Source organism: Natator depressus, chromosome 3 (genome assembly GCF_965152275.1).
Source record: "Natator depressus isolate rNatDep1 chromosome 3, rNatDep2.hap1, whole genome shotgun sequence".
NCBI classification, from domain to species: domain Eukaryota; kingdom Metazoa; phylum Chordata; order Testudines; family Cheloniidae; genus Natator; species Natator depressus.
Window position 1 is genome coordinate 169,693,612 of NC_134236.1, and position 288,358 is coordinate 169,981,969.

At 42.3% G+C, this 288,358-nt stretch overlaps 3 protein-coding genes and 1 long non-coding RNA gene across 5 annotated transcripts in view; 1 reads left to right on the top strand and 3 right to left on the bottom strand.

Annotated features, from left to right (window-relative positions):
- Positions 1–9,055: 9,055 nt before the first annotated feature.
- On the bottom strand, positions 9,056–21,143 carry MRPS10 (mitochondrial ribosomal protein S10). The gene is made up of 7 exons (XM_074949329.1): positions 21,078–21,143; positions 13,352–13,416; positions 13,192–13,264; positions 12,004–12,143; positions 11,218–11,326; positions 10,293–10,382; positions 9,056–9,894 (listed from the first exon to the last, which is right to left on the bottom strand). Exons 1-7 carry the CDS (start codon positions 21,126–21,128, stop codon positions 9,808–9,810), a joined length of 615 nt encoding a protein of 204 aa, XP_074805430.1. The 5' UTR covers positions 21,129–21,143; the 3' UTR covers positions 9,056–9,807.
- A 4,929-nt stretch (positions 21,144–26,072) lies between these two features.
- Positions 26,073–165,058, bottom strand: TRERF1 (transcriptional regulating factor 1). The gene is made up of 17 exons (XM_074949330.1): positions 164,784–165,058; positions 123,033–123,083; positions 69,285–69,378; positions 62,569–64,217; positions 61,927–61,976; positions 60,033–60,183; positions 58,848–59,096; positions 54,027–54,396; positions 51,930–51,996; positions 49,685–49,824; positions 49,262–49,365; positions 39,209–39,284; positions 33,899–33,987; positions 30,838–30,951; positions 29,849–30,049; positions 29,180–29,388; positions 26,073–27,649 (listed from the first exon to the last, which is right to left on the bottom strand). The coding sequence occupies exons 4-17, from the start codon at positions 63,973–63,975 to the stop codon at positions 27,328–27,330; spliced, it is 3,549 nt and encodes a 1,182-aa protein (XP_074805431.1). The 5' UTR covers positions 63,976–64,217; positions 69,285–69,378; positions 123,033–123,083; positions 164,784–165,058; the 3' UTR covers positions 26,073–27,327.
- A 31,004-nt stretch (positions 165,059–196,062) lies between these two features.
- The window catches only part of UBR2 (ubiquitin protein ligase E3 component n-recognin 2), a 104,379-nt gene continuing 12,083 nt past the window's right edge, over positions 196,063–288,358 (top strand). Inside the window, exons 1-38 of one of the 2 annotated variants that reach the window (XM_074949332.1) lie at positions 196,063–196,188; positions 200,684–200,943; positions 205,573–205,651; positions 209,167–209,280; positions 216,397–216,527; positions 217,891–218,029; positions 219,251–219,313; positions 221,692–221,812; positions 229,263–229,370; positions 231,967–232,055; positions 233,190–233,288; positions 236,214–236,377; positions 236,463–236,562; positions 237,794–237,922; positions 238,765–238,948; positions 240,689–240,750; positions 241,717–241,827; positions 246,633–246,698; positions 251,396–251,518; positions 253,016–253,079; positions 253,533–253,657; positions 255,166–255,218; positions 255,473–255,575; positions 256,313–256,361; positions 256,980–257,134; positions 261,695–261,797; positions 262,585–262,694; positions 262,975–263,055; positions 269,628–269,809; positions 271,472–271,671; positions 274,733–274,826; positions 276,345–276,506; positions 281,830–281,927; positions 282,452–282,527; positions 284,414–284,562; positions 284,666–284,721; positions 285,223–285,319; positions 288,096–288,163. In XM_074949332.1, coding sequence (XP_074805433.1) covers positions 196,111–196,188; positions 200,684–200,943; positions 205,573–205,651; positions 209,167–209,280; positions 216,397–216,527; positions 217,891–218,029; positions 219,251–219,313; positions 221,692–221,812; positions 229,263–229,370; positions 231,967–232,055; positions 233,190–233,288; positions 236,214–236,377; positions 236,463–236,562; positions 237,794–237,922; positions 238,765–238,948; positions 240,689–240,750; positions 241,717–241,827; positions 246,633–246,698; positions 251,396–251,518; positions 253,016–253,079; positions 253,533–253,657; positions 255,166–255,218; positions 255,473–255,575; positions 256,313–256,361; positions 256,980–257,134; positions 261,695–261,797; positions 262,585–262,694; positions 262,975–263,055; positions 269,628–269,809; positions 271,472–271,671; positions 274,733–274,826; positions 276,345–276,506; positions 281,830–281,927; positions 282,452–282,527; positions 284,414–284,562; positions 284,666–284,721; positions 285,223–285,319; positions 288,096–288,163 — 4,245 coding nt within the window. In that variant the 5' untranslated portion in view covers positions 196,063–196,110. Of the gene's footprint in view, positions 196,189–200,683; positions 200,944–205,572; positions 205,652–209,166; positions 209,281–216,396; positions 216,528–217,890; positions 218,030–219,250; positions 219,314–221,691; positions 221,813–229,262; positions 229,371–231,966; positions 232,056–233,189; positions 233,289–233,360; positions 233,460–236,213; positions 236,378–236,462; positions 236,563–237,793; positions 237,923–238,764; positions 238,949–240,688; positions 240,751–241,716; positions 241,828–246,632; positions 246,699–251,395; positions 251,519–253,015; positions 253,080–253,532; positions 253,658–255,165; positions 255,219–255,472; positions 255,576–256,312; positions 256,362–256,979; positions 257,135–261,694; positions 261,798–262,584; positions 262,695–262,974; positions 263,056–269,627; positions 269,810–271,471; positions 271,672–274,732; positions 274,827–276,344; positions 276,507–281,829; positions 281,928–282,451; positions 282,528–284,413; positions 284,563–284,665; positions 284,722–285,222; positions 285,320–288,095; positions 288,164–288,358 lie in introns of both variants that reach the window. The other variant, XM_074949331.1, reaches the window with a different exon arrangement.
- On the bottom strand, positions 234,752–244,216 carry LOC141985321 (uncharacterized). The gene is made up of 3 exons (XR_012638905.1): positions 244,122–244,216; positions 240,229–240,273; positions 234,752–234,873 (listed from the first exon to the last, which is right to left on the bottom strand). It is a non-coding gene; the product is annotated as an uncharacterized LOC141985321 (long non-coding RNA).

Consider the following 288,358-nt stretch of genomic DNA (forward strand, 5'->3'; position numbering starts at 1 on the left):
AAGAAGGGGAAGATTATGGAGGCCTCAGGGAAGGCTCCAAGGAAGAGGAGCTCAGACTCTTATCATAAGGAGCCAGCTCCCAAAAGGCGCTGATCCCTGGCTAAGTCCATGGTGTCAGAAGCCTCAACCTCTCTGCTTGGTACCATCGTGGTGAAAAACTCTGCCTTTGGTACCACTGGAAAGTGCCGGGCCTGTAAGGGAAAACATGGCTCCAAAAGGACCCTGGTATTGTCTACAAGAGAGAAAGAGGGCAAAAATAAACACTTCTCCAGAGCACTACCACTGAGCAGAACTCTGCCTTGAGGACCTCCCCAGTTGAGACCCTCAGTGCCATGCAAACTGAAGTGCTAGACACCTTCAGCACCTACTTTGGTATGCTCCATTTCAATGGTACCATCTGCTTCGACTACCAAGCACCTCTCAGTACTGTGATGATAATCTGAAGATTGGAGTCTTTCTCCAGTACAACAGGATTCTCTTTTTCTGCTGTTGCTTTCCTGTTGGAGGATATTGACCAATATGAAAGAGCCTTCTATATAGGAACTCACTCTCTCTTTTTTTGATGCTTATAGGGAAGATCCCTGTGCACAACAAGGGTGGTGGGACCAATCTTGGATGCCACTGCATCTCCCGTATGGCCCTTCAATGGCCCTACTGGGATCCCTGGGCTGCCTGTTGGCAGCAATTTGCCAGACCACCAGCTCTGTCATATCAAGAGGTGAGAGTTCTACAGTCCTCTCCCCAACCAACCCACCTGAATGATGAGGCATTTGAGGAGCAGGAAGTTAGGGCTGATAATGAGGCCACCCCCAAACCCTTTGTCTCCAGATGAGGTGGTCATGCCTCCACTGCTGTCCACAGTCAACAATTTCCAGCAATTCCAGGACCTTATAAAGAGAGTCACGGACGCTTTCCGAATACCACTCTAAGAGGTCAAAGATTCTCAACACAAACTGCTGGACATTTTGCAATCAGCAACACCCACTGGAGTTGTCTTATCCATTAATGAGGTGCTCCAGGACCCAGCAGACTCTTTAGCAAACACCTGCTACTGTTCCACCAATTTGAAAATGGATAGATAGGAAATATTATCGTTCCATTCTCCTCCCCTCTCACCCCCTCAGGTCTCAGAGTTTTAGTTCTCCCATCCCCCACTTAATTCTGTGGTGGTGGATGTAGTAAATGAGCAGAATAAGCAATACTACTCTAAGTATATCCTCCATAACAAGGTCAAAAAAAGATTAGACTTCTTTGGATGGAAGTCTTATTCATCTGTGACACTGCAGTTTTGGATTGCAAATTGTCAGGTGATCTGCAATTGCAATAAAGAGCTGTGATGACTTACGAAATGGCTTTGTGCGCTCAATGTAGAAGGCTAGGGCACGCTTGACGTCCAGGGAATGGAGCATTTGCTCTCTGTTACTGGCATGTGGCTTAGGGAAGAACACAGGTAAAAATATGTGGTGGTTCACGTGAAACTGGGATACTACCTTTGGTAGAAACGCAGGGTGAGGGCGTAGCTGCACCGTGTCTTTATAAAAGACTGTATGGGGGGGCCCGGAAGTCAGTGCTGTGAGCTTGGATACCCTTCTGGCTGAGGTTATGGCCACCAGAAAAGCCACTTGGCAGGAAAGGTAGGACAGAGGGCAGGTTGCCGTGGGCTCAAAAGGGTGGGGTCTCATGAGCATGGACAGGACCAGGTTGAGGTTCCACTGGGGAGTGGGCTGTCACACCTGGGGATAAAGCCTGTCCAAGCCCTTGAGAAACCAAGCCCACCATGGGATTTCCAAACATTGACCTTCCAGCTGCCCCTGGGTGGAATGCTGAAATAGCAGCCAGGTGTACTTTGATAGATGATATTTCCAACCCCTGCTGCTTTAGGTACAGTAGGTAGTCCAAAACAAGGGGATTTGATGCTTGCTGTGGAGGACTGCCTATCTGCAGAGACCAGATGGAAAACCACTTCCACTTTGTCAGGTATGTGGCACGAGTGGAGGGTTTCCTACTTCCCAGCAGGACATCCTTCACTGGGTCTGAACACTGAAGCTTAAGAGGTTTCAGCCATGCAGTTTCCACGCCGTGAGGTGGAGGGACTCCAGGCTGGGGTGTTATAGACGGCCGTGGTCCTGTGTGATGAGGGCCAGGCACATGGGAAGGGTTACTGCTCTGTCCACTGAGAGGTTCAACAGTGTGATGAACCAGTGTGGCGGGGCCACGCTGGCACTATGAGGATCAAGGAATCCCTGTCCCAGCAAGCCTTGAGGAGGACTTTGTGTATGAGAGGGAAGGATGGGAATGCGTACAGCAGGTGACTCATCCATGAAAGGTGTCGGTGATGGAGCCTGGGCTGTAGTTCAGAAAGAAGAACCGCTGGCACTTCCTGTTGCTCCGTGTCGCAAACACGTCTATGTGGGGAAAGCCCCACCTCTGGAAAGTCGAGAGCGCGATGTCCATCCCGAGGGACCATTCTTGACTGTGAAACAAGCAGCTGAGGCGGTCAGCTAGCTCGTTTTGCACTCCCGAAGTGGGTGATGCAGAAGTCCCACAGCCCAACGGCTTCCTGGCACAGGGGGGAGGAGCAAGCACTACCATGTTTGTTTATATAGAACATTGCTGTGGTGTTGTCCTTCCGCACCGACACACATGCATCCTGAAGGTGAGCCTTGAACTCTTGGCATGCCAGACGAACCACCCTCAGCTCCTTTACATTGATATGCAGTTCTGGGTGGGACCATAGGCCTTGGGTTCTGATACTGTCCAGATGTGCTCCCCAACTGAGCGTTGAGGCGTCCGTGACCAGCGATAGTGTAGGTTGGGGTTTGACTGCAGCCACCAGTGGAGAGACTCGAGAATGCGAGGTTGGAGGGTAACTAAACTGTCCGGTGGGTCCCTGCTGGGCCTGTGCACCTGCGCCAACCACACCTGGAGAGGCCAAAGGCGCAATCTGGCATACTAGACCACATATGTACAAGCCACCGTCTGCCCCAGCAGTTTCATGCAATTTCTGGTAGTGGTCGTGGGTAATCGGTGAAGGTTTTCAATGTCCCTGAGTGCTTGGAAGCACAGCTCAGGCAGGAACGCCCTGGCTTGCATGGAGTCCAAGAGAGCTCCTATGAATTCTGTTCTCTGTGTTGGGGCTAGTGTGGATTTAGGTACTTTCAATATGAGGCCTACCATCCTGAGGAAGGTGGCCTGAGCCAGACACACCTGCTCTGCAGCCTGTGCTTGCAACTTGGCCTTGATGAGCCAGTCATCCAGGTACGGGAAAACTTGTACCTGACGTTTGCGGAGAAAGGCTGCCACGACTGCCATACACTTCGTGAATATGTGGAGAGCCGCCGAGAGCCCAAATGAGAGCACCCTGAACTGGTAGTGCTGGCCGCTGACCACGAAGTGAAGAAACTGTGGGCCAGGGTAATGGAGATATGAAAGTACACATCTTTCAAGTTGAGGGCAGCGTACCAGTCCTCCAGATCCAGGAAAGGAACGATGGAGGCCAGGGAGAGCATGCAAAACTTCACTTTCTTTATGAATGTGTTGCAGTCTCCCAGATCCAGGATAGGCAAGAGCCCACCCTTGGCCTTGGGGATGAGGAAATAGCGGGAGTAGAACCCCTGAACTCCTGAGGAACCTCCTCTGTTGCCCCTAGAGCAAGGAGCGATTGCACCTGCTGCAGAAGTTGTTGTTCGTGAGGAGGGAAGAGGGGTGGGAGGGAACAGAATTGGATAGAATATGCCATGTCCACTGTGCGCAGAACCCAGTGATCTGATGTGATCTGGGACCAAGCACAGTAGAAGTGGGACAGTCGATTCACAAAGAGGGGTAAAGATCTGAGCTCGGTACTGGTGCTCCGTCCTCGGGTGCCTCTTCAAAAGTTTGGCTTCAGGCCAGAGGGCTGTTTCAAAGAACCCTGGCCTTGTCCTGAGGAGGACTGGCGGGCGCCTCCTATTATTCCTGCCCCTCTCCTGGATAAGTCTCATCTTGGGGGCCCAGACTAGAAGTGGGACAGGGGCTGAGGCTTAAATGGCTTTCTTTGGGGTACAGGGGTGTGGATCCCCAAAGACTTTAGCGTCACCCACGCGTCCTTCAGACTGTGCAAGCGAGAATCTGTATTTTGGGCAAACAACCCCTTACGGTCAAAGGGCAGATCCTGAATCGTGTTCTGCACCTCCGGGGGTATACCCAACACCTGCAGCCACGCGCTGCGTCTCATTGTGATGGCGGTGGCCATAGTCTGAGCCACCAAGTCTGCTGCATGTAACACAGCCTGGAGGGAGGTTCTTGAGACCACCCTGCCCTCCTCTAGAAGCTCATTAAACTCCTTGCACAGGTCAGCTGGCAGCAACTCCTGAAACTTTGCTAATGCACTCCAGGAATTGAAAGCATAGCGACTGAGTCCTTCTTGCTAGTTGGCCACTTAAAGCTGGAGTTGGCCGAAAAGTTCCAACTTCTTAGCGTACAGTGACTTTGGAGCGGGACCTGGCTACCCCAGCAGCTCCTTGTGATTTGCCGCATCGACCACTAGAGTCCTCAGTGGGGAGTGGGTGAAAAGGTGTTCATACTCTTTCTGCAGCACAAAATAACATCTCTCTACCCCTTTAGTGGTGGGTGATATAGAGGCCGGGATCTGCCAGAGCACCCTAGTAGTGTTCTGGATCATTTTTATCTGGGGCAAGGCCACCTTAGATGGACCCTCCGGGGCAAGGATGTCCACCATTGGGTCTGACTCCCCTGTGACCACCTCCACCTGGAGGCTTAGGTTTAGGGCCACCCTCCTAAGAAGGTCTTGGTGTCCCTTAGTGGCCACCGCCGGTAGGATGGTAGTGGTGGTGCCTGCCACCGTCTTGTCCAGGGAGGCGGAGGCCCATGGGACCAGGTCTTCCTGACATTCTGGTTCCCTAGAGACTGGGTCGGGTGTGGCGGTCCCAAGTCAGGGAGTCCACTGGCTCGGCAGACCTCTGGTTGGGGCCGGAGTCAACGGTGCTGCGTCTTGAGGCCCTGCGATGGGATGCACCCCGCTGGAATCCCCTCACGGCTTCTTAACGGGGGAACAATCCGTGTCCGCCTTGTTTTTCTTATGTGGCACTAGGTCTGTGAGTGGTGCCGCCAGCTACGGCTGGCCTTATGAGCCGGGGAGTGGTGCTGATGCTCCTTGGAGGAGTCCTTCCTCGGTGCTGGTGCATCCCGTACCGATGATGCCAGTGCTGTTTCCGGTGCTGGCAGAGGGCCGACTCCATGAGGAGGAGCTTTAAATGATAGTCCTGCTCTCTTTTAGTCCTGGGTCTAAAGCTCCTGCAAACTAAGCACTTGTCTGATGACCTTCTCCTAGGCACTTAAGACAAGCAGCATGCGGATTGCCTCTGGGCATAGGTTTCACATACTTTTCACACGCCTGTGACCGAGGCATGCCCTGGTGCCTGGGGAAAACTACGGGGGGAGCCGCCCAAAGTAAGCTTAACTAACTATAAACTACTATACAATTACTGTGACTACAACTCAGCTAAACTATTTACAAGTAAGAAAAGGGAACTACTAGGTAGCCACTTGTGAATGCAACAGACTGAGCTGCTCCATTGACCGTTACTGGCTGTAAGAAGGAACTGAGCAGGCAGCGGGTCAGCTGCAACCTATATACACCGCCATGAAGGTACCATTCCACAGCTGACCCGATGGCCACCACTAGGGGAAAAACCTTCTGAGGATTGTGCATGTGGCATGCGCACACATCTATTGGAATCCACATGAGCAGTCACTCAAAGAACCTCTTCTTTCTGAATCATGAGGAATTTGTCTGTTGATTGAACATTTCTGCCCTACTAAATTGACTTTTGTTTTTTTAGGTTTGATTTCTTGTTTCTTTTTTAGGAGAGTGTTCTTGCCCTTCTCTGCACAAACTTATTTTCCTTAAGTTACAAAACTTGTTTTAAAGGTATAAAAAGGTTCGATATTTAAACGTTAAAAGTGTAGAGGTGGCCAGAAACAGGAATTCCCGTTCTGCAGGATGTTTTTTTTTTTTTTTTAAAGGTCCAAAACGGAACACACAATTGAAATTTCTAAATTTCTGGCAGAATGGGAATTATGAAACTGTTTATAAAAAAAGAAAGTCAAAATAACATTTTGTTTTGACCTTTTCAGGTATAGGAAATGGGTATCTCTGGGCTGCTGAGGACTTCAGGATCCTGGAAGCCCTTGCTCCAAGACAGCTTGCCTGGCAGGCCCAGCTCCATGGCAACTCAACTGATGGGCTGCCTCTAAGCCAGAGAGCCTTGAAGCTCTTGGAGCCCCAGCTTTGGGGGGGATCCACCTTACAGGTTGCAGGGGCGTGGGGGAGCTGTGGAGCTGGGAATGATTTTCCAAAAGAACATTTCAATTCTATGGAATATGAATTTTTCACCAGAAAATTCCTAACTAGCTTTAGTTGAAAGCTATATAAGATTGCTGTCAAATTGTTTGAGAGTCCAATGGTCTACTTCTAGTTCTATACTCCTGCTAGAATGAAATTGCACCCGATCTGTTTAGAAATGGAAATGAAAAGATTTTGCTCGTAAGATTTCCTTTAGTTGCCTCTGATATGGTAGGGGCACTTCTTTTCTCTTAATATATATTACACACACACAAAACATGAAGGGTACAAAATCAAACACTCAAAAGTTAGGAAATGCCAGAATTAAGATAGCCAAATTAAGGTTGCACAAACAATCTTGTGCATATACATTTTGATAGAAGCTGGGGTCAGTCTGTTTCTCCCCAAGCTTGATCCAGTCTGTACCTCCAACCATTCTCCACTCCTCAAGCTTTTAATCTCAGTCTGTCTCCTTACAGTCCAATCTCTCTCTCCTGCTTGCTTCCAGTCCTGGTCCCCCACCCTCCTAAATGGCTTCTCGTCTAATCTAGCTCTCCCTTCTCCAGTTGGAACTGAAAACAGGGTCTTACAATGGAAAGTGGCTGGCTACCTTAACTGTAGGCTACCAGCTTTGCCTCTAGCACATTCATTCACCTTATTAAAAAGACTATATATTCTGTTATACTAATTTCTACATCTGTTTCCATTCAGGTTCCCTTCCCAACAAGAAGGGCTAGAACTATTTTTAAATGAAAGTTTAGATTCTGTAAAACAATTGTATCTCCCCAGAAAAAGTGGGAGGACTGGCCCAAAGTTTGAGAACCACTGCCTAGAGCAGGAATCAGCAACCTTTGGCACGCAGCCCATCAGGGAAATCCACTGGCAGGCTGGGACGGTTTGTTTACCTGCAGCATCCGTAGGTTCAGCCAATCACAGCTCCCACTGGCTGCAGTTTGCTGTTCCAGGCCAATGGGGGCTGTGGGAAGCAGCGTGGGCAGAGGGATGTGCTGGCTGATCCCTGGCCTAGAGAATCTAATTGCAGTAGATTTACTCCACCTCTTCCAAAAGTCCTTTGTCTCTGTACTTATGCGTGTTAGGTAGATAAAATATCAGTAATTTCTTCTTTTTCATGTATTTATTTTTGTGTCCTGAAGACCTAGTGTCTGCTTGGTTTTCGTTAAGAGATTAAAAGATCCCACTTTTATTCTAGATGTATTCCTGACTGCTGAACAGATGACCATATTATTTTTCAAACAGATTTGTTGATAATGAGTTTGATGTGAATATCCTGAGTAGCTAGCAAAATCAGGCCATTCAGTAAATGAAGCTCTGTGGCTGGCACAGTAAGCTTTATTGATACACATTTAAATTTGTTTGATTTCCCTCCAGCTTTGCAACACACCATCTTGGCTCTTTTTATTTTTCTACTAAGAGCTGCTACAGCAGAACTTCCCCCAACTAGAGAGACCTATCTCCCTCCCCTCAGAGCCGGTTGCCTGTATTGAGCAGAGTGGTAGGGGTTGAAATAACTGTGTGCACCTTCAAATTGGAATCCGTGTTTCCCATCAGTCAGCTAGGAATGGAAGGAACATAGAGTGTACTTGAGGGCTAAAGTTATTGGGCTTTTCCTGTCTGACAGCTCTTTTTAAGAGGTCACATATAGAGAAGAAAAAAGACTATGCCCTGAAAGTTACATTACTTTCCTCTCCCACACAATGGCCAATGAGATCAGAGCCCTCCCCACCATACAATTGAGTAAGGTTCTCCTTTTCCCCAGCACACAGTGGGTTGTGACTGAAAGGAGCCCACTCATAAAGGAGTGTGTGTACACTGCACTCTAGTGACTGTAGGGGTCTAAAAGTCATCCTCCCTCCCACTTAAATTATTTTGTTTTTAAAGCACAGCTCTGATGGTAGTCACCCCCGTCCCTTTGCCACCACACACTCCACAGCAGTTCTTGTGGCTCCTTTTGTTGCTGCACCCTAACAATCCAGGTCTCAGCTCCATTCCTGTAGGCCTGCTGAAGTGCAGAGTAAGTTATTTACCAGCTCTCTCTGGCTGTGGAAGAGAAGGGAATTAAACCAAGCCTGCATCGTAGGCTACTGTGCTAATCATTCACCCACTTCTTCAGGAAGCCCTCTCAATCTTCACAGAAGAAAAGGGAGGAAAAGGATAAGCTTCCACTTAGAACTGACTAGGCTGTAGTGTAAGAACCTCATTTTCACAGCCCCCATAGAAAAAAGCCTTTTACACCTGTGATTAATATACTTGTGTTGAGACCAAGTTAATACCATTATAACGTGTGTCATCATTTGACACTGTTAAAGATAATTTTACAAGTCCTTTTTCTTAGGCTTGGTCTACACTACAGACTTATGTCAGTATAATTGTGGTGCGCAGAGGCATGGAAAATCCATGTCCGAGTGATGCAGTTATACCAACCGAACTCCCGCTGTAGACAGCACTATGTTGATGGGAGAGCGTCTCCCGTCAACATAGCTACCACCTCAGACATGGAGTACCTACAGTGTCTGGAGAAGCTCATCACCAGGGGCAATGTCTCTCCTAAGCACTGCTGCAGTGTAGACAAGCCCTTACTGTACAAGCAGTGTAATTCTGGGAGAAATACTGTATTCAGTTTTGTGATACAGGTATTTTGGGGGACCTGGCAAGTAGCTAGAGAGTTTGCTCTTTGCCATAGTCTCTCTAGGGTCCTTTCTTGATGCACAGTTGCTGCTTGATAACAGTGTTGGTGTCTGATCTGAGGTTTCCTGTGTCGTGTTTGACAACACTGTTCAAAGGGTATACAGCATAAAAGTTTCACTAGAAAATATCCAGTCTGTTACTGATTTTGCCTCCCAGCAGAAACTGACCTGGCCTGTAAGTGCCCCAGCTGCTCAGCTGACTGGTGAATACTAAAACAAGTCCTGAAAGTTCTCCTCAATGTGCTTTTACTGTCAAATTGCCAAGTATAACAAGAGAAGATAAATGTAACCTTTTTCAGGAGACTCCCCAGCAAAAAATATTTTAAATAAAATTTAATAGGTCACCTAAGAACTCTGAGATATGTGCTTCAAATAGCAACCTCAGTGACAGTAAATTCACAAGTCCTGGGGTGTTTATGCACAAATAAACCATTACTGTACATCATGATCTGTTCATGTAAATTTATCAAGTTTTGGCCACATAGGACTTTGAAAAAAGAAAAACAGAGACAAAACATTTTCACAGCAGTCCAGTCTTTCTGCTAATTGCCTGGAGCTGGGATCCACACTCACTGATAATTAGCGTAGCAAATGACCTGTCTCATCATAATTTCTAAGTATTGTTTGTAAAATTAAGACAGGGTTTGAGGTTGGATAGAGGGTAACTCCTGTGAGAAGATGCTGTGTTTAAAATGTTAACAGGCACAGGATGAGCTTCCGTTGCTAACAGATGTGGAAGAGCTTTAGCACATGAAGAATTCATGACGTGCTTGCAGTTTCTTCTACTGCAGGTAACTTGTCCCAAACTGGCTTCTGAATATGTTCTGGTAGTTTCTCTAATTTGGTCTAAAAACAAAGCAAACAATTACACCTACCAATCTGCACCTTAGATGTGACAATTCCCTCATTTAGAATACATTATTTTACTGAATACATATTTACCCAAATCAAATTACAAATACCTATTCAGGTACATGAAAGGCCACCAAGTGGCAGAAGCCATTTTAAGAATAGTTCAGCTTCCATCCCTTCTTCATCTTGTGCTTTCCACTGTTTGGATCCCTTGCTCCCTAGAGAACTCCCGTTCTCCCCAGCCCAGAGTCTCTGCACATTCCCCCCCTGCACATTCCAGAAATTACACTTGCTATTAGTTCCAGCAGATATCATTTGTCATCTGATTAATCTTAAAACTAGACTCATCCCACAGCTCCTATTAGAAATTCAAGAAAGCAATTCAATTATACCTTTTTTATTTCCATGGCAACCCCTTCAGGTAAATTTCTTTGGATGTATTCCAAATAGACATCAGCTGTACTGCCAGTTAAATGTTTTAACTAAAACAACACAGAAAGTGTTTTAAAAATAAAAAGTAGCCATATTTTCTGCTAGTAGCATATCACTGTATAATGATATAGGCATACACTGATGGGAAAATTTCCTCAGAGTTAGAGAAGCTAGAGCACAGAGGTTCAACATTCCCTTCATGACAGGCAAAGAATTAGCATCATCTTTGCACTCTCACACTCATGCACAGTTAGCAGAAGGTACTCCCAGACTAGGGGTTTGCCTAATCTGTATTCTGCAACTGTAGAAACACATACACCTTTGTTTACGTAGAGAGCCTCCTGGGATTAACTTGTAGTTTGATTAGTGCAGCCTATATTTAGAAAGGCCGCTCCTGGGTATTATATAACATCCTAGCATCCTAAACTAGGTCAGGGCCCTACTATGCTAGGCACAGTACCAACATTGACAATCTCCTCCCCTCAACAGACACACAACATGGGTGGTGGCCAGTTATTTTTGTTTTTAAGAGGAAGGTAGTTATTTTTAAAGGCAACTGTGAGGTGGTTTATCTGCCATTTTGTTCTAATTTTTTAATTAATATAAAAGATACAATATGGAAAATGGTGCGCTCAGAACCATACTTTTCAGTAGTATTATTTTAGTATAAGGTGCATGAAGTGCATCCAGTATAACAAGTATTCTCTTTAGTATCCACTGAGACAGGATTAGGAAATTCTGCATGCTGGGGTTAAATGTAAAATCAGTACACGCACTTTTCAGGAATTTTAGTGAGTGTCAAACATTAAATGCTTGACAAAACTGCATTTTCTATATGTGAAGTTCTATTTGAGTTCTCTCCTTCCCGCAAATACACTTACTCACCTCCAAGCATCTATAATGTGTCCTCATTTCATACTGAACTCTGTGCTTCTTGAAAATGTGTATTGACTTCAGAAGGGTGAATCGTTCTATCTTCCTGGGAGGTTCATGTCTAACATGCACAATCATTTAAACACATTATTTCATATTTTAAATCACATTCATACCCCTTTTAGATCAGCTAATGTTTTCAGTATCCACATAACAACCCACCAGGACTTAATGCCAGGATCCCTGCTTTAGTTGACATTTGCACAAGTGAATGAGGCAGTGTGAAAAGTACCAGTGTATTTCGGTATTGCAGCCACATTTTGTCTTAATAACTATTAAAAGACCCCGGGGGGGTGGGGGGGGGGGAGGACAGGACCAATAAATTCAGCTAGGTTCTAATGATACCTAGGGGGATGCTTGCACTGTCAATGATGCTGTCCTTACAGGAAGTTTGAAATGGTACTTTAAAAAAATACCCACAACCCTGGGCAAGATTCCCTTTTCTATCAATGTTTTGCTGTTTAACACAGTGCTGAGTGTGTAACAGCTGTTGCTATTGGCTGTATGGTCCTTGAACTATTATTGTATCCTACTGCTGACAAGGAAAATAATTAAAACAGCTTGTCAGGGAAATATCCCAATGGCTTCAAATTAGTTACAAAATGCCATCACTGGACATCTTCCACTTCTGAAACACTTAGAGAAAGTAAATTCCATACCTCAAAAATCTACAACTATGGATGCCATCAGGGGTAGTGTTTTACAAGTAGCAGCTGAGACCAGGTCACCTACACTTACACTTTTTCAATGGAGATGCCAAGTTCTTTAGCAGCAAGCACTGCAAAATATTCGTAACTGTCCAGCACAGTTTTATCATGGCCTTTAACTAAAACCGATAATTTCCTGTATAATGTGTCCGGTTCATCTGAAATGGATACCTACATTTCGTAAGAAAAAGACAAGTTAGGTGATAGCTCTACACTACCCTTAGCTAACTAATACAATACACATTTATCTTGTACACCCTCCTATCCTATATGGGGGAAAATACTGTAGGCAGCTCAACCTAATTGTACTTTATGCATAGTTTTGTCAACCTGCGGCTAATTAGCCACTATTACCAATTCTGAAAAGGACGGCAGAGCTGTGCATGACTTAGGGTATAACTACACTTAAAACACTACAGCAAAGCCCATTGGCCTAGATTCTCCTATAGGTAGAGGTAATCCACCGCCCCAAGAGGCAGTACTTAGGTCTATGGAAGACCAGTGGAAGCTGTCTACACTGGGGGTTAGGTTGACTTAATTATGCTGAGCATACGTAACTACACCCCTGAGTGACACAGTTAAACCAACTTAATTTTCTAGCGTAGACCAGGCCTCTACATTTTGAGCATTCAGAAGCTATTATGGTAAAAGTTCTTGATCAGGAGGGTGAGGGCTCTTAAAGATGACTCGGGGAAAAAAAAGTAGTAAGGCTTGCAATAGTTGAAGTTAAGAGTAGAGCTCAGAAACTTCTGAAGAGTTGCAGATTTTTCCTTAAAACCAATCTAATACTACTTTTTTTTTTGGCACTGGAGAAGAGTTGCCTTCTCAGGCCCTGCACTGTGAGCAATTCTCTCTGTAGCTGATGAGAAATACACGGGACTCCCCCCACCAGGATAAGAAGAAACATAAGAAAATATTAAAGTAAAATGGGAATTAAAATTTCTCCTTTTAAAGTGTGTACCATACGTATTTTAAAATGAAAGGACTTTCCACAAGAATACTACATTTCTATTCTAAATGCAGATTGTAACCCTAGGACGTCATTGAAAAGGAGACCTCAATGAGTAATAATCCAACTCATATTATAAATATTCTTCTCCTAATGGGATTTTGCATAATTAAAAAATACTCACCTATGCTGAAATAAGTCTGAGTTTGTGTATTTGCTTTTGTTACTGAGAATGTATATAATAAGTAGAGGGTCTACTTAGTCACATACCAAAGAATTGTCCTTATGATGGTGTAAATCAGTGTGGAATCCTGAGAACTGAACCCACAACAAGTCCTTGTTTCTAGATGGGAGGAAACACCACATTTAACACGATTACAAATTAAGAGCTCAGGGTTTTTCAGACTTCAGTGTTAAATGTTATACTCACAGAAGAAAACGATATTGCTTTGGCGTATCTCTGCTTGAGTAATTTACAGGAAAAGTCCCTGGTCTCTGTGAAAATAAGTTAAATCATCAGCTGGTGTCTTTCAAATTAAAGGTTATCAGCTTAATGTAGATTTGTTAAAAGCTAGTTATTGTTTTCTAGACTAATAAATATATAAATGTAAGTCTGGAGGTACAATGAAGAACTTAGGGTATGAAGGATTAAATGCATCTTTTTGAAAGAAAGGCTCTATAGTACCTTGAAACCCATGCATAGTGTTGGTGCAGAGCAATGAGACACATACTGGTTAGAGGAGTTTTGTTCTTGCTCCAAAGATGATGGCACAGAAGGGAGAGTAGACCGAGTTGTTTGGAATGGCTGCATTATGGGTATAAAAAGGCAGCAGCTGCTATTCCAGTGCATAGGCCTGAATAAACATCACTTTGATTCCTAAACAAAGTCCATTTACACCTAGGCTTTATAGTGAATGTTGCCCTCGTTGAACACATCAAAAAATGACTAGTTTAATTAATTTGTATGGTATCTTTCTAGAAGGATTCAGAACTAAAGTAATATGGGAATTACCTTTAATCTGTGCAGAAATTCCACATTAAAGTTTGTGTGTTGGAAATGCAAATCTGACTAGCTCATACAGGAAAATTTTTTGGGTGAACAGTTACTTTACTTGTCAATACCTTACCATTACATGAATACAAAAATATAAGAACTCATTACCTACTATATATGCCTATGTACATAATCACCGGCAAATAAGAGGACTGAGGAAGAAACTGATTACCAATGATACAAAATCATAATTATAAGAATACCTGTGAGTTAGAACTCAATACAAAAATTGAAGGTTACTAATTTTATTAGCACAATAACGGACTCCAGCATGTGATGTCATTCCATTTCTGAATGCAGGATATAGCAATACGTACAGTATTTCACAGTACAATTACAGTCTTTATAGTTTTGCTTTCATGTAATCTAGCAGACTTGCTAACTCTGCCCCTAGGACAGTTCACCCAAATTTGGCCACTTCATGTGTCTCTGAAAAATCAGATTTCAGAGTAACAGCCGTGTTAGTCTGTATTCGTAAAAAGAAAAAAGAAAAGGAGTACTTGTGGCACCTTAGAGACTAACCAGTTTATTTGAGCATGAGCTTTCGTGAGCTACAGCTCACTTCATCGGATGCATAGCATATCGTGGAAACTGCAGAAGACATTATATACACACAGAGACCATGAAACAAAACTTCCTCCCACCCCACTGTCCTGCTGCTAACAGCTTATCTAAAGTGATCATCAAGGAGGGCCATTTCCAGCACAAATCCAGGTTCTCTCACCCTCCCCCCCCCCCCCCCCCACAGACACACATACAAACTCACTCTCCTGCTGGTAATAGCCCATCCCTCTTTGAAACCTCTCTTTATAATGCGCATGATAATCAAGGTGGGTCATTTCCAGCACTAATCCAGGTTCTCTCACCCCCCCCCTCCAAAAACCACACACACAAACTCACTCTCCTGCTGGCAATAGCTCATCTTACAATGTACACAGCAATAATCCAAGTTTAATTAATTAATTACCAAGTTTCTGGTTAAACTTGGATTATTGCTGTGCACATTGTAAGATGAGCTATTGCCAGCAGGAGAGTGAGTTTGTGTGTGTGGTTTTTGGAGGGGGTGTGTGTGTGTGTGGGGGGGTGAGAAAACCTGGATTAGTGCTGGAAATGACCCACCTTGATTATCATGCGCATTATAAAGAGAGGTTTCAAAGAGGGATGGGCTATTACCAGCAGGAGAGTGAGTTTGTATGTGTGTCTGTGGGGGGGGGGGGGGGGGGAGGGTGAGAGAACCTGGATTTGTGCTGGAAATGGCCCTCCTTGATGATCACTTTAGATAAGCTGTTAGCAGCAGGACAGTGGGGTGGGAGGAAGTTTTGTTTCATGGTCTCTGTGTGTATATAATGTCTTCTGCAGTTTCCACGATATGCTATGCATCCGATGAAGTGAGCTGTAGCTCACGAAAGCTCATGCTCAAATAAACTGGTTAGTCTCTAAGGTGCCACAAGTACTCCTTTTCTTTTTTCTTTTTATGAAAAATCAGAGTTTGCACATGCTCAGTAGAGATGTATTAGCATTTAGCAGGTAAATTATCAAGTAAGATTCTATCTCTAGTGAGCACTCTCCACCCCCCATAGCTCCTTTGGGGCAACCAGACTGAGCAGGCAACATCCCCAGAGTGACTGAGCCTGTTCCAGTCCAGGGATCCGGGGGCTGAGCAGGACTTGTCCAGCCATTGTTGCTCTCAGCACCCAGATGTTGGACAGTGGAACTCAGAGCAAGGAGACTCTCTCATCTATACTCTCAATGGTCCCCCTGCTAGCACCCAGGAGGAAAAGGATGATGTCTTACTGGAATTCAGGGGGAGAAGGGGAGGCACAGAGACAGGCTTCACAGGGGCAGCATAGGACAGGCAGGGAAAGAAGAGTCTGTAACAGCAAAAGCACACTCACTTCCAGAATCTGGAACAGAATCCAGGATTCCTGAGTCTAAATACTCCACTGCTGCCTAGCAAACAGCTGTGAAACCCACTGGCAAGTGTCATCTCCCTCTAGTGGATGATCCACACAGGAGAAAAGCCTGCTACTGCCACCAGTTACTTCATTAGCTCAAATGGTAGAGACCTGTGCTATGTATCTAAAAGTTCCAACCCTGCTATTGATATAAGCTAGGTCAATATGGTTCTGGTTTTTCTGTTTTGTTTTGAAATAGGAAATAATATGCAAAAATCTATTTTAAAAGAAAGTTAACATTCCAAAGTCAAGCACTCAAAAGGGAGGACATGCTAGAGTTAAGGTTTTCCATGCAACTGTAACGTATCCCCTTGTGCATCTTGTCTGTAATTACATGATCACATACTATTTTTCCCACAAGACCCCTAACTCATTCACCCCACACTAAATTGTGTTCAGGGAATGAATCAGGATTGTGCAGTGAATGAAGCTGTCGTCTGCAGGACCCATCTCATTTGCTGCAGAAGTTAGGAAGTGTGTAGTGAATGAGGAAGGACTGTAAGGAAGAGAAAGGAGGGTTTTGAGGTTTAAGCAGTTGAATATCATCTTGGAGAACTGAATTGTATTTCAGCTTCTGCCATGGAGTTCTTATGTAATGCTGACAAGTCACTTAAACCAACACATTCACAGGTGGCTGCAAATTGTGTCCCTTATTTCAAAGTTCCCAACTTGAGACACATGGAGTCAGATTTGCAGAAGAGCTGAGCACTCACAAAGTCAATTAGAGCTGCAGCTGAATATATGAAATGCTATAAAAATGCTAACTACTCTGAGAAATCAAGTCTCCTGATTTTAGTGAACACCTGACAATTTTGGCTGCAACTTCTCTATGTCTTAGTTCATCACCTGTCCTACAATAGAGATAATGCCACCTCCCTAGCTTACAATATATTACTATATTTATATATTATAATGTTTTCTGGAAATGATGAAAAAATTGAATTTTTAAGAGGGATGTGGTTAAGGAGAATGTAGTAACTTGGCAAAAAATAGGGAGGTCATTCCATGAAGTGGTGGCATGAAAACAGCCCAGAGCAAGGTGCTAAAGTTCAATTGTATTCATGTTTGGCCGAGTACAGAGTTTACTGGGTTGTTTTAAGAAATTTGCACATCCTCTGAGGCTCTATAAAGGGAGAAATAAGTGTGTACACATATATATTTAATCACTATTTGTATAAAGCACTTTGAACAAACAGTGGGGTTTGTCTTATTTCAGTCTAGTGAAGTATAAGTATTCGGTTTTGTGAAGATAAGTTCATTAACGTTTGTGAAGCACTCAGGTACTATTGTGATAAGCACCCCAGAAAAGCGCATGAATGGCATGCAGAAATATTGAATGGGACTGCACACCTGAATGAGTATAAAAGATATATTGAATAGCCTTTAGTTACATCATCACAATTTTTTCTGCAGGACCCCATGGCACTGAATGAGGCAGGGGTCCTGCAGAAAAAATTGTGATAATGTAACTAAAGACTATTATAATGCATATACACAAGAGGGCCAAATTAAGATTGTATGGGCAACCTTAATTCCAACATTTTTTAACTTCTGACTCTGCAATCTTAATATAGGTGTTTGTATGTAAATATATATACATACACACGCTTATAATAGCACATGGTGAATATAACATCACACTAACTTTCATAACTACAGAATATTAGAGTAAGTAGCAGAATATGTTAAAATTAATGAGAAAGTTGATCGTCTATATAAAATGAATGAGAAGAGAAGATGTTTGATAATTAATGTCCTTTCCTCTCCTCCTCAAAATAAGAGTGGGCATCTCAAGTTCACAACAGGTATTAAGTTTATACCTTGCTGCATCATTTATCCCTTTTAATTGACTGAATGGCAGATTTATATTCTTACATTCCATTTTTTGCAATTTATGTTTTTAAAACTTCATTCTGGACACAAACATTTGTAATTGATTCAGTGTTTAAAGTGATCTACTGTTTCATCAAGCTTTGTTTTTAAATCTTCAGTATGAGGAGTTATGCTCCTTTGTGTTACTAAACATTGTAGCCTTTTTAACATTATTTAAATGCGTAAAGCATTGTTCTGGCACACTTTTTCTTTTCTTGCACTGTGCTAATAATATGTACAGGGACAGTACAGAGTCATGTGATTCTGCTCAATAAAATTAACGGTAATCTGAAAATGTGTTAAAAGTTGGACTATAAGGTAAATTGGTGAATATATGTAGTGGGAGGGGCATTCAGCACATATTAAAATATAAGTTTTGTAACAGTTCCATTTATTCTACAATATAAATCAAATATTTTTAATTTCTTTCAAAAGCTGGCCATCCCACAAGGCTACAGACACTCTAACAAACTGCAGCACAATTTAATTCAAATTCCATAGACAGGCTGACCCTCCTGGCTAAAAGAAAACTGGTCCTCTCCTAACAGTCATCCAAAAGAGCCTCAACTTTGTCCTTCCCCAATACGCACTTCAGGAAAAAAGCAAACCTTGGAGCTTGGAATGTTAACAGGTCCAGACTGGGGCAGACTGAGGAAGAAAGCAAATTCCAAAGTAGAGGGACTTAATGGGGAACCCCAACTGGTAATTTACTCTCAAACTTGAGAGAGCTCAAGCACCTCCTCTGACCTCAACTGTAGCAGAAATTACACAGGGAAAACAGCAGTCCCTCAAGTAGCCTAGTCCCAAATCTTTGTCACTTTCACTTCCACATCATAAGATTTCAAAATTCATTTCCTCAGTTAGGATCAGCAAGATACTTCCCACATCTCTTTGCTTCACCTACCAAGTAATCTGTAAGCCACAGTAACCATGCCAGGGCACAACTGGGAGATGGCTTTTGGGGGCCACTGTATCAATGGCCATGAACAATAGATTCATAGATTACAGAATCCAACCAATTCATAGCTAAAGTTGTCTTTTAGAGAGAGTACACTTCCAGAAAGCAATCTGTGATGGACCCTGATAGATACTCTACAAGGCTGGACCACTGAAACAGGTCCTTTGCTCCACTGGGATAGATACAGCCCTAAATCAATAGTCTTGGATAAAGAGTATATCTACCCTACTCCCCACAAAAGTGTATTCTTAACTTGGATTAAAATAGCATAGAAGACACAGCAACGCTAATTTCAACTCCTCTGTAGCTTAGGTTAAAGCCTATAGGAGAGCCTTGGGTTGAACTCAAGCTGCTAACCCAAGTTAAGGACACCTTTTTTATATCCAAAGCTATAACCCTCAACTCCAGCCCAGATGCGGCCAGTGACATGAGTAGATCAGACGTTCCCATGATTGTCATGCTAGCTACAAATTCCTGAGTCAATCCAGAGGAATCATCTGCATGGACATGGAAGTCAAACACAATTAGCCAAAGGGCAGAACCTGAGAAATTCAAGTAGGGCTTCCATAGCACAGCCAGCTACTCAGAAATATTAACTAAGCACAATCAAGGTCTCAGACTTTAACTTAGAATTAAACGTAAAAATAGGGGAAAGTCCCAAGACTGTCAACTCTTGGAGGCAGGGCTGCCTATTTGCTCTGCCTTTGTACAGCCCTGTCAGGCTGGGATCCTGGTCCAAGAACGGGGCTCCCAGGTGCTACCCAACCCCTCTAGGCGATGGGCTACGTGCAGCTCTCTAGGCCTGACACGCTGCAAACCAATGTAGTGTGAAAAACTGCTATCTGATGTAATTTGCTAATAGTAGCAGTTACTGATATTAAACTGCTGCTATCTGACCTAATCTGTTATTGGAACAGGGGTAGCAAATTGTAACTAGTAGCAGTTAGTGATACGTAAAGTTGTTCTTATTTGCTGACTTGTCCTAATTTGCTAAAACTTGACAGTGTTGTTGGATAGAAGCATAAGTCTTCAGCTTTCAAATGACCCTGCCTGGTGTACATAAGTATCAATTACCTCTTAACAGAGTGAGGTCATTTAAACATCATTTATTTTGCAGCTTCATTTACTGTGCTAACAAAACATAGCAAATGCAATACTAGAAACACAGATGTCATTGCTAAAACTACTAGCAACTACTTACTTAAACATATTTTCAATAAGTATTTGTTATTAAAATATAAATTAAATAGCACAACAACAAAGGTAAATGATAAAGCGCTCGGAGTAATTCAGGGAATCCCAGCAGCAAATAAGACAAATTTGTGAACTGCTATGAGACTTTATGCAGTCATATAAACTGATAAGGGATTCTTTGTTTCTGAGGGGGTATATGTAAAATATTTCACCAAATCAAGTCTCCCTCAGCACCTCAGCAGGTTACATCAGACAGAGAGGAGCTGTGGTGACGAGGCCTTGGAATGCCCATGCCATTAAGAAACCAGCCCTGGGAAGCCCATTCTAAGAGGCACTGTCCTGTGGAAGGCAAAATGAAAAAGCCCCTCTGCCCCTCCCATTTTTGCAAACACTGGTGTCTCAGTCCACCGGGGTAACCGTCACTCCCTCTACCCCAGTTTTGCCCTCTGGCAGTGCCTCACCCCTGGGTTTAACCCCAGCTCGTATTCCTGTCCCTGATTTTGCCTTTCAGCCCCTATCCTAAACCTGCCTCCAGCTGCTCGAACCCCCTGACTAGTGAATTTCCACCCCCTGCTCAGACTCAGACCATCCCCCTCTGATCTGCCCCCTTTTAACCCCTATAAAAAGCAGTCCGGGGAATCTGATGCCAAGTCAGGGCAGGGTGAAGGGCAGTGGCTTCAGCAGTGGTTACTGAGCATGCTCCCTACACCCTAAGTCGCAAAGAGGGACCCGGAGCAGTTTTTCACACTACACCGGCTGTGGCCGCTCAGTTCTTGGCCCAGCTACGGCGGCACCCAGGGCGCCAGCCGAGGAGCCCGAGCCCTGCTGCGGGTGCGAGCAGCTGAGCCGGGAGCCAAGCGGGCTCCAGCCCCCAGGACTGTAACCCCGGCACGGGCTGCGGACACCCACGCGCGGGGTAGGGGCAGGGCCCTGGTTCGTGCCCGGCAGCGCGCGAAGGGCGGCGGCTGCTCCAGCCCGGCACCCGGCGAAGGAGCAGCCGAGGGCTCGGGTCAGGGGAGTGCAGGGGCGGCTAGACTCGGAGCAGGGAAGCCCTGGGGGCAGATCGGAGCATCGCTCGGGTGCGCGCGCCCTGTCGCTGCGGCCCGTCCCACGCCCCCGGTACCTGGCAGCAGCACCGCCGCCACAAGCGCCTCACGCCTCCCCACGCCGCCATCTTGCCCACAGCCCCTCCTCCCCCCCGGCAACTTCCGGCAGCCACCGCACCATAGAGCTACCCCGGAAGCATAGAGCGGCCCCACTCGCAACCAGCTACCACAGAGTTCGCCCTCCCGCCTGAAACTCGGCAGCCGCTCGCGTTGGAGCCGTAGCCAGTCGGCGCCAGAGGCAGACCCCACCACGCCGTTACCGTCCCCAAAGCCTGCGGCGGCGCCGACAGCCTCACCTCCGCCTGAGCACAGCGTCAGCTTCAGGCCCCTCCCCGCTGGGCCCTGCAGCCGTCACGGGGGCGGCCCCTCCCCTGGCGGAGCCCGAGCGGGAGGTGCAGCCCCTGCCTTACACCCCATCGTCCCTCGGCCAGCCGCGAGCCAGGGCCTCCCGCTGCCCGGGGGGGGGGGGGGGGGGGAGAATGGGCTTCGGGCGCCATTTTCCAGTTCGCGCCTGCGCACTTCGTCCCGTGCTTGGCCCTTTTGCACCAGAAGAGGCGCCCTTCGAACAGCCGCCAGCCCCTCCCCCACCCACCCCGCCTCCGGCGCGCTCCTGGGCGGCGCTGCCTGGGAGGAACCCAGGGGGGAGCGGGCGGCGGCCGGGGGCTGATCCATACGGGTCCTTGAAATGCTAGTTAACGCTGCTCAACAATCGGTTCTGCCCTGGCTGGAGCCGGGACAGGCTGAGCGCGGCTCGAAGGCGTCTCCCGCCCACCGAGCGCCCATACCCAGACTGCGTCTGTCCAGTGTCACCCCCGGCGTGGTGGGCTGGGCGCGCCCCCCCTGCTCGTTCACAGCTTCGCTTACAATCGCTCTAGGCCGGCGCTGCTCTCAGGGGGTTTAGAGGCGTCCGTAGCCACGACTGCAAAACAAGACAGAGCACGCAGGGACAGTGACAGACTTTGCAACAGCCAGTACCACACCGACCCTCTCGGTGCCCACCCAAGCTCCGGCGTGGGACTGACTACAAACTTAAGAAAATCAAATCAAAAGTAAAACGCAGCTGTAAACCGTTCAGGCAAATGTAGCTGATTAGAACTCTGTGAAAAGCTTTTGAAACTCCACTGTTTGTTCAAAGTGCTTTACACAAATAGTGATTAAATACAGGTTTCAGAGTAACAGCCGTGTTAGTCTGTAGTGGCAAAAAGAAAAGGAGGACTTGTGGCACCTTAGAGACTAACCAATTAATTTGAGCATGAGCTTTTGTGAGCTACAGCTCACTTCATTGGATGCATCCGGTGAAGTGAGCTGTAGCTCACGAAAGCTCATGCTCAAATAAATTGGTTAGTCTCTAAGGTGCCACAAGTCCTCCTTTTCTTTTAGTGATTAAATAGTGTGTACACACTTCTCTGTCCCTTTAGAGAGCCTCTGAGCACGTGCAAATTTCTTAAAGCCACCCCATAAACTCTGTACTCAGCCAAACATGAATACAACTGAACTTTCCCACTGTGCTCTGGGCTGTTTTCATGCCACCACTTCATGGAATGACCTCTCTATTCTTTGCCAAATTGCCACATCCCTCCTAAAAATTCAATTTTTCTATCATTTCCAGAAAAAATAATATATAGTAATATATTAACAAGTACTACCTACCAGTAATATAATACGGCTTCTGTATTTTTTGTACACCCAAAACTTACACCAGAGTCTAGGGGAGTTTCAGACGCACAAGGAATGCAGTTTTAAGACCCTTGATAGGGAATTTTCAAGGGAGTAAGAAAGAAAGAAAGGGAAGCTCTTTCTGGATTTGGATTCTAGTTGTAGAACATTCCAAAATATCCAAGCAAGCATATATCAGCAGCAGAAATGTTGAGACAAGAGTATACCAGATGAAGGAGAGGACAGAGTTCTTCAGCTATTTATTTGACAGATATGTTTCCAAAACAAGATTAAACACACTATTGTTTGTTTTAGGGTTATGGCACCTCAGAAATTTAAAAGATGAAATAATCTTCTCTCTCTTTCTGAACATATGGATGTAATACTTTTTACTGTGACCAACTATGCCAAAAATGTTAACGCTGTGTATGAGAAGGGGCAGGGGGGGAAAACAACACACTTTTTACTGGAATGATTTTGGAATCCTAGTTACCAGATATAGAATCACAGAATCTTAGAAATGTAGGTCTGGAAGGGACCATCAAGTCCAGCCATCGACACTGTGGAAGGACCAAGTAAACCTAGACCATCCCTGACAGGTGCTTACCAATATGTTTTAAAAAAACCTCTGATGGGGATACCCTAGTTCCAGAGCTTAACTACCCTTGTAGTTAGAAAGTTTTTCTTAATATCTAACCTAAATCTCCCCTGCTGCAGATTAAGCCCATTACTTTCTGTCCTACCTTCAGTGGACATGCAGAACAATTGATCACAGTCCTCTTTATAACAGCCCTTAATATTTTTAAAGGTTTATCAGGTCACCCTCCCCCCATAGTCTTCTTTTCTCAAGACTAAACATGTCCAGTTTTTGTAACCTTTCCTCACAGGTCAGGTTTTCTAAATCTTTTATCATTTTTTGTTCCTCTCCTTTGGACTCCCTCCCATTTGTCCACATCTTTCCTAAAGCGTGGGACACAGAAATGGACACAGTACTCCAGCTGAGGCCTCACCAGTGCCATATAGCAGAATTAAGAAATGCTCTTTTAAAAATCATCTATAAAGTAACTATATGTGTATTATTACATATATATAACTTTGTTGTCAACCCCCCAATTTTTAACAGATTAATTTATTTAAAAGAAATTTTCATTACGGTAGCAAAACCCAACAAACTACATTTTATCAAAAGTATAAAATTCACTAGAAAATACTGTCCTCTTTTTGGCAAACTGTTACATAAAACCCTTAGATTTACAAATACAACAATTACTTGTTACAAAAGAAACAGAACTGAATTGTCTATACATAGTGCTTTTTGATATGTACCAAGTATATGGAATCCAAACAAAAAACATCAGAAAAACAAAAACAAATATTAAATTGTGAAATTAAGCCATCCTAGTGCAAATCTGAATAAGTTACATCCTGAAATTAAATTGCATGCAAGTCAGATGCTAATAATATGAAGCTATATCTGGAAGAGATCACAAACTACATTAAATATGTAGTTTTTATTTCCATTGCTTTCCCACCCAAAAGTAAATATATATTTTTACACTGGAGCTCCTAAAATATTTACAAACCTTCTAATAAAATATATCAGTTAAATATATTTGAAAATAAGATGATTTTTTCCATAAAATATATTGATTTTCTTTCTATGTACAGACTTTACCAAAGAACTAAATCCAATAGTGAAACCATCCCATAATACATAGTTTTGCATCAGCAACTATTAGCAAGAAAATAACTTTTCTGAAATAAAACTAAACCACATTTAGACACATGTAGGCAGAACAGCATCTGTATAACATCAGACTGTGCAACATTTTAAGAATATGGAGTCAGTGTTTGAGGCCTAACTTATTTAATACTATTTCAGGAATCTGCCTTCTTTCTTTAAACACAATCTCTTTGGTTATTTTCAACTAATTTTTATCATTTTCATGGGTGTAAAATTAAAAGTATGCCTGTTTCATCTTGAAGATTAGGGAATAGTTATGTGGATTTAACACAGACATCTGGCTAATCTTTAGTTAGAAGGAACACACTTTTTTTTTTTTTTTCCAAATTGCTTCTCTGGGGTCAAATCCAAAAATTTCTACAATATTTTTACTCAAATTCTTCTTCAGGCAAAACTCCCATTGACTGCAATGAAAGTTTTGCCTGAGTTCGGCAGGATTGTCCCTTCAAGACTCTCCATATGCAGACTCCTTCTACCAACATACGAGGAGTGCCACTTCCACAGCATGCTTCCACTTTCTCTCCAGTTCGACTGAAGAAGTCTCTTCACAAAGGAGCCCTTAGGGTTCAAAGCTCCATAGGTTTGGAGGGGAAGAGATGGGATGGGCTCTAGTCAAGTCTTTCCACCTTAAGCCCACAAACTCCAATGCAAGTTACTGCATACAAAGGCCCTGATCCTGCAAATACTTAAATGTCTGTAGACTCCACTCACAAGAGTCTAAACTTCTGTGGACTGCCCAGAGTATAGGAGTCATGCTCCAGGGCGTGGCAGAGAGCCAACTGGAAGTGCAGGCACATAGGCCTTCTGTCAGATCTCCTGAGATTCACAGGCATAGTGGGTGGAACCATCTTTTGTTCCACAGAAAGAGGGGAAAGAAACTCCATCCACCAACAAAAGAATTCACAGGAAGCTTGCAACTTGAAAATGATGAGTGGTTTCAACTTACCTACAAGGGTCATTCTTGATTAGTAGAGCATTTGACTCTAAGTAAGAACTTGAGGATTTTGCCTTGTATGTTTGGCTTTGACACAAAAACGGTCTCTTTACTCAAGTAATAATCCTGTGTAGACATGGGTCCTGATTCTCACTGGCTTTGCACCTTGCGTAGTCATTTACACCTGTCTATGGTGAGTGAAGAAACACTATTTCACAGTATTCTACCCCCATTTTGTATTCATTTTGTACAAGGGGAAGACTGTGGAGAACCAGGCTCAACATCTTGCTTGATCTGGTTAAGACTACATTTTGAGACTCCACAAATTGTCAGATATTGTGGCAAATGAATGAAATATTCTTATTGTAAAAAAAATAGAAGGAATGGGGAAGATCTGAAATGATTTACATACAAATGTGTTATAAAATTTGCAGTATTGTTCTCCTACGCAGGATTCACGAGAGCATCAGTGTTATCAGTGAAGCCTCTAAAACATTTACAGCATTTTATTTCAAGAAGAGCTCACAAACTGCCACTTAGTAATGAAAGGTCATGCACCCAAACACTGTCTAATTCTGCACGTGGTTTAGGTGCAACTCTAGGACTACAGTACTGTGTATCTGTGGAGAATGTACCAAACCAAGGTCAATACAGATTAGGTTAGAGAGATCTTGTGTGCAGATCTTGGCCAAAGGAAAAAAAAAAGGGGGGGGGGCGGCGGGGGGGGAGTTAATGTAAGCATTTTCCCAACTTTGCTGGATAAATGTCACACTGAATACATAAAAATCTGAGTTTGATGTAAAGGCAAGTGAATACTCAAAAACAGCACAAGAATATTTCAGGCCAGGAAGGATTAAAAAAAAGTATCTGTTTAAATTTCCAGAAGTGTTCTTTTGAAAGAGAGTAGATATACCAACAACATCCCTCCCCCAGTTTTGTCTTGGGGGAAAGAATGTCTCTTAGCATTTATTGTCTTCTGGAATATGCTCCTGCACTGCTCAATTGTACAAAATCTCTAAAACCTCTGGGATGGCTACTGAACAGTGTGATTTACTGTCACAATAGAAGGTATCTCCAGTGCTGTCCAATTACAAAGGCACAGCTCCTAATCCAGTGTTCCAGTTAGAGAATGAGTTTTTGCCACACTTTAACTGAAGTGAACCACTATAGAATCATCTTCAATTCTCAGACTGGGTCATTCAGAAACCAGTGGATCTCTCTCTTTTGAATCCTATTAAAATGGAAGCTCTAAAATGTACAGTATAAACAATATCTTTTGTAAGCAGACTAACAGGTACAGGTTGAGCAGCGTTCTGTTGAATGGAGGCTAGTCACTCTTGTAATTATTTCATATTTAGTCAGATTTCTTTTCGTTCCAGATACAACAAGAAGGCAAAACAGAAGAACACATCAAGTCAGCATCTCCAACAAATATGAGGTACTATCATAAAAACACTACAAGGTCCATTGCAGGCAATTAATCCAGTCAGAAGTGCACAACAATAGCTCCTTCCTGGTAAATAGGACCAAAGTGAGATGTGTAAAATGAAACCGTCCAGGTTAGACTGAACTGAGAATAAGAAAATTCTGAAGAGTTAAAGATTAAAGTTCCTCCCATAGAAGGTTTGGAAGGAAATGGAAATAGAAACATGAATTTCTCTGTTGTATTTGTGGTTTTGAATAATCTCAGTGAAGCAGAACCCAGATAAAACACCTTATAAGAATATTTGTGCCAATTATTTATTTTTCCCCAACAAACAAACTGATTAAAAAAATGGGTGGGAAGCATATCTTCTCCCTAGACCTGGATAAACGAATTACCATTTTTAAACAGGTAGTTTAAAATGAATGGGAAATAAACAGGTTGTCCAGGTTTCCTGACGGATACATTCAGGATGTTTTCAGTAGCTGTCTGCATGTGACAACTCTACATTTACAACTCTGCATCATCCTGAAGTAAATCTGCATCTTCTTCATCCAACAAGAGGTCAGCATCCATGACTTCAGTCTCTTCCATGACATCTCCTAACTCCTGAACAACATCATCTTCAAGGTCGTCTACATGCTCAACATGTTTAATCAAACTCAAATGATCCAGAGGGATCACACCATGTCCAACTGGCCCAGTAGTTCTTGCAATAGTGGCTGCCATTTCTGCTGCAACAGCAGCTTTCTGAGCCTTCTGCCTTTGCTGTTCTTCCTGTTGCCTGTGAGTCTTCATATGAGCATTGCGACTTTTGATTTTGAAAAACACCCTAAAATTTCAAGAAAAGAAAGAACATTTCAGATGACATCCTATTGCCTCTATTGAAAAATACAATGATGTGCTTTGCTTTCTTGCCTTGAAAGAGATGATGGTGAAGAGAAATCTATGTACAACTTGGAGGATTTCAGGGAGCGATTATCAGGTTTCTGCAATCTAATAATAATATAGACAATTGTATGCTCTCTTCATTTAAACATTTATATGAACCCAATTGCTGCTGTTACTGAGTGCCTCACAACTGTCAGTGCACTTATCCTCCGAACACCCCTATCAGGTAAGGGAGTGCTAATATCCCCATTTTACAGATGTGAAAACTGAGGCAGAGAGAGACTAAGGTGGGATTCACAAAGTATTTAGGCACGTAAATATCTCTGTAAATCCCACCCTCAGTGATTTGCTCACAGTCACATAGGAAGATGAAGTGAGCTATAGCTCACAAAAGCTTATTCTCAAATAAATTTGTTAGTCTCTAAGGTGCCACAAGTCCTCCTTTTCTTTTTGTGAATACAGACTAACATGGCTGCTACTCTGAAAGTTGTGGAATAGGAAACTGAATCCAAGTTTTCGGAGTCCCCGGCTAGTGCCCTAACCGCTGGAGCCCCCTTCCTCCCTATCTTTTGGAAGGGTTAATTTATGCTTTTTAGCTACCCCTTCCTAGGATATCACATCAATCTACTGCAGCACTGCCAACTCCCAACACATAACAATCATCAGTCAGGTTTCCCAAAATCATGGTTGACTTTTGCTGAAGGGAAGAGTTCTGTGAAGACTGCCACAGAATACAGAATTGAAATCCTAACATTTCAAAACCCAGCTACTTAGAGTAGAGACCTTGACACTATTAAACTGCTCAGCTGGTTTATCCTGGAATAGCATCAGACTTCGCAATTTTGAAAACAGTATCTGCACCCAAAATGTCTGCTTTACGTGACACTTTCATAAAAGTGGCTTTTAAGACTTCAACCCTTGTGGGCAGGAACAGACATAGCCAGGTCACTTGATGTGGCTGTATTGATTTTATGTATTACATTTTCAACACTTCAGATGTCCAGAATACCACATCAGCTGAACAGAAACTAAATCAGTTGAGCCAACTGAGTGTTTTACGCCTCCTGGAAACAAAATCCAAATGAGGAGACTTTGATATCATCAACAAAAATGCTAGGGTTATCTGCCTCCCTCTGCTGGAACTAGGAAGTATAACTCTTGCATAGTGACTACCAAGAAATTGAAAGAGACTGAATGCAGTAGGCAAACTGTCCCAAACTCTCAAATGATATCCAAAGCAGTTTCTCAAAACAGATTAGGGTAGGTGGCTTGTGGGCGCATTCCAATGGTTGTTTTTTTTTGGTGGATGGAGGAAGGAAAATGTCACGACATGTCAAAGGAAACTAAAACTCCTTTGAGGCAACCATGGGAAAATAAATAATTACTAGAAACCTGTTGAAGTTCTATTTCTTTGGAATATGAGCAGATAAACTTTCTGTACTACTACAGACAGACAGACATAGTCCCTTACTTGCCACACTCTTTACAAGGAAAAATTGTCGTTGGGTCCGTCTCGCCACTTGTTGTGCTGTGGGCAGGGGAGCTCTTGACGGAGCAGTATCCACTCTGCGTGCCAGATTTTTGCTTTGTACCTGGAACAGTGCATCGTGGTTTTGTCACCTGGTTTGTACCACCATGAATTCGAGCGTGGCCATTTAGTGCTTGTCTGGAGCTGAACACCTGAGGGGAAAAAAAAATTCCATTAGACCAGCAACTCAGAAAGAGAAATACATTTAATTTACATTATATTGATATATAGACAACTGCACTGGTTAATAATACAAAAAACACATTTAGCCAATTCTGTTCTCAATTATACCTGGTTGAAATTAAAGATTTACTCATTATAGAAACAGAAATGGACCATAATGAGTGGCATTCCCAGTTATTTCATTATATTATCCTTCTAATATACAAAAATACCTAGATCTTATATGGAGCTTTTCAACCATACATCTCACAGTACTTTACAAAGGGGCTAAGTATTTTATCCCTATTTTATAGATGGGAAGTCTAAGAGACAGAGAGGTGAAATGACTTGCCCAGCAAATCAGTGGCAAGGTCAAAAACAGAACCCTAGTCTCTTGAGTCCACCACAATACTGCTCCCCTTATGCTTTAAAGATATCAAATACACCTACAGCACCACAGTTTGGCATTTCACAGATAAAAGAGGCTGCGGAAAACATGAGACTTTGAAGGGGTGGCAGGTCTACGGGTGCACCAAGAGCTATAGGTGGTGGTTCAGGAGATTTCTGCATTTCACTTTCCTCTTCTTTTACATATTTTCTTTCTTCTTCCATCTCCTCCTCATCCTCTAAATCTTCCTCTTCCCCACTTGTCTGAAATTAAAATTAAATTTAAGGAAAACTAAAAATTTGATCCAAGAATAAAAGAAAGGCATAAAACTAGCGACAGTTCTGAAACACAGCATCAGTCTCTTCCTTCAGGGTTCTTGGTTTAACATTTTTATTTGTCCCACAATGGAGGACTTTTCATGTCTTATTCATAACAAAATGATCATCTATCCATAGCTGCACAGAGTTCTGTAATATGACACAAAACTGCCCTCATCTTTATTATAAAGCTGTGGTGTCTACATATCCCAGCATGCAATGCTTCATATTGATCTGGGTGGCAATATATAACATGAACACACACATGCACGCAAGCAAAATTACCTGCTAAAAACAGTGTCTACTTTAAAAATGCTCAAATAACTGTGGCATTGAACTCGCATGCAAACTCAGACTTCTTGCCAGGGTAGGAAAATTACCTTTCCAAAGACATAGGCTAATCATCTATAGGAGTAACTATCCAACTTTTCATATGTATAGAATTGCTACTGTAATTCTCAGTATATATCCACATACACACACGTATGCATCTAGAAAAGCGTGCACATATTTTTCTGTTACAGTACTACCAGCAGCAGAAGCACACACAGGACATACATGTGTCTAGACCAGAATTTGATATACAGTGGTAGAAATGCTTGTACCATGAATACATTTCAGTTTTCACCATTAGAAAGATGAATGAAACTGCACTGCATGCCCCGCCCCCTTCCACACATGCACACACTGAATTTTTGTAGGGGTTAGTTTTATGTTGATTTTTTAAAGCTCACCAGGCAGTCATCTCTTATTTCTGCTAGACGTGTTCTGTGTCTCCGTCCCAGATGCATGATTTTCTTCCAGGTATAGTAGTATTCCACACACTGTGCAACTGTCTTAGACTTAACCTATAGTGTCAAGCGACAGTACAAATATTCCAACAACAAAATGTTAAAAAGGCTGTTTTGTTTTTGTCTGTCTATGAAAAACAATAATAATAAAGATAACAGACTCAATTTCTGACAGCCCCATCTTTTTTCATTTCTGCAGTCCAAGATAAAACTACAAATCTGAGTTTCAATGTAGTTGCTTTGTGAACATTCCTGTAAGATATTCCCAGACAAAAAAAACCCACTATGGTGTTTAGAACCCTGCAAATCTGTGGGTATCCACTTTATATCTGTGGGCCATTTTTGTGGATAGCAGCTCGAATGCGGATACAAATTTTGTATGTGCACAGGGCTATGGAGTGCAGCACAGACTCACCAGAGCAGGTGGAGGGGCCTAGGCTCCCAGCTGCCAGCATGGCTCTCCCCGACTCAGCTCCAGCCAGGGCTCAAAGCCGCATCCCGGCCATAAGAGCGAGGCGGGCTGCTGTGGGGAGCCGCGGTGGACTCTCTACCTGCCCTGGACAGGGAGCCTGAGCAGCCCCTGCAGCCCATGACCCTGCCCCCCAGGCTCCCCACCCAGGGCAGGCAGAGGGTCTGCGCTGTGGCTCCTCACAGCTGCCTGCCCGGCTCTTACGGTGGCTGGGCTGAGGATTTGAGGCACACGCACCCCGCCCCTGCTGGAGCTGAGTTGGGGAGAGCCGCGCTGGTAGCTGTGAGGATCCAGCCCAGAGCCGCAGACCCTCCACCTGCCTTCAGCTGGGTGGGGAGCCTGGGGACAAGACTGGGCGATGCGCTCAGCCCGCCCCCAACTATGGGCAGGTGGAGGGTCTGCTGGGGCTCCCGAGGGCTGCCTGGGCTCCCCGGCTGGGCTCCACGCTGGCCTGGCCGGGGGCGGTGTGAGTGTGGGGGAGGGGCGTGGAAGAAGAGGGGAAAGGGAGAGCGTATGTTATGTTGGATCATATTAAAGAAGTTCTGTATTAAAATCACAAATGAGTTTGATTCCCCATAGTTTAAATTCCAGGGTATTACTAATTAAGAGGTCTCTTGGTTTTTGGTCTCTTGTTTTTACTGTTTCTCTCCCTTTCTGTGTGAAACTTGCAAGCTGCTAATTGTGTTAGTACATTGGAAGACAGAGTCTGTTCTCAAAGCAATACTTTGTAACAACTACTCACACAGAGACTCAAAGCGATACTTTGTAACAACAGAAACAGCACACAGAGACTCCCCGCCCTTTTGTTGTATTTATCTCGCTTTGTTAACAATTGTGATTAAAATAGAGATAAAGGATGTATGTGGATGGATTCTTGGTGTGGATAATAAATGAATGATCAGGGAGGTGCCAGCCTAAGAATCCAGTGTCCAACGGCCGAAGAAGGCGTCAAGTGGAAACAACCAGAGGACCCCTGGAGGGCAGACTGGAATCCACCCAACAGCCTCAAGAACAAGGTAGCATCTGGCAGCACGGAGCCGTCAGGAACGTGCCATCTGCTGATTGATTCAGCAACAGTACAATGAAGCAATTCCCATAGACTGGCATAGGAATAAATTCCTATAAAAAGGACTCTAGAAAGTGAGAACTTTGGGGTCTGATTCTGCAAACCAACTTCCAGGAGCATCAGATGAGCATCTGACAAGGCCCTGCTCCCTCCTCGTGTCCAGGCCACCTGGCCAGCGGCTTGGCACGAGCAACTCTAAGGCTGGTAACTATGGTAACAACCTTGCAGAACCTGTGTGTGTGTGTATGAATGAATGTGTGAATAAATATGAAACTGAATGGAATGTTACAGCTATAACTAACTGCTTACTATGATTCTTTCTGTATTCGCAATAAATGTGGCATTTTGCCTTTTCCCCTTTAACAAGATCCTGCTGGTTTTTATTTTACTGGTATAACAGGTAGACAATTTTTGTATCCACATCTGATCCGCACATTTTTCTATCTGCGCAGGGCTCTAACAGTGTTGACTGATGGTACACAGCAGTAACTGACGGGTAAAAATCCTCAGAAGAATATTGTGGTCGTGTAACCACAATACACAACACTTCCTCTATACAAAACAACCATTAAAAAGCCACAAAACTTGAATTAAAGTTTAACTTACACAAACCCAAACATTTTGAGCATGGAAAATGACAATTGAGATACCTCAGCTCTGCCCCGAGAGAGATGCCAGCTTCCCATCTTTCCTTCTTTGGGGGTGGAATACCAAAAACATGCCCCAGAAAAATACTGCCTTTATTATCTCTCTGATACTAAGTGGGGTGTTTCACGAACACTGTGACCTGGTGCCATATTTTCATGATCTGATCCAAGAAAGCTACTATACCAAGAGACACTACCTCAATGTCACATGAAACTTGTATAATCGTCTGACACAGAATCACAGGTCCAATCTAAGGTGCCAAGAGCTCTCTCCACACCTTGAAGTATCAGCCCCCTCAGACCCAGTCTAGCCCCCAATGGACTAAAATTTGACGAGGCTGGAAAGGTATTTTTTGATGGCCCAATGAAAATCCTTTGAGTTACGCCTGAGTTTTCTTTCTTTCTCCTCCCACACCCTCAGGTGTGTAGGGTGTCAACCAGTTTCCGCCATTTATTTTTGTCTTGTGCTGGTCTGTTCAGGCTTTGGAGAGTCACGTGGACAGATTTGGGTTTTAAAAACACACTTTGAGCATGCACACTAGAGTTTATTGTTACTTTAAAAAGTAACTAAATTTCTAACCTTCTATTGGTGCAGCACATGCATGCATATATAGACATACACCCACACTATATATATACACACACACACACAATATATATATATTTCATTATGCAATCTCTTTAACTTCCATTGGTTCTGTGATTGCAGTAAGTCAGTCTATCACTAAGGGGTGAAGAGCAGGAGGACAGATTCAAACTGAATGTGGCAAATAAAGAACAAAAGATTATAAATGGCAAAGACCAAAACAGAAGCCTCCTTACCATTTTCTGTACAAAAATAAAATCTTTGCTGTAAGTGGATAATGCTTTGTTAAACAGCCTTCTTTCTAGAGGTGTCCACATGTCAGATCCTAAAACAAATGAAATAATTATAAACAACTTGTCCTCCAATTGCCAGCCTCCATCTTTGTTCGTATGATAGTCTGTTAGGGCAGGGGACTGGGAGTCGGGACTGCTTGCTTGTAATCCCTGCTATAAAACAAATTCATTGCGAGACCCTGGACAAGTTGCTTCTCTGTGATTCAGTCCCTTCCATCTCCAAAATGGGGATGGTACTTAACTATTTCATAGGAGTCTGGCAGAGACTGAAAAGTGCTTTGAGATGCTTGGATGGAAGGTGCCAAGTATTATTATTATTTGCCAGATTGACTGCCCAGGAAAAAAAAATTTTCATCTCTCAAAATCAGAATTGAAATCTGGTGTGGACGACTCAAAGCGAGTTGGTGCTCTCACTGAAATCCCTAGTGGGTATTAGTCAAACAGGAGGAACACAGGAGCTGCTCTCCTGGATCAGGCCAATATTCTGTCTGCAAGTAGACAGCACTACATGTTTCAGAGGAAGGAGCAAGAAACCTTTTAGTGGACAGTTGTGGGATAAACTGACCATGTGTCTGACATTGCTTCCCAACTCTGTTAGTGCTTGGTTTATGCTCCAAAACGTCAGGGTTTTTAGCACTTTTAAAAATCCTGTGTAACAGAACTGTGGATCTTCTCATTATCCATATATTATATATATATATATATGCCTCACCCTTTTCTGAGTCCTACTAAGTTCTTTCTGCCGTCCTGTGGCACTGAGCTCCATGGGCTAATTATGCCTTGTGTAAAAATGTATATCCTTTTACCAACTTTCAGTTTTTATTGCTTTTCAATTTCATCCTATACTTATCAATTTGCTCCTGCACCTCCCTTTTGACATTCTTAATCAAAGAAACGGTGCCTCAATTTTATTAACTGAAAAGAGTAGGCCTAGGACACCTATCCCCCCAATATCTTCTGTTGTGAAGACAGAGAGCATTTAGCTTCTCTTCAGTGATATTTATCCTCTTGTTCTCTGAAGGCACTTCTCATATCAGAGAGAAAGCAATATTAGAAATTTCTATCTACCTTTACATGAAATCTTTTTGTATGGCCCTTGTAGAATGGGACTGACCTCACAGGGTGAGTTTCATTCATTGTTCTGTTATCCCCTCAGGGTTGTCTTCTGACTCACTGCTTTGTATGCAGTCGTTTCTCCAATTCTGGATCTCTACTACTTAGTATCTTCCCCTATTTGCATAACCTTCATATACACCTAATTCTCCCCTTGAGCAGCTCATCACTCCAGTCTCTCTAGGTCTCTCTGCTTGTTTACCTGATCTGGTCTTGTGCAAATTTACTGCTCCACCCTTCTGTGCCTCACTTTCTTAATCGGTTAAAATGGGAACAATACTTTTATCTCAGTGGAATGTAGTGAAGTTTAGTTATTTTTTATTGATCTTTTGAGATCTTGGTATGAAAACAGCTGTGTGTTATGACTCAAACTGTAGCTTTTTCTCAAAATTGTACATCTTTAACGCTTTCAAAGAAAGATGCGGAGGCATGAGCTCCAGCAAACAACTTCATTTGTCTCTTCTTTTCTTATGAATTATTACAATGAACCGAGGGTTAATTTACTGTACACCTAAGGGGATTCCAGCTTTGTACGGTTTCCTGGAAGTTGTGGTGTTATCAGCAGGGGCCCTAATATGAATATTAGGATTAATTAAAGCAGCCTAATTAACTAGGATAAAACCTCTGTAGGAAAAGTAACAGGAGAAAAGCTGTTTTTAACTCTGGTTGCTGGGAAACTGACTTTGTACTTGCTGGCCGTGGGAAACACAGAGAGTGTGTATAGGGGGATCTGCAATGCAGTAAGATAGAACTGAGACCTTGGAATACGGAGCAGTTTTTAAAGCAGGTCTTTATATTTCAGCAATTCATCCTATATTCCACTGTATTTGTCATACTGAGACTGTTACTGCACTGATTAACTGACAGTAATCTCTTCTGCAAAATGGGGCGGGAGGAGGGGAGCACTGTGTCTGAGTCAATCATTTCAATGGGCCAGTTCAGGCCCACTATAGGCGTAGGATGAGGAACATGTAACATGGTACACGGCCTACATACAAAAAAGTGCCATATATATTGGATGTTTACAGATTGATAGGAGCACACTGCTGTTTCATGTGGTCTGTCTCTCTTACGTATTCCTAAACTGAGAGCACTGCAGAGCTGAGACGTTCCAAGGCCCAACAAACAAAATCCTAGTACAGCCCAAAGGACTATAACAGAGCTTTTGTTTTGGGTCCAGGTTATTTTAGAGACCACCTCTTTCTGAATGTCACATTCTGACCTCTGTCTCTAAAATAAACAAACTGGAGTGCAATTGCTAATAGTCCTCAGTTTAGAACGTCCACCATTCTTGGTGGATGAGTGAGGAGCCCTAAAATTTCAAATTTCCTTCCCTCATTAGCCTGATGATGTCTGAGTGTGCTGACTTTCAAAGTACAATTCAAAGCCCACTTACCCACTCATTCTTTTGCCTGAAATGTATTTTGAGGGGGGATTAGGACTCTCTCATATTTGGGGAATTGTTTGCATTCTCATGAGTCAGCATTGTGTTCTGTTTTGATCTAGCTCTGCTTTAATGGATACATATGCACCAAGGAGCGGTGATAAATGAAATTTATATTTTTGGGGGGATGGACCAAACCATACAAATTATTAATCCAAATGCCACTAAACATATAAAGTTTGAATTCAACTAATTCTTGCAGTTAGATTATTTTCCTGCAATAACAAATCCCATATGCCTAGAGCAGCTGACTGACCATTATCACCAAATAAATTACCAGGTAAACCCTGTAAATAGCTAGAAAGGGATCGTCAATATGAGATACAACTGTATATTGCATTGAAGAACTTCAGAGAGAAGTTTTGTACTTTGGCTTTTTGTATTTTAATGGGGTTTAAACCTGGATTGGAGAGATTATAATTTATCATGTAGTGTACTGAGTAAGGTTCAGGTTTCTTTGTCTGCTTGAGAAATTCTGGTCTCTTCACCCCACCTGGCAAACAACAGGGTACTCTGATGCCCACAGCTGTAGTGCTAGTTGACAGGTATTAGCATTTAACTGGAATTCTATCTTGTGAGATATGCGAAGAAAGCAAGAGCCTCCTCTTGTGTTGCCTTTGTCATTGTGAACCACTTGCAGAAAATGATGGAAATATGTTTGAATGAAAATGAATTCTTAAAATCTAGCATTTCCCAGCCTTTAACCCCTTGCCAAAATCTCTCCTCTAGGTTCTGATCTTTATTTCACTCTTATTGGCTAAATACAGATCCGAACAACATTAGGTGACCAGAGGCCAGGGCTGCACACATCACTTGCAGTAACCAAGTAACAGAGTAGGGGCTTTTCTTGCAATAGAAGTATCTCTTCTGCAAGAAAAAATCATTGACAATTTTCTCTTCAGTCTTCTGTGGGAAAGACAATTGGTTTTCTCTTGGTGGAAGAGAGAATCTTCCACTTGAAGGAATTGCTCAGGAAAAGCACCTACCACGTGTTTCATCCAAACAGAAGACCCACATGCAGGCACAGTGTCTTTTTAGTACCTAATCTTATTAAGGTTGCACATGTACTTCCATAGTGAATTTCAAGTTGTTAATTTATCCTTAAAAGGAGAGAAACTGTGGACTAGACTTGCCCCTGCATCTAAGCTCCATTTGGCCAAGGGGAGTGGCATGGGAATCATGGAGCTGCCTGATAAATTGCGATGGTATGAGTCTTCCCTGGTGTTTTAGAGCAACCTAGGGATTGCTCCAAGTTACACCAGTGGAGGATCACCATAGTATAGCTTTCAGAGTAGCAGCCGTGTTAGCCTGTATTCGCAAAAAGAAAAGGAGTACTAGTGGCACCTTAGAGACTAACCAATTTATTTGAGCATAAGCTTTCGTGAGCTACAGCTCACTTCATCGGATGCATTCTTCATGCCCCTATTTTGGGATGGCAGCTGGCACATGTGCCAAGCTGCAAACATTAAACCAGCGGAGAACCCCCCCCCCCTCCCCCCCCGCCCGCCATGTGCATTCCCCCCTGGGTCGCCAGACAAAACTGGGCTCATCTGCACTTCCTAGGTAGCACAATGGGCTCTGACTGGAAGCCAGAATTTGGCCTTGTACATTTTGATTATCCAAGCATCAGGAGATTCCTGAATTGTTTCCTTTTGAGTGCAAGCTGGAGACAATGGCTAGGCTTAGACAAGAAATCTTGCTATAGAACCTGGGTTGGTTTTGCAGGGACAGTTGATAGACACAGGATGTGAGGTGGTGGGGTGAGAAGGGACCTACCCTCACCTATCGTCCTTATCCTGTAATCTTTAGTAACAGCACATTCATCTAAATAGCTGGCCAGGGTATATGTTTCACAAAGTATTTTCAAACTATGAACAAGAGGAGACTCCCATTATGTTTGTTAAGTAGAAGAGCTAGATCTGTTTGTTTTAGGCTAGATGCAAACAATGATTTTGCATTCAGTAACTGTGAAAACACTTGCAAGAGTTATACTCTAAGCTGAACTTTGCACTTTTCATGCAATGACCATAAACGTCCAAATATTTAAGCATCACAACATCTATACGAGGAAGGTAAGATTGTACAACGATGACACTTTGGTATAAAGAGGCTAAGGCACCAGCCCCAAGGTACACAGCAAGCTAGATATTTAACACAAATGCCAAGAATTTCGATCAGTTTTGGATCTGAATTAATGGCAGAAATTAGCCTAAATTGTTACAAATATCTATTAAGAATAGTGATGTACCAAAACCCCACAAAAAACAAGGAAGAGTATTCTTACAATCTGAAGATTCATCTCTCCATTATTAAGAATTTTCCCTTTTAGTTACAGGAAATGATAGTTTGAGGTGCTACCAGATGTTTTTTGTAGCATCAACTTTTTATTTAGAAACTTTATTTTACAGACCAGCATAGTTTACAGGTTAATATACCAAATTAATATGGTTTGTTTCGTCTTTTTTTGCATGACATGAAACAAAGCAAAGTAGTATTAATGTAGCCAAGTACTGTTTGGTTACGAAAACCTGACCAGAAATGATGCCAGAGAGGAAAAATCTCTGCTACTCTAAACAAAGGGAAAGAATAAAAGTATCAGGCAGCCTGTAGTTTTAATTTTACGCAAAATTATGTGCGCTTACCCTGTGCTCTTTTATAAATGTAAATTCACACATACAGATTGTTTAGAAACCTACCAGCATAATGGTAATTTGCCAAAGGATGACACTTCAATCTTACTGGCTTCCTCAACAGCAGCATTTCCAGGGCAACCTACAAAACAAACACGGAAGAACAGAATAAAAAAACCCTCAGTTATTTACTGTGTATAAATGTGAACAGAATAAGCTTAACAAGTATTACAGTATGGGACTGGATTCAGTATCAATTGGGTTAATTTTCCACATCCTTATACTAAAAATCATCACCAAATTACTCTCCAAGACCTACTTATGCTTCATCCCCTATAAGAAGTCACCCCCAACTAATCAACTAAAGGTGGCCAGGCTGATGTGCGGCCAGTGTTAGAGGATATTATTTATTTTTAAAAAAACAAAAATAAATATCCTTTACTTGGAACAATGCAGTTGTGCATAAAACTAACCTATGTAACCAAGTGATGTTCTACAGTTCCCCTCACCTTCCCTTCCCCATTTCCTCCTCCTCGTTGTTACCTTCACTGGTTGCATCTTGCCTTAAATTAGATGGTAAGTTCTTTGGAGAGGGACTTTATCTTTCTATTTGTTTGTACAGCCCTTTGGATGCTACTATAACACCACCATCCCCGAAAAGTTCAACTTTTTAAATGAATTATCCACACGAGAACAGCAAGCAACAACACACTACAATTCTGGACAATTAAACACAGATTTGACAAGGTTTCACAGGAGCTGGAAGAAGACTGAGTCCTGTGGGTCTTTCCATTAAAACGAGGAGAAACCTTGGGTAATGTTAGCACAGGAGAATGCCTTGTATGGTATTAAAATACACAAAGCCAAGGACTAAGTGACATTAGTCATCCAAGGAGTATAAGAAACTTCTAGAAAGGCCCTGCCTTGCGATCTAATTTATTAACAATGAAAGGAAGTGGTCAGTCCCCAGCATCATTACAGGGCAGGTTCATGGCATCACTGCCAATCTATCAGGAAAGTTCTTTTGTGTGGCAAAATCTAAAGCCATTTCATTAAAAAAAAAAAAACAAACAAACAAAAAAAACCAGTTACCTACCTTTCGTAACTGTTGTTCTTCGAGATGTGCTGGTCACATCCATTCCATGCTAGGTGCGCGCGCCCACATGTGCGGTTGTTGGAGATTTCTGCCTTAGCGGTACCCATAGGGCCAGCTGTCGTGCCTTCTAGCATGCTGTGCCCATGCGGCAATATATTAGGCACTGCCGGCCCACGCCCTCTCAGTTCCTTCTTGCCAACAACTCCGACAGAGGGGCAGGAGGGCGGGTCATGGAATGGACATGAGCAACACATCTCACAGAACAGTTACGAAAGGCAGGTAACTGTTTTTGTTTCTTCAAGTGCTTGCTCATGTCGATTCCATTCTAGGTGATTCGCAAGCAGTATCAATGGAGGCGGGCTTGGAGTTCACGGTTGTGGAGCCTGCACAACTCTGCGCTGTCTCTCGCCTGCTGGGTCAGCGCATAGTGCGACGCGAACGTACGGACAGATGACCAGGTGGCGGCCCAACAGACCTCTTGATTTGGGACCTGTGCCTCGTAGGCCACCGAAGACGCCTGCACTCTAGTGGAATGAGCCGTCACAATCGCTGGCGAGGCCACTTTCGCCAGCTCATAGCACTGGCGGATACACCCCATGATCCAAGACGAAATTCTCTGGGCTGACACTGGGCAGCCCTTCATCCTGTCTGCAACAGCAATGAACAACTGCGTTGACTTACGGAACGACTGTGTTGTATTGATGTAGAAGGCCAGTGCCCGTCTGATGTCCAGCGTATGCAGCCTGCGCTTATCTGATGCATGAGGCTTCAGACAGGACCGGTAAGTAGATGTCCTGGCCCATGTGGAACTGGGACACAACCTTGGGAAGAAAAGCCGGATGCAGGCGCAGCTGGACCTTGTCCTTGTACAAGACCATAGAGGGTAGCTCCAACATGAGTGCCCTGATCTCGGACACCCGCCAAGCTGATGTTATGGCAACCAGGAAGGACACATTCCAGAAAAGGAGCAGGAGGGAGCAGGAAGCTAGGGGTTCAAAGGGAGGCCCATGAGCTTCGAGAGCACCAGATTCAGATCCCCTGGGGGAACCGGGTCACAAATGTGCAGGTACAGGCCTGCTAGACCTTTCAAGAATCGTGCCGTTATGGGACGGGCAAAGACAGACATGCCCTGAAGCGGAGGGTGGAATGCAGAAATGGCCGCCAGGTGCATCTTGACCGAAGACAGCTTTAAGTGCAGCAAATAGTCCAGGATGACCTGCAACGAGGCCTCCTCAGGACGAATGTGCTTGTCCGAGGTCCAACATGCGAAGCGCTTCCACTTGGCCACAACGGTAGCCCTGGTGGAGGGCTTTCTGCTGCCCAGCAGGACCTCTTGGACTGCGCGGAGCAGTCCCGCTTGTCCATGCTCAGCCATGGAGCAGCCATGCCATCAGGTGCAGGTTCGGGTGCAGCAGATGGCTGCGATTCTGGGACAGCAGATCTGGACGGAGAGGTACCTGCAGCGGGTCGGCCACCGAAAGACTCAGCAGCATGCGAACCAGTGTTGGCGAGGCCACACTGGGGCTATGAGCATGACCCACGCCCTGTCTTGCTTCACCTTTATCAGGACCCTTTGGATAAGGCAGAAAGGCGTACATCAGCACTACCAACCATGGGGTCAGGAAGGCATCCGACAAGGAACCCTTGTCCCTGCCGTATAGAGAGCAGAACACGTGGCACTTCCTGTTCTGCCTGGACGCAAACAGGTCCCTCCACCGTCGGAAGATCAGGTCGACCACCTCCGGATGGAGGAACCACTCGTGCCAAGAGGAGAAGGTCCTGCTGAGGCAATCTGCCAGGATGTTTCTGGTTCCAGGTAAGTGAGCAGCCATCAGGTAAATGGCGTTCTGCACAGAAAGGTCCCAGTGACTGAGTGCCTCTTGACACAGAACAGAGGACTTGACGCTGCCCTACCTGTTGATGTAATACATCGCGGCCGTGTTGTCTGTGAGGACCTGCACCACCTTGCCTTTTAGATGGGGCAAAAATGCCTGACAGGCCAGGTGCACCGCCTTGAGCTCCCTGACGTCGATATGAAGAGCTAAGTCGTGCTACATCCAGCGACCTTGGGTGCCGAGCTCACCCAGGTGGGCTCCCCACCCTAGATCTGGTGCGTCTGAGGACTGTGAGTGCTTGCTCTAGGGGGTGCCTGCTGGGAACATAACCATGGAGAGCCACGTTTGCAGGGGGTCGCAGATGAAGCCGGGCATGCTTGACCACATATGTGCATGCTGCCATATGACCCATCAGCCACAGGCAAGTGTGGGCCGTGGTGATCAGATGTGTCCTCTCGTGGGCAATGAGATGCACCATGGCCTGAAAGAATGCTTCCGGAAGGAAGGCCCTAGCTCGCATGGAATTAAGAACCACTACAATGAACTCTCTGCGCTGGACCGCCGTGAACATGGACTTTTCTGTTTTTATTAACAGGCCAAGGTTGTTGCAAGTGGACCATACCAGATTGAGGCTTCTCCATATCTGTCCCGGTGACCTGCCCTTGATGAGCCAATCATCTAGGTATGGGAAGATCTGGACGCCGCAACATCTGAGATAAACTGCTACTGGCACCAGGCATTTCACGAACACCATGGGGGCCGAGGACAGGCCAAAGTATAGCGCCGTGACCTGGACGTGGCGCCCCACCACTATAAAAAGCAGGAACTGTCTGTGTCCTGGACCTGTGGAGACATGGAAGTAAGTGTCCTTTAAGTTGAGAGTGGCGTACCAGTCCCCCAGATCCAGGGAGGGGACAATGGAGGCTACGGAGACCATGGAGAACTTCAACTTCTTGAGACTTGTTGAGGCCATGCAGATCCAGGATGGGTCTGAGGCCCCCCTGGGCCTTCGGGATTTGAAAGTAACGGGAGTAGAATCCTCTTCCTTCCATGTCCTGAGGAACCGCCTCCACAGCCCCCAACTACAGGAGCTTCTTGATCTCATGAACCAGGGAGTTGCTCGTGAGAGGGGTCCCTGAAGAGGGACAGGGAAGCAGGGGGTTGGGGAAGGAGGTGTATCCAGAAACTGCAGGGTGTAGCCCTGAGCTACTATGTCCAGGACCCGCAGTCTGAGGTAACCCGTGACCAGGCCGAGCGGTAGGGGGAAAGATGGTTGAGGAAAGGATGGGCAGAAATCGACTGGCTGACTGGGCGTCGCTCTTGAGCTCACCCTCAAAATGATTGCTTTTGCCCCTCCAAGTTCTTAGTGGGTCCGAGCTGGACTGGCGAGCGAAAGGAAGAAGGGCGGCAATGGCTAAACCCAGGGTCCCTTCTCCCTGTAGGTCCCTGCCAGGCTTGCTGAGGCCTCGACGGCAGTGGAGGCCAGAATGGCTTTCTGGCTGACTGTGGGATATGTATGCCCAACAAGCGAAGGGTAGCCTTAGTGTTCTTCAGCCCGGGAAGTCTGGCGTCAGTTTGATCAGAGAAGAGCCCAACGCTGTTGAAGGGGAGGTCCTGAACTGAGGCCTGCATCTCCTGGGAGAGGCCCACCACTTGGAGCCAGGAGCTGCGTCGCATGACCACCGCCGATGTGACCACCCGCGCCGCTGAGTCCCATGCCATTTTCAGGGAGCATCTGGCTGCTGCAGAACCTTCCTCTACCAAGGTACCAAACTCCTGAGCCTGAGGAAGGGAGTCCTGGAACTTCTGGAGGCTCTCCCAGAGGTTACAATTGTATCAGCCCAGCAGGGCCTGATGGTTCACCACCTGGAAGCATAGGCTGGCCGTTGAATAAATTTTTCTGCCAAATAAATCAAGTTTTTTGGCTTCTTTATTCTTGGGAGTAGCGGCAGTGGGGACCTGCTTGTCCTTTTCATTGACAGCAGACACAACCAGCGAGCCCGGAGGTGGATGCATATAACAGTACTTGAAACCCTTCGCCGGCACAAAATATTTTTTCTCAGCCCCTTTAGAGGTGGGCAGGATGGAGTCTGCCACAGTGATGTGGCAATCTTGAGGACCCCGTCGTGTGCAGGGTGACCCAAGAGGGCGTGGAGGCCGAGAGGACACTGAACAGGGTGTCCTCCTGCTCAGCCATCTCTTGCACTTCCAGCCCCAAAGTTCTTGGCCACCTGCCTGAGAAGGGCTTGGTGCTCTTTAAAGTCATCTGGGGGGGCTGGCCCTGGAAGGTCCCGCGACCGCCTCATCTGGAGAAGAGGAAGAGGCCCTGGCTGCAGGTGGAGGCGCTGGGGGCTCGGCCGCCGCTGGAGAGGGAGGTTTGGGGGTGGGCACAGAGATGTCCATCCCAACTTCTGAGTGAACTTCCAGTACCGGGCCCGGCGGGGCCCCAGATCCCTGCTCCGATGTGACCACTGATGCACGCTGCGAAGGGGGCATCATCATCACCAGAACGCCCCATGCCTCCCAATATGGCCACTGCGTTGGCCAGTGGCCTTGCAGCCACTGCGGTGCCGTGGATGACAGAACAATTTCCAGTGCCCAATCCTGTTGCGAAGACCGGGGCAATGGGCTGAACTGGACCTCCGCATCAGGGGAACCACTCTCTGGCGACCAGGGAGGAGCCATCAACGCCTGGGTTTGCTTGCTGGTCGTGGCTACAGGTGAATGCTGACCAGGTGTAAGCAAGCGGTGGCTATTCCGGGGGGAGCAGACCCGGTGCCGGGGAGATCAGCACTGGGGAGAACGGTGTTGCGAAGATTGGTAATACAAGGGGGAGTGGTCCCACGGAGCCGGCGACCGGGATCGACTTCTAGTCACAGATGGGCAATAGGGCAAACAGCGTTGGTCATAACATGGAGAACGTCGACCCCATACTGGGGAATAACATCTTGACGTCCGGGGGGAGAGTTTGGGCGCCCAATGGCGTGGTTGCAATCTGCTCAAGGATTACTTATCCGGAGGTCTGTGGTGCTCTCCCGCCCCCAGAGGGGTCTTAATGGCTGGCTTGCCCTCTCAAGGAACCTGAGCCTGGTCCTGCAGCCCTGGAGACGTCACAGGAGCTGGTGGAGACCTGTGCGCTCTCTGTTCCCAGCTCTGGGATGACAACGGTGCAGGCAAGGTGGTGGGCCCCTTCCACTCACGAGTCAACAGACCTTTAAGAAGGCTAGGTGCCCAGCCACGGAGACCCGCTCATGCTGCTCTGGAGAAAGCTGGCGGACAGGCCCGGTCCCTCTACTGGATGATCCTTCGGCCTTCTTGCTCAGCGCCGGCGAGTGCTTCTTCGCCTTCTTCTTCGGCAGTGGTGACGGCAAATGGTGCCAAGAGGAGCCAGATGCCAATGACGCACTGAGCACAGAGGCTGAAGTACTCGGTGCAGCCTGCGCAGAGGGCTTGAAAGCCGGGCAGAGAGCAGACTCCATCAGGAGGCCTCTGAGGCGAATGTCCTTCACAGGACATAGGCCTGCCACTCACAGGCACAGGCCTGCAACAGACAGAGCAGGGCTTAAACCCGGGAGCTCAGGGCATGCCCCGCCTGGGGCAAAGTCTCAGCGGGGACCTTACCTAACAGCTAACTATGCTACTTAACAACTACTTAACACTAACTGCAATTAACAAAAGCCCCAAGTCGATGGAAGAAAACTGCTAGCTCTTCACAAGCAAGAGAGGCACTCCGGAGAAGGAACTGAGACGGTGTGGGCCGGCAGTGCCTAATATTCCGCTGCATGGGTGCAGCAAGCTAGAGGGCGCTACAGCTGGCCCTACAGGTACTGCTAAGGCAAAAATCTCCAACGGCCGCACACACACCTAGAATGGAGTCGACATGAGCAAGCACTCGAAGTACTTGTTATTCTGTTTCGAATGGCTCTGCACATTCCCACTTATGGGTTTTGCACCGCCCAGGGCAGCCTCACCTTCCAAGCACTGGCTGCTATACCTTGTAGCACCCCTTCCTGATGCTTCCCATTGCATCTCCAAACATTCTGAAAGCAAGGTTACACAAGGCGGCACTGCGGCCTCCACTGTCTCAGTACCTTCCAACCACTGCGCCAGACGGAAGTGTCTATCAGATCTGGGGTTCTCTCCTATTCAGGATCTTTGGATTTTTTGCAATAGTTGTTTGTTTTAGCGTTAAGTATAATTTAAGGCAGTTACAGCATAGTTAGCTAGCAGAAACAACGACGAGTTTTCGTGGCACCTTAGAGACTAACACATTTATTTGAGTATAAGCTTTCGTGAGCTAGAACCCACTTCATCAGACGCTGATATAGACTAACACGGCTACCACTCTGAAACCTAGCGAGCAGAGTTTGTAGGTTCGGTTCTTTGTAACAGTGAAACTGAAGAAACAGCAGCAGCCAGATTTTAAGAGTTGTGCTTCATACCCAGTTGTCTCCCCGGTGCCGGACAATCATGTTAGGTGCCTTAAGTGCCTTGGGGAAGGCCCCTGTCCTTCTGACTGTTCTATTTCCCAGACCTTTACACCCAGAGCACGTAAGGAGACACAGAATAGACTGCTAGCGCTCCTGCTTAAAGAAGCTCTTGCTGCTAACTGTTGGGTTCTGGGAGATCACCAGAGCTGAAGACTAAGAGGCCTGTATCAGCTCCAGTTGCTTTGTCTAGCAAGAATAAAATGCCTAAAGGATCCCAAGGATTAGGATTTTTGTTGGTTCCAGCTCCTATTTCTGTTTTGTTGGATCCTCCAGTTAAACTCGGCAAGATGTTGAAGGCATCATCTGTCCAGCTGGCTGCTCTCCAATCCAGACCTAAGGTCTGAGATTTGACCTGAGGATCAAGAGTTGTGGAGCAACTGGCAAGGATGCCTCCCTTCCTTTGTATGGAGACAAGCTAACCCATTTCATTGACATTTGGAGGTTTATTACCTTGGAAAAGAGGGTCCTAGTAATTATAGAAAAGGGCTATACAATACAATTTTAAAAGTTACCTATTCTCCCCTAATCCTTCACTTTTCAGGACACCTTCTCACACGATTATTCTTCTGTTAGAAGTTTAAAAATTGATCCTGACAGGTGTTGTCAAAGAAGTATCCAAATATCTGTAGGTCAAGGGTTTATTCAAAATACTTCTTGGTACAGGAAAAAAAAAAAAAAAAGATGGAGATTTCGATCCAATTTTAGATTTAAGAAAATTGAACAGGTTCACTTGGAAGTTCCAGTTTTGAATGCTAACCCAGGCCTCCATAATTCCCTTGCTTTCGGTTATGGATTGGTTCGCAACTCTTGATTTACAGGATGCATATTTCCGTATTTCTCTCTGGCCTAATCATCCTTTGCTCCTTCATTTTGTAGTGGCACAAAGACATTTTCAGTACAAGTTTCTTCAATTTAGCCTTTTCATAATGCCAGGAGTCTTCAAAGTACCTTTTTGTAGTAAAGATCCATCTCTGAAAACTATGCATCTTTGTTTATCCATATCTGGACAATTGGTTGCTAAAGTGACAGGTTGCTAAAGGACAGGGCAAGGACCATTATTTGTGCATGATACAATTTAAAGGCTTATGAAGGGGTTATCGAATACATTATACCCTTTGAGGGAGCCAGTTCCACCATGGGATTTTAATTTGGTTTTATCTATGCTCATGAAGCTGCCTTTTGAACCTTTGGCAGTGTTCTTTATTTTACTTATTTATTAAAACTGTGTTTATTATTGGTATAGCATCAGCCAGAGGGGTGAGTGAATTGTATCCTTTGATGGCTGATCTGCCATTTACTATTTTTTATAAGAACAAAGTGGTTCTCAGACCTGATCTCAGGTTTCTACTAAAAACTGTATCCGAGTTTCATATCAGTCTATTAATTTACCAGAATTTTTCTCAAAGCCCATGCTAATAAAAGGGAATCTGTGTTACATAGTTTAGATGCTAGAAGGATTTTAGCATATTATTTAAACAGAACTAAGAGTTTTAGGAAGTCATCTAAGTTATTTGTTTCTTATGCTAAAACCCATATGGCTTATAGAGTATCACCTAAAATTATTTCCAGAGAGGGAAAACAATGTATCATTAAATGTTACAAGTTAGCAGCAATCCCTGTGCCTACTGTTGTAAGATCTCATTCTACTAGGGATATGGCAGCATCTTTTGCTTGCCTTAAACATGTTCCTGTTGGAGAAATCTGTATGGCTACTACCTGGAAGCGAGTCCATACCTTCATAGGCGCCGACTCTGTGGGTGCTCCAGGGCTGAAGCACCCACAGGGGAAAAATGGTGGGTGCTGAGCACCCACTGGCAGTCCCTCCCCTCCCCCCCGCATCAGCTCCCCTCCTTCCCCCCAGTGTTTGCCACCCGCCGGCAGGCCCCACTGATCAGCACCTCCTCCGCCCTCCCTGCGCCCCATGTGATCAGCTGTTTTGCAGCGTGCAGGAGGCTTTGGGAGGGAGGAGGAGGAGCGAGGGCGTGCTGCGCTGGGGGAGGAGGTGAAACGGGGGCGGGAAGAGGCGGGGCGGGGACGGAGCCAGGGTGGGGCCTTGGAGGAAGGGGTGGAGTGGGGGCGGGGCCTAGGGCAGAGCTGGGGGTTGAGCACCACCCAGCCACATTAGAAAGTCGAAGCCTGTGCATACTTTTACTAAACATTATGCTTTGGATTTGGCTTCAAGAGTGGATGCTAAATTTGGTACATTAGCATTTCAATCCTTTAAATTAGGACTCTGTTTCACTCCTCTTGAGTTTTCAGCACTGCTCACCGAACTTACCCACAAATGGGGGATATGCAAAGCCACTCGAAGAAGAAATGAAGGTTACTCGTAACCAGAGTTCTTCAATACTATTCTGCATATATTCACACTTCCTCCCCACCTCCCCCTCTTTCTCAAAGTCGTACAGCGGTTTCTCTGGGTTGGCGGTGGCAGGAACTGAGGCAGTAGAGGGTGCAGCACTCCCTTATGTAGCTCAACCGCAATGTTCGGAGACACTGAGGGAAGGGAGGGGTTGGAAGGGGCACACGTGAGCGCTAACAGATACTGCTTGGAGAAGGTTCTACCTTTAAGCTGCACCAGGCAGTGCAAAATCTATAAGTGGCAATATGCAGAGTAAATACAAGTAAATAACCTTCATCTTCCCATGCTGTCAAGGTAAAGGAGACGCGAACCTCTCTCTTCAGCTTCTTGTCTTACCATAATATCCCCTTTGGACTCAAAGAGGGAGTGCAATGCATATTCTGAATTAGTTCCTCCACCAGGTAACACGCTTGAACAGCACATATTTAAGAGGTCTTCCACTGTCAGAAACAAAAGGGATCCTGTTAAATACTGCAACATGTCAGCCAGATACCTCAAACCAAGGATTCTGTAAAGCCAACTGAAACACAATAGAGTGTAAAGTTTTCATTCTGAAATGCGCACACAGTTCGTGATGTTTGCATTGCACTTTTCTCTAACAATTCTCAAATGCATCAAATTAAAACTGATCAGATATTGAAACATCTGTACAACCTTTTCAAAGTAAAAAAAAAATAGTATGAGAGTGAGAAATAAGTGGAGATTTCTATACCGAATATAGTGTTTTCAGTCAACAATTCAAATGGCAAAATACAGTACCTCTTTGTTGGAAGACTTTGTTTTCCAGTTCTGGCCATGGTTTCCAAACCAAAGTTGCCTTGTGCATATCTCTCCCCATTGATGATCGGTCTTGTAGTTCAGGAATATCAGCCTGGAATCTTGATCCAATATTGATCTGTCTGTAAATAAAGAGAGATCTCACTTGTAAGATTTACAGAGAAAAGAATAATATTACCTTTTATTTTATACCAAACAAAAAATAATTACACAATTGAGACACTCCCCAGGAGTACCCAGGGTTGCGAGGCACCATTAGCATGAGTGAGCTTTGTCTGTACCTGCCAGGAGTCAGTTTCCTGACAACCCAAGCCACAAACAGAACAAGTACTCCCGCCATCAGCCCCCATAAGCTACGCTGTCCCTCTGCAGGCAAACAATAGGTATACACCAACTTCCAAGTGTCCCTCTGAGTGTCTAGCCCTTGTTCCACCGAACACTCTCAAAATTCACAGATTACTATTCCTTTGGGAGTAGTGACACACAAATTATTAATTTTAACTCAAGATAGCCATCCAGTTAACACACAGCACTTAAATATATTTATAGTGAAAACAAGAATATGATCATCATCAAAGAACAGAGATTCAGACTTAGAAAGAATATCAGAAACAAATGGTTACATATAAAACAGACTTATAACATGCTTGCTAGAGCCTAAACTTAACTCATAAAATATTCCCCCGTCTCCTGCAGGATAGCTCATCCCAAGTCCTTTTCCCTGGTGTTTTAAACCAGGATGTCTGAAAACGTCCTTTCATTAGATCAAGCCCACTGGCAGCTTGTCTTCACAGCCTGAAGGATCCCAGGCGCACCTCCATACCCCAGTTATACTCCCAAAAATTAATTGTCTTTACTTGTAAAACAGGATAATCCCTGCTGTTTTTGTTTTCTCCTGCAGCACTCAGAATCTACTCATGAGTACTTGATTCAATATGCAAGTAGATTTCCACTGTAAGATATACAATGGTCAGCTAGGGAGATAAGTGTCTCCCACTTGGAGAAGTTTGTCTCAGTGCATGCTACTTCTCAGGCCTGGTCTACACTGGGGGGCGGGAATAGACCTAAGATACGCAACTTCAGCTATGAGAATAGCATAGCTGAAGTCAACGTATCTTAGGTCGACTTACCTCGCGTCCTCATGGCGTGGGATTGACTGCTGCCGCTCCGCCGTCGACTCCACTTCCGCCTCTCGCCACGGTGGAGTACAAGAGTCGATGGCAGAGCGATCGGGGAACGATTTATTGCGTCTACGCTCGACATGATAAATTGATCCCCGATAGATATATCACTACCCGCCGATCCGATGGGTAGTGTAGACATACCCTAAGTGACCAGCCTTTAACTCCAAGGCCTTAAAGACAATTTTCAGTACGCATATATAACTCCTTACACATTATCTGCACATACATTTTGCAATGATTATGACCACCAGCATGACACATGATCCATTTTGGTGAAGCCAGGGGATCTCTGTAAACCTGTGGACCCCTGTGCCCTCTGCCAGTGGGCATCAAGAGATCCTTGTGTCACACGTCACAATGGTCTGACATGAAATTGTGTCAGACTATCTTACAACATAATATTCAGTGAACCCTGCTTTCACTGAGGCAAATAGTGTATTGTAAAGACCTAATTTAGAAAGCTGTGCACAATTCCAACACAGTTTATTTGGACTGGGAAGCAGGTTTTGAGTCCCAGAAGAGAGAGATATAACGAATATCATTAATGTATAGTGAACAGACCAGATGCAGGTCAGTTAGACCTCCCTGCCCCATAGGGGATGACACACCTCAGCAGAGGGCTGGTGGTGATAACACTGTCTCTGTCCCCTCTTGGTATCCCACGAGGGGAAGGGAAGTTTAACACCTCCCAGAACTCCATAGGAGGTCTGCCAGGGCAAGTACTGAATCAACATGCTGCCCCAATACCATGGTCACACACTTTTCCAGCCAGCACCAGCTACGTTTGTGACTTCGCTGGCCCTTTATAGCTCCCCCCTGAAGCCATGGCTGGTTTGCAGTGCCACAATCTCATTTCTGGCAGACTTTCTGCTGTCAGTGACCTCAGCCAATGTTTACACTGGTATAGCCTTGAGTGCCTCCAGCCAAGTAGTACGGTATTACCCGCCTTGTTCAAAATATACAAGACCACATTCTCTAGGTGAGAGAGGGTGAGATGGCTGAAGTAGGCTGTAAAGTGATACATATTGATAAATTTTTCTTACGGTTCTATATCAACAGTCTGTTCTCCAGGTCCTGGAGTCACTGGAATGCTGCTTCCATCAATACTATCTGAAACAGAAACAGGGATTTGATTTTCTGTTTAGAAAGCTATTTTCTTAACTAGCACATTGTGTTTGGTCCTCCACTGCCCCCACTTGTGTAGCTATCCTTCTATTAAATGGTCCACAGAAATCAATGAAACATCAGGTTACAGCTGGTGTAGTGGCCTGAATGTACCAGGGTCCTTAAGAAACCAGGTACAGTGTGTCTGGACATAGCTGCAATTTTCAATAGCACCAATTTCCATACGGAAGACCATTCTGAATGGTTTTACATTTTCCTTTATAATCTACACACTTGGTTGTACATGTTAGCTTTGTACCTCCTACCAGGTTGCCACCCATGCCTCGTATGGTGTCCCGTTATCATATGCTAAGCGCACCTACTCCTCCTCCTCCTCCAAATTCCTCTTTACAATTAATTCTTCCATAAATCTCTCCTACTTCCTTTTCTCATCAATAATCCCCACAGACTCCCTTAACTGATCTATTGTCCTGTGACTTCTTTAAATTGTAAACTATGGGTCAGGAAACATGTACTAACATTCTGTTGGTAAAGCACTGAGAATGTATTTATGGCACTGTAGAAGTGATTTTGCAAATCAGTGAAATACAACACAATTCCAAACAACAGAAAAACAAAAACACCGCAACCAAACCCCCAAAATCCAGGTCAGCTATCACCTTGTTACTGTATCTCTGAAGAAACTAAGGACCACAGTTTAAGGATGATACAATGGTGACAGAAGGTTCAGCTGGCCCTGGACTACTTGCTAGAATTAGTAGAAGGCCAAAACCAAGTTCTGATCATCTTCTAAAAAGAGCAGGAAGGAAGAGGAGAGGTTGCAGGATAGAGGACTAGGACTGCCAACAATACAGTTTTATAAACTGGAATTTCAGTGCCTACTAGAGAACATATCAGAGAGGCAACTTGATTTATCCATTTTGCTAACTTGAAAAAGCTAGCAATCAAATTCTTAAATCTATAAAGGGGACTGATAGCAGAAGATGGGAAGGGGAAACAAGGAGAGGGGATATAACATAACAGCAACATGTCCAGATAACTGAGGACTACTGACGGACTACGAAGGGTGTATCAGTTAGTGTTTTTTGACTAGAAGGCTGGTGGCTGTGAAGAAAATGTGGATGTAAAATTGTAAAACATGGGGGGGATCTTCAAGGATCCAAGACAGAAGATAATTTAAATATACCTACTCTCCTTTTGGGTTACAGGATAAAATGTAAGGGTCCAGTAAGTAAAATCTTAATTCATCACCTGAACCATGCTGCTAAATACCTAGTTTATAGGTTTTGAAAAACTACACAAACAGAAATGTGTCTCCAGCAATTTTGACGAATTGCTTTGCTTGCACAGTTAATTTATAATAAAATGTTAAGTTCTCTAACATACTGGGGACCATTCTAAGTTACTTAAGGTGTGATTAAGATGTTATTTCTACCTTGGACAGACTCTTCCCGTCTAGCTAATATAGATTATCCCCCATACACACCTTAAAGATCTTTTCTATGCATATGCTATATCAAATTTAGATAACTAACAAACAGTGTCTTGATATATGTATGTTGGGATTTAAACAAAATATTTACTACTGCAGTCATGTAGCCTGATATGCTAATCCCAAATTTCTTCTCCTGAACCGAATAAACGCTTAAAACCAAACAACTGCCAAATCCCAAAACAGGTGTGTCCCCCTTGGCCCATTTGAGTAGGCTTCACTTTAGTTACAAACAGTGTCCTTTGAAATAAATACGTTCTGATCTTTCCATTTGAAATTAACCAGTCCATTTCTTGGTTTAAACCCAACCCTACAATATCTAGAAGAGATGTACACATCTGGAAAAAACTGACTTTGTTGAACAGGGAAAGTAACAGTAGTTTGTGTGTATGTCTTGTCCTTCTCCCAAGATGATCATTTCAAAACAGAAAGCACACTGGGAATATAACATAACAGAATAGCGGTTTATGTAAGATGTGGTTTTGGGCTCAGAGAAAGTGCTACAATTAAATAAAATACTTACTAGATCGACATAGGAGCACCCGTGGAGTGGGTGTCAAAGGAGTAAGCGGCAGCTGGGGGTGAGATGCATTATGAGATGATGTGATAACGCTGCTGAAGAGCCCAGATCCTTGGCGTACTGGGCTAAGCATAGGTGGTGGGGTATAGGGAGGAAACTCATGTGTCCTGTCTAGGAGATGGTCTCCTAGGATGCGGGGAGAGCGAAGCTGGCTTTGATACAGCGTAGCTCCTGAGTAGGATGCACTGAAGTTGAAGGAAGGAGGAGGTATGAAGAGTGGTTCCGGTCTATGTCGATATTTTTTCTTGTCCTGCAGGGATTTGAAGTCTTCTTCCAATTTTGCAGCACTTTGATGCTGTTTTCTGCTAAGTTCCTAAATGTAAATTGATAGCATTCAAATATACAGCTATGATTAGTTTGGGTTACATTACCTATGCTTTCCCACAGACAATGGTGACAGGAAAGCGGTTATCAACTGATGACTATTCAGGGCCCTACATGGAATAAGTTTGACAGTTTCAGTCCAGTTTTGGGGGGTTTTTTAAAGCCAACAGGTGCCCATGTGACAAAATACCAACACTACAACTGGTACTGGTTGGCAATCTAAAGACAGAGAGAATTAATTACCTTTCCAGCTTCAGAAATCACCACTTCAGGTCAGAGGAGAATTATTAAAAAGCTGGCTAAGACAGTGGAAGATTGGCATTTGCCCCTGCCAGTGTTTACTGGCTAAAGAGAAGACCTGGCTCCAAGATGTCAATGCAGCATTTTTTTGTTTTAATTTTTTTTTTTTTTTTTTTTTTAAACCAGCACCCCGCACATGCACACTTATCGTTTCCAGCTACAAAAAAATTATATTGGTCATCTGGGAGTTGCTCCATCTACCCCCAAAGTCTGAGTTTATTAGAAAGTTAAATGTTTTCTAATACATCTACTTGGCTTTAGTAGGATGGACACATTTGAGCTCAGTGGAATAACTGCAGCATTGTCACTGGCAGGAGAGGGGGGAAAATGTAATAAATTCAAATTCTTTGTCTCTTATCACTACATTTCCATCTGCTGGGTGGAATCCAGCTGCAAGGAATCTTGTATTAATTTTCTCCTTTCTTGGCAGGGAAAATGGTGGCAGATGAGAACTGGGGACATAACAGCATTATACATTCCAATAATTTGGAGATTAAAGACATTTAACACTGTACCACCCTGGTCTATAAAAAGTGACAGCAATTGGAGTTATGCAAGTCTGAAATCTGATTTTCAGGGCAAATGGTTAGGTAGCTTTTTAAGAATGCACACAATGATGGTACACATTCTTAGTTTTAAATATACCACTTTCAGGTGCTTAGGTTTTAAGATCTCATTTATGATAAACATGCCGGGGGAAGAGGGGGAGTATTTCTTGGCTAGATAAAGATATACCAAAATTTCTATATCATCTGGTTAATATTACTACTATATAAAAATAAATTATTACTGAACATGTTTAGATAATATATCTAAACACCATGGGTGGTTCTTGACAAGCACACCCACCCAATAAAAAGTATGTTAAAAGAACACTAACACAGGCACCTTTTATTCCTGTTGTTAACACATTCCAGCTTGTGGAAATGTTCTCTATTGCAGAGGTCTTGCCCCCTCTGTTAGATCATGGCTATATCCCTTCCAACATCTGGTGATTTTTCCTCCCCAAAAATTTAAAGTTTGAACATATTTTTCTTTTGCAGAAAAATGTATCTTTAAGAAGGATTGTGTAAAAACACTGAAAGCAATGAAAAATCACAGGGGAGTGTGAAACACAGCCATGTACTACAAAGTCAGTCATGACGGTAAACATCCAGTGTTCAAAAAGAACAAAAGAAAAGATGGGGAAAAACAAGAAATATAGCAGAGGTCTGATAAGAGCCCCAAATTAAGTGTTTGCTCCTTCCTTTTTGCAAAGAGGCAGTGTGGTACAATGGCGAGGGTGCTGGCTGGGACTCTGGGAATGTAGGAGCTATCCCCAGCTCAGCCACTGACCTTGAGTGAGACAGTTTACCTCTAGGAGCCTCTGTCCCCACTCCCATCCAGTGTGTGTTTATTCAGACCATAAGCTCTTTGGGGCAGGGATTCGGTCTCACTATGTTTCATACAATGCCACCTCCATTTCCATTGGGGACTTCAGACACTACTGTAATACAAACATTAACTATAGTTTCTTCAACTTTCCATTTTATGCTCTGGGTAATTTTTTTTTTTTTTTTTTTTTTACTGGTTTTAAATTAAAAAACCCCCCGAACATTATGGATGATGGAATTCAGAAATATGGAGGGTACAAATCAGTTGCTATGTTTTATTTGTAACAGCTTTCATGTGAGTAGTCTTGGAACCTGGTCCTGCAAAAAACGTATGCACACGAGTAACTTACTCACATGAATAGTCCCCATGAAGTCAAAGTGGAACTTATTGTTCTCGCTGTTTTTCCCCTTCATCTGACAAATTTTTTATTTTGCTAGTGACTTTCTCTGTGTAGTAACAGTAGAAAAATTTCTGCCTTTTCCATCCTTCAACTACTTTTCTCACACACTAAAGTCATCGGAACTCCTCATGTGAGCAAAAGTTACATGTCCAGCTATGTGCACGATTGTACCCAGAATGAGAACACAGAACTTTTGAGCCTCCTTTGATCACCTCTTCATTATAACAGTCTGTCTTCAATTTGGGGGTGGGAGAAGAACCTGCAGTTTTACTATTTGCTCCTTATCTACCTCTTTGACTCGAAACCCTGGTAAATTAAGCCAAAAAAAAAGTACAGAGTAGATTATTATTTATATCTCTTTTGTTTAAGGGATAGTATTTTATTAATAATAATAATTATTATTATTTTTAATTCAGAATATCTGGTACTCAGCTCCTGTTGAAGTGAAATAAGGCACTGGAACTAAATTCCCATGAGCCATTGCTCTCTATGCCGCTACATCAAATGGTTAAGGGCACTCTCAGTATAGGAAATGCAATATGGCATTTTTGAAAAAATCTTCGCACTGAATATGAAATAAGTCCCCGATGTTCTTGGCCTCACAGCTCAGAATTAGCTCTCTAATTCCCTGACGTTCCAGACACCGTTGCTTAGATTCAGCACTGAATGCATTCTTCAGTACTCTACAAAAACCTAAATGTTTAACACTGGGACACAATGGAATGCCCATTTACTATTTGATTCACTTCACTATGCACTGCTGTTGCAGGTTATTTAGTTTCATTTTGCTTTCCTTAAAAAGGCATTCACTAAAAAAAAATATTGACTTTATCCATCAATCCTTGGGACCCCTTCATTGTAAGGCTTGAGACACAATGATTGAAGCAAAACAGTTACTGTTCCTTAGAACAACAGAAATCTGCTCACCCTATCTCTAAGTGACTGCAACTCCTTCACTACTCTAATACATTTCCACTGCTAGTATTAAAAACCAGGGTCCAGAGTTCAGAACTGGGTGTTCATAATTTTCACATGTAACAAACAGGACAGCATGCATAATCCTGGGTGGCTGAGTGCACAAGTGGCCAATCAGATGTCTAACTGGCCACTGCAGATTCAGTCACTGCAACTGTATACGAAACTGTGGTAAATGTGCATGCACAATCCTAAACATCTCAGCCAGAATCTCCAGAGGAAATCTGCACAGAGCATATAGTGGAGCTCAAGGCCTCAGCCATCCCTCTCAGGAGATTAGAAATAGAAAGGAGAAACTAAACTGCTCAGCTATCAGCAAATGCAGAGATGCTGACTTCAGTGTTACTACAGAGGGTGGAAGTCTGCACTAGCTAAAAGGAGGGAAATTCATTAAAAAAAAATGTGTGTGTGTGTGTGGGGGGGGGGAGATAAATCCACAAATATTGTTCGAGATCACTGATAAGTGTTCATGTTGTCCCCAGAATAGGCCACTCAAATGGGGGGGGGGGGGGGGCGGAAGGGGGGTAAAAGTACTACTTTTCACTGTATGGGCAGTAGTCACACCTCCTAATAGTCATCCCACCTTGTGCCTTTCACAATTACACTGCAGTGGCATATTTCTAATGTTGTTAGACTAGAAAGTGTAGTAAATTAAACTGTTTGCTTAAGCCCTCATTCAGCAAAAAGCTTAAATGCATGCTTCATTGAAGTCCTACACACTCTGTCTTATTCATGTCTAAGGCACTTTTCGCCATAGTGTCTGGTGATATCAGATTTATGAGTTAAATGAAAGCCAGAAAATACTAATCATCATTACTTTTCCTTTTGGGTTTTTGAAGTCACAATGTTTTAACACATCATTAAGATACATGCTGAAGGGGGGAAAAGGGGGAAAAAAAAAAAAAAAAGACGATCCCATTGTATGTGCACAGCTTCTTCTTAGAACTTACTGCTTTAGTAACTACGATACAGGGCTATTTAATCTACCGCAAAAAAATACACAAATATATTTTACTTCAGAACAGAAAGAAAGTAGCTGCTGCATTTAAGCAACAAAACAAACACAAAGAAGCACAAATAGTAAAAAAAATGAAAGGTAATAAATCCCTTTGTTTTAGTGGGATAGAAAATTCCCGCACTATTGTTTCAAAAGGTTTATTTTATTTCTGAGTATTGATCTTCCACGAAGGATGAAATTAATATTCCTGGATGAGAGAAGAGGAATTACTGACAAGATACTACAGGCCTTCACCTTTCGTTGCTAGGTGTGAGCCACGCTGATTTCTTCAAATATCCCAGAGTATATATATATTTAAAAATGCAATTGCACTAAAACCAAAGGGATTTAAAAGCCTCACAGCACAGTTAGTAGCAAGAAGGGCAGCACTCACAGAAGATGAGCAGGGGGCGGCCACTTTTGGACTGCACGGTGGAGAGTAAGTCATCTTCATGAGAACTGGCATCTCGTCATCTGACACAGAATTGGCAGGCTTGTCTTTGACTGTGGTACTGTTGGTAGCAGACTGCGCACTGGGCTCAGGCGACAGAAGCTTTACAGGGACAGAAACGGGCATGACGATAGGTGCGATGCTATCCACCTCTTTAGGCGGCTGCTGTTGTGGCAGTTTCTCTCCTTCATCCTGTACAGACAATTACAGGCTTTCAGCCTCAGTTAGAGGGTTCCTATTGGATTTACAGACTATAAAAATAGAATGAAAACGTATTCATCGTGGTCTGGAAAGAAACGGCTCTGGTGTGAAACAAACAGTAGCACCCCTTCTCAGATTGCATATTGGGCTTGAATAAAATTGGCCAGGTAATTATGACTTATACATAGGATTCAGCCTCAGTGTTAAAGAGCCATAAAACATTTCTTTTAAAGATGACCTGCAAAGAGGAAGAATAGGTTTGTGCTCTTTTTATTGCTTCTTTATGCTGAAAGTAGAAGGTAAAAAGATTTCTTTTCAAAAATATCTGTTTTTTGCATTAGAAATTCAGATCTTGTCTAACACAAGAGACAACAGACAACAGAAGAACTAGTATGATTGTGCCATCAGAGATACCAAGGCAGCAAAACCTGACTTGAAAGGATAAGTTATTTTTATTCAGGCCAATTAAACTCATTTTGTGTTTTTTAGTTAACATCTGTTTAACTCAACACTTGAGAGAAAAGCTCTCTGTTAAAGATTCAACACTCCTGATCCTTCAATTATATCTTGAAAACATTTCTAACGTATGTCAGTCACCCAAGGAGTCCAGCTAAAAATAAGGAAGACAAGACTTGTCATTCCTGAAATTTCTAATGTATTAAACAAACAGAAAAATAAGATTTAGTTTTGCAAGGTTTCTTTATTCATGACAAAAAGAGGCACAAAACATTTTCTCCCCTTTGACGGTCACCTTTAAATAAGGCTCTTGGCCTATGTATAGGCACAACTATACATATTTACGTTAATGTAGGAGGGTAGCATAATTGAAACAAAATAGGAGAAAAAAATGTTGACGGAAAAGCAAAGCAAGCAGCAAACATTAACATGAAAAGAAGAGAGCCAAATAAAGTAAAATGAACGGCCTACCTGTTTAAAATTAGGAGATGCTCTTACTCCTCCATGTGATCTCATGTGACCATTTAGGGCTGGTAAACTCTTAAATTCCTTCAAGCATATTGAACATGTTAGCTTGCTCTTTATATGGGATCTCTCAGGAAATGTTCCTTTGTTTGTGCCACTGTTTTTACAGGGAGATAAAGGAGAAATCAGTTTGCCAGATGTCAGATGTTCCCATTCACTATGAGTCTTTTATCTGAGAATTTCAAAAGCAATTTGTAATTAAATTGTAATTAAGCCATAAAGCACTTCTTTCAGGTAGATAAGCAAAGAAACCAGGATATATACTTAAAGATATATGTGCTATAGCCTAGCTCATTGATTTCCAAACTGAAGGGGAAGGGAAGTGGTAAACAGGTCTCTCTCTCTCTCTCAAGTAGGGTTGCCAACTCTCTAATCGCACAAAACTGAACACTTAGCTCCGCACCATCCCTGAGGCCCCATCCCCTTCCCCGAGACCCTGTCCCCCACTCACTACATTCCCCCTCCCTTGGTGGCTTGCTCTCCCCCCTACCCTCACTCACTTTCACTGGGCTGCAGGGCGGTGAGGGCTCTAACTGGGGGTGTGGGCTCTGGGGTGGGGCCAGAAATAAGGGGCTCAGGATGTGGGAAGGGGCTCAGGGCTGGGGTGTGGGAGGAGATGGGGGCTCCAGCTGGGGGTGCAGGCTCTAGGGTGGGGCCAGGGATGAGGAGTTTGGGATGTGGGAGGAGGCTCCAGGCTGGGGGGTGGGGCAGAGGGGTTCAAGGTGTGGGAGGGGGCTCTGGGCTGGGGCAGGGGGTTGGGGTGCAGGAGTGAGTGAGGGCAGTCTGGGGGATGAGGGCTCTGGGCTGCGTCCGGGAATGAGGGGTTTGGGGTTCAGGAAGGGGGTCCGGGTTGGGGGGGTGCTCAGGGCTGGGGCACAGGCTTACCTCCGGCAGCTCCCAGTCAGCGGCGCAGCAGGGGGCTAAGCCAGGCTCCCTGCCTGTCCTGACTCCGCGCTGTGCCCTGGAAGCGACCAGCAGGTCCAGCTCCTAGACAGATGCTCAGCAGGTGGCTCTGCACACTGCTCTTGCCCGCAGGAATGCCTCCGCAGCTCCCGTTGGCTGTGGTTCCCGGCCAACAGGAGTGCGGAGCCAGTGCTCGGCCAGCACACAGAGCCCTGTGGCCCCCACACCTAGGAGCCGGACCTGCTGGCTGTTTCCAGGGCGCAGCGCAGAGCCAGGACAGGTAGGGACTAGCCTGCCTTAGCTCCGCAATACCATCGACGGGACTTTTAAATGGCCCAGTCGGCAGTGCTGACCGGAGCGGCCAGGGTTGCTTTTCAACCGGGTGTTCCGGTCGAAATCTGAACATCCAGTCACCCTACATCTTAAGAGTCTCAAGATGTGGTCCACAATATGGACCAATATGGCCTAGAACCAGAACTGTATTTTGGCGACTCATGTTTCTCTACCCATCTAGCAACAACAGAAAGAGTGCCAGAACATGAGCGCCACTAACTGTGGCAGGCAACTGTGCTAGCACGTGGTTCTCCTCACAGCATTGATGGACCTTAAGAAAAACTAATGGATTCCTTGCTGACATTTGCTGCCAAAGATGGAAATCTAAACAATACAGCATTGCTACACTGCGTAAATCAGAGCAGCATTAAAAGCACGCTGTCCCACTGCCTTCACGCATTTTAAAGAAACACTCCGAAGTAATTTAAATGTATTGCTGCAGAGACTGCACAATTTTATATCTAGTGTATAAATCCTTAACCATGGCTTCATGTAACAGTTGCCAAAACCAGCTGAGAACACCTCTATTCAGTTGCAGAGCTCACTTATATTTAACCATAAAATAATGTCACCAACGAAGAAATCTATGCCAAACTCATAATACCTTGGCTCAGGGGACAGTTGCTGCAGTCTGCCATCGGACAGTTGAATCTGCTATCGGAGGGGAAGAAAAGAAAAGTATTTTTCAAGCAATAGCAACATTAGGAGTCTTCAGAGCTTTATTCTTATTTTTACTTTTTTTAGGTCAATGCAGTGATGGTAAAAAGCTCTGAGAACGGACAGCCCTGGAGAATGCCATCCTACATTTAGCCACAAAAATGGGTATACCTCTGAGCAATGTCAGTGCAAGTTGCCTTACATTTACCTGAGAACATGCTCCTCAGCCCTGATTATGTGACAGCATAATGGAGGGTCTGTGGTCCTTGGTAATTCTGGGGAGCTGCTAGGAAGGCAGCAAATTGGTGACAAATGTGGTAGCATTTTTTGAGCTGGTGATATCTGTCCATCAGGAACAGGACTGACGCTGCCAAACTCATTTTACAGTGGCCAATGAATAGCCATCTGCTGGTAATAACTCAGCCAAGAGCAAATCAGTGACCTAGAGGTGAAAGACCCATTTCCAGTCCCAGGGCTATGCCCATGCCCTGACCCACTGAATGAATCCCCTGCAGTTATTTCATTTGGGCATAGTATAGTCATTGTTCAAAACAGGCCTGTATGAATGGAAATCTAAATCATTACGTACCTGAGGCCAAACAGCACTAGGAGACTCTTGTTGGGACCCTTTGTTATTTAGATGGATACCTGATGGTGCTAAAAGAGTTCGATGAGGGCCAGCGTTACCTACAGCATTAATTTCCTGCCGTGCAGTATCCTCTATTGCCTCTGCCACACTCAGGCCAACATGGGAGTTCATCAGAGCTTGAGACCTGTTGTCGTTCTGGTATTGCTTTTGCTGATCGGTGTCGTCTTGCTGCTGCTGTTGTTGCAATGCACTTTGTGGATACAAATGCCTATACTGCTGCTGTGGATCCTGATAGAAATACTGAGGCATTGTTCCCAACTGTATAAGCTGTACAGAATGAGCCTGATCCTGGGAGTACTGGTGTGTTTCATGCACCGTTTTGGGGTCGGAATCCCTATGATAGGCAGGAAGATGCAGCTGCATCTGTTGCTGCTGCTGCTGCTGCAACTGTAACTGCTGCATAACTGGTTGTGTTTGATAATACTGAGCTATTTGCATTGGACACTGCCGCTGCTGTTGCTGCCGACTTTGTTGCTGCTGCTGCTGGATCTCTTGGATTGAGAGCCGCGGCTGTCCCTGCTGTGGCTGTTGCGGCATATAATATTGAGTCTGCTGCAACTGTTGTATCTGTTGCGGTAACAGCTGCTGAGACTGCATTTGTTGCACATGTGGTTGTCCTTGTTGCATGGCAGAATGCATCTGTAGCTGAGATAAGTGTTGCTGGTAATCATAATACAATTGTTGTTGGTGCTGCATGACTTGCATTTGCTGCTTTTGTTGAGTGCTTGCAAAATTCTGGTGTACTTGCTGTTGCCCTTGCTGATATCTTTGCACAGTGGAAGTTACAGATTGTTGCTCAACAGCAGGCTTCTGAGACAGCAGCTGTCTAAGTGCACTGTCACTGGCATTATCCATCACTGAAGACGGAGCATGCAAGACCTGAGCCATATTGTTGACTTGAATTCTTAAATTTTGGTTAGCAAATACTTGTGTAAAGGAGTCCAATTTATGTAAAACTCCACTAGTAAGTTTTTGTGACCGAAGTTCATTGCCTTGAGAATAGGAATATTGGTATCCATCAGCAGATTCACTCTGCCCTAACGGGCTCCACATTGCATTCTGATTGTTCCTTACTGGGACGTGGTTTCCTGAGCCAGTATGTGTCCAACTTGTTTGTCTAGAGGAGTCCACTGACCCAATGTTTTTTGAACCTACATTCAAAGCTATACTGTCTCTGGAATCCTGGGGGAATTGGGGAGAGAGGGGAGAAGCCTGAGAAGCGTCCATGCCTGATGTTCCGTAGCTGTGATTTATAGGGGGAAGAGAGTTCATTTGGTGTGGTTGGTAATACAAATTCTCATCGCTGTTGGCAGTGTGGTTAGGTTTGTACAACTGCTGATCCCCCATTTTTGGTCACCTTTATCCTGATCTTACAGGCACAAAAACCATAAACTCGTAGACCCTGAGATATTCCAAGTATGAAAAAAAATTGCTAGAATTTATTATTCAGCTTGTCCATTTACATTACAAGAACTAATTCCCTCTGGTCTGCTTGCAATTCCAATTTCAGATTGATGCTGCTTCACATCTTTGAAAAAGACCAAAACACAAATCTTAACCGAAAACAATAGATTCACTATGCCAGGTACCTGGGAAGTGAAAGAGAAATAGTTTAAGTGCATTCTACTCAACTTTTGCAGTTTCCTTTGATGTAACAATAACTTAATGGGGAAAAGGATATAATCTTATGAACAGTTGTAGCAGTTGGGCTGCTCCATAGCAATTGGATTGCTTCATCTCATCCCACTTTTCCTTCTTTTCATCCCATTATAGTGTTTCTACAGTTCTCTAGTAAAATCACTTCGCTTCACTAATGAAGGTGTGCTTCCAAAACCTCTCCTTTACACCCACCCACACACACACACAAACAGAGCTGGCCACATATAGCACTCAGGTATAGTCTTTAACCAGAGATTAAGCTATGAGGAAGAGACTCATTTCTAGTGTTCCCAATGTGCTAGTCAGAGACAACATACACATGTATACTGAACTCTAAGTCACAAACTCCTGCAGATATCACAGATGGCTCTACTATGTCTGATAACATAAGTGAAAGGAAGTGGTGGCTTAGAATCCAAGTGCCAGCACTTAGTTGTAGGGATGTGGGAAGATAGGGTACAGTATGATTTAATTTTGATTCAGAATTAACATAGCAGCTCCAACTCTGCTACACAACATCAGGGCTCGTTTTATTCCATATTATCTTTACAGAGGTGTGGAATGAAGAAGAACAAGTCTACTATTGGATTGAAGACACAGCATTGAGTCTGTCTGAGGAGTAATATGCAAGGCTAGTGTGCTTGCTAAAGTGACAAAATCACAAGAGTGGTTACACCAATCACCTCTGTGTACAGAGTCATTTACTCATCTTCTATATGGACTTTTAGTAATTGCTAAGACAAAGCAAGCTGTCCAAATCATCAAATGGTAACAGCATATATCTGTCACAAGCAATCCTACTTAGTAGGTATCAAGTTTAACTTTCATTCTGCCCTCTCCCTTTTTTTTCAGTTGTCCATCAATTCCTTAATATTTTAGCAGACTGGTTTATCCTGAATGCTCTCATTTGTCATCCTTATCTTGTGAACTTTAATTCAGTGTGAATGAACAGATTTACAAATGTCTGTACTGTTTTGGATACAATTTAAAAAAAAGAAAATACATGTGTGTGTTCTTGGGATGTTTATCGTTTTGTGGACGGGAATGATCACACTCTCCACACTCCAACTTGTTGCGAAGCAGTTAGAGCTACTACTACACACAGACACCTACATACATCATCATTATACTGCACGCTTAGCTCTGCCCTCTCAACCCATCTTTCTCCCTAACCGAACGGCTCCCCACCAAAGATTGTGTATTAATGTTTTAAGATTTAATGCTTGGGGGGGAGGAAGGGCTGATTTGAGGGGGCAGAAGTGCAGGTGCTGATGAGGAACATTTTAACCATCACCAGTTGCGCATAAACAGCACACGTTTATACAATGCTGCACATAAATTTTTATGCCAGGTGCAGCCCAGAGAGCCTTCTTCATGGTAGTAGGATAACATCTGAGGGGAAAGCGCAGTTTCTGTTGGAGAAGACTGCGTGCTCACAACACTACACAGAAGGCTTCGTGAACACAGCCTCTCCTTCTGCCCCTCCACCCCCACGAACATGATACAGTTCTCCAGTGACCTGGAATCCTACTTTTGACGTCTCCAACTCAAGGAATATTTCCAACGCACCTCTGAACAGCACACTAATCCACAGAAATCTTCCTACCAACACTACAAAAAGAAGGGTTCTGCGTGGACTCCTCCTGAAGGTCGAAACAGACTGGACTTCTACATAGAGTGCTTCCGCCAATGTGCATGGGCTGAAATTGTGGAAAAGCAGCATCACTTGCCCCATAACCTCAGCTGTGCAGAACACAATGCCATCCACAGCCTCAGGAACAACTCTGACATCATAATCAAAAAGGCTGACAAAGGAGGTGCTGTCGTCATCATGAATAGGTTGGAATATGAACAAGAGGCTGCCAGGCAGCTCTCTAACACCACATTCTACAGGCCATTACCCTCTGATCCCACTGAGGGTTACCAAAAGAAACTACACCATTTGCTCAAGAAACTCCCTGAAAAAGCACAGGAATAAATCTGCACAAGACTCATGTCTAGAACCCCGACCAGGGGTATTCTATCTGCTACCCAAGATCCATAAACCTGGAAATCCTGGGTGCCCCATCATCTCAGGCATTGGCACCCTGACAGCAGAATTGTCTGGCTATGTCGACTCCCTCCTCAGGCCCTACGCTACCAGCACTCCTAGCTATCTTTGAGACACCACTGACTTCCTGAGGAAACTACAATCCACTGGTGATCTTCCAGTAAACACCATCCTGGCCACTATGGATGCAGAAGCCCTCTACACCAACATTCCACACAAAGATGGACTACAAGCCATCAGGAACAGTATCCCCGATAATGTCACGGCAAACCTGGTGGCTGAACTTTGTGACTTTGTCCCCTCACACAACTATTTCACATTTGGGGACAATGTATACCTTCAAGTCAGCGGCACTGCTACGGGTACCCGCATGGCCCCACAGCATGCCAACATTTTTATGGCTGACTTAGAACAATGCTTCCTTAGCTCTCGTCCCCTAATGCCTTTACTCTACTTATGCTACATTGACGACATCATCATCATCTGGACCTATGGAAAAGAAGCCCTTGAGGAATTCCACCATGATTTCAACAATTTCCATCCCACCATCAACCTCAGCCTGGACCAGTCCACACAAGAGATCCACTTCCTGGACACTATGGTGCTAATAAGCGATGGTCACATAACCACCACCCTATACCGGAAACCTACTGACCGCTATTCCTACCTACATGCCTCCAGCTTTCACCCAGACCACATCACACGATCCATTGTCTACAGCCAAGCTCTAAGATACAACCGCATTTGCCCCAATCCCTCAGACAGAAACAAACACCGACAAGATCTCTATCAAGCGTTCTTAAAACTACAATACCCACCTGCTGAAGTGAAGAAACAGATTGACAGAGCCAGAAGAATACCCAGAAGTCACCTACTACAGGACAGGCCCAACAAAGAAAATAACAGAACGCCACTAGCCATCACCTTCAGCCCACAACTAAAACCTCTCCAGCGCATCATCAAGGATCTACAACCTATCCTGAAGGATGATCCCTCACTCTCACAGATCTTGGGAGACAGGTCAGTCCTCGCTTACAGACAGCCCCCCAACCTGAAGCAAATACTCACCAGCAGCCACACACGAAAAACACTAACCCAGGAACCTATCCTTGCAACAAAGCCCGTTGCCAACTCTGTCCACATATCTTTTCAAGGGACACCATCATAGGACCTAATCACATCAGCCACACCATCAGAGGCTTGTTCACCTGCACATCTACCAATGTGATATATGCCATCATGTGCCAGCAATGCCCCTCTGCCATGTACACTGGCCAAACCGGACAATCTCTAAGCAAAATAATAAATGGACACAAATCAGACATCAAGAATTATAACATTCAAAAACCAGTTAGAGAACACTAACCTCCCCAGTCACTCAGTTTCAGACCTAAAAGTCGCAATTCTCCAACAAAAAAAAACTTCAAAAACAGACTCCAACGAGAAACTGCAGAACTGGAATTAATTTGCAAACTGGACACTATTAAATTAGGCTTGAATAAAGACTGGGAGTGGATGGGTCATTACACAAAGTAAAAACTATTTCCCCATGCTAATTTTTCCCCTACTGCTACTCACACCTTCTTGTCAGCTGTTTGAAATGGGCCACCCTGATTATCACTACAAAAGTTTTTTTTCTCCTGCTGATAATAGCCCACCTTAATTGATTAGTCTTGTTACAGTTGGTATGGCAACACCCATTTTTTCAGTGTGTGTGTGTGTGTGCGCGTGCGCTACTGTATTTTCCACTGCATGTATCCGATGAAGTGGGTTTTAGCCGACAAAAGCTTATTCCCAAATAAACTTGTCAGTATCTAAGGTGCCACAAGTACATCTCTTCTTTTGTTGTGGGGTGTTTTTTTGTTTGTTTTTACAGTGCATAAACTTTCTCCATCAGTAACCAGCGGCACATAAATTTTCAAGTTATGACAAATAATGGTTAAGAACAATCCCAAATTCAGTATTGCCTCCAAAATACCTGATCCGTTGGACCAGAAAGTCTCAGAATACACCTCCCTACCAAATTTTTGCAGATGGACCTTTTTTTTTTTTTTTTTTGGATTCCAGTCAACCACAAAAGATCAGCCTGCCAAGGAGAGATTTCAGCCATAGCAAAGTTTCAAAAAGACTTCATAATTTTTAATAGGAAGAGAAACTAAACAAAACCTACATAGAATATTCCAAGGGCATAAACATGGTATATTCTTCACACTGATAAGCCATCTACTTTTAGATAAAAACAGGAATGTATATCTCACTATCACTTAACTATGGAACAGTGAGCAGGTGCTTCTATAACACATACAGAGAGAAGAGAATGCATGATATTTTTGCTGTATGTATAGTATAAAACTGGGTTAGGCAGCTCTCTGTTTATGAATAGCGCTGGTTTGTGTTGCATACTGTAAGAATTCTCATGCCTTTCTCTTAATTTTTTTGAGATGACAAATATTCTTTTTCAGTCATTACTTATGAGTCATATTACTGACAACTAATGAGTGTAGCCCAAGTGTCCTCAACAGATAATTAAGTACTAACAGACTATTACAATTTCAAGAATATGAGAGAGTATTACAGCATGTATAAGTCTTCTCAAGGCAGCAGAGAATATCAACATTATTTATTTACAAAAATGAATTTACTGGCCAAAACCCACATTTGAGAGGGGAGCGAGTGCCAGGACAGCAGACATCACTGTCTATTGCAGCATCTCGGCAACTAGCTGTATGGTCAAGAGAGACAATTCCATCTCCCTGGAACATCCATCAGACCCCATTTATTATGGCTGTAAGCAGGAAGTGAGGAGTTGACCCATAACGTGCAGGGGTATCAAAAAACATTGTCAAAAACATAAAAAGGTTTGTATTTAAGAAGTAATCCTGAATGTCTCATTATATATGTTTGCAGACTCACGCTCTCTCTCTCCGCAGCAGACCTTACAACTTACCTCCAGCTTGGGAGGTGGGGCATGTAGTCTTCTTGTGGATAGTCTACAATGTCGCCATCACTGTCACACAGACACTGATTACTTGTGTACCAACCTGAAAAAGTTATTATGAAATATTATTATGCCAATTACTGTGTCATAGAGTGACTAGAGAATTCAGTATCTATAAAAATCAGTTGCAAAATGAGCTCTCATTTACTTAAGAAGCTAAACCATTCCTTCACATCTATATTAATATCAACACGCCCCTGCAAGAGTAGCATTTCTGAAAATATCTTGAGGCTTCTAGAACTAATGACTTAAGGACTTGATCCTGCGTGGTGTTGAGCACCCTCACCTCACGCTGGCTTCAACAGGAGGGGAAGGTATACAGCACCTCACAGGACTGACCACTAAATAGAAAGCAGCATTTTTCTACTATTACAAGCCATTAATTAGACTCTAGAAGCACTGAGGAACCTGATCTTTGATAAATTAACTGAGAAACCTTTGAAAGAAATAAAAATAATATAACTACTTTTTAATTAAGAGCTCATGCCTAAAAGCCATGGCGTGTCTTAACAATAGAACAGACAATAGCTACCAAATGGCAAAACATGGGCCAATGCTCAAAGAAATCCTAGAATCACTGTATGCTACAACTTCAGCTTCTACATTCTGCAAAATACATTTCTACAGTCACTTATCAGACGTTTTGGTGCTACAGAGATAACCTAATGATGAGAGCATTAAATATACAGAGATACATAATTAAAGAGGAACACCGCTACCACCACTATTTCTGCAAGTTACTTGGCAAGAGAAATATCCTCTTAAAGACTGTGGGTGAAATCTTGGCCCCTCTGAATGGGAGTTCAATAGATTTAAAAGGGGACAGGTTTTCACCTCAACTCTCTTCCCAACCTAACAGTCCCTGTACTGCTTGATTGTATAAATATTCCATTCTGAAGACCACCAGGAAAAGTTCCATATAACACTGGTAGTCCACAGACCATAATTTGAGAACCACTGTTATAAACACAAACAGTTCTATCCCAAGCACACCAAAATAACCATCACATATTCCAACTCCCTTCCCCCATTCACACAAATGAAAAAGAAAATAAATCCTCAGTCTTCCCGGGAAGGATGCCACAAATTAATTCTGTCGTACATTAAATAGGAGAATATTCCAAAACTGTGGGCTCTCAAAAAAGGAGACCTTGCTTTTCTATCCTCTAAATTATACTATCAGACAATCATTGGAACCAAATGTTTTAACCTCAATGTGGGAAGCAGGGCAGTTGGCAGTTCTGTAGGGAGATGGTCCTGTATCCTTTACAGCTTTAGATACAAAAAGCAGGCTCTTAAAAACACACTTGCTGAATTTTTCTAGATGTATAAATAATAGATGGGTCACATTTAGACACCTATACAGCGGCCTGTTTGGTTCCCATTTAAATTCCAAAGCAAAATATTAATTCAAAAATAATTCAGTGTTAAAAAGTGAGTGGGGAGGCTGGAGAACAGTACTGTATGCCAGTCGGGTTTTGATTTCTACGAAGTTAGTGGAGAATTAACAAAAGATTGCAGGACAGAGGAAGCTGAAGCAAGCACACCCATTAAGCTATATAGTTAATAAAAGTGAAGTAAGGACCTAAGTTGCCCCCAATGCTCTGCATGACTATGAATCAAAATGTAATCAGATCGTACGTATTATCCATTGTATTTCAGGTATTTCAACAGTCATATTAATCAAATATCTACACACTTTTAAAGGTGTGATTTTTCTCATAATTAAGAGTTAGCATGAAAGAGAGGACTGGAACACAATATATAATTTCATGTTTTGGAAGACAGGTGCAAAAAGGCCTCCATGCTGGACAGGATCAGTAGGATTAATCTGACATTTTTAATTAATTTCACTGACAAGCAACAGAGTTTTGAAATTGTAAATTCCATGGCACCGGAACCTTCTGTATTTTGCCGCGTACTGCAACAAACACACTGTCATAATTTAACAAAGAATAAATAAATAATTTAAGACGTCTCTCAGCAATCCAAACAATATTTTTATAAAACTTAAATCAAGAACTTGTTGTGGTATAGGTGCTTCCTTGCTATATATTTCCCCTAAACTGGAAATAGCTCATTAATGTGTCTTGATCATGCTTCACTACCCTTCAATCTGACAGAAGGGAACATAGCATACTTGTTTCCGATATTAGAATATGAAGTTTCGTATCTATATAAGAAGATTCCAGAATTGTCACTCTGTGTGTCACTCTGAAGCCTAGAATGCCTGGAATCAATGCGAGGTGATGGAAACAGCTACAAGCTAGGTTGAAAGCTTTTTGTTAAAATATCACCAGGCTGAAATATTACGGGGTTTCATAGTCTTACTATCCAGTTTGTTCACAGTCATTTTGACTTTACAAATTACACCCGTACAGAGTACAGCTGTAGTATAGCATATATTTCTTCCATGCCAAGAGTCCTAAACCATTGTGATAGCAGAGGTAACTCAACCAGTCACCACCTTTATTCTACAAGTAATTTGCATGCAACAGTTTCATTGGTTGTTTGAGAGAGACTACACAGATGGTGGATTACTTGGCCCAACTGCCACATCTGTGCAACAGCATGGGCTTTCAGCTACTAGTACTCAATAACGGTTAAGTTGAAACTCATGGGATACTGATCTTCTGATGCTCTCTCGCTCTCATTCTTTTCCATATACTAAAGGCATTTTAAATTTGCTTCATACTTTGCATCAGTGGAAGAGTAAGAGGATTTCCTTATTCAAGGCTATATTACATTTCTCTATACTACTCTGACACTGGGTGTACTCCCACAATGCTTCTTATAGCTAGTTCCCCACTCCCAGCTTCTTTTTTGTATATAATAAACATATCAGAAGTAAATGTAGTGCAGAAGCAAAATGGAGATCATGTAACACCATGAAAAGATGCTGTCTGGGTCAGCCGTGAGACAGGGAGTGAACAGGACATAGGAGTGGGAAGGGAGCCAAAGACTTTCTATTTTTCCTAAACTCAAATTCATTTGTCAACCTTGACGACATGTAGGAACATTGTCATGCAACTGGAAGATTTGCTGTCAGGAACAGGTAGTGTAAATTTGGTCCGAGGTCTGGGAGTTGCTGTTTTAAGTCTTGGAAGTGCCAAAATACCTCTATTGGTCCAGGGGAACAGTGACCATTTCAATACTGTATATCTCATGACCATTAAGATTGGAAACATTTTTTTCTGTCCTTGATAGTTCAGGATTGCTATTAGAACCAGGCCCAGTGCTGCACACCATCTCAACGGTTTGTAACAACCTAAAAAGATATAGAGCATTAAGCCTTAATTCTGGAGGATCATGGGACCATTGGCAGCTATAATAATTCCAGAGCTGAAGAGAGGCTGGAGGGGAAGCAAAATGCTAAGTGGGATAATCAGATTTTAAAGTGTGGGTATCATGAAATCTACTCCTTTTTTAAAATATACATTTTTAAAAATTAATGATGTATGTGTTCAGTAGTTTCATAAACCCTGAAAAAATATTGTGTGTTCCTTTACAGCAGAGCTCCTTGTTCCAGTGAAGTATGAAAGGCTGTTGTAGGCTCATGTTGCTGCTGACATCATAAGCAGTTCCTGTTTTCACTCTTTAAGAGGAACTAGAACATCCTAACTAAGTTTAGAAATTATTGGATTGGGTGGGGGAACAGAATTTAACATTTTCTCCATTTAAATCTTTTTTTGAAAAATAACTGATCATCATCTCTGGAAAGCTGCTAAAAAAAGAAAAAAATATGGGGAGAATTTCCTCTTCTTTTGATGGATAATAAACAAAATGTTCTCAAACTGGCCAGTTAATTTAAGATTTTCAAAGAATTACCAATGTTCTTGTAATCCAAGCGGAACAGGTAAATTTCTAACCAAGATTATTAACTCAATTTAGTGAAGAAAAAAAAAAAAAGAGAGAGAGAGAGAGAGACAGTTGCTTCATTCCAAAAGAAATTGGGGTCATTTCTGTGACTCTCTCATTTGTCATCTTTGTTGTTAAATTGCTTCATTACTTTCAGATACATCAACTAATTCTGAGCACTGCAAGTGAAACCTTTACTGTATTACTCATATACAAGGTGAAGATAAAACTACAGGATTGCTCCAAAATGTGGATGCAAAATATCGTTACTACAGCCTTAGAGAAGGGGCTTGAGTGGCACGTCTCCCAACTGTTGAAGAACCAGACAGGATTTAATAAAAGATTGGGTTCACCGTTGATAAAAATAAGATGCTTTTTAATATTCTCCATTATGCTGCTGCCCATCTGATCAATGGAAGAAGTGGTATTTGAACTCTTTTTTGGGGGTGGGGGAGAGGGGAAGAGAGGGTGAGGAATGACATCTGGTGATCGGGGTGCGGAGAACGTTTATGTCAACAGTTTTGTAGCCCTCTCTATTGAGAGTTATGCCAGGGATTGGACCATAAATCTGCCTCCTGTAAGATATGTACATTGTAGGGGAATTCATCAGGTTTGCCCTAAGACTTATCTTTTATTTACTTCTACTACTGAAATTTTTAAAAGAGACCATTTGCCAAACTAGATCAAGCCACTGCAGTGGAGGCTTCTCTGGGAAGGCAGGCTAGACTTTGCCTACCCTTTTGGTCAGTATGAGCTCTATTCACTGCTGCTAACTGGGGCTGGGCAGTTGTGTGGGTCTTCTCACTTTCAGATGCCACCAGTTAGTATCCTGCCTCTAGCAGTGACCAACACTTGTTTTAGTGCCAGGCAAATATCCCGAACACACTTAGCCAACTGGGCAATGCTCACGTTCCTTCTTGACGCCTGCAGGTGATCTGATTATGCCTGAAGCTTGATGGTCTTTTTCTTAGCTTCTACAAATACATATGCTGTTCAAGAGTCACATTACATTATAATTTTAATATTAATCATTTTCTATACTTATTATGTATTGCTTATGATTGTACTTGCAGTATGCTAGGATCTTTCAAGACAAACAAGAAAGGTAGGTCCCTAACCTGAGGAACTCATATTATAGGGATAGACAGGTGAAATACACAAGAGGTTAGTAGGAAACGGGAAACTGCATATACGATTATGTTTTCAAAAGTGACTAGTAATTCTGGATGATTCACCTGAAGCCTCTTAAAAGTGACTGATTTTCAGAGGATGCTTATTCAGAACTTTGTGAAAACTGGGTACCCAAAAATTGAGGTACACAAAGATCACTAACACTTTTGAAGATTTGGACCATAACTCCCGCCCCGCCCCCCCTTTTCTATTTTTAGAGAGTGTATATGTCATCTTGGTTTGCAGTGGGTAGTGCAACAGATGTTGGTCTGTCCCCCCTCTCCTGCAACCTCAGCACGCCGCCAGCACTCTGGTCCGCGGCTCCTACCGGGCAGCGCGTCGTCGTTGTGGCTGGCTCTGGCCGGGGAGCAGGGCTTTGCTGCTCTGAGCAGCATGGTAAAGGGGGGGCTGGATAAGGGGCAAAGGATCCTGGGGGGCAGGGAGCGGTTGGATGGGGCGGAGGTTATGGGGGCGGAGGCCAGTCAGGGGACAGGGGAGTTTGGATAAGCATGGGAGTCTCGGGGGAGCCTCTCTGGGGGTGGGGGAGGGGTTGGATAGGGGTCAGGGCAGTCAGGCGACAGGGAGCAGGGGGGGTTGGATAGGGAGTGGGGTCCTGGGGGGTGGTTAGGGGACAAGGAGCCTTAGATGGGTCGGGGATTCTGAAGGGGGCGGGGGCCAGGCTCTTTGGGGAGGCACAGCCTTTCCTACCCGGCCCTCCATACAGTTTTGCAATGCCGATGTGGCCCTCGCGCCAAAAAGTTTGCCCACCCCTGGGCTAGATACTGCAGGGAGCTGCTCGAAGGACTTGGGGGTTGGAATTTGCCGATCACTAACCTGCAAAAATAGGACAGAGGAGCTCGTGTAGGTGGAGAGGGATGTGCCTATGCTGTTTGTGGCCAGTGGTGTCAGGGAACTGACCCCTGGTAGCTGCAAAGTTCCCTCACACTATGGGCAGGTGATAGAGAGGTGTCTCATAACTCTGGGTACTCCCAGGGAGTATCACATCCACCCAGTAGAAATAGGACATACGAAACTACAACATTACTTGGCTTCTGAGTAATCACGAGATTAGCAGCCCTGTTTTGCTCACTTTTGCGTAACATTTCATGCTGCCTTCACTCTGTAATCTCAAAATGATACTTCTACAGACAAAAGAAAAGAACGGAAGCTTGTTTTTCCACACGACGACCGTGATAAAATACCAAAGATGTTCTCCTTACCACGAGTACAAAACACTCTTGGCAAGGACTCGATTTCTACTGTAATGCAACCAAATTCTAATTTTGGAAAATATGGTATCCTCATGCTATCAGATTCATCAGTCCAGATTAGTGGATGCAAGAGGCTTGAGAAATTTCTGGGGTGTTGAGAAAACAGATTTACAAAGGAATAATAAAGTTTTGTAAGGCTTCTGATAATCCAGTCAGTCAGTCTCTCTCTCTCACACACACACACACACACACGCACACAAAATACAGTAATAAAGAAAGGAAAACACAATTATGCAGCAGCAGCTCCAGCTCAAAGTTTCTGGTGTGGCACTTTCACCCAGTTCAGTTGCACATTAATTAAAGACAGTTTTGAAAGTGACAATGGTTGCCAGATTGCTTATTGAAATTCAGGTGCCCTCCTAAATTCCTGCTGCTGCTTTGGAGCTGGTAATAGAATGTACACTATGAAGTCCTATCTGTAAGATGAAATCAGTGCTATTTAACACCCATGAAAGACTCAAGACTTTGGGAAGAAACTTAATTTTTCATTTCATTTTTCTGAGTATGACACTGCTCCAGCTTCCGCAATCATAAATCCACTTCTGCAGTTATGTAACATACAGTTTTATGCCAAAGCAATAGTAGTCTGCAGAACTCTAAGGATCTGCAAAGAAGAAGAAAATGTTGGTACAAATTTTCTCTGCTCATGTAGAATAAATGTACACAGGTTTCCATTAAAAACTGGATATCTACCATCTGCACACAGCAGCTATGTTTACTACAGTATTTCCAATTCTATGTATATAGAGAATATCACAAATACCAATGATAAAAAATAAAAGGTAAATACTGAAATGCAATGTCCTTTTTTAAAATGGCATCCAATGACCATGAATGCATACAAATACATTTGGCTGTCTTCCCACAATTCTGATCAACTTCACTGATGGCTGGTTTGACTTATTGAGATTTGGAGGTTTTTTTGTGTTATTTTTTGCCATTATTTCTATTACAATAAAAGGCTACATAGAGCACCTGATAATCTAAATTTCTGGGTCACAATTAAAGAACATTTGATTGAAACAGTAGAACTGAACATCCTTATAAATTAGAGGAAAAAGAAGAGAGCAATATATATATTTTACACACAAACAATAATAAAAGATTAAGGTTTCAAGGTCAAGTACTCAAAAGTCAGAAAATGCCAGAATTAAGGTTGCCATTGAGATTATGTGACAAGATACAGGTGATGCAGTCTGCAGAAGGGTAACAAGTCCCCGCCTGTCACATGACTGCTGAGGGTGGAGTATAAAAGGAAGAAAATCTGGATCAAAGGGTGTCCTCTCTTCTTCTAGATCCTTAATGCTGGTATAGTTTAGAGAAATTTTTGCATAGTGTTTTTAAGTTGCCTCTTTCCCCGCCCCCCTTGGAGCAACTGATTTGCGGACAATAAAACAAGCCATCAAGAAAAAGCCTTGAAAAGACTCATTGCTTGGAACTTTACTCCCTTTCCCCAACTGTAAACGGGTGGGAAGTTTCATCTGATATCCTGGGAGGATTTAGTGAATGGCAGGATGGAAAAGCAGGGAGATAGAGACAAGCAGTCCAACACAGCATGAAATTTTTTGGTAATTAAATTAATTCAAAAATAAGGTCCTGTGTATACATTCACAAGAGAAGTAGGGGGGGTATCGATCGAATATCTAAAATATTCTCTCAGCATTTTCACATTGCTGGCTTTATCGCCTGGTTCTTCTGGCACAATACTTTGCATGAAAGTAAGAAACTGGTTCATCTAAAATGCAGAATGTAAATATATTCTCTGTAATTTTGAGTGTCCACTTGTCTGAGGTCATGGCGACCCTGTTCTAAAATAAATGATGTATAATCTTCCTACAATCAAATGGATCTGAGCCAACTGGACCTCATCAAAGTTTTGGTTGCCGAGCTGTGGCAACAGACATTCTAAAGTCTGGTTTGCCTGAGCTGTTTGGCTGGTCTTTGGAATACCTTCTATATTCCACTTCATCACGAAAGCTTATGCTCAAATAAATTTGTTAGTCTCTAAGGTGCCACAAGTACTCCTTTTCTTTTTGTGAATACAGACTAACACGGCTGCTACTCTGAAACCTTCTATATTCCATTCATCTTTTTCTCTCTCCTCTTGAGGCATTAGAATATTGTTAAATTCTGCCAACTCCCATGTCTTCATCTAAACAGGCCTCTAAAAATTGTTGCTTTAAACAGTTCCTGTGGTCTTTTGCAAACATTAAAAGAGAAGCTCGCAGATCTTCCACAAAAACCAGATAATATACTTCATTTAAGCCGTCTTAGTTGAGAGGGTCCCCAGTCAAAGTGTTCTCGGGTGCTTAAAACTGGGCCAGATTTCACAATCTGTGAAAGAGTCTTATCTTATGCTTTGGAAGAGACAACCACTTTACAAATACCAACAATTTCCTTAATCTCATTTTTCCTAACTCTTTCTTTTGTATTGTATCTCTAGAGAACAGAATGGGCTATTTTTATAAGAACATTTTTTCTGGACTTGTTTTAGTTGGCTATTGTAAAGTTTCAGAGTGAGCCTATTAAGAGAGCTACACTTCTCAGGACTACACTTCACCATAATCACAAAAAGTTGCTGAAGTTCTGGTGTAAGAAAAGCATTTTTATCCTCTGTTTTAGAAATTTTTAAAAAGGAACACTAGAGGTAATCTCAACTTGCTGAGGACTTTACAATAAATAAATAACTTTGCTATGTATCAATCATATAACTAATTTCATTCCTGTAAACTGTCTTCCAAATCAAATTCAGACTGTGTTTGATGAGGATATGAAAGCAATCTGACCTCTCTCTTCAGAATACCTTGTCTTCTGAGATTAAGTACTTAGATTTGGTTGCTTTTCATGAGGTGGGGAAGAGTAAGCAGACGGACACTTAGCATCCCCTGAATCCATGGAACCCAAATCCATACCCCATAAAACATCAATTCCCACATCAGACTTGTGCGCCAGCTGATGAGATGCATAGAAAAGAGAATACTATTTAAATAATCAGTGAGAGCCCAGTTCTCAGACCTGATGTCTAATATTTATTATGTGTTCCTGGAAAGAAAAGAAACATTGTGGCTTTTCTCCTTACATTCTTCATTCACGCTTGGTCTGTGTTTTTTTGGAGCATACTTCTAAGATGCCTGGCTGGAAACAGGGGAGAATGAATAGCCATCACCCACACTTTTTCTTACTTAGCTCCGCCATTTTTTAAGTACACAGCAAAAAGTGCCATTTCCAACAACCTTTTCCTTCACAGAGGCAACAGGGGGAGGGCAGGTGCTCTGAGTAAGACTAACCAAGCTAAACAGTAAATAAAAACAACTGCAACAGAAATGAGAGGACAGGCAGTGCTATGCTTTCTGCTACCAGGGCTGAGCAATTGCAGATTTCCCTGTAACACAACATGGTGCGGTCACATTGGAACCTCTACAGTTGTTTATGTTCCTGGAGATGAGGGGGGGAAAACAGTACATGCCAACCTTCAGGATAGCAGCAGTATAAATTTATGAGAACCACTCTGCAGCCTTTACTATAAAATCAGAGCCATACAGAAGCAATGGCAGCCCATACCGCAATAAAGGCTGGTATTGCCTCTAAATGGATACAATTTAACAGCAAAGGTTACAGAGATGGATAAGAACTTAATTTCTTTTCTACTGTCCAACAGTTATACATTAGGACCACTTCTAAGAAGCTCCATTGTTCTTCCAGAACCAAATCCTGTATTCCCTCCAAGTTCCAGGATTTGCTCTCTGCAGAATGCTTTAGAATTGATAAAACAGCAGGGCCTCAGATAATGCATCTTTTTGACAATCCATTCAAATTATTCATTGAATATTTGCATGAAAAATCAATACCATGCTCTAGAATAAAAAATGACAGTGAAAAACAAGCTCTTTAGAATAAATACAGATTCTATGTATCTTGAAATTCCAGTAAGCACCAAGCACATTAAGATACTTTAAAAATGAAGTAATGTTTAAAAAAATAAGAATAGAAAAATACAGTGCCTAAATCCCCTTTGAAACTGAGACTTCGATATTGCAACATTGACAGCAGTAATGCCTAAATACCTTTAAAAAATCTGGGCCTTTGTCATAGTGGAAAATACACAGATGAGTCTGTACAGACCAGGGATCTCAAACTCAAATCACCACGAGGGCCACATGAGAACTAGTACATTGGCCCGAAGGCCGCATCACTGAAACCTTTTCATACAACGATACGAAAGTATAGTCAAAAATGAAAAAAAATGAAGAGTAATATAGTATGCTATTAAACGTCAATGTATTAACTTTTTAAGAACTGTAACGTGAAGAGTTTTCATAAAATATAAACACCTGTAACTATTCCTTATGTGGTCAGTAACACTGAAGATGATCTACACCAGGGGTCTCAAATATGTTTGAGACCGTTGGACTTAGTGAGGTTACAGCTGGAACCCTCTCTGAAACGACAACCTCAGAAGGAATTCCAACCCAAGAACTGATCCACTGCCAAAATCTACATTTGCTAAAATTAGCATTGTGAAAGCTGAAAGGGGAGAACTGAGGTATCTGGGATACTCTGAGAGAATTCTGGATACACTTTTAGTATCCTGAAAAGCATCTACCAAAAAGATATATTGGATCAGTTGGACTAAATTCTGCAGACCGTTTCCTGCACCCCACCATAGGCGCCAACTCTCTCCTGCACTCCGTAACCCTTTCCACACACCCCCAGTCACAGCACAAAGTCAAGAGGGAAACTGAGGCTTGCCTAGGAATTATAAAAATGCTACAGAAAATTTCCACTTCATCACAGACACTGTCCAGTGTCCCAATGGAGAGACCCCTGGGCAATGGCGGGGACGGACACCTTTGGGTGCCCAGCACCCCTAACAGAGAGACCCCGGGCGATGGTGCCCGTAACAGTCTATCACAGGAGTCTCAAACACGTGGCCCTGCCCCTACCCTGCCTCTTCCCACCCCTTTCCCGCCCCTATTCCAACCCCTTCCCCAAATCCCCGCTCTGGACCTTCTCCACCTCCTCCCCTGAGCGTGCAGAGTCCCCGATCCTCCCCACTCCCTCCTGGAAAGTCCTAAGCGCTGCCAAACAGCTGTTTGGCAGCGGGAAGTGCTGGGAGGTAGGCGGAGCTGTGTGGACACAGCGCACTGGTGGGGGGGGGGCGGGGGGGGGGGAGAGCTTGGCTGCCGGGCCCCATGTTTGAGACCCCTGGTATAGACAATGGTCCAAGTTCCAATACATTCCTAGCTGAGGGGATTGCTACAAAGACAGTTACATCGAGAGAGAGAGCACGCGTGCGAGAGAGAGAACGCTGAAACAGTGTAGTGGTTCAAACAGTTATCTGGTTAAGGCATCTAGCACCAAAGTCATGCTCCAAAAACCTGTGCAGAGTGTTGCTAAGGAATCTTTTGATGGGGTCTTGAATTGTAATGAACCAAAGCAGATTTTTGGTCAGGACACTCACAACATGTCTCTCTAATGTACTGGATTTGAAGCTGTTTGGTAGACCATCCTGTAGGAACTCTTAAGACATCCTTTACTGTGGCTGTCTTGGTATTAATGCACCTTTTGTAATACCAGTATCAGAATTTAGTCCAACTGATCCAATAGATCTTTTTGGTAGATGCTTTTCAGGATACCAAAAGTGTATCCAGAATTCTCTCAGAGTATCCCAGATACCTCAGTTCTCCCCTTTCAGCTTTCACAATGCTAATTTTAGCAAATGTAGATTTTGGCAGTGGATCAGTTCTTGGGTTGGAATTCCTTCTGAGGTTGTCGTTTCAGAGAGGGTTCCAGCTGTAACCTCACTAAGTCCAAGAACCATGGTCTCTGAGGCCAGCATGAGGCAATCAGCATGACTGGCCTATTCCTTTAGATTCTTTTTACTGCCCTTTCCAGAAGAGGAAAGGCATAAAGTAGGTGCTGTGGTCACCTCTGAGATAGAGCACCAACTGCCTCTGCTTCAGGCTCTCATCTTGTGAAGAACCTCACGGTCTTTCTATATTCCCCCAAGGTAAATATATCCCTGGCCACTCCAACACACTCTCTGGAAAGCTCCATTTCTTTTTCTTTCTCTGACCTGAAGTACTACCCTCCATCTCCCCATTTTTTTTGAGGGGGGTGGGGACGGAGAGGGAGTCTGCAATGGGGTCTGAACATTTCATCCGGAGTTTTTCATTTCTTCTGCCTCAAGTTAGCCAACCACTCAGCTATTGATAAAAACCCTGTCTTTTAGGGTCTGGCCACTGCAGGCACCATGGTTGGAGCAAGAAAAAACAAACAAATCCCACCACAAGCTATTATTGCTCATATTCTGGAGAGGCTACAATAGTATTTTTATATGTATTTCTGACCTTCCCTCCCTGAGATTCTTCCCAGTCTTGGGAGAACCTCAGTAACAGTAAATAGTGTGTGCATGGTGGAGGAGGGCTAGATTGGGGTTTTTGACTGCAGTATATGCTGTTTCGGTTTGCTGTTGTGCCTTCGGGTGGGATGGGAATTCTGTTCCCCGTTTTTCTGGGCCTTTGAGGCACTTACAGTGTTGGAGGTGATAGTGGGGGACATCTGAGGGCGAGCTGGATAGTAATCCCCTCTACATCCTCTTTAGGTTGCCCTGACTCTCAATGACATTATACTGAGACAGGTGACCAGGAGACAAAATAGCCTTATTCAGAAAGACAAAGGGCAGACCAGCAAGACACACTGTGACATTATTCACCAAGATGGTTCCCCCAGAAACACTAGAGTGAAAGGGAATTGTACGGCATGTAGCCATGGCCTGTCTGCCCATACCTGGAGGATTTACCATGCAGCTATCCCACATAATATCCAGAACAAAACTGAGTAATTTTTCAGTCTTAGATTCTGCTTTATCTCCCCTGCATTCCTGGTGAAAGTGCAGAGAAATATATATAGGGTTCTGCTCAGATTGTGTAAAATATTCACTATTCCCAGGTTTTTTTTTCTATGTAAGCTTGTTTAAAGCCAGTAAAAGCTTTGCTAACCCTAAGGTAAAGCTCTTTTCCTGTAAGAATGCATGTTACAGGGGGGAATTAGTTTTTTTTTTTTTTTTTTTTTTTTTTTTTTTATGGTCATGCAATGCCAATGTCTACCTCATGTTAATTGAGAACACTAACCAGAGTCCTGAGTCCCAAAGAGATCCTGCCTTTCCAGGGACAGCTCTTCACTGGCCTCTTCATTTTCTACCTCCAACGACTCTTCCAGTTCGTCCTCAGTTGCAGTAAGAATAGTGGAGCAGGGACCATAACCTTTTTGGGTTCAGTAGTCATGTAACTGATCAAAATGCTATGCAGCTCCTCCAATAATATAAAGGTTACATTTCCACTATCAGACCTTTTCCTGGTATCCTTGGTTCTAAAGCAAGTCCTCCTGAGCGGTTTGCTCTTTTTCCTACACTGGTTGGTGTCCTGGTTCTGACCCTGCAGACATTTACTTAGCAATGTACACAAAAATATCTTTATTCCAGTGGCTGGCCACACGAGCATGCTGCACCAATGCTTCTCTCCAGAAGGCAGAGATCAGTGGTCTCAGCACAACTCCAAGCAGCTGCTTGACGTATGCTGTAAGGACTCTGGAGTAATATCACAGTAATGCCGAGATACTCAAATCTAGGAGCAAATGGGCAAATTCTGGCCCTTCACCAGTTTTTAAATGGGAAAGAGCACAGAGGTAAATAGACAGGTCAGTAACAGTTGTCTGCAAAGTGGTGTGGGATAGCAGTTGGAGGACTGACCAAGTAGCGGGCAGCAGCACTGGGTGAACACGAACAGACCAAACTAAAATCAATTTGCACTGAACTTAGAGCATACTGAAAAAGGACTCCAGAACTCACGAAAAATGCAGAAACAGTGTTCTACAATGAACTACGTTGTGCGTATGCAAGAGTTTACAAACTGGATTAACTTTACTTAATCTGGTTTAAAGCTCTCTCTGTGTAGACAAGGCCTAGGACTGAAACTTTGAACTTTGACACCTCCTGAAATACTGAAGGATTCAAGACTCCATTTCTTCATGTCCAGCTCCCTCCTGCTGAGCCACTCCACTGCTATGTTCTCCCTCCCCTGTATGTGGATAGAGCAAGAGAGAAGGAGAGGTTCTGAGCAATTCAGTATTCATGCACACAGACACCAACACTGCAGTGCATACGTCAACCAACAAGGGAGAACGAAATCTGCCTTCTTCGTTTCCCCTTGTTGGTTGACCTATGCCACTGCAGTAGCAGTGTATGCGTGGATAGGTATATAACGTTGATCAACTCTCAGTTGAAAATGGGGGAGGCCTAATGCAATGGCCCTGAGGTCTAGCCATCTTATACTCCTCCTTTTCTCCAAATTAGACCACATCCCCTGGCATAGGTGACACTATGAACTTGTCTTGGGGGTTGGTCAATTTGATGGCATAACTCTGTAGAAGTGACTCTAGTACCCACTTGTCCAAGATAGATGTTGCTCACATAGGGCAAATTTCTGAAGTCTCCACCCTTAGATAAGAGATCTTGTTGGACATGGGGCACTGTAATTAAGGTAGAGGGAGGAACTTCAACAAGTGTTCCACTGAACGTCTCCACAGAGGGAAAGAAGCTTTGGGAAGTATTTTTTCCATTTCCTTTGTTGGTAAAGGCTCCACCGGCATGTAGCCCGCCTGTCTGCCCATAGTAAAAGTAGAGCCACTTCTTCACTTTGCCACTGAGGTTGAGGACAGTGATGGTCCCCATACAGCTACTACTGCTCCATGGCTAAAGGGACCAACTGAGATGAACAGTTCATCCCATGAGGCTGAGGAAAGGTTCCACAGCTATTACGGGGTCTGCCTGCACTACCTCCTGGACTGGGCTGGAAGACCAGGTGTAGGACGGTCGTCTGTGGCCTAATACCCTGGTTCAGCAAGGACCTGGTCCTCACACTGGCTGAGAAGGTTAGGTCCTATGTTTGAAGGGTGACAGAGGGACCTGGCCTGCCCCTGTGTTGCCTTTTGGTGTGGTTGAGGGTTCCTCTCTGCAGCTGGGACAGACCAGTCCTAGTGCCCTTGGACAGGAAAGGGTAAAATTTAAGGAGCATTTGCAGCTATTTTTTCTCTCCTTATCTGCAGTGGGCCAAGAGAGAAGTGGAAAACAGGTATATTCCAGCAGTAATCTGACACCTAGGACAGGGTCCAAGGCAACCCTGACTCAAACCCCCAGACACAAAACAGAGCTGCTTTTTCTTATCTTTTTGGTAGTGCTATCTTGAAAGGTTCTGCAAAAGGAGACTCCTGGTCTGCATCTGCCCAAGAGTGGAGGCAGAGAACTCTGGGGTTCTCCAGAAGGGTGCCTCTGACCTCAGGCTGGCTGTCAACCTTTGCTCTGCCTCCAATCTGCAGAGGAGGGGGGTTGCCCCTCAGTACAGAATGTTGGGCATGGAGTGGGGGTGGGGGGGAGAAAACCCTCTTTCTGTCATCCCACAAACTGAATACTTAAAAGGATGTAGATTCAAATCAAACCAACAGTAATTCTCAATGACTACTAAACCATCTGAACAAGAATGCTCATGCCAATAAACAAATCAGAAAACGGGATTATTGGACTTGATTAAAAATCAATGCACGCATATTATGCATTCTGAGGTTTACCACTTTGCCAAAGAGACCTTCAGAAGATGCAGTGAATTAATTGTTCTGAAAATACAAAATGTTATAATGACATATCACTATCTTGTGCAGAAATGATAAAAATAAATGATTCATTCATCACAGACAGGAACCAAACACGCATTCAGCTCTTTGCAGAATATTTAATATGAACAAAGCAGATGTCAAAAATTAGAAAACCAGACCAAAGTGTTCCAACAAAACTGCTTTTTGTGACTAAATGTACACAGCATTTGGCCAATCTGTTCCCAAAATGAACAAAAGCATTAAGGTCCTGATCCTGTAAAGTGCAACTCCCACTGAAGTCAGTGAGAACCAAGGGTCCTCACCAGACACTGCAAGTAACAATACAACAACAAATGTAATCAACTGGATTAACTGAGCAGTCCTAAATTGCTATTTGTTTAGGAGACATCCCTGAAACCAAGGGTGCTGAAACAATTTGTGTAGTGGGGGTGCTGAGAGCTATTGAAACAAACCGTATACCCTGTATATGATGGTAACCACTTCAAGCCAGGGGGTGCAGCAGCACCCCCAGAACCTCTAGGTCCAGCCCCTATTCCTGAAACCCAATACAGCACAGGACACCATCATTCTGAGCACCTCCTTCTTCCTAAAGGGATGATGTTACCTTGGGCTGTAGAATCTTCATCTTCAAGAGACACACACTTGCACTGCATATAGGACATTCCAAAACAGCATAAAACTACAAGGGGCACTGAGGGTAGTGTAGTTTTTCCCCTTGCCTGGTCAAAAAAACCCAATCTATTCTAATTAATATATGCTTGCCTGCACTTCAACATTTTATCATATAATTGCTAGGGTTCCCCGATTATGTTTTACTCCTATTTTTAGGTGGGTCTTGCTCTCGTTTACTGTTTGCATAGTTCTAAAAACTGCTCATATGTGGTTCATGGCACTTTTTATAGCGAAAGCAATGGAAAGGAGCACTTGATATCAGCAACAGACAGGCCTGAGAGCCCTAACAAACATGAAAGAGGTCTGGAGCACTGCACAGTCACCTGTGAGTAGCTATGGACTATTCCAAGGTAAATGTACTTGGGAGGAAAAGGAATATTCCCTGCTTTTAAAAAAATATGTTAAGTTATATATTAAAAAATAAGCAGTCCTTTAGTTATAGTAAAGATATAAAACTGTTCTGTGGTTCACCTGTATTTGAATTAGAAACCACTTTATTTACCGCTCTCACATCACAAGTCTGCAGATGCGTACACTGCTCATGATGCAATTCCCAACTCAAATAAATAAAAGGTAATCCTGGAACCATTTATGACATTCCATAATCAGACAGGAAACAAGACATTCATTTATATTGTTTATTTCTGAATGTATTTAATGTTACACTTGTGTGACTCATTAACTTAGCAAATGATGGCCCCATCACAAGTACTTCCTTTATACTAAATGTATCTGAAATGGCTCATTTATAAATACAAAAGTACTTATCTCATGATCTAGACACGTACATAAATTAAAAATATAATCATACAAAAGATAAAACCAGCAGCTTTTCCACACCCTCAAAACCAGAAAATGACTAATCAGAGAGTGAAAAAACAAACAAAACTCAGATAGCACTTGTGGAAAAGGTGGGGTAATTTCACACCAGAGAGAAAAACAGTTCCCAAAATGAGGGCCTCTTAAAGAGAATAGTTAGCTGGCAGCTTTTAAATCGAAGGGACCCCAGGTTAAGCACCTCCACTGACTGCAGCTGGAACAGCATAAGGAGGGAATTACTCAAGCAGGTAGGTCCCAGGCAGCTACATCTTTTATCAATCAAAACCAACATCCTAAAATCCACTCTGAAACCAACAGGTCATCAGTGAGAGTCATGGAGTACTGGTGTTACGTCTCCTGAGACAGGCCTCTTAACAAGAGCATAGCATTTGCCACCAACTTTAATTTTGGGGTTGATTTAAATTGTAGCCTCACATATAGAGAGCATTGCAGCTGTCCAGTCCTAAGGTGACATAGGCATGGATTATAGTAGGTCTGCGTAAGGAAATAAAATTTAAAATCTGACAATTTCCTCACAAGACCATCATGAAACAACATTCCTCACCCACTGCTGCTACATAATCGCTTAATAGCGGTTGGGGATGCAAAGATACCCACAAACTATGTATGCAGGTAGCAAATGATAGATACACATTTTCAATAAAAGGGCTCAAGTATGATCCTTGCTATGTCTTCTGATTGCTTCCCCCCTAACCTACTGACATCACCCTGGCCTTATCCAGATTGAAGTTCAGCTAGCTGCCTCTCATCCATGTCCAAATTGGTAAGGCACTACTCACAAATTAAATATTTTTGGGAAACACTGAAAGCCAATTTTTCATTCATTCTCTCTCTCTCTTTTTTAATTAAGCTCATTTTATGTGTCTACTTTTTAAGCAGCTTGGTTTTTAGATGCTTCTGAGATAAAACTGTGTCCCAAGAGCTTCCTTCTTTGCAAATTCACGCAGTTGTGTCAAACACTCACAGACCGTACCCCCAATAATCTGCAACTTTACAGTTTGTTGCTCAAGGAATGTTTGAGATAAGAACATCATAAATGTTCCTATAGCAACAGGATATTATGAAGCGCTATTTGTAAAAAGCCGCAGAAAATGTGTGTCTTTACCTCTAATGCTGGAGAAGAGAGGATCATGGAGAACATTTCTGTTTATATACAAATATATCATATTTGCTAGCACCTAGCTAAGAAGTGTAATCAGGGGATTTATGTTACTTTCTAGAACTCATTTAACAATGAAAACCTGTGCTTTTATATTGCACCTTATACATTCATTACGCTTAGAAGCTGATCTTGTATTTCTGTGAAAAATCCATACCCCTGAGTGCTGTAGCAATGCTGATCTAATCTCCAGTGCAGATGCAGCTGGGTCAACAGTCAACAGAAGAATGCTTCTGTCAACCAAGCTACCATCACTTGGGGAGGTAGAGTTCTTACAATGATGGGAAAAAACCCTTCCGACGCAGAGTCCGTGTCTGCACTATGGCGTTATGGCAGCATAGCTACAGCTCTGTAGCTACGCCACTAGAGTCACTGTAGTGTAGACATGGCCTAACCTCTATCAGGAGGTTTTCATGCCACTGTCCTCAGTGGGCCTGTGTGGGAACCCAGGCCCTCCCTCAATTCTGGGTTCCAGCCCAGGGACCCTGTAAGCAAGTAGCTATGGTCCATTTCCTCTGACCCCTAGCTTCATACCTGAACTGCTTCTTACCATGGCCTCTCTCTAGGCCCTCCTCACAGCTCCTACCTCAGCTCGCTCTTGTGCTGACTCTTTGCCCCACCCTGGGTTCTGCAGAGCTCTTTGCTGCTCTTGTACAGAATGATGCCTCTCCCAGGGCTTTCATCCTAGAGACCCAACTCCTGTTTGCCTCTTCCCAGGCTGTGCGTGTGTCAATGTCTCTCTCTATGCCTTTCCCCCAACTTCCCTCTCTTCCAATGCCTTGGACCTCCTTACCTTAAATAAATCAACCAGTGCCTCCACTGGGTCAGATAACAGAATTACCTGACATCCCTCCACATACAACCAGGTGGGCTAACTGAGCTTCCAGTCTCCCACTAACCCTTTCTTTGCGAGGTATGCACACCATGAATTAAACTAATTAAGACGTGCATTAAGATCATTGGGAATAAGGCACTTTTATTTTGCAACAAACATGTCTACACTGGGAGTTAATCAGGAATAGCTATTCCACTTTAAATTCAAACCCTACCTTAATTCAAAATAACTTCCCTGTGTGGACAAATCCATAGAACTACTACATGGTTGTACATTTGCTGTAGAAAGCAGGAGTTCCTTCCACAATACAAAATATATTTTTTTTAATTTTATTTATTTTAACAGAGCAAGCTATTTTTTTAACTAGGGCATCACATTGAACCCAACACTCAGCTTATCATTCCTCTTTGAGAAGGTCTCGCAGACAATAGTAAGGATAGTTTGTCTTTCCCTACCACATTTCTGTACATATAAGTCCCTGAAGTCCATAGAACTGTTTCTTCTTGCAGTCTGAGAAATCACCCATCACATGTGTAACCACAGTGCAACCTTCAAGAGACAGTGGTGATAAATTAAATTAAACTTTCCTGATGCCTACTCTGGTAAAAACTGGTTTTGGTCTAGATAATCTGTTAGGCTTTATGGTTACATTAAAATAAAATTAAGTGCTGTCAGTGGAAAAGTGTGGTAAATTTGTGCAAGTTACAGGAAAGCCAGCTCCAATGAAGCACATGTAATTTTACCTCTCTCTCTCAAAACCATACAAGAGCCACCAAATTCTGCAAAGGAAAAAACTCAGGGATCCAACATTTTCTCATACCAATTTTCTTCTTTTGTTTGGTTTTCACTAGGGAAGGGTCTGAGCTAATTCCCCAGGACCTATGAGATATTCTGGGGCTCTTTTCTAACACATATTTGAAAAATAAAAATAAAAATAGGCAATGACTGAGGCCACAACAAAATGCTGAATGTGTTATTAGAGATACTATCATAAGCTAAAATTATTTCACATGCGTCCATAGTGACCCTACAGCATAATGCACAATGTACCAGGTGTTTGACATTTTTCACCAGACAGAGCTACCAGATAAACGATTTTTGTAAGCATTTTAGCAATCCCCAAAACTTATGTATTATCTCTGAAATATTTTCAAATATAGTACCCCACTTCTGCAGAGAGACAGCACACACACAGATATGACTGGAGATGGATTTTTAAAAATGTATGTTGTGATACATGAAGGCCGGGGGGGGGGGGGGGGCGGCGCGGGAGCTCCCTTTTACAAGCACCCAGCCAGCAGCTATAAAATCCCTCTTAGTAGCTGTTCTCTAATTGCTCTACCTGTAAAGGGTTAACAAGTTTCACTGCTATGCATAGGTAAAAGGAAGTGAGTGGCACCTCGCCAAAAGAGCCAATGGGAAGGCTAGAACTTTTTAAAATTGAGAAAAAACTCCCCTTTTCTCTCTGTCTGTTGTTCTCTGGGGAGAGGTGGACAGGGCACAGCTATACTCTAAGACGCTTGGGCCAGGTATGAAAAAAAATCATCAGTATCATACCTAGAACTACTCATTTAAAACCCCAGATATGCAAATAGATCAGGAAATATCTAGGAAGACGCGATTAAGTTTATCCCTTTTATTTCTTTATGGCTTGTGGATTCCTCTGTGCTAAACCCAGGTGCTTTTGTTTTGCTTATAACCTTTAAGTGGGACCTCAAGAAAGCTATTCTTGGTACTTAATCCTTGTTGTTGTTGTTTTAAATCTAGCAATAGCCTGAGTTCCCAGATGTATTTTCTTTCTTCCTTTTTTTAATTAAAAAAAATATACCTTTTTTAAGAAGAGAATTAGATTTGTGTGTTCTAAGAGGTTTGTGCAGGTTGTTTAATTAGCTGGTGGCAACAGCTGATTCCCTTTGTTTTTCCTTCTCAGCTCTTCCCCAGAGGGGGGGTGAAAGGGCTTGAGGGTACCCCACAGGAAGGAATTCCCAAGTGCGCCTTCCTGGGCTTTCAAAGGGATTCTGCACTTGGGTGATGGCAGCATCTACCAATCTCAGGTCAGAGAAAAGCTGTAACCTTGGAAATTTAATACAAGCCTGGAGTGTCCAGTATTAATTTTTAGAATGCTTCCAGGCCCCCATCTTCTGCACTCGGAGTGCCAGAGTGGGGAATTAGCCTTAACATATGTATACAATGCAACATGTAAAAAGCAGGCTCCATCCACATCTATGCAAATCTTACCCCATCATCTCTGAGCACTCCCCACCCTCACAATGGGGGTGGGGACTCAAGGGAAGAAGCAAGAGAGAGAATGAACTCCTACTCTATCTCATCTACTTGCCCAAGTCAAAGGCACTCAGCATTGTAGGATCAGACACAAAATTCCTTAATTATATTGCGTGTACAGGGTGACTGGTATTAATACAATTTCTGCATATATTACTAGCAAGTATCTAATGACTTTATGTATTTAAAAATGTTTACAGCACATTAAGCGAACTAAGTGCAAAGTATATTTAAAATCAAATGCACAGTACTTTTCCTAGCAAACTACTGTTCTTGCTTTTGCAGCCATTTGATGATGAGACTTTATTCAGTTTTGCTCAAAATCAGATGAAAAAACGTTACTGAAATGAGTGCATTGTCTCTGAGTCAGATGTGAAGGAAAAGGTCTGGCTGACAAAAATAACTTTTAAATAAGGTGCTAGTGAATTCATATCGCAAAGAACATAAAAGAAGGCAGGAAGCAGGGGAGGGAAGCATCTCTCATATATTTAAATGACAAGTAAAAGTAACTCTTGGTGTTCTTTCAGCATCTCATTGATGGGGGCCATTGTATAATCTTGTATTATTGTATGCAGACTAAAAATCTAATATTTTTTCTGAATTCACAAGATTAAAATTAATAGAAATTAATGTAAATTTTGCCCATTAAATCAAAAGTGGCAGATACAAAACATAGTAAATGTTCTTCTAAGCATATTTGCTTGTTCTGCTCTGTGAATTGGGTATACCTAACTTTAACAAACTTTCCCTAGCATTACAAAACTGTGTAAACTCAGTGTAGAGAAGCTCTTCAGATCTCTGCATATCAAGTGTGACAAGCAAATTTATCACAAATACAAATACACACACACAGAAACACAATGCAGGCAAATATGCCTGTCTATCCAAAGTCCAAGGTCATTTTGACAGGTGTCATAGCTAGGAGTGGAAAGAAAAAATAATGAAAGGAGCAGAGAGGCACAAGTGGGGATGGAAATGGGGGCAGGGGGAGCAACAGTACAGGTTTCTAAGACAGCCAAAGATCTTACAAAATAGAGAAGGGAATTTATATTTTATGTAAGGGAGAGGAGAAATAAACCCTCTGCCATTTCTGGAGATTCCCAGCAATTCAGTGAGAATTTTTTTTATTTCAAACAAGTTCAACCCTACACATACACTCTCAAAACTACACAAAACAGATTGCCTGAAAGATGTAACAGGAAAACTGCTTTAAATATTCACACAGTGATAGGAAAACAGATCTTCTCGTCTGTTACAGGTGAAACTGTTTTTTAGGACCAGAAAAAGATATTCCCTATGGACACCATCCAGTAAATATTGGCACCTTCCTGATTAATTTACATGTGCCGTTTGCAAAATGGTTTGTCTCAAATGAGTATATACAGAAGAATGGCCACACTGGGTCAGACCAATGGGTCATCTACCCCAGTGGCCAATACCAGGTGCTTCAGAGGAAATGAACAAAACAGGCAATCGAGTGATCCATCCCGTTGCCCACTCCGAGCTTCTGGCAATGAGAGCCTAGAGACACCCAGAGCATGGGGTTGCATCCCTGCCCATTCTGGCTAATTGCCATTGATGGACCTATCCTCCATGAACTTATCTAATTCTTTTTTGAATCCTGGTATAGTTTTGGCCTTCACAACATCCCCTGGCAAAAATTTCAAAGGTTGACCTGAATTGTGTGAAGAAATACTTCCTTATATTTGTTTTATATGGCAATATCAATAAGTAAAAGATAAAAAGATTGTAAAGGTAAATTGTATTTGGATCTATAGTCAAGTCACCTATTTTTTAGGTGGACCAGATGAAAGCCACTCCCCTAACATAAAAATGGGATAACACCCACTTAGCCTTTTCAAGTCCAAAGGGTAGTGCTGTAATACAAATAAATAAATAAATGTCTCCAAGTTCCTCAAATACTGTAAAATAAATGGCAAAGAGGTAGGAAAATAGCACTTGAATGTCTTGAAAAAAATTAAAATGGTGTCCAGCTTTTCTGGGGATAGACACAGAAGCCATTATTATTTATGGTAAGAGAGAGGCAGATGTCTAGAAATGATGATATACCCCTAGAATGCTATGAAAACAGAACAGTCACTGTTCTAGAAATGGGACTTGTCTGCTCACTACCTCCAGAGTTCCCTGGCATAAAACAAACATACTTACCAGTTCTGAAAATCTGTTTAGCATTCTCCTTTGGTCTCTCTTTTTTTTTTTTCCAACTCTTCCCAGTTATCTTGGCAGTTCCCCTGAGACTACCTCCTACTTGGTCTATAACAGAGGGAGGAATAATGAAATGTTGCTTGTGATATTATAGGGATATGATTTCAAGCCAGCCGGTCTTCAGAATCTTAACTTACCAGTTACCTGATCACGGGATCCCTTGCTGCCTGTCCTATGTGGAAGGGCCACGTACTCTGCTAACTGCCATAAGAGCAGTCGTATTATGGATCAAGATACGAAGTCTTGGTCCATGTCATAGAGATTGAAGGTGCTTATATCAGTATAGCTGATAAGTATATAGCTGACCAGCATAAGAACCTATACACCAATATAACTGGATCCATATTAGGGGGTTGTACTACTTTAAGTATATAGGTTTCTAGACAGATACAATTTTAACAGTACAAAAAAACCTGTGCGTGTCAGGCCTAAGAGGAGTTCAGATGTTCCTTCAAGTTGGCCACAACGTTTGGGGTATTAGCAAGTTGGAGAGCTGGTTCAGAGGTTGAGAGAGGAGTATTTTTGACTTTCTCCACAAGTTTCTCCAAAAGAGAATGAGTTTGACATTCTGCTAAGATGCCTAAGCATAGACAGATGGCCTAGCCTTGGGTGAAAAAGAAAAAATGGGAGTCATTTTAGCCAAAGCAGGTGGTCTGCTTATCTAATGTGAGGAGGGAAAAGGTGAAGGACCTGCTTGTACTCTATGAAAACCATAACTATTCTTCAGGCAGATCAGCTATAAAGGAAGGAGAATTACTTTTGAAAAGAATACTTTGGAAGATGGAAGCAAGATCCTCAAGGACTTCAGTGCATCCAAAGCAAATTCAGAACTATGGGAGGTGGAAGGGGCTAGTGTATATCAGAGGTGCCTACATATCGAAAAGTCAAGCAAGATTATCTTGGAGGCAGGGGAGAAATGAAGACTCAAAAGACATGGTTTAAATGGTACTCAAGTGGATAATCATTTCCTGCCTGTCTTCCCAACTTTCTGACCCATACTCCAGTAATTTTTTCTTTTCTCTCTTTCATATTTGTTTGGGCTCGTAAACAAAAGAATCGACAAAGGAAAAACAATGGATCTGACTTTCAAAAATATCTTGACAAAATCTCCTAAAAAGGCTATTAAGGAAACAAAGTTGCCTTGAGGCAAGCGGTACAATATTGACATGGATTAGAAACTAGCTAAGAGACAGAAAACAGAGTAAGAACAAATTGTCAGTCTTCAACATGCAAAGGTTAAGAGTGAGGTATCCCAAGCTTCTGTACCAGGACTGGTAGTGGTGAATATATTCCTACGTGATCTGGAAAAGGGAGAAACTGTGAGGTGGCTGAATTTGCAGATTATACAAAATTATTTAAAATTAATCAAAATTAGCGGAAACTGGGAGGAATTTCTGAGACCCCTCATAAAGCTAAGCCAATCAGCAGCATAATGGCAGATGAAATTAGACAAACAACAAGTAATACATATTGAAACTGAAAGGAATAATCAGAACTACTCATAGGTATTGCTGAATTTTAAACTAGATGTAACAACTCAGTAAGAAGGCCTGGGCATCAGTGTAGAGTACTAAATTAAAACTGCTGTTAAAAGTGCAGTGGTATTGCTGGGGGAGGGGAGAGGGGGGGAAGAGTGCATAAAATGTTAGGATGTATAAGGAATGATACTGAAATTAATACTGAAATAATTAAAATAATACTGAAAACATTATAATGGAATTACATAAAATCATTGGTATGCCCTCAATTTGAATAGTGTGTTCAGTTCTGGTCACTATCCCAAAAGGAAAACAGCAGAAGTAGAAGGGGATTCGAAGTGTTGCAGCTGTGTTGGTCCCATAATATGACAGAGACAAGGTAGGTGAGGTAATATATTTTATAGGACCAACTTCTGCTGGTGGAAGGTACAAGCTTTCAAGCTACACAGAACAATTCTTTATGTCAGAAGGGGTTCAGAGGCAGATAATTATTAGAGACATGAAATTACTTTCATACGGAGAGAGACTGAAAAGTTTGGGATTGTTAGTTGAGAGAGACAAAAAAAGACACAGTAGAGGTATTTAAAATAAAGAATGGTTTAGACAATCAGGTGCGCCTATTTATCCACTCTCCTAATCAAAAACAAGGGGATATTCAATTAAGTTGAATGGTAACAAATTTTAAACTGATAATAGGAGATACTTCTTTTTAAAACTCAATAGTACTGCCTGCCACAAGCAATCACTGAGCTGAGTAAGATACAGAAAAGGATTAGTCATTTATGTAGCTAATGAAAATATCCAGTTTCATTAGGTAGGTGCGCGCGCACACACACAAAGAATATAAACCTCATATGTAGCAGGTCATAAGGCAAACACTAACTGACTAGGTTTGGAACTTCCCCTATGGATACTTCAGTCCATAACTGCCCACCATAAGGTTAATTGCACTTTAAAGCTTCTGGTACAACAAACTGCCAGTGACAGGATACTCATGCTCTGCTGATCTGTTCTGGTATGACAATTCCCATGTTCCTACATCACAAAAGTGCAGAACTGTGCTTCTACAACTTTATCCATAGCAATGCAGCAAAAACCTGGGAAATGAGAGAGATGGTATAACCCCCTTGATTTGTGGGGCTTAGCCCTATGGATTTTAGTAGCAGCAGCGGAGGATCTACAAGACAATACTCTGCCTTGCCCCACCCACAACTAACTCGAGGGGTGTCATTTCAGGAAAAGTTGTGGGGGGGGGGGGGGAGAATAGAGGACAGTGGTGCATATAGACCTATGAAAAGTCAGGAGTGGGAGGCAAACCAAGGTCAGGGGGAAGGGTCAACCCACAGCAAATGATGCCCTTCCCAAACTCCTCCACCCAAAGTCCTCCCATACAAGGAACCAGAGAGATTCCACTGTGTTTTCACCTTGCTATCTAACAAGAGTTATCATTTGCCCCTCAAAGTTATTATTTCATTCTTTCTGCAGACTTGGAATTTACACTGGATCCTCTTCAGCTGAGATATTTGCAAAGTTTAGGGCTAGAAACTTAATTTACTTTTAAATGGAAGCTTAAATTCTACTGACACTGATGGGCCATGAGGGAAACACCAGTGTAGTGCACTGTCACAAACTGGCTCAATGACACTGGTTATAGCGGTGTTGTGTGACTAACATTTTCACCCTCAGATGAAAGGGGCTTTACAAGAGCAAAGTATTATTAATTATTATTTTTATTATTATTACAGTGTATTCTTTCTATAAACCTATTCCGGAGGATAAGAACTGTGTACTAAAGCAGAGCAAGAGAGATTCACAACTAGAAACTAACTTGCACTTATGCCAGAACTAGGGTAAAATTGCAGCCCCGCAGCTCTTGATTTACACGAGTCAACTCTCCTGCAATACAAACACAACCGATGCATTCCCCATTGTCTTCCTATTTATACGGACCATTTCACCTGCAGACAGCCCAAGTTAATTAAAGAAAAGGTTACTCATCTTTTGTAACTGTTGTACTTCGAGATGCGTTACTCACGACCATTCCATTCTAGGTGTGCGTGCACCCACGTGCACAGTCGGAGACCTTTGCCTTAGCGGTATCTGTAGGGTCAGCTGCAGTGCCCCCTGGAGTGCTGCGCTCATGCGTCAGTATATGAGGCGCCACCAACCCTATGCCTTCTCAGTTCCCTCTTGCCGGTAACTCCGACAGAGGGGCAGGAGGGTGGGTAATGGAATGGACATGAGCAACATCTCTCAAAGAACAGTTAAGAAAGGCAGGTAACAGTTTTTTCTTCTTCGAGTGCTTGCTCATATCAACTCCACTCTAGGTGACTCAAAAGCAGTATCCTTGGAGGCGGGCTCAGAGTTCACAGTCTGGTGGCTTGTAGTACTGCCCCAAAGCCAGCATCGTCTCGGGCCTGCTGGGTCAGTGTGTTGCGGGACGGGAAAGTATGGACAGATGACCAGGTGGCCACCCTGCAGATGTCATGAATAGGCACTTGGGCCAGAAAGGCTGCCAAAGAGGCCTGCGCCCTTGTCAAGTGGGTGGTCACAATCGCCGGGGTGGCACCTTCACCTGATCGTAGCAGTAACAAATGCAGGTGGTGATCCATAAAGAAATTCTTTGTGCAGACACTGGCCGGCCTTTCATCCTGTTGGCCACTGTGACGAACAATTGCATCGACTTACGGAATGGCTTGGTCCTCTCAATGTAGAAGGCTAATGCCTGCCTGACATCTAAGGAATGTAGCCTATGCTCCTCCTCAGACTTATGTGGCTTTGGGGGAAAAAATAAGAAATTTCATATGAGCCAGACACTGGGAGACCACCTTGGGCAGGAAAGCCAGGTGTGATCTGAGCTGGACCTCGTCCTTGTAGAAGGCTGAATAGGGCAGTTCCAAGGTGAGCATCCTAATCTCTGAGACCTGGCAAGCAGAGGTCACTTCCAGGACAGGAGATGGAGAGAGCAGGAAGCCAAAGCATGAGCATGAGCCGTGACAGCACCAGATTCAGGTCTCATGGGGGGGACGGGGTCCTGGACGTGCAGGCAGAGACACACGAGGCCCTTGGCCGTCATGTCCTGGGCAAAAGCCGACCTGCCTGCAAGCGGCAGATGGAAGGCCAAGATGGCCGCCAAGTGGACCTTGATGTATGAAAGGGACAGGCCTTGGAGTTTAAGGTGCAGAAAGTAGTCCAGGATCAATTGCATCGAGGCTCACTTGGGCCAAATGCCTCTATCTGAGGTCTAGCAAGTGAACCGCTTCCATTTGGCCAGGTAGGTTGCTCTGGAGGAGGGTTTCCTACTTCCCAACAGAACCTGTTGGACATCAGCTGAGCACTGCTGCGCCTGCTCATTTAACCATGTAGCAGCCAAGCCATCAGGTGCAGTGCCTGCAGGTTTGGATGGAGAAGAGTGCCATGGTTCTGGGCTAGCAGGTCCAGCCAGAGCAGTAGCTGTAACGGAGCAGCCACCGAGAGGTCCAGCAACGTGCTGAACCAGTACTGGCGCAGCCAAGATGGTGCAATGAGTATCACCCTCGCCCTGTCCCTCTTGATATTCAAAAGGACCCTGGAGAGTAACAGCACCAGAAGGAAAGCATACATCAGAGCCCCCAACCATGGGAGAAAGAAGGCACCCAACAGGGATCCTCTGTCCATACCCCGCATTGAACAGAAAGCATGGCATTTCCTGTTCTGCCTGGACACACACAGGTCCACCCAGAGATTCCCCCATCTCTGGAAGATGAAGCTGACCATGTCCAGATGGAGGGACCACTTGTAGCGAGACGGGAAGGTCATGCTGAAGCGATCTGCCCAGGCATTCTTGGCCCCAGGGAGGTGAGCAACTACGAGATGGATATCGTGCTGCAGACAGAAGTTCCAGAGCCGGAGGGCTTCCTGGCAGAGGACAGACAACCTGGCTCTGCTCTGCCTTTTGATATAGAAGTATTGTCCATCAGGACCTGCACCAACATGCCATGGAATTGAGGCAGGAAGGCTTGGCAGGCCAAGCGAACTGCCCTGAGCTCCTTGACATTGATATGCAGGGCATAACTGTGACTGGACCAACGACCTTGCGTGCTAAGAGTGCCCAGAAAGGCTCCCTACGCCAGGTCCAAGGCATCTGAGATGAGAGCGCCGATGGGGATGGAGCCGCAAAGGGGACCCTTCCAGCACCGATGCAGGATCCTGCCACCACGTGAGCGATGACAAAACAGTGTCCGGAATCCTGACCACCCGGTCCATGCTACACCGGTTGGAAGCCCTCCAGCCACACCTGCAGGGGCCTGAGGTGGAGCCACATGTGTCGCACCACACAAGTGCATGCCGCCATGTGACCCACCAATCTCAGGCATGTGTGAGCAGTGGTGAGTGGGTGGGCTCTCACAGACGAAATGAGGTCCACGATGGCCTGGAACCAGGTCTCAGGGAGAAAGGCTCTGGCGTGAGGGGAGTCAAGGACTGCCCCGATAAATTCGATGAGCTGCACTAGGGTTACGGTTGATTTTTTCTCATTTATTATTACCAACCCTAAGTCACAAAAGGTGGAACAGACCAGATCAAAATGCCTCTGCCTCTGATCTCGGAACCGGACCTTTATCAACCAGTCATCAAGGTACGGGTAAATTCAGACTCCTTGATGTCTCAGGTAAGAGGCCACTGGCACTATATACTTTGTGAACACTCTCGGGTCCGATGGGAAACCAAAGGGCATCGCCGTGAACTGGAAATGTCAATGGCCCAACATGAAACGGAAGAAACGTCGGTGCCCTACGAATATGGAAGTATGCATCCTTTAAATCGAGGGTGGCACACCAGTCTCCCAGATCCAGGGAGGGGATGATGAAGGCCAGGCAGAACATGCAAAATTTCAACTCCTTGAGAGATCTGTTAAGATGATGCAGGTCCAGGATGGGTCTGAGGCCTCCTTTTGCTTTCGGGATTAGAAAACAATGGTAGGAGAATCTTTTCCCCAACATGTCCCGAGGGACCTCCTCCACTGTCCCCAGGTGCAGGAGGTTTTCGACCTTCTAGACCAGCAATTGCTCATCAGAAGGGACCCTGAAGAGGGACAGGGAAGGGGGTGGGAGGGAGGGCTGGCTAGCTACAAACTGCAGGGTATAGCCCGACAAATTTGTGTCAAGCACCCAATGGTCCCAGATAATGGGACCAGGCCAACCGGAAAGGGTGGAGGCGGGTGAGGAAAGAGAGGGGTGGATCCAGCAGATTGACTGGAGCATTGTCCTCGGGTGCACCCTCAAAACAACTACTTCTGGCTTCCCTGATTTCTGGGAGGTTCAGGTTGCGTAGCCAAGCAGGAAGTTGAATGATACTTCTGTTTAGGCCCCTTGCTCTTCCTCCTGTAGGAACCCAATCTAGGAGTCCGCCAAGACCTAGAGTGCAGAGCAGGCGGCGGTGGAGGGCGGAATGGCTTCCTGGCCTGCTGAGGGGCAAAGGCCTATGGAGCAAAGAGCGGTACGTGAGTCTTTAAGGCCGTGCAGCCTCACATCCATGAGCTCAGAGAAGAGCTCTGTTCCCTCGAATGGTAGATCTTGGATAGTGGCCTGCATCTCTTGGGACAACCCAGAGGACTGCAACCAGGAGCTACATCTCATGGCCACCGCACATGTGACCACCCTGGCCACCAAATCAGTAGCGTCCCAGGCCATTTGCAGGACTCCCTTGGCCACCGCCAGGCCATCGTCCACCAGCGCAGCGAACTCCTGGGCATGGTCCTGTGGGAGCACCTCCTTGAACTTATTCAGCAAATCCCACAGGTTGAAATTATACCTGCCCAACAGGACCTGGTGGTTTGACACCCTAAACTGAAGACTGGCCATCGAATAAACCTTTCTGCCAAATAAATCAAGTCTCTTGGCATCCTTATTTTTGGGGGTACCAGTAACGTGGCACTGTCTGTCCCTTTCGTTCACCGCGGACACAATGAGGGATGCCACTGGGGGGAGCGTGTACAGGTATTCAAAACCTTTCGCAGGGACATAGTATTTCTTTTCTGCTTTCTTGGAAGTCAGAGGAATAGAAGAGGGTGAACAAGCAACGCGACCTGGGAAGAGGTGGTAGCTGAAACAACACTGAAGAGGTCGTCTGCCTCCTCCACAACCTCTTTTATTGGTAAGTTCGGGTTCTCAGCCACCCTTTTAAGGAGGGCCTGGTGCTCCTTAATGTTCTCCAGGGGATTGCTTGCATGTGAAGGCCCAGCCACCGCCTCATCCGGGGACGACGATGGTGACTGCACTGCCTGTGGAGGAGCTTGTTCCCATTCCTTGTGCGGGGAGGGGCTTCTCGGCACCGGGGTCCGTTGCACTGCCCCTGCAGTGGATTTGGCACCTAGCTCCGACTGCGGTGCCGAGGCCAGTTTATCCGAGGCTGCCAGAGAGAGCTGGTAGGAGTAGGGGACCAGCATCACAAGTACACCCCACGGATTCCAGTACCATCACTGGGAGGGCCACTACCCTTGTTGCGAAGTAACAGTGCCGCACCGGTTTCCCACGTTGGCGGTGAATCGCCGCTTCGAGGCGAAGGGCTGAACTCTCAGTCTGACTCCGACTACTGTCCTTCCAGTGACCACAGTGGTGCTGTTGAAGCCTCAGTCTGTGTGCTGACTCTGGTTAGCAACTGGAGAGGCGAGGGTGAGTAATGACGATTGCTGGAGGAACGGTACCAGGGGAGATCGGGACCGATGCCGTGATGGTGAACAGCCTCTCCTGGGCAGGGACCAACATCTAGGAGACCGCCAGAGGGAGGGCGACCGAGGCCTAGGGGACCTGCGTCCAGAAGCTTGCCCATGACAGCAATACGGAGACTGACACCTCGACTTCGGAGTCCCATGCCTAGTAGGCGGAGAGCATGTCGAGGACCTGGGTGTTCTAGCTGGAGAGCCAGGATACGGTGTCAGGGTCAGAGGTCGCAGAGATTGGGATCTGTGCCTATAGTCCGGCAACTGGGGGTGCATCCCTGGCTGGCCTGGTACCCCTGTGAAGCCCCAAAGCGGGCGCAAGGCCTGACACAGGTCCTTTGCTCAAAATCCCCTTGTTCTTCGATGCTGAAGGCCTCCTCTTCTTTGGCACCGGCAAAGGGGAATGGTACCAGGTGGAGCCCGAGGCCAGCAGTGCGCTCCGCACTGAAGCTGAAGTACTCAGCGTGGGGTCCAAAGCAGAGGGCTCCTTTGTGGGGCAAAACACAGCCTCCATGAGGAGGACCCTCAAGCAGATATCGTGCTCCTGCGTTCGAGATCAGAAGTTTTTACAAATCCAACACTTGTCTTTTCTGTGGGATTCCCCCAGGCTCTTCAGACAACTATCATGGGGATCACAGACAGGCATCGGTCTGCTGCATGACGAGCATAACTTGAAGCTGGGAGAGTGGGGCATGCCCCACCGGGGGATTGTAGTGGGGAGGCTGCCCCACTCCCACAGGCAGGGGTTGAAAGCAGCCAAGCTAGGCTGATTGGGAAAGCAGCCACAGCTGTGGCCAGCTCAATCAGGGACCAGATGGCCCTTATAAGAGGGCTGGGGGCCAGGAGCTGGAAAAGTCTCATTATAGCCCTGCAGTGAGAAGGGAGCTCACTCCACTGGGAGCAAGGGACCAGGAACAGAGCAGTGCTGGAGAAAGGCAAGAGGAGCTGGGGAGCTCCAGCCTGGTAAACCCCCAGGCTGCAGGCCTTGTTAAAAGCCAAAGCAGATACTGGGACTGCAGGGGTACAGCCCGGGGTTAGGCAGAGGCAGCTAGTCCAACCCCCCTTACCAACGATGAGTGGCCATTACACTGCAGTCTGCCCCAGTGAGCGGGGGCTAGATGTCGACTGGCAGTAGCCACTGAGGCAAAGTGGGTTTAGAAGGTTGGGGGTTCCCCTGGGAGGGGAAACCCAGAGTGTAGGGGTACTGCTGGAGCAGAACCCTGAGGTAAAGGGGCACTGGGGTCCGGGAGGGACATGGGGCCAGCGGCAGGCTAGACAGCAGCCAGGGGGAGGTGCTCCATATGCCGGAGAGTTAATTCCCAAGACAACCAGCAGGAGACGCCACAGCAGTGAGTCCTCGACCTCACTACATGGATGAAGTCCCAGTCAGGACTCTAAGTACACTAACCTAACTCTACTAAAGGCTAACTGACAACTTACAAACTACTTTCCAAACTATGTACAGATAAGACAACAAAAGACTGTAAAGAACCGCTATTGCTCTTTCGATCTGCAAGACAAGGCGCTCCAACCCACCGTCATGGGCGGTGAGAAGGAACTGAGAGGGCGTAAGGTCGGTGGTGCCTAATATCCTGATGCATGAGTGCGGCACTTGGCGGGGGGGGCACCACAGCCGACCCTACAAATAAGGCAGAAATCTCTCACAACCATGCACGTGGGCGCGTACACACCTAGAATGGAATCGACATGATCAAGCACTCGAAGAATAAAACAATCCCATGGAGATAAGTGCCTCTCAAGCAAATAATCACATTAATTATCCTTCTTAAAAGAAAATCCAAGAAGTTATCCATTTGTGCTCTCAATAGAAATCATATGTTCTTTCTCATTTCAGGGTTCATTGCAGGATTATGGCCACTCCAGAGTATCTTTATATGAAAAGTAAAGAGCCATACAGAGCAATTACTACACTTGATTCTTGTAGTCATTAACTTATTATTTGTACTGCAGTAGTGCCAAGAGACCCCCAATCAGGAATAAGCCCCTCCTCTCACAGCCAGGAACTACACATATATAATTTAAAGATTGTTAGCTCTTTGGAGCAGGGACTATCTAATTCAGTGGTTCTCAACCTACAGTTCAATCAGCACACAGCTGGAGCCCATGTGACATCTTAAGGGCCATACAGGTAGTATATATATTGTGTGGATGTGGCCTCACATAACACACTGCACATGCGGTCCACAATAGTAAACAGTTTAAATTACATCAGTGGTTCTCAACCTAAGTAACAACCAGCTACTGTAAAAATTTTAAGAGTTGGCAGAGTTCTTTATTCCATCTTCCTTGCTCCCTTCTCAATTCACCTGCACACAACAACGCTACGGGATAAAATGGAAGCAAGTCTGCAAATGGCACTGGGGTACACAAACAAGGCTATAATATAGACTGGGCTTGTCCATCTTGACTAAAATAAGAAGCTCAGAGAAGATGATATATTTGACTCCTGCTGATTGCACAAGTATCCCAAGAGATCTCAGAGGCATCTCTGAGCAGTTCTTCAGTAGCAAAAAAGAGGGAGAGGCAAAGGAAGCAAGGAGGCCTATACAGGAAATGCTACTCAGAGCAGCATCTAAAGAATGGTTTCAGAGTAGCAGCCATGTTAGTCTGTATCCGCAAAAAGAACAGGAGTACTTGTGGCACAGGGTGACAGGACTCTCATTGATCCACTCGGTTAGCAGGCATTAGAACCCTGCACAGAGCTATTGGAGTTCTGCTAACTTATTATGGCAGATGTGGCTTGTTAATGCCACCTGGGCTAAAAGGGAGATAGGAGCAAGTCTACGAAGTGGGAAGTAGGATAGAAGTGACCCTGAAGGGGAGCTCAGAACAGCCAACCTCACTGAGGAATCTTAGGCTAAGGTTTACCAATGAAGACAAACTCCAAAGAGAGAGTGTGAGTTTGAACACTAACTCAGGGGTGTCTGTGCTCTGTTGAGGATGGGGTAGACATTCACTCCTTTCACAGGCATCTAAATATTAAACATCCTACATCTAAAAAATTGTTTTTTTTTCTTTAAAAAAAGACCAAATGAAGGGCAAAAACCACAATCCTATCCAAAAAAGTGACCAAACCAACTCTGCTCTTTTCAGGCTATATTAAAAAAATTAGCACATTTCTGACAGCATGGGTAGAAACCTCACAGTTGCCAGCTAAAATTAGAATTTTCTTTTCTCGGCAACAACCTACCATCAACTGTAGACGTTGTGGTGGTTTGGACTTCAAATGACCCATACGTTTCAAACTGGGGTCTCTTTCAAGAAAGAAAATGACAGTTAGTTTAGCGGGGGAAAAAGTTGTTACAAAATTTAAGGCCTGGTCTACATTACACGGTTAGGTCGACGCAAAGCAGTTTGTGTCGAACTAGCTGTGGATGTGTCTTCATTTAAATTTGTATCCTGCAGACTTGACTTAACACTACCTCCAACAGCAACACACCGTCACGGTCGATGTTGTTAGGTTCGATGCAGTGATAGCGTAGATGCTGCGTTAATTAGGTCAGCTGTTACTGGCCTCTATGAGCTGTTCCACGCTGACCTCTCTGGTCACTGTTGGGAACTCCATTGCCCAGGGGTCAGGTAGACAGGAAGCCGCTTCTCCCCTTTAAAGCCCGGCAAATTTTTGAATTTCCTTTTCCTGGTTGCCCGGCTTGGCAAGCACACATAGCAGCTCTCCAGTGTTGAGCGTAACTGCCCAGTTGACCAGGTCAGTGACACACTCCAGACTTGCTCCTTCCTGGAGTACACAGGAGGTATTGGATCTCTTGGGCCTGTGGGGAGAAGGGGCTGTGAAGGCACAGCTCCGATCCAAATGAAGAAGCACAGACATACAATCATAGAATATCAGAGTTGGAAGGGACCTCAGGAGATCATCTTGTCCAACCCCCTGCTCAAAGCAGGACCAATCCTCAATTTTTGCCCCAGATCCCTAAATGGACCCCTCAAGGATTGAACTCACAACCCTGGGTTTAGCAGGCCAATGCTCAAACCACTGAGCTATCCCTCCCCCCTATATATATATGATCTGGTTTTCAAACAATACAACATGATATATTAGCTGCTATATGGACTTTGTGTAGCACGTAATGTACTTTTCTAAGCAACCATTCATCACCAATCACTAGGAAGTAAAGGGGAAAACACTGGATGGTAAAAGAATCAACAACGCCGTTACTCAGGGGATGCAGAAGGGTTACAACAGGGGCCAGCAGCAGTGCCACATGAAAGCCAAGGAGCACAGAAGTTTGAGAACCGCTGCTCTATGTGTTGAATCTGTAACTGCTGCCATTGTGGCCTTCAGGCTCTCCCCCTCCACACCTGCCAAACACCTGAGCCAGATAAGGAGGAGAAAGAAAAGGACTTCGGGATGATGTGTTCCAGGAGATCCTAAAAGCCAGTGCTGTGAGAGAATGAGACCAGGGCCTGGAGTATCACCATTGTAGACAGCATGGAGAAAGAGTGAAGGGAGAAAGGTGCAGGAAAAGGAAAGGGACGTGCAGCAAGAGATGCTTGGGCTTCTCAGACAGCAAAGAGATGCTGCAGACTCTGGTAGACCTGCAGGTTCAACAATCCCGTGCTCACCTCCCTCCGCAGCCCATAAAGAACTCAATATCCCTATACGCCCCTTTAACATTCCATGTGGTATCAGGGGTCAGTCCGCTAGCCTTACCACTCCATTGGGGATGGGAGAGGGGGAGGAAAGTAAAGACAATCACAGCTTCACATACACTGACCTGTGAAAGCCATGGTTGGTGTACATATACCTGAAATGGAAATGACTGTTCTTTCCCCTTCGTAAGGTACATTCCCTTAATTTATTAAGTTTTAATTTTTTTTTTAAATTGCCTAGTTCATGTTACAGAATACTTTTTTTTTTTTTTGGGGGGGGGGGTATAAACTTCATCTTTATTAGTTCACAACATATGCTGTCTGGTGCTAAGCAGGTCTGACACTCACCAATTTTCTGTTACTTCACTTGGTCACAGAACCCGTAACACCCTTCACAGACAATATACGTATATGGACGTTATATTCCTACATACAGAGCAATCACAACAAGATTTATACCAAGCTGCAAAAAGCAAGGCCACGTAGTGCACACTACAACAATACACATACTCTGGCTCACTATTAAAATGTTCTTTCAAAGCCTTCCTGTGCCACATAACTCTTCTAAAAGCCCTTGTATCTGTCTGTTCAAATTCAGCAGACAGCCACTCCACCTCTGCCCTCCACCCCAGGCAGAAACTTTCCCCCTTTGCTTCACAGATATTACGCAGGACACAGCAGAGAGCTGCAGCCTTTGGGCTATTTTTCTCACTGAGGTCCAATCTTGTAGGTAAACACACCAGTGATCCTTCAAATGACCAAAGGCACATTCAACTGTTATTCTGCACCTGCTGAGCCAGCAGTTGAAGCATTCTTTAATGCTGTCAAGGTGGCCAACGTCCGGCTTAATGAGCCTTGGGAACAAGGGGTACAGGTAGGCAGAGTCTTCCAGGATTGGCGTTTCAACATTCCCAATGGTAATCTGCCAGTCAGGAAAGAAAGTCCCAGCTTGCAGCTTTCTGAACAGTCATGTGTTCTTAAAGGCGCACATGTCATGTGCATTCCCTGACCGCCCACATTAATGTCAGTAAAGTATCCCCCAGTGATCCATCAGTGCTTGCATTACCATAGAAAAGTACTGCTGATGTACTCTGTGGCAATGTGGTCTGGTGCTAAAATAGGGATATGCATGCCATCTATGGCCCCACTGCAATTTGGGAGGCCTATTGCTGCAAAACCATCCCCTATGTCCTGAACGCTGCCCAGAGTCACAGTCCTGCTTAGCAGGAGATGATTAATGCCTTGCACACTTGCATGACAATGGCCCCTGCGGTGGATTTCCCGACTCTCAGGTAGAAATCTGGTATTGCAAGTTTCCACAGTGCAATCATCACTTGCTTTTCAACTCTCACTGAGGGTCTCACTTTGGTGCCCCTGTGCTAGACGGCTGGGACGAGTTCGGGGCACAGATCTAGAAACGTGGCCTTGCGTATCTTAAAGTTCTGCTGCCACTGCTCTTCATCCCAAACCTGCATCGCAATGCAATCCCACCAGTTGGTGCTTGTTTCTCAGGCCCTGAATCCATTTTCCACCATCTCCAGTTGCTCAATGAACGTCATCAACAACCTTGAATTATTTCTTTCTATGTCCCACAGCAATTTAGCCTCCAAGGAATTGTCATGTTCCCAGTGGCTCTGCAAGTACTACAGGATGCTGTGTCCTGTGCTTGAAAAGCACATGAAAATAGTGCAGACCTGCGTAGGCTTCATGCTTCTGTCAGAGATGGCGGACATGCAGGTTTGTGGGAGTTTTGAAAAGATGGTGCAAAATATTATTGGATTCAGATGAATTTATGGCATGGAGAATGCTGTATTATAGGAAGTTGACCCCTTGCTCTGGCGCTATCAGGCGTTGCAAAAGCTTCCCAAAACACCTTGTGCTGGACAGTGGGATACCTTCCCATCATGCACTGCACTCTGCACTGATACAAGTAGTCCTGGTGACAGTATGCACTGCTGACACAAGAAGCCAAGTGTGCACATGCACCAATGATGTAATAACTGAGGCAGCTGTATACCAACATAACTTAGGTTGACATTTTGTAGTGTAGTCCTCGCCTATCTAGTAATGAGAACCTTTTAATTTCTTATACAGATGCTTATTCAATTAAGGGCGTATTCACTCTCTTATATGGCTCCCTCTAGCTACTAGGCAACTGTAACAGTGTAATGGCAAGGTGGGTGAGCTAATAACTTTTACTGGACCCACTTCTGTTGGTGGGAGAGAAGCTTCTGAGTTTACACCGAGCTCTTCTTCAAGGTTAGCCTGAAAGCTTCTCTCCCACTAACAGAAGAGGGTCCAATAAAAGATATTACCTCACCCACGTTGTCTATCCCATATCCTAGGACTGACAACACTACAACAACACTGCATAGTGTAATGGCAGACAGGCATCTTGTTTCTCTTCTGAAGGAATTGAAAGGCTGAACACCATCATTCCTGCAAAAAATAGAAACAGACAACTGATAACTGGGATCAAATTCCTGCAAGTAGTTATGGAAAAGGGGAAAAAAGTATGGGACAACAGGGAATTGGGGAAACACAAAAGCATCAGATCCTCATTCTCTATTCCATAGATGCTGTGCCCTGAAGATGGGAGAATTTACAGAATGTCACTTAATGGAAGCGTTTTTCCCCTCCACTTCAACTAACACTGTGTGGGTCCTTTTGCTCTGACATACCAAGAAAGGCAGAGAATTCCATTTTCTGTCACTGTACAGTCCCCACCAATACAGTATCACAGCACAGCCACCATCTTTCCAGCACAGTGAATCTGAGTAGGCCTCTGAATTCCCCATTTTGGAACAGCTTTCTGGGTCTCCACAGTATTTCCAGGCCAGACCAAAAACAAAATCCAGATCTCCCACATGACCATGCAACTCATTAGCACTGCAGAAATGTGCCAAAGTACCTGAGGAAAAGACTACAAACAATTTAACAACTGACTGTACCTGGCTGGAAGACAAAGTACAGCTATGAACAGAATATTCAATGAAGCACCATTGGGATCTGGTGAAGAGGTTAGAGCAATGGCTAAAGGATAGTCTCCTTTACCAACTGTGGTCAAGATAAAAGTGACTGCAGTGCTCTGCGGGCAGCTTTAATACCCTGTAGAGGGTGGCACACATGCTACTACTGTTGCCCTCAAAGGTCAAAAATCATGGCATGCTATAGGAGTTACACCAGTCTTCTGGTAAGAAGAACCCCTCCACATGAGAACCCTACACAGATGGAATGTTTAGAGAAGGACTGTTTGAATTTTACAGATAGATAGGCAGACTGAGGAGGTTATGTCCCACAAGTTCACACAGCCAGCCAAACTAGGCACTGATTACACAGGCACATAATCCCTCTGAGTTTCATGAGGTGTAATTTGGAACTCTAACTGTCCCAGTGAGTCAGTGGCAGAGCGTAAACAGGGGACATTCACTTCTTAAGCGCCTCCCTCCTGCTGCTGCATGCCCCCTGAAGATTATCAGCCTCACTTGCCAGGTCTTCAGCGGCTCAGCCCTCTTGCTGGGTCACACAATCCAAATGAACACCTTCGGGGTAACAAAAATCTAACCAAGCTGTATCTGCCCTTACCAGAGTCTTCAGCCCCAGCTCTGGGCCCTTTAAATTCAGCCCTTCGCTCGAGCTTTCAAACAAACCTTTTCTCCTTCTCGGGATTTACACCATTTCACCAGTGGTTAGTGGGGGAACCTGGGCCTGCCCACTTCTCCAGGTTCCAATCCAGGGACCCTATCGCTCACTTCAATTCATTGCTGCTACTTCCCTGGGCCTCTTCCCACCTGACCCCTTAGTCTTCACCCCTTCCTTATTTTAGGATTGACGTTCTCAAGTCCTCTCTCATGCAGCTTAAGCAAATGCAACCAGAAACAAACTGGTTATCTCTCAAGCGCTTTTGGCCAGAGAGGAACACTTGTCTTTTCCCTCTGATCCCAGCCAAGAACTGCCCTGCTAAGGCCTTTTTATCTAAGCCTGCTGGGCTCTGATTGGCTGTTTACATGAGGCCTGTTTAGGCAGGCCCGGAGGACCCACCTTTGCTGCTCCTTTCCTAGGTCAGGGTGTAGTAGGATTGTGGGGCTTCCATCAGGGGACCATGAAGGGCCCAGTACGCTCACCACAAAGAGCCAGTATTAAGTAAGTTAATTCTAACTCTTCTGAAGACATGCAGTGTTAGAAAATAGTAAGTATAACGAACAAAAAACTTTATTTCTACTTATTTGGTGCGAAAATTTAAACTTTAGCATTAATAACAGAGTTAAGCATCTTCTGTTAGCCTGATTCCACATAGCCCCAAATCAGTGAGAATGCACATAGCATGCGTGCTATCCATGTCTTCTTATTATAAAAGGAACTTAACTCCCTCCACACACCCAGAGAACATTTTCTTACTGAAATGTGCTGATAAGCCAAAATTAAAAGGGATACTGAAAAGCAAGATTATATCAGGCTGTGGGCTGGGAAGAGAACAACAACTATCTTCAGACAATTGTCCATCAATTTTTCTTTCAGCCAGAATGTACAGACTCAGTCCTATTTAAGATAAACTTCTAAATCAAAAGTACTATAACAAAAATGTAACTTTTTCACTCTTTTCTAGCCTGGTGCCATTCATTCCCCGTTTTTCCATCTTGAAATCATGGCCCATTCAAATATATGCAGTTCACAAAACAGCAGGCAAGAAGTGGTTATAGCAATCATTTTATTACAATCAGCTTAGAAGCCTAATTTCAAAACAGGTGGATATTCATAAAACAGCATATTGCTCTTAATTTTACATTTATTAAAACTGTATTTACTTCACATGCAGAAACCTCTCTATCAATTTTTCATTGAGTGCTCAACACTGCATCTTCCTTTTTAGATACCTCTTATACTTGAACATGCCTTTTACAGAAAGACACTTGGATTGATGCAAGATTCACCTCATTCCTTTTAACCCACTGAAAAACATGTCTGCTCTTTGTGTAAATGCCCTTTTCCATGTGGGTGTGTGGACAAGATTTAAAGAAAAGACAATTATTTAAGTCATGTACTAAAAAGAGGAAGATTCAGCAAAGAAAAAAAAAAATCACTAGCTTCTTCTATTTTATAGCCACCACTAGCAAGACAGGAGGGGTTCCCCAAGGAGCGTGGAATTCTTCCATCAACCTAGTACTGTCTACACCAGGGGTTAGGTCAGCATAGCTTCATCTCTCAGAGGTGTAGATTTGCACATGCCTGAGAGATGCAGCTATGCCAGCGTAAGTTCCCAGTGTAGACCAACACTTAGAGCACTGGTTCTCAACGTTTTTTCATTTGCTGACCACTAAAAATTTTCAAATGGAGGTGCAGACCCCTTTGGAAATCTACTGTCTGTACATGTAATTGAATTCTGTTCAGTCAGTGTCTTTCACAGACCCATTAGATATAGTCTACGGACCCCCAGAGTCCACAGACCAGAGGTAGAGAACTACTGAAGTCAAGTACACCTACACTACAAATGCTTCAACAGCACAGCTGTGGCACTGCAACTGTGCTGCTGTAGCGTATACACTTGCTATAGCAACAGGAGTTCTGTTGCTTGTACTAAATCTGTCTCCTCAAGAGGCGGTAGGACAGGCCAAGAGAAGAATTCTTCTGTCGACTTAGCAGTGGCTACATCACGCCTTAGGTCATCTTAACTACATCTCATGGCTGTGAATTTTACATACCCCTAAGCGACATATGCTAGGAACGCACATTGGTATAACAATGTCTCTTGGGGCATCAGAAATGCATACCCCTAAGAGACAGTTATACCAAGCCAACCCCCAGCGTAGACACCGCTAGTTCACCAGAAAAAATGCTACAGCAGTGCAAAATTCATCCGAAGAATTTAAGTGTAGATAAGCCCTTATTGTTGAAAACCTACATCTTAAGTGTAGCCTGAATTTGTTAACAGAGCTACCAGCCATAAAATCAGGTTTCAGAGTAGCAGCCGTCTTAGTCTGTAGCCGCAAAAAGAAAAGGAGGACTTGTGGCACCTTAGAGACTAACCAATTTATTTGAGCATAAGCTTCCGTGAGCTACAGCTCACTTCATCGGATGCATTCAATTTTCCAATGCATCCGATGAAGTGAGCTGTAGCTCACGAAAGCTTATGCTCAAATAAATTGGTTAGTCTCTAAGGTGCCACAAGTCCTCCTTTTCTTTCAGCCATAAAATGTTTTCTGGGATTTTTAATGTATTTAAGTCCGCCATGGAAAGCCTAGGTAGCTGTACTTTGGGTTGCTTTTACTGGTTAACACAGATAACAGGTCAAAAGAGCAACCATTTGCCAATCAGGAACATCGCTGGATCATTAGAGAGGGAGCAGGTGATTGTTCTTATATCCAAAAAGAGTGCTTACTTGTTCTAATAAGATTCCTGGACTATCCAGGTTACTGAGCATCCAATCAATTCATGTTCTTATTCAGACCATTGTTTCAGTCTCATGGGGTTCAGATTTGGGCAGCAAGTTTAACAGATAGTCAATCCACAACTTGACAACCAGATTATATTATATTACATAGCATCCTTTTTAACTCATGTCACTGTCCCTTTTAATGTTGAATTTGCTTTTGGGTTCCAGCCAAGCACTTAGAATTGCTCTGACACTGCGTCTTGTGGTTTCATGTATTTCCTATTTATGAAAAAGGACCTATAGCAGTTCCTGGTTTGTTACATTTTCTTCAAATAAAAAGTGTGAGCAGCAGCTTCCTCTATGATGTAGTCTTCTATATTGGTGAACATTCTGTTCCCTTTTACCACACTCAGAAAAGCTACAAGATGGACTTTAAAAAAAGGAGGCAACAAGATAAACTGTTCTGAAACAATTCACTCATCTTTAACAAAAACTGACAATTTCTTCCCCCAATTATTAGGTTCCCAGTGTTCAATCAGAAAATATTTCTAATTTCATTCCTCTTTTCACACTGCCCTCTGCCTCCCATATTTTAAACAAACCTTTAAATAATGTGCCACAGTTCTCCCAACTCCACAAATCTCATACATTCCAGTACTGTTTTCATTTAGTATTTACAGTAAGAATACTCTTTGTACATGTAAGACACCTTTCAACAGAAGACCACAAAATGGCTCGTAAACATTAATTTAGCTTCACCATGTCCTTCTGAGGTAAGTATTACATTTATTTTACAGAGGTAGAAAAGACACAGACAAGTTAAGTGACTTGCTCAATGTCATTAGCCTACCTGGGAAGAGGATCCATATGCCCTGACTCCCAGAATTCCTGCTCTAAGAATTACACTACAAATGAAAGGTTCCTCTACCTTCATCCTGAGCAAAAGCAGACTTTCCCCTAATTCATGTTTCACCATATTACCTTACCATTCAGAAGGCTATATAATCTGGCAGAACTCACCAGTCACATTAACAGCCTTGTTGGCTTTTTTGTTACCAGATACCCATCCAGGGCCACATTAGCTGAACCCATAAAAAAAAGCAAATATTAACCACTTTCATTTGGAAGCAATACTCTCAGCGACTGGCTTTTTTTTTTTTTTTTTATAAACACGGTTTCCCTCCCTTGTTTCCCTGGGCAAAGCAGGGGGTCCCCTGATTCCTTTATGCTGTAACAGTGACATGTTTCAAGGGTTGCAAAGGACACAGGAGAAAGTTTCTTTCCTACCTTAAATAGTTATTCCTTCTGGTTGCTCTTTATGAAAAAAAAATAATATTTTTACTCAACAGAAGAGATACAATATAAGCAAACACAAGAGAAGAGGGAACTACAAACAAGGAGAGCAACACATTAGACCACAAGGAAACACACTGAATATACAAAGAAAATACTTAAAATATAACTTCACCAAAAACAAATCACTTGCTCTAATGTAATACTCAGACTTAGTGAGCGTGATCACCTCAGTCCCTGGAAAAATCATGGAGCAGGTCCTCAAAGAATCAATCCTGAAGCACTTACATGAGAGGAAAGTGATCAGGAACAGTCAGCATGGATTCACCAAGGGAAGGTCATGCCTGACTAATCTAATCGCCTTTTATGATGAGATTACTGGTTCCGTGGATGAAGGGAAAGCAGTGGATGTATTGTTTCTTGACTTTAGCAAAGCTTTTGACACGGTCTCCCACAGTATTCTTGTCAGCAAGTTAAAGAAGTATGGGCTGGATGAATGCACTATAAGGTGGGTAGAAAGCTGGCTAGATTGTCGGGCTCAACGGGTAGTGATAAATGGCTCCATGTCTAGTTGGCAGCCGGTGTCAAGTGGAGTGCCCCAGGGGTCGGTCCTGGGGCCGGTTTTGTTCAATATCTTCATAAATGATCTGGAGGATGGTGTGGATTGCACTCTCAGCAAATTTGCAGATGATACTAAACTGGGAGGAGTGGTAGATACGCTGGAGGGGAGGGATAGGATACAGAAGGACCTAGACAAATTGGAGGATTGGGCCAAAAGAAATCTGATGAGGTTCAATAAGGATAAGTGCAGGGTCCTGCACTTAGGATGGAAGAATCCAATGCACCGCTACAGACTAGGGACCGAATGGCTACACAGCAGTTCTGCGGAAAAGGACCTAGGGGTGACAGTGGACGAGAAGCTGGATATGAGTCAACAGCGTGCCCTTGTTGCCAAGAAGGCCAATGGCATTTTGGGATGTATAAGTAGGGGCATAGCCAGCAGATCGAGGGACGTGATCGTTCCCCTCTATTCGACACTGGTGAGGCCTCATCTGGAGTACTGTGTCCAGTTTTGGGCCCCACACTACAAGAAGGATGTGGATAAATTGGAGAGAGTCCAGCGAAGGGCAACAAAAATGATTAGGGGTCTAGAGCACATGACTTATGAGGAGAGGCTGAGGGAGCTGGGATTGTTTAGTCTGCAGAAGAGAAGAATGAGGGGGGATTTGATAGCTGCTTTCAACTACCTGAAAGGGGGTTCCAAAGAGGATGGCTCTAGACTGTTCTCAATGGTAGCAGATGACAGAACGAGGAGTAATGGTCTCAAGTTGCAATGGGGGAGGTTTAGATTGGATATTAGGAAAAACTTTTTCACTAAGAGGGTGGTGAAACACTGGAATGCGTTACCTAGGGAGGTGGTAGAATCTCCTTCCTTAGAGGTTTTTAAGGTCAGGCTTGACAAAGCCCTGGCTGGGATGATTTAACTGGGAATTGGTCCTGCTTCGAGCAGGGGGTTGGACTAGATGACCTTCTGGGGTCCCTTCCAACCCTGATATTCTATGATTCTATGATCATGTTTTACTCTAGTAATTGCACGAGCAAATACAACAGCCTGTTACTTACACACAACTAAAGGAATTTATCTACCAAGGTTCTCATACCAGCACTAACACTGCAATATCTGAGTGTCTAACATTCTCTTCCATTCATAAATGATCTGGACAAAGGGGTTAACAGTGAGGTGGCAAAATTTGCAGATGATACAAAATTACTCAGGGTAATTAAGTCCAAAGCAAACTGTGAAAAGTTACAAAGGGATCTCACAAAACTGGGTGACTGGTCAACAAAATGGCAGATGAAATTCAAAGTTCATAAATGCAAAGTAATACACACTGGAAAACATAATCCCAACTATACATATAAAAAGATGGGGTCTAAATTAGCTGTCACCACTCAAGAAAGAGATCTTGGAGTCATTGTGGATAGTTCTCTGAAAAGATCCACTCAATGTGTAGTGGCAGTCAAAAAAGAGAAGAGACTGTTGGGAATCATTAGGAAAGGTACAGATAATAAGACAGAAAATATCATATTGCCTCTATATAAATCCATGGTACGCCCACATCATGAATACTGCGTGCAAATGTAGTCACCCCATCTCAAAAAAGATATATTAGAATTGGAAAAGGTTCAGAAAAGGGCAACAAAAAATGATTGGGGATATGGAACAGCTTCCAAATGAGGAGAGATTAGTTAACCTGGGACTTTTCAGCTTGGAAAAGAGACTACTAAGTGGGGATATGATTGTGGTCTATAAAATTGTGACTGGTGTGGAGAAAGTAAAATAGGAAGGGTTATTTACTCCTTCTCATAACACAAGAACTGGGGTCACCAAATGAAATTAATAGGCAGCAGATTTAAAACAAACAAAAGGAAGGTATTTCTTCACACAATATACAGTCAATCTGTGGAACTTTTTGCCAGGGGATGTTGTGAAGGCCAAGACTATAACTAGGTAAGTTCCTGGAGGACTGGTCTATCGATGGCTATTAGTCAGAATGAGCAGGGATGATGTCCCTAGTTTCTGTTTGCCAGAGGCTGGGAATGGGCGACAGGGGATGGATCACTTGATGATTACCTGTTCTGTTCATTCCCTCTGGGGCACCTGACATTGGCCACTGTCAGAAGACAGGATATTGTGCTAGATGGACCTTTGGTCTGACACAGTATGGCCATTCTTATATCTTTCAGTTCAAGCAATCAGAGCTTGCAATTCTTGTGCCAAGGCCTGAATTCATTCCCCACAGTCAACTAAGGTTTTTCTGCAGATGGAGCTATGGGTTCTCTCTCTTATCTAAACCTATTTCCATAATAGGTCTTACCAAAGCCTCTTGCTGAAACTCAGACGACTCTATAGATGACCCCTGGGAGCCAGTTCAGTCTGGAGAAAGTACAAATGGTCGCCTGCTTTAGTCTTTCAAGTAGCCTTAGAATAGTGAGGTGAAGTTCAAAACTCCAACATTTATTAGGGTATTCAGAATATCCCATCTTATCCCTTTCATTCCCTAATACCATGCCAGGAAGCCACAGAAACAAACACCATTTCAGTCTGGTTCCCACCTTCTGACCAAAACTCAAAACCAGTTAGTCCCTCTGAGTAACTGATACACGGAATGTACATTCATGAATTACCATGGAGATAAAGCAGACAACACTTAAGGTTCTGCAACATCTTCTGTATTGTAACTTGGTGTAACAGTAAGTTTTCTAGGTGGCATGGTCCATCCAAGGAACGACACATGAACTTACATGTCACATGACACAAACAAATTCCAAGCACCTTTTAGATGTTTTACAACTGATGGCTAAAGCTAGCTGGGGGGTCAGGACATCACTGAGACAAGATGTGCTTCTTAAACTCAGTTGGTTTGTGGAGCTTCCACTAACTGTGAAGCTCATTGGAATTCAAAGAAAGCTTCCAGAGAAGGGAGATGGAGTCACTGGCTTCATCAGTCCTTCCAAAAACTACAGAAAGGGTGATATCTCAAGTTGGAAGCCAACAGAAAAAGCTGGGAGGGAAAGGAAATTGAGTCACAGGTTTTATTTCCCCAAAGCTCTTAGACAAATTTGAAGGATGTTTAAGAGGGACATGATGGAGACAAACAAGTTGACATTCTTCTCTTTATACAGCTTCAGCTAAGGACCAATGAACATTTGTTTCTACTTATACAGGAAAATCTACAACCTGTTGCTATTATAATTAGACTCACATTTTCAAAAAAGGAGAGGTAGGGTCAAAGTGAAATATTGGCATTCAACAATGGAGTAAAAGAAATTCATCTGAGGTTCAAACCTGCAAGACGTCTGTAAAAGCACAGAACACCCACTAAAAGATGACCTTGGGGTTAAGATAAAGCTATTACCAGCTGTGCACAAACTTTTGGGGTTGCCCTAAACAAGTCACTCAACCTCTATGTGCCTCAGTTTGCCTATCTGTATATTGAGGAGAACACCTTCCTATAGCACATAGATATCGTGAGCTTTAACTTTCTAATATTTATGAGGCATTCAAATAATACTATGGCAATGATCACCGGTAAATTAATAATAATAGGAGTAACACATTGTAGAATTCAGAGCTCTAGTTGAAATAAAGCAGCAGAGAGCACCAATGTAAGCAATGATGTTACAGTTATCTTGCAGGGGAGAAAAACCTGTCTGCACACCTTATAGCAGCAGAACAAGTTTGAATGGCTTAAGTAATGAGAGTTGTGTGCTACTTAAAAAAAAACAGACCTGAAGTAAAAGTTTCCATATTGCTTATTTTTAAAGAGCAAAAATGTGGTAAATGTTTAAATATATTACTTTGGTTTTAGAAAATCTGCAAACTAAGTAACCATTTGATTCACAATAGACAGTTTTAAGTATGAATTTATTATTCAAGCTTTAATTACTATATTTTACCAAATTTTTTTTTGTAAAGGTGAAGTTAAGATTGATACCATACATGAGTAATATGAATAAAATTCCTTAGAAGAATGTTGTAGTTAGCAAAAGGGAAAAAAACAAACTACTGTATTAAAAAGCCAAAGCCAGAAGATTCAGAGTTATGGTTAAATTCACAAGAAATCCAAATATTTGAAGATATGGAAATTCAACTGAGATACCCAAACTATCTTAACTATGCCCTTTAGTGATCCCAACTTCCCATTTCCCCTCTTTTGTTTCTTTTATTGTTAGTTGTGGGATCCTGCCAGGATATATTCTTGACCAAATGCTATTTTATATATTTATCAATGACCTACAAGAAAATATAAAATCAACAGTGGTAAAATTTGCAGATGACAAAAATTGCTGGATCAGTAAACAATGATAGGGACAGGTCAGTTATACAGATCAATCTAGATCTCATGTTCAGGTGCGCTTATTTGAACATAGGTTTTAATACTGCCAAATGTGAGGTCATACCTCTAGGAATAAAAAGCGTAGGTCACATTTACAAGATGGGGGACTATATTGTAGACTGAAGTGACATTGAAAAGGACTTAGCGTATGTCACCACAGAAGTCGGGAGGGTGCTTCCCAGCAGGCAGATGCGCTAGCTCTGCTTGAGCTAGCACACTAAAAAATAGCACCATAGCTGCAGTAGTTCAGGCTACTCCAAACTAAAAACCTGCCTGACCCGCCGCCATCCATGCCACTGCAGCCACACTGCTATTTTTAGTACACTAGCTCTGCTCGAGCTAGCACATCTGCCTACCCATGCTTGGAAGCACCCTCCTGGCTGCTGTGTAGACATACCTTAGTGGCAATGGTAAATAATCAGATGCAAATCAGGTGCTCCCAATGCAAAGTGGTTGCTAAGACAATGAACACGAACCTTGGATGCATAAGCAAGAGAAAACATTTTCAACAGTTAGCAGCTACAGTGCAATCTCCTTTGGTTAAAGGTACAGATCCCCAATTGGTCAAATCAGTCCATAATTTAGAAGTACTCCTGGATTCCTCGCTGACACCAAGCTCTCTCATAGCAGCATTCACGAGTAACGCTTTCTGTCATCTCCCATCGGCTAGGAGACTTCAACCTATCCTGCCAAATGATGACCTGGACTCAGTTATTCACAACTTCCTCACCTCTCAGCTGGACTACAGCTATGTGATATACTTTGGCACAAAGGCTTCGGCACTTAGGAAACAACAACTAGCACAGAATGCTGCAGCACATCTCCTCAGCAACATGGACTAGCAGGAAACTTGTTCTCTGCTCTCTCCATTGGCTTCCAGTAGAATATCAAACTGAATTCAAGGTCTTGGTCATTATCTTCAAGGCACTCCATGGTCTGGGCCCAGAGTATTGAAAAGATTGCTTAAAGCTCCAGGATGAAGATGCGGTTGACAGTTTTCTCCTCTCACACAATGGAACTCTTAAGAGTGAACTTCATCCAAACAGGAGACATTACTTTCTTAACCAGGTCAAGACCATGGAATTAAATCTCCCAGCAACTACCATCCTTCCGCTCCAAGTGCAAGACTCATTTCTTTGCATTTGCCTTCTCTAAAAATATTTAGCGGGAGGGGGGTCTGTCTTGTTTTGGTAAGCTTGAAGTTTTAGTATTCCATTCGGTTAAATGGGAATTTGTACAGTAGGTTTTTTTGTGTGGAATGCAAGGCTGGAGTTGGTACCAGTTGGTAGTCTGAGTTTCTTGTTTACTTAGAGCAGAGGTGGGCAAGCTACAGCCCACAGGCCACATGCGGCCCACGGGACCCTCCGGCCCAGCCCCTGAGCTCCTGGGTCAGGAGGATAGCCCCTGGCCCCTCCCCTGCTGTTCCCCCCTCCCACACAGTCTCAGCTCACTGCGCCGCCAGCACAATGCTGTGGGTGGCAGCGCAGCTGCAGAACGGCAGCCTGACCCAGTGCTCTGTGCTGCACGGTGCCATGACTGGCTCCAGGCAGGCGGCACAGCTACCTGTCCCGGTGCTCTAGGCAGCGCGGCTCTAGCGCCGCAAGCCACCAGTGCTCCAGGAAGCGTGGTAAGGGGACAGGGGGGGTTGGATAGAGGGCAGGGGAGTTTGGGGTGGTGGGCAGGGGTGTGGATAGGGGTCGGGGCGGTCAGAGGGTGGGGAACAGGGGGGTTGAATGTGGACAGGGGTTCTAGGGGGACAGTCAGGAATAAGACAAGGGGTTGGATGGGGCGGTGAGGGGCAGTCAGGGGCAGGGGATGGTCAGGGGACAGGGGTGGGTCAGATCAGGGGCTGGGACACGTCTGGCTGTTTGGGAAGGCACAGCCTCCCCTAACTGGCCCTCCATACAATTTCAGAAACCTGATGTGGCCCTGAGGCCTAAAAGTTTGCCCGCCCCTGACTTAGAGCATCACCATGGGGGCAGAAGTAAGGTAGTTTGGATATCTGTCAAAGGCTCCCCTGAGCCAGGGACCCCATGGAGCAGGCTCACCTTAAGTTTTACAGCAAACAAATGAACACTGAGCTCAAAATAGCTACTTGGGCATTACAGTCCATAACAAACAATAGTCTTGCACAGAGATCCAAGGCAAACACTGTCAAGGTTAAGCCCCTAACTGGGCCAGGTTACTTGGGTTAGGGCAGGGAGAGCCTTCCTTCCCTGGCTTCATCCTGTCCCATAGTAAAAGCAGCCAGCCCTTTTTATCTGGCCTGCTGAGTCCTGATTGACCTCCACCTGCTCCTGGCCCTTTGAGGTGCTGGAGGACCAACTCTTGCTGATTCTGCCTGCAGCTGATCATGGGAGGCCTCTTTAGGAAACCCCTAGAGGTCCAAAGTTGCTGCTGTTCCCCTTCCATAAGGGTACCGTCTTAGTACAGGGCCTTCTGGCAGACGGCAGCAAATGCCTAGTAAGCTCCATTACAATATCCTACCTGTCAATTTCCATATATGAAAATATTTGGAGTTTTAGTAAATTTAACCTTAACTCTGAATTTCCAGGCTTCTGAACTGGGGTGGGGCGGGGGGGATTTTTTCTCCCGTTATATCCAACTTTCTTGTAAGGATTTTTATCATGAAATTAATATGTTCTATCAACCTTAACTTCACCTCAGCAAAGTTACTGTCTTGGATACTGCTTATTTTTTAAAGCTAGTCTGAACGTGGATTGGGGATAAAGCATGGGGTAGAAGCACTCACTCCTACCTTTCAGTACTAAGGGTGAAATCCTGGCCCCACTGAAGTCAAAGGCAAAATTTCCATTGACTACACTGGGGCCACGGTTTCACCACAGGTCTTCAATTGTGTCAACTTAGTGAACTAAATTTTACTTCTCTCCATTTTCCTGACTTTTGTGGTTTTGGAGGGGTTTTGGCTGCAAGTGATGAAAAAAAAGATTTTTTGGAAACTGGTGAACATGTTTGTTATTTTGGCATTGTAAGTAAGTAACCCCTGTTCTGACTTACTTTGAAATTCAGGGGGAGGAGGGGGGAACAAAACATCCGTCAAAGAGCTCACTCACCTACCAGTTCTAAGGAAGGTCTCTCTTTTTTTGTGGTAATTAGGAGCAGGGGTTTCTAATGAAAATTAACTTGCAGTCTTAATTATTAAGAGGTTGCTCCCTCTCCATAGCAATGGTAATGACAGCTGCCTCTTATAGAACAGCATCATTCATGTGTACAGCACTTTGCAAATAATTAAACTAATTATCGCAACATCCTGAGAAAAAGAAAAATCGGAGTATTGCTATTTCACTGATGGACAAACTGACTCAAAGAACTGAGGTGTGTTACCCAAGCCCACAGGGGTCATTGGTGGGGCCGCAGTTAAAACTCTGAAGTTCCTATCTTCCAGCCCCCTTTTCAATCCCTTATAGCTATACCACACCACCTCCCTATATTACATATGCATTACAAACACAGGGAAAAAACTGCCTATCAGTGTGCTTTGCACACAAAAACTGAAAATGGCTCTTCCATTTAATTTCCACATCTTTATCAACATTTTATAAGAAATTGAAGACAGTGTCAACTACTCAGTGACTAGAGCAAATAATGTTACAGAAATTTTAGATACCTGAACAGTTTACAGTATAGTTTGGCCAGATAATCCATAATAAAACTGATTTTTACCCAAATGGACAAGATAAGAATCTTAAACAGGTTCCCCCATCCATATTTTATAACAGAATACTCATGACATTTAAATTCGGGAAAGGTAGTGAGACAAAGATGGGAAGTGGGTATTCCATTTCTACATTAAAAGCAGAACCAAAAACTCTGTTCTTTCATAACATGATACTTATTTAAATATACCAAAGACATACTAAATTTGTGGAGAAACATCATTTCTAGTCCTCTCAGCCACTGAAGTTAAACACGTTCCCTTGCAGCTTTCCTATAATTTGCTCAACAGGAAAGCAATTAACCTATTCACATTTCTTAGGATATTACTTGTACTTATATAGGCCAAATTTTCCAACTTCACTGCCTGAAGTTAGACACCCAATGCCACATTTAGGGACTTAAGTGATTTGTTTCTTCAAAAGACCTGAGCATTCACATTTCCATTGTCGTCAATGGGAAACTAGCTGCAAGTGCTCAGCACCTATGGGTGAAGGGGGTTGGGGGTGAAAAATCAAGCAACTTTTACTTAGCTGCCAACAATGTGAATTTAGAGAGCTATCTCCATGTACTCAAGTTAGAAAATAATGGATCTATGAATTTTCCCAACTGCAGAAGAAAGAATTCTCCATAATTTGTAGCAAAGAAAATAAAACTATAACTTAAGTTACCTGTTGTTGAATTATTGAGATCAACTTTTTTATGTCTTCCTGAGCAGGCTTCTGCAGGGACAAAAACATATCATATGTTTAGGGGAATTATTCAAAACAGCGTAGTAAAAGATTTTTGTGCTCCTTTGAATTAACAAAGGAACAAAATAAAACAAGCTACAGTATATCCATTTAGTCAGAAGACACCTGCTTAGTTAGGCCCCAATCCTGCTCCCAAGAATGTCAGTACTTATATTCCCAATAACTTTCATCATGCAGGAACAGGCCATTACTACTCAATTTACTTACTACACTGTAGGTTTACTAAATCAGTGGTTACCATTTCAAGGACCCAGTAATAAAACAAAATGTTTGCAAAACAGAGTGTTAGTGCAAAATGCATTAACGCAGTACCTCCCATTAATGGATTTTTAAAATAATCTGAATATACATAAGTGTACCACTTTTCAGATGATCAGTATTAATCTAATTCTGACATGTTAAGACAAGTAACCTTGGCATTGCAACTCATCAAGCCCAAACTAGCAGGGACAGCAAGTCCTGGTCACTGTTATTTCCTTGCCAGTTCCTTCCAAAATCCCACAGTGCAGTTTCGATGAACAAAGTGATTTCATCTCATAGTGTTTCTTATAATGCTTTCATACTTCTGACCAACTTGTCAGCGAGGCTCCCAAGTGGAACTTGCAGAACCAGAATTAAGATTTACAAAGGCCCCAGGCTCTGGAAAGGGAAGAGAATAAAAGACTGCTGGCGGGAGGAAGGAAAGGTGCTCCAATGGCAAGTCTGGCACCCACCAACACACTGCAGCATTACCCACTCTCTCAGTTTTATTGTAAGTCTCACAATTTCTGTTTTGTTGTGTTTTTTAAAAGGGTTCTCATGAATTTCTGACTGCTGGCTTCAACCCTATGAAATCTGCCCTCATCCAAAAGGAGACAGCGTCTCTCATTTCTGTCAACAGGACCCAAGCTACAAGCTGCCCTTAGCTATTTAGCTACCATGTCTCTGACCTTTGTAGAGGAAAGTGAGGCTGCTCCCAGCAAAGTTGGATGCCATCTCCCATTGGCTGAAATGGGGCTAACAGAGGGAAGATGGTGGCTCCTCAGTCTCCATATGAATGCCAGGGGACAGGAGAATGCAGAGTTTCAGGAATGAGACTATGGGGGGGGGGGGCCAACAAGGGAAAATGTGCTAAGAAAGACGATGTGCAGGGATGATCAGGGAAATGACCAGGGGGGAGGGAGGGAGGGAAGGGGCAGAGGAAATAGGAGGCAGATTGGGAGGGTGCAGGGAAATATAGTGAGGCAGAGAGAGAGCCTGTGGTAGGGGAGACAAGGTTAAGAGAGGGAAATATAAGTGGGCAAGTTAATGAGGTAGATGGGGGACTGGAGATTATAGGGGATCATGAAGGGAGAATATGAGTGAGACAGCTGTCTATTCTGCCTACTTACGGATGGGGAGGGGGAATTATGAGTCATTGAGTGCCAGCTCCTCTCACACACGACAGGAGAGAGTAAGTGCAGTCCCTTCCAAGCAGTGAACAGGGAAACCACATTCTGTGTATATTTAAGGTTATTTTTGATCCTGAAATTATCTTACACAATCTAGGAGTGGAGAGCTTCCCCATACAAGGTGAGAAATATCCAAAAGCAGGCAAAAAATGTAATTTATTTACAGTTTTAAATCTTGTTTTTAAGAAAATCATGAATTTTTAGGCTCGGACTCATGATTTTTGAATGTTTGGTGTTAGCAACATGGCCGCTGCCAGAAAAGGAGTCAGGACTCTTGAGCTACAGAATTTGCATGATACGATAGCCCAGCCAACTGGCTATTTTGTTTGTGTTTGGCCCTATACAGTTAAAAGCCTGTAAAACAAACGCTAGTTGATGTATTACCAACAGTGCCTATGGTAAAGGTCTACAGGAATCCCCTTAACAACAAGGAAGAACCAATACTCAGCCTTAATGAAACTGGCTAGTCAGCCATCATCAAGAGGCCTATTAGCAACTGAACAAAAGGCTCAGGTGCCACTTCATATGGGTGCTGAGAAGGCTGCAGAAATGACTAACACTGTTTACACCACAGCAACAAACCCCTTGTAATTGAGTCAGCTGGACCAAACCAGTTTGAGAACCTTTCATTTTTTTCCATATTAGCCATGATGATTCAATTTAAGAACACCAGTTGCACATCAGCTCTGCTGTTTTAAACCATGTCAACTGCAATGCCCTTTTGGTACCTATTTCATAGAGTCCAGTACAGCTTCCAGACATAGTGAATTGTGGAAGATTTGAAAAGGCCACTTATGCACTGTGGAACAGCAGCAGGACGACTAGCTGAACCATTTTAGCTATTCTGTGTTCACGTTAGCACTAAACCAGTTCAGACTGAACAAGTTATTTAGACCTTCTGAAAGCAAGTTTAATCTACACAGTTCTGGGAACATACGCATGTGTACATATGATGTGATTTACAAGGTAAGGTACAACAGTACACTGTCCGGAATCCTTAACACCCGGTCTCTACCGTACCTGTTGGGGACACAGACCAATGCCAGCCATGCCTGTAGGGACCTGAGACGGAGTCACACGTGCCGGACCCTGTAAATGCATACCTCCATATGACCCAACCGTCTCAGGCACATGTGGGCAGTGGTGAATGGTTGGGCACCCAGAGACGAGATGAGGTCCACTATGGCTTGGAACAGAGTCTTGGGAGGAAGGCTTTGGCTCGAGTGGTGTCAAGTACTGCCTCAATGAATTCTATACGTTGCACTGGGGTGAGGGTCGACTTTTTGTCGTTTATTATTAGGCCCAGGTCACAGCAGGTGGAACAGACCAGATTGAGATGCCTGATCCGAGGACTGGCACCTTATCAACCAACCAGTCATCGAGGTACGGATAAATCTGGACTCCCCAACACTGCCGGTAAGCGGCCACTGGTGCTATACACTTTGTGAACACTCTCGAGGCCAACGAGACCCAAAAGGGCATCACTGTGAACTGGAAATGGTGCTGGCCCAACGTGAAAGAGAGGAAAAGCCAGTGCCCCAAGGAATATGGAAATATGGAAGTAGTGTCCTTTAAATCAAGGGTGGTGTACCAGTCTCCTGGATTCAGAGAGGGGATGATGGAGGTCAGGGAGACCATACAAAACTTCAACTTTTTGAGAGACTCGTTGAGGCGGTGCAGGTCTAGAATAGGTCTGAGGCCCCCTTTTGCCTTCGGAATAGAGGAAGTAACAGGAGTAAAATCCTCTTCCTTCCATCTCTTGAAGGACCTCTTCCACTGCCCCTAGGCATAGGAGGTTTTCAACCTCCTGAACGAGGAGTTGCTCGTGAGAAGTGTGCCTGAAGAGGGACAGGGAAGGGTAGCGGAAGGGTTGGTCGGCTACAAACTACAGAGTATAGCCCGATGAGACTGATGAACACACAGAGGTCCAAGGCGATATGGGACCAGGCCGACCGGAATAGGGTGACCAGATGTCCCAATTTTATAGGGATAGTCCCGATATTTGGGGCTTTGTCTTATATAGGCACCTATTATCCCCCGCCCCGATTTTTCACATTTGCTATCTGGTCACCGTAGACCGGAAAGGGTGGAGGTGGTTGACGAAGACGGGGAATGGATCCGGTGCAGTGACTGGGGCATCGTCCCTGGATGCACCCTCAAAATGACTGCTTCTGGCTGCCTTGATTCCTGGAAGGATCAGGCTGGGCATGTGGACGAGATGACGACTGGTGGCATCACTTAAAACCCCTGTCTTGGTCCTTTTTGTAGAAGCTGGAACGAGGGGTACCCCAAGACCTTGATGACGGCAGAGGCGGGGGGGGGGGGGAGAGAACACGCGGAACGGCTTTCTGGCCTGTGAGGAGTATGTAGGCCTAAGGAGCAGAGGGTGGCCTGGGAGTCTAGCATCAGTCAGCTCAGAGAAGAGCCCTGTTCCCTCGAACGGGAGGTCCTAGAGGGTGGATTGCATTGCCTGGGACAGCCTGGAGGTCTGTAACCAGGAGCTACACCTCATGGCTATTGCAGAGGCAACCATCCTGGACACCGAGTCCATGGTGTCCCAGGCCATCTGGAGGACACCCCTGGCTACCACCTTACCCTCCTCTATGAGAGTGGCAAACTCCTGCACCCAATCCTGCGGGAAGCTCGCTTTGAACCTCCCGATGGAGTCCCACAGGTTGAAACTGTATCTGCCATATAGGGCCTGATGGTTAGAGACCCTAAACTGGAGGCTTGCTATGGAATACATTTTTCTGACATAAGTCCAGCCTCTTGGCATCTTTATTTTTGGGGGTGCCTCTAGCCTGGCCCTTTCATTGACGGCAGACAACAAGGGACCCCACAGGAGGGTGTGCATATAGGTATTCAAACCCCTTTGTGGGGACATAGTACTTCTTTTCCACCTTCTTGGATGTGGGCAGAATGGAAGATGGTTAGCCACACAGACTTGGGAATCTTTAGGACCCCTGGGTGAATGGGCAAGGCGACCCGGGCTGGGGCAGAGGACAGAAGGACACCGAAGAGGTCACTGGGCTCCTCAGCTAGCTCCTCAACCTCCAAGTTCAGGTTGGCCACCACCCTTTTAAGGAGGGCTTGGTGCTCCCTGAAGTCATCAGGGGGGCTACCAGTTTGCGAGGGCCCCACCACCACCTCATCTGGGGACGATGAGGATGACTGCACCGCCAAAGGCTGGAGGGCACCCCCTTGCTGCGACGGGACTGCTCCGCAGCTCAGCACCGCTTCAGATTGGGCTCTTTGCACCAAAGCCGGTGCCAGCTGTGCTGGGGGTAGCGTGTCCAATGCTGCCTGGGAGGAGTGGTGGGATTATGGTGCCAGCATCACAGTCACCCCCCACGGGTTCCAGTACTGCCACGAGGCAGTCCATGCCCCTTGACCCCATGCCAATGCTGCAAGCGTCTTGGCAGGTTCCTGGCTGGGAGACGATTTGCCCCAAACAGTGGAGGGGCTAAACTGTCCCTCCGACCACTGTCCTTCTAGTGACCACGTTGGGGCCATGGAAGCCTGACTCTGTCGACTGACTCTTGTCAGCAACCGGTACAGTGAAGGCGAGGGCCGGTGCCTGCTCGAAGAAAGCACCAGGGCCCCGGCAACCGGTGCCGTGACCAGGAATGGTCTTGTGTTGGAGGAGACAGACGCCTCGGAGACCTGTAAGGCGATGGCAACCGGCGCCTTGGCAATCTCTGGTGGGAGGACCGTCGGTACCAGGAACACTGGGATCAGCGTTGCAACTCTGGAGTCCCACATCTTGTAAGCGGAGACCATGGTGTTGGAGATCTAGGCCTCCTGGCTGGAGACTGGGGTTGTGGTACCAGGGTCCTTGGCCGTGGCGAAGGGGAACAGCGCCTCTGGTCTGGGACCAGGGGCGTACCACTGCCTTTCGGGGTGGTCCCATCACAGGCTTGTTCGTCTAAGCTGGTGTCTTGGCAGGATCAGCCATGCGGCAAGGCATCTGTGATGCCTATCGGCCAAACTGTTCTTTGGCCGCTGGGCCCGCCTCAGGCGCAGATTGCCCTGTGATGGGCCGAGACCCCCTACTGTTCCCCAGAATCAGAGGTGGGTCCCTGGCTGGGCTAGAGGGTCTGACAACAGCAGTACCCCCTGAGAGCCTCCGTTGCGGACACAAGGCCTAGCTCAGGTCCTTTGCCCGAAGTTCCCTTGCATGGTGCCTGCAGACCAGATGACTTCGACTGCTTCTTTGGTACTGGCGAGGGGGAATGGTGCTGGATGGATCCTAGTGCCAGCATTGCAGATGCTGAAATACCAGGCGTGGAATCAGAGTGCAAGGGCTTTGATGCTGGGCGCAGAGCAGCCTTCATGAGGAGGGCCCTTAACCAAATGTCCCGCTCTTTTGGAGTTTGGGGATGAAAATATTTGCAGATCCAGCACTTGTCTTTTCGATGAGACTCCCCCAGGGACTTCAGACAACTCTCGTGAGGATCGCTGATGGGCACTGGCTGGCTGCACTCAGAACACAGCTTAAAGCCTGGGGAGCGGGGCCCTACGTCCCAGCCGGGACTAACTACTAAACTACTACTACAACACTTAACAAGTAAAGCGATCACTGGCTAAATAACAAAGGAGAACGATCTAAACAGTGAAGAACCACTAATGCTCTTGCTAAGCAACACCAGGTGCTCCAACCAATCATCATGGGTGGTAAGAAGGAACTGAGAAGGCATAAGGCTGGTGGCGCCCGATATACTGCAGCATGAGAGCAGCACTCCAGAGGACGCCACAGCCAGCCCTACAGATACCGCTAAGGCAAAAGTCTCCGACAACTGTGCACATGGATGTGCGCACCCCTAGAATGGAATCGACATGAACAAGCACTCGAAGAAGGACTCAATCTAATTTGGAAGGATAAAGGGCTGAGTTTATTCTACAGGGATTTGAACCTGTGGTACTGAGGAGTCTAGGCGATTAGCTGGATCTGACCATTAGGGCTATTCACTTCACAGTATGCACTCCAACACCAGCCAAAAGACAAACAGAAAGTCATGAGCGGCATAGAAACGATATAGATTTGAGGAATTCAGAAAAGATAACACGTGGTACAGAAGTGACAGCACTGGGTGGTGACTGATGATCAACAAATTAATAAACAATTCTTCTGTGTCAGTTCCTATCCAAAACAATTTAACTGTTCATTGTTCGGACCTTAGGATTCCAGTACTTAAAGTCAGTATACAGGAAATAGAAATTGAAATAAGAATGTAAGCCTAATTCTAGGATTTTTGACATTCACTTGCACACCTCCCACTTGTCATTCCTCACCATGAAACTGCCCATTCACTGAATGTCTGGGTTAGATACTGAAAGTTGACTGAAGGTTACATTTTATTTTCCAAGTATTAACACTATTAGTCAGCAAACTTTTCTGTTACCAGAGTGAAGGGGAGAGGTAAAGGCAAGTTTCAACTTAGAACTGCAAGTCCTATGCCTACTACTACTCAGCCTCTCTTGCAATATTTCAAATCTGAAGTGATTATTTAACAGGGGAAACAAAAACAAAACTTTTAAGAAAGTTCACATAGCTCAACTACTTTTTTTTGTTTTTGTAAATGCTTCAAAAATATATTAACCTTATTTGTTACTTTAATAAGGACTTAAGTTGCAAGAAATTCAGCTAGATCAACTGAAATATTTTATAGTTTTAGTATTAATTTTTCCCCTGCATCAGAAGAGTATAGTTACCTTAGTCTTCTTAAACCTGAATACAGGCCTCCATTATTCTAAGAATTAAAGATCTGATCTACCTGGGAAGATCCCTGTGCCTGCAAGCAGATCCATTTACTTCACCTGGGTTTCGTGTAAGGGTCTACCAGCACAAATCAGCTAACAGGATCAAAGCCTAAATTTTGTATACTTATTAACAACAAAAAATTATGTTATTGTAATTACCAAAGGATTTTGATGTACACTGTAGAAACACAGGGTATGTCTACAATGCAAATTAAGGTGTAACTGTAGCACGGGCAGGCATACCTGCACTAGTTTTAATCTAGCTAGCATGGATAACAAAAGCAGTGAAAATGTGAGGAAATGGACCCCAGTGTGGACCAGCAACCCAAGTACATATACAGGATCGCCTGTGGGCATGCACTGGGGTGGCTGTCCCACACTGCCACATCTTTACTACCATTGTTATTTCTGCCAGCTAGATTAAAGCCAGCAATTAAAAGCTAGATTAAAGCCAGCTAGATTAAAGCCAGGTATATGCCTACCAACGCTGCAATCATACCTTCACTTGCAGTGTAGGCATACCCAGAGATGGAGAGAGTCCCTGCCCAAGAACAGAGAAAGGACTGGAGACAGAGATATAATATACAAGTAAATGAATATCATGATTTTTTGCACAGTATTGTTTACAGAGGGGGGGAAAAACACTGTTAAATTGGGAACAGAGGCAGGGTGAATGATTTGCACTAGCAATGTGTGGGGTTTTATGGACAAATATTTTACATACCATGCTAATCTCCTCACCCTATTCAGAATACAGTACGTCAAAACATCCTGATTCCATTTGCAATAAAGAAAATCTTTTTACCACCAATCTGAAAGCAAATCAGCAGCAGCATACAAGCCTTGCAATTCAGAAATAAAAATCTAATATTTTATAAATTAGGAAAAAAGGCAATTTCTACCCTCAAATTAATTACATAGCATTAGGGGATTGAATCACCTGCAATGATTTTACAATCCTGGATATAAAAGTAATAAGAATGTTTGTTACAACATGCTAGGTAAGAAATATTGGAAGAGATTTCCCTCCTAGAAAGGGGTTAGAAGGTCCAAGTGTGCAATTATATGACTAGATATGTCAACCTAATAAAACGCAGCACCATCACATGAAATATACGTAGCTAAATTATGTAATTATGAAGATGAGGGACTAACACCATTGGCCAGAGGTACTAATGTCATATATTGTAGATGTTTCTACAAATCCCCGTCAATGCATCTAAATCCTGACATGTAACACTCCAACTACAGCCTAAGGTACAGTCTACGTATAAGCAACCAGTTATTAAACATGGTAATTTTTGAAATAAACTAACATATACCATGGACTGAGAAAACCAAATCGCTTTTGCAACATTGCTAACCCCCCAAAATTAAAAAAGTAACAAGACTGGCCCCAAAATCATGAGGGGTTTTGTTTTTGTTTTTTAAATAAAGAGACTAAATGAAGTTTTTTAGTCTGTCATAATTTTTTAACTCCCCATTCCATGTGTGTGACAATTAGTTTTCCCCACTCTGAGCATTAGACTGGGAGCTAAGAAATGCTGAGATGTAGTCCCAGCTCTGACAACTATGACTTTAGACAAGTAGCTAGGGCTTCACACTCTAAGATGCCAAGCACCCACAATTCCAACTGAAGTCAATGGGAGCTGCAGGTGCTAAGAACCTCTGAAAAAGGCAGATCCCATAACCATTCTGTGCCCCAATTTTCCCATCTGTAAAATGGAAATACCACCAGTTTCCTATCTAGCAGGGGTGTTGTGACAATTCATTTTTGTACAGCACTGTGAAGATGAAAAATGTACACTAAGTATTAAAAATGCTTCATGTTATGAATGCTGTTTCCTCATCCTTCATAGACGAAATTCCTTGTCACTATTCCCTCTTTTTAGTTATCACTTGCACTACTCACCCATTTTTGTTGTCAGGAACTGATTGATTGTTTTTGCTGTTACCAGACAAGGGTAAAATAAGTTGCCTTCACTATAATTTTGTTTTCTCTAAATGAGGATCAGCTGCTCTGTCCATGTAAGAGCAAGATTTTATTTAAAAAAAAAAAAACACCAAAAAAAAAAAACCCCACACACACGCACAAAAACCAGAAGACTGGCAGTCATGATTGAGATCTGATGCAAGTGATATAGGGGAATGAATGCATACTCATGGAGACAACCTTCAATAGCCAGCCCTCTAAAATTCCAGTGATCTCACCTCTTGCTGGCTATATTCACCAAGCTCATACAAGAACAATAGGAAAGTTTGTTCTATTTAACAAAAGTAAATGTAATTTTGCTGCTCCTAATGTAAATATTTTTTTAATTGGTTGACTTTTTTAACCTCCCAGACCCTATTAATTTGTCATATTCACACTGAACCACCAAGATAGAACCGGTGCTCAGACTCTATAGTGGGGAATGTTATAGAAAAATATAAGCTAGAAAGATCCACTCTACCATGGTCAACTTAATAACATTAAGTAAGTCTGACTGGAGATTGAGTGTGGAGGAGCAGGGAGGAAAAGAAGGTTTATAGAATGAGTCTGTTCATTATTCTCATCAGGCTGAGGTCTCACCTTCACTCCCCTCAGGAAGAAGGATCTATTTCATAAGTCTGCTCTTTGAAATGGCTGAATATAAAACAGGTTGCAAAAAACCAACATAAGGAGAATACTGCATAGACTTAGTCAGTAACCACCCTGTGACAGAGGAGCATTATGGCTATCCTTTTGCCTCAATAATCAATATGGTATCGCCTAAGCATTTGTGCCATCCTCACAGATGAGCTATAGTATGAATCATGAATGGAGAGGAACACCTTCTGGCAGAAGTCAGTCTGAATGTGAGAAAATGGGCATGGAGAATTTGAGGTGCTATGCAGCGTCTTTGGTGAGGCCTAGAAAACTCTCTCCCACCATAGTGTCCACCTAGTCCCAATCAGAACTGTTCCAGTGACAAAAAGCCTCACCAATCTAGGCTGACTCTAAAGGCAGAATTCTCATTTTCTTGCTGAACAGTTTTCTGTATTTTGCAGATAGAATCAACTAGATTCAGACACAATTATCCAACTCAGTGGGAGCAGAGATGCATCACAAGGTAGCAAATTTATCTTTCCTGTGTCAGCTGTGGCCAGCATCACTCACAGACAACCCTAAAGATACTCTGAGATTTTTCTAATATATGCAAGATGAATCTATGTTCTACATGGCTACTACAAACCAAGCAGTCTGGTGATGCGAGCATCATAGATTAAGATGGTCATCCAAACACAGTTTCTGGAGCAACGGCTGGACAGCCAGTTGTTTCTATCTATCTGGCACACTACTCTTCCACTAGAATGGAGGTATTAATCTCATTAAATTACCACTATGCTTTTAACCATTTCTTTTTAGGAAAGATTATTGGAACAGTTTCAGCAAAGGAGTTCTAGTGCAATCTGGGATCTTCAACATTTAACTGACCACTGACAGTGTAGTTAGAAGCCTGGGTACAACACAGTGGCCAGAGTGTCTCAGTGATCAGTCTTCTACTAATAAGCAAAAGCCATGTGTCCATGCTGTCTTCCAGGTCTGTCCAAAGCCTTTGATACAGCAACATGCTGTTGACTGACAGAAGTGGATGAATAATTTGAGTAGCTCTGGGAAGTTGCTCTTCTACCCTGAAGGCGGTCTCTTTCAGAGCACCAGAGGTCTCCTATTCAGCCAGTTCTCATGTATAAGAGGCACGTGCAGACAGACCTGAGATTGAGAGGCTGCTTGGCCTGCAATGCCATCATCATGCGGCAGCCAAGGTGTACCTTTGTTAGTAGGACACAGATGTCCTTGTTTTCCCAAAACCAGACTGAAATGGGAGCTTGGATAAGACTAAGCTGGGGAGCTCAACCTATAAAAGATGTAGGTGTTGCTGATGGGTCAGGGACACTTGTTCTGACACTTTTAGGGATGTTTATGAAAAGAAAAAATTAGGGAGGAATTAGGAAGGTTGCTTAGACTTCTCTCTCCTCCTCCAGAGAAACTGGGACCTCTCTCCCCCATGCTCCCCTCTCCCCAGAGCAACTGGGACCTCTCCTCACCCCTTGTCTATAGCCAAGGGAGGGGGCCCAGACGCCCACCACCACCACCAAAGAGGGAGGAACAGCCCTAGGAAAGCTGTCCTCCTATGCTGTCAAGGGCCCTTAATTACTTTGGCCAGTCCCAGGCCTGGACCTCCTTCCTGGGATGATTCTCCTCCTCTTATCCCTCCTTTGTCACATCCCCTCTCTCCTCCTGCTGTCTCTTCCTGCCCCCTCTGGATTCTCCTCCCCCGCAGACTGTACAGTGAGGGTCTGAGAGGAGGCAAGACATGGGGACTGTCAATCGAGTTTTGGGGTGCTGCTAGAATCACCATCCAAAACACAGGCTGTTTGCAGAACTGACTGCCCTGTGTATACCATGCTGGTGTGCTCTAGGTACCAAGAGTGCATTAACATATTCCAGCAGAGCCCACACAGAACAGCTAGCGTGCAACGTACAGCCTGTCCCTTGGGTGGTGAATCCAGCAGTGCCCTAACACATTCAAAATGGCTGCAACTTGCCTCCTATCAGGCCCTCACCAAGCAGTCTGTGCACGTGCTCTGGGTTGATGGAGAAGAACGCCCCTCTGCCGCCATGGCACTATCTGCAGTTTTTGTCACAAGTGGTGATGAGTAACACACACAAATGTGTGTGCATGTTTGCAAAATTAGTAGATTTATACCTGAATTAGTAACTTTGTACCATGTAAAAAGTGGGAGGATTATGGAAAATTAGTGAGGGCTGGCATCTCTGCAGGGGAAATATATGGTCTATCTACTCTTAATTCAGTATGCAATATGGACTATTTGAACCTCACCTGCTCCTCAGAGAGTAGAAGAAATGCTTCCCCATCCCCCTAGTTTATACCTAGTTAGGAGATTTTGACCTCTACTCTCAGATGTTGTCCTTACCGCACTTTGCCTTTGTCAGTTAGGCGCTGCCAAAACAACAAGGAGCGCCATAAGATTCATAGCTCGTTCAGTGATACATGTCATATTCCCTGGATAAAACAGCCCCATCCTCCCTCTCTCTCAAAAAACCCCCAAACTATTAATTGTACTCTTCTGCACTACCATTAAAAAAAAAAAAAAAAAAAAATCAGTTACATACTCATCCAACCCTCAAATCCAACAAACCTTTTACCCACACCCCATCCAAATGCAACAACTCTTCCACCTCTAAACCCTCATACTTCCCACTCCCCAGAGCCTCAGATCTTCCAGGTGGCTCCCCTATAGCAGTGGTTCTCAATCAGGAGCCCGGGGTCCCCTGGGCGGCCGTGAACAGGTTGCGGGGGATCCGCCAAGCAGCGCCAGCATTAGACTGCTGGGGCCCAGCTCAGGAAGCTGAAGCCCCACCGCATGGGGCTGAAGCCCGAGACCTTGAGCCCCACCACCTGGGGTTGAAGCCAAAGCCTGAGCAGATTAGCTTCATGGGGGTTGGGGGGGGGGCACGCAGTGGCACTGTAGCATGAGGCCCCAGGCAATTTTCCTGATTGCTACGCCCTAATGCCAGCCCTGGCTTTTATATGCAGAAAACCAGTTGTTGTGCCACAGGTGGGCTGTGGAGTTTTTACAGCATGTTTTGGGGGGGGGGGGGGGCTCAAAGAAAAAGGTTGAGAACCACTGCCCTATAGGGCAGCTACTACTGAAACCAACAGCCATCCTGTGACCTCTGGCTGTGGGAGCTGTTGGTTAGATGGTGAGTGGAGTCTCCTGGCAGTGGTCCATTGAGAGAATGCACCCCCTCCCTTTGATTCCTAAATTGGGAAGGTCTACCCTGACTGCTGGCTATCTACCATAGCTGGGGTGTGTGTGGCTGGGGAAATGCTTGGATCAGTTGTGAAACATGCTGTTTTCCCTGCTGGTAGTCATGGAGATATCCTCTGGGGGTAATGGGGCTTCAGGCTCCCTCCCAGTAGAGACTCTGATCTCAGTGCTGGGCAGGCAGGTACTGCTGGTGGCTACTGTAGCTGTAGTACCCTGACATGGTACAGCAACATCTTGGCCTTGCCTCCTCTTTGTGAGCAGCTGGAGTGACCTGTAGAGGGGCAACGTATCCTATCTCTAGAAGTGCCTGGGAGATGCTGGTGGAAGACACAGAAGGGGAGTTCCACCTGCAGCAACTACGACAGTGGCAGCACCAGTCTGCAACCGTGTATTTGAGAGATCTCCCTCCCTCCCTGCCAACCTCACAAAATGAAACTAAGAACTCCTCATCTTATAATGGGGAGTGATATCAATCATTATCACGGTACGTGCATTTATGGTCTAAGCTTCAGCTTCAATGCCAGTAAGGGCTTTTTTAACAACTCTGTTGAACAGAGAACTTCCCAGCCCACAAAAAAAAAAAAAAAAAAAAACAACCTTACACCACTTACTCTGGAAAGGCCTGAATTAAGAGATAGGCCTTGCATCATGCTCTGAAAAAAAGTAAACCCAGGCCCCTGCAAAGGAAGAAATCACATTTTAGAGGCAAGAACCTCTGCACTGAGAACACCCTACTAAAAATCCCTTTTCTGCTCCTGGTTTCACTGCACAACCTTCCTTCAGGAATTCATTGCTTCTTCTCCAGTCAGTCAGTTTAAGGGGAAGGGAGGTTACCTTGTGATAAGAGTATATTCTAGGGTCTGAGTGTAGGGGCTACACAGCACTCCCAGCCCTGCTTGCAACATAAGCACAAAACCAAAGTTGGCCCAAAAATTCAAAGTGCTGCTCCTAGACCACAGGGATATACCCTCGATACAACCCAGTTTGCATCTGTCCTTCCATGTTTCCCTCTGACCTTACAGCACCTTGGCACGTTCCCTTTCTGGGGTTCTGTGCTCCCAATTCATCTGTGTGTCTGTGTAATCAGTAACTTGAAACTGATACTATCTTGTCAGTTCTCTGTGGTCTTCTTGTCTAGCCATGAGAAGTGCTCTTTGCAGCACATTCATAATTCTCCATTGCCCATGGGATGGAAAAAAAGTCAGAAAAGAAGAGAGGAATGTTAATCTCTCCTCCTTCCCCTCCAGCAGAAGTCTGTGCTTCTACCACACAGAGGCTTCCCAAGGGAGGGAAGGCCATAAAATCTGGAGCCAAAAGTGCCTGAAAAATGGCTGCAAGTTGCTGTCTCTTCAGTTCTGCTGATGTAAGGAAGGCTAAAGCCAGTCAATGAGTTGCTGATGGAAGATCAGTCTATGAAGTCTTCACAAAAATGCAGGGCCCTTAAGCCAATCCTGACCCATAGCCTGGCAGGAACATCAAAGTTGGACTGACCCAAGATTGGATCAATTTCACTCTGCAGTTCCTGCAGATGCTGCTATGTAAATATCTTGTGAAGGACAGGCAGTATAGGCCTACCCCAGCTGTGAGACTCTCCCTATGGGAATTTTTAAAATGAAGTGACAGAGGAAGGCACATAGGAAGCTACATGAAAACCTGCAATCATGCAAATTTAAACGGATAGAATGTTACCATACTCTTGATGTCAACCCTAGAGCTTACGAATCACCCTCTGTAAACAAGCCCATCTCTTCACGACAAGCTTATAAAAAGGAGTATGCAGTAAAATATACATGGATGAAATATTAAACTTTGAGCAGTGGCTACTACATATTGCTGTATTTCGTTTCCAAATGGAGTCTGAGTATGCACAGTATTGTATATATGCCACATACAAGGATGGGGAAGAAGCCCTAAGCAGGAAACAGTAGCTAGTATTAGATAAGCACAGCTCACCCAAATTTAATGGTATGCTCAAATCTGTTTTTGATTTGCAAACCCTGCTGACATGAGATAAGAGGATATTTGGAATTAAAAATAAAATAATCAAACTAAAGTGAATCAAATGCTACTCAGCAACAGATGAGTAAAACTTTAAAAAAAAAAAAAAGTCAAACTGTGAACTGCCAAACATGACAATGTTCTTTTTCACACCACCCAACTCCCATTTTGACACAATTTAGCCATCATGAAAGGTACTAGGCTGTCTGCTCTGGAGTTTCCTGTCCAGAATAGATGCAGCAAGAATGCTTCACTTGCACAGCATCCCTCCAAGGCAATGCAAACAACCCTCACTTGGAGAGACTCCCTCTAAAGGTGAGAGGATAGCTTAGTCCCAGTGGTCTGCGGAGATTTCCCCAAGTGTCAGTGCCAGGGCAATAGTGGGCTTGAGGATGTGAACACCGAACTGCCAGGAAATAGCTTGAGACTATTCACGTCTTTAACAGATCACCAAGAATTCTCTGGATGGTAACAACTTGTGGTTACTGATGACTAAGGGCTTGATTGTGCTCATTCCATTTTCCCTTAAAAACGTCCAGAACAACGTGCAGCACTCTAGGAGTAACACAGGGAAGAAACTGGGCCTCAGAGAGATAGGATTCTTTACCATTGGCAGAATACTACCCCCTGCACCAGGTTGGAGTGGGGAGCCAAGCTTCTGCCCATTCACCTGGGAAGGGAAGAGACTATGCATAGCATCTACTTACTCCTACAGCCCCAGACCCAGGTTCAGGGAGCCTATGTATGAGTCAGGGTTGTCAACTTTCTACTGGCACAAAACTGTACACCCTTGCCCTGCCCCTCTTCCGAGGCCCTGCCCTGCGCTATCTCCAAGGCCCCGCCCCCTACCACTCCTTCCCCCCTCCCTACCCTCACTCACTCGCTGATTTTCACCAGGCTGGCTCAGAGGGTTGTGGCGCAGGAGAGGGTGAGGGCTCTGGCTGGGAGTGTGGGCTCCGGGATGGAGCCAGAAATGAGGAGTTCAGGATGCAGGAGGGAGCTCCAGGCTGAGGCAGTGGGTTTGGGTGGGGGTGGGGGTGAGGGCTCCGGCTGGGGGTGCACGCTCTAGCATGGGGCTGGGGATGAGGAGTTTAGGGTGCAGGAGGATGCTCCAGGCTGGGATCGAGGGGTTCAGAGGGCAGGAGGGGGATCAGGGCTGGGACAGGGGGTTGGGGTGCAGGCTCTGGGCGGCACTTACCTCAAGTAGCTCCCGGAAGCACTAGCATGTCCCCCTCCAGCTCCTATGCGGAGGCACAGCCAGGCGGCTCTAAGCGCTGCCCTGTCTGCAGGTGCCACTCCCGCAGTTCCTATTGGTTGCCAACCAATGGGAGCTGTGGAGGCAGCACTTAAGGAGTGAGCAGCGTGCGGAGTCCCCTGGCTGCCTCTACGCTTAACATGCCTCTGCTTCCAGGAGCTGCATGGAGCCAAGGCAGGCAGGGAACCTGCCTTAGCCACACTGTGCCGCCGACCAGACTTTTAACGGCCCAGTCAGCAGTGCTGACTGGAGCCACCAGGGTCCCTTTTCGACCAGGCATTCCGGTCGAAAACCAGACACCTGGCAACCCTAGTAGTATGAGTGAACCCCCGCAAATGACCATATTTAATGACCTTAAATTACTTAATGACCAGATTTAATGACCTTAAACTGGAAATAAGCCAATGATCAAGAAGAAAAATGTTTAGTAATCTCATCACCAATCCCCTTCCATTTCTTGGTCTGAAACTCTTCTATTCCACTGGTATGGTGAGTCCCCATCCCCCGCACCAACCTTCTCTCAAGACTCCTATTCCATCCGTAAATTATATTTGTGTCAAAAAAAAAAAAAAATTGTAGCATCAGCTTTAACAGTGAAATTTCTTGCTGTTAACTTATGCCATTATTCTAACTTTATTTAAACACAGCTTTATGTAGTTTGCCTATCTTATTAAATAAAATTTGTGAAAACCTCTCCCCCCCCCCCACACACACATACTTTAGACTGTTTACACATTTAGTCCAAGAGGATGTTCTCGTTTTATAAACAGTCTGACTAGTGACTGCATTATTAGCAGGGAAAAAAATAACTTGAGGATAAAAATGTAGGCAAAACACTGTCTGCTAAAGCCCAAAAGTGGAACAAAAAGACTAAACACCAGAGTTTAAATTAACAAAAAAAAAGAAAAGAAAAGAAAAGTGGTTCAGAATTAAAGCTGAGGAAATAAATAAGAGCGTAAGATATGCTCAACCAATTTTGCCCTTTCCCTATTTACAGAATATTCTTGAATGTATTCATATATGACAGTTTGAGATTTAAAAAAAACTGATTGTGAGCAGGTCACTGTGACTATCTGATACAACATTCTAAATCTGACTTGTGTTGGTTAGTTATAACTGGTCACGCAAGTCATGTGGCATTGTTTCTGTTCTCTGATAGGATGAGCACAACACTTATCAGGACAAGTGCTTGAAGAGCCATGACATGAGTAGCAGATAAACAGGATCAGGAAAGCATATACTGTAACACTTTAAACCTTTTCCTTTCTGGGCTATACAGGCCTTGCCTTCATTTCCTCTTACCTTATTATTCCTAGGGAAAAAAATACTCCACTACAAAATTTATTGACTAGGTTCAACATTTAAATTTAGTTTTTTGGCTCACACTTATTTACATGTGCACTTGTGGTCCTACTTGCAAAGAGTATGGTCTGATCCCTGCGTAGCTTGCTTAATTTACAGCCTCAAGGCTATGAGAGGGATATTGGGAAACCCATCATTCCATATGAAATATATTATTTCCAGTGTGAATATTTGCACAAGATTAACATTTGCTATTCACAAGTACTTGAACGTCTGAGCATAAAGTTAGCTTTTTGCGAGTATTCATATGAATAAAATTCAATTGCTTGAATATCTGTGAAAAGCAAACACAAGAATGTGTCAGCGTAGCCTAAATGTATTAGTTTTTAATTAATCTCAGACTTTTTTGGTGGTATTTGTCTAGCTCTATTCAAAACGATGCATCACAGATTTTTTTCTTGCCACTCAAGCACTCTGTCATAAATAATAATATAAAGTGAGATCACACTAGGTTTGTGTAGGACAAAAGTAAATTTGAGTCTTAAAAAAAAAAAAAAAAAAAAAAAGACATTGAGGGGTATATATGTAGGCCAAAGGAATATTTAATTTTATCTAGTTGACATGTTACTGCTAAGGCAAAAAACAGTTCTATTGAGCTAATTCTGGGGAGTTGGGAGCATTCAGCTGAAGTCAGTGGAAATACTCTTGGCAGTAAGTGTTTGCCATAATGGACCCTTGACTATGGAGTCATTCTTTAATGTGCCTCTCAAACAATCTACGGAAGACAGTCTTGCTGAAAACAACCCTTAAACATCACAACTCAAGGGGGGGGGGGGGAAGCCAAGAATATCACTAAAAATTTTCCACTTAAATAATGAAGAATCCCTTATATTTTAGCATTATAGACCTGGATTTGAGAAGTTCTGAATTGGGTTACAGCAATATTTATTCACCACAGCATAAATCTTCCTTACACAGTAGTAAAACTGCCTAATAATTTAACCGTCAATCATTTTTATTTTAACTTGTCAACAATTGCCTGAAATAGGAATTTGTTTTATAGTCCGTTTTCACATGTCTGTAGTTTTAAAAATGTGACTGTTTCAAACTCTTTGCATGGAGAACATTTGTAGACTGCATTTACATGCAAAGACAGACATGTTATAATTAACTAGTCTCTTGGGTTCTGCAAGGGTGGCCAGTGTGCATTCTACAGAAGCACCTGCATCATCCTATAGATAGGTGCTGCATTCAGAGTGTGGCTTTCCACTAAAAGCAAAGGAGCAGCCTGAAAAGGCATGGCCCTGCGAAATACATAACCAAAGGACAGGAATGGGTTAAACCATGATTTTCCTGTCAAAGATATCATCAAGTTACCTACCACTTCTGGAATGTGAATTTTAAGTGATGTTGTATTACTGTACTTTAACATGTACAAATTTCATTACAACGTTATACCAAAACAGGATTACCGCATGTAAAGAATCTGATAATACTTGTCTCGGGTACAAGGTTTTAATCTGGCAACACATGGGTTTTAAACTTCAAACACCTGAAAGTATCTGCTTTCGGTGGGAGGGGAGAAAATAAACTATCCTTCAGAAAAGGAAAATGCTGCTTAACAAAGCTATAGCTCTCATTTCTTCCCACCAAATCAAGTCATTGATAAAACAGAAACCATTTTAGACCATTTACTGTAATCAGCCTGGGTAAATTTTAACCAAAGCATCACTGTAAAAGCTAGTAATGTGGTGATACTCTCATTACAACACACACTTTCTTTTTAAAGAAAGACTTTAAAAGACTAATATAATAAACTCAAGATAGCGTCATCATTTACAAAATAACTGGCATTTTTCTAAAAGCTTTTGAGAAGCATGCTCAGTTTACATCTCCACTTCCTGTTACTATCTCTCCTCTTTGCTTTTCATTCTTTCAACCAAAAATTACATTACTGATGCTACAGCATTTCACTATCAGGATAAGGATTCAGGACAAGATTTTTGAACGACTGAGCAGTGGGCGTGGTGCCACAACTTAACTGTGAACTACCAAATAAAGTAAGAAGTGTATTAAAGACTTAATTACTATGCTACTAGTATTCATGTACACTATAATACTTTGGCATGTTCAATTTATAATACTTTTTCCATCAGACAAAGACTGCTGACAGTGTAAAAACTGGGGCCCAATCCCACAAAACTGCCATTTACAGTGTCCCTAGAGGGTTTCTAAAAACAAAGATGTTGCAAAGAAAGAAAGAACGAACGAACGAACGAACGAACCAGCAGCAGCGAGCAACAGGCCAGCTTATCTCGTGATTGCACTCTTTGGTGTGAAATCTTGACGCAGGCTTAAGACAAGATAGTGAGTGTCACAACTACTTCAAAGTTTGCATTCATATATTTTCAGTGCAATTTTAAAACTAATAAAGTCTCCACATAGTCAAGTTTGTTGCTTTGTTCCAAAGTTGATGTCTCAAAATAAACTCCATCATAAGGAAAAAAAAAAAAAAAAAAAAAAGACAAAACAGTTTACAATTGGCCAAAGCATAAAATGTTGTTCAATGTTATCGATTTATTGTTTTTCTTCAAATTAATTAAAATTAACCAAATCCTAAATTTCTTACCTATTCAAATCCCTCACTGACTACAAGAATGATACTGAAAAACACTTCTATAATGTATATCTTTTCCTTTACAAGATGTTCTTGTGCCAACAACGCTGAACGTCATTACTAACTCGGTTTTCACAGGAACTGACTACAACCCCTTTGCTGCTTTTGTAGTTCACATGATGAAACAGCAGCCTCCCACTTATTTCAGTTTCCAAATTATTAAAGTGTCTTTTGTCCACTAGTCCTAAAAATATGAATCCAACTCCTTGCTTATGTTAGGGTGGGTGTGGTGAAGCGAAGGATATCTGGAGGATCTAGTCAGACTGCTGAGAGGTTAGGGTATTTTTTTACAAATGTTACGTCTAATACTATGCTAATAAGGTTGGTAATAGGAGGCATTTTACCAATGGGGGGCATTTTCGCCCTAGCACTCCCCAGGTACTGATTTGTTGGAACCACAGATTTTCTACATAAACCCACTTTATTTAGGCTTAATGCCAGCCAGTTTCCCACTGTTTTTGAGACATTATTTGGCTTCTCCAGTCAATGCTAAAATGGGGCTAAGTTCTGATCTTAGCTACACTGATGTAAATATAGAGTAACTCCACCAATTTCAGTAGAATTACTCTATATTCACACCACTGTAAATGAAATCAGAATCTGCTCAGAGGTTGTAAAAACGTGAGACTTTAGTGATGAAAAACATTCAAGCCTGAGAAAGGACAGTTTTAATAAAGAGATTAATTCTGCTCTCTTTTCCTACAATATACAGAACTGCTCAGCTCAGAACCATCTTTGTTCCAGTCTTATGAAGTCTAACCCTGTTTAGACTTTTCACTGACTTCCATACATGTAGTACAATCTGAGTTTGCTATTGTGATTCTGCTCAGTATTTTACACTTTACTCATATTGTACTCCACATGAGTGATTTAGAGATTCACCCTAGTGTGGAAAATGTCTCCTCTGCTGTACAAATGGTTATGTGCATTCTATTTTTATTTACAGCAGACAAACACAAAGACATCATTGTACATTTTTAAAAGTATTTATGGAAGTTAAATGCCTAAATATGTTTAAACGTCTGGCCCAAGGTAAAAACAGTTTTAAAAAGCACATACAAAAGTTTACGAAACATGACTACGCCACTAAAAATATTGCAGACTAAGACTTTGATTCAATGAATATTTTTTTAAAAGGCAAACCCTCCCCACTATAGTGGTATTTATTCTTATGCTATATTTAACTATCACATTAAGTTTTGCCTCTTTTGAGCTCGGGGAACCAGCATGAAAACTATAATAAAAAATTAAGATTAACTATTAGCCAAATTCATAAAACATCATGTATTTTCAAAAGTAATTATTAAAAATATCATGTGGAAATGTATTGCATTATTGCCCTTGTATGACTTGTAAAAACTCATATTTGAGCATTTTCTTTTTCTAAATCCTAACAAGCACAATACCTTTTGTGTAAATGTGTATGATAGTACAAGATATGAGTATTTGTATAAACAGCAGAGAAAAAAGAAAGGATCATTAATATTTGTTATGCATGTAGGACCTCCTGCCAGTCAAAAATCACGACTTTTACAGGATTGTTACACATAATTGCATAATGGACACTAATAAAATATTTTAAGAGAATAAGGTCATCACGGCTGGCTAACACAGTTTTGTGCCAACCACTATTCACAACAAGTAGCTTTCATTACCATTTTGAAATCAAGGAGACAACAGACAGTGAGTATTCCTCACTATTTTTCCAAACTGAATGCAGTTAATATTTATATTTTATTTATGCTGTGCCCAAAGCTCTCTGGATAGCTAACAAAATATAACTTGAAGGCAACTTTACTCAATAAAACCCCAAACTAATCTGCAACACATTTCACTAACCTGCCTTCCAACATTCAACAAATAGAGAAGTGAGGAAGGATGGATGATGCTTTGTTTAAAGCACTGGACAGAAATGCAGGACTGAAACTAAATTCAGCTCCAGGCTCTGCCACAGTCTCCCCGTGTGACCTCTGAGAAGTCACTTTGCACCCCATCTGTAAACTTGGACAATACTACTTTCTTTCTCTTCTTGTCTACTTAAATTGTGAGCTCTTCAGGGCAGGGACACTCTTGCCAAGCAAAGCGTTTGTCCAGAGCATGGCATAAAGGAGCCCCAGTCTTAGTTGGGAGCCTCCAGATGCTATCACAAAAAAAACCACCACCACCTATACCCATAGAACATTGAAAAAAAATCTAGACCATCTACTGGGCCAATTTACATTGATGAACAAGTAGACTTAAGAGTATTTCAGACTCATAGGATCTCAGTGGAGAAGCCCTGCCTCCAAACCTCTGAAGATTATGGTATAGGACAGTCAGCAAACCCAAACCTGTTGATTCCAGCTGCTATAGCAGCACACAAGGTAAAATAATAATATGTTGCATGTACATAGGAGCATCATTCATCAGAAGATCTCAAAGTGCTTTACAAACGATAAAGATCAGGTTCTCCCCTGCAGAGGGGAACTCAAACTACTCAGATCAGGGGACACAGAACGGGGGAAGGGTCAGCTCCAAGGCATGCTCCCCAGTTCCCTGAGATCCCACAGAAACACTTACTCCACCTCTCCCCACGACTATATTTTCTAGGTTTTGGGGTACATGAGTGAACAGAGTCAAGTAAAGTTGCTCTGCACTACATGCCTGGGGTGACCAGATTTCCAAAATAAAAAACAAGAAATTAGTCATTGGTGGGGAGAGTATTTAGGGGGCAGTTTTAGCAGCCATTAGCAAGATGTGCATGAACGGGGAGGGAGGGGGGAAGAGAGAGAGAGATCTACCAGCCAAGCAATGCCCACTGACACCCCACTCCTTTCCTGATATTCTGTGGGTTTGACTCTACATGCAGGAGGGGATTGGTTTAAGGACTCGCACAAAGAAGGTCTGGGATGGTACAGGACAGGGTGTCAATACAGGACAGACCTGCTGGGGGTAAGTTTTTGAGATGCACGTGCACTCACACAGCAGTCAATTTCACCAGCTCAGTGGCTGGTGGTTTCCTCTGGTATCTAGTTGGCATGAGTGTGACAAAAATACTATACTCTTAGTTACTAGGAATGATCACCACAGACCTCCTCCCCTCCAGGCACCATATATTTCTCATCAGCTTGAAGTAGTATTGACTCACATGGTTCTACATCTGCTACTACATCACCTCAAGGGCTACCAGCCAAGGAGAGCATTGCTCCTGAAGGAATTTTAGAAGCTAATAGAATTATTATCCACATAACAGGCAAACCTGAAGGACCCAGCCTGTGACCAGGCTACAATTTTGGGCCCAACTCAAGTAGTTCTGATTCAGCAGAGTTCATTGCTCACGAAGTACCTCAGGACCATGACATCCATTTCTAAACTCTAAGCTCCTCATGGCAACACTCCGCACTGTCAGTGTTCAACAAATTAATAATGTCACCACCCCAAAAAACCACAACTCCCCTCTCAAGAGAAAAAAAAAAAGCACATATGTTCAGGTTACTTAACTAACACACCATCATATTTGCCACAGCTCTCAACTAAACCCAACTAAACCTCCAGCTTTCCAGACCAGCTTCTTGCACCCAGCCACCCCCAAGACTGGCTTTTTCAGTCCATGGCAGGTGAAGCCAGTTGCCAAGACTCTCTCTTATCAGCACTTTCCCTACCCTCAGCTGCTCTCTGGTTCAGACTTTGTAAAGGAGGAAGGAGCTGAGGAAGTACAGCTGTTAGGAGGAAAAAGGTGTCACATAGCAGCAAAGTACACACCCCCACCTGCCAAAAGGAGGGGACCTAAGCATAAGACCTACCTCTGAAATACAGGTGGAATATTTGTACTCTGTGAGAGGACAGGAAAGGGGTGTGGATGTACTGGTGGAAGTGAAGATCGTGGATGGTGAGAGAGGGACCAGGTGGTGAACTGGCATAAGAGAATGAAAAAAAATATGGATTAATGAACTTGAGTGTGCATGAGGATAACTGACCAGGAAACATGATTACGTGGCAGGGGCAGATATTTTATACTGTATACAAATGTCATCTAAGTTTGGAGTTTCTCTCCTGCTTTCTGTCAAGCGAAGGTAGGCAGGTCTGCTCCCACTGCTTCTACAAGCATTTGTCCCATTGCTCTGTCCCACAGCCTATCTTGTAAAGTCCTCTACAGCCTAAGAAGTCTGCTTTTTATGAAGCAGGGTTAGTGGTACCTGATTCCCTAATCTTTAAAGGGATACATATTTCCTTTTTAAAGAATGCAGACCCTTTTCCTCGCACATGGGAACTCACCATTTCTTTTTCTATTCCTTTGGAACTGAATAAGGGGTCTCTTTCTACCACAAACACATCTTGCTCCATGAGCCTTTCAGCTTCACTTGGGTATTAATGAGCACAAGGACACATTGCTGCATGCTTCCTAATACGTCAACCATGTAAAAACATTGTAGAACTGAACAATACATTCTACAGTTATTTGCATGTCTATGTACAAGTTCCTCTAATAACATAACGTCTGTTAAGCAGAGCAGCTAGCTATGATGAAGTACAACAGAAGCTCACAAACATACGTGTGTGTGTGTGTTCACATGTGCTTATACACCTACAAATACACCCACTTTGTGGGAGACAAAACTCTGCCTTTTGATATATTCATGCAATTCCACAAGACCCAAATCTGTAACTTTTCAATGTCAATAAGCAGCTCTAAAATGGGCTAATTTAGTTTAATACTTGAGGCAAACAATGGGAATTCTGAACAAGCATTAGCTGAATTCTGGTGTATTATAACAAGCCAAGTTCTAATTTTAAGGATTCATTGTGATATTTTAGAAGCAGTCTCATAACAATTTTTAAAAGGCTGAGTTTAAAATATATTGAGCCTAGTTCTAAGGGAATACAGTACGTGCTGAACTGCCATTTTTAATGGTATTTTTGCACCACCTCTTCATGCACTGCTTTATAAATCAAACTCAATTTTTTTTTAAATACAAGAGGCTCAATCTAGCAGAAAGCGCCAAACAGCAACACACAAAAATTAGAGGTTCATAACTTTTAAAAAGGAACAAAAATGGAAGAAAAGAAAAACTTCTGTAAATGTTTCTATATTTTTGTATAGTAGAAATCAATTGGCTTCCAAGTCTGCCCAAAATTTTCTTTTTCTATAACAGTCTTCTGAGTTTATTTTGTTTACAACTGTATATTTAGCAGAAATATAAACATATAAAATGAAATTATCAGACACTACACATGTTTTTCAATTACAAAATCATAGATGCAACTTTAATGTCTGTGAATTGGCTAAAGTGTGCTCTGAACTGGTACAGTATCTGCCTCAAAATTAATACAAAAAGAAAGGGGAAAAGATTAGTACCAGTTTAATAGCTATGCTTGTGGTATTAAAAAGGAGGTCAAGTAGTTTTAACAATAGATACTTAAGGCCAGTCTATACTACAGAATTTAATATGTCAGTAAATTACAGATTACTGTACCTTAAGACTGAAGATTTGCTTGTCAGAATAGGACAAACCATGGCCCCAATCACGCAATTGATTGCGCCCAGATACACCACTGCTGAATGCCACTGGCTCCATGCACGGACAAATTGCATAAAGCCTATGTCATCGTAACCGCGGTCTGGAACCATATTTCAGCCTCAGAGTCAAATTCACCACTGGCATAAGTAGATGCAACTCTAGTGAATTCATATTCTGTCTACATAGGCAACACCAAATAATGTTACCACACAGTGCCCTGATATGGCAAATTTTGTAATACAGACAGGGGATACTGTGGTCATGTAACCTAATTTTCGGTTACCAACATTTTATCAAAATAAAAACAAACAGAACTGATCACAGTACAAATTATTTTCTTACCTAAAAAAGCACAAAGTGAGAAATATAAAGAATAGTAGCGCTCAGTAGCAAAGTAGAGAGTTACAGTTTATATTATATGTAAAGTCATAATAATGATTTTTTCTTTATCAGTTTACCCCACTTGGTTCATCTTTCCCTTCTGCAATCCAATTTTTTGTTGGGATTCAGGCTATTACATATGTGCCTAGATTAAAATGACTGGTGGAGCACATGACTGTACAATAACTTGTATTATCTGAGTTCTGTGTAGGATCTTCCAACCTCCTCTCTCATTAATTTCAGAGCATCTCCCATTTCCATATATGCTCCAGGTTGTATTAATTTTCAGCCAAAACTGCAAAAAATAGTTTCAGGGCAATTAAGTCCCCACTGGCCCTTAAATTTTTGATCTCTTCACCTCCAAATCACTGGTCCAAATCCAATCCAGGGCAGTAATGACTCAAAGTTTTTACCAACTGAGGACCAATTAGTGGTCTATTGCACTTTGCTAAAAGTCCACAACAGATTCGCAGAAGGAATGGCAACTACTCAGCTGCACCATTACAATTGGGACAAGGAGGGACTGCAGGACAGAACGCATCGGTGGGACTGGCAGTGGAGTAGGGTGCTGGGGTCCCATCCCCCCCACTAGTTAGTGGGGACCAAAAGTTGCAACTGTGGTGGTACCGGATATTTCTTTGATGGCCTACATACAATGATTTTAAGTAGTTTCAATACAGTTTCCTGTGGGAGTAGTGCACACATCACAAACCACCACCACATTTTCAGAGGATTTAAATGGACACAGAAACTGAGTTATTGAATCTCACCCCCAGAAGTCACTCCTCCAAGTCAGGATTGAGCAGCTGTGTGACCAGGCACTGCTGCACCTGTTCCAAGGAGAAACAGGACTTAGGCCTCCAGAACTGCCAATCTGGCACCTTTTACTAACACTAAATTCACAACAAAAATATTTTTATACTTAAAACTGTCTGATTTTTTACCCACGGCTGTCTGTCAACATAATGAACTCCTGTGATGGACATAACAATGGGAAATTATCTGGGAGTATTTTTAAGCCCTGCTCCAATAATTTATTCTTGCAGAGGACAAAATTAAACATTACTTCTTTAATCTCTATCACAGCAAAATTATTATTTGTCTACATTTTTATATTGTGCTCGTCCCCAGAGTATCTGAGCACTTTACAGTTTAAACAAACATGAAGGATAAATCTAACATTCGGCCTAGAAAGTTTCCTCCCACACACCAATATTCAGCTACTACCCAGGGATATGCGTCTGCACACTCGTGCTCTCTCTTATGTGACTATACCTAAATTTCCTCCTACCTTATTTTTTCTATATGGTTGCTGCTGAAAGAAAGCTAGGCTAAGGGAGTGATCTAAAAATAGAAACTGTGCAAGAATTAAAATCCTTGATTTTTATGCACTGAGGGCCTGATCTAAAACCAACTTAAACCTATTGAGGACAATGGGTTTTAGATCAAGCCCTGTTTTCCGATGTGCATTTATCATACAAGATTCAAATGAGCCCACAAGTGTGCGTTTAAGTTGAAGTTAGCAATGTAAGTGTACGTCAGATATTTTGATAGTCTCAGTGAAATAAATGCTTTTATTTCAATGTGTAGAAGTAAATATACAATATAGCCCTAGCACATGGTTAATAACACAGCAAGTAGATCTGCACAGGGACTGAGACAAGACATCATCTGATTTACATACAAAATCCTTAGGGGGAAGAGAGGAGGGATGGGACGGATGGAACTGTTTCTAGTTCCAGGATCTCACACAGATATGTAGACTGTTTGGCGTCTATTTCAATGAGATTGTGCAAGATAAACCAAAACATTAAAATGAACTTCACAACTTGTTTCAACCTCACATTCCTGATCTTCAGAGAACTTAATCATTGCCGTACAACCAGATCAGATTGAGAACTGCGCCAAACCGCTAGTGGAGGCAGGTGTAACTTCAACAGAATTACACCCAATTATGCCAACAATGATCTTGGCCCTCAATCTTCAAAGAAATGTTTGAATTACTTCCTCCCCAAAGTAATCTGTCATAGTCCACTCTAATCTCAGTTGAAGAGATTTCGTAACAAATATAGCTGAAGTTAACAACTGAGTAAGGACAACTTGAGGCAACTGACCAAAATAAAGACAGACATTATGAAGACTGGAAGAGATCTGAGGATCCATGGGTGATTAAACTGTCTAGCTAAAAATTTAAACAAAACTTAGAACTGATCTAAACCAAGTTTAGAATAATTCAAAATATACCACAAATTTTTTAAGTGTGAAAGTTACTTTTATCACGCTCAGATAACTCAAAAGCAGACACACAATTTGACCAAAAAACTTTCCACTGCATAAAAAGTTTTTTTTCAAATGTAAATTCCTCCAAGCAGGGACTTTGCTTTAAGTGTTTGTAAACTGCTATGTACACCTGTTGTGCAGTAAAGGGTAATTTTTCTAAAGTTTCAACTTGGCAAATGGAAACAGGAGTTTAGAAGAGAAACAAATAGAGCTCCTCTATGACTGCAGCACTGCTACCATCACATCAGAATTTGGGGTTTTATACTAACACAAATGGAAGACTTCCCAATAAAAATTAAGCCTACCTACACAGGACAGGCAGAACAATGTTCAGTACTAATAACATGTAAGCACAAGTTTCTAAAAACTTTGTTGCATAATTTATTAACTTTCATACCATAGTTTCACAGGTTAAGACAGAAAGCAACACTGAGAGATAGCTGAAACACTTCTTTCTGCCATTAGCTCAGTAAATTACGTCTCAGAGTATTTTTAACTTGAATATACAGTGGAAATAATATTTACTTAAGTTTCCCAATCTACAAAGTCATCTAACTGTAGTTTAGTACAGATATACATCTGCTACGCATCATAAAGATTTACAGTAAGCAGTGACTTACCAGTACTGCATACATAGTATGTGTGTCACTGACTCAACCTGAAAGCTTGTTTCATTCACATGAAAATTGAGGCTTGCTTGCTTGCTTTCTTATTTTTTTAATCTGATCCACTAAGCCAAATCTTCCTCCTCCTAAAAATCAGTAACAAAACTCCCACCAACTTCAATAGAGCAGATTCAAGAGCTTAATACTACTGTACAGGGCTGGCCTAAAGTTTATTAGATTCCCTACAAAAAGCAGAGCAGGTGCCATCATGCCCACCACTAGACTGAAATAATTTTTTTGTCCTGCTTCCTTTGAAGGGCTTCTGTATAATAGGGGGATCCCAGCAGATAGTATCTGCCGTTGCTTACAGCTGGCCCTTCTATTGAATTAACTGTACTGATTGTCAGCATTCAGCTAGAAGTTTCAAGAGCTAAACTGCACAATACATATGTGAAGTGTGTACATTTCTAATAAGTATGAACTTGGTTTACTGCTAACAGAAATAACACGACCCACATGCACTATATGCTGTTAGAGCTGGTACATACAGCTTTACATTTGATGGAACCTAGAATAAATTGCATTGTTCTTTTGTTCTCTTTTATTTTCATGACTTAAAAGGATTAGTTTTAAAGATTCCCTGGAAGAATCTAGAAGTTAAGTGCTACATGTGAAAACAACATTTATGGTAAGCACAGTGTGGGATTTAAACTTGACAGTTTATCTTTAGGTAAATTACAGAATATAATTACAAAGTAGGCAGTAACAATGCTGCAGCTAAAAGAAACAGCTATAATTACTCATTTAACAGAAGCACTAACCTATGGACCCAATACTGTAAATCCTTACTCATGCGAAGCCCATGGAACTATTCATAGGAGGAAAGACTACTTCAGATAAGTAAAGATTACAAAATTGGGACCAATCCAAAACACGCTGAAGTCAGAGTTTTGGATAAGGCTCTACATGCACACTTCTACAAAGTCTGGATTGCAACTTCCCTAGTTTTGGGCCATCACTTAAAGGGTTATTTGGATTTTCTTTTTTTAAATCAAGTTAATAAATTGGATCCAAATTATTCTGAGAAAATACCCAGCTTTAAGGGTTTAACATCTCAACATCAGAACATGGCTCTCTGTTAGTACAAAGATCGAGTGCCCAGTCCGAGAGACTGCAATGCCTTTTTTCAAGCCAGTGGAATCAATGTGCGCATGATTCACTCATATATATTAAATAGTCATATTAAAATTTCTTATTGAAACCTGGATTACAAAAAATACATATTAAAAATAAATCGTTTAGGACCAGATTCTTTTAACCTTGCTCATGTTCTGTAGTACTTGACTTTGCAAGTAGCCAGACTACGTCTGTGGGACTATTTGAGAAGTAAGGTACCATTCACCAACAATCAGGGCAGCAATTCAACTCTGTCATTTTACAATTTCTCTCTGGAATTTTCTATTTAGGTGCATTATTTCTTAAATCAATGTTTGCTTTTAAAACACAGCTCTTAAACCTCTTGTTTCTACCATAAGCAAGATCAAGTATAAAATTCATCCTCTGTAACGCATCTGTGATTTTCAAACATATGAACAAAGAAATCATCCTTTCATTTTCCCAGTAGGAATATTCCCATAGTCCTTCCTTTCTATTATTATAACACCACCTTTAGGAATGTTTCCGTTAAAATTCACTATAATCTGCGTTTTTCAAGAGATCATACTTTCAAAAAAATGGTTCTCCTCCTCCCCTCGTGATCCCCTTTGCTTCCCCTTCTCTATTTTTTACTGTACTGAAAAAAGGCAACAACATTATTATTTTATAGGGATCCATGGCTGATCAGGTTATTGCCCATTAGTCTTGGAGTTACCACATTGGGAATTTCTGCCTTGTAATAGTACAAAGTGGGTTTAGATCTTCTGATGAAAAGGTACAAAGACTCAGCACTATTACTGCTCATTGGTGGGCGGGGTGGGGAGGGTGAAAGGGGGAAAGAGAGCTTGACTACATTTTCACAAATTTTCCAGCTCTAATTACTAGTACACTCTTGAAACCAAAGACTGACATGTCGCTGGATCCAAATCATACTTATAAACACGGGGTAACATAATGCCAGCAACTCATATTCGCAACAACTTCACATTTGAAAAAGTTGTCTGCTGATTTAGAACCAGACCTCCCAGATGTTGTTGGACATGCATGGCTCCAATGGTATGTTACAGTCATCAAATCTGAGTGTCACCCCACACACTGCGAGTTCATATCCAACCCAGGACAGAAATCTGAAATAAAAAAGGAGGCAGCTTGCTCCAATCTACTGCTGTCAAAGGGGGTGGGATGCTACGGAACCCATCTAACTGGAGGTTTATAAGAACAGGTTGGACAAACATCTATCAGGGATGAGGTACATATATATAAGTATACGTATATACTTGGTCCTACCTCAGTGCAGGGTGATGGACTAGCTGTTCTCACAAGATCCCTTCCAGCCCTACATTTCTATGTTCTGCCACAGAATCTTATCAAGCTTTCATGGTTTGGCAAATGCAGTGCCTACCACCATTGAATCAAGTTTGGGAGGTGTATATAAATCCCTCTCATTCCTGCTGATGCACTACATTTTCTTACAGACTCATCATTGCTCATGTTCAAAGACATCCAACAGTATTGGTTGCCATGTTCCTACAAACTGCCCTATCTTGAAGCAATGGAATGGCAGGTGGTATTCCTTTGCAGAGGAGGCAAAAATGCCAGTATAGGCACCCGAATTCATGTACAGAGTAGTGCTCTCTGCCCTACTCTGATCTGGGTGTTGATGATCACATCAACTATGTTGCAGAAGCAATTTAGAAACTTCAAACTTGGACCTCAGATATGTTATATGAAGCACCTTGGTTCATGTTTTTACCATGTCTACAAGACATGTCAATCTCTAAGGTGTTTTTCTGACCTATTTTTTCCAGGACCTGTTTTTGTTGGCTCAATATATATATTGAGCAATATAAAATTTACAAATAAAAAACCCCACACATCCCACAATATAGACCATACCTGAGGAAAAACCATTTAAGAAAACAAATAGATTATAGACACTTTTGAACTATCACAATTAGTGTGTTTCCATCAGTTATCTTTAATCTCTGATTGGAAATGAGCAGCAACAAAAAAAGTAATAATTCTGGAAGTATGTACTGAAATTGCAGATACTAAAACAGAGAAGCACACACACACAAGCAGCTACCTACGTGGGAGACATTCAGTTGAGTTTGAACAGTACTGCATGCTGAACAGACAACTAAAGTATCAGCCCTTGTTGAGACCTGCACCATAGAATATGTGTTAACACTTACTGCTGCTTTTGTGATGGTATACTGAAGTACAGTGGTGTTCCTTTGAAACGCGGAGTATCTGTACTTCAAAGGTGAAAACACACAGTTTTGTACTAAACTATTTTGTACCTGACACACCAAGTGTGTGAAGCAACAACAAAACTGCTGATGCTGTGTTAAACATAATGGAAACTGGCTATTAGATGACCCAGAGGACAGCCCTTCGTACAGCTAGATAATAGCCCCAGGTTTGGTAGTGATTCTGGGAGTCTTGTTTTTGATCCTGAAACTCTTTTTTAAAGCTCTACTGTGGTCTAGGAGCCATCACAAAGGTGAGACTTTCAGCCTTCAGAGAAGGAAAACAACATGAAATGCTCTCTCATGTGTTACAAATGGCAAGTTCTGCCTCCATCTCAAGGAAGACTGCCTGTCTGCAAGGTAAGTACAGCTCCTAAAAACTGGGATGTGACAAAACAAGAGAAAAGGCAAACTAAAATGATATGACTGGCAAGAGATTTAAGGATCTCATAATACAGCCAGAGTAATGGCCTTGTGGACTTGAAGGCTCCATCAGCCTACACGGGAGGTAAAGAAAAACCCGTATTTGGCTGGGACCTTCTAAGTTTTATAGTTTGGGGGCAGAAGTAAAACTGTGTTACCTCATATTAAAAATAGGTCAGGCTTAATTTCTTATTCAATAGATATAATTACTAAAGAGACAAATCTCATCTTTGTCTGAAAGTGAATAACTACAAAATGCAGGTTTAATCTATTAACAAAGATTGTGTCTACACTAGAAAAACTAAGAATTGTAATTTTCCACCAGTGGAGCCCCAACGATGGTACAAATGGGTGAGACTTGATGGCAGTAAAAATGTCCTACTGCTGTCCTCACTACATTTTCCACCATTGCTACCACTGGTGATGCTGCAAAAATTTTGAGTTATGAGTCCCAGATTTGCCAATGAAGATGCAGCGTCATTTACAATTTATGTAGCCTTTCTTCATATACTGCTAACTAGTCTGAGGAGAGTGAATAATCTGTGACCAAACTGAATATTAATAGATTGTAACTTTTATGCCTTAAAACAGTTGTCTTCACTTCTACATTTTCAGAATTGAATACAGTATCTCCCAATTTTGTTTTTTTATTTTTCACTTACAGTACAATAACCAAGCATTTGAAGTCACTTACATGAGATATATTATGACATTGAATACTACACATTGTCTCATATGCAAACTGATGACCATTTTAATTCTGTATGAATAGCAGAAGGTTACTCAAATACAAGTGAAGCTTTTCAAATAAATATATTTCACAATTTCTATGGGTACAGTACGTAGTTAGAAACATGACCCTGCAAAAAAAAGTAAGTATGTACTTAATTATACACACATGAATATTCCCACTGCAGGATCATTGTGTTAGATGTTTACCTTATTCACCTATCCAACATTACACATCTGGGGAGAAAGCCATTACTCTGTTCAGAAAGAGCAGAACTTCTGCTTAAGCCTAGTCTACGCTTAAAAGTTTCTGTATTGGCAGATCTTTACCTGCAAAAGCTTCACAGTGTAGATGCACCTTATACCAGCAAGAAAGCAGCTTATACCAGTTCAGCTTATCCCAGTTTGGAGAGTGAAATAAACCATACAGGAAAAAGCACTTTTATGCTGGTGTAACTGCATCTACAGGAGGGCTGTACAGAAATGACACCCAAAACACAAAAAAACAAACATAATTCCCTAACTGACACTGCTATAACAGCAAAAGATTCTATTGTACCTCTGGCCTTAGATAGATTTCCGCATCCACATTTTAACACATCAACCCAGAGATTGTTTATATAAAAAGAGAATGCTAACTTTCTCTCCCTCTCACACACACACACACACACACGGAGAGTGGGGGAAATGCCAACTCCCCCCATCAATTAGAAGAGGGGGAGAAATGAAGGGATGCAGCACATTTTTTTTTTTTCAGTCAGAAAAGTGTTATGCAACTTTTTTTCCCCGTAGATATAAAATTTAAGAAGAAAATCCTGGATGTGTTTAAATGTAACAAACATTTGAAGTATCTCTGAAGTTATCTCGTTGTTTTACAGGGCAGGAAAGCAAAGTCATTTTCACACAACTATCATGGAAACCTCTACAGTATTCTTTTGCGTTACAGAGAAATTAATATGGTGTAAGCTCCGTACCCTGAAACATACACAGAGTCCTTAAAAAGTGGGATGTCTAATCAGGAGCCATGTAAATACAGAGTCCTCTAAGGATATTACATTATTCTTTCTACACTTAGTCACCACCACTCTCAGAAACCCAGCTGCCAATATGACCATCCCTCGCTGCTTAGGGTAAGTTGCTGCTAGACTTGTACTTGCCTACCAAAGTAATATTTTCCCAACACCATATTTCGACAGTTTTATCATAGGATTTCTTTGGGGGGCCCCCTGCATCAGTCACAACTTTCCCTCTACCTATTAGCATGAATAAGGTATCAAAAAAAAAAAATCCAGATATCAGAAAACAGCAACGCTGCTTCAATATAGAGACAATGGAGTCAAAGTATTGCAATTTTTTTTTCCATGCAGCACTTCAAGGACACATCACAACTCAGCCTCTTTCAGAAATCTTAGAACAAGCAGCTGACAAGAGGGGAAAAGATGGACTGTTTTCTATTTAGACTAAAGTGAGACACTAGAAAACGTGAGATATGGCCTTGAATGGCTGTTTTAACAAATGTCTCTTACTTTGGGGAAGGGAAAAGTTAATCTTGGTTTGTGCCCATATGGCTCAAAAAATGATCTACCCACAGGGATACTATGCCAGTGAAGAGTACTGAAGAACTCAGTGCTCCAGATAAAAATCTGACAAATTTTCCAACAGTGACATGGGACAAAAAATACCTTTTCATACAAGTCTACATAATAGCAGTATCTTGGGTCTCTCTCTAACACAGAACTATACAACTATGCAAACTTAGGTGGGCTGTTTGCATGATCTGTATCACACTTCATTACAAAGTAAGCTAAAACCACAAAACTAATTTCACTTTGAACCTCAAAATGCACTTATAAAAATATTACAGTACTCATTCAGAATGCTGCAGTATCTCTACTGTAAGATGGAGTATTTTGGACTACTGTTGTATAATACGGCAGGATACAGTACTGACAACCCCATGTATTCAAAAATCATGGGTCAGGCCCCAAAAAACTATGAGACTGGCTTAAAAATCACAAGTTTTAAAAAAAATAACAATTGTGAGCTCTCTTCATTTGCCTTCTTGGTTTTGAGACTTTAGGACAGTCTCAGGTCACATTTTTCAACTTGTCACATTCTGCAACCAGGAGGGCTACAATTTTTTTTTTTTAAATAATGAAAGCCGAGATGATCATATACTTACAACACTGCAGGAGCTCAGACTTTAAGAAAATCACCAAATACCATGAGACTCACAACAAACTCATAAGAGTTGGCAAAACTAGGTATACATATTTGGGCTTGTAAATATTAGATTTTTTAATTGGATAATGTAGATAAATACTGATTTCATCATACAAACACAAACTGAGGAAAAATATTTCCACTGATAATCATCAAAATTTACGCAAATTATGCAAAGTAAGAAAAATGGTGCTTGAGAATTTATTACACTTGATTTAAGGCCATTTACTTTGTATATTCTGACATGATATTGCCAATTTGTCTTTTAACAGTTATAAAGCTAACTTTTTTAATCTCGACATTGAATGGCATTAAATAATTATTCTCTGATGTCCCCATTGTCTGAACCCCCCATAACTGTGAAAATTTAAATACATAATAGAAAAAAGTGCTTAAAAATAAACATTAATTTTATCCACCAAAATTATATAAAAATAATCATCCTGCCCATCCTATTTTAAGGGCAGAATATAATACAGTACTTTTGGGGGACAAATTCTGCCCTGGCCTGAAGGTTCACTACAGTTCCTGGACACAGCTAAACCTTGACCCCTCTCTTCAGGCAGGATACAGCAAGCCCACATAGAGTATCCACACCCACTGGTGCATGAAGCTCTGTCCTACTGGGACTCCTGGAATGAGGTGTTTAACTGGGGCAGTGTAAATAAAGAGTACTCAGTTGGAAATAAAGAGTCCACTATTATTCTTACCACCCACTACCACTTTCTATGACCCAGCGTCAATATGACCATCTCTCACTCCTTCAGATCAAGTTGCTGGTCATTAATATTATCCTTGTACTTGCCTTAGGAGAGTTTGGGGATCCAGGCCTACGCAGATTCTTTGACCAGTTGGATCCCCCATTCCAGTCTCTTGCCAGGGCCAGACTCAACAACTGCCTAGATCTAGACCCTCTATGAATGGGCAAGCTGTTCCCCTCACCTGCCGAAGAGCCAGGGGCAAACATGCTCCCCAACAACGTAGAATGGGACTGTGGAATATTGTACATAAGTGCTACACACTCCCATGTGCCAGTCAAAAGCAACCACATTGGTTATTTTCTCCCAAAAAAAGATTAAGAAAAAGTAAGTTTTTTTTTTTTTAAAATATCCTTTGAGTCACGCTTAGCCATACCCTCTGAAGGACGAGCAGCCCTTCTTAAAATATATTTGAATGTGCTATTTTCTGTTTCTCTTAGAAGGCAGGATTTCCCCCATTACCCTGAAATTGATTAAAAGAATATTAATATGTTTCTCAAAGCTAAACATGATTTAAGTACAGGTTTTATAGTACTGTATGTGGCTAAATACCTGGAATTTGCTTTCTTGGATATTTAGTTTAAACTGAAGACCCCACCTGGCAAACATTCTAGCATCTGTGTAACTTTAGTGGGACTATTCACGTAATTAAAGTCAATGGTACTACTCACATGAATGAAGTTATTCAAGTGGTTAAACGTTTGTAAGATGGAAGTCACAAAGAGAATTAGTATGTGTGCATAGATTGTATTTGTAACTGTATCTAACAGTGTCAAACAATATTTTAGAGTTTTAAAAATGTAATTTTGATTAAGCTTTGTCATTGGTTCAGGAAAACCGAACCAGGAATTCTTTTATTGGGAGGGGGGGGGGGAAGGGGGAGGGGTAGGAATGAATACTACTCCTTCATAATTATCACACCTTCATTTTTTTAACATTCATGTTTTCAATCGAGCTAATAACATCTTTTAAAAGACACTGCGTTACTGTATAAATGGCACTGCCATGTCACACAGACATCTTCATATACTGATGCCAGTACAGACCTGAGAACACTGTTTTGCTTAGCTACTGTACTGCTGAACTATCAAGAGAGAGAACAAATATTTTTCTCAAAATGTTTTGCCACAATAACTTATATTTTTGAATTTCTCATTCCCTGGCAGATTTAAAACCAAATTTTAAACTATTCACAACAGAGTAAGCCTTATACTGAACTATTACAATCCCCTATTTTCAACCCAAAATAGTTTTAAACTCAGAACTAAATCATTCCATCAAAATACAAGCAGAAAGCGGGAGATATCTGACTGGATATTGACAAAACTAGGCCAGTACATGAGGAAGGGCGGAGAACACGAGCTCAAGCAAAATCATTCCCCACTTCTGGATCTGACAAAGGACCTCCATGGAAACTGCATGGGTTCAGGACTCCCAACCTTTAAGGAGCATGGCTAGGTGAAAAAAAGACGGTGGAGCTTATATTGAGCTGCTGTCCCTAGCCTAAATGCAGCTAATCAAACAGCAAAATATTTTGCAAAAATAGGGAGTTTATCATCAAGTTTTAGAAAAATGTTCATGTCCTCTCATTAATAAAAATGTCTCAATACTGCATTACTCCATGAAGTACACAGGATGTAAGAGTACTGTCCTTACATTTTTCTCGTATTCTCCACCTGTTATTGAGGGAGTTACATTAACCATCTAACAATGACAGTTACTTTCTTGGATTCCTGAAAAGACTAAACTAGCCAGAAAAATTAAACTGATGGAATTTAAGTCAAAAACCTAGGAACTTCCTAGTTAAATGGATGTGCCTTCCACAAAAATGAACCTAAACTGAAACATGTACACATGTTATTGAACATTGTCATGCACTTGGAGGCATGTGACCAAGAGCAATATACAGACCTAAGACAATAAATGAATAGGAAATAAAGCCTGAGTCCATCCCCATGCAAAATGAGTCACTTAACATCAGACAAAGAATTTAGTCATGCTCTGGTTTATTTACTTGAATACCACATCATTTTCAAATGGGTCAAACGGCAGGGCAGGACACCTAGTGAACTATTCAACAGCCTGATCCTGCACTGAAGTCAATGGCAGAATACACATTACAACAATGTGATCAAGACTGGCCCTATCATTTCACTTAGGGGCCTGATTCTGCATTGCATACTCATGTAAAACTCCCACTGCACAGCTCATTTTTAAAAATCATTTTTGTCCTTAAAGCTACATTATTCATATCTGTCACTCCGCAGTTTGACTAGGTAGTCAGATGTCTGAACACTGCTCAGTTTCTTGCTGAAGTTTTCTGGCTTCATTTTGTTACATAAACATACACTGCTATTCAAGCATAGCAGAAAGGATTAAAAAAAATATTAGTTATTACATAACTTGTGTGCAGGTCTTATGTATTGACTTTTAATTCTCTCAAAGTACACATATACATAAAAACTATGAAAATTGTGTTAACTGGCAATTCACAAATGTTAGCCTAAGGGAAGTTTATAATGCAACTTTTTCATGTGATAGAGAAAATCATTTAACTAAATAAAAACAAGCCTATTTGTTATGCTGTACACTCCCTTTATTTATAGCAAAGCCTTTTAAATTAACATCTTCAAGGTCCCAAAACATATATAGAATATTTGAACCCAACAGTACATTTGATGTTAAATGTATGCCTTAACAAACCTTATACAAAAGTGAACATACCTCAAAAGGAGTGGCCTATAGTAGCATGGCAGGCAAGGCCTCGAAATGTAATAAAATGTCTGAATTTTCTTTGATCTATTGTAATACCAATCAGAGGACATCAGAGAAATAGCTCTGCTCCAGGCCAATTAATGTCCAGTCAAGACCACAAATTAAATAAAACGATACAAAAAATGTTCTGTGCATGAAAACTGTGTGTACAAATGGTTCGTCCATACCATATAAATTTTTGTGCCTTAATTAAATACATATTTACAGGTTTTGAAAAAGGAAAATATTTAGGCTCTGACCCTGCAAAGTTCTCCACATGAGTGGATCCCTGTGCAGGGCTCACTCCATATTCGTGTCTTACAGTAATATTTTAGTTGCCAGAGACATAAACAATCAATCAGTTTATGTCTCTGGCAACTAAAATAATCACATTTTCTCACAAATAGTTTTGTTGTTATTCACATTTTCTAATGCTCTGTTATTTTAGTCTGTAAAGATCTACACCTATCTTAAGTAATTTGTTGACACAGCAAAGATGTATCAATTTATTAGACCTAAAGTACAAAATTTGCAAAGTTTACACCTGAAAAGTCAAGTGTAGGTAACTGACTGACAGACATGAAAAGCTAATCTATAAAGCAAGCAGAGGAAGAAGAAAGCATTATCCATTTGTCAACTGGTTAACTGATTATTAAATTTTACTTGTAAAACATCTGTCTTGTATTTAGACATCTGGTGTACAGTTTTGCTCTTTACTCCATACATTTCAAGAGACCACAAAATTAAGCAGTTGTGTGCTTAAAATCAGTGACAGTGACCAGTTTATTGTACATTCCTTATCTGAGGAAAGCAATAATATATAATTTCCAAAGAATAAAAATATAAAAAAATTAATTCCTATACAACCATGTGATTCAGCTGTAACAGCCTCTTTAGACAATTTCAGATAGAAAACTTAAATGTGATCTTGTTAGAAACACAACAGATTCACAAACATGGAAGTAAATTAGCAAATCAATATTTCAAGTATGTGACACACTGAACACTTGCATTTTGTCAGCCTCACTATACAGCTAATTCAAAGTACCATTTCTGATCCAGTATTTGAAAGCTATTTACTGGCCGTTAAGTAGGAACCAAGCCATTATCTTGCCATAAGAGATCACAATATAAGTACAATTACAGCAAAATGTTTCAGAACCTGAATCCACATCCCTTTCCAACTTCCGCAAGAACCAACCACCACCAGCCCTAATTACCTTAAATCCTAAACCCTTTTCAGGGGTGCACATCAAGCCCAAACCCCTTTTAAATGCAAAGCCCACAGCATACATCCGTACCTAATTTCAGGCTTTTGGCCTGAGAAGTAGGGATTTTTCAAACTCTGGGGCCTGCCTCCAAAGTCTCTGGACTTTCAGTATTGCAGCTCTGATGTGACACTGAATAGAATATGGGAGGAACCTCTACAGGCAGGCTGCAAAAAGGCAATTCTAAGAGCCACGTTTTTCAGAATCACAAAGTACTGGAACATATTATTTTCCTGATTTTAAAAGCACACTTTTATCTTAAGCAATATTTTTGTCACTTGCCAAGGAGAAACCATAGGACAGAGATTTAGGGAGTGGCCAAGATGAAAATCTCAGGTTTTTCTATTTCCCACTGTAGGCAGGTATGGCAGCGTATTATCAAATGCCAAATCCACGCATACAGTAACTTGCCACACCACACCATTGACACAAATGCACCATGTGAAAAGATTCATCCCTAAGGAGTCCTGCGGTTTCTCGCTTGCAGATTGAGAACTTTATCACATACATTCACTTTAATTCCATTCCCTAAGGCCCGCACACCGCCCCCTCCCCCCCCCCCCAAAAAAAAAGGCGCAAGCACAGGACACTGTAATAAACTGCCAGCCCCTTCTCCCTGCTGGGATGTCTTGCAACAGAGGGAAGAGGCTGCAGGGAGGGCCTCGCCTACTCAGCAGTACAGAGCGAGAGTGAGCTGCAAACTTTTTCTTTATTTAGGGGAGCCCCAGCTAATGCAAAATTAAACTTGCCAAGCATTTACCTACCTGGTATAAATCTGCAACAAGTGCATGCAGGATCCGGGAACACAGACCTGGCCGGACTGGGCACACTTTTCCCCTTTTTGGGGGGCGTTGATGGAGCAATTTCAATACTAATTTATTACAGAACTGCCTTTGCTCGGTCCTACTTTACTTACAGTACAGATCTCGTCCTGTAAACAAATATCGCTCCGCCAGGAAATATACTCCTCCCTCCCCTTCCCCCATGCAATACACGCTCCCCTAAGCAATTGCACTGGGAGCGAAGGAGTGGTGGCAATATCCACCCACCTCCCCACACACTTTGCAAGCCCACGCTAGGAAAGGCTCCGAGAACCAGGACATACCTTTTGCATGATCCGCCTTTGCACGCCCCGCCTAGTGATCGGGGGAGAGGGTCGTTGGGGGGGGTTGGTTTCTTGTAATCTCTGATGCAAAATCCCAGTGTCAGCAAATCGCTGTCAAATTATTTTCTTGCAAAAGAAAAAAAAAGCAGAAGCAGAAATGGGCGGAGGCTGGAGGAGGCGAGCGGATCCCTCCGCCGAGATGGGTCGGGCCCTGGGGTTGCGAAGCAGGAAGTAACAAGGTGTCAGCAGCAGCGATCGCCCTGAAACCCCCTCCCAGGCTGCCGCGCAACGCCCCGCCCGCAGCCGCCCCGGGGCTTTGGGTGCAGGGAGGGGCCAGGCCACGCGCGTGGGCTGGTCCCTTCCCGGGGAGCCGGGCTGGGCTCTGCCCAGCGACCCCCCTCTCAGTGCTGCAAACTCGGCGCAGGTGCGGGAGCCTCCGGCCAGCGGCGCCCCGGGGCGGCCGCCTCCAGCCCCCGGGAGGCGGGCGGAGAGCTGGCGGCCGGGCCCCGGGCTCCCCGGGGACACGGCGCTGCCGGAGGCTGCCGGGCGTGTTGCCTCTCGCCGGGGCGGGGGGGCTGGACGGGGCTGCAGCTCGCCGGGCTGAACACGCGAGGCGGCTCCATGGGCCCAGGCGCAGCCAAGCGCTCGCGGCCCCGGGGGGCAGGCGCTGCCTTGGCACGGCGCCCCGGGGACGGGGCGGGCGCGCCCCCCGCGAGGCCGGGCAGGTCTGGCTGAGGCGCGGGCGCGCTCACCCTCTCCGGGGCATGGGGGGGGTGACGAGGCGGGGGGGGCGGCTATGACGCCCTGCGGGCTCTGGGGAGAGTTTCCCCTTCCTCACGCGCCATGACTGCCCAGCGCGGGGGAGGGTCACACACAGGGAGCCGCTCTCCTGGGCCGGCTGGTATTGGCGCAGCGCTCCCCGGACCCGAGCCTCTCTCTGCCTCGTGGCCCCGCCCCCCGCTCGGGGAGAGTGGGCGGCTGCGGGAGGGAACTTCGCTCGCTGCGGGCGGGCTCGGCCGCCGGCGCCGCTCCATTTTGGTGAGCGGGCTCGGCGCACAGGTGGAGGCGTCGTGCCCTCGGCAGGGGCTGGCACGCGCCGGCTTCGCCCTCGGCCCCGGGGCGGCGCCTGCGTTTCGGGCTCCTCGTCAAGGCTTTTTTTTTTTTTTTTTTTTAAAGACCGCGAAAGCCGCACCAAGTGGCTCAGCCGGCCAGCCATCGTCTGAGTCACGTCTGAAAATAGCCACCACACCTTTTCCCGGGAAGCGTTCACTCCTGCACCGCGCGCACCGCATTGTCTGGGGCTGGCCGCTGGGGACAGGTTTCACACTGCACTTCCCCGTGGCTGTGAAGGATTTCGCAGCGTGCGGGTAGGTTTGCAGCTGCCAGTGCCCCTGCGAACTCGCTCTCTCTAGGCTCCTGAGTGATGGCAGGTGGGTTGCTGTAGGAAAACATCTGGAAAAGGAAGAAACAGCTGACTATGCTGGTTCTAGGTCCTGCTCCTAGGGAAAAGAGTGACAGTGACAAAACTCCAGTTGATTGGGATTGGAACAGAATCAGGTCCCCAGCGTTGGCATTTATGATTTCTGTCTTATAAGGCAAGTGGTTCCTAAACTTTAACAACCTGTGATCCGATGAAGTGGGCTGTAGCCCACGAAAGCTTATGCTCAAATAAATTTGTGAGTCTCTAAGGTGCCACAGGTACTCCTTTTCTTATTATGAAAATGGCAACACTCGTCCAAGAGCTCACTTTCATAGCTTGTATCACTTTGAATAAGGCTGTTATATGACGAGGCTCCAATGTTTCATCAAGGAGTATCAGATGTGAAACAGCATGAAGGTATTTAAGAAGCCAACTCAAAGAGTTCCTCCTACACAAGCATTCAGGTCTTGAGCAGTCCAGGCAAACAACGCATGTTACAACAAAGCTTAAACTTGTTCTTCATAATAATTTAAAAAACAATACTACCTGCCTTTTTAATTTAAAAACACCAAAAAATATCCACCTCCCTTTCCATTTCTTATAAGGAGTCTTGAAGTTTAAATCTCCTCACTGTGATAGATATGCTTGCTTTGATCTGCTTAGCCTTTGGAAGTTTAGGGGCTCCAGGCTGCTGGCCCCGTGCTGCCCGGGGTCCCGAGGGAGCACTCTGGCAGCCACTAGGGAATTTTTTTCCGAGAATCCCCTGTAACATTTTGCAAACCCCCAGGGGTTCACGAATCCCAGTTTGGGAACCACTGTTACAAGGGTTACTTCTTAGCCTCACCTCACACCATTATATAGATTTGCTGGTTGCATATACAAGAGCAATACAGGCCAAATGCCCACTTTTGCAAAAAAAAAAAAAAAAGTGGGGCACACCCCACTTCTGGAGTGCAGAGGAATGTGCAGGGGGGTGAACAGTGATGCCAGCCTTGTGAGGGAGGGAGTCATGGTTTAGCTGAGCAGCTACAACTGTGCGAGGGACAGGCTGGGTTTGGGGGAGCAGCGATGCCAGCCCCGGGCAAGGAGAAGGCTGGGCTCGGACAAGAGCCCTGCATGGAAGGGTGGGGAGGGCCGGGCATAGGCCAGCCCCATGTACCGGGGGGGGGGGGCAGGGAAGGGGCCAGCCCCATGTGTGGGGGGAAGGGGCAGGGCTTGGGCCAGCCCCATGTGGTATCCTGTTTTCCCTTTGGGAAATATCGTCACCCTATACCACTGTCATTAATAATTTAATCTTCATGAGACCACTTTTGTTGATAATATAGATCAATGTGATAGGGAAAAAATGTAATGACCCCCAATTGACAATTGCACTTCTATTTCCTTCTATCATTTAAAATGTCGGTATTTTTCCATTCAACCACGCAACCATATTCTAACTTTAATTTTGCTTAAGTGAAAAATACTTCATTCAAGTGTATTAAGTTTGCAAATACCTTTTGGATATGTGACTTCTGTTCTTGGGGCAATGCTGTGCAAAATCTATGCTGAGCTTTGGAATCAATAGCTGGTTTGTTTGCTTGATGTAGTCCTAAATTGTGTAAATAAACTACATTGAAAGTAGAACTCAAACCACAGCTCAATATGTCCCATCTGTGTATTTTTTGCATCTGATTTGGAAATGAAAATAAACCCATATTGCTTATGATTTCCAAAATAACTCCTGAAAATCAGGAATCCAAACTAATGCAACTCATTTAATAGGTCAGCCCCAGCATCTCGACTCACTCAGACAAATCAGGACAGCATTCTGTATGGGCTGGACTTGTGGTGATACTTAGTTTACTCAGAAGGTACAAGCTCATACTATAATTCTCAACACAGCAGTAAATATTCATTAAAATTTTAAAACTAGCATACAAAAATTATTTTCATGCAGCTTTCCAACAAATTTCTCTTTGTTATTCTACCGTAACAAGTGGGAAGGCACAGACAATCTCTTCTGCATTAGGCAGGCGATTAGCTTTGGCCAGTAATTCAGAAAAAGATACCTGGGATGACGATAGCTTTAGACTACACTCCTGGCATGTGTTGTGCAATTTATGGATCGACTGGGTGCAGAGAGCCTGAATTTCCCTTTCAAACATTGCAGACTAGGAAGTCTGAGAGCGGGGGTGGAATTCTCCACAGTTGTGAACAAGCAAAGCCCACTATTATTTATAGTATTCAAACTTAAGAGGCAATTCCATTAGATTTTTATGCATGATGATGAAGGTACAAACGTATGTTGGGAATAATGCAGAGCACTTACAGATATACATGGTAACAACCCAGGAAATGTCTTCTGGTGACTGCTACCACTTTGGAGAGACAAAGAGAGTGAGGTAATATCTTTTATTGGTCCAATAAAAGATACAATAGAACCTCAGACTTGCAAACACCTTGGGAATGAAGCTTGTTCGTAATTCTGAAACGTTCATAACTCTGAACAAAACATTATGGTTGTTCTTTCAAAAGTTTACAACTGAACAGTGACTTAATACAGCTTTGAAACTTTACTATGCAGAAGAAAAATGCTGGTTTCCCTTTATGTTTTTAGTAGTTTATGTTTAACCCAGTATTGTACTGTATTTGTTTTTTTTTTGGTCTCTGCTGCTGCCTGATGGCATACTTCCAGGTCCAAATGAGGTCTGTAGTTGACTGGTCAGTTTGTAACTGGTGTTCATAACTCTTGAGGTTCTGTTGTACGACCTCACTTGCCTTGTCTCTCTAATATCCTGGGACCAATATGGCTACAACACTGCATGCATGCTATCACTTTGTCAGACTCCTGTTAGAGATTCCTCTTTCAAATGAGTATTACATTTCTCTAAGATATGGTTGATTTACATATGAAGAAGAATTATAGAAGTTTGAAATGGCGAAGATCTCTTTGTCATCTAATCCAGTGGTTCTCAGCTTTTTTCATTTGCAGACCCCTACAAAATTTTGAATGGAGGTGTGGACCCTCTTAGATACTGTCTGTGGACCCCAAGGGGCCTGTGGACCACAGGTTGAAAACAACTGTTCTATGGTAATGACAACCTTTCATGGACCCCTTAGACATAGTCTGTGGATCCCCAGGGGACCGCAGATCACAGGTTGAGAACCACTGATCTTGTCAACTCTCTTCCAGTACAGCATAGTTCCATCCATATACAGTTCCATCCATATATTCTCACATACTTTGTCCAGTCAAATGTTTTTTATTATTAATATATTTTGAATCTGTGGTATATCCACGAAAGGCAGTACAAAAGAAGCATAATCTAATTGTGTGGACGGTAGTATACTCTGAGGTTAAGAGTAGGCCATGGGGAGTCAAGACTTCTGACTGGATTACTTTCCCAGCTTTCCAAGCGACTCATTAAAGGACTTACCTAAGGTGACACAGGCCACAATTTTCAGAAGTGTCCACTGATTCTGAGTTTCTCAATTTTGGGTGTCTGTTTTGAGACATCTAAAGTCTGATTTTGAGAGTTGTTTGGAATCTGCAGCTTCCACTGACTTAAAACATGCATTGTGGGCATACATCACCTCTGAAAATCAGGCCTTAAATATCAAGTTGAACATCCAAAATCAGTAGCTGAGCTAATGGGTGGGGGCATGACAGTCTGTTCCCTTTCCATCCCCTGGCAGCCTTTAGGTATACATGTGGCACCTTTTCAAGCATATTATGCTGCTAGGGTTGCCAACTTTCTAGTCACACAAAACCAAACACCCTAGCCCTGCTTCTTCCCCAAGGCCCTGCCCCCCACTCACTACATTCCCCCTCCCTTGGTGGCTCACTCTCCCCTACCCTCACTCACTTTTACTGGGCTGGGAGTTGGGGTGCGGGAGTGGGTGAGGGCTCTAACTGGGGGTGTGGGCTCCAGGGTGGGGCCAGACGTATGTTCAGGGGTTCAGGGTGTGGGAGGGGGCTCTGGGCTGGGGCACGGAGTTGTGGTACAGGAGGGGGTGAGGGCTCCTGCTGGGGGTCCAGTGTCTGGGGTGGGGCTGGGGATGAGGGGTTGGGTTGCAGAAGGGGGCTCCAGGCTGGGGGGTGGGGCTAAGGGATTTGGAGTGTGGGAGGGGGCTGCAGGTTAAGGCAGGGGTTGGGGTCTTGGAGGGGGTGCAGGCTCTGGTCTGGGGAAGAGGGGTTTGAGGTGCAGGAGGGGGCTTCAGGCTGGGGGGTGGGGCCAAGGGATTTGGATTGTGGGAGAAGGCTGCAGGTTGAGGCAGGGGATTGGGGTGCAGGAGGGGGCGAGGATGAGGGGTTTGGGGTGTGGGAGGGAGCTCTGGGCTGGGGCAGAGGGTTGGGGTGCAGGGGAGTGAGGGCTCTGGGATGGGGCTGGGGATGAGGGGTTTGGAGTGCAGGAGGGTGCTCCAGGTTTGGGGCGGGATCAGGGCTGGGGCAGGGCATTGGGGCTCAGAGATGGGGCGTGGGCTTGCCTCGGGCGGCTCCCAGTCAGTGGCGCTGCTGGGGGGGCTAATGCAGGCCGCCTGCCTGTCCTGGCACCACGCTGTGTGCGCCCTGGAAGCAGCCAGCAGGTCCGGCTCCTAGGCAATGGAGCCAGGAGGCTCCACATGCTGCTCTCACCTGCAGGCGTCCCCTCAGTTCCCACTGGCCAGTTCCTGGCCAATGGGAGTGCGGAGCCAGTGCTCGGGGCGAGGGCAATGCATGGAGCCCCAGACCCACCCTCCTGCCTAGGAGCCAGACCTGCTGGCTGCTTCCAGGGCGCAGTGTGGTGCCAGCCAGGACAGGTAGGGACTAGCCTGCCTAAGCACTGCAGCACCGCCGACCGAAATTTTATCGGCCTGTTCGGCAGTGCTGACCAGAGCTGCCAGGGTCCCTTTTTGACTGGGTGTTCGAAAACCGGACACCTGGTCACCCTATGTTCAGAGTGGCAGATTTGTGAGGGGTCTGATCTACCCTGCACTAAATTTGCTGTGGCACAAACTATCTGGACACACCCTGATATTCATTAACAATTTGTTGAAAAAATCCTCTTTGAAACTTGGCTAGATGAAATTGCATTAATAAACTGTTAATGCCCATTAGCAGGCTGGGCACAGTGCAGAGACCTTTGCATGAGACTATGCAGCTAGAGGGCCTGGCCTGGTGGGGGCACTCTGGGTGGAGCTCACAGCCTGAGCCATGCCTCTCTTGGATAATGGGGTGAGCAGCAACCAGGTAAGTGGCACCCCCTGCCCCTCATCTGCTCCCTGCCCTAATCCTCCTGCCCCTCTCCTCCCATGTCTTCCCCCACCCAGCTACCCTTGCACCTCCAAGATCCTGTCCTCTATTTCCCCCCCTTGTCCTAACCCCACATCTTATTCTTCCTGCCATCTCTCATCCATCCCTTTGGCTCACATGCGTAACCAATGTTCAGCGCTTTTAAGGTCAGAAGGGCCATTAGATCATCTAGTCTGACCTCCTGTATAACACAGGCCATAGACTTCAATCCAGTTACCCTGGTATTGAGCCTAATAACTTGTTTGACAAAAGCGTATCTTCCAGAAAGGCATCCAAACTTTAAGGAATGGAGAATCCACCACATCCTTTAGAAATTTGTTCCAATGGTTAATCACCCTTACTGTTAAAAATGAATGCCTTATTTCTAATTTGAATTTGTCTGGCTTTAGCTTCCAGCCATTGGTTCTCGTTATGTCTTTCTCCAGTGGAGGATTTAGAATTAGTGGGGCCCTGTGTGCAGCTTCATTGTCGGGGGCCCCCTGGGACCCAGCCAAGAAAACGAACATTCTCGCTAATCTCCACCCTCCCCCCGTTTTTCATTCTTTTTTTCTTCATCCTCCTCCCACATTATAAGTAATAGGAAGTAAATGAAAATAAAGTGAGGTACCTTGATTGGGGTGTAGGAGGAAGTGCAGGGGTTGGTCTCTGGGAGGGAGTTTGGGTGCTGGGTGCGGGCTCTGGCCTGGGGCAGGGAGCTGGGATGTGGGAGGGGGTAAGGGCTCTGGGAGGAAGTTTGGGTGCAGGCTCTGGGCTGGGGCATGGGGTTGGGGTGTAGGAGGAGTCAGGGGGAGGCGTTTACTTTGGGCGGCGTGGCTCGAAAAGCGACCGACGCACCCCGCTGGCTGGTAGCGGCTCCTAGACGGGGGGGGCAAAAGGGGGTCTCTGCGTACCGCTGCCCGCACGTGCCACCACCACAGCTCCCATTGGTCACAGTTCCCAGCCAATGGGAGCTGCAGAGTCGGCGCTCAAGGCGGGGTCAACGCGTGGAGACACACACACACACACACCCCAGGGGCCGCAGGGACGTGCTGGCTGCTTCCGGGAGCAGCGTGGTGCAGATGGAGGGAGGCAACATGGGCAGTGAGCCACCTTAGCCCTGCTGTGGTGCTGCTGACACGTGTGTGGGCGCCCCTTGGGGGAGGGGGCAGCAGGTCTCCGTGTGCTGCCTGGGGCCGGGGCAGTGCACAGAGCCACCTTTCCCTTGCCAGGGACACTCAGAGACGTGCCAGCAGCCAGCCGCTTCCGGGAACGGTGTAGGGCCACCGGCCACAGAATGCAGGCAGCCTGCCTGCCTGAGCCCTGCTGCACTGCTGGCCGGGGCTCGGGCAGGTTGTCAGATGAGATTTGTCCTGCATTTTGGGGGGCGCCCTGTCATTGGTGGCCCCATGCCACTGCACTGTTTGTTACATGGTAAATTTGCCTCTGTCTTTGTCCAGTAAGGACTTGTCTACCCATACACTTAAAATGCTACAGTGACACAGTTGCGCTGCTGTAGCACTTCAGGATAGACACTACCTGTGCCGACAGGAGGGGTTCGCTCATCAGTGTAGGTAATCCACCTCCCCGAGAGGCAGTAGCTAGGTTGATGGAAGAATTCTTCCATCAACCTAGCATGGCCTACACGGGGACTTAGGTCAGCTTAACAATGCAACTCAAGTGTGTGGACTTTTTACACCCCTGAGTGACATAGTTGAACGGACCTAATTTTCTGGTATAAACCAGCCCTCAGAGTATGTCTACATTAGAAACCCTACAGTGGCACAGCTGCATTGCTGCAACTCCACCACTGTAACTCTATAGCGTAGACACTTACTACAGCAGTGGGGTTTTTCCATCATGGTAGTAAATCCATCTTTCCACAAGCTAGGTCGACAGAATTCTTCTGTCAACGTAGCAGTGTCGAGATCAGGGCATAGGTTCCCATAATTACATCACACAGGGCATGACATTTTTCACAGCCCTGACCAATGTAGTTAAGCAGACCTAACTTTCTAGCACACAGCAGCCCCTAGGTTAAAGAGCCCATTAGCACCTGATATTTTCTCCCCATGAGGGCTCTCATACTCTAATCAAATCACCCCATAATCTTCTTTTTGATAATATAAACAGAAAAATAATTGGGAAGTAATTCAGGGCCTGTGGCCTGTTTGTTTCCATTGGGATGAGAAATCAGTAATATTAGGAATATTCTTAACAAAGTCCTGTTTCCCGGAACACAGTAAAAATAAACAACAGCAGGCAGTTTCCTTGCTCATAAATCCCCAGATGTGTCACTCAAGCTCTCTGCCAAAAAGAAAAGGAGTACTAGTGGCACCTTAGAGACTAACCAATTTATTTGAGCATAAGCTTTCGTGAGCTACAGCTCACTTCATGTAGCTCACGAAAGCTTATGCTCAAATAAATTGGTTAGTCTCTAAGGTGCCACAAGTCCTCCTTTTCTTTTTGCGAATACAGACTAACATGGCTGCTACTCTGAAACCTCTCTGCCAAAGAACTCCATCTGTTTCCTCTCAAGGGCCATGTCCACACTACAAAATTATGTCGACCTAACTTACGTTATTAAATTGCTTGTGTGTGTGCATACTTGGCTACTTGTGTCAGCGATGTGCATCCTCACCAGGAGTGTTTGTATTGATTGTATTGTGGGACAGCTTCTGAAAGCCAGTAAAAGTCAATGTAAGCCTTCAACCATGACTCTATGCTGCTCAGGGAGGTGGTGTTACTAAATCAACATAGAGAGGCACTTATGTCTAACTATGTAGTGTAGACCAGGCCAAGGCCACACTCAGAACTTGTCTTCTGGCTTTCTTCCTCCAGCATGCAGGTTCAAATACAATATCCTAGCCCCTGCCTTTACAATCAGGGAAACGCCCTCAGTCCACAGGGCTTGGGTCTGACTTGTTACCTGCCTTGGGCGGTTCCTCCAGTTTTTGTAGTGTCTCTACTACATAAAGGAGATTAATTGTTCATTTCAATGAGTATTCACACCACCACTTAGGTCTATGACAGTCCTCGAATCAAAGACCCTCTTGATGGCAGGCATCAACACCTTTTTGGCATAGCCTGGCCTTACACCTTTTTAATGTCTCAAGTTACTAAACTATAAAATTTGTACAATAATACTTAACAAGGATGTAAAACTACTTAAAGTTTGTAATGTACTTGAACATTTTCTGGTGAATGATGCTAGGGATGTGCAAATTAGTAGTACTAATGTGTCTGATAATCCAGATGATTATTTCTTACCCTACTTTATTAATGTTTGTAAATCTCTTTGAGATTCTTGGATTAATATGTACTCTAGTTCAAATTGTTCAAGGTACATTGTCTTAACTTAATCACTCTTATGCCTCATTTTTCTACAGTTACAAGAAGCAATACCTAAGATTACTGAAAGATTAGAAGAATTTTTTTTCCATCTTGTTTCCTTTGTGCATCTGACAGCACTTGCAGTATAGTCAGGTTCCTTTTCCCCTGCAACCTCACATGTGTCCTGATCCCATCAGGAACTCTGTGTGGTCTGGGCAGACCCAGGCATAATGGGGCAGTCAGTGCAAAGGACCTATTGACATGGAACTCCTTGCAGTATTCGCTGTCTGTTTCCTCTTTGTGTGGGCCTTTCACACAACACTAGAGGAAAGGAAACTTTTTTTTTTAAAGTGGAATGTTTCGTTGTAAAATCATAAACTTCCTAAGGTAGAGTGCAGGACAGGACACTTGAAACTTCTTAAGTCTTTTTTCCCCCAGTGACTGTATTTCAAATTAAACACGATGGATGAGATATTATCTTTTGTTGGACCTGTTGGTGAGAGAGAAAGTTTTTGAAATTAGACATTGCTTTTCACAGACCTGAAGAAGAGTTCTGTGTAAGCTCGAAAGCTCATCTCTCTCACCAACAGAAGTTGGTCCAATAAAAGATACTACCTCACCCACTTTGTCTCTCTAATATTCTGGGACTGACACGACTACAACACTGTTTACAAGAATAAATTTCAAATTGAAAATTAATAAATAATACCGAGCTCTTACATAGTACTTTTTATCAGTAGATCTCAAAGTGCCTTACAAAGGATGTCAGTGTCATTATCCCCAATTTACAGATAGGGAAACAGAGTAACAAAGAACTAAGATATGTAGGGACCTAATTCCCATGTCTAAATGAGGATCTGAGCCTTTGCCTCTTTGTCACTCAATTTTCCTATCTGTAAAAAGGGGATAATGATACTCGGAGAACCTGGCCAAAGTAACTTGTTCAACATCTCAAAACCACCCAGTCTTTAAAGGTAAGCCCAAAAGTCATTTACTTTAAGCCACTTGGCAACCTGAAATCCCTCCACCCACTGGGTGCTAGTTTCTGGGAAGACTCTAGACTTTGTTTTAGGAGTTGCCCCTTAAGTGTTTCTTACAACTATCTTGAGAGAAGGGTGTGTTCACACATCAGTCCATATGAGATTTTAACACAACCCATAGCAAGGTTTCACCCAGGTCATATCAGTCGTAGGGAAAAGGAGAAGCACCATTTAAATGGTTTTCATGTCTCTCTCTCTGTGTGTCTCTCTCTTTCTCACCCAAATGGCACAAAAATTTGTTGGATAGTAGAGTCTGAGTACAAGACCTGATGTCAGGAATGGTGTCTAGAATTACTTTATTTACTGCATGTATATTACCAATTCATATTTTACAGGAAAAGATCGCCACAAAGTGTCACGGTGACATCCACGATCAGGCTGCTGGCACCAATTAGATCTTGTTATCGTCAGGAGGAAAGACCTACCCTTAGTGCAGAACACTTGAACATTCCACAGCTGATTGTGACACTGACCACTCCTTGATTGTTAGCAAAGTGAAAATGTATTCTATGAACTTGATTATTATTGGATGCCCCTCCTGGATGGAAACATTTGGGTCACAGGTCATCCTGGGAGGGGGAGGGACCCAGATCAACATCTAGCTTGTAGACGGCACATCCATCCAAAGGACACTAGGGATTAGGAACAGGAAGTGAGACAAAGGATTAGTGTGCATGTTTGTGTGTAGGCATGCAAGTAGCTGCCTGGGAAATGGCCTTGTGATAGGGGAGACTAGGTAGCAGCATCTAATCGGCAGCAGTTGTAGGTATAGCCAGATAAGCATGACCAGGATGATTGGCCTTGGAGTTCCCAGGGAAGGGACTGAGAGCTGAGTTGGAGTAGGGCTGAAAAGGAGAAAGCAGACATGATAGAAGCAATTCTGTGGTTTCCAAGGGACTGTGTCATATGCCCAATACCAGGTTTACAATGGCGCCAGCGGCGGCATGGCACCGGGCCCAGGCTCCGAAGGGGCCTTGGCCCGGCCCAGCCTGCTCCCCTTGGGCTGCGCTCCGAGGCCCTGACAGCTCTTCTCCACCCTGGCCCCTGCCCAGCGCTCGCTCCTGTTGGGTCGCAGGCTTGCCAAGGGTCCTCTCTGCCCTCTGGCTTCTCTCTACCTCCTGGTCACAGCTGAGGCTGAGAGAGCTGGAGCCTGGTGCTGCCTGCCTGTGGCTGCTGACCTCCCACCACAGCTACGCACCCCCCCACCCCCCCGGGGGACTGACTCCTCCTCCTCCTCCTGAGCTTTGCATGCCACGGCCAGGGGCTGGGGTTGACCCCTCCTCCCCTCCCCAGCTCCACATGCTGTGGCCAGGGCTGACCCCACCCCCGAGCTCTTCACACCACTGCTGGAACTGGGGCTGACCCCTCCTCCACCCCAGCTCCCCACACCGCTGCCAGGAGCTGGGGCTGACATACCCCATCCCCCCGAGCTCCCCGCACCACTGCCAGGTGCTGGGGCTGACGTTCCCCATACTGCTGCCAGGGGCTGGCCCCCAACCCCCACCAGCTCCATGCTGCCAGGGGGTGGGCCTGACCCCCCAAGCTCCGCTACCTGATACCTTGCGTTGCCAACCCCACACACGTTCCTCCACGCCCTGCTCGGGGGGCACACCCAACATTTTTGGTAAACTGGGCATTTGTTCATTTGCTCTTGCCAACTGCTTAGTTGGCAAAAGCAAATGGGACAAATGCCTGTTTTTCTCAAAAAAAGTCAGGATGGCCGGGACAGAGCTTAAAAAGGGAACTGTCACAGCCAAAAGGGGATGTATGGTCACCCCACTTCCAGGCAAGTGAGTCCTGAGGGAGCCCAGCTGGGGTGAGGGCAGAACCTGGCCTGGCTGATCATGCAACTCTCGAGAGGCCGGAGCAATTCCCCGCCCCAGCACTGTACCAGCCCCGGCCGCGCTGCCAGCTCAGCCTGGCAGATGCAGTCACCTCCCAGCAGGGCTGGTGAGTGTGGCCGGGGGACAGGGTGTGAGGGAGTGGGTCTCTGAGGGATCTTTGGGGGCGGTGTTGGGCTGTGAGGCGGTGTGGCTGCTGGGCAGTGGAGGTTTGTGTTTTTTGGGTGCTAGGCAGTGGGGGGTGTAGAAGCTAGTTGGCTCTATATAGCTGGGGAAATCCCCAGCACGGAGATTGTGGGTTGTTTTCACTTCCTTAACCCCTAAGTATTAATTGTGGCCTTTTCTTTTTTTTTTTTTTTACTTTTGTGAAATATGCTCAGCTTTGAGACTGAACACGACAGGTCTGTAGGTTTGTTCCATTATATATCCTCTGCTGTTCAAATATTGCATTGTTAGAGGCCATTTCCATTGAAATATTTGTCAAAACTCCCCTTAAGTACAGTGGTTCCATTCAGAATCACACCTACACCGAGGTATATTTTCTAGTGATGATCCCATGTTTTCCCTTTCTTCACAGCTAGGCAATCCAAAGATGTTGGATTGTTCCATACTTGAAAATCCAGGTGTCTTTACTTTACTCTCTCTGACCTTCCTACTTGGTAGGTTGGAAACTTTTTCTGTTTGGTTTTTTGTAAGACTGTTTCACAGTCTGAGTAATGTGGGTCACTAGGCTTCCCATTCCCACTTCAGTAATGTTTACTGTATTCAAATGTATGTATGTCTAGTTCAGTGTTCACAGTTGCAGCTCCTGCATGCATTCAATCTGCTTCTTCACTGCATTCGTAATTAATTGCTGTCTGCTCTCTCTCCTCAGCTCACCTCCTTTTACCAATGGTAAGTCCACTTTGCTCAAGTGCTCTTACTGAAGCACTACAAGATGGCATCTTTCACTTGTCAGGAAACAGGATATTTAGGGTCGAATGAATAATCTTGACATTTGTTTCCCCTTTGCCTTAGATATTTTACAATAGTTTTATGGATCTCAGATAGTATACATTTATTGGACTTTGTGACTGTCTTAAATATTCTTTACTTGCTATGTGTAGTGGCCCCCAAAGAGATGTCTGGCCATTAGAGATCCTGACACACACCCACAAGTCTGGTTCTAATGATCCAAACAATGAGGTTCCACCATTTCCCTTTGCAGACTTTTGCACAGTGCACGGTAATAGACCCCCTCCACGCTATGGATGTTTTTACTAATATGCATCTTATATTTTCTTTGCTCCATTTCTTCCCATTCTAATTATATGCTCTTGCACCACCTTAAAACTTGTATTTTGTCTCTAGGTAAAAATATGCAGTCCCATACACACACATCTTTGTTAAGCTGATCATAAGTATCCTGATTTTGTAAAAACAAACAAATCAATCAATCAGAATCTCAGCATTTGTATCCAGCTCTGGAGGCTACAGAATGCTCCAGTCACCTCTTAACCTGACTACTGCAACATCCAGCTTTCTAGTTTCCCCTCTCTTCCCACCCAACATGCTTCCAGTAAAACAATTTTATTTTTTCACCATTTCAGACATGTCTCCTTCATTCTTGAATCTGTACATCTGCTTCAGTTCTTTGTCCTCATTTAGTATCTCTCTTTACCTATAAGGTCCTCTGGCTGCATCTATACTCATACACCATTTCCTGCATTACACCCAAGTCTCATAGTTATCCCCTGTGTCTCTGTCAGCTGCTCCAGACCCATTCAGTAAAAACAGGTCAGGCTGCCTAAAAGTAGGTCTATGTTGTGTTTCTAACCATCTTTAAAATAAGCTTAGCTGAAAACCAGTTTGGCAAATTTCCCAAGGTACAGAGGCCCATAGAATGAAATACCTAGGCACAACAGGGTCCGTTAAGTAGCCCAGTGCTGTGTTAGCAGGAGAGAGGGAGGAGGGATGACTTTTGTGGGTTTGTCAAACCTTTATTTGTTCATGTTTGTTTTGTATTTAATAGGCTTACATCTGTGTCTTTGCTCTTTAGAGCACTGTATTATACATTGAAATGGATGGTTCCTTTCAGCAATTAAACAAAGCCAATAACCTGAAAGAAACCATAGCTCAAAAGCACAATCTTGACCTCTGATTGACCTTGACATTTACAAGGAAAAAGAACTTTTCTTTTAACAGACAAAACAAGTCAGTGAGCCAGGAAGAACTAGAAGAAAATGGTTGTGTTGCTTTTTGATTACTTTGTTTAAACCAACATACTACATGGTTTACAATACTTCATTGCAATGTATTAGGGCTTGGAGATGATTTAATGCCTGTTTATAATTCAGACCATTCTTGAAATAAACAAGTGAATGTTTGGAAAATGGATGAAGCTGGTCTGCTGGAGACATCATTAAACACATCTCTGAAAAGCAAAACATGGGCATACTACACTTAAATGTCTTTTCCTCCTACCTTTGGCTGTATTTCAAGTATTTTACCTAATGATGTATATTCAAAAGTAACATTGCACTATAAAATTGCCTAAGTGTTTAAAATTGTCTAATACGTATAAATGCGTAGGGTATTGCTTTGGACATAGAAAGGCCAGTTCTTCAGGGTTTTTTCCTCCCACTTTTAAAAATTGTTTAGCCTTTAAAAATGGGGAGTGAAAGAGAAAGGAGAAAAGGCAAAAGAGAGGAGTTGGTACCGTTACATTAGACTCCCTAGCTAGAATCTAGCTGCTATAGGCAGCTTTAATTTATGCTGACTCTGTTGTGATGATGGAGGGGAGAATTGTTTAAAATGAGGAACTTTTTCATTTTTCATTTTCCTATAGTCCCAGGTAACTTAGGGCATGGCTACACTTGCAGATGTAGAGCGCTTTGAGTTAAACCAGCCTTCGTAGAGTGCAGTAGGGAAAGCGCGGCAGTCTGTCCACACTGACAGCTTCAAGCGCACTGGAGTGGCCACATTTGCAGCACTTGCAGCGGCATTGGGTGTGGTGCATTATGGGCAGCTATCCCAGCATGCAAGTGACTGCAATGTGCTTTTCAAATGGGGGGGATGGAGTGTGACAGGTAGTGTGTTGTGTGTATGTGGGAGGAGAGAGAGCAGGTTTTGGGGGGGCTGAGAGCATGTCAGCATGCTGTCTTGTAAGTTCAGACAGCAGCAGACTCCCCCTTCCCCCCGCCCCTCTCACACACCGCATTCCACAGTAATGGTTGCTTTGTATCGGAGCAGATAAGCATGCCGGCTGCCAGAAACAGAGCTTTGAAAGGCCATATCCGCATTCCTACAGCGATTCAAAAACAATGACAAGAGTGGCCACTTGACTTAAGGGGATTATGGGACATTTCCAGAGGCTGATCAGAGCACAGTAATGCAACACCTTGTTCACAATGACGCCCGGGCGTTGTAGCCAAGGCGCAGCAAACGTTATTCCACTCGCCGAGGTGGAGTACCCGCAGTGTTGTAGCTGCGGATTCAGAGTGCTCTACGTGCCTTGCCAGTGTGGACGGGTAGTGCGTCTGGGGCTCCTTTATTGCGCTGTAGCTCACAAGTGTAGCCAAGCCCTTATTCACTCCTTCCCCCCACCTTTGACAGGTGGTCGGGGGGAGAGGAGAGGATTCACACTTTGCCTTATGTAGCACCCACAGGTCTGGATTTAAGCATGATTTCCATTCCCTTGTGAAAAAATCTGGAGGCTGTGTTAGTAGGTAAAGCTATCTTAAGTGGTTGCTACTCAGTGCAGACATTGCCCATCTTGTTTTCCACCCCTCTGTGGTCTGATGTGCTCATGGTGACCTGAGCCACCGTAAAGGTGGGCAACCATATTCTGTACCAGATGGACCCTGTGCATTGTCTTGACATTCAGCTGCAGATACAGTGACTTACAGTAATCCAGTCTGCAGATGACAAATGCATGGATTACTGTGGCCAGGTCACCTTTGAGAGGAAGGGACAAAGATTCCTAGCAAACTGGAGGTGAAAGAAGGCATTTTTGGAAATTGATACTACCTGGTCATCCAATCTTAGTGATGAGTGAGTCAGACATGAATGCAAGGAACTAGACTAGATGACATCTCAAGGTCCCTTCCAGTCCTAGGATTCTATGACTGAAGCTTTGGACCACTCTGAGAAATGGAGGCTGTATAATTTTGATAAGAGGTGGACACAACATCATGGCCAGCTCTTTAAAGTGCTTCCCCTTTCCAAACAGCATCACTTCAGTCTTGCCTTGGTTCAGCTTGGGCCAACTGTTCTACAACCAAAAGCTAATATCCTGTAGGCATTCTGACATAGTAGTAGTGGTGATGGTTGCATCGTTTAAGAATGAGATATATAGTTGACTGTCATCAGCATACCATTGGCAGCTAACTCCACTGCATTTCACTGTCTCTCCCAGGGGTCTCAATAAATATTGAAGAGAAGCAGGCAGAGGCAAGGTGTAGGGGGGACATGTGGGGTCAAGTGCCCCCGCAAAAGGGTTCTGTCCTTGCAAAGTCAGCATGAAACAGGACTGACTCCTGGCTTAGCCATTCCTTCAGAGTCTGGAAGGCCCTCTCGCAGTCCTCGGACCACTCCGTGGCCGAGAGTTCTTCATGAGGTCTGAAAGGGGGACAGCTAGGATGGTGAAAACTGGTACGAAGCATCAATAGTACCCTACTAGCCTGAGGAACTGCCTTACCTGCTTCTTGGTCATAGGGATGGGGCAGTCTCTCAGGGCTTGTACCTTGTCCACCAAGGGTCATGCCTGTTTCCCACCATATACCCAAAGTATGTCACTTCTTCCTCCCAGGATCCACCCTCCCACTCTTTCCTCGATCGACTCCGCATGTTCCGGTCGGCCTTGTCTTGGCTGACCTTAGACTGTGGGGTGCTCAAAGTAACATCCTCAGGTTACACCCTGCAGTTTGTGACCAACCGTCCCTCCCTGTCCCACTTCAGGGACCCTTCTCACGAGCAACTCCTCGTCCAAGGGGTTGAGAACCTCCTGCACCTGGGAGCAGTGGAGGACGTCTCTCGAGACATGTACTCCTGCTACTTCCTGATCTCAAAAGCAAAAGGGGGCCTCAGACCCATCTTGGACCTATGTCATTTCAACAAGTCTCTCAAGAATTTGAAGTTTCGCATGGTCTCCCTGGCCTCCATCATCCCCTCCCGGGGTCCGGGATTGTGGTATGCCACCCTCGACTTGAAGGACGCATATTTCCACATTTCCATTTTTCCCGAGCACAGCCGTTTCCTTTGTTTTAGGCTGGGCCAGTGCCATTTCCAATTCACAGCATTGCCATTCAGTCTCTTGTCAGCCCCGAGAGTGTTCACGAAGTGCACAGAACCCGTGGCTGTGTACCTGAGGCAGCGGGGTGTTCAAATTTACCCCTACTTCGATGACCGGCTAATAAAGAGTTGGTCCAGAGATCAGGTGCGGCAGCATCTTAATCTGGTTTGTTCCACCTGTCACGATCTGGGGCTGTTAATAAATAAGAAAAAAGTTGACCTTAAGTCCAGTGCAACGCATAGACTTCATTGGAGTGGTCCTCAACTCTGCTCAGGCCAGAGCCTTCCTCCCTGAGGCTTGGTTCCAAGCCATGGCGGACCTCATCTCATGCATGCAAGCCCAACCTCTCGCATGCCTGTGATTATTGTGTCACATGGCGGCATGTACTTACATGGCTCAACATGGTGGCTCCGTCTCAGGTCCGTCTCAGGTATGGCTGGCCTTGGTCTATGTACCCAACAGACAGAGCATGGACTGGGTGGTCAGGGTCCTGGACCATGTACTGTCATCACTCATCTGGTGGCAGAATCCTACATTGGTGTTGGGGTGGGGGGGAAGAGTTCCCTTTGTGGTTCTGTCCCAGTCAGTGACCCTCATCTCCAGTGCCTTGAACCTGGGGTGGGGAGCCCACCTGGGTGATCTCAGCACGCAAGGCCATTGATTGAGTCATGATTGCTCCCCACACATCAACGTTAGGGAGCTCAGAGAGGTTCATCAGACCTGCTAAGCCTTTCTAACTCACATAAAATAGCAGGGTGGTCCGGGCCGTGATGGACAATACACTGGCTATGTTATATATCGACAAGCAAGGCAGAGTCAGATTGTCTGGCCTTTGCAAGAAGCTCTCAGGGTCTGGGTCATCTGTGTACAGCCGCACATCTACCCGGGGCCAGGAACGCTTTGGCAGATCGCCTCAGCAGGACCTTCTCATCTCACCATGAGTGGTCCCTCAATCCAGAAGTGGTCATCATCTTCCAGAGGTGGAGGACTCCCCAGGTGGACCGGTTCACATCCAGGCAGAACAGAAAATGCCACATTTTCTGCTGGATGCGGGGGAATCAAGAGAAGCTCCCTGTCGGATGCTTTTCTACTCCTGTGGTTGGGCGCTCTGTTGTATGCCTTTCCCCCAGTGCCTTTAATTCACAGCGTCCTCATGAAGATCAAGCAGGACAAGGTGAAGGTGATCCTCATAGCACCAGCTTGGCCGCACCAGCACTGGTTCGGCATGCTTCTGGACCTCTCGGTGGCTGTCCTCTTACAGCTACTGCTCAGGCCGGACCTGCTGTCCCAAAACCACAGCAGTCTTCTGCATTCGAACCTGGCGGCACTGCAACTGACGGCTTGGCTGCTGCATGGTTAAATGCGGAGGAGCAGCAGTGCTCAGCTGGTGTCCAAAAGGTCCTGTTGGGCAGCAGAAAGCCCTCCATGAGAGCGACCTACCTGGCCAAATGGAAACAGTTTGCTTGTTGGACCTCAGATAAAGGCATTCGGCCTGAGTGGGCCTCATTGCAGTTAATCTTGGACTATCTTCTGCATCTCAAGCTCCAAGGCCTGTCCCTTTCAACTATCAAGGTCCACTTGGCCACTATTTCGGCCTTCCATCAGCCGCTCGAGGGTAGGTTGGTTTTCACCCAAGACAGGACTGCCCAGTTCCTCCAGGCCTTCGAGCGCCTCTACCTGCACATCAGGAAATGCGTCCCTCGGTGGGACCTGAATCTTGTGCAGTCGCAGCTCACGGGGCCTCCCTTTGAGCCTCTGGCTTCCTGCTCTTTCCTTCTCCTTTCCTGGAAAGTCTTGTTCTTGGTTGCAATAACATCTACCCACCGGGTCTCTGAGATTAGGGCACTTACCTCAGAACCATCCTATGGGGTCTTTTACAAAGACAAGGTCCAGCTGTGGACTCACCCGGCTTTCCTTCCCAAAGGTAGTTTCACAGTTTCATACGGGCCAGGACATTTACTTACCTGTCTTCCAAAGCCGCATAAGTTGGAGGAGTGTAGGTTGCATTCCCTAGACGTCAGGAGGGTGCTAGCCTTCTACATTGAAAGGATCAAGCCATTCCACAAATCAAAGCAATTGTTCATCTGCTGCTGGCCTGGGGTACTGGCCGCCGGCCCCCTTGTTACGCAGACAAAACTACACAGGATCGTTTCAGGGGACAAGACGAGATGTCACGTTTATTATAACACAATTTGATTTATGACCAATAACTAATATCTAATACCTATGTACACACACACACACACACACACACGCACATCAAATGTTCTGCAGCTGCTGTATAGTTACCAGTCCTGAATGTAGCTTGAGTTTGTGGCTTGGGTTCGTAGCTTGTGGCGGCTAACTGGCCAGGAAAGCCAGGCACAAGGAAGAGCTGGGTCTCTGTTGGGCATGCACCGGTGCCCTTCCATGTTGGCAGCAGAATGTTACCCTCCTAAGTCTTCCATCTCACCCATCCTTTCTGTAGGCTTTAGTTTGAATCCAGAGTCTATAGGTCTTGCTGTGTCACGCTGCCTCTGGGTTCGGTATGATTGATCACCTGTCAATTGGAGACATGACTTTCAGCCTAGGACCTGGCTTTGATGTTTCTTCAATTGGACTTTTGTTCTTTTCTTTTCAGGGTGGACTCTTCTTGCTTTGTCAGGGCTGTTGTCTGCATCTTCAGCCATTGGTGTTTACACTTTATTTCATCAGGACAGGCTGGGGCTGGAGGTTGATTCCATCATCCATCCATACCTCATTCACACATCTAAACTAAACTAATAAGATTACAGCAGGGTTTTGCAAAAATGAAGGTTGCGGAAAGCTTTTACAAAATGGAGTGAGCATTTTAAAATGGAGTTTGGGACAAGTTAAAATGGAGTTTGAGTTACAATATGGACAAGTGTAAGGAATGGCAAACACTGAACAGAAGTTACAATATAGACAACTATAATGAATGACAGACAGTGAGCGGAAGTTACAATGTTGAAACAGTGTAAGTTTCAGTGATTTAAGCAGCAATTGGATTGAAAGTGAAGCTCAATTAGCCAGTTATTGGGGTAACAAGTTTTATGAATGAATGTTGTTTCATTCATAAAACTTTACCTATGAAGTTATACTAATAAAGTGAACAATTAAAAACAATTTCATTGATCAGTTCTACACCCTGCCAGCTAGGGTGCCAGCCGCCAGCCACGAGTCCTGGGGGCTCTGCTGCTGGCCTGGGGTACCGGCTGCCAGCCCCCTGCCAGCCGGGGTTCCATCCGCCGGCCCCGCTCAGCCCGCTGCCGGCCTGGGGTCCTGGCCACTGGCACGGGGCTCTGCAGCCACCCCCAGCTGTGGCCCACTGGCCCCAGCCTGGGGCAGTGAGGGGTGCACACAGGGACAAGACAAGGCACAGCTCAGCACCCCCACCTTAAAAATTTTTCCAGCGCCACTGTACTGGGATATTTTTAAGCGCTGATTTGTTGCTTACATCACTATCATGCCACGTGGAACAGTGCACTGCATTTGACATTGAGATTAGAATGTACATGCAAGAATTGGAATCAGAATTTTCTGATAAATTTCAAGATTTCCAGCAATTTGGCCAATGCTTTCTTTTCTAAGTAAACCTAAAAAGTTCAACAAGAGCGACTTGGATTGGTCTGTATTTCAGTCAATGGGTGTTGAAGATTTCGAAATTCAGCTCATTCAGTTAAAAAGCTCAGAATTGTGGGCATCAAAGTCTGGAGGTCTGCGGAGTGCACTTGAAGCTACCGAGAGAGATAATGGGGCCTCTGTTCTGACCTGCTGGACATCCCTGCCGGTGAAATTTAACTGTTTGAAGAAAATTGTGTTTGAAATGCTTTCAGCATTTGGATCCACATACCTGTGCGAACAGGTATTTTCACACATGAAATCTGTCCTCTGTCCCTCTTGGAGCAGGTTAACAACTGATCACTCTGATCACCTGTGTGCAGCTTAAAGTATCCAAATACATGCCAGACATTGGAAAACTCAGCAAGGAAAAGCAAGGGCAAGGGCACACTAAACTGATAAGATCTGTATTTTAATTTAATTTTAAATGAAGCTTCTTAAACATTTTAAAAACCTTATTTACTTTACATACAATAATAGTTTAGTTATATATTATAGACCTATAGAAAGATACCTCCTAAAAACGTTAAAATGTATTACTGGCACGCGAAACCTTAAATTAGAGTGAATAAATGAATAAATGAAGACTTGGCACACCACTTCTGAAAGGTTGCGGACCCCTGCTCTAGAGAACAGAAATATCAGTTACTTGCACAGCCCTGTCCACTCATGCCTTCCTATTGTAGCAGTCAAAAGTGAGCTTTGCCAGCTGCTATAAATTGCCTGTTGCTATAAATCTAAACATAATTTTGCATCACCTTTGCCTGCCCTCTTTCAAATGTCATCAGCCTCGTCTGGTATCCGCCAGAAATTAAAGTGAAAATCTTTAACACATCGTACATATCTGAGAATAGATTAGGTCCCTTACATACTAACTTTAGCTCTGTAGCTGCTCCCATTGTAATAATGAGTTACTACTAAAGAGCAAGATATGGCTCTTTATTTGGTGCAGAACTTTTTTACCAGTATATTTGAATATACAGGAGTACTGTTCAGAATTTATGATGAAAACAAACATAATCTGGTACAAGTGTTTTAGAGAAGTGTTCCTCCACTTAGATGGTTATTTTTTTTCCATATAACTAATTACTGACTAATGGTTACTTTGGCTTCTCCAAAAGCCCTACAGTGGATGGCACTTTGACCTAATAGCTGGAGATCTATGTTGTCATCAAATGGAGTTGCAAAGAGTTGCAGAACAATCAATTTATAAGCACCTGGAGGATAATAGGATGATAAGTAATAACCAACATGGATTTCTCAAGAACAAATCATGCCAAACCAACCTAATTTCCTTCTTTGGCAGAGTTATGGGCCTAGTGGATGGGGGGAAGCAATAGATGTAATATATCTTGATTTTAGTAAAGTTTTGACAGAGTCACACATGACATTCACATAAACAAACCAGGGAAATGTGGTCTAGATTAAAGTACTATGAAGTGGGTGCACAACTGGTTGAAAAACATATTCAAAGAGTAGCTATCAATGCTTCACTGTCAAACTGGGAGGACATAATTAGTGGATTTTTAATTCAATATTTTAATTGATGACTTTGATAATGAAGTAGAAAGTATGCATATCAAATTTGCAGAAGACACCAAGCAGGGAGGGGTTGCAAGCACTTTAGAGGTCAAGATTAGAATTCAAAACAACCTTGACAAACTGGAGAATTTGCTTGAAAAAAACAAAAAGAAAATCAGTGAAAATAATTGCAAAGCAGTACACTTAGGAAGGAAGAATCAAATTTACAAAGATAAAATGGGGAATAACTGGCTAGGTAGTAGTGCTGCACAAAAGGATCTGGTGGTTATAGTGTGTCACAAATTTAATATGAGTCAAAATTCTGGGGTGTATTAACAAGAATGTTGTTTGTAAGACATGGGAAGGAGTTGTCCTGCTCTACTAGGCACCAGTGAGGCCTGACCTGGAGTATTGTGTCCAATTCCATGCACCACAAAAAATATGTGGACAAATAGGAGAGAGTCCAGAGGAGAGCAACAAAAATGCTAAGAAGTTTAGAAAAACATGACCTATTAGGCAAAGGAAAAATTAGGTATGTTTTATCTTAAGAAACGATGATTGAGGGTAGACCTGATAACAGTCTTCAAATATGTTAAGTGCTGTCACAAAGAGGATAATGATCAACTATTTTCTATATCCACTGGCAGTAGGACAAGAAATAATCAACTTAATCCATTCTGCAGTAAGGGAAATTTAGATTAGATATTAGGCTATGTCTACACCACAGTTTATGTTGGCATAATTCATGTCATTCAGGAGTGTGAATCACCCCTATGAGTGACATAAATTACATCAACATAAGCTCTGGTATGGACAGTGCTATGTTAGTTGGAGAGCTGCTACCACCTCTCAGGGAGGTGGTTTTATTATGCTGATGGGAGAGCTCTCTCCTGTTGGAATAGAGCACCTTCACCAGATATGCTTCAGCACTCTATGTGTAGACAAGCCCATAGAAAAAACTTTTTAACTATAAGGATAGTTAAGCACTGGAATATGCTTCCAAGGGAGGTTGTGGAATCCCTGTCATTGTTTGTTTTTAAGAACAAGATAGACAAAAATCTGCCAGGAATGATCTAGGTATACTTGTGCTGTTTCTCAAGGTCCCTTCCACCCCTCCATTTCTATGATTCTATGGTCTAACATTGCTTTGCAAGACATTACATTGCATGACTAAATCATGTCATCATGACATGCTGAAATCATATTAGCAACAGTTCTCAACCAGGGATCCAGGGTTCCTGGGGGGTCACGAGCAGGTTTCAGGGGGACACCAAAATAAACCAGAGAGCAGGGCCAGTGTTAGACTTGCTAAGGCCCAGGGCAGAAAGTTGAAGCCTGAGCAGCTTAGCTTCGTGGGGCCCCCTATGGTGTGGGGCCCTCGGCAATTGCCTTCCTTGGCTGCCCCCTAATGCCAGCCCTGACTTTTAATTTACTGGGTATGCAGAAAAACAGTTGTTGTGGCACAAGTGCGCCATGGAATTTTTATAGCATGTTGGGGGTGGGGGGACTTAGAAAGAAAAAGGTTGAGAACCCCTGATATTAGGATATGAAGATATAGCATCACCATTCCCTGGCTGATAGGAGAGAGAGTATTTCCATCCTATTGTCTCTCCTCATATTCCCTTGTGATAGAATCTTCACTGAGATGCAGGTCAGTTTGCATAGTAATACTTGTGCTACCTAATACAGTGCCACCTTACTAACCCCAGGCTGAATACCACTGCTGTAAAGGATAATGGCCACATTTATGCTCATGTTTTCTACTCCACTTTTAATTTTAATATAAAAACAGATTTCCCCCTATATCCTTCCCACTGTTATTTAATTTACCCCATATTTTTACACTGACCATTTGATATCTTGCCCCTTCCCCTCAAAGTGTGTCTAAAATCTTGGGGAAAATAAACTCGCTTGTGGTTTACCACTGGAAGGACTACCAATATGGTATTACTACCCATTGTAAAAACAGAAACTTTCTAGTTTACACACTGCTTGCCATACAGTATTGTTAATACTCAAATGGAGTTAATAATTTGAATCAACTTGTTAAAATTCACCAATAAAATTATTTATATTTTTATTATATATGGTCAATTGTGGAAGTCTTGCTTTGTGAAATGTATCTCATCAATGTACCAACTACTGGGTTGCATATTTCACATTAATTTTATAATTTATGTTATTAGAGGTGACATGCTGTAACTGTGCCTTAGTGGGTCACAACTGAGGATGCCAAATTTAGGACGAACTGCTGAGAAACAGGGCAAACACAACCCAAAACTGGTGGTTATTCTTTTATAAGATTTACCAAACCAGCCACAAAAGTAAACTTCTATTTCACCACGCTGACTAACAAGAAAACATAAAGGCAGTTTCCTCAGGCATTCCAGTTCTTATGTCACCACCAAAAACACTGGATTCAGAGATGAGTGGTTCTTTACAAACAGTCTCATCAAATAATAGGTTCTTCTGATCCCAAAGGACCAACCACACACCCAGGTCAATATAAAACTTAGATCTTACCCAAAAATCACGCTGATGCCAATCCTTTTGTATCTAAAATTAAAGGTTTATTTATAAAAAGAAAGAAAGAAGAGAGTTAAAAATTGGTAAAAGGAATCAATTACATACAATAATGGCAAAGATGTTGGTTCAGGCTTGTAGCAGTGATGGAATAAACTGCTGGCTTAAGTCAAGTTTCTGGAGTATATCCACAGCTTGGATGGGTCATTCAGTCCTTTGTTCAGAGCTTCAGTTTGTCGCAAAGTTCCTCCAGAGGTAAGAAGCAGAATTGAAGACAAAATGGAGAAGGTGCAGCTGCCTTTTATAGTCTTTTGCCATGCAGCCTGTGCTTCCTTTGTTTCAGACACAAGCTGCCCAGCACATATTAGAGTTCTTTCCATGGGCATGTCCATGCACGCCTTGCCGAGTCATAAGGTGTATCTGCCTTCTCTCAATGGGTCAATTGTATAGCTGATGGTCCATAATGGACCATCAAGCAGCAAGCAGTGCTGATGCCAAACTGTCGGGGGGTGTCACCCAGAATCATAGCACAAGTTTGAAATACAGACATACGTACATATCTATAACTCATAATACAAAGGTGATGCAAACATATAAACAAGATTACCATATCTGGCAAATTATAACATTTGTGCAGATATCTTACATGCCAAATTTGGCTGTGACCAGTGTCCCAGTGGGGGATAACTATGGTCACTCAATTAGGGTGAACTGCAAAGAATGGGGCAGACAATTCCCATAAAGCTGGTGGATATTCCAATACTTATAACTTCACATACAAAAATGACATATGCATACAGATAGCATAATCGTAACCAGCAAAACATAACCTTTTCATAGACACCTCACTCGACAACATTTGTATAATATTTGCTGCAAATATATAACAGTGGTTGCAACAATGCTCTATATGGTCATATTCTAATCAGATAACATCACAGATGCTATTTTGGACAAGACAAGAAAGAGAATTTGTAAATAGGACTGACAAATCTGTTTTTCCAGAATTGACTTCTAGGTTAGTCTTAACTAAGAAAATGATAGTAGACTGTGACTGTACACCTCTCCAATTGGCACTAGTGGGAAAAAATATGTAAATGAATACATCTTAAATTAATCTACATTTGCAATGCAAAGTCATTATTTTGGTCATTGAAATCTAACTATGAGGCCTTTTAATATTAAATAAAGATGACTGAGCAAACTGTTCTGTCAAAATCATTGCTGTAAGAGATGTAGGTCCTGCTCCTGCAAAGACTTACACACATGCTTCACTTTCGCTTCGAATGGCACTATTTATGTGCATAAAGTTAAGCATATGATAAATCTTTGCAGGATCAGGACTTTATATACAGGTGTTTGATATCAACCAAATGAAAATAAAATGCTGATAATTTGTTTTAGGTGCAAAACCAATTAAGAAGTTACAATAGCACACTTGTTTTACAAATCAGACAAGGAAGTAAACATTGTTTGAAAAAGGTCACTTATTTTGTCATCCAACCCGGCTAAGAGGAACAAAGAAGAATCTTTCATAATGATCAGAATGCAAGCCTGAGTCAATCTCCTGAGATCGAACAGTTTTCTTTATTACTGCCAGAATAAAATGTTAATGTGGGAGAAGAATAAATTGCATTTTATTTATCTGGATCTATAAAAATGGCTCCTAGCCATATACTCTAGGCATTACTGACATATTTTGTAAATATTTTTAAGTTAGTACTCTAACATAACTGAACTATTTCAGTCAACTTCAATACAGTCAACAACCACCAAACCAGCAACTTAAAAGCTCAGTTTCCATCTCCAACAATTTCCTTCCATTACAATTTCCCCATTCCTGTTTTCAGATGTCTGGGGAAAAGATAAGCCTTGCAACAGGCCTTGAAGATCATCTGATTCAAGCTATTTTGGACCAAGCAGGGAGCACATTCCAAAACCAGAGAGCCCCTTTAGTGAAATTTGCCCTGCTAGCAGCCCTTTCTCATTATAACAGCAGGATTTCAGCTTGAGCATATCTGCTGATCTCAGTTGTGGTAAGGGGGAAAGAATATTTAAGGTAGGTAGGTCCTAAGATATTTCAGGTTTCACAGATCAAAACCGATTTTATATGGGAATGTTCAATCACTATTTGAATAATTAGTATTTAGTTTATTTATTTACATGGTGTATTTAACTTTTATTTGTTTAACAAAGATAATACTTACTAAAATGCTGTTGTATAATAGAATTCAGGAATTCACCCAGAAGTACAAATAATGGCTTTTAAGGACAGAGGCTATGAAAGAAGACACGCTGGTAACTAGCGGGTAAGCAAGGAGGTAAAATAATCCTAAAAGACATTGTGTGTGCACACACCCTAAAGAACTGTAGGCTGCAGGATCAGGTTTCTGTGGGTTTTTGTGGGGTTAGAGCTAAGGATATATTGTAGACCTGCAGGAAGCTACCATTGAGAATGCATTCTAATCCTATTAACGTTAACTCCTGTTGGTCTCTTCTCTGCACTGTCATGCCTTCTCAGAGGATGGGAAAAGAAGGCTGGGCAGCATGACTCCTCAAATTCAAGTATGATGTTTCTGAATTCTAATAATATTTCAGAAGTAGAAAGGTAAAGACATGACCACAAAAGGTCTGAAACATTATATCCAGGAAGATGTTACACTCATGTTGAAGTAACAGATATACAGATTACACTGCTGTTTGGATCCCATTCCTTCATATGCAAAGTGTGCTACCTCTCACATGACCAGACCACAGAGGTTTTATTGTTTTTTCCATGCTTATCACAGAAGGAAGGGCATCTCATTATGTCATGTAGCTGTTTTTCCTCTCCCTTCCTTCTGCGAGAGGCCTCATCCCATATGCCTTATGCACCTGCAACTCATGAACAGAAGATGGAATGGACATTACTGATATTTTGAAAAAAAAAATCCATGATTCCAGAAGGACTTTTGGCATTCCATGGACTTTTATTGAGAAAGCGGCAATGAAAAAATTAATAAAATGCACTAGGTTAAAACATACATCCCTAATAAATTAAGAACAAAAGCAAAGTAAACTTATTCTCACAATGTTGAAAGTCGAAATAAATATTCCAAAGGCCATTCATTTATCTGTTCTGCCCAGCTATGACCCAGGCAATCCTCTTCCAGTTACTGAAGGCAAACTCTCCCAGAGTTCTGTCTTCCCTGTTATTCTAAAAGCCCAGTGAAACTCCAAAGCAAATTTCACACTCTTATAACACACACATATCACTGACAAAAACCACAACCAAGTGAGTTCTGAAACCATGAATCTCCATCAAGCAATGCTTGCATAACATACCATGTCTTGTGTGTGTCCATGTATGTATGTATATGATATACACTGATGCCCTCTACTGGATGAAATGTCAAATTGTTCAAGGGTTATCTTGTAACGGCATAAGGCCAAACTTATGTATATATTATTAATAATAATACACTGCCATAAGTATATTTGTTGCTTTACAAACAAATGAAAGACAGGCTATCTGCCCTGAAGAGTTTGCAATTCGGTCATTAGTTGGGGAAACTGAAGGGCAGGAAAAAGAAAGAAGAAACAACAACAACAAAACCAACAAACATGCACACAAGGATCAAAAGAGACTGGTGGAAAATTGCTAACACACATTGTTATCTTGTTACTCCCTCCTTAAAATCTACCATTGTTGTGATTAGTACAAATCACCACCATCTGTGACTACTACCTTATATAATCACATCTGTCTCTCCCTTGCCCTCTACTTCCTACCCATTTGTCTGTGTATTCACCTGTTGCACATTAAATCCTGGACTGTGAACTCTCTGGAGCAGAGATTGCCTTTGTGTTATTTGTACAGTGCCTAGCATGATGGGACCCTAATCCCGGTTTGCAGTACCTGTTCAGTACCACAATTTAAATAAAAAGAAAAGGAGTACTTGTGGCACCTTAGAGACTAACAAATTTATTTGAGTATAAGCTTTCGTGAGCTACAGCTCACTTCATCGGATGCATGCAGTGGAAAATACAGTGGGGGATTTATATACACAGAGAACATGAAACAATGGGTGTTACCATACACACTGTAACCTTTCCCTCCCCAGCCCCTCCCCCCCACTCTCCTGCTGGTAATAGCTCACCTTCCCTGATCACTCTTGTTACAGTGTGTATGGTAACACCCATTGTTTCATGTTCTTTGTGTATATAAATCTCCCCTTTGTATTTTCCACTGCATGCATCCTATGAAGTGAGCTGTAGCTCACCAAAGCTTATGCTCAAATAAATTTGTTAGTCTCTAAGGTGCCACAAGTACTCCTTTTCTTTTTGCGGATACAGACTAACACAGTTGCTACTCTGAAACCTGACAATTTAAATAATAATCTCTAATTAGTGTATGGCATTTAGGACTGGTCTACACACAAAATTGCACCAGATTAACTGAACATGTGATGTTAAACCAATGTAGCTTGCACCTAAACTGCTAAAAACTAGGTTTAAACCATTGTTAGGGTCCACACACAAAGTTACATTGATTTAACTAAAATGGTTTACCATCTCATCTTTTATTATACCAGTGCAAGTAGACAAACCTCTAAATACCACAGTGATATATGCTTTGAATGACCTAGAGGAGACAGATTGAAGCGTATATGAGAAAATACCTGTAATGGAGATTGTGCTGTAGCTCAAATGAGTGAGGCCTATGTTTCTGGAATGGAAGGTTTGGGGTCAATGCTACTAAACTACTTAAGACTAGATGATCTAGGAGTCCTTTAGGAGTCACAGAACAACTTGCAGGAGAGTATATTTGCAGCATTGCTAACCTTTGCACTATTTGTACTTGTCTTACAGCCCCAACTCCTGGATTCATGCAATTAAACAAAAGGAGGAAAAAAGCAAATTTCTAGCCATCCTAGTTGTGGAGAAAAACCTTGGGACCCACATTCACACTAAAGGCTTAAAAACTAGAAAATTAATCAACTGAGCCAAAAGATATTTTTTAATAATCTCTGGATTTTTGGAGGCCTGGGCTCCTGATTTTTGACCACTTGCGATTGGAGATAACCCTGGAAAGTGTGTGTGTGTGTAAGCTAACATTACAGGTGTTGCATTGCTGAGGACAAGAAGCTGCACACCTCTAAGCTGACATGAAGCACAGCTCCCTGATGCCGCCGAGCTGCAGTGCTTAGGGCCTCAAAGCCCTGGGCCATATATGTGGGGGGAGGGGAGAGCGACCAGGAGGGTTATGACGCCAGCCAGGCAGAGGGGAGAGCCGCCTTACCTTCCTGAGCGACAGAGCACCAGCGCCAGGAGAAAGACTACATCCCCCACAATGCACCGGCAGCCCCTGATGGCGTCCCCGTGGCGGGAGGGGGAGGGCTGTTATACGCCGCCCGGCGGCGGGGGGAGGGGGAGAAGCGGAAGTGGGTTCTCCCCGCAGGGAGGCCGGCTGGGTCCGGTTCCGGGTGTCACCTACTTGGCGGTGCTGGTGGAGGGGGGAGGAAGATGGCGTCGGAGTTGGAGACGGAGGTTCAGGCCATTGACAGGAACTTGCTGGAATGTTCTGCCGAGGAGGCTGCCGTGGTGAGGCTCGTCCGCCCGCGGGCCCGTTAGGGGCTCGGCCCCGCGGGGCGGGGCGGGTATGTGGGCGCCGGGCGGGCCGGCAGGGGGTCCGTAGTGCCGGGCCCGGGGCGGCCGGCGCTGGCAGGGGGGAGGCGGTCTCTAGGGCTGCCGGAGGGGAGGGGTGAGGCCTGAGGGAGACGGGGAGTAAATGCGCTGGATGGCGAGGGGCGGTTGCGGCGGGGCTGTTCAAAGGGGTCCCGTGACTTAGGCTCACTCTGCCCCCTGCGTGTGAACTTGCTGCTGTGACAAGCCCGGCGAGGGGTGACAGGACCTGGAAGGGAGGCGCAGAAGCCGCTCTCCCGTCTGCCGGGCTTGTGCGCGTGACAGCCCTGCCGTGTAGAGTCCGCCCTGCTGTTTCCTCTCTCACACCGGTCACTTGCCCCGTCTCTTGTTTTTAACTGACTGTGTTTCAGATGGCTGGTTCCTCCTCCCTTCGCAGTTTTAAAGTGTTGGTCTTAAGATTTCTTGGGAGAAGGTTTTAGAAACAGTGTTTCCTTCTTCCCCCTCCTTAGCTTTTAGGTCCCAAGCTTGGAAGGAGCTTCATGTGTACAGACCCGTGAACGGCGTCCCATTGATTTCAGTGGGGCTCTGTGGGAGAGCAGTGGTCTGCCCTCATGGACCTGTTTGCAGGATTGGGGCTTTCATAAGCAAGCAGTTTTGTGTTCTGTGCCAAGTGTGTTTGGGGTTATTGGAGGAAAAGCCCAAGAGAAGATGTTAGTAAGAACAATTTAATATCTAAAATTTCCTATGCTGTTACATTGAGTTTTAAGGTACAACTGCAGGATAATGGACCTGTCATGCTCATGGAAACATTTAAGAGCACTGTGTTTCATGTCTCTCTTTTGGGACCAAGGCCCTATAAGCACTTACGTATGAGAGTTCCATGATTCAGGTGCAGAACTCTTGGGTGTAACTAGCATCAGAGCCTAAAGCTCTTTGTATGTACATTTCAATGACAGATTTACAATTACTAATCTGGAGGGAAAAAAAGACATTCCCGTAATTCAGATTATCATAATATTTTTATTCTACTAATATGTATGTTACCTCTTTTAATGCAGATATGGGGTGGCAACTGTGAAAATTGATTTGTTCCATGGTTTCTATGCATTTTATTTAGCTGGTGTGTTTAATGTAGGGGAATAAAAACACTTTGCATACAGTGGATATTTTAAAATATTTACCTACATAAACATGACTAGGTCACTGTCTCAGATTCTTAAAACGTTTACAAGGACTAGAGCAGGGATCGGCAACCTATGGCACTTGGCCCGCGCCGCTTCCTGCAGCCCCCATTGGCTTGGAGCAGCGAACTGCAGCCAGTGGGAGCTGTGATCGGCCAAATCTGAGGACGCGGCAGGTAAACAAACCGGCCCGGCCCGCCAGGGTGCTTACCCTGGCGGGCCGCATGCCAAAGGTTGCCGATTCCTGGACTAGAGTGTATTAGGTGGCAAAAAGCTATTACCAGAGAGTAAGGCTTTTGGGGAAAGGAGCAGCAAAAGAGCATGCATCCTTTTGCTTCTAATAAGAGCCTCTAATCCTGTGGTAAAATGTAATTTTTTCCTTTTTCTCCCACACATCACTTTACATATTGGTATTTACATCCTAAATTCAGTCATGGATTGATCTCTTTCAGATATGCAATAAATACATCAGAGACTAAATTACAAGCTTTGTGGTGGTTTTATTGCAGTTTCAGTCTTCTGAAATGGAAATCTTTTGAGAAACATAAATATACTTTTAATTATGTTTCACGTTTAAGTAAATCACTTATACATGCTTTGCAATGTTGAGTTGACTTCTTGCAGGCTCATTGAGTGAGAGGTATTCCTGTACTGGAACTGCCTCTGAGCCTTGCCTACTGATCTCCAATTGCCAGATTTGCTTGGTGGTAAAGCGGGCTTTGCCATATTCTAACATTCTTACTGTCCAAAAATGATTTCTGTGTCACATTTTTCCTGTTAGTCATTTTGTCAGCCAACTTTTTGGGACAGTTCAGGAAAAACTCATTTGATCCTGCTCTGGGATACATTACTTTCTCCTAGTAGTCCATACTACTTCGCTTCTGATTTCTGTTTAGACAAGCCAGGACTTGAGTCGAATCTTAAAAGCCCGAGTGAGGTCACTGGGGCTCTGGACAGACATGGGGCATGTGGGTGGAGATGACACTACGCAGCTTGTGGCATTGGAGCCTAAAATTTCCACATGCAGTTACTTTGTATAAAATTTAGTATTTGCATATGCAGCTTAGTTATTTAGCTTTGTCTTGCATGGGCAGATACTACAGCTTGTACGTGTAATTGCAATATTTGTCAGACAAATTAAGCAATCAGTTCATACATGTATTTGAAAATGGAACCCTTTCTGAGATTTGATAGGCCTCAGAGTTTTATCTAGAAAATTAAGTTCTGTATCCTTGGCTAAATGTAACCTACTTCAGGGCAAAATTAAAAATAGATTTATTAAAACAGTTAATAATTTTAGAAAATATCACTGACTTCCAAGGATAAATTAGCAGTTTATGTGAGACCCTTACAGAGAATCTTTCTACCAGTATCAGAATAACTACAATTATTGGGAAGGGTAGGCTGCTCACCAGGGACGTGAGATTTTTCTCTGACTGGATACTTGTCTGAGCTTGTAGTAAAATGAACTCCGGTTTTTCCAGATAGAAGGTAGTAATATACTATAGAGTTGAGATGAAGCAAATTTAAGATACTTGGCTAAGGAAAGAATTAAAACAATAGAACTTAGGTGTACTGCAGAAAATGGCCTTGGAAATGACCCACTTCTTGGAGAAACACTGTAGGAGATGCAAGGTCAATTCTAATGTAATTAGATTTAGTTCCCAATACAGTAGTAGAAGATATTCGGCACAAATGAGGAAGACTAGATTTTTTTTTTTCAAAAAGTCTTTATTTATTTATTTATTTATTTATTTAACGAGGGCTTACAAGAACAAAAAGATCAAATTCTTGGAGAGAAAAGACGATGCGGGGGGGGGGGGGGCGAGAAGACAATGTAGTTTCTTTGGTCTCTTATAAGAATGGTTGGTTTAACTATAGAACAAAGTAACTCTGAGTTTTTTGGTTGATGGATTTTATTTATTTATTTATTTATTTTTGTAGTCTTTCACCCAGGGCCAGGTTGGAAAAATTCCAGTTCTCTGAGCACCAAAGGTAGTTTAGTACTAGGAGATGGAGTAGTTTCGTTCCCAGGGCTTTGAGAAGTCAGGACTGGGGGCAGGAAGGGTAGAGTAAATTTCTACCATCAGTTCTAAGAATTGTATCAGAAATAGTCTAGCAGTAAAATTAGCTGCTTCTAAACTGTTTAAATATGAAATTTTCTGCTATGGTTCTAGGTGTTCAGCGTTTTCCAAAGAGGCACTGTGTGAGTATCATAAATGGAAAAATTGCTATATAAATTTAAAATTGCAAACAGTATATAAATAAGGGTAAACCCTAAGCTCTTTCATGAAGATTGTTTCAGAATGGTGTTTGTCTACTCTAATATAGGTCCTTAAGACAATAAATTATTGCAGTGAAATCAAGCTATAGCATCTGGTTTCTAAAACCAGTTATTTCTGTATGAGTAGTTCTTGCTTTTCATCCATCTTTGGGTTAATTCGGAATGAATTAACTAGTATTCTCATAATCTGAAGTTACCAAGAAGTATTTGGTAGTAGTAATTACATGTTGGTAAGGTTTATACACAGTACAATACTGAATCAGTGCATACTTGTAGTATATGTATATGTTCGTTGTTGATTATATTCTGTAGTAATGATTATCAGTAAAAATGGCAAACAGTAAAGTCTTCAGTTACATGGTTGAAATAAAACAAATATAATGAGAGAGACAAACTTTTACAATATACATATGCCACCTCACCTTTTGTACCTTGTGTAATTGAGGGGGAAAATTTTTGACTCTAGGGGATACAGCCAATACACCCTTTGAAGATCACTGTTCAACTTGAAACTTTTAAAAACTGAAATAACAATTCCAGTTTCAGACAGATTACCCTTTTAAACAGTATGTCCTGAGTTTGTTTTTAAAAAGGATTCTTTAAACAAAAAAGTGTAAGGAATTTTCTTCTTTATTGATGTTTGAAGGTCCTTTCAGAAAGGAAAGAATGGACTATACGCTATGATGGAGATTTTTGAGAGTTAGGCGCTAATTCTCCTTTGTGCCTTTGAATATTTTGTGAATTTGACAGCACACACAGGGAGATTTTCAATCTGGAAAAAAATATTTTTGCTAATGGTTTATTTGTAGTAATCTATGTTACTTGTAACTGTAGTAGTTGCAAAATTTTCACAGAGAAATTTGACTTTAAAGTTTGTGGTGTCCCTTTAGCTCTTAGGTTGAAAAGAAAGGTGCTACAACATTTATGACTGGGTGGTGTTGATTTTATTTGTGAGTAATTTTGTTTAATCTTTTCTTTTTAATTAAAGAAATGGCTACAAGCACCTGATCTTCCTAAAGAAGTATACCTGCATCTAGCCTACTATGTACCAAAAATTTACTGCAGGGGTCCTAACCCTGCTCCACAAAGAGAAGACATGCTCGCACAACATGTACTGCTGGGACCAATGGAATGGTATCTATGTGGTGAAGATCCTGCATTTGGATTTCCAAAACTTGAGCAAGCAAACAAACCTTCCCATCTCTGTGGTCGGGTTTTTAAAGTGGGAGAACCTACATACTCTTGCAGGTAGGTTAATTCTACAATTCCCCTAAATTATCAATTCTCAACTTTTTTTGGTGGAAACATTTTTGTCCTAATGAAAATGTTAACTGTCCATATGTATTTTTAGTATACTTGGAACATGGTGGGTGTTGTTTGGTTTGTTGTTGGTAACATACTAGAGTCTTAGGAGGAGGAAAAAATTAATTACAGCATCAGTATAATTAAACAGACTTAGTTTTTGAAAATGTCAGCGTTGGTTATTTAAAAAAAAATACTCTTAGATAAAGGGGAAGGTGGATAAACTGTCAAATCATGTCCAGGGCTTAAATGCAAAAATTGAAATTAATTTATCATTAATTAATTCAAATGTTTAACATGCATCTACAGATGTCCCGCCTGTGTTCTGAATATCTTCCAATGAAAAGTTCAATTAGTGGTGATTTAGATTGATAAGCAAAAGAAACTAACTTGCTCATCAAGCCCACGCCCCCATTCAGATTTCTCTTAAAAATCTCATTTCTGTTGTGAAGCCTACAAGAAGTGAATAGGAGGATGTTACCAACCATATTAAAAAACACACTATCAAGACCTGTATATGACTTAAAGTAACTATGATTTTATTGTCACCTTGTCTGTCTTGTTCTTTTCCCATTTTTTGCTATGTTAACCTTTGTACATTTTCAGCACAAGAACCACATTAGAATGGTCATACTGGGTCAGACCAGTGGTCTGTCTAGCCCAGTATCATGTCGTCTGACAGTGCCCAATGCCAGATGCTTTAAAAGGGAATGAACAGAATGGCAATCATCAAATGATCCATCCCCTTTCACCCAGCCCCAGCACCTGGCAGTCGGAGGCCGAAGGACACCCAGAGCATGGGGTTGTGTACCTGACCATCTTGGCTAATAGCCACTGATGGACTTATCCTTCATGAACTTATCTAATTATTTTTTGAACCCAGTTATGGTTTTGGCCTTCACAGCATCCTCTGGCAACGAGTTCCACAGGTTGACCGTGTTGTGTGAAGAAGTACTTTCTTTTGTTTGTTTTAAACCTGCTGCCTATTAATTTCATTGGATGATCCCTGGTTCTTGTGTTATATAAAGGAGTAAATAACACTTCCTTATGCACTTTCTCCACAGCATTCATGATTTTATAGATCTCTATCATATCCCCCTTTAGTCGTCCTTTTCCAAGCTGAATAGTCCCAGTCTTTTTAATCTCTTCATATGGAAGCTGTTCCATACCTTCAATCATTTTTGTTGCCCTTCTCTTTATCTTTTCCAATTCTAATATCTTTTTTGACATGGGATGACCAAAACTGCATGCAGAATTCAAGGTGTGAGCATATTTACTGCCATCTTATCTATCCCTTTCTTAATGGTTCCTAACATTGTCATCTTTTTTGACTGTTGCTGTACACTGAGGAGATGTTTTCAGAGAGTTGTCCACAGTGACTCAAAGATGTCTTTCTGGAATGGTAACAGCTAATTTAGACCCAATCATTTTGTGTGTATAGTTGGGCTTATGTTTTCCAATGGGCATTATTTTGCCTTTATCAACGATAATACTTCTTATTTTATGAAGTGCTTAGCACACTTCCGGTTACTTGAAAAATCATGCTTAAATAAATTGGTTAGTCTCTAAGGTACCACAAGTACTCCTTTTCTTTTTGCGAATACAGACTAACATGGCTGCTACTCTGAAACCATGAATAATGAGCTTATCCTAAATTTAAGCAATTTGTTTCTGTTCTGTCATTCCCCTTTTTTCATTCTGGGATATTTGGGGGTCTTAATTTTTTGTCTTCTGCACCTGTCCTCCTCTGTGTCTCCGTTCCCCTTTTCACTGAGCCATTGGAGAATGCTGGCCATTGGAGAAAGCTGGGGGAGAATGTGGACTATCAAATCCACTCCACTATGAGAAACTCAGTACTGGCTAAAGTGCTGAGCAAGTGTGGAAATAAGTACCTACAAGCAGATTTTCTTCTGCCTCACCATTGCAGCAAGCTAGTGAAGGAGGTAGGATCATAAATTGAGTTGTGTGAATATCTGATTTTTTTTTTTTTCAGTTTGCTGGCAGTTCAAAGGGAAAAATTATTTTGAGTCAACTAAAAACTGAGTTACTTTTTGAATTTCATCTAATTGTAAAGTTGGGGGAAAAGCTTCATTTTGGGTCAAATGAAACATTTTATTTGAGCTGAAACAAAACATGTTTTGGCAATTTAAACTTTTTTCAATAAAAGCAAATGATATTTTGGTCTAGATTCACAAAACTGAGGAGGTGGTGGGCATGGTGGTGCCCCCTTTTTACCCAATAGCCCAGGATCTGGGACTTTAACCCACATTTCTTATATCCCAGGTGATTGCCCTAATAACCAGGCTATTGGTGATTACGGGATGGGTCTCTGAGTCTCCCCTGTTGAAGCTGTTTAGTTTTGTATTTAATTATTAATTGGAGCAGGGACTGGAACCTGGGTGAGGCTGCTTTCCCTCCCGCCCCTTACCCCCTGGTTAGTGTCATTCTCCCTCTCTGGATTGATGAATAATTTTTTATACAAAGTGGAGCAGCTTCAACAGGAGATATTGAGACACAGGGGGGTCTCACCTGGGATATGGGAAATCTGGATTCAAGTCCCAGTGGGGAGTTGAAGCTGGATCTCCCACATTCTGGGTGAGCAACCTAACCACTGGACTATTGGGTGTGAGGTGATAGTGAGGGTGGTAGTGGCAGCAGAACCATCTCACCACCTTTGGTTTTGTGAGTAGCTCCTAAATACCCTTGTGAGTCTAGCCTGAAAAAAATCAAATCTAATTCCTAATCACTGGGCTATAAAGTCATTCTTACTCTTTCTAGCCCAGAAACATGAAACTTCCCTTACTTGAGCTGATGAAAACTGTGGAAATTAGAGTAACTTCTTCCAAACCTGTATTTTCAAGACCAGCATCTCAAGATATTAAGACAACAATAGCCAGTGTTGTAGGAAAGCATGGAAAAATGCAGTTCCTTGATATAATCGTCAGAGAATGATAGTTTTATTGTTTAAATTCACTTGGTATCTTTATTTCAGTAGAAAATGTGAAAAATAGTTCAGGTACACCAATATGGTTGATCTTTGCAGTTTTCAATATGGAGAAGTGATTTGTGCATATCAGGATTGAGTCTCTACTTTGCTGCTAGGGCTATAGTACATATATTGTTCCTGAGAATCCTTTTGTACTTAATAGCTTATACTTTGTAGTTGGCGGCAAATGGGGGAGAATAATCTTTTTCTTAAACCCTCCAGGATACAATTTTTTTTATTTTTTGTAATCCATGAAATACTCTAAAAGTATGAGGACCTGAAAAATATTGTTTTTTTTTTGTTTTTTTTTTTTAAGAAGCTTGTAGACCTGCAGCAATGGATGTTAGGTTTCCATACTTGCCAAATAAATCATCTTTATAACTGCTGGTGAATGGCCATGTGCATTTTTAAAAATTCCATGATTATTAAACAGTTAATTTCCCACTACACAATATAATAAAAATAATTGACTGCCTGTAACCAGAAACAGGAGGTTATACAAATGTAAGTTATTCAAAACGAAACAGCTTGCTGGGATTAGTCACAGGTTCGTGTTTTCCCCACTAATTAAATTTGCACTTAAAATAAACTAATGTAAACAAAAAGTAGTATTGGTAATATTTATGTATATTTATGCTGTGGATCCATGATTATCCCTCTACTAATACTGATTGATTGGGCAAAATGGAATTAAGAATATAGTAGGTGCTTCATAGTTGGTTTCTTTTTTTAAATCAAATAAGGGATTAGTTCATGTGAGTTCTTGTTTTATGTTCTTTCCTGATGGACATCTCAGGAAATGCTTAGTTTCTCTCCAGATTTTTTTTTAGGTGGTCTTTATTTTTCCGTTGTGAAATCTGACTCCCTGAATCTATCTCAGTGGCTGTCAGTCATTTGCCTATAGTGTCAATATATCTTTGATCATTCTTGTGATTGGTTTTTTTCAAATGTTTGGCTCTATGTAATATACAATTGCCTTGTTCAGCCGTTTACCTATTTTCTAGAGGTGGTATATCCAAGTGATACAGTTAGTACCTGTAAAAAGTGTTTGCCTTCTCTAAGTGGTCCTTGACCTTCTGGTTGTTGTGAAAATCTTGTTCTTGGAACTCATTAGAAGATTGTAGGACTAAACTTAGAAGCGAAGAGTTGGTTCCTAATCTTTTTGCATGTAAAAGTTTCATATCAAGGTGTGATGAAAATCTATTTGCACTGATTACTTAGGGCCATGTCTAGCGCTTGCATCCTATACCCTGAGAAAACTTGCTTCCTGTACCTTAAAAACAGGTTTGAATCTGGTAACATAGCTGGGTTACCAGTTAATGTACTTGTTTCATCTGCTGAAGGTAAGATGTACATTTCCCAAATGCTTTTCCAGGCCTACTGCCCAGGTTGTTCTTCATAGCCATTCCTGCTCTGGGAATAGTTTTTGATAAGACAATGAGAGGAAATTCTATCACATTTCTGAATAGCAAACAGTTTAGCAAGAAGGCTCACATTCATGTATTTTGAAAATACACTGTTGTGAGATGCATAGTTACAAGCTAAAGTAATATTTTTTATGTTTAATTTTTTCCTCTGTTTGTTTACAGAGACTGTGCAGTTGACCCAACTTGTGTGTTATGTATGGAGTGCTTTTTGGGAAGTATTCATAGAGAGCATCGATACAGGGTTAGTAATCTTATTGGAGTATATGAATTGGGTATAATATTTCTCTTATGAATGGGTATATTCAGAGTTCCAGTATATAATTTATATTTAAGAGTGTTTATGTATTTCAAAATAAAGTGTGCATACGAATATACATGCACAGTATGGTTGGAATGAAAAATGTGCAGTGTAATCTTACCAGACCTGGGAGTTGTAACCTCAGTTTAAAAGCTTAGCTTTAACAAGACTTCGTTAATATTTGAAACCACTGAGCAAATTATTGTAGTGTTTCTACACTTTAATCTTAAATACATTCACAATTCTAAATTAAACATAAACTGGAGTTAGTTTTATTATGTTAAACTTGAGGTTTTCAACCTTTTTCGTTTGTGGACCCCTAAAAAATTTCAAATTGAGGTGCAGACCCCTTTGAAAATTCAACCTGTGATCCGCAGACCCCTACCATAGAAATCTGGGACTGAAAACTGACTGAACAGAATTCAACTATAAGTGTTGCATATGCTCAGCATGGCATTGAGCGCAGTGTGAGAAAGGGCACTAAACTGTGGGCTTCTATGGTAATGGCACTTTCAGATTTTGACCTGGAGGTGGGGGTATTCACATATTTTTTGATTGATCAGAAAAATGGAATGCCTTTTCTGGAGTCTAAAACTTTATTTTCATGGTTACTTTATGCAGACACTTTAGACATAGTGTGCAGATCCCCAGGTGTCTGCAGACCACAGGTTGAAAATCATTGTGTTAGACATAGTTTCACTTAGTTTGGGCACTATATTTAGGCTTGCTTTTTTTTTTTTTTTTTTTTTTTTTTTTAAAGGTGTTGAACAAACTTACGAGTGAGAGAAGTTAGTTTTAAAAAAAGGAACATTTTGGTTTCTTAGATTTAAACATACTTCTTCACTGCCACGAATTCCTGCAGAACAGAAATTTGTTAATGCATGAGTAGGGACCGACCAAATTCATGGTCCATTTTGGTCAGTTTCACGGTCATAGGATTTTAAAAATCATAAAAGTCTTGATTTCAGCTATTTAAATCTGAAATGTCATGGTGTTGTAATTGTAGTGGTCCAGACCCAAAAAGGACTTGTGAGGGGTTGCAAGGTTATTGTGTGGGGGGGTTGCAGTACTGCTACCCTTACTTCTGCGCTGCTGCCTGCAGAGCTGGGCCCTCAATCAGCAGCTGCCACTCTCTGGTTGCCCAGCTCTGAAGGCAGCAGCACGGAAGTAAAAGTGACATGGTATGGTATTGCCACCCTTACTTCTGTACTGCTGCTGACGGGGCTCCGCCTTCAGAGCTGGGCGCCTGGCCAACAGCTGCCGCTCTCTGGCCACCCAGCTCTGAGGGCAGCACAGAAGTAAGGGTGGCAATATTGCAACCCCCCTAAAATAACCTTGTCGGGGCGGCAGGTTTGTATAATTTTTGGTGGTGCCCAGAATGGGTCCAAGTCTTTCTTCCCCCTCCCCACCTGCCTAAGGCTCTGGGAGGGAATTTTGGGTGCAGGAGGGGTGAGGGGTTGGGCTGGGGCAGGGGGTTGGGGTGCAGGCGAGGGTATGGGGGACGGGCTCTGGGCTGGGGCAGGGGGGTTGGGGTGTGGGAGGGGGTGCAGGGGTGCAGCGCTTACTTGGACGGCTCCCAGAAGCGACCCACACCCCCCTCTGGCAGCAGCTCCTAGGAGGGGTCTCCATGTGCCGCTGCCTGCAGGCATGGCCCCTGCAGCTCCCATTGGCTGCAGCTTGGGGTGGGGCAGCACGCGGAGACATGCCCCCTCACCTCCCAGGGCCGCAGGGACAGGCTGGCCACTTCTGGAAGTGGAGCAGGCAGGCAGGAAGCCACCTTAGCCCCTTTACACTGCCGGTGGTGGTGGGGGCCCCAGGCCCTTTCAAATTGCTTGGGGGTGGCAGGCAGGGCCAGAGGGATGCTCCGGGGGAGGTGTGTGGGGGCAGCAGGCGGGGCCGGGGAGAGACCTGGCTCTGAACTTTGGTGGAGCCGGGCCTCCGTGCTCATATTGGTGGAGTACGCAAACTATGGGCCGATACAACTCACCGCCCCTGAACTTTGTGACCCATCTACAACTCACTTTTGGGTCAGAACCCCCAGTTTGAGAAATGCTGGTCTACCCTGTGAAATCTGTACAGTATAGGGTAAAAGCACACAAAAGACCAGATTTCACAGTCCATGACGTGTTTTTCATGGTTGTGAATTTGGTAGGGCCCTGTGCATCAGGGAGAGAAAACGAAACTCTAGAAAGAAAAGTGACATAGATTAGTTTGTCAAGCTGAGTGAAATATGAAAGTAAGTACACACAGCTGAAATGAGTAAAATAAAAATTTAAGCTTCTTTAATCTACAGTATTGTTAATAGTACAGGTGAGTATATTTTTTTTAAACTTGATGTTCCTTTTAACTTGCACAAATATTTACTTAATTAGTCTTTACATATTAGTCTGTTTCTTTGGTATTGTCAAGTGTGTAATAGAATTTCTGTAAAAGTGTTACAGGTGAAACAAGTGGAGAGAGATTCTTTTCCTCTCTCAATACCCTGTGATGGCATACTTACGTTCCCTATTGTGGAGGGTGTTACTATGCACTCTTAATTTTATAACTAGTAATGCAATATGAAACAGGAATAGAGGTCTTTGGAGGTGTAAAGTATTATTTCAAAATGAAAAGAGACCTGAGTACCATGACTAGACAGAAAAGGAGAATGTGTACTGTGAAGAATCTGTGCATCAAAAATAGGTGTCAGAATCATATGTATTTATGAACTCCATTCACAATTGTGATTTAGGAAAGAATTGTATTCAGTACTTATTTCAAGAGCTTTTAATTTTAAAATGAACTAACAGCGTGGAAATAGAGCAGTGCAGTGTACACATGCACATATTTGTCATTAGAGAGACAAGGTGAGCAAGGTAATATTAGACCGACTTCTACTGGTCAGAGACACAGGCTTTTGAGCTATGCAGAGCTCTTTGGGTCACAACACTGTAAACAATTTTTTTCACTATCAACTTTAGTAAGCGTAACAGAAGCCAGTTGTTATAAATGTGGCCCTCAAACTCTGACTATTCCTCAGATGTCCCTGTATAGTAGGATGTAGCAGTATACAATTCGTTTTCAAAACTAAGTGTACTGTTTATAAATGACCATTATAATGCAAAAATTTTAAATATTGGAATTTGAATAAAAAAGATTCTATTTAAAAAATAAAAATAAAATCAAACCAGCCATCTGTGACTGATTCAGAATAAACGTACGCTTGTAATTTCTGTGTTCTATAAATACATCATTTGCTGTATGCTACCTGCCCATGCTTATGCTCTAGAGTTACTTTAACAATATAATTGAAAGTGTTTTTTTTAAACAGATGAACGATGTATGGACATGTTTTTACCATATTTATTTGAGTAGCATACAGGAAAATCTCTAACAACATAAAGGTTAATGTATTGGTGCTTTCAGTATACATAGATCTTGCACATGCATACAGTTTTGTGTGTTTTAAACAACTTCAGATGACAACATCAGGCGGAGGAGGTTTCTGTGATTGTGGTGATACTGAAGCTTGGAAAGAAGGTCCGTACTGTCAAAAGCATGAACTTAACACAGCAGAGACGGCAGAAGAGGAGGTAGTAAATACAATTTTTATATGTAGATATTGTGTAATAGTGCTAACTTAGGACATTGAATGCTGCCAGACCAAATTATGCACAATTCTGAAATTCAGAAGGTAAGGGAAAATAAATCTCTAATCATTTTGTATGTGACTTCTGTAAGGTTATAAATTCACCTCAAAAATAAGAAAACTAAATGCTATAGAAATATCTATTTACTTCAATGTTTTAGTGAAATGGTGGACTCTTACATTTTTAATAAATATTGGAGCATTTGTAGTGTCCTAATATTGTTAAAGCTTTAAGACCATGGGTAAACCAAACTGAAAGAGAATTTTTGCGTTAAATTATTTAGTTGGTTGAAAATTTTGTCTTTATATATTTACTATATCATCTCAGCTCATTGATATTTGTAACTTTTTATCTAAAGTAATTAAAAGAAGTTATTTAGCACGGAAGCTGTTAGTCTTCTCTACTCAGCCAGTAAGTAAAACAAATTGGAAGCTTGCAGCATGCTAAATATAAATATTGGTACTACACCATATTATACACTAGATAAAATTAATATAAAATTACATATTAAAACTACTTTGAAAACAAGCTATTTAGATTGAAAAGTCAAGCATGCAAAAATAGAAAAAGCTAGATTTCTGGTTGCCCAGGTAGCCTTAGTTCTGTCCCTTCTGCATCCATCCTATGCACTGAATGAAGAAAGGGTGCTCTGGGGAAAAAGAAGTGTAATTACAGACTGTATTGCAATGCATGCATATAAGGGAGCAAACTAAGTTTGCACATGCAACCTAGATTCTGACATTTCTTAACACTCATGTGCTAGACTTTGCAACCTAAATAACTTTCTTTTAAAGTAGTTTTTTAATGTAACTTCCAAGGGGTTTTTAACAGGAAAAAGTTTAAAACAAATACATTTTGTTAGTTACAATTGTAACAAACCCCTCATCATAGATCATCAGCAGGGTTTGAACCATGAATCTTCGGCACTGCAACAGAGTTCTACCAGTTGAGACACAGGGCTAATCATGTTAGCTGGTAGCATAAGAACGACGTTCTCCCAGAAAGACGGATGGACAGCTAGTGCTGTGTGCTGGGTCCAAGGAGGTTTATGTGGGGAATCTGGCCTGGCTCTCCATTTCTTCTCCACTGGGTCTGAGAGAGCGCCTTCCCTTTTTTGGTGCCCCCACAGAGGAGCTGGGACATGTGCTAAAGGGGATGGTGCAGGAGCCCAACATTGCTGTGTCTGGTGTGCGTGCATGCGCACTCTCTCCTCTCCCCTCTCCCCCACCCCCCCAATTGCTACAGCTGCTCCAACAACTGCTAGATGTTTCCAGATAGTGTGTGGTGGTGGTGGTGGTATGGTGCTGCTGCTGCTGCTGCTTGGTAAATGTGTGGACCTGACTCTTCAGAATGGTTTGTTAGTTACTCCTGTACGCTGCCAAAATTTCCCATGGAACACAAGTAACAGAAGGGAAATGGTGACTTTTAACAGTTTATAGCTCTGCCAGATCTGAACAGAACTTAATGGGAGAAGGGAAGAAAAGTCCCTAATCTGAGGGCCATGTCTCTGCTGAATTTCAAAGGCCTGCTGCAAAACAGGAGATGTTTAGAGCCTCTCTAAAAAAAAAAAAAAAAAAAAAAAGACCCCAAGAATATTTTATAACTGAAAGTGTTGGGCATCTTATTACTGTTGTTTTATATTTGTCTGTCTAACTGCTCTAGGAGCCTCTGACATATATTTAAAAATATATCAAATCCAGAGAGAGAATCAGCAATCCCGTATATTTAAAAAGCTAGGGAACAAGGCAGCCCAAATAAACCAAATCCCCATAATACTTAATATTCCCCAACACTATATGCTTCTTCAGCAGCTCTTTTAAGAAGATGTGCCTGCAGCATTTATTATTTTTCATTTGTATTTCCACATCATGTAGGAGTCCTAATCATGGATCAGGACCCCGTTGTGCGTGGTGTTGTACACAGAACAAAAAGACAGTCCATGCATTAAGAAGCTTACAATCTAAGTAATAAGATGAGATATAACCGATGGATACAGGCAGCGAGGTGGGTGAGGACAAGGAAACAGTGAGACAGCATTGTAGGCAGCAGTATCAGTGCAGCAGCAGCCACACAACTATTGTCAGTTTTTTTTTCTGTAGGCATTATGGCAAAGGAAAGCTTTAAGCAGCGTTTTGAAAACAGGTTAGTGAGGTGGCTTTGCGCATGTTTATAGGGAGCTCCTAGCAAGTGTCACAGGGAACACAAAGGTTCTTGGTTTGAATACTTAACAAATGGGTAATGCAGGCTGGCATCATGGGTTGATCAGAGGCAGGATAGGGAATGAGATGCTAGGTAGGGTGGGGATAGGCTCAAAGGGCCCAGAAAGTGATGATAAGCAGTTTTAGGCTTGGTAGGATTAGATTTTTATCAGTAAATGTCTATTTTTTTTTACCATATACACACAAACTTGACAAAAAAATATTTCTAGCTGTGATGATCAAAATTTACAAATGGGCAATGTAAGCTTGAGAACTTATGAGAGTTTGATATTTATTTTTGTATATTTTGGCATGTGATGTTGACAATTTGTGTTTTAACAGTTATTAAATATTAACTATTTGAATCTTAACAGCTACATTCCCGCCTCCTAGTTTTTTGGTGGCTGTGAAATTTTAAATAGAAAAAATGCTGAAAACTCCTAATTTCATGTAACTGAAAATTTTAATTGATAAAAATCAGGAAGAGAAGCTTAGAAATAAACATAGATATTATCTGTCAAAATTACAACAAAAAAATTTGAATTCTGCCATGCCTACTTACGTTTGCTGCTACAAACAAGGGGAAGCCAGGGGAGAGATGCAGAGAGCAGATGAGAAGCCATTAGTGATGATGGACTGGAACTTCCAGTCATGTTGCTGAGTGACAATGATGAACAATGGCGAAAGAGAACAGGTGATGGTCTGAGAGGGGGAACTCGGCAGCAGAGATTAAAAAGAGAGCAATACTTGAAGACCAAGTCAATTGAACAGCCCTTATGGTGAATGGGAGAGTGTATCTAGGGCTGCAGGTTTAATGAAGAGGAGAGGGTGAGGAAACATGCAGCTTAAGGGGCAGATGGGTTATCATGGAAGTTGATGTCACCAAATATGGGTGTGGGAAATTGCAAGGAGAGGAAAAGAGGGAACTCGGAGTCAAAATCTCAGAGCAGGGCTGATGGGGGTGAGTTGGGTGGACAGTAACGTAGACGAGGAGGAGAGAAGAGTTGAATGCAGCAGTGTTCAGAAGAGGTGGAGGAGTGGGATGGGGAGGTGGGAGGGTTTGCAAGTGACAGGAACAGGAGATCAGAAGACCAGCATCCTCACCGTGGTGTGATCCAGAGTGGGGAGTGAGAGAGAAGGAGAGGCCTTCATAAGAGAAGGCAGTTGTAGGGGCATTGTCAGAGGAAGGGATCCAGGTCACTGAGAGAGGCAGGAACTAGAGGGAATAACCTATGAAGTGGCTGTGGATTGCTGTGATCTTTTTAGAGATGGATAGCTAGAGAAGAGGAGGGAGGTTAGGAATGGTGGCAGAAGACGGGTGGAGATGGTGGTGGGGACAGGTGAGGGGATATAGTGCCAGAGTTGTCGTCAGAGGTGATGAGGACATTCAGATTTGGGACCTAGATTTCTGCTGCTGGTGGAGGGAATTAGATGGGGTGGAGAGGGGCAGAGATGTAGGTAAAGGTGGTAGAACTGTAGAGGGAGTGAGGGTAACCAGGAAGAGGAGTTGGTGGTAGTGGGAGAAAAGGGAGGAGGAGAATGATGATGCAAAAAAGAGATGTGGTGACAGCTGTGGGTGAGTGGCAGATGGTCTGAAGTTTAATAGATCCTGGGGTATTTTGGACCTGGGGGAGGACAAGGAGTGCATTCCAAAGGAGAGCTAGATAGATTCATGGAAAATAGATCCATCAATGGCTATTAGCCAGGATGAGCACGGATGGTGTCCCTAGCCTCTGTTTGCCAGAAGCTGGGATTGGGTGACAGGGCATGGATCACTTGATGATAACCTGTCTGTTAATTCCCTCTGGGGAACCTGCCATTGGCCACTGTCAGAGGACAGGATACTGGGCTTGGTGGACCTTTGGTTTGACCCAATATGGCCGTTCTTATGGAATGTACTTTTTTTATGACACATGAATTTCTTAAAACTGAAAACCGCAATAATATGATACCCATCAGCCCTGCATAAAACTAATAAATCAATCATCTGGAGCTTTCTGAAGTTAAATTAGTTTGTGGAAAAATTGGCTCTGTTTATCTTGAGGCTATTTTAATTCTCCTAATGGGGAGCAGAGGTTGTTTTTTGTTTTTGTTTTAATGAAAGGAGAAAGCACATGAGCCAGGAAAATAAGAGAAAAATGGTTATTGGAAAGTCACTATATCTGCATAAAGCCTCAATTTTAATAGATTATTTTCAGGAGCCAAAAAGCATATAACATCTGACTGACCTATCATGCATTATTTGTTTACTTAAATACACGTTTTTAACTTACGTCCAGGCTGTGGAGGTTCATTAAGTGGTTCCTAATTTTTGTTTCTATGTCCACTATGTGTGTGTGTTCTTCAAAAGGCTGCCTATATATATATAATATATATAATATAAAAAAACACATTGACCAGCCTTTGAAACCAAAAATACATCACTCAGTTCTGATGACGAAAGGCTAGATTCTTCCACCTTCCTTAGATCTGGTAGAATAAGCGTGGCAGAATGTGGTGCTATGGCCTTGTAAACATAAAGACTATGATATTTTTCTAGCTAAATATTTAAAGTGACTTCTGTGCAAGGGAAGCAACTCTTTTGCTGGTCTTTATCAGTCACACAGCTGATAACTGTTTAGTTTTCAATAAAATCCTAACAGTTCTGATGACATAGATTCTAAAATAAACGTGTAATTGTATCTATGTGCATAGTACAGAGTTACTACCTGGTACAAATTTCTTACATGGTCACACTGGCATGTTTGATACAAAGAAGTAGATACATAAATGATAAGTCAGGCCTGATATAATTTCTTTTTAAAAAGGATAACTTGCAAACATGGTGTTAATCTTAATTGTATGCTGGATACCCTCATAATCTTGGCAATTTGGGGTCATTCAGCACAAATTTATTTAAAATATCTTCAGTTTTTGTTTTTGTTCAGTGAGTTGGTCCCCCTGAAATCTGGTCTGGTCAAGCCTTGCTCTGCACTTGCAGCATGCAGCAAGCTATATTGTCTCAATTACCATGGAAGTCTGTTATAGTCTGGCTCCATGCTAGAGGGAAGATGAAACACTGGAGAGTTAGTGCATGGTGTGGTTTTACCATTTAAAAAACAAAACAAAAAAACTGCACTTTTTTTTACCCTTTTGATTGTAAAATAATTTTAAAAGGTAGTAAAATAGCACCATGTGCTCCAAAGGCTTTCTGTCTGATGCCTATGCCTCTCAGGAGGCTACCTTTGCTCCAGTGAAGTTCTCTGGTACATCATGTTGCATTCTGATGCATAGGGTTGTGGAGCAGGAGTAGATAGCGGTTACTCCAGAGAATCTAAAATCATGAGTGGGCAAATACAACTTTGAATCTTTGCTGTGCTCAACATCCTTCTTATTTTTCCTATTTTCAGATTGATGACATAACCTTAAAGATAGTTAATAATAAAATATCTATGGGTCACCTTTAAAATGTCATTTTATTTCAATATCCTTTCCTTCTCATGTGGACCATGCGCTCCTTTTAAGGAACAACCTAAATTTTCAGCATCGATGACATCACCAAACTAGTGTGCTCTGCTTTCCAAAGTCAAGTTGTACTGCTTCTCTTACTGATTTATCTTAATTTATTATTATTTATTATTGTAATGACAGATTTTGGCTAAGGTTAACAGTTGCTTGTTCTTCATGTGTTTAATGCTACTTATCAGGAGGAGGTAAAAACTCCTATAAAAATTTGCTTTGGAGTAAAACTTGTCAAGAAGAAGGAGGGGAGACAGGGAATTGGTTTGCTAGCCTGAAGTAACAGTTTGATTTTTTGCAAACATTATTTCTAGTTTAAGATTCCAAGTTCGCAGTCATAAAGCTCTAAAAGGATTTCAGTTAAATAAATAAGCTGAAATGTGATTGTTCTACACTAGTTTCTAATCACTTGTGTTTTGTCCAAAAATAGAACCATTATCTGCTAATTTTAGTTGCCAGTCTGTCTTGTGCTATAGTTTGTGCAATGACATTGCACTGCTGGGGGCTCAGTGAACCAACTTCATATTCTTTTGGGTTTTATTCTGTTTTCCTGTTAAGTTATGAAGATGCAATAACAGTTTAAAATAAATCAGGGATATTTTGGGTGCAAGCAGTCATTCTCCATTTCCTTTTCCACCCCTCCCTCCCCCATTGTCATTTAATTCCTTAGTGTAGATGACACCTACAAATTTGGACCATTTCTATTTTTCACATGCATATGGGGGGAATTCAGTACATATTTCCCACCAGACTATAATCACTTCAGTGAGCCATTACAATCAAACTGGCATTCTTCAGTTTTTTGTGGATTTCATGCATGCTTTACAGACTTTTTTCTGCACTGAATTTCTACTTTTGAAAATAAATTAGTAAGGTATGCATAACTAGTGAATGGCTGTAATTTTAAATTCCAGTGTGGCATTAAATGGGATAGTATAAATTTAGTATCTATGTGTTTTGCATTTTGGTGTAAACTTTTAGTTTAGATGTGGCCATTGAGTACCACCATATCTTAGAAATATTTAACAAGAAATTATCATATGGTTACACAGAAACAGGCAAGAGGGAGAGGAGTGAAATATAGTATTTTGGCACCTGGAATCTTGTTTACAATTTGTAACGTACTATAACTAGTGTGAATACAAAATTTGACAAAAGGGGGTGTGGCTTTGATAATTGTTGATACTATAACTTACTAAGTTAAGTGAAATATGAATAATGAAATGTCCAATACAAGCAGGATAATGGGAATGACAGTTTGAGCCCAAACTCAAATGGTTCTTGTTGTTGTTGCTGATTTTCTTTGTTTAATTTTCCTATAATGTTTTCCTACTATCTCACTATAATCAATTTCACTTTTCAGGATCCTCTGGTGCATTTATCGGAGGATATGATAGCAAGAGCTTATAACATTTTTGCTATCATGTTTCAATACGCAGTAGATATATTAACATGGGAAAAAGAAAATGAATTGCCACCTGGTTTAGCGTCTGTGTAAGTATATTCTTTGTGTTTGAGGTTTTCAAGATGTGCAGGTGTTTAAAGTATAAAACTTAAATGCTCACTTTAGTCTACATCAGTGATACTTGGACTGCGGCTCGCGAGCTGCAAGTGGCTCTTTAACGTGTCTTCTGCGCCTCTTTGCAGCACATGGTATTAAAACACTGATTTAATTATTAACGAGTCAGGATGTTTTTACTATGTTATTAACAAAGTAAGTTATCAACTTGCACTAAGTTATTAACTTATTTGCTGTAAATATGAATAGTACTATAGTAAATGAAACAATGAAGTCACACTACTGTGGCTATTTTGGGTAAGCTGATCACTAATTTGGCTCCTGAACCACTGAGGTCTGTATCACCATGCTGTCTTCTTTTAACTCCAATAGGAAGATGACGTAGACAAGTGTCTTTCAAAACATTTTACAGTTGGGATCATACAATGGATCATCTCTCTTTTCATGCTTGCATAGACCATCTCCAGTGATGTCTGGTGCTCAGATAATATCCGTGTAGTAGCTACAATTGTTTACGAGGAAAAATAATATATAATTCTATGTAGCATCTTAAAACAAGTAGGGCGGGTTGATGCGACTTGACCAACCAGCTCTCTTCAAACCCACTCTGTTGGTCCGTGAATTACAACTTGGGAATTATCACTCTAGAGTGAAATAAATAGCACTAGGAATAAAACATCTTTATTTAAAATTTGATTCTACTACAGTAGTTTCTTTTAGTTCTGCTTTGTGTGGGAAAATACTGTAAATGGTGGAAGTTATAGAATTATATTTAACACTGATTTACATTTTTTTGATAAAAGTATGGAGAAATCGTCTAATGGCTTTATTCGTTTAGTATCTTATGTTATGAAGTGGTAAACATAGATTTGCGAAAGACTTCTGGATTCTGGTTGCTTGGTGGAGAGAGACCATTAGGGAGACCTAGAAAAGAAAGGGGTAGGAAAATAAGCGCCAAAGCTATGGGAGAATATTGTGTAACAAGTATGTTAGATAATTTTTCCTTACTAGAAAATGGCTAGCCCAGAATTAAAAAAAGTGCACAGAAGTGAAGTCAGGAATTGTCAGACTAACTTAATACTCTGCATCTTTACTCACTAGGAGCTTAATCCTTCAAGGTGCTGAGCACTCCTGTAAGGTGCAGAATGCCTTTAATTCCCACTGAAGTCAGTGGGAGTAGAAGGCACTCATCAGCTTCAGGATAAAGCCCTGTTGATTTACATCATTAGTGCCAGGGTTAACCTAAGCTTAGATATTCGGCTTGTTGGAAATTATTAAAATTAAAAATAGATTAGAAGCTTAGCACTTAATTATATAAATGTGGTCTTTATTTTATAGTGAGAAGAGTGACACTTACTACTGCATGCTTTTTAATGATGAAGTCCACACGTATGAACAAGTTATATACACTCTCCAGAAAGCTGTCAACTGTACACAGAAAGAGGCCATTGGTTTTGCAACTACAGTAGACAGAGATGTAAGTAACTTCCTTGCTGGAACTTTAATTAAAGTAAGGTCAGGGTGAATGTATATGACTAAACTTAGTGCTTTTTACCTTTAAAGTGGTTGTGAGTCTTCCCAGTATTCTTTCTCTCCTTTCACCCCTTGGCAGATAAAAGGCTTTCAGGAGGGAATAGAGAAGAGCTGGCAGTTTCACAGCAGCTGGAGAGAGCAGGGAGTTTAGCACCGAGTTGACTTTACCTTAAGGGGCCCACTGATCTCCTCAAGATCACCCTCCTAGCTCTGCACATCCCATGGCTGATTGTGTGTGTTTGAGGATGGAATTCTTTTCTTCCAGGATACATTTGTGCCTCATTTCTACATCAAACCATTAGCCATCTCCTTCAGGGAAGGCACTTCCTCTATGTCCTTCTTTCAGACTGTTCTTTGCTGATAGGAAGTGAGAGAGTCAGATTGGGGCCTCAAAACATCTAAAGTTAAACATGACTTTTTTCAGTTATTCTCCCTGTCCCAGATAATATTTTTGTAAATCATTGGTTAAGCATCATATAACTTAAAAGGGACACTCCTCTGGTTAGGCCTAAAAAGTGCTGGACTTTTCCCATATTGTATGTCCACACTGCAAGGATTATTTTTTTTTTTTTTAACAACTGAACCTTGCTGCATGGTAAGAGACTGACACCTGAATTGATGTTTTGAAAGCAAACCAGTTCATATGTACTATAAAACAACTTGTGAGCCACTTTGTTTATAATACAACATGAATAAATCAACTGTGCACATTTTTAATAGGCATATTTAACCCTAAAGAAAGAATCACTGATTATAAGGTCCCCAAAATATTCAGATAAAGCCAGCACTGCAGGTACTATCAGACTAGTCAGGTGAAACTATAGGCCTAACAAGCTTTACAATATAGTTTCTTTAAAGGTATTAAAATATATCTTATGATATAAAATGTCCTATTTTTAAATTAGCTGGAAAAGTACCTTCACACGAATACTATAAAATATACTTTAATAGGAATTAGTGTTAAATTTTTGAATAAGAAGGTCACTGTCAGATTCTTAGGATCATATTAAGCTTTTTCTAGAAAGCAACTGCAAATGTGATTAACATAAATGGTGACTTATTGCCTATGATTTGCTGTTCTCATTTACATTAAGACATAGAGTTGAAGCTTATTCTTGTGTTTCAACAAGCTGCTTATTATCATCTTGTTTTTATAAATTTAAAGGGACGTAGATCAGTCCGATATGGAGACTTCCAGTATTGTGATCAAGCAAAATCAGTAATAGTGGTGAGTGATCTTACATACTTAATCTGTTCTTCTTAGATTCCCATAAAATGCTTAGTACAGCACAGTTTTGAAATACCATGTACTATTTTGATATTTTAATGTGCAAAATATTAATTTTAACTAATAACTCTGTGGTGGAGATTGAGGATGGCAATACAATGCCAGTGTATACTTTCTCGCATCTTTCTGTGGCCTAATCCTCATACCAGTGCACTTCTGGAAACGAATCTCAGGTCTAGGGCAGTTTTGACAAATCATATTTCCATCTCTGTAATTCTCAATACTTAATCAGCATTTGGAATAATGTTTTTATTTCATTCTTAAAGAGCGGAAAATATCTCAGGGAGAAATTTGTAAATACAAAAATTTCCTTTTCTTGATGGTTTTTTTCCTTCAGTTTCTTGTTTTTTAGGTACGCTTGCATGAAAGGAGAATTTTTGTTACTTAGTTCATCTACTCTTAATTATTCCTTGCTTGAAATACTAATATTCTGTGATCACATTCAACTAGCTGTTGTCAGAGGGGATGACTTCAGGTTAAGCCTCAGAAGCAGATATTCATAAGCAGCAAAGAACCCTGGGTTTTTTATGCAAGTGTTATGAATAATAAAGGTTTATGTCTTCTACATTTGTGCTTGTCCTTTTTTAAGCTTTAGAATCAGAAATGCATAATATTTACCCAAGATTCTTTTAGTATATAAATTCTAGAAATTTTTAAATTTTAGACTAAACTGAATACAAGTTTGCAAATTCTACTTTACAGTAACGTTAACAAATATTGCTTTCTAAAGAAAAGAGAAAACATATTTCCAATCTCTCAGATTAAGCGTGTTACACAAATGTCTTTTTGTAGTTGATTTAATGAACTGGGAAAATCATTTTCATGCTTCCAGATTGGAGCACAGTTCTTACTGTGGAAATATTTTACATCACTTTTTAAAGCAGCGCTTTCCAGTGAAGTTGTAGGGCATTCTCATTAAAATACATGGTATATGTCACAGTAGTTTTGAGACTACACATCAGATCATACAAGTAAAAGTAACTTATAAAATGCTTAAGCTATCCTAGAATCTTACACTTTATCAGTTAACACCAATAAAGTCAAGTAACTGAATTTGTTGTGTGTGTTACTTTGGTAAAAAATTGTTCATTTTTTCAGTGAAAGCATAAGTCACTGAAATAGTTAACTGTTAAAACTTAAATTGTAAAACTGAAAATGTACTTAAGCTATAAAGATAAAAGTTGAATAATGTAAGGAAAATGAGTGAATTTATTCATAGGGACATCTGTTTACCATCAGAGCTTTTCAAGTGAATTACCTGTGTGAAACAATTTATTGTATGTATAGTATTGGACTCTTTGGTTTTCATTCAGTTTTACTAACTGAAGTGACTATCTTCAAGTATTGAAGTATTTTGGAAAAAACATAATTTCATATCTCTGTGAACAGGCTTTCGTGCTGCGTGCTTGTTTAGGTTCCAGAAACATATAATTACGTTTCAAAATTTGGCATTTTATTTAGTTGAAGGGACACCATCAACTTGAAAATTGCATTTCCATATCAGTTATCTTTACCTATTGTTATTACAAGTAATCCCAAAGATGAGTAGCACAGTAAGAGATCAAAAGGGAAATATATTTCTTTAATTTCAGTGTATTTACTTTGTGGATGGTTAGTTTCACTATTTTTTTTGATACTCAGCTGCTATGTCACTCTTATGCATTGCTCTGGAGGAAGCTTGCTTTCATACTTTCTGCCTGAGGTTTTTCAAAAGGGTGTGTGTCAGTAAGAGGCAGGTGTTAGATGTGTGCCCAGGAGGAGAGGAAAGGTGATGGGGAGGGGCAGCTAAGCATGTTGGGTGTTAGTTTTTGACGTGGCCAAAAGACGCTTCAAAACATCTTATTTTTTTATTGGAAGTTTATATAACAAACTGTTATACTGTTTCAGTGCTCAGTCAGAAAATTATACAGTGCACTCCTGTTTATCTGAAGGGCCTGGGGAATATTTGAAATGTCTGGTTAACTGGGGTTCTGTTAATCAGAAGTGTTATTAACTAATGTAGGCCTACCTTGGGTGGGGGAAGGGAGAAAATACTATGGATATCAATAAAGCGAATTCAGAAAACTGGAATTATACTGGATTTTTTTTCCCCAGCTAAAAATTTTAAGAATAAAATTGACAGTTTTCCTTGTTAATGTACTGTTGGAAATAATCCTATGCTGGAAGAACTATGATAGATTGCCTATTAATAGGTCTCCATTTTAATTTCTGTGATAAAATGTTTTAATTTAGTGTGCTGTGTGTTTCTCTACAACAAAACTTGTCTTTCCTGATATTCACTTTTAACTAAGCTTCCCCCTCCTCTTTTCTTTTTTAAGAGAAATACCAGCCGCCAGACAAAGCCACTGAAGGTTCAGGTTATGCATTCATCTATTGTTGCCCATCAGAGCTTTGGTTTGAAGCTCCTGACTTGGCTTGGCAACGTTATTGGATATTCAGGTAGGCAAATTCAAACACTTCTGCTATAGACTAGAGGATAATTTAGAGGCTAACTTAATGCTAAAAATAATAATAAAAATATTTTATATTAAAACAGCTTACCTCAAATACGTAACATTAGACAAACCCATTAATAACTTTTGACACACTTCATCCTATTGTCTGCGCATTGATTTGTGCTCCCTGAATCCTAACTCCCATATGAAAGTGCTTTATGTATTCACCATGCTAAAATTGCTAGCGTTGAGCAGAAACCGTTTGAGAATTGCTGTTGAGTGGTGTGTGCTAACAGCATACCCCTCCGCCCTTGATCACTTTTAAATGAATGAAATAAATTAAAACAAGGGCATCCTGAATAGATGTCAATAATACTCCTTTTTTTTATTTAATGAGAACTGATTGTTTCATATCTGTCACAGTGTAACTAGAACAGCAAAAGTGTACTTAATGTTCTCAAATCCAAGGAGTGTGAGGGAGGAAGTGAGCCAGTGAAGCACTGAACAGAAGTTCAGAAGGAGATTCCCTCTGTAGAAGGAGGGAATCAAGGTATGCGGTCTCATTTCATGGGGAGTATCTTGTGAATTCTGGCTGAAGGGCTCTCTTCCCTCTCATACAACAGCATTCTTATGGTTGTGGCTAGGGAAATGAAAGTAGGGAAATATAGCTTATTAATGAACTATGGGCCTAACTTTTGATTTGGTTCCATCTGTGGCATTTACATGGCACCATGGCCCTGTTTAAAGAGGACTCTTTTAATGTGAACTAGGTACCTTTAATTTCATGCCTGCAATGGCCACCCTGGGAAGTTACAGTGCAGCTTGCTAGCATGTGCTGCAGTTCACATCCCCGTAGTCTGAATTGTGGGGCCATGTAGACGTAACCTATGTCTTAGCCAACTGTAAAGGGACAGAAGTGAATTAAGAGGGAAGGGCTTTGGCATGGTTATCAAAATATAGATGTAACCCCACTAAAAATATTGTTTTGTGCTATGTATGTTCAAAAATCCTCTAGAGTTATTAGTATAGTGTTCATGCCATCACCTGCAACATCATAGAATCATAGGACTGGAAGGGACCTAGAGAGGTCATCTAGTCCAGTCCCTTGCACTCACGGCATGGCTAAGTATTATCTACACCATCCTTGACAGGTGTTTGTCTAGCCTGCTCTTAAAAACCTCCAATGATGGAGAGTCCACAATCTCCCTAGGCAATTTTATTCCAGGGTTTAACCACCCTGACAGGACGTTTTTTCTGATGCTCAACCTAAATCTCCCTTTCTGCAATTTAAGCCCATTGCTGCTTGTCCTGTCCTCAGCGATTAAGAAGTAGAATTTTTCTCCATCCTCCTTGTAACAACCTTTTATGTACTTGAAAACTCACCTCAGCCTTCTCTTTTCCAGACTAAACAAACCGAATATTTTCAACCTTTCCTCATAGGTCATAATTTTTGTTGCTCTTCTCTGGGGTTTCTCTAATTTGTCCACATCTCTCCTAAAATATGGCGTTCAGAACTGGACACAATACTCCAGTTGAGGCCTAATCAGCACGGAGTAGAGCGGAAGAATTACTTCTCATGTCTTGCTAAGAACACTCCTGCTAATACATCCCAGAAAGGTGTTTGTTTTTTTTGCAACAGTGTTACACTGACAACTCACATTTAGCTTGTGGTCCACTCTAACCCCCAGATCCCTTTCCGCAGTACTCCTTGGCAGTCATTTCCCATTTTGTATGTGTGCAACAGATTTTTCCTTCCTAAGTGGAATACTTCGCATTTGCCCGTATTCAATTTCATCCTATTAATTTCAGCCCATTTCTCCAGTTTGTCCAGATCATTTTGAATTCTAATCCTATCATCCAAAGTACTTGCAACCCCTTGCAGCTTGGTATCATGTATACATTGCCATATCTAACTATGCATTAGTTTGAATGATTGGACATGTAGTTCATTTTCATATAATTTAATATATAAAGTAACATAAATCAGAAATTTCTGACTGGGTAGTGATAGTGCATGTGTTTGGTAATATACTGCACACGCTATATATCTGGGTTAGTTGTGAGTATGAACTAATGGAGAGACAAATGGGATATACAGTTTTGAGGAATGCTTACTCTGATTTTCAGGCAAAACTTTCAACCTGGCATTATCTATATTTCATTTTTTGTGAGCTCAGTTTTGTGGTACAATTAGTTGTGCTAGTTACTTTCATAGATTCATAGATATTAAGGTCAGAAGGGACCATTATGATCATCTAGTCTGACCTTCTGCACAATGCAGGCCACAAAATCTCACCCACCCACTCCTGCAATAAACCTCTCACCTATGTCTGAGCTATTGAAGTCCTCAAATCATGGTTTAAAGACTTCAAGGTGCAGAGAATCCTCCAGCAAGTGACCTGGGCCCCATGCTACAGAGGAAGGTGAAAAACCTCAGGACCTCTTTCAATCTGCCCTGGAGGAAAATTTCTTCCCGACCCCAAATATGGCGATCGGCTGAACCCTGAGCATGTGGGCAAGATTCACCAGCCAGATACCTAGGAAAGAATTCTCTGTAGTAACTCAGATCCTGCCCCATCTAACATCCCATCACAGGCCATTGGGCCTATTTACCATGAATAGTTAAAGATCAATTAATTGCCAAAATCATGTTATCCCATCATACCATCTCCTCCATAAACTTATCGAGTTTAATCTTGAAGCCAGATAGGTCTTTTGCCCCCACTGGTTCCCTTGGAAGGCTGTTCCAGAACTTCACTCCTCTGATGGTTAGAAACCTTCATCTAATTTCAAGTCTAAACTTCCCGATGGCCAGTTTATATCCCTTTGTTCTTGTGTCCACATCGGTACTGAGCTTAAATAATTCCTCTCCCTCCCTGGTATTTATCCCTCTGATATATTTATAGAGAGCAATCATATCTCCCCTCAGCCTTCTTTTTGTTAGGCTAACCAAGCCAAGCTCCTTGAGTCTCCTTTCATAAGACAGGTTTTCTATTCCTCAGATCATCCTAGTAGCCCTTCTCTGTACCTGTTCCAGTTTGAATTCATCCTTCTTAAACATGGGAGACCAGAACTGCACACAGTATTCCAGATGAGGTCTCACCAGTGCCTTGTATAACAGTACTAACACCTCCTTATCTCTACTGGAAATATCTCGCCTGATGCATCCCAAGACCGCATTAGGTTTTTTCACGGCCATATCACATTGGCGGCTTATAGTCATCCTGTGGTCAAGTACCAGATTGCACCTGCATATAAGTGATTTAAACATATGAGTGAAAGTGAGGGTCAATACAGTTTTGTGCCCACAACTGACTAAATTAAACCTTTTTATGATTCAAAAGGAAAAAAAAATTCTATATTTGCTGGTGAGAATAATATGCTTACATCCTAATTTCTGAACTCTATATATTGGTAGGAAATAAGACATGGGTCTCTTGTAGTTACTTTGCTGAATGATTTAAGCATCTCGGAAATGCAATATTGTACTCTCTAAGGCGTCATCTTATGAAATGGGATTTAGAAATTTAAAAATGGTCTTCTTTGGTCTTTTGTACTCTTGCACCCAGCCCATCCAGATTCTGCCCACCAATTTGTGCAAGCCTCAGATCTGCTGAGTACCTTTCACAGGGTCTGAAGGAAGGAGGGGAGAAATGTGCTGCAGAGGTAGTTGAGCCCCAATTCTGCATGGCCAGAAGGAGAGCCACATATGAAAGGTCTACTCTGGCCACCCACCTAGGAGTAATGATCTGGGCCTTCATATTTTATTAAATGAATGTCAAGCCTTTGCCAGTGCATGAAGCGGAAAGCTTATTCTGGTATTTGCATAATAGGATGCAAACTCCTGAGTAAACCAACAATAAACTAGCAAACATATAGTTCTTATCCTTTTGGAAATAAACTGTCTATTCACCTTTTATTGGACAGTGTGGTGGAGTTCTTATTCCCCATCTTTCCCAATATAAAAATAAACAAACTGAATGCTAGGAGTTTAGTGTGCATCCACAGTGGGGGGTTTGTTATAGCTACATGTGAAATGAAAATGTCACTTCCCTCCCATTATCAGCGTGCTGAACAACCTGTTGTAATCAGACTCCTTCAATAGGGCATAGAAAGGCAAAAGTGTAATCCATCAGCATTATTCCTTTTAGTTGGATGTTTTATGTTGGTCAATCTGCTGTAAAATTTTAAAAAGGAATTTAAAGCAAATCATGTAGTGCAGCAGTCTCCTGAGACACACATTAACCTTATATAGGACTGGAAAGTCCTTATTACAAAATGTGTGTAGTTATAGAAGCATAACTGGAACAGCATATTGAATAGCAAATGGGGAGATTGCCCTAAAGATTCTACTATCTATGTAGGTTTCATATTTCTGAAATGTTCCTATGGGCCCACTACTCTGATAATCTCTAACCCTTGATGGCCACTTTATCCCTTCGATGCCTCTGATGCCATCCTCAGCTGCTCAACATGACTTGGGCAATAAAATAGTTCCATTAAAAATATACCACGATTTAATCCCTGTCCTTTCTAAAAAACTATTTTTAATATAGTTGCAGAAAGCATGTTTGTGATTTTAATAATAATTATTGTGAATGGACTTTACTGCAGAGTTTTAGTTTGTATCTTTCTGCCACCCTTGTCTTTTCCCCCCCAATTACATAGACTTTTTTTTACTTTGAAGTACATTTCATATGATACTTAAAGAACAAATATCTAGGAAACTTTTTTTTTTTAAGGAGTCAGTTGTTGCTTTTTAAATGCAGGCATGTTTGAGATTTGTTTCTGATGAACTCCCTCTAGCAATCTAAGATGATAGAGAAGAGTTCTGACTTTTTTACAACTGTTCACCAGGTTTGAACAAGAAGGTACAGTCTCCTTTTCAAATCCAAACCCAAACTATTTGCCCTAGATATGAAAAAATGTAACATTGGAAAAAATCTCTGTAGGAAGAGGAAAAAATAAAACTCAAAGGGTACCGGCAAGGGCCCCAAACCTCTATTTGGATCTGTTAGTGCTGACCTGTGCACAGCTCCTATTAAATTAACAGGGTTCTGCACATCCACTGGGTTCCATGCTTAGAGCCCTCCGTAGATGCAAAATTTGTATCCACATCAGATCCCGCAAGCTGCAAAAATGGTCCACAGGTATAAAATAGATATCTGCAGATTTACCAGGCTCTAGATACAAAATTTGTATCCACATCCAATCTGCAATCCACAAATTTTTTTCTGCGGATAGCTGAGGATTTGCTGGGCTCTGTCCATGCTCACTGATCCAATAGGACTAGGGCTTAGAATTCTGCTTTGGGAAAGTACATGCATAATGATTATTGCTATCAGTGTGATCAATTCACAAATGGAAATGTAAACTTCAACCTTGGAATTTCTTATTTTAGGATGACAGAGTTTATCAGTTTATTTTGTTTGGAAACAGTATTAAACTGTCGTCGTTTTTTGAGTAGATTGTAAGCAACAGCATACATTGTATGTCATAATTACCATCCTTCATTCTTGCCAAAGACCTGCAGAAGAGGAGGATTAGGAGCTAATCTTTTTGGAAATAAATCATGTGATTCTTTTGTTGGCAAATATCCATTGCAGCGTTCTTCCCATAAGAAATTAATTGAATGCTAAAATTGTCCATGCATTGATTATTAGATTTTTTTTTTTTTCCCATGAAGATCCATTATTAGAAAACATCTTTTGGAGAACGGGGTTTTGTTTATATTCTGTACATTCACATACAGAGAAGAACTTTCTGTTTTATAGTTCAGCCAATTATAAGAAAATGGCTTTTGGGGATATACTTCTAAAGCTTTCTACTCAAAACCCCCACCTGTGGGCCAAGACTGTACCAATCCCATGCAACCAGATACCAGTATTTGGATGTATATAGCATTATAAAAAGGGGAAGGACATAAAATTAATGGGATTAAATGGAGAGTTTTCTTTATATTAAGTTCTCCAATAGTGAGAGATGTTAATCTGTGAAATAAACTCTCAACAGAATAAGTGGAAGCTATTTGTAAATTTATAGTGAATGGTCCTGTATTGTCACAAAGATAAACTAGATGACTTAATAGGTTTGTCCATCTCCAGGTTTTGAAACGTTGGAAGCATGTAGTCTTCATGAGCTATTTCTAACGTGTATTTATTCATCAGCTGCTGGGTGTGGTGCATTGTATAAAAACACATGAAGTGAAAATGTTTGTTTAAAATGGTATAGGTAGCCATTTTTGTAATGTTCTTCATCCATTAAACTGAAAAGGAACTTAGTTTCCTTTTGAATCTTCCTTTTTATCACTTCAAATGGTCTTTCATGATAAAACACAACCATTTCCAGACCTGAGTGTTTAAAATTGGGCTCCCAGAACTACATTTATGCAGCTAAATCAAGATGGACTGATTTTTTCAAAAGGTGCTGAGCCCTTGATTTCACTGGGATTTGAGAATGCTCAGAGCTTCTGAAAATGAACCATTTAGCTGTCTAAATGGCTTAAGGTACCCAATTTTAGACACCTGAGTTCAAAAATTTTCAGCTCATAACTTTTCATTATAACAGTTTATATGCAAACAGTTCTTGAAACAATTTGCTTTTACTAGTTAACTTCCTCAAGAGAGGGAAAATGTACGCTCATTAAGCCTGGGATAAGGAGTCAGGAGATCTAGTCAGGTCTCTGCTCAGATACAGATTTATTATCTTAGTATCTAGGGGCAGAAGTACATGAATTTAGGGTGGGATTTTTTTAAAAGCGCAATTTATGCACATTTAAAAAATCCCACCCTTAGTTTGGTAGTCTTTCAGTGTAACTGGATATTTTTATTAAAGGGAAAAATAATTGTCCCTCTTAATTTCCTGTGCAGCCATCTGTAGGCAGAAATGCAACACTTTTGCTGCATGGGAGGCCAGACATTGGAGTGTTCTGCTCATTTTGCTGAAAGCACACTAACCACGGTGCACAGGAGTGGAGAAATAGAATCATGGCTGGACCAGGAGAACAGGGAGGATATGGTCAATTGTTTCCTGTAGATGAGGAAGCCACTGACTAAAACACATGGGAAGTAGGAACCAGTGTTTATGTCCACTGCTCCACCAGGCCTTTAATCCTCTGCCTTATTCACTTTGAGCGTGCCCATGAGCAGTTTATAATTGATATGCACCTGCCCTGGCTCTCCCCTTCCCCCAGAATTAGCTTTTATTTCCTTTCTTATTATGAGAGGACAGTTCAAAAGCAAAAGAAAGTGGAAGATATATTTCAGACCTTGATTATTTTTGCTTGGTGAGCTTAAAAATAAATATTGTGTGTGTGCGCGTGCATGCACACACACGGACACCGATGTACACTCAGTATATTATGTAAACTTCCATTATGCTACATATACGTTTAACATAACTTTTTAATGTTCAATAACTTTTGTATATTTATTCCATGATTTGTTTTTGTTAAGATGGCCTTCGTCGAATATTGTGTCAGGTTGGTTTACAGGAGGGACCAGATGGTGAAAATTCTTCTCTTGTAGATAAACTAATGCTGTCTGATTCTAAACTGTGGAAAGGTGAGTTGTCCCCCACTATTTTTAAGAAAATGACTTTGTATGTGCTAATAGAAAGCACTCTGACCGTTTTATTTTGTCGTATCTGTTCATGTTTTAGGCAATTTTTATTGCCATCCATTATAGATGCAATTGCCTGTTTACAGATATACTGTGTTTTACCTCTTCACAAATTGGGATTATGCTGAATTGTGAAAGAATGGGATGTCCCTTTTAGCACTATAGTGAAGGTGGAGGAGATCTTTCTGTTTAGAACAGACTTTTCAAAGGGCTGTAAAGTTTACATGTGTATACGTATTGACCTGAAAATTGCTATGCCAGTTGAAGGCCCAGGGTAAAGACAGCAGCACAAATATGCTGTCCTTTGGGGTTCCTGAGGCAGAGGCACATTCCTCCAAAATGGTCTTATTTTAAAATTTGCTGGTTCTGTATAAAGACAGAAAGATGCAGAGCTATTTTTTCAGGATGTATTCAAACCCATTGAGCCGAGAACACCCTATGGAAATGACTGCAGCAGTTCACACACCTGTAAGTCTCCTGTGCTGCTATTCCAAAGTGCTTTAAAATCCACGGGCTTAATATGATTGGCCTTAAAATTGTCAGTTCAGGGAGTGTGGTAGAGTCTGATATAAATTTTGAGTTCTTTGGTCTGGGGCATCCTGAGATACATCCTTCCCCCTCTCCAAAATGACCTGTTTTTAAAATGACGTTTAAAACAAACATTAGAAAACCAGGAAATACATAGTTTGCCCCTGTGGCAGTGAATGGGAATATAACAGAATTTTTCCAATCACAAACACATGCCACTTTCTCGATGCCTCCACAACTCCAGATCTGTGTGCTATTGATGTGTTTCCAGGAACCCTCACTGTGCTCTGTGCACAACGTTGGTCTGAGGAGTAATAGAAGGGATTGGCAGACATCTCCATAGGCACTAATTGTATGTTTACGCTGCAGTTAAAAACCCATGGTTGGCCTGTGCCAGCTGACTCAGGCTAAGGGGCTCATACTAAGGGGCTGCCTAATTGCAAGGTAGACAGTTGGTAGACAATTGGTGCTTGGGCAGGAGCCCAGGCTCTAGACACTGTGAGGTGGGAGGGTCCAGATACTCAGACTGCAACCCCTTGCCAAATATCTACGCCACAATTAAATGGCCTCTTAGCCTGAGCCAGAGCTAACTGGCACGGGTCAGCTGCGGGTGTCTAATTGTAGTGTCGACCTATCCTAAGGCTATGTGTATGCTGCCCCTCAGTTCAGACTGTGTGGGTATGAATAGCAGTGTGCGCTAACGTGCTGCACTGTAACTCTCCCATGTGGGCTCTGCAGGCGTGAACTAAATGGTTCCTAGCCAGGACTTCTGGGTTCTAATTCCAGTTCTGCCATTGACTCCTTGGGTGTCCTTGGTCAAGTGGCTTTGCCCTTCTTTGCCTCAGTTTCCCCACCTGCAAAATGGAGATAATGACATTGACCCATCTCACAGAGGAAATCAGGCTGATGATTATTATACATTAATGTGAACTAGGAACCTTTTAGATTGTGTCCACAGCAGTCATATGGGGGAATTACAGTGAAGTGCTTTGTGCACTGTTCACACCTCTGTGGTCCAAACTGCAGAGCAGTATAGACAAGCCCTTCAACTAAATGAAGGATAATGTGATGCAGTCTCTGTGTAAGGGACTCATTAGAGCAGGGATTTAAGTACACTTTAAAGTTTCTCCCATACTGCTTTCTTTCCTCCTCCCTGCTGACCTCCAAATGTCTTGAGGAAATGTATAGTGCTGTAAACTGATTCCCATTCTAATGGTTCCAACAGGCAAATGGGAAGAGTTAGGGTTGCATGTAGCAGGGGAAGAATGACCCTACCTGTACTTTTCCTGATTTTTCTAACGCTTGTATTTTGTGTGGTTGAGTATTTTCCTTGTCTTCAGAATTTTCTGTTTTTGACTGCAAACTTCAGTGTTCTTGAAGGTTATGAGGCACTGATAATTGACCATCCCTTCCCTTTACCAAAGTTTCTTTTGTTGTTGCAGAATCTCACATGTAAACAGGAAGTAGAATGAAAGTTCAGATTTCTATTGTAACTTTTGGAACTATTTGCCAATTTTCAGGGGGAACAAATATCTGTAATCATTCCACATTAAACAATTTAAAGTGTTTAATTATTGGTATTTGACTTAAAACTGATCTATAAAGATTTTGTTTTTAAAAACTATGTTAACAACATAGTGACGGAATTTATGTGGAGAATTAGTAAAAATAACACAGACATATTTTAAAACAAAATATTTCTGAACTAGTTCCTTCTTATCTGACAAATCCTGAGTGCATTGTTTTTTGTATTTCCTTGCAACAGTTGACTATGTCCTTAATGGCGCTGAAAAACATAGGGAAGAAGAAATAACCCTACAGGAAAAGTACTTTTTGGGGGAACCTGAAGCTTTTTCTCTCCATTTTCTATCAACTGCCAAATGTTATCAAAACACTCTTCCCTCTAGATTGGAGGGCAAAATTTCTTTCTTTACGAGGCTACCATTACAATTGCTTCCATAATAATCTGACAGTCAATAATGGCAAAATAACATGTAAATTTTCTTAACAGGCGCTAGAAGCGTGTACCATCAGTTATTCATGAGCAGTCTACTTATGGATTTGAAATACAAGAAACTTTTTGCTATCCGGTTCGCAAGAGTAAGTAACTCTTATGATGAATGGAAAATGCTTCAAAATATAGTCTAGAAAACAGTTTCAAGTAGAACATACAAAACTAATGATACTCTGTTGTTTGGAATATTGGTTGGGATTGTTTGTTTTTTTTTTTGATAGGTGAAACTCTTTAAATTAGAACCTCTATTGATTTCCTTCTGTGTTCAAAAACTTAGTTATCATAGTACCTTACCACCCGTAAAGAAAATAGGTCTTTTGGGTTCCCAATCTAATGCAGTTGTTAGATCATCTCTAACACAGAATGCATCACCTCTGATGTTTTATCCTTCCCAACCAACCATCTAGGGTCCCATTACTTGAGAATCAGTCATTAACCATTGTTGGTAGTGCTATCCCGAAGTGACCTCCTGAAAGTCAACTATACTTAATATTATTACTTGCAACAACTCATTTTTGAGATGCTTTTAATCAGCTTTCTGACATTCTGCTCACTCTCTTACCTCAAACAAATAACTTTTTTTAAATTAGTAAATAAAATATTAGTAGTCTTCAAAGTGGTAATTAGAATGGGTGAGTTGATTTTATGCATGTGTAACGCCGACAGACTGTTAGCTAAGGCTGTAGAGCAGACTCATAATCTCTTTTTCTCTCTAAGTGGTTTCAGTGCCATTCGATGGGACAGAATACCACACCCAGAAGGTGTGTGGGTTATGTACTTCCCCTAGCTGAGGAAGCACGTCCAGAGCTTCAGAGACTTCCCAGTTGAAATCCCGGATGAGCCCCCACTTGTAATGCCGATGGACCCTGGTTATCGGCGGGCAAGATTGAACCTGGGACCTCTGGAGCTAAGTGGATGAGCCTCTACCACATGAGCTAAAAGCCAACTGGCTGTTAGCTAAGGCTGTAGAGCAGACTCATAATCTCTGTCTGTCTCTAAGTGGTCTCAGTGCCACTAGATGGGACAGAACACCACACCCAGAAGGTGTGTGGGTTACACATGGGCTGGAAAATTGTCATCCCACTGTGCAAGGTTTCCTTTTAATGATGGATCAGTACCACTGTCTATCATAGTGTTGAATTTCCCCAGTGCAGACATTGAATTTAAAGCAAACGTCAGGTCAGTGTGGATTAGAGGTGAATTTCCCCCTTGTTGTTTAGAATTACCGGCAGTTGCAGAGAGATTTTATGGAGGATGATCACGAGCGGGCAGTGTCGGTGACTGCTCTATCTGTCCAACTCTTCACTGTACCTACTCTGGTGAGTAGTGCTTGCCTTTTTTAAAAACTGATAGTTGGCACTCCTTGCCTTTTTTTGCCTCCTTCTTAATAGAACTATGAGCGATTGCAGAGTGATTATGTGAAAGATGACCACGACAGAGAGTTCTCAATTGCTGACCTCTCGGTACAGATATTCACAGTGCCTTCACTTGTAAGTACTAAAGACTTAAAAAAAGAAACTTTTATTGTTAGGAGCTGCACTAAGAACTTGAGCTTATAGACCGCTAGATTTCTCTGAACATTTGTAGTACTACTGTGCAAATCAGTGTGCTGCTGACTTTATGAAAACTAAATAGTAGTTTGTAAATATAGGTACAATTTACTAAGTGGATCTGGACCTATGCTGCCAAATTTTGAATCTGTATCAGAACGTCCCAGAGTAAATGGGACCTATTCCTTTATTTTGGACACATCTCTTAATTTTTTTCCACTAATGAATATATAGAGAGAGATTACCGCTTAATAAATAGTTTTAACTTCTGAGTATGCCAAATATCCATGGTAGGTGTTGTAGGGGGTGGTTACAGAGCACACCGCCCCATGGTGTGGCACTGCACCTACCATACCTCAGTTCCCTTCTTGATTCTCCATTCCACCCATATGCAGCCAGGACTGTTCACATAAGGTTCCCTGTCTTGGGATCTGATTTATTAAATCCTCACAGAATAAATCTGCAGTTCCTTTGGCCTTTCTAGGTTCAAATTCTTCTTTCCTTGGGGCTTCCAGTTTATTCTTCCTTCAGGCTATATTTCTCTCCACTCCCCAGTTCTCTCTATGCCTGAGGACATCAGATAATCGCACTCCATCATCTGGGCTTCTCTGGGAAGACCTGGGCTTAAACTTTTTCTTCTCTTAGGGCAGGGTCTCCACAGCATCTTTGGCCTGTGATTTAATCCTGATAGGTTTCCCCAGTTCACCACCATCCTGGTTCTACCACAGGAGACCCTCTTTGCAGGTCTCTCTTGACTCTTGGTTTCCTTTGAATGTGAACTGAGAACACTCCTTTTTAATTTAAATGGACAGACCAACCTGTTACAATAAGGTTTCTATTAAAAATCAACTACTGCCTTTTGCAGGATTTTGAAAACTTTTTTCTAACAGAAATCATGTCTGTCTGTATATCATAAATTATTTTTTAAAGTGAAGAATACTTAAAAAGAGTAGATGAACTCAACAGAGATTCTGTCTTCATGAAAACATCTTTGGAAATTAAATAAAATGAGGAAAGAAAATCTGACTTACATAGAATATTTCTAAAAAGAATGCTGTTGGAAGTTTTCCAAGTGGAATCAACTTAAAGGTAGATTTAAATTTCTGAGACTGGAAATCGTGGCGGTCAGGTAGGTGTTTTAGGAACTGATTTTAGGATAACTGTTCTAAATTGTGATTTGTTTTTAACAGTTTGCTAGGTGCTGGAGATGTCAGCTGGTAGTATATTCTTACCTCTTGATTCAGGAAGTCAGGGTTCTCTTCCTAGCTCTGTTACTGACTTGCCCTGTGTGCTAGGGCACACCACTTAAACGCAGTTTGCTCTTCACCACTTGCGCTGGTGTTGTGGGGCTTATCTAGGTAATGTTAGTAAAATACTTTGTATCATTTAAAAAAAAATTATGTTTTAAAGCATATTTCCAAAATATAATGTTTTTTTAAAAAGTTTTAAGTGTTATCAGAGAGAGAGAAGCCAAAAAGGAAGTGTGAAAGAGGTCAGAGTTGTAGCCATAAGGATTGAGACAAAAAAAATCTTTTTTGAAGTATAAAGGTAATATTTTAAAAAAAATAAGATCAATTAGATTAGTCAAAAGCCTCAGTCTCATTTCCAGGTTCTTTGCTAGCATGTTTCCCCAATTAAAGCCATTATGTATTGTCTTAACTTAATTAATCCTCTTAATCTTATTAAAAATTGCTCTTGTACAACACGATCACTTGGTTGTATATGGGATATAATCATGTACTTTGTATGACCTTGATCCAGCAAGGTACTTTATTCATGTGCTAAAAAGTCAGGCAGATGCTTATCATTTTGGATTCCGTGGGATTGCTCATGTACTTAAAGTTAGACATGTTTCTAATTACCATGCTGAATTAGGGATCAATCCTTCAAGATGACCACACATTTAAATTAGACTGCAGTTTTGGTTTAAGTTTTTATCACTTAGTGCTTTCTTTATGTATAGTGTAGTAAATTATCAGGGTACTTAAAAACATGTTTAAACTGGTGAATTAAATTAAAGAATGGAAAGTCCTCAAAAAAGGTAGTGGGCAAAATTTTCAAAGGGCCTCTGTGATGTAGGAGCCTAAGTTCCAGTGAAAGTCCATGGTACTTAGACCACTTAATCAATGACTAGCTGCTGAAAATTTTACCCAGTAAACTGTGAAGAGGAAGGAGGAATATCTTTCTGGTCTTTTGTTTGCAGCCTCAGCGTTTATTCCCAAATAAATTAATTGATTTTTCTTTGGCAATATTGCAGAAAATCTTTTGGGGTATTTATTTTCTTACCATAGTCACTGGACGACCCAATCCTGCACCAGGACTCCATTGTGCCTGGTGCTTACAAACCCAGAAGAACAAAGATGACCCTTACCCCCATCACATCTTACCTCTTGTCTTTTACTTAGATTGTAACAGGTGGATTCAGACAAATGGGGGAGGACAAAGAAATGCGACAGTATTGGTCAGCATGATAGACATGGGGGTAGGCAGTCGATAGCTTTACAGATGAATTTTTATTTTCCCCTATAAACACCGTTTTAAAGTAGTGTTAAAATATAGAGGAACACCAGCAATATAAATGGTTTGACTGAAAAGGCATAGATTTTACTGGTAAAAATGCAATATTAATTTAGCCTCTTTCTCCTGTCAGTGATGTCTGTTGATTACAACAAACTTTAATGTACTTTTGCATAGGCTCGAATGCTGATAACAGAAGAAAATCTTATGACCACGATCATCAAAACTTTTATGGACCACTTAAGGCACCGTGACATCCAGGGCAGGTTTCAGTTTGAACGATATACTGCCCTTCAAGCTTTCAAATTCAGGCGGGTTCAGAGCCTTATTTTGGATCTCAAGTAAGTGTCTCGGTACTAATCAAATTATTGAGTACTTTAAAAAATGATTAAAACTAACTCACAGATTTGTTTCTTCTGTATTCAGGTATGTGTTGATAAGCAAGCCAGCTGACTGGACAAATGACCTGAGGCAAAAGTTTTTAGAGGGTTTTGATGCCTTCTTAGAGTTACTAAAGTGTATGCAGGTATGTGAATCTGTGAATTTTAAAATAAGCACCATAAATTTTCTGTCTTAGTAAAATGAGTATTGTCAGATGTAGAACACGTTTTGTTTTTTATTAGTAAAATTGTTACTTCAAAGTACTGGTCATCTTCAGGAAACTAAGTTATTTGAGCATTACCAAGTGTACTCAGCTCTGTACAAACATACTGGGAAACAAAGTCCTTGTCCCAAGGAACTTTATGAATTTATAGCCTTGATGGTATCCTTTATTGTAATGTTTTTTGATCCCTTAATACAGTGGTCTCCTACGTTTCTTGTGGGAATAGCATATTGCTATTCCCAGAAAACTATGACGGGCGCCAGACACGCTGCTGCCGAAATGTTGCCGAGAAGCGGCAGCGGCAAGAAGCAGCGCTGCCGAAATGCCTCCGAGAAACGGCAACACTTCTTGGCGGCATTTTGGCGGGTGGTTCTTCAGCGGCGGCATTTCGGCGATGGGGTGTCCTGCGGGCACACAAAAATGCCCTGGTGGGTGCCATGGCACCTGCAGGCACTGCGTTGGGGACCACTGCTTTAATATATTACATGTTGTTCTAAATTTTTTAAGTATTTTGAGACTAATGATGCTTTTATAAGGACAAACTACTACTAGGGCAAAAAGGCCTGACCGAACAACACTCAGTCTTCTCAGTGCTCAGTGACTGGATAGCATGCTTTTCCCAGAAAATGTTAGCTTTTGTTCATCCTTTTAATACATTTATTTTTGCTGGGGGCATTCCATTATAATCAGACCATGCTTGAATGTCCTTTTGGGTTTTAAATTATTCAGATCCACAAACTAATAAAAAATAAATCCCCAGAAACATCTTTAACAAAACTGAATTTGGTATTTAGAGGTTTTTCCTTTTTAAGGTTTTGCCTCTTGATTAAAAACTTATTTAGAGAGAATTAATGACTCTGTCTTCAATTTGAGATGCTTCCTAAATCAAAAATAGGATTTGCCTTACCAGATCAGACCAGTGACCTGTCTAATCCAGTATTCTTTTATCTCCTCTGCATCCTGAATTGTTTAATACCATTTTTCCTCTTTTTTTTTAAATTTGGCTCTTTGATTTCTCTCAAGATTTTTTCTATACTTTTGTGATATGAGCAGAATGTTGAAACTGTATCAGTAATTACTCACTTAGTCTTATGTTAGCACCAGTAGGGGTTTTTAATAACAGTTAATCTTTATGATTCTTTGTGGTTTTTAGGGTATGGATCCAATAACTCGTCAAATAGGACAGCATATCGAAATGGAACCAGAATGGGAAGCAGCATTTACATTACAGATGAAATTAACGCATGTTATTTCAATGATGCAGGACTGGTGTGCTTTAGATGTAAGCTGCTTCTGCTTTTATATATGAAGGGAGATGTAGGTAGATGCATATCTAATTAATAGTAATAGAACAAACATACATACCTGCACAGATTTATTTTGCCCAGAAGCAGTATTTTTAATCTGTGATGGATTAAATCTACATAGGGTTTGAATTAACAAAAAATCTGTGTATGTTTCTTGGAATGGACATAGGAGATCACTCTGAACATTTTGGAGTTCAGCTAAGTATCCAAAAGTTTGTATTGACACAGTGCCTTAAGAGTATATTTACTGGAGAAGAGAGAGGGGAATAATTTTGTAATAGAGGAGTTATCAGGTCCCAGGCCCTCTTGATGCCATCCAGAGAGGAAAACAGTTTGCTGAACTGTAACAGGATGATCTGCAATCCCTCAGATGACAATTCCCTCCTTAAATGGACCTGCTGAATAGGACTTCATATGTGGTGAGGGCTCCTTTTAGAACATATGAGCCCAGAATAGTCAAATATTAAATTTGACTTTAAACTGTAAATATTCACCATAATCATGAACATTGTCAGCAGGCTCATATAGCGACAGGTACACGGTAAACTCTGATACATACTACAATTTAATCGGACTTAGCTTGGTGATTTGTGTCCTCTTTAATGAGTGAACAGCACTTGGGAAAGAGAGGAACCATTGACCTTCTGTGCTAATAAGGAAATCTTTAATTTTAAAATAGTAAGATTATATTAAGAAAAGTGTAAAACTTTGCTTTGAGAAAAAAGTATTTTTGCATTTAGTATGTTATAGACTGTACATCATTTCAAAGGGCTCTGTTTTCTTCATGATGTTTATAAACCACAATCTTTTTTTGTAGGAAAAAGTACTTATTGAAGCTTATAAGAAATGCTTGACTGTGCTGATGCAGTGTCACAGTGGCTTTACTGATGGTGAACAGCCTATTGTTCTCAGTATATGTGGACATTCTGTTGAGACCATCAGATACTGTGTTTCTCAGGAAAAAGTTAGCATTCATCTCCCAGTTTCTCGTTTACTTGCAGGTAGGAATGAACCTGGTTTTAAAAACGTTTCAGAAAATTGAAGTGACACATATATGCACATATGCATCTTGCATGCTCACAGATATGCTATTATATGCCATCTGAGGATAGCCAGAATACAATGTACTCTTGCCATCTCCCCAAGACATCTCCATGCCAGGGGCTGTGGGAAGAGAGGTGTAGGGGATGGCTATGCTGGCACTGTGCCTGCTTGGGACCCCTTTATGCCCTGGGAATCCCCAACAGGGGGTTTGCAGGTGGTTTCTGCTCCTTCTGTGTCACCTCAGTGGAACAAAGGGGAGTAGAACAGGGCAGAGGATCTGCCCCAATGTATGGATTATGGTTCTATGCTGTTTTTGAAATATGTTCAGCCCTCAGGCTGAAAAGATTGGACACCACTGTATTAGAGAAATGGCTGCAAAATATTATCTATGCATTACAACCAGCATTGTTCATCAGGAATTTAGCTAGTGATTGCATTTTTCCCCTTACATTTTGGTTCAGTAATTGAGCAATTGTATTGGAAATAGATGAAGGCTATCTCTCTACATTAGGAGCGTTTTACTGGTATAGGAATACTGGTATACTTAGCCTACTGGCAAGGTGCTTCTAGCATGAGCACAGCTGTACCAGCAAAGCTGTACTTTTACTGATATAGTAAAACTGCCCCCCTTGAATAAAACAGGCCATACTGGTAAGAGCACAGTTTTGTCAATAGAACTGTCTACATTAAGGGGTTGGACAGAGCCGTGCCATCAGGTCAGGAATTCACACATCTGACTGACATAGCTACACTGGCAGAAGTCTGTAATGTTGACCTGGCTTTTGACTGAACTTTAGGTCAAGTGGAATTAGTAAGTCATTTAGTAGCAAGAGTGACTGGCATGCTGACAGTTAAATATTGGAAATTAAGTGGGCATTTGATATTGCAAGTTCAGTCGGTCAGGGTCAAATTATTTTGAATCTTCACAAGCAGCAGAAGTGTTGCAATTAAGAAAAACTTGTCATGTTTAATAGCTCTTAAAATTAAAGTCTGAAGACTGAAAGAAGGGGAAAGTGAGTTTGTCATTGGTAACTTGCTCTTATAGGTAAAGGATGGTAATTGGGGAATATTTCTCTTTTATGAAGAGAGCTGGTATTAATGAAACATGTATCCTTCGTTGCTGAATTTCCAAGACAAGGGAAAGAGCTTTACTTCTTGTACTATGTATCTTTGTGTGTGTGTGCGCTGTTCTATATACACTGCAAAGCTGATCATCTGCAAAACTGAGAGGGCATACCTTAGGAAAGGTCGGATACCATGGTGATGAACGCAGTATAAAAATCTGAAAAGAATAAAATTGTTTAAATGAGGTGATCTTTTTGTACCTATTGAAATACTATATTAACTGAATTTCATTCATTATATTAGCTGCCAGTTATGGCCTCTGTTTGATTGAGACAGGGGTATAACTTGAGTATTTTGGTTAAAAAAGGATCTATACAATAGAAACAGACTTCATCCAAAGGTTAATCTTTGACATGCTCGTACGTAATTTCATAGGTGTCTTGATGAGATGTATGAAAATTTGATTGTGTGTACATTCTGCATGGCTTGGGGACTTTGGCTGGATGTACTGATGTGTCTTAAAACAGTGTGGAAAGCTTAAACTATGCAGATTGTTGCAAGAAATGTATTTTTTTTAGGCTAATATGAAGTATGTATTAAAATGTGTACTTTTATTTTGGATATCCGTACAGGTTTGCATGTGTTGCTAAGCAAAAGTGAAGTGGCATACAAGTTTCCAGAGCTGTTACCACTGGTACTGTGAAATTTAATTAATGTTTATAATACATTTTGAAGATGGAAAAATGCCATATAAGTGTTTAGAATTTAAGGGTAACAAAATAACTTTTTTGTTATGTACTTTATTTAGGAAGACAATCTGTTTCAAATATTGGTAGTTCTTTAAGAGTCAATCCACAATCAGTGTTTTATTAAAACTGTTTAAAGATTTTATATTAAAATCTCATTTTTGTTTCTCATACCCTATCTCCACTTCATGTCTGAAGTTGAGTTTTGGGACTGTTGCCAGAAATTAACTCCTTCTGTCGGCAGTGACAGCTTTAGCATGTCCTGATCCAATACTCTCCTATTCTCCACGTGTCTCTTTTGGGGCACCTCATGCAATCGTTTTAAATATAAATATGGACATTGCTTAAATTTTAAGTGTGGAGGAGAGGGAGGTGGGACATAAGAAAAGGGCTAAATGGAAAGAACATATAAAAAAGAAAGGAGGAGGGGGTTGAATTGGCGGAAGAGATGACACTGACTTGTAAAAGAAGAAATAGTTAACTTTTGAATGAATAAGGGATACACAGAGTAAGAGATCAAACAAAAGGAAGAGGAAGAAAATGATAGAGAGTTAAGAGGAAAAATAGTGATCTATGATTAACTTTCCAAAAATATTAAATAGTATGATAGTATTGATGCATTTTTTTTTTCACATTCAGAAGAAGCTTAAAGTATAAAAACAGCTAAGGGTTTTAAGAGTAGGATATTGACCTTGGCCAGTACAATACCAAGCAAAGGTAAAATGTGGGATAAGTTAACAGGAAGGGTTGATTAACTCGTTTTAATCTATTTAATTTAAACACTTGCAATATGTTTGTGTTGTGTTTCCTTTTTCTGTTCCTAAAAGTCTTCAATGGTTTTATGTCATCTTAGATTAATTACATTTTTGGTAATTAAACTAAGGTTTTGCTATTTTATATTTTATTTTCTGTAGAGTGAACTTAGCCCACCTTTGTTAATAGAACACACGCTACGATGTCTAGTTTTATGTGCCCAAGTGCATGCAGGCATGTGGAGAAGAAATGGGTTCTCCCTTGTTAATCAAGTAAGTGGTTTGATAGCTGTGATGTATATGTTTATGTTAGTTTGTTGTAATGATCCTTGTGCCATTGTTGGAAATGGCTAGAATGTACTCTCTTTCGATTAAAAACAAAACAAAAAAAACCTCTAATCTAACTTTAAAAAGTCACTGAGGGTATGTCTACAATGCAAAAAAAAAAAAGACGAAAAAAAAAAAAGACCCATAGCTGTGAGTCTCAGAGCCTGGGTCAGCTGACTCATGTCTGTGCTACAGGGATAAAAATATCTGTGTAGACATTTGGGCTCGGGCTGGAGCCTGGCCCCCTTGCTGGGTTTAAGAGCCCAGATTCCAGCCAGAGCTCAAACAACCATGCAGCTATATTTATCCCTGGAGAGTGATCCCCACAAGCCAGAGCTGGTTGACCTGGGCACTGAGACGCTGCCACAGATCTTGTTTTTGCAGTATAGATGAGAGTTTAAGAGCCTAAATCCAGCTGAAAGTTTTTGGGACCTACACTTCTAAATCATGTAGTAGGTGTGTTTTTTGAAAATTTTAATCAGTCTTTAATTACATGCTCACATAAGGTTTGTTTCCAGAGGACCCCTGCCTCATTGAGTGAACAGGCCAGGTAGTGCTGAATAAATGAGGCAGCTGCTAAAGGTTTTTATTCTCTTCATTCAGTTAATGGCCCCAGACTTATTTATTGCACACTATTCAAAGCCTGCAAGAAATACGGAATTAAGTATTTCCTCATGCTCTTTTTCTAGGGTGCTCATCGCTGTAGTATTGAAGTGTCTCACAAATACTAATTTATTTTCATGCCTCCACTGTGAGATCAGAGAGCAGTGTTATCCTCATTTTACAGATGAGGAAATGGAGACAAAGAGACTAGCCTGAGGCTGCACAGTAAGTGGCAGAACCAGGATTAGAACTCTGAATCTCATAATTTCTAACCTTATGCTCATGCCTCCAGATCACATTTTGGAGTTGCTGAGCATGCACAGCTCCCATTGACTTCATTTGCAGGTGTGAGTTCTGTGTTTCCGCAAATCAGGCCCCATGTGTGTCAAGTTGAGCACTGAGTAAACAAGGAATACACAGCTAGTGGCTACCTGCCAAAGTGATTTGCTCAGGATAACATAGACTATGGCAGAAACAGGAAAAGAGCTCAGTTCTTGTTTGTGGTGTTCACTTCGCTTAACCACAAAACCAGCCTTTCTCTCCCTTTAGTCCCCCACCACATTCACTACACACTTTCCAACTTCTGCAACAAATGAGGCAGGAATCCTACAAACAGCCTCATTCGCTACTCAATCCTAATTCATCCTTTGAACACCATCCATCCTGTGCACTGAATAAGATGGGTCCTGTGGAAAAACTTGTATGTGATCATATAATTAAATATGGTGTTGTAGTTCAGCTTCCTTGGGTACATGCATTAAGGTTGTGTGGTATAGGGTTGAAAGGTGTAGTTTTAAATTCTTGGAGGCCAAGTAATTTAATTTTAAAAATGACTAAAAATATTTATTTTTAGAGAAACAATAGTAAGCCAGCTCTTAGTAATTGTTTCTCTTACTCTTGGGGTGTGGCTCTCATGGCTTAGTCATATTGCAGTTCTTTTAGGTACCTTAGGGGATACCCTGATTAAGACCAAGCAGAATACTCACAATTATTAACCATGTCTATTTTATTATTAAAGAAGGGATGGGAACACTGAACACAAATGATAAACTGGTTACTTTTGTTACAGTCTCTTTGTACATCTCTCTGTGGGGAGCTTTTAAGAGAGATTACACCTCTAGGGCTGCTTCTCTCCTGAAACAAAATTCTTTTACCTAAGGACATACTATGGAATGGATTCGCAATCATATTAGTCTTAACTTATTACTCAAGACTAATATGATTGCAAATCCATTCCATTGTATGTCCTTAAATAACTAAAAATGTTTATAGAGGGCCAAAACAATTTTGTTTCATGGTACATTGACCTGTTGGCTATTAATAAATAAGCAATCAGTTTGTTGTTGTTAAAGTAAGCAGTCTTAAGTACATCCTATGAAATTGAAAAAAATATTTAAACCAGTTATTTAGAAGAAACCACTTAAGGAGCTGTCTTGAGACAGGCCAGTTTAGCAATATTAAGAATGTTAAATCCCCCTATTTCTCTGCTTACTGAAGTTTAGCCCCTGTCTTCTCTCCAGGAGTACCCATACTAACAACTTGGTGATTAACAAGAGAAACTATTAGTCCTTTAAGTTACAATAGCATTTCAATACCCATAAGTTTTAAATATAGTGTCTGAATTAACTTCCTCTCACCAATCCATGTTGAAGTTGTGGAAGGGTTTTCCTTGGTTGGTTTCCTCTTGAGTTTTCTCTTTTTCTTATCTGCCTGTGGCAGCTTGCTTATGGAGATGGAAAGCATGAGTTGTGGTGTACTTGCTGTCTAAAAAGAGTAGCTGGAAGTGCGTGGGTGGTGTGCCCACTTAAGATCTTTTATATCCTTTCTCCTATTTTCATGATATTATAGGAAAACGCTCCTTTTTCAGGCTTGTTTAGATTCAAGTTCGGTGCTTTCACTCTTTTTACTGGCTCCATGCCTTTGTGGATGGTCCTCGTTCTTATGAATATGTAGTTTATTAATGAGTATGCAACATTTCTTTAATTGCATTTTTTTTCTTGTGGCAGGAAAACATCAGACAACTTTCAAAGCTAGTTATAACTTTTTTTCTTTTTTATTCAGTCCATTTTCTGAGAGATTATTTAACTTTTATTAGAATTTGACAGGAAATGAAAATCTGTTTTCAAAAACTCCCAAACACTCTGGTTCTTTGTATTGGAAATTTTCAGTTCTCAAAACAATCTTTTAAAATTAAGTAACTCTTAAAAGTCTGTTTAAATTGTGTCTTCTGTATGACAATTTTTGGATTAATGATTTTGCTCATCTTCCTGAGTAGATTGAGTTGTTTGAACCTAATGCCAGTAACTAACTAATTTCCAACCATATCCATATTCTGTACTTAAATTACTTCTTATTAGTAACCAGTTATAGCATCAAATTACCTTTCTGTATTTGTACATAAAACAAGTTACTATTTATATAATAATATCAGGCAGTTGTTATATGAACATTTCATTTAGATACCAAATATACATTTCAAAATAAGTTTATGCCATCTTAAGCATTTGAACACTTAAAATACTTCCAGCCATACATGTTTTTTTTAGCGGCTTATCCGAATGAAGTTTTCAGAGTAATTATAAAAATTAATTTCAATTAGATTATTTCTAGAATTCCATGTGTGGCTTTAACTGAGGTTTTCTTTGCACAGATCAGGCTAATAGACCTGCTCATATGCCTTCGTTTATTGCTCTGATAACTCATCCTACTAATTAACAGTCCCTACTACTGATAATACACCTTAACACACCCTCTACTTCAAACATATATGTTTTGCATTGTCTGCCTTCTTGAGGTATGCTTGTCCTTGGGAGACAGAAGCAGAAACTTTCTGAAATTCCTTTGATTAACTTTAGATATACAAGGTAGATGAGAGAGTGCCTTTTATTGGACCAACTTCTGTTGGTAAAAGAGAGATGTTGCAGAACTTTAACATTTTGTAACATAAGTAGCAAAATATACCTATTGTTATATTTCCAAGATCCTGGCTATAACAGTATTGTAGCTATCTCTCAACATTCAGAAAAGGTGCAAATAAGTTTGTAACTACTTTAAAATAGTAAGTTATAATTTTATTAATATAGTTTTTGCATCAATATTGAGGTCTCTTCTCCACAAGGGGCAGCCTAAGTTCTGGCTGTTCCTAACTTTCATGTGCTTGACTTTGCAGTGTTCTTTTAGCATATGGCTTTTGGTATGTATGTATGTATGTATTCATGCATTCAAGGAAAAAGGTAAAAGCAAATTCTGTTATGTGCAACTATAACAACTGGTCCACTGTGCATCATCACTAGGGTTTGAACCCTGAATCTTCAGCATTGCAGCACAGCTTGAGCTAGTTATCTGGAGGAGAAGGCTGTTTTCCTGGAGATTTGGGGTAGAAATGGACATCTGAGTGGGAAGGGGGTTCAGGGAGAGCCTCATCCAGATTCTCCCCCCCCCCCCCACCTGGAGTTGAGGGAGGTCCTTCCCCATGTGATGTCCCTAGAGAGAGGGGGGCCACTGGAGCCATGTAGTGAGTTCTGGGGTTGCTGGGGGGAACCTGGTAAGTCTGTGACGCTGGCTCACCCCCCAAAAGTTCCTGGAGAGGGTGTCTGTTCCTTGGGTTTCCTGTACATTGTGTTTGGTGCTGCTGCTTTGGGCGTATTGTGAAATTAAAATATTCGTGTTAAATTGTTTGGGCATGCTATTAAAATGTTGACCATGCACTCAGTAGAAGCGAAATGGCAGTTCTCAAAAGTGTCTGTCAACCAACCTGAACTGAATGTCATGGGAGAAAGAAAAGACACTTTTTTTGGCCACAGGACTTTCTCACTGGTGAATTTCAAACAATGGCAAACAAATGAGGGTGTTAAAATTTTTCAAAAGAGATCAGGAGTCTTTCCTAATGGAAAATATTAGGCAACCTAGATATATGGGTTGTTCCAGTTCCCTCTTTAACTATCTTCAGGTATATCACCTCACAGTGAGTCAAAGGTACGTAGTATCCAATGTGCATTTGATTTTTCAGGCATTCCTCTAATCCATTGGCTAATTCATCCCTTTTTCTCTAATCCTCTATCATGAGACAGAGTTAGTTTCTCCATTGACTAAAGAAAGCATTTTCAGAGCAGGAGGAGAATTTATTAATAAAATGCATTATTTTTCAGATCTATTACTATCATAATGTGAAATGCAGACGGGAGATGTTTGATAAAGATATAATAATGCTTCAGGTAATCGCTTCTTTGTGTTATATGTTATATATGTATATTAAATTGATAGAGAAACCTTCATATTGTATGTCCTGAATTTTTAACTTCTTCACATTTTTTATTAGGGGTTTCAGTTCTCCCCTTTTGTGTTTAAAATGTCTTTTTCAAGGGAGGAACATACCATTTAGGGGGAACTGTGAAACTGACTATTCTGTAGAGCTGTCAGATGAACTAAGTAAACAAACTGAAAAACTGGGGAGAAAACATTTCAATCTGGCTTCTTTCAATTATCAGTGTTACCAACTCTTGCAATTTTCATGAGTCTCATAATATCTGGTGTTTTTTCTTAAACCCTGATCCTCATTATTTAAATCTCAGCATCATTTTAAAAAAATTAAAAATAAAAAATCTCACCCTCATGATTAAAAAGAGAAGCTTGAATAATAAAAGCTCAAAAACCAGAATGCAACTGAAAAGGACCCCAAATTTATTTCTAAAATCTCATTTTTAAGACCATTCCAAGATTTTTTTGGCTCTGATTCATGATTTTTGAACATTTGGGGTTGGCAACTCTGTTATCATAATCATTGTTACTTGTAAGTATAGAAAGTACAAAATTTTCAGACACATGATTTGCAAGATGGTATCTCCTTAATGCAGTATTTTAATCATAGAGATGCATATACATAAATCAATTCTATAAGTAAAATTTTATTTGGAAGTCTTGGATTTTGGTTTTGTCCTCTATCACAACGGTAAACACAACAGGCCTGACCCAACAAGATATTGAGCTGCTCATCACTTCAGAAGATAAGGCCCTAATTTTGTCATCTAGATTAACATTAAGATGAATATTCAAGAGCAGCTCTATTTTTGATCCCCACTTCAGGTTAGAGGGAAGTGTTAAGGCCTGTATTTGCCCAATGTTAATCTAATTTAAAATATTCTCTTTCCAAGAATTTAAGAGTGTTTAGGGTCCCAAAAATCCCTGATCCTAAGCTCTGCCCTTAAAGCTGCCTTCTGGCAGCAGTAGAGCCAGGGTCCCTGTAGTTAGTGGAAGGTGTGTGGTAGTGGCTGGCACCCCTAAACCCTGAATTGATAGAGCCAAGCACGATAAGAATCAATGGACACCTTCCATCCCTTCCCAAAGTATTTCGCTGGATGATAGGCAAGGTGGAGAACAAACATCCATACCAGAGATGTCCCTCTACTCTTTAATGCCCCAGCCTCTCTACGAATTGGGAAACAAGCATCTTCCTCCTCGTCCTCCCCCACAAGTCCCCTGAATGTGGAGAAGGACTGAGATGGGGGTTTGTGTCGAGGATAACACAGCCTGTTGTTCCTCTGCCCTTTGTGTTGCATTAAAGGGAGCTGTGAGAGCAAGGAGAAGCCAGTGTGGCTCTTCTTGTACCAGAGCTGTTGGAGCTCAGGTGGCTGGTTTGGCCATGGCTCTCCCTGCTCTTCTTTCTCCCTGTGTATTGATGTAGATATGGAAACCATAGCCATAGTATGTTAAACGCACAGGCCGAAACTGTATTTAAAACTACTACCAAATTGAGGTAACCATTCCAAACTACCCAGTGGGGTGATTGCAGTGCAGACCTCAATTAGTACCAGTGATCCAGGTACTACAGACCTGAGGGCAGGTTTTGTATGCTGTCAGGCCTGCCCAGGGACCCTGACTGGAAGCCGGAGTCCTGCCTTTCTGTCATCCTCTCTGCTACAGATAGGAGAGATGGGTGGAGCCACATGCTGTATGACAAACTGGGGCATACTACCTCACCATGCCCAACTGTGCCCATGACCAATGCCCAGGCAACCCACAGAATTACAGAGACCTCAGATTAAACATTTTCTGAACCATCTCCATGGAACCTGTCCAAGTTGTGATGATTGTAATTCTAAACCCTAAAATTCAGCTTCCAAGACGCTGAATGGAAGGTGATAACCCACGCAGCAGTTTCCCACTTTTGCCATATGGTAAAAATCCCTTCGGTATCCCAAAACTGGTGATCAGCCCCCAGGATTGAAGGAGATCCATCATACTATCTTAATGGTGGGAAAGGTGGGGCTGACAGTCAGCGTGAAATGGCTGCTCACTTGTTCAGCAAACTGTAGTGATTTATCTTCTGCTCCAGCTCCTCTTGGCTGGAGTGGATCACCAGGTCCCATTAAATTGCCACCACTCAATACAGCAATGGCATGAGGGACAGGCTCTGTTGCCTGGATGCAGCATTCAATATCCTTCACCCCTCCCTGCAGCACAAGGAAGATGGGGAAGGTGAAAGAGAAGCATGAACCCCACAAGTGTGCTGAAGACAAATGACGGGGGAAGCAGAGGGAGCATGTGGAGCATTGCCCTCACTACTTCTGGTAGAGATTTCATTTCTTTCTGACTCTTGCTGTTCCCATCCCTGTTAAAGCCACACCCTCGCACAGATCCAGAGGGCAAGTGTGCTTCCAATCTTTATAATCGTTGTGGGAGTGTTCCCCTTCTGTGCTAGGCTACTACAAGACAGGTCCCTCTGGCTCCAGCACGGCTGTTTCTTCATGTGGTTCCTTCAGCAAGCCCAAAAGGACAGAAACTGGAATGAGCGACAGGGGATGGATCACTTGATGATTACCTATTCTGTTCATTCCCTCTGGGGCACCTGGCACTGGCCACTGTCAGAAGACAGGATACTGGGCTAGATGGACCTTTGGTCTGACCCACTAGGGCCATTCTTATGTTCTTATGGAGTCTTTACCCTTTTGGGAGCTATGTGACTTGCAGATGTTTGCAGTGACCCAAGGCAATCTTTTCAAAACAAGACCGCTTTTATTAGTCAACTGGAGTACCATTCTTTAGGGTCCTTAGGTTGGGATGGAAAACAAAGCTTACTTGTGTTTATGTTGGCAGCAATACCTGCCTCTTTGGCCCCCAATATCCAGGATTTCATCTCTTCTCCGATACTGAGCAGCAAAGTTCTTATCACAGTGTGCTCTGACTTCCAGTCACTCTGTTTTGCCTTCCCGTCACTAGAAGTTAATGCCCTTTGTTGATCTTTGATTGTATCTCCAATTTAAATCCATTTACATATTGACAGTTCTTGATCACATAGGCATGTCTGAATTGGAATGAATGAATGATCAACACCCATCTCTTATTCCCCTGTCCCAGAGAAGGATTTAACCCCGTAAGTCCTAGTAGGTCACAATACAAAAGTGAGTGGGGAAATGGAGTCGTGCGTATTTTTTATAAAAATGCAGACATGTTACACATTCTCCACTTCTCACTCCCTCCCTTCAAGAAGAAACTAAGGGGGATCACTTGTCCAGTGGTCTAGAGATGTTTGTGCTATTGTGCACCTACTTTCAGGACAAAGCATCTGCTATTGCATTTGTGCTCCTCTTAAAATGAGTTACTTCCATGTCATAATCTTGAAGGTGTAGACTCCATCTTAACAACTTAGTGTTAAAAACCTCTCATTTGATACAGCTCAGCCAGGGGTGGTGGTTTCTCATTCGTGATTAGCATGATAGTGTATATGTACGTATTTTTAAAAGGGGCTTTTCAAGGACCTAAATCTTTCTATCTTTAAACTAAAAGCCAAGAGAAGATTTGTTCATCTGTCATAGGTAAAGCCAGATAGCTAGCATGAATTATGAACAGCTCAGGAAAGATGGGTTTGTGAGCTAGGTTCGTTTGCTGCTGATCAGTAAAAATTGGAGCTGATGGCTATGCTGCGCTTACTTGTCCCGAGGCATGATGAAGCAGCTGTTCCAAATGGGGGACCAGAAAAGGTCCCCTGTTCTCTGAAGGAAACCAAGCAAGGTGAGCAGTTGTAACATTACAAAGTTTTGAGTTATCCACAGTCCTTTTCAGTGAATATCAGCAGAGGGATATGGCATATTCCTGGGTTGAGGACAGGAGTTCTCAGGGGTTCTAACACAGTCAGTCATCCACATATTATTTTATTTTTTTAAATAGGTCCAGGTTATTCAAATAGGTAATGTTAGGCAATTATGGATCCTGGTCCTCATTTTTTCTTAAACTGTAGATTGATGGGAAAAGGAATGTTACCACATTTTAAACCAGTATTCTTTTTTTATAATATTATTTTCTTATCGGGGAAAGCTTGGAAAGTCTTCATTTACCAAGCTTTTTGGGGAGGAATTATTTTTAAATAAGTACAAACTTCATTTATATAGGCATATTCAATGATCCACAGTACTTCTTAGTTTCACAAATTGGGGTGGCAGAAACAAAAAGATAGTGATGAGATAAGCCTAAGAACTGAAAATTTAGCTTGTATGGATTTTATTTATAACACGTTTGCGAAAGATCTTAGGTTGTAACTTTTTTGGGGTAGGGACTGAGTCTCTGTTTTTAAAGCACCTAGTCCTATGGGGTCCTGTCCACGATTAGGGCCTCACAAAGTTGTTAATTCAAATCTTGCATTTCAACTGTCTGATAAAAACCAAAAGGAAAACAGCCCTGGTCTTGCAAGAGACTCTGTTCAGGCAAACCTGTACACCTCTCTGGCATCGCTTGCAGGATTGGTGCCTATATGAGTAATTTAAGTTTGTATGGAGAAAAATAAATTCCATAAGGAATATACTATGAACAAATATAGTACTTTGTGCATAATATCCATCCACCCCATAATTCCACCTGTTCAATTTTTACATGTGTAATAAACTTTTTCTGTTTTTCCCTTGAACTTTTTTTTAAATAGACAGGTGTGTCCATGATGGATCCAAACCATTTCCTGATGATAATGCTGAGTCGCTTTGAACTTTATCAGATATTTAGCACTCCAGACTATGGCAAAAGATTTAATACTGAAAATACCAATAAGGTACTCTTTTTTTTTTTTTTTTTTTTTTTTTATATTTTTGTCATAATTTTTTAAATGGAAAAACTGCTAAAAAAATTTTTAAACTCTTAATGGTAAACAGATGACTACAAAAAAAACTACAATTTAATAGTCTAGGGCCTTGTCTACCCTGGCACTTTTGTCGTTAAAATGTTTGTCGCTCAGGGGTGTGGGGAAAAAAAAAAACCCCACTGCCCCTGGTGACAGAGCTACTGCCCTTCATTGGAGGTGGTTTTATTTTGTCGCCAAGAGAGCTCTCTCCTGGCTATAAAGAGAGGCTACACGGTGCACCTTACAATGGCGTGGCTGCAGTGGCACAGCTGTGCCGTTGTAAGTTGCGAAGTGTAGGAATAGCCTTAGAATGACAAAGTAACGGCATTGAAAGGAGTGTAGAAGTTTTGATTCCTGGGCCATGTAGCACTAAAGCAGAAATTTCCCCTTATAAGGAGCTCTTGGGTGGTTTTAAAATGTAGATTTAAAATGTCATATCACTATTGTTGTCTCACTCTGGCTAATCAGGTTCTGATGTTCTACGAAGACATTACACTGGACTCTTGATGAAGAGACAGTTTCTCATGTCATTCAACAGCAGTCTGGTTAGAGAAAAGTGATGATGTTGGATTCCAGAGGGAGAATCTGGCAGAAACAGTGGTTATTACTCAAAATAATACCATGGCAGAAATAGTGTCCCTAGCCTCTGTTTGCCAGAAGCTGGGAATGAGCGACTGGGGATGGATCACTTGATGATTACCTGTTCTGTTCATTCCCTCTGGGGCACCAGGCACTGGCCACTGTTGGAAGACAAGATACTGGGCTAGATGGATCCTTGGTCTGACCCAGTAGGGCCATTCTTATGTTCACATCTGACGTGGGTTAACACAAGTGAACTCGGGAAACAAGAGAGGCTGTTTTGAAAGTGCTAAACTTTGTAAATTAAGTTATGATGCATTAATTAGAAAATCCATTAAATAAACACCTTCAAAGTTGATATGCACAAACTTTTACCTAGTTTCTAAAAAACAAAATGAGAAACAAACAGAACCAGTCCTCCATACAGATGTTTAAATTGTTGAAGAATCTTCAACAAAACCAAGATTCTCGGTTTGCATGTGGCGAAAAACTTGCATGTTGTGATGTTCCTTGCCTCATAAACTTGCATCTGGGTATTGAAATGCACAAAAAAAAATCACACGCAAAACTTGCTATGGGTGCAGTTTTGTGTAAATAAACTGGAATTTTAAAGTAACACCACAAATTAATAATGGATCATATGTTTAGCATTTAAGAAGAGTGTAAAGAATTATTACTGCATCTCAATAAATGACTAGCACTGATAGGTTTAAGGGTGGGCATGGGCAACAGACCTTAAGCTGCGGTTTGAAATCCTAGAAAATCTATTTTCAAAAAATATTTTAAAATCTGTTTTACTTGTTAACTGAAAAATGTTTATTCATTTTTTCTCCATTTATTTTCATTCAGGATGTAGTTCAACAGAATAATACTCTTATAGAAGAAATGCTATATCTAATTATAATGATTGTTGGTAAGTTAAGATGTATTTAATCAGTTCATTTCAAGTTGGATCATCTTGGTAGCATTTTACATTGCTATGTGGACCACTTGAGTTTGTTTCTGTTCTCTCATTTCTTGCACCTCATGATCCTTTCCTAGGAGAAAGGAAAGGCCCTTCTTTGTTCAGCAGTGGCCCTTCTGACATAAGAGTCACATTTACCAGTCCCTAAAAGTGTTTACTCCAGTCATTCTTCTCTAGACGTATACTCATAAAGATACAGGGCCTCAAGACTAGGTTGGCTTAATTTGTGGCTTGGGAAGAGTGGTGGGTGAGCCAGAGTTCATGAAAGCCCCTTTCCCTGAGGCTATGCGGGGAAAGAGAATAAGAATACTTACTTTAAACTAGTTTTTCAGTGATTAATTATGAATTTATGTTCGTTATTGTGTTCATAATTATGTTAATTAATTGTTTTTATTTTTACAGGAGAGAGATTTAGTCCTGGAGTAGGACAGGTAAATGCTACAGATGAAATCAAGCGAGAAATTATCCATCAGTTGAGCATCAGACCCATGGCCCACAGTGAATTAGTAAAAGCATTACCAGAAGATGTAAGTAATTTAAAAAAAAAAATATGTACAAAGTAACCTGTATCCAAACTGTATGTGTCTGAATCTTCTGAAACAGGCTTGTGTCCCATACCTTAAGCTGGGAATATGTTCCTCTGTAAGATAAGGGTATGGGCAAGTTCAGATAAATGCTACTCAAACAGTGGGTGGAGAGTTGTGTGGTGGAAGAAGGAAATTCTATAGAAGAGGAAGGAGTGGAGCATCAGGAACTCCTCAGCCATCTGCCTTCATGCTGTCCATAATTGGGAGACCTGGTGATGTGCTTTTGCTGACCATCTGAGTACCTTTCCCAGACCTGAAGAAGAGATCTGTGTGGCTTCAAAGCTTGTCTATATCACCAACAGAAGTTGATCCAACAAAAGATATTACTTCACCCACCTTGTCTCTTGGAATGTATAGTCAGTAGAGGATCCTAACTGCAGGTTTAAAACCTACTGAGCAGCTCTTGCAACAATATAAACTTTCAGTTAGCTTAGGTGTATTCAGCATCCCCAAAGTTCTTGGCTAATTGAGACTGCATGGTATTATGCTAAATATAGCATACTGTAAAATGGAACGCTGCACTTGGATAAGAAGAAACACTGATCATTGTAAATCTTTGATAAATACTTGTATAAGATAGCAAAAGAATTCTTCCAATGTTTTTAAAATGTGGCTTTAAAAAAAATTTAAAACTGAAAACTCCGGAAGAATTATGACCTACTTTCAAGTTGTATAATAAATTTTCATTGATTAAAAAAGAAACTTTTTTATGAAGATGATTCCAATCTCTGTGAATCACTTGAGAAAGTAAAAGTAGATTAAAACCTGGAATTTAAAATGAGTTACATTTGTGATTCTTGAGTAGTTAAATAAAGTAGTATTTACTGATCCAGAGAGAATGTCTGGTTTGGTTTTTGTAACACATCTTAAAGGGGGGATGCTTGCATGCAACTTGAAATCTAATCAGTTTTTAAAAATGCTTTAAGTACTTCACTAACCATGAGTTGTCCTGCCGGGTGTGTTGTTTTTTTGTTTTTGTTTTGGTGGGGGAGTTTGAAAGGGGGATTGCAAGCACATTTTACTATTTTTTACTTTGCTCACTTGTATTTGTATCAAAGGCTCTCAGAAACAGGGGAAACTGACAATACATAGGACGCTGTCAAATGCATAAAATAACAAAAGAAAATAGTTCTGTTTTTTTAATCTTTCAGTTCCAGTAATTTTAGGTGTAACTTGTACAATAGTAGCTTTAAAAAAAAAAAAAAAAAGACTGAAGTGTAACTCTAAAATTGGCGTGGTCTCTTTTAAGATAAAACTGTAAAAACCATTGAATGTGTTTTAAAGACTGCTAAAAAAGACATACGTAGAAAGTGCCAGAAGAATGACTTAGTACTGCATATATTTTGCATCATGTGCCTGGTGCTGTATTTGATATGGCAGGAAAGAAGTTAATCAGATAACTAATGTGGTTATGCATAATTTCTTTTTTTTTTTTTAACTCCATGCAGGAGAACAAAGAGACTGGAATGGAAAGTGTAATTGAAGCTGTTGCCTGTTTCAAGTATGTTTTACTTTTTATTCTGATATCTCAGTTTAAAATATTGAATGCGAGTTATTTATGTAAGGGAGTAAAACCATAGGCTAGAGCCGAAGCTTTTCCCCACACAGCTCTGCTCATGTGCCTCGTTCATAACCTGTATCACCTCTGCTGTTTTATTCCTAGGATGTTTCATGAGCAGCAATTTTTAATCATGCCAATTTAGTATTAAGTTGCTCATATCAATGGTTTAACTAACGTATGATCTTTCTTTATAGAAAACCTGGATTAACAGGCAGAGGATTGTATGAACTAAAACCAGAATGTACCAAGGATTTCAATCTCTATTTCTATCACTTTTCAAGGGCAGAGCAATCTAAGGTAACTAACAAAAACCAAGAGACTTATCACTTCTTACATTGTCTTCTGTGTACTTGGCTTCTAAAGCTGTATTCTTCTTTTAAGGGCTAATATGAGCCAATATTTTATAAAAAAGCTTTACTCTTCTAGAGCATGTTTAGAGAATTTAACTCTGATTCTGCAATAAACCCTATGCCAGTGAAAAGAACAGGAGCACTTGTGGCACCTTAGAGACTAACAAATTTATTTGAGCATAAGCTTTTGTGGGCTACAGCCCACTTCACCACTGTGCAGAGATCCACTGAAATAAGTGAAGCTTCATATAGGTGTAGGAGTCTGCCTGCACAGAACTCATTGCTTGGTTAGGGTCTTAATGTACCAAAAATATTTTGATGTCATAAGTTTCCATTCAGTTTTATGGAGTTCACCACTTCAGTGGTTCCGATTTATAAAAGTTCTGATTTGTCTCAAAATTGTTGTGTTAAAATAAATCCAGATTGAATCAAAATACAAGAAAAACTTAGAGCAACACTAACAGTGAAATAATCAAATACAAATGTAACTTAAAGTAAAACATAAAGCAAGAAAGTAATAAATGTAATTTCCAGTGAGTTTTGCTATTGTTTTTAATGTAAAGATTGTGGGGTAGAAGGAAAAATTGAAAGGACACAACCAGGAAAGTAGAGGGTGTGTGTGTGTAGTCACTTTGTGTCTTTTGTACAGATTTGGAATAATCTTAGCACCATTCCTTTTGTCAGGCAGAGGAAGCACAAAGAAAGCTGAAAAGACAAAACAGAGAAGATACAGGTATTACTTCTTGGGGAAGTAGAGGGGAGGGGAAGTATGGTATATGTATTCCCATGAATGCCCCCATTTTTCTCTTATTTTCACACTCAAAGGCTATGCATTAGAATAACACCACCTTTTAGAATAGCCAAAAAGCAATCTTTTTCTCCAACCCAGTAAGCAAGGATTTGAATTTAAATCTGTCTTGGAGCCAGCCTTCTGAACTCCTTATCCCCCCAGCATAGTTGCTTTTCTGACTCAGAGTAATTCTTGTTAAACAAAGGTGTCCTATTTTCAGAAAAAAAAAATTGGTCTAATATCTGTATTGCCTACTCTTAGTGTTTTTATATATTAATGCTTTTACTTCATTTCATTACCCCAATAATGTAAGGCAAAACGTTTGTGCAGAAATTAATGCTTTCCTTTGTTCCGTGTCTCTGTTTAATGCTTTTTTATCATTCAGTTAAGTAGTTTTTAGGTTTATGAAGTACTTTAACTAATAATACAACTTATCAAGCAATTACATAGTACAGTATATTGGTTTAGATTCTACTAAATTGTTAAGAGAAGTTCTAAATTGTATAGGTATTGGGAACGTTTCAAAAGCTTTAATGTTGAGCAAATGAATTTCTGTTTCAGCACTTCCACCTCCTGTTCTGCCTCCTCTCTCTCCTCTTTTTGCAAGCCTGATTAATATTCTCCAGTCCGATGTCATGTTGTGCATTTTGGGAACAATACTCCAGTGGGCAGTAGAACATAACAGCTATGCCTGGTCTGAGTCCATGCTGCAGAGGGTATGTATAGACATTTAAGTCTGTGCATGTGTTACAGTAGAAATATCCATTTTAGTGTATTGATATTTACATCTATGTATAGATCCTGGTAACTTCAATGGCATCAGGAATATCTTAACTGCCAAATGAGCTAAGCTGAAAAACGTAGAAGATCAAATGTAAATTGAGGATTTTTTTTCTAGCTTACTGTTAGTTAGAAAAATAACACACAGTGTCTTCACCTAGTTAATTAGTATTAGTTTTGAATTGCATGCAGCAAATCATCTTTGAGTATGAAAGCACAGGTAGGGGAACCAGGTTCTAGAGCTCTTGGTACATTTTTAACAGGTGGCCTCAATTTCAAATATATTTGTATATGTAGGAGGAAAGAATTCTGTTTGGACTAGTTAGAATAATTAATTTTATGGTAGGGAAAGCATTTTCCTTCTCTTGCAACCTTGTGTTTTCAAGATTCTGTAACTTTCAAAAAACAGTACATTTGGGGGTTGAAATATCAAAAGCTTGTTCTCTACTCAAAGGTAAATCTTTTTTGAAAAATGTGATTTTTAAAACAACAACCAAAAAACAAAAAAAAACCCAAACAGAATGGAATTTTGAGACACACAAACAAAACTAAAAAGCAATTTTCTCCAGTTACGGGACTTTTGAGATTCTCTGTCAATTTATAATTGCCTTTTTTTAATAAAAACACATTTTCAAGCTTGGCATAGACTTAATTCCCCCATGAGGGCCCTTGTCTTTGATGTATGAAAAAAAATTAGTTTACAAATAAAAATTTAATCTTAACTGGCAAAAATAAGGATTACTCATTTATTTAAAGACTGTAGGATTGGAATCAAAATTCTAACCATTTGAAAATGTTTTTGATTCTGAGATCATACATGTCTTTATTGGAATGTTGAGACTGAATTTCCCAACTGTGCTTTTAAAATTCACTCTATTTTGATGCTTTGCACTCAAAATATGCAGTGTATAAATTTGAACTGAATTGAATATCACATAAAAAGAGAAGGAGTACTTGTGGCACCTTAGAGACTAACACATTTATTTGAGCATAAGCTTTCGTGAGCTACAGCTCACTTCATTGGATGCTCAAATAAATGTGTTAGTCTCTAAGGTGCCACAAGTACTCCTTTTCTTTTTATGTGATATTCAATTCAGTTCAAATTTATACACTGCATATTTTGCGGATACAGACTAACACGGCTGCTACTCTGAAACCTGAATATCACACCGTAATATTGTACAAAATAACAACTATGTGCTAGAGGGACAAGATGTAGTTGCTGTGGGAACCATAACATTGAAGTCTTAACAACATAAGAGTCAGGAAGTTTAATCATAATTAAGGCTACGATTTAGTCAGGGAGGTCACGGCAGTCACGGATTCCATAAATATACCGGACCTCTGTGACTTCTTCCGCTTCAGCTGTGCTGAAGCCAGGGCTCGAGGCGGGACTGTGTGCCCCTGCTCTGCTGCAACTGGGGCTGGATGGCTGGAATCAGGATCCTGCAGCTCCTGCCCTGCAGTTGTGGAGGGACTGCAGCAGAGTCTACACATCCCTGCTCCACGGCTGTGGCCAGCTCCAGAACTGCGGCTGCACCCTCCCCTGCTGCACCCTCCCTTCCTGTGGCTACTGCCGGGGGCTGTGCTGCAGTCAGGGCTGTGCACCCCAGCCTCGTGGCTTCTGCCAGGAGCTACAGCTGGGGCCACATGCCCCTACCCGGCAGCAGCAGCTGGCTGCGGCCAGCTCCAGAGCTGGGGCTGTGCCTCCCCTGTTGTGCCCCAGCCAGCCCTGTGGCTTCTGCTGGGCATTGTGCTGCAGCTGGGGCTGTGTGCCCCTGCCTGGGGGCTGCGGCCAGCTCCGGAGCTGGGGGCTGCTGGAGCTGGGGGTGTCCCCTGCAATGGTGGGGGTCTTGGCCTTCCCCCATGAGACTCCTTTCCTCCTCCCTATTTAGCCCTGCCCCCACTTATTTTTAATAAAGTCACCGATAGTTCACGGGCTCCATGAATTTGTTTATTGCCTGTCACCTGTCCATGACTTCTACTAAAAATAACCGTGACAAAATCTTAGCCTTATCATAATTCAATAACACATTTTTCATACGTTTAATAGAGTCAGTATTGGAATATGTGAGCCTAATTCTACTCTGATACTTGCATGTTAGTTCCATTGAAGTGAATGGAAGTTGAATGCATGTATTGGAGAGCAGAATTTTGCCCAAACAGTGACAGACTGCATCATATTGACAATTACCCATCATATTGACAATTATCAGATAGTTTGGCTTGAATTAATAGTTTTCCAGTTAATTCATTTTAGTTCCTTGGTTATGTTGGAGGATCCCAGGGCTTTGCACTTTCGCTTTATTATCTTCAACAGTGTTACACTCGGGATTAGTGACTGTTTGTCTAATAAATGGCCCAAGGTGGTTACAATTTACTAGGTTGCTCTTGTTGTTAATTCCTGGAATTGAATGCTTCAGGACACGTGGAAGAACTTTCTCTGACTTTTCTGGAACTTAATCTATGTTAGCCAGAGACAGTATGTTTGACAAGCTTCAGAGCTCACTAATAGGTTTATCTATTTTAAACTCTTGATTTCGGCCATTTTATGGCCAGTTGGGGCAGTTTGTATTTTCAGTTTAATGCGGCACCATTTATAAATTGGTAAATAGCTGGATAACTATGGGTGCTTCATCTTAGGATGTATGTGCTCCCACGCATTCTTGATCACAGACTTTTAGTTAGCAGGGCCTGCACCTGCATGCGATACACCATTGTGCTCTGATCAAGGATATGTAGGGAGGGCAAACCTGCCACTGCCACTCCAGTTCCTTCACAGATGTCTTTGGCTCAAGATGGAGCATTGTAGTGTCCACGTTAGCTTCACAGCTACTGCCTTTATTCTTTATTTTTTTCTTAGTGTTTTATTTAATTTTGTTCTTTGTTTCTCATTTGGTTTAAGCACAGGCTTATGCTTTTGGGGGGTCCTTCCCTCAGTCCCCAGCCAGTTGTCTTTTTTTTTGTGGTTAGGACCTTCTTCACCCTTGGTGTTCGTCTGCATTCTCCCTGGTTGGATTATGCCAAAGATCCTGGGTTTCCAACCCTGCAAGACCTGCCACGCGTCGTTCCCCTCAGTGATGGGCATTCCAGGTGCCTCAGATAGAGTCCCATGTCCCATCTAAGTGCAAGGTCTGTTCCAGATTAAGAGCAGATCTAGGAAACTGAGGAAAGATAGATTGAAGCTCCTCTTAATGGCGTATTCTTGAGAGGTGGGGGGGGGTCCTACTTCCTCTCCGTACATTGGCCTCAGCTGCTCAGACTGTTCCGGTGACTTCAACCTTGGTAAACAGAGACCATGGGCCAGCTTTGGAAATGAAACGTTCTAAAAGGAAGAAACCACATTCCCTAGAGAGACTCCAGAAGAAGGGAAAAGTCACCCTTGAGGCCAGGGAACTAGGAGACTTCGCATCCTGATATGAGTACTGCTAAGTCTTTTACAGGCCCCTGGACCAAGATGCCAATAGACCAAGATGACTTCTGGTACACCACTCATCGAGAAGTCTTCTAGCAAACTGCATCAAAGAGCACTGTCATCGTTGGTACCAGGGGCGGAGACCTCTCAACCAAAGGACTCCTTGAGGAGCAAGGACTTCTCTAAGAAGCCTTCTTCAACTCCAGTACCATCCTTGGGTCACTGTGTGACCCAGGGAGTCACTCAGTGCCAAGTGGCAGAGGACATGCCATCCTGTAACTTGCATCAGGTCAGACACACTCGTTGCTCCATCATTGCCTTCCCGTCTGCTGCAGAGTCTTTTGGGGTTTTTGGTTGAGAAGGAATGGAGCGGTGGCAGGTCTGCCCCTCCTTATATACCCTTGCACTGGAGCATGAGGGCATAGGTGCAGACCTCTGGACCCATGGCTGCTGCTAACTAAAAGTCTCCAAGAACGGACTGTAGCATGCACATCCTAAGGTGGAGCATCGACAGGGACAACACCTCAAAGAACTCCAGTTACTGTACAGATAAGTAACTTTTTCTTCACAGTTGCTACACAGGAATACAAAACCTTGGAAACACACATGTAGTATACAGTACTTTTTGTGCCTTGGATACAGTAATAAAAACTTAGTTTTCAGAATTAAGACAGATATGCCAAAGACAATCTTAGGGAGAGAGGGTGGGTGAGGTAATATCTTTTATTGGACCAACTTCTGTTAGTGATAGTGAGAGAGACAAGTTTTCGAGCCACACAGAGACATGAGGAAGAGCTCTGTGTGGCTCGAAAACTTGTCTCTCTCACTATCACCAACAGAAGTTGGTCCAATAAATTATCTCACCCACTTTGTCTCTTTCTAATATCCTGGGACTGACACAGGTACAACTACGCTGCAAAGACAATGTTGGTAGTTACTAAATGAAGTTCACTTTCTTGTAATTTTGCTTTTTACTCAATTGTTTTTCTCTCAATATAGTGTTTTTAGTTCCTTATAGACATTAGGGGATTGTATAAAATGATTTTTGATACAAGGTCTGAAATTAGTGATTTTTATATAGGTTTTGCACTTGATTGGAATGGCACTACAAGAAGAAAAACAACACCTAGAGAATCTCAATGAAGAGAATGTTGTAACATTTACCTTCACTCAGAAGATCTCAAGTATGTCCATTCCTCAAATGTTTAGCAAATTCAAAATCAGGAATGTTAATCTCTAATGTTTTGTATATAAAACTCTTCTGCCCTTCTGAATTGAGATGCATTAAAAGGCCACTTTAAAAGATGCTTTTTTAATTCACTTTAATGCTGTATGTATATAATTCAATGCATAAAACCCCCAGAAGTGTACAATTCTACAAAAATAATCCGTTGTAGAAAATGTGCATGTACATAAGTGTTTAGGTTCTGAAATATCTAATAATAGGGGTAGTGTCTGATAAGCTTAATATTTATCCTCTTGTGTTTTAAATATTATCTTTTTCTAATATTACATTTTTTCTAAAATGTCCCACTGATAAGATTTTTGTTGTTTGTTTTACTATGAATTGACTAAATTAATATTGTAACAATCTTAAATCCTGCTCCTTAACTTAATGACCAAACACTGGGTATTTTGGGCTTATAGCTATATATTTGATATAAGTATCTTGTTATCCCTCCCATGCATCTTCCAGCTAGTTCCTGTGATCTGGTAAAGTCACTAAATTGACAAGATTCTTGCTTTGAAGTGAGCAGAAAGTTTCTCTCTATCATTCCCTTGTGCCAGTTCCAAGCTAGCACAGAGAGCAAGTGGACAATGTGTATGGTCTTGAAAACCCGGTCAAAATTATCTCTCTTAATTTTATAGGATTTAGAGATGGCTAATGAAGTTATTTTGAAACATAACACGTTTAGTCCAGTATAAACAGGTCAAATACACTAAATATAGCTGTCTATATCTTTGCTCTAGGACCTGGTGAGGCACCCAGTAATTCCCCTAGTATATTAGCTATGCTAGAAACTTTGCAAAATGCACCTCATCTGGAAGTGCACAAGGATATGATCAGATGGATACTGAAGGTAAATCAGAGTTTTATTTCCAGGATTTTTCATGAATGATATAAAATGTTCATAATAGCTAATTAAATTGGGCTGGTTTTAGAAATGCATTATTAGAAAAAGTCATTGTTTCCTTATGCTCTCCTCCACCAGTTTGTTTGTTGCATCCTCTCATCTTACAGCATCCAGCACAGTGGCGTTCTGGTCCATGAGTGGGAACCTTATACACTATCATAATACAAATAATAATTGTATGTTAGTTATTTAAATGCCATAAATTAACTAATTTTTCTTGTTGCAGACTTTTAATGCCATTAAGAAACTAAGAGAGAGCTCTTCTACGAGTCCTGTGCCTGAGACTGAAGGAAATATTATAGAAGAGGTAAAAATAAGCTACAACAGGTTGTTGTTAGTTGTACTAAAACAGATACAGGTCATGAACTGCAGTGGACTACATTTTTAATTAGTGACCTAAAATCAGGCTAGAATCTGCAGATATGTCTTTTAAAAATGTAGTTCACATTCTGGCACACAAGCTGTAGTTTAGTCAGCCTAGGTTACAGAGACGTTAGTTCAGTCTGTGAGGAGGGGTTCTTACTATATAACTACATCAGTGAGTTTGCATTTTTCCTGCCAGAGGCCTCCCTAGCTGGTAAGCAGGGCCTGGAGACTCTACTCTTTCCATTATTTCTGACTATTTTGGAGGCTGCTCAGAGACATTTAAGAGAGAAATATTGTTTCTCCTGTTCTGTAGGTCATTCCATGTGAAAGGGTATTAGATCACCCTACCTATTTAGGTCTAGACTGTGCTCGTTAGGCATGGCTTGGAGTAAAGGGTATTGAGAAGACACAGTACCTTAGGGAAGCACAACTTATATGGAGGGGAAGGCAGTGCCATGGCCCCACCTCCTTCACAGGAGAAGAAATGAAGCAACTTCTGCACTTCTGGGACTCACACATGGTCTGCAATTCTGCCTGTCTCTTACATGAGCCAGACAGATGAGAGGACTGCATAAGAGCCAAACAGAATCATTTTATTTATTTAGATTGTATAATCTTTTGTGACTTATAAATAATTGAGGAATTTAAAAGTAAATATGTTAAAAATTGGAAATGTAACATTAAGTTCTTGGAGTGCTTGCACATGTTCATTCCAGTGTAGGTGTGCGCGTGCCCCGAGCACAGTTGCTGGCATTTTTTCCCTTAGTGGTATCCATTTGGTTGGTTCTAGTGCTCCCTGGCATCGCGGGCTCATAGCGTTTGTATAAAGTCCCTACCGACTCCGCTCCCCTTCAGTTCCTTCTTACTGCCCATGACAGTTGCTGGAACTTTCATTGCCTAGGCAATACTTCTCTTAGTGGATTTTCTCTCAGTTTTAGTGTACATAGTTATTGTAGTTTTAGAAGTTAGTGTAGTTTTAGTAAAAAGAAAAGGAGTACTAGTGGCACCTTAGAGACTAACCAGTTTATTTGAGCACAAGCTTTCGTGAGCTACAGCTCCCGAAAGCTTACGCTCAACTAAATTGGTTAGTCTCTAAAGTGCCACAAGTCCTCCTTTTCTTTTTGCGAATACAGACTAACGGCTGCTACTCTGAAACCTGTAGTTTTAGTAGTTTCTAGATTGTTTGGGCTCCTCCACTTTTAGATAGTGGAGTTGTCCACTGTCCCGGTGCCGAGGCATGCCTCGGTCACCAGGGTTCAAGCCTTGCACTTTGTGCAGTAAGTCTATGCCTTTGAGAAACCCGCACTCGAGCTGCCTCAAGTGTTTAGGGCATGCTCATAGGAAAGACTGCTGTCAAATTTGCAAGGAGCTTAAGACCTGGACTCAGAAGGACCGAGCTGCTCGATTGAAGATCCTACTCATAGAGGTAGCCCTAAGGCCAGCCTCAGAGCCACGCTCAGACTCAGCATCAAGTGCCTCGGTGCAGAGCGCTCCTCCATCAACCGGGTCTCCTGGCACTGATCATCTTCCCTGGTGTACAAGAAGAAACACTGCAAGCACCAGGAGAAGAGGAGTATCTTTGGTGCCAAAGGACTAGGGAGAGAGCAAGACCCATGCCAGGCTGCTCTTTGTCCCCGATACGTCACCGTCAGGAACCCGCAGCCACGGCACCACAGTGCCCTATAATGATGACTCAGAGTTGCTGACAGCTGGAAGATCTCTTCAGCGACCCTCTTCAGCACTGAGTGGTATGGCACCGCCCTGGTCTCCACAGTGCAGCTCATCGTCATCAGACTTGGAAGTGGGACTGTAGTCCCCCACATCGGTGCAGCCGATCCTGCCGCTCCCCAGGCGTTCTTACCCCACCTCAGCACCGAGTTCTTTGGTACCCCTGGGCACCTGGCTGTCATATCTATGGGGTCTGCCTACCATACAGTGGCCTTTCTGGAACCCTTGGGGGTTTTTCCCCACCTCATGGACTTCTTTGAGAAGCCAGGGCACCACCGGTACTGCTCAGGGATACCTCAGAATCGGACTCTGGTACCGAACACAGCACCAAGCCCCAGGACAAAGCACTGCAGGCTCCTGTGGGTGCTGAGGAACCAACCAAGGTGCCTGGTCCAACATTAGCCCCCTCTTCCTCCTCCCTGGACAAGGCCATGGTGGCACCAGTGACCTCCCCATCTCCAGATAACAATAAGGCTTACCATGATCTGTTGAAACAGGTAACCTCAAACCTAGGGGTCCAAGCGAGGGTGGTCAAGGAGGTGACACATGCCCTCCTGGACATACTTTCGCCAGCGGGCCCCTCTAGAGTGGCTCTACTACTGCATGATGCTCTCATGGAACTGCTTAGGGCCCTGTGGCAAACCCCTACCTCCCTCTCAATGGTGGCAAAGCTCACAGAGCGGAAATACTTTGTCCCCGCCAAGGGGTACGAATTTCTTTTTTCACCACCCCCCCCCTCCCCCCCGGGGTCATTGGTGGTCGCAGCAGCCAATGAGCTAGGTCACCTGGGACAGCCAGGTTCTACGCCCAAAGCAAAGGACCCTAAGAAGTTGGACCTATTTGGGTAGAACGCATACTTGTCAGGGACCTTCAGCTTTGTATAGCTAACCAGCAAGCCCTGCTGGGGCGCTATGACTTTAATATGTGGGAATCAGTGGCAAAATTTGGGGAGCTATTTCCCCAGGAACCCAGGCAGGGGTTTTCCTCCCTAAAATGAGGAAGGCAAGACCATGGCTCGAGCGTCTCTGCAGGTTGCCCCGGATGCTGCTGACTCTGTAGCCAGGTCAGTGGCAACTGTGGTTTCAATGCATAGGAGCTCTTGGTTGCAGTTCTGGGGGCTTCCCCAGGAAGTGCAACAGACCATCCCAGATCTCCCATTCGAGGGCTTCTCGCTTTTCTTGGAGAAGACAGACAATAGACTGCACAGCTTTAAGGGTTCCCAGGAACCTTGAAATCCCTGAGACTTTATGTACCCGGCAAGTTCAAGGAAGCAGTATAGGCCTCGGCAGATGAGCCATTACTTCACGCAGACTGCCAGGCAGGATCAACAGAGGAGGAGGAACAGGAGATTTAGGCTCAGACCCCTTCCCCAATCTTCCTCATTAGGCCCTGCGCATTCGTTTCCCAGACAACCTGCATTGTCCAAACGCTTGTTTTGATGAGACACTTGAGGTCAACATCACAATCCAATATGTACTGGATCTAGCTACCCCCAGTTCTTCAACCGCCTTTCCTATTTCCTGGATGCCTGGGCCCATATCACCTCAGACCGCAGGGTTCTCAGCATGATCCAATTCCTTTCTACCCTCCTGCCCTTCCCTCTTCAGGGACCCTTTTCACAAGCTTCTGTTGGAACAAGAAAGCCAATCCCCCCTTCAGGTGGGAGCTGTCAGGAGGTTCCTATTTACTTGAGAGGAAATGGGTTCTATTCCTGCTATTTCCTAATTCTGAAAGCCAAAGGTGGTTTCAGACCTATTCTAGACTTGTGACATCTCAACCGATATCTCAAGAACCTGAGGTTCTTCATGGTCTCCTTGACTTCCATCATTTCGTCACTGGATCCCAGGGATTAGTATGCTGCCCTCGATCTAAAGGATGCCTACTTCCACATTTCAATTTTTCCTGGTCACAGGCGTTTGGTAACGTTTGTAGTGAACTGAAACCACTACCAGTTTGTGGTGCTCCCTTTTAGCCTGTCGACCGCCCTGCAGGTTTTCACAAAGTGCATGGTGGTAGTAGCAGCCTTCCTCAGAAAGAAGGGAATCCCCATGTTCCTATACCTTGACAACTGGCTGGTCAAGGGCCAGTCCAGAGCTCAAATGGAGGCCGCCATCTGTCTCATCCAGTTGATCTTCAAAGCATTAGGCCTTCTGTTAAATGTCCAGAAGTCCACCTTGATCCTGGTTTAGAGAATAGAGTTGATTGGAGCACTACTCGACTCTGTGCAAGCAAGGGCTCTACTTCCGGATGACAGGATCCTCTCAATTATGCCCCTAATAATATCTCTTCAAGGTCATCGGATCACAACCGTGCGAAACTGCCTGAGCATCCAGGGTCACGTGGTGTCATGCATACATATTGTACAACACAGTAGACTGACTCAGCCATCTACAAGCCTGGCTAACCACAGTCTACTCCCCCTCTTGCCATCACTTGGACTCAGTGCTCACGATTCTGGTACATGTCCTCAACTTGCTAATATGGTGGCTGGACAGCCAGATTGTATGTGCAGGGGTACCCTTCTCAAATACCCAGTCATCCTTGTCTCTGGTATGCGATGCGTTGGCTCTCTTCCAGGGAGCCCACCTGAGGTCCCTCAGAACCCAAGATCTTTGTACTCAAGAAGAGCTCTCCCTGCACATCAGTGTCAGGGAACTTAGGGCAGTGTGTCTAGCCTGTCAGTGTTTCTACCTCACCTGACTGGCAGATCCATTTCAGTCCTCGTGGACAATACAATTGTTATGTTCTACATAAACAGGCAGGGCCGGGTGTGTTCTTTCCCCCTGTGCCAGGAAGCAATCCACTTGTGGGAGTTCTATATCAATCACTCCATCAGTCAGAGGCGTCTTATGTTCCTGGGACTCAGCAGATCTTTCTCCTCTCACTGTGAGAGGCCTTTTTGTCCAGACATTGTGAGGGACATCCCCTAATGATGGGGGACACCCCTTATAGATCAGTTTGGCACCTGAACCAACAGGAAATGCCACCAGTTTTCCCTGCGAGGTCACAGCCCAGGGTTTCTTGCAGATGCATTCCGGTTACAGTGTACAAGGCACCTGTGCTATACATTTCCTCCTATCCCACTGATTCACAAGGTTTTGATGAAGATCAAGTGGGACTGAGCATGGGTCATCCTCCTAGCCCCAGCAATATTGGTTCTCCATCCTTCTAGCCATGAAAATGGATATACCACTGCAGCTTCTGCTGAACCCAAACTTGATATCCTGGGGTCATAGCCGGCTGTAGCATTTGAACCTCGCATCCTTTCATCTGATGGCTTGGGAGGTCCATGGCTGAATCCAGAGGAGCTAGTTTGCTCAGAGCAAGTCCATGAGGTCCTCATGGGCAGTAGAAAACCATTCACCAGAGCCACATACCTGGCAAAATGGAAGTGATCCTCCATCTGGTGTTCCTGACATCAAGTCCTGTCCTTGCAGTCATCCCTCCAACTTACTCTAGATTACCTGCTTCTGCTCGGACAACAAAGTCTAGCCATTTCATCAGTCAAGGGCCATTTAGCGGCTAGCTTGGCCTTCCATCCCAAGATTGACAACTGCTCTGTCTTTTCATGGTCTGTCTTTTTTCATGGTCATCTGGTTTCTCAAAGGCCTGGAGAGAGTATACCTACAGGTTAGGGATCCCACCCCCATGTGGGACCTAAACTTTGTCCTGTCAAAGCTCACAGGACCCCCGTTTGAATCCTCTGGCAACATGCTCGCTGTTACAGCTCTCCTGGAAAGTAGGCTTCCTGGTGGCCATCACTTTGGCCAGGTGGGTTTCGGAGATCCAAGCCTTCACTGCAGAGCCCCCATATACTGTCTTTTTCAAGGACAAAGTTCAGTTGAGACCACACCTGAGATTCCTTCTGAAAGAGGTCTCGCAATTCCATTGCAATCAAGCAGTTTTTCTGTCAGTGTTCTGCCGTAAGCCACATGCAAATAGAGAAGAATAGTGCCTCTGCTGGTTGGACATTCGGTGTGCCCTGTCTGTTTTACATACAAGGAACCAAACCATTCCACAGATCCACTCAGTTCATTATAATAGCAGAAAGAATGAAAGGTCTCCCCATTTCTGTACAGAGAATCTCATCGTGGATTATTGTGTCTCAGAGCATGTTACGAGCTCGCAGATATTCTGCCCCGGGCTAATCTACAGTGCGTTCTACAAGGTCCCAAGCCTACTCCGCTGCTTTTTTGGCACACGTTCCAATTCAGGACATCTGCAGGGTGGCAACTTCGTTGTCAGTTTACACGTTCATGACTCCATACGCCATTACAGAACAGGTCAGAGAGCATGCCAGCTTCAACTGGGGTGTGTTCCAGTCAGCCTGTCCTTAATCTCCAAACCCACCTCCAGTGCAACTGCTTGTGAGTCACCCACATTGGAATTGACATGTGCAAACACTTGAAAAAGAAAAAATGGTTACTAGCCTTTCTGTAATGGTGGTTCTTTGACATATGTTGCACATGTCCATTCCAAAATCTACCCTCCATCCCCTCTCTGAGGCAGTTGGCAAGTAGAAACTGAAGGGGGGGGAGCGGGGTTGGCAGGGTCCTTTATACTGACGCTATGAGCATGCTACTCCAGGGGGAACTAGAGCTGATCCAACTGATACAACTAAAGGGAAAAAATCCAGCAACTCTGCTGGGGACATGCACACACCTCCATTGAAATGGACATATGCAACACATCTCAAAGAACAACAGTTACAGAAATGTTAGTAACTGTTTTTGGTCCATTGTAATATATGTTTTAAAAATTATTAACTGAACAATAAAATTGCAGGGTTCACGAGATAAAGACAAAGCTGAGAGGAAGCGAAAAGCTGAGATTGCCAGGCTGCGCAGAGAGAAGATCATGGCTCAGATGTCTGAGATGCAGCGGCACTTCATTGATGAGAACAAAGAACTCTTTCAGCAGACTTTAGACGAACTAGCTACTTCAACCTCCAGAGTACTCGATAATAGGTGAAGGGAAAACATTTTAAGTAAAACTTCGAGAGAGTTGATAAATCTCTTTTTGTTACTTTCAAATCAAATATTCTCTGGTCTTTCTATTTGAACTCAAAAGCTAAATTTTCCTTTTCTCAGCTGACAACTCTCCAGCTCTTTCAAACCATTTGTTGCTTTTTCAGACCACTTTTTCCCTGCACACCGCTAAGATTATAGCTGAATTTGCACTAAGTATCCATGACTGACTGATTCAGAAAATTAAACAGACAAAAAAAACCTGCCTGAGTTATAAAATCTTGGTTAGGAAGTGTGGCCAGCATGATTAATTGTTAATTATACTAGGGAAAGTTGTTTTGGACATAGGGAAGTGGGAGTAACTTGTATCTGTTTGTGGGGAAAAATTATTTGTAACCAGCTGAAGATCTAAATTAAGGTGTATTTTGTGGGGGATTGGCAGATGGAAACCATGTGGTATTTGGTCTGTGAAGCAGTTGGGGACAGCTGGGAAAAGTACAAGCTTGGCCTATATTTATATATTTCTGTTTTATCTGCTCTGAATCAAGATTTATAAAACTCTATGGTAGTACTTATGAAATCCTGAAAGTAGTATTCCAAACCTAACAATAGACCATTAACATTAAAAAACCTACATGAAAAGAGAGTTAAAATGCCATCTTAAACTAACAAAACCAATCTGTTAAGAAGTTGTTGGGTAAAAACCAAAGCCCTCCAGTATTTGAGTTTGGATGCTATCTTTAATGATAATCGCTGTCTACTAGGTATAATTGGATATTAAATTATTGTCCCCCTACTTGTAAACTTTAAAAAACACACCAAACTAAAGACTAAGATTTGCATACACCTCTCTAGCTTTTACTTTCAAGCTTAATGGTAATGATTTAACTGCAATTTTAATCTGGAAACAGTTAAAATATGATTTCAAGAAAACAAAGAATATTTTCATGTTGTCAACATCTGGAGGACATAAGGTCTTTCTGAAATGTATAGTTGTACAGTGGTTTTTGGGGACATGTGCATGGATGTATATACAGTAACTCCTCACTTAACGTCCTAGTTATGTTCTTGAAAAATGCAACTTTAAGTGAAATGATGTTATGTGAATCCAATTTCCCCATAAGAACTAACTTCCCCCCCCCCCCCCCATTTATATTATGTTGCAGGGAAATTTTTTCACCGGACAAGATATTATATACATATACAGTATAAGTTTTAAATAATTTTAAACAAACAAATTAATAGAGTACTCACCAATGATGATTGCGAAGCTTGGTTGAGGCAGGGACATAGCGGGGTTGGGGCACCGGGGCTTGCCCTGCTCCACCTGCCAGACACTCCAGCCGGGGAGCGGGCAAGCCCCCGTGCCTGGACCCTGCTACCAGGCTGGAGCACCGGGCTCGGGGGAACCAAACAACGTTATAAGGGAAAGCTGAAGAACTTCAAAGGAGTATGTTGTCTAATAGGTCAGCAACCGAATAACACAACAACGTTAACCGGAACAACATTAAGTGAGGAGTTAATATATGACAAATGTTTTCTTATTTACAAAATGAAAATTAATGAACATAAAACTACACCAATAAACTAATAAAAACTTAAAGCATGATCTAATTTAAATAATTGTCAAATAGTGTACTCACTGGTATAATTTGATTCCAGTCCTACAGTTTCAGATACAAAGCTTACAGCTTTGGGACCAAAGCAAACTAGAGTGACTGAACGGAGACAGGTTGTTACCTGTATATTGTGTCAAGAAGAACAGGAGGTTAAAGTGGACAGCAGGGCTATGGTCTTGGCAGCATTTGTTCAGAGATCTACTGTATTGTCTAAAAACCGGAACAAAGTTATTCAGGATCCTGGTAAGTTGTGTTCATATTTTGACTATAACATTCGGAAAGAATCATCTGTATCTGCCCTGATTCTTATTCTGAAGTAGAGGTGTTCCACTGTGCCCCTTTTTATTAGTTATATATTTGTGAGCAAGTTCAGACATTGTAGTCAGTGGCAAAACGCTCACTGACTTTGTTAGGAACATGCCTCATAAGTAGTAGCTAGGATACACAGGCAATATAATATCTAAAACGCTTCCTCTAGTCACAGTTATAAATTCAGTTATTGAAAACTGACGTGTGTTAGGTGAAGGTACTGTATATTTTCATGGGTAGAGTAACAGGAATGAGAGAGGGTCAATATGGATGTATTGGAGCTGATATACCAGTCATTATTAAAAGGCTTGTGCATGTGAAGCCATTAAATGTTTTCCAGTTACTTGAGTTTAACGCCAAGCCATTCCTCAGTGGCTTTCAGATGTTAGTCCCACGTTTTTCTTTATTCCATCCCAGTTATTGGTTTCAGAGTAGCAGCCGTGTTAGTCTGTATTCGCAAAAAGAAAAGGAGTACTTATGGCACCTTAGAGACTAACCAATTTATTTGAGCATAAGCTTTCTTGAGCTACAGGTCACTTCATTGGATGCATAAAGTGGAAAGTACAGTGAGGAGATTTTATATATACACACAGACCATGAAAAAATATACATTGTAAGGAGAGTGATGACTTAAGATGAGCTATTACCAGCAGGAGAGTGGGGTGAGAGAAAACCTTTTGAAGTGATAATCAAGGTGGGCCATTTCCAGCACATTTCCAGGAGTTAACAAGAACGTCTGAGGAACAGTGGGAGGGGGGAAGGAATAAACAAGGGGAAAATAGTTTCACTTAGCATAATGACTCAACCACTCCCAGTCTCTATTCAAGCCTAAGTTAATTGTATCCAGTTTGCAAATTAATTCCAATTCAGCAGTCTCTCGTTGGAGTCTGTTTTCGAAGTTTTTTTGTTGAAGGATAGTCACTTTGAGGTCAGAAATCGTGTGACCAGAGAGATTGAAGTGTTCTCCGACTGGTTTATGAATGTTATAATTCTTGACATCTGATTTGTATCCATTTATTCTTTTACGTAGAGACTATCCAGTTTGCCCAATGTACATGGCAGAGGGACATTGCTGGTACATGATGGCATATATCACATTGGTGGATGTGCAGGTGAACAAGCCTCTGATAGTGTGGCTGATGTGATTAGGCCCTATGTTGGTGTCCCCTGAATAGATATGTGGGCACAGTTGGCAATGGGCTTTGTTGCAAGGATAGGTTCCTGGATTAGTGGTTCTGTTGTGTGGTGTGTGGTTGCTGGTGAGTATTTGCTTCAGGTTGGGGGGCTGTCTGTAGGCAAGGACTGGCCTGTCTTCCAAGATTTGTGAGAGTGATGGGTCGTCCTTCAGGATAGCTTGTAGATCCTTGATAATACGTTGGAGAGGTTTTAGTTGGGGGCTGAAGGTGACAGCTAGTGGTGTTCTGTTATTTTCTTTGTTGGGCCTGTCCTGTAGTAGGTGACTTCTGGGTACTCTTCTGGCTCTGTCAATCTGTTTCTACAGGACAGGCCCAACAAAGAAAATAACAGAACGCCACTAGCCGTCACCTTCAGCCCCCAACTAAAACCTCTCCAACGCATTATCAAGGATCTACAACCTATCCTCACTGTACTTTCCACTTTATGCATCCGATGAAGTGAGCTGTAGCTCACGAAAGCTTATGCTCAAATAAATTGGTTAGTCTCTAAGGTGCCACAAGTACTCCTTTTCTTTTTGCCAATTATTGGTGTAACTGGAAGCCTGATAGTGCGAGATCTAGCAAAAATACCCCACGTTCTGGTCGGCAGAATAAATAAATGAATGAAATAAAATATGCTATAATAAATTAAGAGGCAGTGCTGATATCTAGCTACAGTGGCAAATGGAGCTGCCTGCCCTAGTGATTCAAATAGACCTTTCACTATGCATGAGGAGGCTTGTTAGGAGCAGAATTACCAGCTCAGCTTCACAGTTGCCTCAGCCAGTGAAACTCCTATAGTTTTCTGCTTGAGGATGTCTGCAGTGCAGGAGGGAGCGAGTTGCACAGCCTGCCTATACAGACTCATTAGCAGGGTCCAGGCTAGCATGCTAAAAGTATAAATGTGAATGTTCCTGCTCTGGCTTTCAAACTCACTCTATCCTCTAGGCTTGAGAGCTTGAGCTGGAATGTCCCACGTTGATATTTTTAGTGTGCTAATGCTAGCTCCCACCTGCAGCATAGACATACCATCAGAGTCTCCCAATTCTCCCCCATTTATGCCCTCCTCAGAAATCACTCTGGGCCATAACCTCTCACTACACTGAGGATATGTTTTTAGTACATATATCAGTACTGGATATATGTTAAACATTTGGCAGCAGTCAGTTCATTTAATGTGCATAGGTGACACATGCCTTAATAATCTGTATAAAATATTTCTCAGTACAGGGGTTTTTTTTCTTGTTAGATTCTTTTTGGTAGAGAAACTCAGAAAAAACACTTTGTTTTCAAGACTTTTCTGGAACAGCTAATTTTTGGTTGGTTGGGATTGCCTCATTCTAAATATTTTCCGTTTATATTACGTGTATGCAAATACACAGAACATTTTTCTGTACTATACCTCTCTATTCCACTTACAGAAGATGAATAATGTTCTGTAGGCCTGATTCCCCCCCCCCCCCCCCCCCCCGGGGTGGGTTCTGAGCACCCAAAATTCCAGTTAAACTGAATGGGTGCTGCTGGTGTTCAGTGCCTCTGAAATTCAGGGCCTGTTTGATGATTTCATCTTTAATAACTAATTATTATGTATTTATAACTGAGCCTTTAAACTGTGTTTCAAATGACCTAGCTAAAAAGTATATTTGTAGGGATTGGTAGTATGCTTTAAATTGACTTTCTCAAAGGACTAATAAAAAGGTGATTTTTTTTTAATAACATTTAATAAAGCATGGAAATGACAAATGTAAATATTTTAATGTCAGAAATAAATATATTTATTATAGAAAGATTTAAATGCAAAATTGTTTGTTTTTACGCAGAAAAATATGACCCATTATTCATGCATCCAGAGCTGTCATGTGGAACACACACGGGTAGCTGTGGACATATTATGCACGCTCACTGTTGGCAAAGGTAATTGCCATGTTTAGAGTTAATAGAAGTGAACTTTATTTTAAACTAGACATAAATGATCCAATCCTTCTCCCACTAATACCAGTTGGAGTCTTAACGTTTACTTCAGTGGAAGGATTAGATGTCAAATACATAATTTAAAATAAAGGCTGTTATAGACCAGTAAAGATATCTAAGATACAAAAGAGAGAACCCATTATAGCTAAATTGCAAACAAGATTTATTATAAATGATAGTTCAGCATCTGTCATCTTGATGATTTTGTCATATAGAGGAGGAATTTATGTGCATGTTGTAGTACTAAAAAAAATTAGTGTACAACTTAACAGTTTTACATTTGGGTGGATAAAAGTTTAAATAATGTCTGTAGAAGCCAGAAGGGCTTACCTTCATATGTAAATAGTTCTTGTATAATGCTAGGATATTCCCATAATATTAAATATGCATCCTGAAATGATCAATTCTTTACAGCCATTGCTAAATTTTCATGTTTAAAAAAATGTTTGAATTCTTGCTTAATCTGGAGTTAAGCAAATAATTTGCAGAGATTAATTTATTTGTGCAATATAGCCTTTTCTTCTGCTTGTAGGATGTCCGTATTTCCTTGAATTTGTTCTTTAATTTGCTAGACTGCTATTTTAGCTGGTACGTCTTAATGCAAGTATTCAGTAGTTGAGCTTCATTAATTTGTTGATTAGTCACAAGTCTTTAAGGCATTGCTTCTGCTTCCTGATTAGAACATAGTTTATGATCAGGAAAAGAGCTTGTAGAGTAGTGGAAGTTGGCAGTATGTAAGGGCTTGTCTACACTTGGAAATTTAGTAAAAGAGCTATTGTGGAATATTTCACTATAAGCTCCCATGTGGACACAGACTCTCTTATTTTGGAATAAGTTCCTGTTTCTCATTTAGCTTAATCTACTTCCCAAGTGGCTTAACATCAATATTTGTTTCTTCTGCTCTGAGCAAGCAGACTCCCACCCTGCACTCAGGATTGAGTTCTATGTTTGGAATTTTGATTCTTTAGTTCTGGAGCACTTATTACTGCATAAAACTTTGTCTTGGTACTTTGGTTTCCCTGGCAATGGCCAACAAAACTGGGAACAGAGAACAAATTTTCATAAGAGAAGGAAGAGGCACTATTCATTGCTAAAATTTATTTATTTTTTTTCTGAATAAACCTGAAGCCTAGGATTCTCCCCAAACCCTTCTTCTTACAGTCTATTTCAAACTTATTTCAAAAAAAAAAAAAAATCTAGAAAATCCTGATCTTTAAAGCTGAAAAGAATCTTATTTTATGTGATTTGAGGTCCATTGCACTACTTTTTTTGGTTGAAAAAATTAGCTAGAGCTAACAATTCATAATATTTGATCAACAAGAATGTAATTTTCATATCCAATATTTGTATTTTAGATAATGTTCTTACATGAGCATGAAAAAAGTCAGTACATATTGATTCATACATTAAAATACTATTTTACTGACAAACATTAAATTAATATATTATTGTTTTCTAAAGGTATTTTGATGCTGTTCAAGCAAAGGAGCAACGAAGACAACAGAGATTACGTGTGCATACAAGTTATGATGTAGAAAATGGTGAATTCCTTTGCCCTCTTTGTGAATGTTTAAGCAACACTGTTATTCCTCTGCTTTCTCCACCAAGAGGTTTATTTAACAGGTCAGTTTGCTTTTATAAGTATCCTTGTTAACTATGGGTTTCAGAGTAACAGCCGTGTTAGTCTGTATTCGTAAAAAGAAAAGGAGTACTTGTGGCACCTTAGAGACTAACCAGTTTATTTGAGCATGAGCTTTCGTGAGCTACAGCTCACTTCATCGGATGCATAGCATATTGTGGAAACTGCAGAAGACATTATATACACACAGAGACCATGAAACAAAACTTCCTCCCACCCCACTGTCCTGCTCGTAACAGCTTATCTAAAGTGATCATCAAGGAGGGCCATTTCCAGCACAAATCCAGGTTTTCTCACCCTTCCCCCCCCCCCCCCCCCACACACACACAGACACACATACAAACTCACTCTCCTGCTGGTAATAGCCCATCCCTCTTTGAAACCTCTCTTTATAATGCGCATGATAATCAAGGTGGGTCATTTCCAGCACTAATCCAGGTTTTCTCACCACCACCCCCCCGCCCCCCCCCCCACACCCCCCTCCAAAAACCACACACACAAACTCACTCTCCTGCTGGCAATAGCTCATCTTACAATGTGCACAGCAATAATCCAAGTTTAACCAGAACGTCTTGGGGGGGGGGGTTTGTAGAAAAAAAAACAAGGGGAGATAGGCTACCTTGCATAATGACTTAGCCACTCCCAGTCTCTATTCAAGCCCAAATTAATAGTATCCAATTTGCAAATGAATTCCAATTCAGCAGTTTCTCGCTGGAGTCTGGATTTGAAGTTTTTTTGCTTTAAGATAGCGACCCTCATGTCTGTGATTGCGTGACCAGAGAGATTGAAGTGTTCTCCGACTGGTTTATGAATGTTATAATTCTTAACATCTGATTTGTGTCCATTTATTCTTTTACGTAGAGACTGTCCAGTTTGACCAATGTACATGGCAGAGGGGCATTGCTGGCACATGATGGCATATATCACATTGGTGGATGTGCAGGTGAACGAGCCTCTGATAGTGTGGCTGATGTTGTTAGACCCTGTGATGGTGTTCCCTGAATAGATATGTGGGCACAGTTGGCAACGGGCTTTGTTGCAAGGATAGGTTCCTGGGTTAGTGGTTCTGTTGTGTGGTATGTGGTTGTTGGTGAGTATTCGCTTCAGGTTGGGGGGCTGTCTGTAGGCAAGGACTGGCCTTTCTCCCAAGATTTGTGAGAGTGTTGGGTCATCCTTCAGGATAGGTTGTAGATCCTTAATAATACGTTGGAGGGGTTTTAGTTGGGGGCTGAAGGTGACGGCTAGTGGCGTTCTGTTATTTTCTTTGTTAGGCCTGTCCTGTAGTAGGTGACTTCTGGGAACTCTTCTGGCTCTATCAATCTGTTTCTTCACTTCCGCAGGTGGGTATTGTAGTTGTAAGAATGCTTGATAGAGATCTTGTAGGTGTTTGTCTCTGTCTGAGGGGTTGGAGCAAATGCGGTTGTATCGCAGAGCTTGGCTGTAGACGATGGATCGTGTGGTGTGGTCAGGGTGAAAGCTGGAGGCATGTAGGTAGGAATAGCGGTCAGTAGGTTTTTTTGTTAACTATGGAAAAAGCCCCCTCTTAAATCTGTGCAATCGAAAGAATCAGGGCACAATTCTGCACATGCCTGTTACCAGAGCTACACATAAGATGAGATGGTAAATGTTTGCAGAGTTGGGAGGTGCATGTGTACTTATAACAAATTTTAAAATGCTTTGCTGTCAGTGAAACTGGAATGTGAATTAAACACAGTCAATGGACTACAGAACTGCCAACTCGCATTGGTATAGAGAGTCTTGTGATATTTTTTAAAAAGCTGCTCATCTCAGGGACAGCAGATTTTGTCATGTGAAAATCCTGAGCTTTTCAAAATTTTCACCATTTCCCATTATTTTAATAATCTGAAACTAGAACGAGGTTGCCCTCAGTCAAGATAGCTGCCTCTTGTGCTTTGTGGTTTGGAAATTACAAGAGTATAGAGGGATGGGGAAATGAGGATAACTGTGAGGATAGAGGAATGTGTGGAGGGCAGAGAGGAAGATTAGTAGGAATCACGAATATAGAGTGGCAGGAAGGGTGACTGATTGGAGTCAGCAGGAGAGGAAAGGGCTGGAAGGAAATTGAAGGACTGTAAAGGGAGAATGGGAAAGGAAGGAAAAATCAGAGAGGAAGGTGAGTGAGTGTTGGGGGAAAGGTGGGTGTAGAAAGGAAAGAATAGCTGCTTCTGCACACCAGGGAGTGGAGTTTTCCCTCCAACTACCAGGGAAGGAGATGCTCTCATTACTGTGTGTGTGTATTTTTGTGTATGTGCAAGGTTGAATTTTCCACTTAATATGATCTCACATGCACTAAGGATTTTCCTCAGTCAGAAAGCAGACCTCCAAAACAACTTGAATTTATTCTTGTTAAATCATATGTACCAATTCCATTATTTTGGTGGGTAGGGCATCGTGGCTTCTTGCTTTAATTATTTTGGTAAGAACTTCAAATACCTTTGGACATAGGTGCCCTGTACATAAATTTATTACAAGTTTTAAACATTAAATATTTGTAAACCATGTGGCAGGGCTCACTTGCTCCTGCCTCTGCTCAAGTCCATGAACAGCTCAGAGACCTTTTTGCTGATAAAAGACCCGGTGCAGTTTATTTACAATATTAGGTTCCACCATCCTTATACAATATATAGCCTTACCCCTATAGTCATAGGGAGCCCTCTTCTCCTTAGGCAAGCAAAGGAGAGTGATCCTCCACTTGCTTCTCCACTTCCATCTTGTGCCTCTTGTATCATCTGTGTAATGGCTTAATTAGCCTCTTAGTTCTCCTCAACCCATCAGTTAGGCACAGCTCTTCTTAATAAGATCTGTTCTAGAGTAATTAATTAGAGTTGCAGTGACCAGAGTGCTGGCTCAGCTGTTGGTGCCCAGCACCCTGTCACAAACCTACAATTCTTAAGGTCTTTGTAGATAGTACAGAAACTTTGTGGTCTGCTAAGTTGTTATAAGTTACTAATAATAGTAACTGATGGCATCAATGTGCCTCTGTATGATAAAACTAAATCTTGCATTAGTGCTGTGGAAGAACATAAGAATGGCCATACTGGGTCAGACCAAAGGTCCATCCAGCCCAGGATCCTGTGTACTGACCGTGACCAATGCCAGCTACCGCAGAGGGGGAGTGAACCTAACAGGTAATGATCAAGTGATCTCTCTCCTGCCATCCATCTCCACCCTCTGACAAACAGAAGCTAGGGACACCGTTCCTTACCCATTCTGGCTAATAGCCATTAATGGACTTAACCTCAGTTCTCTTTTAAACCCTGTTATAGTCCTAGCCTTCACAACCTCCACAGGTTGACTGTGTGCTGCGTGAAGAAGAACTTCCTTTTATTTGTTTTAAACTTGCTACCCATTAATTTCATTTGGTGGCCCCTAGTTCTTATATTATGGGAACAAGTAAATAACTTTTCCTTATTCACTTTCTCCACACCACTCATGATTTTATATACTTCTATTATATCCCCCCTTAGTCTCCTCTTTTCCAAGCTGAAAAGTCCTAACCTCTTTAATCTCTCCTCATCTGGGACCCGTTTCAAACCCCTAATCATTTTAGTTGCTAGTATATCTTTTTGGAGATGAGGGGACCACATCTGTACGCAGTATTCAAGATATGGGCATACCATGGATTTATATAAGGGCAATAAGATATTCTCCATCTTATTCTCTATCCCTTTTTTAATGATTCCTAACATCCCGTTTGCTTTTTTGACTGCCATTGCACATTGCATTGACATCTTCAGAGAACTATCCACGATGACTCCAAGATCTTTCTCCTGATTAGTTGCAGCGAAATTAACCCCTATCATATTGTATGTATAGTTGGGGTTATTTTTTCCAATGTGCATTACTTTACATTTATCCACATTAAATTTCATTTGCCATTTTGTTGCCCAGTCACTTATTTTTGTGAGATCTTTTTGAAGTTCTTCACAGTCTGCGTTGGTCTTAACTATTTTGACCAGATCTCTACTATCAGTGGAACACATGAATACAGTTTTCTTCAGTATGTCTGTTTCTGTTGTAGTGTACTGTCTCCACATAACAATGAATTGTCGAGTTTCTCCAGGTCGAATATTGTCAAAGCAGATAAAACTAAAAAGGTTAAGGGTGACTTTTTTGTAGATTACAGTACTGCTTATCTGTTAGCCTTTGTAACAGTTTTGTGACCATGGGAAAAAAAAATATTTACATACAGTCACTTTTATTCAAAGACACTTCATAAAGCAAGTTCTCTTTGTGAAATACATAAATATTTTATTGTTTTGGTCATTATCTATTGAAAATTTCTATTGCCTACATAGACGCACATATAAGTTCAAAACTCTCTTCAGTAACACAAGTTCTGGAATATAATAAACATTTTTTAATGGTATCCTGATAAATTTTAGATTGGGTTTATAGGAAAAATATCTAATGTAAAAGATCTGTGTAGCACAGTGGCACATGGCAGAACCTGTAGTTGAGTAAACATCAATCATTATCAGATTAAGAGGTCAGAGCTGCATTAAAGAGATTTGCTCTGCCAGAGTAGAATCCACCACACGCAAACTGTCATGTGGATTAGTTGTCATCCGTCCCCCTCCTTGAATGCTGTCTTATTTCTCATGGCAAGTACATTTTACAGGGGCAGTGATAAAACTATCTCCACACAACTTGAAACAGAGACTTTTATGGTTAAGTATTTACTAATTGTAACATGGGTCAAAAGTCATATTTGCAACCCAAAAAAATTACCAATAATTCAAACATGAAATTTGATTCTGTTGAAACTAAAATCTTTATAGAGACCTTAAGGCCTCAGGATTTGTGAATTTCTGTTATCCCTGTTGATGATGATATACAGATAGTACTTTGAATAAAGTGTTTGATATAGTTATCACAGTGAGTTGGTCTTCTGAATGAGGGGGTAGGAGATTTTAGCAAATGTGTAAGATGCACCACTGTAGAATATAGGAAAAGTAAGAGTAGTACTTTACATGGTAAATCCGAGTAATCTATAAAATATGCACACGTACCAGATATTCTATGGCACAGTGGAGCAGGACTGTGTTTCAGTTTAAAAAAAAAAGTCATGATGGCATATGGTGATGGTTTATTGCATTTTGAAGTATAATTATGGTTTACCCCCCTCTTCTCCCATAATCTCAATATCTGATTTTTTTTCTCAAACTTTGTGCTCAACCTTACGTAGGAGAAATTATGCAGATTATTTTTTTCAGAAAGAGAACATAATATATATTCTGAAATAGTTTAATTTTTAAAGAATGTATGTATTCTGTCTTTTGACAGCTTGGATTTTTCAGACCAACCAAATCTAGCTCAATGGATGAGAACAATATCCCAGCAAATCAAAGCATTATATATACTTCGCGATGAAGAAACTGCTCGTAAGTCTGAAGATCTAATAGTATATATCCTGAAGTATGGAAATGTTGTTGTCACTGAAAAGAGACTCGGCAAATTGTCACTTAGACATGGAGGTTTTACCTTCTGTTATTTTATTTAAATCCAGATCAGGTGGATAGTCTCTCTGAAAGTTCTCATTGGATAACTGCTCCTATGTGAAATGACTTTGTTGGTCTCCAGTTAGTTCTTAATGTACCAGTTCCATATGTCACAACTGATCTAGCTGGCAACCATGTTTGCAGTCTCAGTACTGAAGCCAAGAATTGCATGGCAATGAGGGTTGAATTAACACTTTCCAGACAGCTGGTCCTTCCGTAGTGCAGCTGAGATGATGCTGGCAAAAAAATGTGGTGAAGTTACATCGCCACTGCCCATGTTATAATTATTCTGAGGAATTCAGAACTTTAGTTTCTAATGTTGTCAGTCTGCAACTTTCATGAGCAGTAAAATTCACATATAGATAAAATAATATAATTACAGAGTTTATTGGACTTTTTTTATACAGATAATTCTTGTGGTAACTCAGAAAAAATGGATGAGCTACAACTACCTAAAGGATTTAGGCCAGACTTCCAACCAAAGTATGTATTTCATCTTTAAAAATTATTCATACCTTTATGTTATAGCAGGGATATAGGCAGAGGTGAAAGTAAGCCGGTACGCCCCGGTACGGCGTACCGGCAAGAGCCGGTGCACCGTAGTGGGGCAGCCCAGCTTCCCCAGGGGGCAATTTAAAGGGCCTGGGGCTCCCAGCAGTGGCTGGAGCCCCAGGCCCTTTAAATTGCTTCCAGAGCCCTGCCGCTGCTACTCCAGGGCTCCGGGGGCCATTTAAAGGGCCGGGGCAGTAGAAGAGGGGAGCCCTGGGCCCTTTAAATAGCCCCCGGAACTCTGGGCTGCTGCTGCTACTCTGGGGGAGGGGGGTGCACTTACCTTTCAGGGTGGGCTGGGGCTGGCTCTGACCCCGTCAACCCCTCCCCTTCCGCCCTAGACCCAGCCCCTTCCGGGGGCCAGAGCTGGCCCCAGCGTACCGGTAAGTCACCCCGGATATAGGTCTAAAACTGGGGTATATTTGTGTGCTATAGTGCTTCAGCTGAATAAGCTAAAGAACTCTGAATCACACTTCCATTAGAGGGGCTGAGCTTATGTTGAGAATTTGGCCATTGTACACCACTACTTTTGCCCTACAGTCAATCCTCGATTTACATGGTGGTTATGTTACCTAAAAAAACACTGTGCAAATAAAATCGCATTAAAAAAATATCGAGGGTCTATGGGGCATAAGGGTTTTGGTTCCAGGCTCACAAGATGACCTCCCTAATTTATACACTACAGTACTACAGGTTTTATTAAAAATTTTTAATGAAATTTAAACTTATTACAGTACAGATACTAACCTTTACTGATGTGGAAGATGAACTTGATACAGTATCAGCATCATGTTGAAGTCAGAAGTCTGAGTGTTTTGTTTATCTGGGGCGGCTGGGGGTGTGGAGCAGTGGGGTGGGCCTTGACTTTGAGTGGGTGGGCAATGACGAGGGCGGTGGAGGGGAGGCAGGAGGGATGGGGCAGGAAGGGTGGGGCTGCCTCCACTCACCTCTTCCAGCTGGCCTTGTGGGGGTCCATAGACATTCTGGCAAGGGGCCCCCCAGGCACGCACCTGGGATAGGGGGTTGGGGTGCGGCGGCTTGCACTGCTACGCCTACCCGCCTGGTGCTCCTGCCAGAGCATGGGGTCAGGGGCTTGCCCCGCTCCGGCCGCCCAGCACTTCTGCTGGAGAACAGGATCAGGGACTTGCCCCCTCCGCCTGCCTGTCGCTCCTGCCAGAGAGCGGGGTCAGGAGCTTGGCCCACCTGGCGCTCCTGCCGGAGAGCGGGGTTGGGGGCACACCCTGCTTGGGCTGCCCGGTGCTCCTGCCGGGTTGTGGGGTCAGGGGCACGCTCCTTTCAGGCCACCTGGCACTCCTGCTAGGGAGCAGGGTCGGGAACATGCCCTGCTCCGCCCGGCTGGAATGCCAGGCAGGTGGAGTGGGGTAAGCCCCCCTGCCCCGACCCTTTTTTAATGGGAAAGTAAATTTAAAAATTCTGCCCTCAAATTGGCACATATTACTCCCATTAGAGTCTTAAAGATATTCTACCCAGTTGTGTTGAGGGCAAAGTCTGTGTAGTGCTGTACAAATATGTAAAATTCCAGTCTAATCCAGACAACCAAAAAATTGATTACTGCATTGCATGGCACAAACTGTTTAAAATAGCATAAAATGCCAAATCTTTCTTCCAGTATTCACACAAACGCCACTGTTTAGTTAGTAGACTACTTTGCTTGAGTCAGGTAAGCAGGACATGGTCCAAAAGATCTGTCAACTTTGTATAAATCAGAGCATTCAGATATTATGCTTCCACTTGATGTTTAATTTGCCTATTTTCAGAATAGACTTTTAATGCCAATCAACCAATATCTCTCATCTCAGGAGTCTTTATTCCGAAAGCATTAAAGAGATGCTGACAACATTTGGTACTGCAACATATAAAGTGGGACTGAAGGTGCATCCCAATGAACAAGATCTGCGTGTACCCATAATGTGCTGGGGTAGCTGTGCTTACACAATACAGACTATAGGTAACATTTTGTTTGTAGTAACAACTACTGTGTGTTGGCAAGAGGCTTCCAGATTTTTATTTAAATTTACAGCTCTGAAACTTTTTTTTTTTGCCTTCTGCAGAAAGAATTTTAGCTGATGAAGATAAACCATTATTTGGTCATTTACCTTGCCGACAGGTAAGATCAAATATCAGCCTCCGTTCTGAATCACTGGGTTGTCTTTTTTTTTAATCCAGAGTGCCAAAATTGTAGCCTGAAATTATTGGAGAGTTTCATTTTAACTTGGGTTACACCCTTTTCTCTACTGATATCTGATATATTAACTTGAAACAAATGTAAAATATAATTAAGTTGTTTGTTCTTCATGAATGCTAAGTATAATAGGCTTGGGTTTGTCTCGTCATAATGACAGCCAAAGCAGGGAGCTTTGAGATTGTAACTGTGTTCTGTAAATCTGTTTACACGCGCGCGCACACACACACACTGATATCTTCATTACATTGAATTTTTGGCATAATCTATATCTCTCAAAATTATGTGGTAAAGACTAGCTACCTATCTAGAGTAATGTACTATATAGAGTCATAAAGGCATCATTTTATTCCATCCTGAAGACCTTAATTGTGGTGATTAGTTTGGGGTTGTGTGGTTTTTTTTTTTGTTTTTTTTTTTTTTTAGGATGACTGCCTTACTTCATTAACAAGATTTGCAGCAGCACATTGGACAGTTTCATCTCTTTCGGCAGTACAGGGTCACTTTTGTAGGCTCTTTGCATGTAAGTTCAATACATTATACTAATTATTTTTGCATAATAAGTACAGTTGCTGGTAAAGCTGACAAAAATTAGCTTACAGCGAGCAATATGATTATCTGAGAAACTATATAAGAAGATAAAACCCTGAAGAAACTTTAAAAGCTGTGAGACTTGCAAACGTTCTTTTTATCTAAAATTTATATGATTTAACATTAATTTGATAAGAACATTTATTTCTGGCATACTTATTGTTACTGTGAATGCACGAATCAAGTTTCAAAAATACACTACAGGAAAATAAATTTACAGAATCCCTATTGTGGAATGGACTGTTGGCGGTTTTTCTTTGTGACCCAGATTTTTTTTAATTATTGATAACAATATTTTAAGTAATTTGGATTAATAATGTTGAGGTTTCTCAGTATTAGAACTCAGGGGTGTTTTAGTTTGAGTAGCTGGAAAGCATAGCTTTTGATACTGGCTGAAAAAAAAATCTAATGTAATTACATTGTGTTAACTTGAAAACTATTTGAATTAAAATATCATAAAGCCCTAAGCTTGAAATGTTTGTAGATATAGATGAGCAGTCTTAGACATCCCAACACTTGAGATCTAAGTCATCTGAAATAGAATATAATAAATAAGATATATTAGACTGATTATTAGAGATTGTGCTGCTCAGCACCTTTGAAAATCAGGCCAATATCTATCCCTTTGTATAAATACATGTATGCTATAACCAGTATATTTCTTGATGAAAAGAACAACACTGTCAAGAATTAAGTAATGTCAATAGAACCCCAATGTAAAATTTAAAGCTCTATTAGTTTTACTCACCTTTTTTTCTTCAAGTTACTTAAGTCCTTGTAAGATGAGATAAGTGACAGTAATAATAATAATAATTATCAGTAAAGCAACAATTACTTTAACACAAGGTTATTAGATGGGATGGCTTGTAGGGGCTGCACTATACAAAAAGTGCTGTTTTCAGACAATGTTGAGATTCATATATACTCTGAAGTTATTGATAGAATCAATAGAAGTGGATCAGTTGCTGACATCTGCAGTACTAAAGCCAACAGTGAACACTTGCAGTACTAAATCTCTGATAGAAACTGGGGGGAAAAAATTATCATAGGTGTTTATATGAGTTTATGTTGAATTTACCAAAACACTAGCACTTGTAATCTGAAGGTATTGGAATCATCACAGTAGTAAATTGTTCTGAAATAACAATAGCTGTTTAAATTTGCCTAGTTTCAGAGTAACAGCCGTGTTAGTCTGTATTCGCAAAAAGAAAAGGAGGACTTGTGGCACCTTAGAGACTAACCAATTTATTTGAGCATGAGCTTTCATGAGCTACAGCTCACTTATGCTCAAATAAATTGGTTAGTCTCTAAGGTGCCACAAGTCCTCCTTTAAATTTGCCTAAGCATTCTTCAGTTATTAAGGGAAGATTAAGTGCTCTGGAAACAGTAAATCACCTCTTCACTTGGAGTATTTGCAGTTGTCAACATAAAAATATTCTCAGGTGCGGTGGCTTACATTACTGTACAGTTTGTGACTAAGATTTTTATTATGCTCTTCATCTGGATTTTTCTATTTGGGGTAACGATGTTCAGAGGGAATGCTTTGTGATATTTTTCTTTGGATGTTGCTTTAAATAGTAGATGGTTGTATCTTCAAGGAGGTTGGTTTTTTGTTTTGGTTTTAAATGGAGGTACTCTCCATGCAAAATGGGTGATCTGTTATTGCATGGAGTGCTTGATTTATATTTACTGTATGCTTGCTATTCTAAGCTTACATTTGCACATGGTACACTAAAAAAAAAACAAATGTACTGTTTTGTTAGTTGCGTTATTATTCCACTGGTTACATTTATTTAAAGTAAAATTTAAAACTATGGGAAACACTAGTGCCAAATCAAAGCAGGGGTTTAAACCAAGGCTCATATTAAGCTGACTCTCAGCCATATACATATCAACTGCTATCCTATTTTCCAAAATCAAAGCTTTGTCTTTGCTACAGACTCACTTAAAAAAAAAAAAAAAAAAAATCTCAAAAATGTGATCTCAGCTGGAACAATAGCTCTGAGAGGTGTCACTTTCCCCATTCATCTCAGTGAGGTGTTGTCATCACTGGGCTTCTGAGTTAATTTAAATTTTAGCATGGTAATTAATTTGTCTTATAAAATAGGAGAGAAGATTCACAGATCTACACAATTTCTGTGAGTAAGGTCTCATTTTTGGTGCCATAAGTGGAGATAACACCACTTATTTATTTTTCCCTCATTAAGAAGGAGCCAACCCCAAAGAGTACTGCAGAGATTATGGACATATTGAAGCCCAGAGAGGGTAACCAGGCTCAAGTAGCCCAGCAGAGTTCAGAGAGCTGCATATCATATTCTAAATGTCTGCATAATCTACAGTGAGCAGTGTCTCATTTTGGTGACTCGCATGGGCAGAGCTTGGGAGAGTACCACCACTTTTTCTATTGCAGTCCCAGTTGTAACCAAAAGAAAAACCAGAACAGAATGTACTATACAGTATTATACAAGTTATTTTGTTCTTATCTCATTTTGGTGAAATATAAAGTTTGGAAACTAGAATAGAACCTGCTCCAGCAGTGTGCATAAGTTCTTGAATTAATTTATTCCTAGCCAAAAACGGAAAACTTGTGAGTAGACACTTAAAACATTTAACACACAATTAAGATTGCTATAGTCTATTCTGTAGCAAAAATCAGTGCCAATTCTTTGTTGTGTAATTAATACATTTTTTGTTTTTTATATATTCAGCACTGGTGCCTAATGAAAAAAATGGAAATCTTCCATGCATACTTGATATTGACATGTTTCATTTATTGGTAAGTTTTTCATAATGAATACACCTACACCTTTGGTCCTATAGGTTACATCTACACTGCAAAAAAAACATGGGGCAGTGAGTCTCAAAACCTGGGTCAAATGAGAGCGTGTGAGCCCCATGATTCTATGGGGCTAAAAATTGCAGCGTAGACGTTCCTGCTCAGGCTGGAATCCAGCTCTGAGATCCTCACCGG

Bases quoted from the DNA above. Each gene is read 5' to 3' on its own strand.
- TRERF1 (XM_074949330.1), bottom strand. From the start codon at position 63,975: ATGGGGGATCAGCAGTTGTACAAACCTAACCACACTGCCAACAGCGAT. The intron at 60,184-61,926 runs GTATTATGAGTT...CTGTAAAAACAG, and splicing joins CAACTGTCCCCTGAGCCAAG to TGGCACAAACAAAGGAACAT. The intron at 51,997-54,026 runs GTAAGTATTTTA...TTTCTGTTTCAG, and splicing joins GGTGCTCCTATGTCGATCTA to ATAGTATTGATGGAAGCAGC.
- MRPS10 (XM_074949329.1), bottom strand. From the start codon at position 21,128: ATGGCGGCGTGGGGAGGCGTGAGGCGCTTGTGGCGGCGGTGCTGCTGC. The intron at 10,383-11,217 runs GTGAGTAAGTGT...GTGTTGTTTTAG, and splicing joins CACATTATAGATGCTTGGAG to TTAAAACATTTAACTGGCAG. The intron at 9,895-10,292 runs GTATAATTGAAT...CTTTGTTTTTAG, and splicing joins TTGCCATGGAAATAAAAAAG to ACCAAATTAGAGAAACTACC.